At 39.4% G+C, this 244,580-nt stretch overlaps 1 protein-coding gene and 1 pseudogene across 6 annotated transcripts; one reads left to right on the top strand and one right to left on the bottom strand.

The window, feature by feature from the left end:
- Positions 1-4,697: 4,697 nt before the first annotated feature.
- On the top strand, positions 4,698-223,446 carry ARHGAP28 (Rho GTPase activating protein 28). 6 transcript variants are annotated; one of them, XM_037050327.1, is made up of 19 exons: positions 4,698-5,056; positions 129,008-129,210; positions 135,501-135,718; positions 143,154-143,246; positions 154,129-154,206; positions 161,231-161,317; positions 168,938-169,022; positions 169,732-169,874; positions 172,662-172,827; positions 172,931-173,022; positions 177,308-177,385; positions 187,156-187,318; positions 192,550-192,632; positions 194,935-195,132; positions 195,439-195,552; positions 208,699-208,755; positions 210,182-210,342; positions 217,187-217,251; positions 219,676-223,446. In XM_037050327.1, exons 1-19 carry the CDS (start codon positions 4,881-4,883, stop codon positions 219,768-219,770), a joined length of 2,355 nt encoding a protein of 784 aa, XP_036906222.1. In that variant the 5' UTR covers positions 4,698-4,880; the 3' UTR covers positions 219,771-223,446. The 6 variants fall into 6 exon arrangements, with proteins under 6 accessions (XP_036906222.1, XP_036906223.1, XP_036906224.1 ...); XM_037050324.1 differs by having other exon boundaries at positions 4,817-5,056; positions 210,218-210,342; XM_037050325.1 differs by lacking the exon at positions 143,154-143,246 and having other exon boundaries at positions 4,817-5,056.
- On the bottom strand, positions 63,496-64,337 carry LOC118989991 (interferon-inducible double-stranded RNA-dependent protein kinase activator A-like; annotated as a pseudogene).
- Positions 223,447-244,580: the final 21,134 nt, after the last annotated feature.

Raw genomic sequence — 244,580 nt, forward strand, 5'->3', positions numbered from 1 at the left:
GGTTCCACTCCTGATCTAGCTGTCCTCTTGGTTTGCTTTTGTTTTAGGTGTGGTTGTTAATAACTGTGTGTTTGCTGTCCTTTCACTGTTCATCTTTTTCATCTTCTTTTTCTTAGATAAGTTCCTTTAGCATTTCATATAATAAGGGCTTGGTGATGATGAACTCCTTGAACTTGACCTTATCTGAGAAGCACTTTATCTGTCCTTCCATTCTAAATGAAAGTTTTGCAGGATAAAGCAATGTTGGCTGTAGGTCTTTGGATTTCATGACTTGGAATACTTCTTTCCAGCCCCTTCTTGCCTGTAAGGTCTCTTTTGAGAAATCCGCTGACCGTCTGATGGGAACTCCTTTGTAGGTGACTGTCCCCTTATCCCTTGATGCTTCTAGGATTCTCTCCTTCATTTTGGTCTTGGCTAATGTAATTATGATGTGCCTTGGTGTGTTCCTTCTTGGGTCCAATTTCTTTGGCACTCTCTGAGCTTCCTGGATTTCCTGGAAGTCTATTTCCTTTGCCAGACTGGGGAAGTTCTCCTTTATTATTTGTTCAAATAAGTTTTCCACTCGTGGCTCTTTCTTTCCCCCTTCTGGTACCCCTATAATCCAGATGTTGGAACGTTTAATGATGTCCTGGAGGTTCCTAAGCCTCTCCTCATTTTTTTGAATTCTCATTTCTTCATTCCTTTCTGGTGGGATGTTTTGTTCTTCCTTCTGGTCCATTCCATTTATTTGAGTCCGTTTCCTTTCTATCACTATTGGTTTCCTGTGCATCTCCCTTCATTTCAATTAGTTTAGCCTTCATATGTTCCTCTAATTTGTGACTATGTTCCTCTAATTTGTGACTATAATCTACCAGTTTTGTGAGCATCCTGATAAATAGTGTCTTGTTCAGTGCTTCTGAGAGGCTGGCAATTTCTTGGTCGCTTAGAGTTATTGGCTCTGGGACTTTGAGTTCTTCTTGCGCCATCTTTTGGGCTGTTCGTGCCTGTTCAGTAGCAGGATCGGAGCCCTAAAGTGTTCACTAGAGCAGGGCAACTAAGTCGCTGGGTTGTGACGTTGTATGTGGGGGCGGGGTCAAAGAGGGACAATGGCTTCCCTCTGCCGCCTGCCACCGAACCGCAGCCACCACCGTCACCAGGACCACGCGTTTCGTTCCACTGTACGCGAGTGTGCCACCGCTGTCAGCCCTCCACCACTGGGTTCGCCCCCTGGGGCCTGCGTGGTCCGTCTCACTGTGCGCGAATGTGCAACCATGGTCAGTCTGCCCCACACCCCGACTGGTTCCGGGCTGCCTGCGCGCCTAGGTCAGGGGATCTTTCCTGCCCAACCCAGCTCCGCTGCTGGCTCCGCCCCTCTTACCGTCCCGTTGAAAGGTTCGTAGTTGTCAGACTTCCGTATAATTCCGTTTTCTGGTCTTTGGGTGTGTCCTAGTTCTCCAAACCTTTGTTGTATTCAAACTTGGTTGTGGGAGAAGGCACAGTGTTTCCACCTATGCCTCCATCTTGGCGGAAGTCAGAGAAATATAATATGTTAAAGCCTGGATTCAGGGAGCCAGACTGCCTGGGTCTGAATCCCAGCTTTGCTGTGACCTACCCTAGGAAGTTTACTAGCAGTAACGTTAGTCTCAGAAGGCTCCTGGGAGCGTTTCATGAGTTGTGGCTCTGAAGCCTAGAACAGAACCAGGCACATGGCACATATTCAATAAATGTGGGCTGTTTTATTTCTTTTACATGCGAAGAAACAGGTCTGCAGTTCAGCGACTTGCTCCCATGCTCTGTTTGTGGCAGAGCTGGTGACACTCAGGTTTCCCGTTCTTGCTCCAGGGCTGGGCACTGCAGTGACATCCGTGCAGCACAGGGAAGGAAACTAGAGTTTCCCCTCTGCTGCTGCCTACTCCAGGTAAACTGGAGATGCTGATTCTGTGCCTGAGTGTCCACCGTCCACCACAGGGGCCACTTTCAGCCCAGCTCCCAGATGAAGCAGCTTCCCCCAGGGTTCCTGGCTAGCCTGCTGCCAAGCCAGCTGCCCTGCCCTAGCTCAGGGGTTCCCAGCGTGCCGAAGACATGCACAGGCTCTACAGGATCCACAATCCCATGTCTATAACTCTGAAATCCAAAAAGCCCTTCAATCTGAAAGCTTTTTTATAACTCATCTGACTGCAAAACTTGTTCAGAGCTGAACTTACTTGGTGACAAAACAACTAAATTGACATGAGCGTGTTTATTGTTTGTATTTACCCCTCATGGTGTGTATCAGGGGTGTCAAACTCATTTTCACCAAGGGCCACATCAGCCTCGCAGTTGCCTTTAAAGGGCCGAATGTAACTTTAGGACTGTATAAATGTAACTACTCCTTAACTAGGGAGCTCGGCACTGCTGCTGGGTAGAAACAAGGTGCCGGGCCAGATAAAACAAGGTGGAGAGCCGGATTCGGCCTGAGGGCCTTGTGTTTGCCACCTTTATGGCGTTAGGTAGAGGATTTTTAAGGGTTCACAGACAGGAAAATGACAAGTAGGAGCAAAAGCAAAGTCAGAGTATGGGCCAGGCCAGTGTAAATGGGCTTTAGAGTCTTGAGGGTGAAGGAATTTTAGGTGACCAAAACACATGAATGAGATAGTCTAATGAGTTCCAACTTTATGTTGTAGTAAGTGGGTTATACCTGCAGACTTCTGAGAAGAGGAGGTCTTATATTTTAGGAAAATCACTCTCCCAGCACTTTGAGTAGGGGAAATGTTTAAGAGGAAGACGATTGAGTGTCATCTATGTCAAGGAAGGAGTCCAGTCATTGGGGTGAGAGATGGTGGTGTGAGAACAGTAGCAGTGTGAATAGAAGGAATGGCCAGCAGAGATTTTGAGAAAGAGATGACAAATTTGATTATCCACTGGAGAGTGGAGTCAAAGTGACGCCAGGGGCGTAAAATGTGAGTCTGCAAGAGGAAGAGGAGGCTTACTGAAGCTGGCATGAAGACGCTCTGCTGCCGTGTTGGACATCTGTGGCAGAGTTATGGCCAAAGTATTTTCAAGAAAGTACCCTGAAGGTACTTAGAACTGTGAGTCTGTAGTTAAAGGAAAAAAGTGCCAAAAAGAAATTCCATCGCCAGAAAAAGTTCCACTACTATGATTCCTTAGGGTAATTCCAAAACTCAAAAAGCTGTAAAAAGTGTATCTATATTTTAAAAAGTTTGGTGCCAAAACATATTTGGTGACAAACCTGATCTGAGTCAATGTAAGGCTAGTAGTAGACTTTATTTATTCCACTTAGGGTCAGTTATTTTTGGTAAACAAATGATATGTTTAAAAAAAGAGCGTGGTCCCAGCGGAGGGTGTTCTATGTTAAACGGTGTATGCACCAAGTTACTTTTTAAAATTAAAGATATTTATAAATTCTGAAATATGTCTGGTCCCAAGGTTTCACCGTAGGTGAGGCACTGTGGACCTGTATCAATACTTAGACTATTTCTTTGTTTTACATTTTAGGAAAGTATTATCTTAGTTTGATGTATTTGGCATTGGACACAGTAGGTAAACAGATGCCTCTTTGTCTCTGAAAGTTTGGGAGAATGAAGCATTCTTTGCAGTAACTTTTCCATATGCTAATGCTTGATAAGTACATTCATAAAATTGGGATCTAATAATACCACCTACCTCATGGAGTTGTTTTTAAAGAGCTAACATACAGGATCCAACACACAAATATTTTGGTACACGTTAGTTATTATCCCACCCTTTCTTTCATCAACAAAACACTTTATAAAAAAGCATTTCAGATGAAAAATGTTTTGCTTTCCCAACCTCTGAAACTGCAGTGAAAACAAATGCTTCCCTTGATTGTAAAGGAAGTAGTAGATAGAACCACATTTCTTGAGAACTTAGCATGTGATTGGTGATTTTAATCTCGTGAAAAGAATATTATTTCCTCCTTTCACAGATGCAGAAACACATTCTGAGAAATTAAGTAGCCTGACTTAGGCCATCATGCCTCAGTAGGGGGTAAACCAACTTCCCTTTCCAGTCTGTCTGGCTCCCAGGGAAGTGTAAGGGGCAGCAGGTAACACACCTAGTCAGGGTGTGAAAGATAGTGTCTGTAGGCTTCTTTCTAGCCTCCTGCATCGCCCCTCCCACACCCATAAAGACCTTTAGAAATAACATACTTTCAGCCCATAATAATTGTTTAATTTTCAGAGCAGCTGAAAGCAGTGACTGTTCCTTTGATTAGGATTGGGAGGAGGAAAGGGATGCGGGAGAGGTCAGAGTCTGCGGGCTGTGGCACTGAGAACGAGGGAGGGACGTTTGCTGCTTGCTGTAAGAGGGAATCACCTGCCAGAAAGGAAATCAAGTTTATTGTAACTAGACTAGGTACACAGCAACGTAATCCGGTTCTTCAGTTTTTGATGTGGATGCTTTAACTGAGGGTGTCACGTTTTCTTCCTTTCTTCCCCGCACCACAGTGGAGACCTGACTCCTCTCCTTCTCAGCCCGGCTCCCAACTCCTGGCTTCTGGCTCTCACTCATCGCTACCAGGCAGGAAATGTTCTTAACCATCGGATAAGCCTCTGGTTGGAAGTGTGTGTGTATTTGGAGGGGGCGGGGTGATCAGCGGAAAAGGAAAAGAAACAAAGCAAGAAAAACTTTACTAGAGCAGCTAATTCGAGCCCCGAAGGATCCAGGCCGGTTTCTAGTTTCCTAGAAACAGGGATCCTACCCCACCATCCAGTCCTCTTCGTCTCCCCCACCCCCTTCGGGGCTCCTGGGCGTGTTTTTCAATCTATGTTAATAGGGCTGCCCCGCAGGCGGGGCGGGCTTTCCCTGACAGCCCGGAGAAAGCCCCTAGGAGCCGGACGGGCCCAGCCTCCCCGCTGGTGACGGGGTCCCGGTGCTGGTCCATGCTGGTCCCCGCCTTTGTTCTCGGGCGGGAGCCGGAACATGCGCGGCTGACGATGGAAGTGGAGGACTCAGGCGGCGTGGTGCTGACCGCCTACCACTCGTACGCTCGCTCCCAGCCGCCCAGCTCCGAACCGCGCTGCGCGCCCGGGGCCGCCGCCAGCCACAGGGGCAGCAGGTACCGAGAGCCGCTCCGAAAGGAGCAGGGGTTTTCTGGGCTTGGGGGTTTCATCTTGCAGCTGGGGTTTCTGCCAGGGCGTGCCACCGCCGTCACTTGATTGTTGTTTCAAGTTTTGGTGGACTGGATGAGTGAGCCTACTGTTCTTTGTGTTGTCTTTGATTGGAAGTGGGAAGTGCACAAAGTCTCACGCGCAAAGGCTCAAGTCCGCGTTTAGCAGAGGTTATTAGCAGCGGAGTTGTGTTCTTAATCCAACTTGGTGAGAGTAGGCATATGCTCCATTTCTGCCAGATTCACCCTTTGAGGTATTGGAGAATTTAAAAAAAAAATCATTTAAAATGAAACACAAGCAAAAAGAGAAAAAACTTAAAATACTTTGTCCTAAATCCTCGAATACTATCCAGAGCTTCTTTAGTTAACTCCATGCCCTCGAGCTAAAACGTACTACATTATCCAAAAAGTAAATCACAGTAGACTTTTAAAAACAATTTTATCTATAGACTTAAAAAAATCTTTCAATTGTAAATACATTGCTCTCATTTTATTATTGCTAATGTTGACTCTATCCTTTATATGCAATTATAACTTACTTACTTTGGGTCATTATGTTCATTTTAGATTTAATAAATCAGGAATCTGTGTTAAATTATTTTATCATTTTCTATCTGTTCGATGCAAGATTGAAGCCAATGAGACTTCTACTCACTAAATCAAAAATATTAGACTCTTAGGAAGTTTCTGTGGGTAGACAAAAATGGTACACTACTGAGAGGGTTTGATATCTGACACATATTTAGGGGAAGTTTTATTTGTTTAAACATGGCTATTTGGCTGTTATGGATCCATTGATGAATGGTATTCTTTACAAGTGGGGAGTTTGAGTAGTGTGCTTTTTGCATATTTATTTTCGATCATTTATTTTTTTCTCATGCTTTTTAGTTACATGATGATGACTATTTGTTTTCTAATTTAATTGACTTGTGAGCTTTCAACAGATTGTGACTTTTATTTCAAGGAATACACGAGAATACACAATGCATTGGCATGAGATCTGTTTTGGACTGGGCTAACAAAGAAAATATTGTTTCTTCCAAAAAGAGCAGGTCGAGAAAAATCTAATTTTTATATAAAGACAGTGAGAAAATAACATTTTTCTTCCAGCTTTAGGATCTGCACACATTATTTCAAAGGCTGCTTGAACATACAAACCTGCCTTTGTCTTTAGTGTGTTTTCTAAATATCGTCATTGACCTGTACTTTCTAAATGTAATCATTCACTATAATGACTCAAATTATGGTGAACTAAATAGATATAAGTAATTAGATAAGAAGCAAGGGGCTGGGTTTGTGCCTTTTTAGATGACCCTGCCATAGCTCTCTCGTCTCTGACTCCCAGCAGCTGTCTAGGAGCAATAGCCAGATTGTGCCGTTTGGGCTATCTGAAACTCTATCTGTTTCCAAAGCAAACTGGAGAAGTTCCATTAACTCAGTATGTGGTCTTGTGGAATGATAATAGAGGAGAGCAGAAGAGCCGTGTGTCATAGCTAGCTAGTGTTTTACCATACAAGTTGCCAATTAGATTTATGTTGCTCTAGGTATGCATTTCGGGTGATTGCCCCATACCCTCTCTATAGGGACCTTTGTACCACTCACCCTCTGATGCAGGGCATAGATGACCACTGTCCCTGCAACTAAATGATTAGAGAATAGCTTGATTTCTTGGTTCCCAGTAACAGCAATCAAAAAGAGGTCCCTGTATTTCATGGAGCCAGAGGACACCATCAATCATGAGTCTGATAACAGAAATAATCAAGCCCAAGTTATTAACCTTTGACTTAGTAACTACTGATCAATACTTCCTTTCAAGCCAAGGAGCAAGACCATATTGTTCTACTTATGAAGAAAGCACTCTCTTTTTCAAGAATACCCTTTCCTTTAGATTGCTCACATATGTGTGACATATTTGTGGTGTAGTGACCAGTATGGCATTAGGAAGCATAGACTATTGTATCTAACTTTCTAAGTATCATGCTCTAGCTCTGGGTAGTATGGCTTCAGTTTAAAGCAAACCATCTCCTCATTTTCCAATTTTCCACTCCATCGGAGTTTATGTGCTTTTGATATTTTTTGGCATATTTCTTTTCACTAAAATATTATCCGTCTCCTCTCTCTCTTTCTCTGTCTCTCTCTCTCACTCTTGCTCTCTTCACTATTCTCTTCTCTTCTGTATTCCAAGTGCCTAGAGCACTGTCTGACACATTGTAGTAGTTCAATAAATAGTTGTGGAATAAATTAATGAATTTCTACCAAAATTATAAAATGGCCAAGATGAAATGGCAGGGCTTTTTAACAGCAGAAGACAACCTTTTTGCACCTACTATGTGCTAACAGCTTATTAGGCATTAGGTATACAAAGAGGAATGAGACATAGTCCCTGCCATGAGAATATGGCTCTTTACTTTCAGACCAATAGTTTTTTTATAAAACAATAGAAATACACAGAACCATTTCAAAATCAAGAGGCTTCAGATATAAATCTGGACTGCTGGCTTCCAAGAAAAAAAAGAGAGGAAAGGAGGGAGGGAAGAAAGGAAGAAAGAAAAGAAGGAAGGAAGGAAGGAAGGATGAAAAGGAGGGAAAGGAATTCAAAGGATGCAGCGGCTTAGGCCTGGGCCACTGCCTGCCAGCACTGGCTGAGGCTGAGTAATGGCCGCTCAGTTGTACATTTCTCCCTGTTAATCTTCAGCACTGGAGCTGGGTGTCCATTGTGATTTCTTCTGGGGCCTGTCCATTTAATTTTATTAAAGTGAGTAGGCAGTAGCCAGTGTGAAGTGTACTTTCCTGTTACTCAGGCTTGGGTTTAGATGGCCAGACCCACACATCACCTACACCATTTACTGCCATGTGGCATTGGGCAGCGTGTTTCAGTTGCTTAGAATAATGTCTGACACCAAGGAAGCATCTGATAGTTGTTAGCTGTGTTATTACTATTACTAATTTTAACCGCCGTTGTTGATGTAAGGAGAAGAATAAAACAGTCTTGGGACCAATCCCCCAAACTTACTCATGCAGGAAATAGACTCAAGAGTACTAAGTGTTTGTTGGGAAGAGGAGAAGAAATTTCTTTTTCCATGAACGTTCTATCCTTTACATTTTTATCCCGTAAAGGAAAATTAGAATGAAGGATTATAGATTCTCAGTTCTGTTAAAACAAACAGTTGGAACTGTCTTTAGAATCATGTGATTTTATAGAAGCTAAGCTTCTACACCCTTATTCAGAATCCATAGGGAAATTGTTGACATGCATACAAAATGACTTCACTTACAACATGAAAAGTAGCTGGGATAAAGCTGGGGATATCCTATGGTTTCAAAGATTTTCTAAGTTATATAGAAATAATATAGATGACATTTTTCAGTGAAGGTATAGTGTTAAATGGCCATGAGTATTTCTTATGTTTATCTCTTTATGCCATAAACTTCCTGAAAGAGGACAAAAATAGAAGAAGAAAAGAAACAACTCTTCCTCCAGAACAAATATAGAAGCTGACCAAGGTTATCCCAGGAATTCTAGTTCTACACCAATGTTAAAACTTTTGTAAAGGGGGTAGTGTTTCCTAATAGTATCATAACTATAATGAGAAAGATTGTATTAAAATGGAAACAATGATGAGTGGAGAATAACTGTTTTGTAGAAAAGACTAAACTTAATGACATATTCATTGGTACTTTCCTAGACTGAGAGTAATTAAAAGATGTTTATGTGCACTTACAGACATCTAACAGGCACACCAAATTCTGGGGCACACTAGTTACCCTTCTTCTAGGGGATTCAGGAGTAATAAGGCAAATCGAAAGCTTGAGAGGGAATAAGATATTTATCAGTCATTCTTTATGCTGTGGTTGAAATCAGAGTTTGGTCTGTGGTTTCCCTTTACAGGGCGTCCCCACCAAGTGTAGGTGCTTCCGTAGGTAGAGCTGGTGGAAAGCCTCTGGCACATGTCCTTTGATCCTGTCATTTGGCTAAACATTTGGCTGGTTGCTTTGCCCGTTTTTGACCTACGCAGTTCTCCCTGATCATTAATCCTTCACGTATCCACAAAAACTTAGAAAGTTTAGGGTGTTACAGAGTCACTTTTATGTAGATGAGGATGACAACTTTTTATTCACTTTTGTTTTGATATAATATTGGACTTAATGGAAAACTTGCAGAAGTAGTACAGTGAGTTCTATGTAAGTTTCCTTCCGCTTCTCGCAGCAGTAGTGTTTTGCATAACTATAGTTCCATTACCAAAACTGAAAAATTAGACGTGGCTGGTGTGGCTCAGTGGGATGAGCGCGGCCTGCAAACTTAAAGGTCGCTGCTTCAGTTCCCAGTCAGGCCACATGCCTGGGTTGTGGGCCAGGTCCCCAGCTGGGGGTCTGTGGGGAGCAGCTGATGGATGTTTCTCTCACACAGCCCTGTTTCTCTTCCTCTCTTTCTCCCTTCCTTCCCCTCTCTCTAAAAAATAAATAAAACCTTAAAAAACCTGAAAAATTAACATTGGTACCATATTATTAATTAAACTACACACTTTATTCCTGGTTTCAGCAGTTTTCCACAGAAATTTGAATTTTTCTGTTGTAGAATTAAATTTTGGATTCCATTGGATTCACGGGTGCCTCCCGAACCTCCTCCAATCTGACAGTCTGACCTTGTTTTTTATGATTTGGGCACTTTTAAAGTACTGATCGGTTGTTTTGAAATAAGTCTCTCAATTTGGATAGGCCTGATATCTTATGATTGAATTGAAGTTATGCATTTGGGGTGAAAATTCTGCAGAATGATTTCAGGCACTTCTCAGTGTATCCCATTGGGGGTATATGGTATTGTTATGTCTCGTTGATGTTGATGTTAGCTCTGATCACCTGGGTAAGATGGTGTCTGTCAGGTTTCCTTATTGTAAAACTATTTTACCCCATGTAATATGTGAAGTCTGTCCAGAAGCTATCCAGCCACGTAATATGAAAAATAGAGACATTTATTGAAGAAGTTACAAGATACAAGAAACACTGTATATAGGACAAGCATGCCTCAGTCCCCTCCAAAGTAGGCACCTTGGAACTTCACACAGGTCTCCCAATTGCCATCAGCTGCCCCATCATATTTTCCCGAATCTTATCAGTGGTCTTCTCTTTTGAAGGTGATTTTAGTTTGGGGAAAAGCCAGAAGTTTCAGGGTGCCAAACAAACCTGGGCTGTAGGGGGGCTGAGTCACCTTAGTGATTTGAAGTTTTGCCAAAAAACTCTGCAGGAGACATGGTGCATGAGCAGATGCTTTGTTGTGATGCAGCTGCCAATCACCAGTTGCACATAGCTGTGGCCTTCTGAATCATCCAAATAGTTTCCATGGAGGAATGTTCAAGCTTAATGCAAACTTTGATGCGTATTTTTTGCTCTACTCATTCAGTCATTTTGAAGGCCACAGAGTACAGTGATGTCTACTACCCCACTGACTAGTACAGTGAAGTCACCATTGTTCCTGCATGGGCATTCCAGTCCACTCTTCTTGGCTGCCAGGTTACATTGATGTTGTGCAAACTGTTCTCTTTACATGTTAATGATTGGACTCTTTCTGAACAGACCTCATATATATATATCATGGGAGAGGTATATATATGACTTTAAAAAGTCAACCAAATACAAAAAGTCATCAATAGTCATTTACCCTTTTGTTTTCTCATGGTTTAAGCACAAACTACAATAAAATGGTTTATATTTTTTCTGGTTAGAGTTCATGAATCTATAAAAATAAATTCTCTGATTTTTAAAATTGCATAATTTTTAGAAGTAAAATTTAATCATAGGAATAAGAAGAAAATAATCATAAACCTGCTAAGTTAAATTCTGCACTTAAAAAGGTAGTTGTTGAATCTCACTTTACTGAAAACTATTACTGAGTCTTTTGTTTTCTTAGAACTATGTTTCTACCTGATGGAAAACATTTTTTCCTTCCAGTGTTCCTAAGATATTACTTGAACATTGTAAATGTATTAGAATGAGAGCAAACACTCTAATTTGTGTATAATCAAATTTTTTCTCATTCCATCCTTAAACCAAACTGTTTCATTTCTGAAGTAATTTCATTTCTTTTTTTTCTCAATCTGTAGTTTCTAGATATCAATTTCATCAAAGAATTAAAGTAAAATGTTATGTAGCAAAGCAAAGGAAGGGGAAAATGTTTCTTGGAAGAACATTTTGGCAATAGTTTATCCACTTAAGCATTAGACTTTGTTTTGCTTTTAAGCCTCTTTGAATGAAAAGTTAGACATATCCTTAAATATAGTACAGAAACAAATCTTTTCTTAATGACTCTTATTATTAAGACAGCATAATTTATGATACTCTAGTAAGTAGGGCACCTATTGAGATGTTAAGTTTGCTTGTCTTAATAATAAATAGCTTATGGTGATGCATTGTTTTATTTCTCATGTAATTTAAATGTTATTTATTGTTGTTTTTTATTTCCCCCCCCTTATTTTCAGGCAGCCCTGAAAGCCTTTGGCAGTACTCTGTTCTTTCTAATGTGGTTATTTTTAACATGCTTTGTAATTCATTTTTGATTAGATAATCAAGCTTGTTAGAACTGTGTAAAGAAAATTTTGTTCAAAGGACTAAAATGGATAATCTAACAAAAGATTTTGATAGCATTTATTTCGGTTTCTTTGAGAGTTTTTTGGGGTTGCCTGTTTTCAGTTTCTTGATGTGCTCTGGTTACTTGAGTTAGTGAGTTTTACGTGATGTATCATCTTCATCGCATGAAGTTTCATGTGTCTACTTCTTTGTGATTATAAGGAGATGTGCATCAAAGCAAAATAATAAAGCTGCTTTATTCTCTAACTGGGAACTAACAAAGCCAGCAGATTGTTTTACTATGTGTTCATCTTCTTAAATATCTGGGGCTTATGATACATTCTCTGAGTATCAAATGTGTTAAATCACTCTTTTTTTTAGAAAAATATTTTATTTATTTATCTTTAGAGAGGAAGGGAAGGAGAGAAGGAGAGAGCCATCAATGTACGGTTGCCTCTCATGTGTCCCCCGCTGGGAACTGGCCTGCAACCCAGGCATGTGCCCTGACTGGGAATCGAACCGCGATCGTGTGGTTCGCAGGCCCACGCCCAGTCCACTGAGCTACACCAGCCAGGGCCTAAATCACTCTTTAAAAAATGAATATTATTGCTAGGACTACCCCTTTGACAGGCAGTAAGTGCCTAGCAACTCCAGAGGTGGGAGAACATATTCTGTGTGACTTGGAGAACCACCTGAAGTGTCTTAAGTTACAGTTAAAAACTAGTTCAAGCTACGCATCCCACCTCTGTTCCCTTGGCTGATGAGGTGATGGCTGCTCCCAGGCACCCAGTAGGAAGGGCAGGGCAAGGGCAGGACGGAGAAAGGGGGACAAAAGGCCGCGTAGTATGTAGTCGTTTTCAAATAGTAAACACTTGAGATTTATTTATACTGTTTAGTAATTCTAAGCTGTGGTACTGATGATCTTTTATGTATATGGGGCGAATCTTTGTATCTTATACATCTGTAATGTATAAGGGAGATAATTTCCTGTTCAGTATTTATTTATGACAATCAATTTAGAAAATACTGGTCAGTGCATTTACTTTTCTACAAAGACCTTTCAAAGGATTTTATTTTTATGGATCAGTAGAGGAATCTGAGTTTTAAAAAGTCCGTACTGGGAAATTCACACAGTGACAAAGTGAACGTGTCCGTGGTTGGGACTAAACCCATGTTTTCATGGCAGGAGGTGAAAAGTAAAACAAAAGAGAATAAACATAGTCAAAGAATAAGAATAAGGACCAAACTTCTGAGACTTCCTTCAGAACAGTTGCCTGGAGAGTTTTCACCTGCCGTAACAGTGTCACTGGGTAGGTAATCCTGCACTGCCCTGGGATGCCAGCGCTTTAAGAGAAAGGCCTTGTTTTATCAGTAGCTTCCTGAACTTGACATGTGTTATTTCACTGAGTCCTTACAACAGTCCCGTGACAGGAAGAAACTGAGGCACAAAGAAGTAGCCCGTGATCACACACTGGGCTAATGACAGAGCCCGGGTTCCCACCCAGTGCTTCAGAAACTGGTGCTTTTTAAACCTGTTATTTAAATCTTGAAATGTTATTTAACATATTATGTATTTAACGTTCCTTCTGCCGGAATTTGGTTGTAGGTTTATTGAGTAGGGACAGTGTTATTGTAGCCCCCATAGCCACCAGCTGTAGCATCCGCCTCATCGTAGGTACTACAGATCCTTCGTTTTGATTGAGTCTTTCCCTCTACTTTGTTTTAAATGAATAAGCATGGAGTAGGTTAAATATGAATATACAAAACTTGAAAAATTTTATCACTTGAAGTAGTGAAAAAACAAGATTTTTTAAATTTCAAAACGATTTTTGCCTTTTATGCAAAATAAAAAATAGTTTTTATTTAGGTAAGAATATTTTAAAATAAACAAAATGTACTACAGAAGTCATTCAACTTGACAAAGAAATTAAACAGGAAATATTCTTATAGCTTTTTTGTTTTTTTCAGAAGTGAGGGAGGTAGTTTTTAGTCTTTAATCCTTAGGTTCATGTTCTTAGTAATTAGCTCTTAGAGTTTTTCATTTTAGTTTTATTAATTGCTTTCTTTAGCTCCTAAGATAGATTTCTGTGGTTAAAAATGTATTTTTCACTTTATTCCTTGAAATATGATTTGTGACATAAGAATTCTTAATGTAAGTTGAGAAAACACTCCATAAGAATTAACGGGGATTTATTCTTTTGTCTCCCAATATTCAAGTCAAGTTTTCACTTTGTCTTGATTTGAAACCAGCCGAGGGACCAAGCCAGGTCCTAAACCATACCTTTGTGAAGATCAATTCTGTTCCAAATCTTGATAAAAAATTTGGGATGAGATAAGACAGGCTGTGGCAGTCCAGACCCATGGGCCACCCTGGTCTCCCCTAAACTTGGGCATAGTGCTTATCCGTCAGTAACCTTGGAGCCGGGGATAATGCTGAACCTAGATTTGGCTTCAAGGCTTTCTTTTTAGAAACAAATCCAGTGCCCGTCCTAGTCCAGACTTGAATCTTCTGGAGAAGTCAGAATCGGAATGGCCTCTAGGCTCTGGGCACTTGTGTTTGTATTTTAAGGTATTCATTTCAATAACCCTTGGTTCCTAGCCCACCAGAACTACAGGGTTGGGCAGTTATTTCAGTTACATATACACAGAGTGGTCTGGGCTTCTCTGCCAACTGCCATGTTTTCAGATGTCTTCTCTAACTATTCTTAACCAGCCAAATTATTGAGTGTGTTATTAATAGGAACTAAGCATCATGAAAAACCAGTCAAGAGTGAGGACTGTAAGGAACAATGTCTGTGGTACAACTGGGAAGCAGAGTATGGAAGTGTCTTGCTGAGAGCCTGAGGAGGAACGCCCAGCCTGTTGAGCCAGGCTCTGAATACCTTCTGCTGACCCCTGGCCACCGGCTCCCATTGCCAGGGGACTGTGGCCCACAACACGGCCCAGGGTGTTTCAGGAGCAGCCAGGCCAATGGCCAATCATCGCGGGCGAAGGGAACACTGGCTTTCTAACTGGGAAGCATGAAGAGCCTAGATCTAGAGAAAAGGTGGTAATGATTGTGAGAATGGCATTTCCTTAGTTTCCTTTCAGACACTTTTGCAACTACCCATGCACGTTATCTCATTGGGTTTAACTTGGAGAGTCTTGAAAACACACTTGCTGCAACTTTTCATTGGCATCTTAAAGAAAAACATTTGCTGACCTCAATAGAGTAAGCAATTAAATGGGGAAAAAAGCTGACTGTAAGTTTCCGCACATTCTGTTTTGAAAACCAGGGGTTGCCTGGCCCCTGTGATTTTTAACATACCACAACTTAACTTCTTTCCCTCCTCATTTATAAAGCTCAGTGATTACAAGGTTGACTTGGCAACTGTGTTTGTGAAATCTGAATTGTGCTTAGTTGCAGAAAGAGCTGCTCTGGAGAACTCCCACCTCTTCCAGTGGCTGAAAGCATGTAATTGGAAAAGCAGGCAGTGCACTGCCCGTTTAAAGCTGTGTCACCCTTTGTGGGGCGATGAGTCAACACCAGCTAAAACAACATGAGTCATTGCTTAGAAGAAGCCCAAGTGAGGCTGGTTTTGATTATTCCAATCCTAAACAAATATGATAGTCCTTTTAACCAGACTATAAAAACGTCCTTACTGTGGGAGTTAAAAAATTAGCACCAATTCTTCTTGGAGTTCATGGGATTTGCTACTCAGGGGACTTTTTTTAAGTGTGTCTTATGAAAGAACTCTCTCCAGTTAACCAAATTTTACCCAGGTTTATTCTCTCTTCTGTCTCGTCTATTCTGCACTCACGCCCTGCACATACTGGATTCAGATCGTTACTATTTTAATCTGGTTTCAGCACCATTTGGTTAACATCTATGAAATAAAAAATGTAATTTTTAGCCCTGGCTGGTGTAGCTCAGTGGATTGAGCACTGGCCTGCAAAGCAAAGGTCACTGGCTCGATTCCCAGTCAGGACATGTGCCTGGGTTGTAGGCCAGGTCCCCATTGTGGGGAGCGTGAGAGGCCACCACACACTGATGTTTCTCTCCCTCACTGTCTCCCTCCCTTCCCCTCTGTCTAAAAATAAAGAAAATATTTAAAAAATGTAATTTTATAATAGTTCGCTCATTCTGTTCCAGGACCCCCTAATCTCTTTATTTGTCTAGAGAATAAACATGGTTTTAAGGAGGACTGTGGCCGGTAGAGAAACAATTTAGAGGGCTAAAGTTGGTCTTCCACAGGAGATGGTAAGGGTCTGGACTAGGGTCCTAAGACTATGGATGAAAGAGAATAATAGATTTTGTTGAAAAAACAGGCAATAAAGTTGGTTTGATTTGGTGATTAAAATTTGGTTTGATTCGGGTCCTGGGACTATGGATGAAAGCGAATAATAGACTTTGTGGAAAAAACAAGCAATAAAGTTGGTTTGATTTGGTGATTAAAGTTTGGTTTGATTCGGGTCCTTGGACTACAGATGAAAGAGAATAATAGATTTTGTGGAAAAAAACAAGCAATAAAGTTGGTTTGATTTGGGCATACTGGAGATTCAGAAAAAATATAACTTGGGTTTCTGTTTTGGAGTGTTATTAATTCAAATTGAGAATTCTGGTGAATGACGGTTTTGTCGATGAAGTCATTGACTCATAGAGAGGTTAAATAACTTTTGCAAAGTTGCAGTCAGTTTAGTTACTGGCAGAGCAAGGATTCAATGAAGTCAGGTAATTCCAGCCTGAATAGAGAAGAGCGATGCTTCTTGGTTCATTAATTTATTTCTTAATTCAGCAGATAGTCTAGTATGGCCTAGATCAGTGGTCACAAATTCAAGGTGCCAGGCAAGGAACATATTGTGTGAAGTCAGCCAGATACAGGACATTGGGAATGAACAACGAGAGACCACAGGCTTCATTTAAAGGAGGTGTCCACTCCTTACTTCTGGTCAGATGTTGTCACGTGGGTCCAGTATTATCAGGTTTCCCAATATTTCAAGAGAAGCTGACTTTTATATGAAATCTTTCAATTTGGGAGAAATGGATAAAACACATTGAATTTTAGACTTGCTATGTTTGAGATAGCTGTGATATCTCCAGCAGTTAGAAATTTGAATGTGCAGTTTCAGGATCATAATCAGGGGGCAAGCATGGATTTAGAGTTCCTCAACCCAAGTGTTATCGATGAGATGCCTGGGGGAAAGGTATGAAGAGAACTAGAGGGCCAGGAACTCCAGCGGTTAAAGAGCTGGCCGAGAGTCAGCAAGGACGAGCTGGAATAGGAGAAAAGGCAGACAGGAGTATCTGCGACGCCAGAGGAGGAAGGTCACGGTTTATCAGCCTGTTCTTGCTATCAGTTGATGTCCTGATTGCCTTGGAGGGAAGAGTTCTCAGACCTCAGTAATAAGAGCTACAACAAGTCCAAATAATAATTTTTAAAAGTCCAAGTGGCCTAGTTTTCTGTATCAGGAATTAGCATTAGAGAATCCTACCTAGCACTTGCCTCCTGTTAATTACTTGAATGGCTCTAATTTAAAGGGTAGAAAGAAGTATTTTACTTTCCCAACGTTAGTGATATTTTATTAGTATCATAATTGTTCCACTTATTCAGGTGTTTTAAATATATATTTAGTTTGCTCTTATGACATTTTGAAGCTTCTGAAATACTTATCAAATTTCACCAGAATCACCAGTAACAAACACTGCGATTTTTGTGGGAAAGTAATACCCACTTAGATTTATAGTGACATAAAAACATTTCACACGTACAAGTTAAAACCTGGTTCAGATATCAAAAATTATTTTTAACTTTGCTCAGATAAAATTTTTCAGTGAATTTAGGAAACCTTCTTTTAAGAATGAGGAAGGCAAAGGAATTTATTTTCCCTGGCTGAGTTTAGAATCAGTTGAAAAGAGGCAGGCAAATGGAATCGAAACAACACCCCTCCTTAGAGATAAGCTGGGTTGGAGAACTCGGCTTGTTGTTTGCGATGGACTTCGTCTCTGGCTACAGACACAGGCCTCCCCACAGACAGGCCTCTCTGGTCCCACAGTAAGGCAGAATGTAGCCCTGGACAGATGAGCCCCGCCCAGTTCTTGCTCCCAAACATTCCAAGCCGATATATCACTCCTTCTGACCTGGGGATAAACAATCCAGATGGGAAGAGTAAAGCAGCTTTTACTGGTGGAGGTCCTTCTACAACAGAGAAGCTTCTGGTCAGGGAAGTGGAGGCCCCTCTGTAATATTCTTTACTGCCTTATCTCCTTTACGGTTCATTCCACAGGGTTGGTCCTATCACCCCACATAGCTAAACCTGGACTCACCCAGGTCATGGGATTTCAGAGCAGTGATTTTCATGCTACCCTGAGAGGCCCCAGAGGTCTGTGGTTAAATAAAACGATTCTGTTTAAATTCATTGAGTGGGAAGTGAGGAAAGGCAATAAGGAAATGGCCAAAAAAGGCATATTTCTGGGATTCAGGAGACCTAGCCAAGGTTGTGACAGTGTTACCAACTGGTTGCTTGGTGGTGGTAAAGTCATTACATTGTTTGGTACTTTTGTTTCTGCATCTGTAAAACCAATTTAGCAAATCCTGCCATTCTACTACCTGGAGGATAAATGAACTAAAAGTGCTTTCATAAAAGCACTTTGAACCAGTATGATGTTATGTAAAAAAAAAAGACAGTTATGATTTGGGACGAAAGTATTATTTCAAAAATCAAAAATAAAATAGGGACACCAGACTGTTTCTCTGAATGTTTACATTTAAAAAGCAGATGTTTTAATGCCTAGCGGAGGTGAATCTAAACCCCAGAGTCCTCCACTCACTACCTGAGTGAACCTGGACAAGTATTAATCTTCCTGAACCCGGAAGAGGAGCAGAATATGCCACCCCAAAAGATGCCCAAAATATGGCATAAAGGTGATTTTGAGGTGAAGGCAGTTGGAAGTCAACAGATGCAGGGAGAGTCCTCAGCCCTCCCCCTATTACCTAAAAGCAGAATATAACTTCCCTTTGAGGTAGGTGCCCCCGCCCTAATCAGGGAGAGAAGAGCGACTCCTATCAGCTAAGATAGAAGCTTACATAAACAGGCCTTACTAAAATAACCCTTAGCTTCCATTCATTTCTCCCACGTATTTTCTCATCATTTCACCACAATTTATCATCCCTTGAAGCCAAAATTCTATCCCTTATTTAAGAAGAATAACTGCCTAAGTATAACTGCCTTTTGGGGTTTCACTTATTTTCTGTAAACTCATATGCATGAAGTATTAGTAAAGATTGTGTGCCTTAAAAAAAGAGAGGGAGACTCCTGGCGGACGAGCACGTTGTGGATGGGGAGATGAGTTTAACTTGTGGAACTGTGAGCTAAGTGTGTATGTTCAGTGGATAGTTGGCCACACACTTAGAAACTGGGGAGGCAGACGAAGGCGGAAAGTTCTAAGCTACTTACTCATTGGGGACTTAAGCCTTTAAGAGATAGTTACAACTGGGACCTGGTGAGATCTGGTAGGAGAGCATAGAGCGTCTATAGAGGCAGCACTGGAACGGGGATTGAAACCTGGAGCAGCAGTGCTGATAGAGAACTCGGAGGACCTCCGACAGAGGCCAGAAGGATAGCAGCTTTCTGGAAGCCAAGGCATTAGATTCAGAATGAGTGGACAAGCACACCAAGAGAAGGTAAATGACCTCTAATGTGAAGACTGAAAATTGTCCACTGGATTTGTAGTGTGGATAGCAATGAAGGTCTTTGCTAGCATGTCTTAAATAGAGTTGTGGAGGTGGAAGCCAGTTTGTTGCAAGTTGAAGAGTGAATGTGAGGTAAGGAAACAGAGGCAGCAGGTAGCTCCTATTATGAAATTTTAGCTTTTGGGAGGGTAAAGAGAGAGAAAAAGCAGACTGAACGGGGTGATCTTAAAACTTACCCAAAAGCTCTAGATCTGGTAAAGTCAGGAAGGAAACCTAGCATTTTAAAAATGCAAGACTTAACACATTTAGTCACCTACTTGAATCCTTTGATAATAACATTCTTGCATGTAGGATAAACTTAGTTCTTAGCCTCATAAGAGTATATGAGCACTGTTAGGACAAAAACATTGTCTATTTGCTTCATTGCTGTATCCTTAACTACCTTCCCCTCCCCCACTAAAGGTCCTGGCACTCGGTAGGCTTAATAAATGGCTGCGGAATAAGCACTGGGGGTTGAAATATGGAAATGTGACCTCCCCTTGGGTTTCGAAGTTACCAAAGAAGTCTTCAAAATCTGAGCATCGCTTCCTTTGTGAAGTCTTCCCTGGCTGCCTCCTATGTCAATCTAAGTTGTTCACTTCATCTTCGTGGATCCTCTACCTCATATGTTTTTCTAGCGTTGCACCTCACTGTTTATTAGAGGTACTATACCTACATACCGTATTTAACCATAACGTGGTTTCAGACCTGTACAGATTTTATGGCATCCTGCTTCTTCTTCTTCTCCTTTAACTTTGCTTATTTAATTGATCACTTGGGTACTGTGCAGTTGGTAAAAATTGTTGTCTAGTGGTAGTGCCTTCAATTACTCCATGTTTGGTTTCTTTATATCAAGCTACCCAAGCCAGGATCATATATCAGTATAATGTTTGTTTTTCAACTTTTCTTTGAATAATATAGACTGTTCAATTAACAGAACTGATATTTATTTTTGAGATGATTGTAAATTGGTAGGCCAATTAATAGAAATGTTGGGTACCATTTAAGAATTCCACATTTTATTTATTTTTGTTCCAGTTTAAAGAAAGTATTCATTAATAATTTCTTTTTTGAAAGATAAATTTTATCATTGAGATAATATATTCTAGATTCAATACTTCTATTAATATTGGTATAAAATTAGAATAAATATTTAATATATTTGAGGAGGTAATATAATTTTAATATAATTTAAAGTTTCTCTATTTAATAGAGAAACATGAGCGTGATGTTGAATATTTTCTCTGTATTTTTTTTAAAGATTATTTATTTATTTATCTTTAGAGGGGAAGGAGAGAGGGAGAGAAACATCAATGTATGGTTGCCTTTTGTGCATCCCCTGCTGGGAGTTGGCCTGCAGGGAACTGGACTACAACCCAGGCATGTGCCCTGACTGGGAATCGAACTGCGATCCTCTGGTTCGCAGGCCCGCACTCAATCCACTGAGCTACACCAGCCAGGTTCTCTGTATTTTTAAATAGTTTAACAAACACCTACACAATTTGAGGAAAAAATATTTTACTTGTTTCCTCATTTTCTCCTTTTCAGTTTTTTCTAAAATACTAGGTCCAAAAACTGAGCTATCTAATAGAATATTGCATGGATGTGCCTGTGAAAGAAATGGGTTAGAAACTTAGGAAATCCCTCTCCCTACTTTCTCCGTTCTTCTCTTTCACTTAACACATCACCCTCTTTTTCATAATGGAGGGAAAATCATATGATGGCAGTGATCCTGAAGCTCTCCAAGATTTCTGAATGCATATTCCCAAACAAACAGAAAGATCCTTTATTTAGTGATAATACTAAGTTAAAAATTGATAGACTTCTGACTAAGATGGAGGCATAGGTAGATACACTTTGCCTCCTCACACAACCCAAAGGACAACAACAGATTAAGCAGAAACTGCCAGAAAATCAAAGTGTATGGAAGTCCGACAAATAAGGAGTTAAAGAAGACATATGCATCCAGACAAGTTGTAGGGGCAGAGATGGGCAGCTGGGGTGGAGAGGACTTATGGCAAGGCAGAGGCTGGAAGACCAGGTGAGGTGGTGGCTGGCAGACCCAACAGTCCCATATTCGTGTGCAGATAAACTGGGAGGAACAACTGGGGAGCGAGACAGACTGTGAAACCAAGGGTTCCAGTGTGGAAAAATAGAGCCTCAAAACCTCTGACTGTAAAAATCTGTGGGGGTTGAGGTAGTAGGAGAAACTCCCAGCCTCACAGAACAGTTTGTTGGAGAAACTCACAGGGCCCTAGAACACACACAAACCCACCCACCTGGGAATCAGCACCAGAAGGGCCAATTTACATGTGGGTAGCGGTGGAAGTAACTGAAAGCTGGCTAAGAGCTGAACAAGCCACATTGTTTTCTCTCCGACCCCTTCCTGACACACACTGCCACAACACAGAGTTATAAGTTGTCCTGCCCTGGGAAACACCTAAGGCTCTATCCCATACTGTGTAACAGGCATGCTGAGACAAAAAAAATATGGCCCAAGTAAAAGAACAGATTAAAACTCCAAAAATAGAACTAAGCAACAAACTATCAGAGACACAGTTCAAAACACTGGTAACCAGAATGCTCAGAGAAATGGTTGAGTGTGGTCACAAAATAGAGGAAAAAATGAAGGCTATGAAAGGTGAAATAAAGGAAAATGTACAGAGAACCAACAGTGATGGGAAGCAAACTGGGACTCAATCAACATTTTGGACCAGAAGGAAGAAATAAACATTCAACCACAACAGAATGAAGAAACAAGGATTCAAAAAAATGAGGAGAGGCTTAGGAACCTCTGGGACAACTTTAAACATTCCAACATCTGAATCATAGTGGTGCCAGAAGGAGAAGAGGAAGAGTAAGAAATTGAAAACTTATTTGAAAAAATAATGAAGGAAACTTCCACACTCTGGCAAAGGAAATAGACTTCCAGGAAGTCCAGGAAGCTCAGAGATTCCCAAAGAAATTAGACCCATGGAAGCACACACCAAGGCACATCATAATTACATTACCCAAGATTAAAGATAAGGAGAGAACCTTAAAAGCAACAGGAGGAAAGGAGAAAGTTACCTACAAAGGAGTGCCCATAAGGCTATCAGCTGATTTCTCAAAAGAAACCTTGCAGGCAAGAAAGGGCTGGAAAGAAGTATTCCAAGTCATGAAAGGCAAGGACCTACATCCAGGATTACTCTATCCAGCAAAGCTTTCATTCAGAATGGAAGGGCAGATGAAGTGCCTCCCAGATAAGGTCAAGTTAAAGGAGTTCATCATCACCAAGCCTTTATTATATGAAATGTGAAAGGGGTTTATCTAAGAAAAAGAAGATCAAAACTATGAACAGTAAAATGATAACAAACTGACAACTGTTAACAACTGAACTTAAAACAAAAATAAAACTAAGCAAACAACTAGAACAGGAGCAGAATCACAGAAATGGAGATCACATGGAGGGTTATCGTGGGAGGGGGAGGGGTAAAATGGGGGAAAAGGTACAGGGAATAAGAAGCATTAATGGTAGGTACAAAATAGATGGGGTGAGGTTAAGAATAGGATAGGAAATGAAGCCAAAGAACGTATATGTATGACCCATGAACTAATGGCGGGGGGCAGTATTGGTGGGAGGGAGGGTAGGGTGGAGGGTAATACAGGGGAGAAAAAATGGGCAACTGTAATAGTGTAATCTATAAAATATATTAAAAAAATAAACATTGAGATATGCTCAATATACAGTAAAATGCACAGTTAAATGTTTAATTAGATTATTTTCACCTATGTAACTACCATCCAAAACAAGATATAGAACATTTTCATCATCCCAGAAATTTCCCTCATGCCTCTTTGTCTTTAATTGCTCCTCCCTACCAGTTTCTGATTTCTGTCACCACATATTAACCATATTGTCTATTCTTGGATGTCATGTAAATAGAATAATGCTGTATATATTATTTTATGTCTGCCTCCCTTTACTCAGAGTAGTGGTGTTTGAGATTTAAACATATCATTTCATCAGAACCTCAAAACGATAAAAGTGTACATGGATTCTGTAGTGGTTTTATTTTATTATTGTACCTGATTGTCCTCCAGCTGACTTATCGGTGTTGGCTGTTTCATAGAAGAGAGGCTGGGCAAGGGAGCAGGTTTAGATCAAAGCCCATCCCAGTGTCAGAATCTAAAGACTCATCTGTTCATGATGGACTCAGGCAAAGTTGGGATGTGAGCAGCTGTACTGTTTGTACCTGCTCGATTTGCTTTGACTTTTGGAGCCCTTCCAGTTTCCCCCTAGTGCACGAGGTAGGGAATCCTTGTATTTTTACCAAGGGATCATCTGCTTAACATTTAAGATGTTTTGTCTTTCTAAAGCATATGTACAATTTTTAAAATCTATAATAGTGCAATTCCACATCTGATTCAAGGAAGAGAAGATAATTCTTGAGGTAGGAAGTCACATACCTCATGAATATCCTTTAGACCAGGGGCTGGGAAAGTTTTTCTAAAGCGGTAGTTTGGGCTTTGCTGGCCATATGGTCTCTGTTGCAACTCTGCTATTGTTAGCATGCGAGCAACAATGAATAAACCAATAGATATAACTGTGTTATGATAAAATTTTATTTACAAAAAATGCAGAGGGTCAGATGTGATCCTTGGGCAATAGGACTCAGTCCCCTGATGTAGATAGCTTCTTTGTCTGCCTACTCATGGGGCTTGTATAGTAAATAAGTTTAGCGTAGCAAAATACGTACAGTCAGTTCTTTAGAATATGTAACGCTGAAAAGAACTGGATATTTGACCTACTACAACCTCTCATTTTTCTGTGAGGACCCTGAATCTCAGAGCAGGAAATTTTGAAGGTCAGAAAGATTGGAAGAGCCCAGGCAATTCAGAACTCTCAACTCTTTCGCTAGGGTTCTGGGCTCTATTCACATTGTGATGGGTCCGAATCACAATACCATAGTACCCCAAACATATTGTACTACCAGAATGACCTTTGGGAAAACTGTCGTATACCATCTTAGCTCACATATTTTAAAGAAATAGATGGGGGCGGGGGGAGAGAGAATGAGAGAGAGAGAAATAAAAATTCAAGTGGTAGCATTCTGGAAACTGAACCAAGGGTTGGCCAAGAAAGAATGAGAGTTACTCTTTAACAACCCTATTAATTAGTGAAAATAAACAGTATATTGAACATTTTATCAAAATAATTGTTTTAACATTATAAGTGTGTGAGAAAAATAAATACAATTTTTAACTGAGAAAATTGAGACCTCTAGATTCTCTGTCATTCACTTCATTCATGTATTTGTTCTTTTTTTTAAAAAAAATCTTTTTTCAGCAAACATTCATTGAGTGTCTTATCTTGAATGCACTGTGAAGGATCAAAGCTAAACAAGATGGAGTTCTTGTGCTTAAGACCTTATACAGGGACCCAGGCTAATTTGGAACTATGTGTTATTTAGCTTTGTAGCCTCTGGAGAAAACATAGGGTTTGTTTAGTAGAGGAAATAGTATTTGAGATGGGCATGTGGGCATACTATGTGACATGGATATATTAGCATACGGACAAGGTGTGGGGCAAGGAGAGGGTGTAGGAATGGGCCAGTAATTAAGCTTAAATGTATGACAGTTGGTGAGGGAAGTAGTGGTAACTCTTACTCATGTACCTGCAGTATTTTATTTGGGAGCTGGGGTTGGCTCAGTGAACAAGTTGTCAGAGATATATCGGTTGTTCCAACCACAGCAAAGAAAATCAATGAACAAAAGTGCCTCACACTGGAAGGGTGTCTTCAACTCTTTATAGATATCATGTAGTCTTGAAGTAAAGCATTAATTTAATTTAATTTTTTGCCTATGTTTGGATTTTTAAAAAAATTTACTATTGTTGTTCAATTACAATTGTCCCCATTTTCCCTCCTAAAACATTAATTTGAAAAGAATCAGACTCAAGCAAAAACTTAATTCTTTTGGAACTCTCGAAGAGTTTATTGTCTCCCACACCAAAAAAAAAAACCCAAATAACCGATACAAACTAACTTACATGTTGGGTGTAGCTGGCTTAATATTAATCACAAACATATGCTTCACATTGAGCAGAGACATGCATGGCTCTTACCCTCAGTGAACTTGACCTGCAATTGCATGACACAGCTGGGTATGGTGGGCGTCAGAGTGTTCCCAGTGTGTGGGTACAGGCTGGCCATCGGAGAAGACTTTAGATCAACACTAATGAAACCTTGACCCACATAGGCATTTTGGTAATTCCATGAAGGCAAGAATGTTACTAATAACAGAGTAGATTTTGGAGGTCACCTCAGACTCGGTCAGCTGCAGTTAAGCCCCTCGCGGGTGGTGTTATGGAACACACCCCTATTTGTTTTGGGAAAGTGGTGAAAGAGATTCAGTTACAGGTTTTCCGCCTTCCTGGAATGATGCCACTCCTAGAATAGAATTCTCCACGTAGCCAAACATGATTGGACCTTAGATTCAGCAAGTATTCAATTAAATGATCCATTTACGGCACCAGTACTTATTTGGGAGAACAATTTTATAATTAGGATATCTTTTTTTCTGGTGTTACGATGAACTTATATTTAAAGACAAATTACAAACTATATTGTCAAAATCATTTGATGAACTATTGAAGCAAAGTAATTTTTCACAAACTCAACATATATGGCAGATACTGTGTTTTAATTTGGAATTTATATTAATTATTCAGAGGTCTTCAAATGGGAGCAAAAAGTGATGCATTTTATGTTTTGTAATTATCCCTAGCTTGGGGACCTGAGTTGAATTTATACATATTGAAATAAAAAGATTATTTTTATCATATAGTCCTTAGATTTTTCAAGTCACAGAGCTCTTTGAGGATCTAATAAAAGTTTTCAATCCCTATAAAAAGCATACATATATGTATGCTACACAAATTTGCATGCATTTTCAGGTGATTTCATGGACTACAGATTAAGAAGATGTTGGTTAAAATAGTAATTAAATTTTCTTTTTTATCCAAGTTATCTTTATATTTATAGCTACCATGACCATTTTATGTAGCCAGAGAAACCTCTCATAGTATTAAGAATGTTTCCCTAGAGATTAGCTTAGAACAAATGTGGAACAATTTCAATATAAATATAGCCCAGGGCTAACCTAAGGGGAGGCTGCTAGAATGCCTGCCGTGTCTGAGGCTACATTCTGTCTTGTGTCCCTATAATCAGGACCCTTCTGGGTGGCATTGCCACAATGGGCAACACCTGTGGCTCGGGCATTTCTGGCTGATGTGAGAAGCTGACAGGGCGGAATCTGGGAGCGCCCTGGGCTCAGAGATAATACCTGTATGAATAGGATTTTTATGTTCTCAGAAGTGAAATATGTTGGCAATCAACACGTAATGAGATCATGGTGCAAGAAAGAACTGAGTTTTAGCCACTTCTTAAGGAAGGAGTAGAGGAAACAGAGCTTTTCCATATTACACACACGAAGGGTGGGGGTTGTCTAACTGTTGTCTGATAGGAAGATAAAGGAAATTGATCCTTTTTTTTGAACCTCACACCCAAAATCCTTGGCCCATGTCCTTAAAGGGACTCGGCGTGGTGGTTTTAGTCCTTGCCTCCTCGATGCCTATGTGGGGGTGTGATCAGCATGAGACCCCCACTTTCTGGTCTTGCGTGCTAAGATAGAAAAATGTTAGTTTATGTAAATGAAGCATTTCTGAGATTAATGTTAAAGCTTCTAGCATGTCTCTGATGAATATTATCATAACAACATGAGGCAAAAAATGTGGGCACCAGAAGTCGAGCAGAGCAAATAAGTAATGTGTTCTGTTTGCACATTATCCATTTAGGAGGCCACGGTACGTTGCAAACAGGAATTTCAGAAAGGTTAGCTGAAGTCATGACCAGCAAATTAGTAGCATATCTTTATAGGAAAGTGAGAAATGGAAATGCCAAAGAAATGTTACTGTGTGCTCTCCTGCAAACAGTCCCTGGTATCCTTGTTTGACAAATTTCTGAACTGGATATATATTTCTCCTTACTCAAGGGTTTATATCTTGCTTGAGTCTATACAGTCTGTTCATCAATCAGTTCATTGGACATTCAATGGTCCAAGGGTCCTTAGAACACATCTAGCTTTATTTTTCCAATGAGGAAACTAAGACATCAAGCATCTCAATCTTCCATTATTTTAACATTTCTATATCCTTTTTTAATGGGAAGGACCGACTCATGATGTTTTCTCAAATATTGTTGTTTTGTCATCATTGTAATAGCATAACATTCCTCTGTCCAGACTATCAAGTGGTCCTATGCAACCAAACAGGAGTTTTCTGAGGATGTTTGGCAACCATAGATTTAGGACCATACTTCCTTTCAGACCTTGGGATAGAAGATATATTTAAAACAATAAGATCACTCTGCCCTTTGAAAAGGTGTGTTTTAATGCTGGAAGATGTAATCATTTTGCATTGACATGTTATTCTCAAGTAGTAAAGTGTAGTAGGTAACTTCAAGGATACATCCTCAGGGCACATTCAAAGTTCAGTGAGGACCTTAGGAAGGCAAAAATGATATCTTCAAAATGTCCCTTCCTCCCTCCCTCCCTTTTTCTTCCCTTCCAAATTCCTTCTTCCAGTTTTTGAGATGTGATTGACATATGCTGCACAGGTTTAAGGTGCACACAGCATAATGATTTGACTTACGTGCATTTTGAAATGATTGTTGCAATAAGTTTAATATCCATTATCTTATGTAGATGCAAAAGCGAAAGAAAAGACAAATGTTTAAAACATATCATTTCTGAAAACTTTCAATTCAGTTCTCCTTTCTGGGTTTCTTCTTTCGTGTCCTGGACTTTTCCTTTTGGAGGAGGGAACTTAAACTCACCATGCCCTTGAAGGTACCCTGGCCTCATTTCTCTCCGGATCTGTATACACAATAATAAAGTTCTTCATCCAGAGCCACCAGAGTCGAAGTGCTTTGTGTGTGTTAAAGCGCCCATATTTTTATTCCTAGGAGGTAGGTTCTCTTTTGCTTCCCATTTTATAGATTTGGAAACACAGAATATAAGTAACTTGCTTGAGTGAAATATAATGGCCTCATTTCAAAACCCAAACTGCTGCTTCTTTAAAAAAGAAATATGGTCAAGTCTTCGTGGGTGGCTCAGTTGGTTGGAGCATCGTCCTATACATCAGAAGTTGTGAGTTCAGTCCCAGTCAGGGCACATACCTAAGTTGTGGGTTTGATCCTGGTCAGTGTGCGAGCAGGAGGGGACCGAACGGTGTTTCTCTCTATCGTTGGTCTCCCTCTCTTTCTCTCCCTCTTTCTCCCTCCTCTCTCTCTGAAATCAATAAATACATCCTCAGGCGATGATTTATAAAAAATGTGGTAAAATATACATAACATACAGAACCTGTCATTCTTTTCTTCTTTTTTATTGAATTTATTGGGATGACATTAATTAACAAAATTATATAGGTTTTAGGTAATAATTCTATAATACACCCTCTGTATCTGTATTGTGTGTTCAATACCCCAAGTCGTCTCCTTTTATCACCGTTTGTCCCCCCGTACCTTCTTCTATCTTCCTCCACCCCACTTTTTATGATAATTATCATACTCTTATCTGCATCTATGAAGGGTTTTTTTTTTTTTTTTTGCTTAATCTGTTCACCTTTTTACCCAGCTCCCAACCCCTCTCACCTCTGACGGTTGTCAGTCTGTTCTCTAAGAGTCTGTTTCTATTTTGTTTGTTAGTTTATTTTGTTAATTAGATTTCACATATGAGTGAAATCATATTGTATTTGTCTTTCTCTGACTGGCTTATTTTACTTAGCATAATGCTCTCCATGTCCATCCATACTGTTGCAAAGGGTAAGATTTCCTTCTTTTTTATGGCCAAGTAGTATTCCACTGTGTAAATGCATTACAGCTTTTTTTATCCATTCATTTATTCATGGACACTTGGGCTGCTTCCAAATATTGACTATTGTAAATAATGCTGCAATGAACATAGGGGTGCATGTGTTGTTTCAAATCAGTGTTTTGAGGTTCTTTGGGTATATTCCCAGGAATGGAATCACTGGGCCATAAGGCAGTTCCATTTTTTAATTTTTGAGGTAATTCCATACTGCTTTCCCTAGTAGCTGCACCAGTCTGCATTCCCACCAACAATGCATGTGGGTTTCCTTGTCTCCACATCTTCTCCAACGCTTGTTGTTTACTGATTTATTGATAACAAATCTGATAGGTGTGAGATGATATCTCACTGTGGTTTTAATTTGCAATTAAAATTAGTGACATTGATCATTTTTTAATATGTGTTTTGGTCATCTATATGTCTTCTTTGGAGAAGTGTTTATTCAGGTCCTTTGCCCATTTTTAAAGTGGATTTTTGGGGGTTTTTGTGTGTGTTGAGTTTTATACATTCTTTATAAATTTTGGATGTTAACCCTTTATCAGATGTATGATTTGTGAATATATTCTCCCATTAAATGGGTTGTATTTTCATTTTTAATGGTTTCCTTTGCTGTGCAAAACCTTTTTAGTTTGATGTAGTCCCATTTGTTTATTTCCTTTTTTGTTTTCCTTGGCCATTGAGATATATCAGAAAAACAATTGCTATGAGAAATGTCTGACGTTTTACTGGCTGTGTCTTCTTCTAGGATTTTTATGGTTTTGAGTCTACAATTTAAGTCTTTAATCCATTTTCAGTTTATTCTTATGTGTGATGTAAGAAGGTGGTCTATTTTCATTTTTTGCATGTATCTGTCCAATTTTCCCAACGCCATGTATCGAATAGACTGTCTTTACTCCATTGTATGTTTTTGCCTCCTTTGTCAAATACTGATTGACTGTGAAGGTGTAGGTTTCTTTTGGGCTCTCTACTCCATTCCATTAATCTACATATCTGTTTTTATGCTAGTAACATGCTGTTTTGATTACCATGGCTTTATAGTGTAGTTCAATATCAAATGGCATAATTCCTCCAAATTTGTTCTTCTTTCTCAGTATTGCTGTGGTTATTTGGGTTCTTTTGTAGTTCCATATAAATTTTTGGAACAATAGTTCTAGTTTTGTGAAATACATCATTGGTATCTTGATAGGAATTGTGTTGACTCTGTAGATTGCTTTGAGTATTATGGACATTCTAATTATGTTAATTCTTCCTATCCATGAGCATGGTATGTGCTTCCACTTATTTGTATCTTCTTCAATTACTTTCTTCAGTGTCTTATGATTCTCCAAAGACAGATCTTTTGCATACTTGGCTAAATATATCCCTAGGTATTTTGTTCTTTTGGAAGCAATTGTCAATGGGATTGTTTCCTTGGTTTTCCTTTATGATAGTTTATAATTGGTGTACAAAAGTACAAGGTCTGATTTCTTTTTTAAAATGGTTTATTAATTTATTTTTAGAGAAAGGGGAAGGGAGGGATAAAGAGAGGAAGGAAAACTTCCATGTGTGAGAGATACATCAGTAGGTTGCCTCTCGCACGCCCCCAAATGGGGACCTGGACTGCAACCCAGGCATGTGCCCTGACTGGGAATTGAACCAGCAACCTGTTGGCTTGGAGGGTGGCTCTCAATCCACTGAGCCATATCAGCCAGGGCAAGATTTTGTGATGTTTCTTTTGCATCCTGCTACTTCACTGAATTGATTTATCAGTTCTAGTAGTTGTTTTTGTTTTTGTTTTTGGTGGAATTTTCAGGGTTCTCTTTGTACAGTATTATGTCATCTGCAAATATTGACAGCTTTGCTTCTTCCTTTCCAATTTGGATGTCTTTTATTTCTTATTCTTATCTGATTGCTGTGGCTAGGACTTCCACTACTATATTGAATAAGAGTGGTAAAAGTGGACATCTTTGTCTTGTTCTCAATCTTGTAGATTTTACCCATTGAGTGTGATGTTGGCTGTGGGTTTGTCATATATAGCCTTTATTACATTGAGCTATGTTCCACTGATTCCAACTTTTCTGAGAGTTTTTATCGTAAATGGGTGTTGAATTTTATCAATTGCTTTTTCTGCTTATCTTGATATCTTTATGTTGTTTTTATCTTTCACTTTGTGTATGTGATGTACATTTTGTTTACCCATCAAATCACATTTATTGATTTGATGGATATTGTACCAGCCTAGCATCTCAGGAATAAATCCCATTTCACCATGGTGTATGATTTTTTTAATGTCTTGCTGGATTTGGTGTGCTAATATTTTGTTGAGGATTTTAGCATGTATGTTCATCAGGGATATTGACCTATAGCTTTCTTTCTTTGTAGTGTCAACGTCTGGTTTTGGAATTAGGATAATGCTGGGTTCATTAAATGAGTCTGGGAGACTTTCCTCCTCTTGATATTTTTGGAAAAGTTTGGGAAGGACAACTATTAGTTCTTCTTTGAATGTTTGATGAAATTCACCTGTGAAGCCATCTGGTCCATTGCTTATGTTTGTTGGAAGTTTTTTTATTACTGCTTCAATTTCACTAATTGTAATCTGTCTATTAAGTTTCTCTGATTCTTCCTGATTCAGCTTCGGAAGATTGTATGTTTCTAGGAATTTTTCCAATCCTTCCAGATTGTCCAATTTTGGGTACATAGTTATTTGTAATATTTTCTTACAATCCTTTGTATTTCTTTGTTGTTAGTTGTTACTTCTCTTTCATTTCCAGTTTTATGTATTTGGGTCCTTTCTGTTTTTTCTTGATGTATCTGGTTAAGATTTGTTTTTCTAGACTCTATGTTGTTTATTTCCCCTTTGATCTTTATTGTTTCCTTCCTTCTACTCACTTTAGGCTTTGTTTGTTGTTCTTTTTCAAGTTCCTTTAAGTGTAAAGTTAGGTTATTGGAATTTTTTCTTGTTTTTTTTTGAGAAAGGTCTGTAATGCTATGAACTTCCCTCTTAAGTCTGCTTTCATTGTTTCCCCTACATTTTGGGTTGTTGGGTTCTCATTTTTATTTGTCTCAAGATGTCTTTTGATGTTTTCTGTGATCTAATTGTTAACCCATTCATTCTTTAATAACATGTTGTTTGGCCTCCATGTCTTTGTATGTTTCTCAATTTTTTTCTTGTGATTGATTTCTAGTTTCATAGCATTGTGGTCAGAGAAGATGCTTGATATAATTTCAGTCTTCTTAAATTTATCCTGACTTGTCTTATGTCCTAACATGTGGGCAATCCTAGAAAACATTCCATGTGTGCTTGAAAAGAATGTTTATATGCATATTCTGCTGCTTTGGCATGAAATAAATGTTCTGATGGTATCTATTAAATCCATCCTCCCTAGTGTGTCTTTTAAGGCTACTGATTAATTGTTGATTTTCTTTTCCATTTTTGTTTGAAATTCAATTTATTTAAACCCAAAACCAAACCAAACAAAATAGTTCACAAATTTTTCTCACCCACATTCCTACCTTTGGCAACCATCATTTTCTTCTCTTTATCTATGACCTTCATTTGTTTCTTTGTTTATTTATTTATTTGTTTCACATATAAAAAAGATCATATGATGTTTGTCTTTCTCTGCTTGACAAATTCATTTAACATAATGCCCTTGCAGTCTCTAAATGTTGGTGTAACTGACAAGATTTTGTCCTTTTTATGGCCAGATAATATGCCACAAATAACAGTGTATGTGTATCACTGTTTCTTTTCTTCTTTTTTTAATTCAATTTTTTTATTGTTGTCTGTTGATTTTCTGTCTGGAAAATCTATCAATTGATGTCAGTGTGGTGTTAAATCCCCTACTATGATTGTATGGTTATCAATCTCTTCCTTTTTGCCCATCAAAATTTGCTCTACATATTTAGGTGCTCCTATTCTGGGTGCATATATGTTTATAAGGATTGTGTCCTCACTTTATCATTATGTCATGTTCTTTGTCTCTTACTATAGCTTTTATTTTAAAGTCTATTTTGTCAGCTATAAGTATTGCTGCCCTAGCTCTTTTCCTTTCCATTTGCATGGAATATCTTTCTCTCTCCCTTTACTTTTAGTTTGTGTGTATCTTTTGTTCTGAGGTGGGTATCTTGTAGGCAGTACATATGTGGGTCTTGTTTACTTTCCATTCAGCTACCCTAATCTTTTGATTGGAGCCATTTACATTTAAGCCATTTACTTTTAAAGTGATTATTGATAGGTACATATTTATTGCCACTTTATTCTTTAACTATGCCCCTTGACCTTCTCCTCCTTCTCTTCCTCCTCCTCCTTCTCCTCCTCCTTCTTCTTCAAGCAGGTCCTTTAACATTTCTTGTATTGCTGGTTTTGTGGTAACAAACTCCTTAGCTTTTTCTTATGTGGGAATCTCTTTATTTCTCTTTAATTTTAAGTGCTAGCCATGCTTGATAAAGTCAACTTGGTTTAGGTCCTTGCTTTTCATTATTTTGAATATTTCATGCCAATCCATGCTAGCCTGAAATATTTCTGTTCAGAAATCAGCTGACAGTCTAATGAGAGCTTTCTTGCAGGTAACTGTCTTTCTCTTGCTCTTTTAATATTCTCTCATTGTCTTTTAACTTTGCATTTTAATTATGACATGTTTTTGTGTGAGCCTGTTTGGGTTCATCTTGTTTGGGACTCTCTATGCTTCCTGGACTTGTGTGTCTTTTTTCTTGTCCAGGTTAGGGAAGTTTTTGGTCATTATTTCTTCAAACAGGCTCTCAATCCCTTGTTCTCTCTCTTCTGATTCTACTATGATTTGGATGTTGTTATGTTTCATGTTATGCCAAAGGTCCCTTCAAGTATCCTCATATTTTTAAATTGTTCTTTTCTTTTTGCTGCTTTGATTTGGTATCTTTTTCTACTTTGTCTTCTAAGTCACTTCTACCTAAGTCACTTATTCCTCTCTTCATCCAACCTACTGTTTATTCCTTCCAGTGTATTCTTCATTTCAGATACTATAGTCTCCACTTCTGACTGGTTCTTTTTTATGGTTTTGATGTCCTTTTTCATTCTGCTGAACATTCTTACAGCTATTACTTTGAACTGTGTATCTGATCCGTAGCTTGCCTTTATTTCATTTAGATCTTTTTTTGGAGGTTTCTCCTGAACTTTCATTTGGGGCCTATTTCTTTGTATTCCCATTTTGGGTACTTCTTTGTGTTTGTTTCTATTTATTAGATAGATCTGCTATGACTCCCAGTGTTTGTGGGTAGCCTTATGTAGTAGGTGTCCTAGAGGTCCAGAGGCACAGTCTCCTTTATCACCAAAGCTGAGGGCTCGCAGGAATGTCTCTTATGTATGTTATGTGGGCCCTCCTGTTGTAATTGAACCTTGATTCCTATTGGCCTGTTGGTGCCTGGGATCGAGCCTCCAATTGGTTGAATATGAGGCTCAACACCAACAACCGTGTGAGAGCTTCTGTGTAGGTGCTGACCACACGAAGAAGAATTTGCCTCAGTAGGGTTTAATGCCTGCCGAGATCTCCCCAATGTATAATTGTTCTTGTGGAGCTTATTGGATCCTGCTCTAATGTTGTCTGAAGCTGGCCACTGGGTGGGTTAGTTCTGAATCTCTTGGGAATGACTCTGGTGTCATTCCTGGCCAAGGCCAGTGTAAGAAACTGTCAGTGAATAGCCCTTGGCAATCTGTTTGGAGCCAGGGGCAATTCACAGTTTGTGGCTGCCTCTGCTATGTGTAGGTGCATGGGAAGGATGAAGCTGTGCACTGAGGCTGGCTTTTACCAGCTCCAGGACCAGAGGCAGTTTAACAGAAGTTCCATGGCGCCCCAGGATTCACTTCCACCTGCCTCTCCCTGCGGGCTGCCTGTTAGGCTCAGTTACTGAAAGAGCAGTTGACGGTACTCAGGCTGTAATAGGTAGGTTAACAGTGAGTCACCAGGTAGGGGCCAGTAGTTGTCCCATGAGAGGGAGGCGCTGGTCAGGCTTCTGGAAACAGGAGGCATGTGGTCCTTGCCCCAGAGCCACAAGACTTAGTCTTTCCCTGATTCCTCCCTGACCTCAGCAGGGCAGAGTCACTGGGAGTTGGGCAGGTAGGGTTTCCAGAGCTTGGAGATTGGTCTTCCTTAAGCCCAGAGGGTGGTGCTAGTGGATCTCTCATGAGGGGGAAGCACCAGCCAGGTTTAGGGGAAAGTGGGAGAATTGCCATTCAACTTAGTCACTAATATCTCTTGGGTCTGCCCGGATCTCTACACCCTGGCCAAGGCAGTTGATTCCTTAGTAGGGCATAAGCTCCACAGTGTGAAGTGAAAGAGGATACAGAGAGTGGGACAAGAGAGAGTCCAGAGGGTGGGGCTCTTGCATCCCCCCAGGCTGATTCTACATGGAGGGGTATGCTCTACTCAAGAAATATGGCTTCTGGGAGAGGCACTCAACACAGGGATCTGAAAGGTTCTGTCTCTTCAGCCCTCTCCCCAGTGCCACAGATTCCTGACTCTTCTCATGTGTCTCTAGTCTACTACGCCCTCCCTCATTAGGAGCCCAGGTTGAGTGGCTGATTGACATTCTGTATATTGGCCCTTTAAGAGGGTGCCTGTGTCTCCAGCAGACTCCTGTCTCTCCCTGATGGACAGAATCCGTAGTGATTTTCACAGCCAGATTTAATATGCACACCTCTTAGCAGCTCTGGTGCTCTGCACTGGGGAGCACAACTTGGGATTTAGAGCCTATGCCTCTCAGGGAGAACCCCCACAGCTGAGATACACCTTTGGAATTTCAGCCACTGCCTGTGCAAATGGGGCTAGCCCTTTTTGTGTCTCCACCCTTCCTACCAGTCTTGCTGTGGCTTCTTGTGTAAGCCCTTGGCTATAAGAAAGACTTTCCTTCAGCTAGTCTGCATTTGGGTATTCAGAATGACTGTTCTATAATTTGGTTATCATCCAGTTTGGTCCTAGGAAGAGTGTAGCTTCCTCCCACTCTGCCACCTTCTTCCAGAGCCCGGCATTCTTAGCCCCCATACTCTGCCCCCTTTCTACATATACTACCTCTCTTGCTGATAAGCCAGCCTTCTCTCTGCTAAGTCCTATTGTTTTGGGGGATTGGGTCACAGCTTACTTTGCCTAGAAAGCCTTCCCTAATACCTTTCAGTCTGGCTCTTTCAGTCTGGCGCATTTTACCCCTGCTGCGCTCCCTGGGAACCCCAGGCCAGTGATAATTATGATGTTATTCTATAACCGCCTCCTGCTCCCACACTGGACGGCAGCTCCCTCAGAGCAGAAGCCGTGGTTTATCTTTGTGATCTCACTGTCCAGTAACATGCTCTATAAATGTTTATGGCATGAAGGGAAAGGAGCAATGTATGAATTTTATTTTCCAAAATTGTAAAACATATTTGCTTTTTCAAATTTCACTCTGGTTAAAATTTTTCACACAAGACAGTTTCTTAAAATAAGAAATAGAAAATGAAATGCTGAAAAGAAACAGGGAAATGCTAATCAGGGTCAGGTTCTGCAAGGTCAGTTGTTTATGTTTTTACTTTGTCAGATTTTATCTCATATAAAGAAAAAAATCACTGGAGGCGAAAGAGAAAGGAAATGCTTTTGTTTTTCAAACTGTAAAACTAGAGTTTCCATGACCTCATTGTGAGGCAACCCCTTTTGTTGGAGATAATATGTCTCCTTATACAAAAAGTGCAGCATCTAATTTAGGGCTCAGTAACTTGGGATGATTCATAGAATATCAGAGACTGTAATTTTAAAGGCTGGAAAATGATGGCCCTAAGGAATATACATAGAAATTAAGACTGTTGGGGCTGAAGCACCGAAAGGCAAAATGAGCTATGCCAACTGAGTCAACAAGAAATATCATCCAACTTGTGGGCACACACATGCTCTGGGGGGGTACCTGGCGTGTCTGCTGGTTCTCCGCTGGGGAGTTCTATCCCCAGATGGCACTGCCAGACTCCGTAAGAACAGTTGCAGCAGCATCACAGATTGCAAAGTACTGTAGTACTATCTCTCTGTAAACCGTAAGATTTTCTATTTAATTTTTCTTTCAGATTTTAGTTTGATTTCTTTTCCTTGAAATTCTCTAGGGTTGTGAAGTTAATAGGCAATTGCTAAGATAAGAAACCGATTTTTCTAAGAAACAGCAAAGTATTTTCCATTTTGAAGACATGCCTACAAAACTTAAAAAAAAATTCCAGGCATCTGGGAAATAGAACTTCATAAAGTGCTGCTTAATTAGAAAGAAAGGAGAACTACATTTATAGAACAAACCAATTTGATTATGTTTTAACTTTTAAGTGGATTAATTTTCAGGATGGCCATTCTTTATTATATGCATTTAATTGACATTAAATTATATTAAGAATTTAATTTTAGCTCCCTTTACAAGTTGGCCACTGCCCATTCACCCTTGGTAGACTAATAAGATTTCTACTCAGCCATACTTTTTATTAATCCTCATTACTGCTCTTGGGTGGAAAACATGAATGGGCCAAGTGGAATTCTTTCCCTTCAGGGACTTCAACAACCACAGTTTCTGAAATTGTTTTAAAAGAATGTGAGCATTATCATCAGTTGTTCGGTCTTCAGATCCAAATTGGAACAATCAAGTGAAACAGACACTTCTTCCTACCCTGACCGCATCACTGGCGGCACAAGTCAATCAAGGACTAGTGATTAACCTTAAAATTTCCTTTCGAGTTTTGTTTTGATCTTCTCTTCCTAATTCAGTCTCTCACATCTTTTATGTCTTCATTTGAGGCCATTTGTGTCTTCAGTTACCATTACAGTTCTCATACAGTGCAACAAAGGCTCCCGGCTCAGCAAGACCAATGGCTAAATCCACTCCAGCCACTGCACGAGGATGACCGTGTCTCTACAGAAAGGACTGCTGTGAAATGCACTCTGGAAGCTTCTCATTGGGTGCAAGGTTGATTTTTAGCCTGAGATTGCTGTGTGGTAATAAAACAGGCTTTGCTTCCGCTCCACTAAAGAGCATAGACAGGTTCCAATGAGGTCGCTTGTTCTTCTCAATGTTTTTGATCATTTCTGGGCACAATTCAAGAACACAGAGGTTAGGCTCCTGAGCAGTTCTCAGTGTCGTCACACCGAGTTATTTTTTTCCTTTCTGTATGTTCATACTCATTCTATTTACTCTTGTCTTTGACCCACTGATTGACAATGATTTCTGTTGTTGCTGTAAATACTATATGTAGGACTAATAGATAAGGTAAAAATAGCGCTTCAAACCATTTTCTAATAAATCAAGAGCTTTTTTGTCTTACAGAAATGTCACGTAGTCAAGTGATTCTGAGTTTAAGCTATAATTTGTGGGGGCCAGAGAAATAAAGAACTTGTAATATAAAGGTGTCCTGTTTTAAATGGTAGCAGTGGGCTTATTTCATAGTTTTCATAGAGTCTTTGAAAGAGACCATTAAATATTTCTGCTTACTTCCAGTACAATATTGCAATTATAAAGGCTTGCAAGGGTGTCCAACCTGTGGCCCGTGGGCCGCATGCACCCTGAGATGGCCATGAATGCAGCCCAACACAAAATCGTGAATTTACTTAAAACTTTTTTCCCCTGCTCATCAGTTTTCGTTAGTGTTTGTGTGTTTAATGTGTGGCCCAAGATGGCTCTTCTTCTTCCAGTGTAGCCCAGAGACGCCAAAAGGTTGGATACCCATGGGAAGTAAAAACATTAATTTGACACGAAAGCCACTCATCTATGAAAAATAAAATCCTTCAAGTTATCCCTGTAAAGTGTTTTTTAGCTATTTCTAAACAATATTATGATGTACTATATATCATATAATAGTTTCAGTCATTTTATGACTGCAGACCACAATGCATATTACATTGGAAGAATGCAATATACAAAACCTCACATAGCATGCCATTGGGTTTGAGACTGACTTTTAAAAATTACTGTTAATAAAACAGATATTTTCTAAATTAAATGGAAGGATAGTATTTGGAGGAATAGGGTTGAGTGAGTTGAAGCATCTTATTTTTGCCTCTGTTTGTAAGCTTGAGTTCTGATGACCTTCCCTAAGGCACAGCTGTCTCACGTTTCTGACTCTGCTCAGTGGAGTTTCATCGAGAAACATTCCGCCCCAGGTGTACCGGTTTTCACCTTAGCGAATGTGGTCTGTGCTCACGAAAGAGAAAGCAGCTGCCGAAATTCTTTTAGGGGTTCAAGTGTAAAGCTGACACGCAGAATCATGCTCACTCTTTGTGGATGAGGTTTGGTTAAAATCTGGTCTACATTAAGGGGATACGGGCTTATCATAAGTATCACATCGTTAGCTCTAAAACATACAATACAAACGTTTCTCTGTTTGAAATAATTATATCTTTTTGTATCTGCTCATCTTAAATAAGACCATTTTCATAAAGGAAGAAGGTAACAGGTAATCAGGAAGAAATGACTTTAAAACATAATTATGGAATGGAATATATCATTTATTTTTGGCCATGTTGTTACAGGACGGAGGTCCAAGGGGGGGGCAATATTTGGCCCACCCAGGGATGCCAAAAACTGTTACAGAACAAGCAGGGGCCAAGGTTCATTATGTCCACCACCAGAGGAAAGATGTCTCTCAGTGCCAGAGATTTGTGAAAAGAAAAGGAAATATTTATTTAATGCTATACAGACTTAAAGTAAAGTAGTGACCCAATATCCTCACCAAAATATCAAAGTCCTTTTGGATACCCACAGACACCCACAGTGCTTCCTTCTCCCCCTGCCCTAATTTGGGGTACCGTAACTCAGGAAAACAAGTAGGCATCAGTGATTCAGGTTGCCGGCACCATCAGCTGTGTTGCCATCCAGGCATTATCTCTATTTAATCCAAAGCCATGTGGCACACTCTCATGGTCTACTGCCAAAGAGTTCTTTCACCCTTCTTCCAGGCAAAGTCTCTCCTGCTTCCCAGGCCACTCAGCCAAAGGGAGCACCCCAAAGCCACATGGGCCTCTCCTACCAGAGCTGCAGGGGTCTGCACTCTGGGCAAAACCACATGGTTCTTCTCTCCGCCAGAGTTGTGGGACAGGGGGTTGCCACTCTGCCAAAGCCGAGTGGAGATTCTCTGCTAAAGCCGCATGGTGGTCCCCCTATCAAAGCTGTGGGGTTCCCCATTGTGGCAAAGCCACGTGGCTCTCTCCCTGCACTGCTCCAGTCACGTGGTTCACTCTCCTTTAATGGCTCCCATCTTTGGGTTTTAAATCTCCACTCCAGTCCTCCTTTGCAGCCCCATTTCTGACTCCTCCTACAGTCTGCTACACCTGCCAGCATTCCTGTATTATTCCAAGTTTACTGGGCTGCCATTGTGAGAGTCTGGGCAGGTGTGGCCCCATGTCATGGAACCAGTCATGTCTAAGCTCTCACGCAGGTGAGAGCTTTAACTCAGGGGACCTGCCTCCAGTTACATCTTGGGTGGAAGTCACTTGCATCCCCCTGGCTCAGAGCATGGCCACAGCTATTTAACATGTCTATGAAGCCAGTTAAAGGTTATAGATATGTTAAATGACCGTGCCAGGGGTTAGCTGCAAAGCCCTTGCTGTACAAAACAGCTTCAATGGCCCTGCTCCATTTGTCCCTTCCCCCAACTCACACCTGTGTGGGGTAAGGGGCGAGGACATCTTATATATCTTTTTAATATTTCCTGGACACCCTGAGTTTTGGACCCCATTCTGAATCCCTTTTTGGGGCGCCCCTCTTGGCTGTACCCCATTACAATGTGACTCTGAAGCTATAATTCTTTTCTTCTTTAATAAAATATCTACTTCTTTCTATTAAATGTGATCTTCAGACCTTACTCTAGTTTCTCCCAAATAGTAACACATGCAAGCAATGTTTATAAAGAGGCATTTAACAATATGCCACTATCACAGTGAGGTTAAACCTTTCTTTGGATAACAGAGCATTTGGTGATGCTAACTCATGGCAGGATAAGGTACATTTCAGAGAAGTTAAAGATGAATACAGTTTTGTATTGGGTATCACAGTTAGGTTAAGTTTAAGTACTAAGACCTTAAACACCCATGCTGACTAAGATAAAAAGAACATTTTGGAATGGAAGCAGGGGAGGGGGGTGGGGGTGGCTGGAGTTGGGGGTGGGGAGTGGTAGGGGGTAAATATAGACAACTATAATTAAACAACAATAAACTAATTTAAAACAATAAAATGCACATGGAAAAGTAAAAAAAATCACAACAAAAAAACCCTTTCAAATCACTAAGCAGAATACAATGGGCAATTGTCTCTTTTAACTGCTGCTGTGGAGTGACTTTCCAGAACTAGTGACTCCAACATCTGTAACTATATGGACTGAATAAAGGTAAAGCAGTGAAACTCAGTGCTTCAGAGCGTTTCAAGCTGGTCTTCCCTGGAGGAAGGGCAATAATTTCCATCCTCCTTCTGCAGGTCAGTTTCCCTCAGGTCTTCACAGGCAGTGTGGTGAATAAAGCCCCGGATCTGGGCAGCTTAATTCACCAGCTATTTCCCAAGTATACCATACATCTGATAGATGATATTTTATGGATGATGAATTTGAGCCAAGAGTAAGGAGGGCAGGGAGTCTGTGTAAGGGGACCAAAGTCACTTTTCAGAAGAATCATAAAGTGTTAGGGAGAAAGTGTGGGCCTACCAAGGTGATTGCTGACCTGGAGGCATAATGTGAGAGAAGGAAACTATTCAGTGGCTTATTTCCAGAAAGTGACCATGGATTCCTTAAGGACAGAAATGTCAATACGGTGGTTATTATAGACCAGAAAGTACTGGAGGGAGAGAAGCAGTCATTTGGTAAAAGGACTAGACTGAAATCAAATGTGTGAAGGTAGGAAGAGGCAGAAAAAAGAGAAATGGGAAAAGGCACTACCCAGCTCATGATGGTAAAAACAACTGATTTTATGATGAAAAAGAGAAAGAATCTGAATTTTTAAAACTAAGTGTAGCACTTGTCAGCCTCTGTGCAAATATTAATTTAAGAGGATGACTAAAAGATCATTTAAAATTCATGTGGTGATGTACCAAATTCTGTAAAATGTTTGAAAAGAAAAGGTCACTAGAACTCTCCCTTAAATGAACATATAAGAATCCAAAATAACACTTATAGAGATAGTTTTATGTAGGTTTAGATGCCCAGAAATTTTATTATATATGACCTTTTAAGGTCAGAAAAAAGGAGGGTATTTACTTTACATTGATATTTTTACCTTTTAGAAGTTTTGGAGTTAATCAGTAGCCCTAATAAATTTTATAGCTAGAAAAAAACTAAGTGAAAGATTCTTGTTGAATAGAAAGCTTGGGGATGGGACCATACAACAGGAAAAAATACATTAAAATAACAGACTAAATGTTGGATACATAACAGCCACTGTTGTTGGCATAAATCGGTGGCTTTTGAAGTTGCTATAAAGAATGATAATAAGATGGCCCTGGCTGGTGTAGCTCAGTGGATTGAGCACAGGCCTGCGAACCAGAGGATCGCGGTTCGATTCCCAGTCAGGGCACATGCCTGGGTTGCAGGATGGTTCCCTGCAGGCCAACTCCCAGCAGGGGACACACCAAAGGCAACCATACATTGATGTTTCTCTCCCTCTCTCCTTCCCCTCTAAAGATACATAAATAAATAAAATCTTAAAAAAAAGACCTGTACTCTGGTCTTGTCTTGTCTTAAAAAAAAGAATGATAATAAGATGAAAATAATATTCATTATTATGGATATTATAATGAATTATTCATGAATTATAAGTCATATCTGAATTTCATGTATTTTGATGTGTGCCAGTTTCACTGGTTGTGCATAATAAGCAAGATAACTATTTTATTGTCCACATTGGGACTCTTTTGAAAGTGAAAGGATGTGCTAGTAACAATCATGCCTGGACAATAGGCACATCCAGGATTTTTCTCATCAAACCAGGAATGGTCCCCCTGTGCCTGAGTCCAAATGCCGTAAAATGTACTCCTTGTTTCCTAAAATGAGCATCACTCCTGGACAGCATTTGAGCAGTTTCTTTGTATTATCAGTAAACACCACAAATATCAGTTACGTTAGTATATGTCTGAACTATTACAGTTAATATATGAATCAGAAGAGAATTGGAGCATTGTGGTCATGAGGTCATTGTGGTCATTGCTAATTTCACTTTCACCAATATTGAAATAGTCACTTTTCATTCTGAAAGAAGCAAATCAATGGTGAGGGTAAGATTTCTGGAGCCACACTGAGGGAAATAGAGTGCTAGCTGTTCTACTAATTGTAGGACCTACTTAGTCTCTCTGTAGCTCAGCTTCCTTCCAGGGAATGATAGTGGGAACTATCTCATAGACTTATTGTGAGAATTAAAAACACCAATGTGAGTAAAGACCTTAGAACGACGGCCACCTAGTGAGAGCAATGTAGGAATTAACTCCATAGTTCCCCCTTTTCCATGAGGGATACATTCCAAGACCCCTTATGGGTGCCTGAAATAGTGTTTATTACTGCATATACTGTGTTTTTTTCTATACATACATACTTATGATAAAGTCAAACTTATAAATTAGAACAGTGAGAGATTTAATCACACTACTCAGTAGTGTACATTTTAAAACTTATAAATTGTTTATCTCTGGATTTTTCCATTTAATATAAAAACTGGAAAATACAGCAGTTGGGCAAGGGGGACACTACTGTATTCTTCTTTTGTTTTTATGACACATCATGTGTTTTTCGCACAGTCCTTTGAACCAGCGTTTTCTGCCCCCTTACCTCCCCCCTCCCCGTTTCACCGTCACCACCTCTGAAGTGTTGAAAACCTAATCTGAGTAATGAAAACAACCCTCAGAAACACCCAGCATGAAATATCTTTTCTGACCTTTTGCAGAGAATATGGCCTGTGTAAGAGGTATCAAAAATGGGAAATAGTATTTTTTTGAAACATGGAAACTGACTAGTGGAATAAGCCATTCTTCCTTAACATGGTGAAGTTTGAGAAACAGGTAAAGGCCCTATTAAATATTCTTAGAGACATATAGGGGAGAACTAGGGTTCAGGGAAGCAGCATTGAAAGACAGGAAGATAAACAAATGGAGTAAAATCTAGAGAAGTAAAATGTCTCTGGAGTGATGGGTCAGAGGGAGAAAAAGGAAGACTAGAAACTGGCCAGCATTACATACTGAGAAGAGTGTACTGGGAATCATGGGGACATGCTGATGACTAATATGAGGCCTGGATTTATATTATGATGTTACAACCCCAGGGAAATAAAATTGATACAGATTTGGTAAGGGAACGTTTAAGTAGTGGTCAATGTGCTACCTACCTCTCCTGTTGAATTAAGAAGTAAGCAATGAGGCCCTGGCCAGTATGGTTCAGTTGTTTGGACCATTGTCCTGTATGTACCTGAAGAGTAGTGGGTTTGATTCCTGGTCAGGGCACATACCTAGGTTGCAGGTTTGATGGACTCTGCTGTATGATCCTGGGTCTGAGCCCCTGTGATCCCCAGTACAGGTGCAACGGGACTTGCATGGTTCGCCCTTGCGTTGGTGTTTCTCTCCCTGCCTCTGTCCCTAAAAAAAGCAATGAAAACATATGCTCTGGTGAGGATAAAAAAAATTAAGCAGTGACAAAAATATAGGGATTTTCTAAAATTTTGTGATCTTTCTTTGTGTCCTTCTTTCCATCATTCCAAAGATAATGGGGCTGGAGACATCAGACACCCAGGAGCAGGCTGACTGTCCAGTGTTTTTTAATCAACTTTGGTCAATTCTTTAAAAACTTTTCAGAGTTTAGTAGAATGAAACACTGAAGACAGGGCTGTTGACCCTGCCCACGCAGAACTAGACATCCAGTTCACTGTACAGCCCCAGAAGAAAAGGAATGAGCTCTGCCCCTTGAGAAGCGTTGAGGGTGGTTTCCCCAGGACTAGTCCTCAACAGTTCAAGGTGGAGCTATACATTTTTGACTTTGAGGGGCATTTTCTGAGTGCCTGTGAGTCCTTTCTTTGTGCTGTTTTAAATACCTGTTTCCAAAATGTGGGGCAAGGTGCTGGGAAAAAACCTAAAGCTTATATACTCTTCTTTGTACATGTCACTGCATGGAATTACAGGTTTTCTGGAAATATTATTTAGAAGATTCAAAGTAGGGAATTCCTGAGGCAACCGTAATAATTACCTCAGATGTGAAGTGAGGAACATAAATAAGATTGTTCTATTGTTGGTTTAGGTCATAGATTCTGCTGTAGAGTCTGTTGCTTTCTTGCTTTTTAATATTACATCACAAAGCAAGGGAAATGCAAATTAACCAATTTTCTTTCTAGTTGGTTGGTCTAGTTGGTTGGTTTGTAGGTGGACAGACCAGATAGTGAGGTTTTATGGTAATTGTGAATTTTTTTACTCAATATCTGTCCATTTATTATTGCCTTATATGCATGAGAATTGTGGTTTTTAACTAGAGAAGATCAAAGGCAACATGTAAATAATGATTTATTTATAGTAAGAGTCAGGTAAATGGCTTTAAGGTGGTCGTGAAATAATATGGAATTTGTTGCTTTGTTAAATGGGTTTTTTATTAATGAGGTATTTTTAATCCTGGTTGCACATGTGACACTGTATAATGTAAGTTTGAATAAAATACTGGTTAAAATCAATCAAAATGAATTGAATACTTAGTGAGCTTTTCTTTTAAATGATTATGGTTGCCTTCCAATCTTCATTTCACTACTGATACCTTAGATATGATTTAAGAGGAGACAAATTCTGATGTCCTAGCAGATAGGGATTTAGTTCTCACTCTAATCCTTTCAGACACAGTTACTCAGGTTTTAAAAAGTTTTATTAAAGAGTTGGTAGGCAACTTTGGAACAAATCACATTTTTCAAAATGTAAAGCTTAGAAACCAATAAGGAAATCCTTGTTCTCATTTAGAATATCCTATCTGTGATTATTAAAAGCCTTAGTTTGGGTATAGTTGTTTTTTTTTATACCTTTACTGAACTATATATAAGGTGCAGTTGCTCTCTTTTTTTCTATAATTCTCTCAGCTATTATTAAAATGTTACTAATTTTTACCCAATTATTCTGCATAAAGTGTGGTTGGTTAATTCTAGCTTGAGCTCTGCACTGAACATATTTAAGAATTTTAAATAAGCCACAGATGCTTATGGAGCATCAGTCTTAAGTGAATAAAGGAATTGAAGTCTAGAATTCAGGTATGACAGGAAATATATATGGAAATTATAAGAACCAGAAAGAAAAGTAAAAAGTAACTAAAATTGGAGCACTCTCACTGAATGCCATCTGACCTTGAAAACAATTAAAGACATAATAGAGAAACTTGGCTCCTGCACAGCTGGCTGCAGAGGTGCCCTGCTGCAAAATAGTCTGACTTTAAATTTCACCCAGAAATCTCTGCTCTTCACCTTGTTAAAAGGCATCGTGTCGTTTAGTCAGAATTCTGGTCACAGCCCTGTCTGGGTGAATCCGTTGGTTGGAGAGTCATCCAGTACACCAAAGGTTGTGGGTTTGACCCCCAGTCAGGGCACATACCTACCTGGGTAGGGGATTTGATCTCCAGTTGGGGCGCATACGGGAGGCAGCCTTTTGGTGTTTCTCTGTCTCTGTCTCTATCTCTCTGTCTCCTTTCCTCTCTAAAATAAATAAACAGCCCTGGATGGTGCGGCTCAGTGGACTGAGCACTGGCCTGCAAACCAAAGGGTTACAGTTTGATCCCCAGTCAGGGCACATGCCTGGCTTGCAGGCCAGGTACCTGCTGGTGGGTGCATGAGAGGCAACAACACACTGATGTTTCTCTCCTTCTCTTTTTCCTTCCCTTCCTTTCTGCCTAAAAAAATAAATAAAATCTTTTAAGAAATAAAATAAAAAATGATGTGAATCTTTTCTGAAATGGAGTTATATAGCCCAACTATATACGCCTATGTAAATTTAAACCAACTAACCAAACTACCTGTTTTGGAGAACTGCAGTGAATAGATAAGCTTTTTCTCCCATTACAAATATTTTTCACCTTCCAAGTAAAATATTTTTTACAGTTTTTTAATACTGTGATTCAAAGCAAAAGTAGTATAATTCAAAGGAGAACTATCAGGGCCAAGACCCTCTTATCCTAAAATAAGACTGTAATCTTTACCTCACCAAGACATTCTTGGGTCAGGTGAGAAACAAAGCCAGGATTCAGCAAGTATAATATATGGTTATATTGGATAATAAATATACAGTAAAATGTTGAAAGTTAAAGATACAATTCTGTGAAATTGTTTTAGAAAATAATTTAAAAACTAGTTAAAAGCTTATTTTCTACTGACATTTCTACTGTTTTTAAACATATTCAAAACACTTTCTAAAGTCACTTGCAGCTCCTTTTCAGTATAAAAGATTCATAACTAGAAAAAGGGATTAATTTGATAAACAATTAGTATTGATTTCAAATTTATTCTCTAAAGCTTATCTCAACTGACTATAAGCTACCACAATAGAACTTTCCCTTGAAAATTTCTCTCAACGTTACTATTACTTTACATTCTAATCTTTAATTCATATGAAGGGATTTTTTACAGTTAGTCTGGGTCAATGACTCAATCTCTTCCAAAGGATGCAACACTGACATAGGCCTTGTCTTTCCCTGGATTCATTTCACATTACTGATTTTACCTGGGTGTAATTCAAATGTGTAGGTACTATATATTCATGTCAGGGGGCCTTAGAGTATAGGAAAATGAATTCATGAGATTATACTTAAGTCTCTCTGTCTACAATAACCCTTTCCTCCCCAAGTTAAGTCGTAGATTTTAAAATGCATGTAGACATACAGCCAAGAGTGCATACACTGCATGATTCCGGTCATATACTATACAGAAAGGGGGAAACTAACCTGTAGTATCAGAGCTCAAGATGCTGGTGCCCCACGGGTGGAAGTGGGGGCAGAGTGTCAAAGGAACGTGGGGCCATCACGGCCAAGTTATATTATGTCACGAAGGCTCAGCTCCCCCATCTGTAGAAAGGTGTAAAATAGTGTGTACAGAGTTCTTGGCACACTGTGTGCTGTATAGTAAGGGTTTAATGAGCAGTAGGTTCTGTTCATCGTCAATGGCTTCTCAAATTTAAGAGGTCCATTTTGGCTTTGTTATCTCCCTTCACCATTATTGACATATTTGCTGGGACAAACAAATTATTCTCCTTTTCCCTCCTGCCCCCCCCAGCAATCACCAAGTCTATTGACTAGCTTTTCAGAATACTCGTACATCAGTTCCTTTCATCCCCATGGCATGACTCACGCCATCAGACTTTCTCCCTTCTCTTACTTCAAATACCTGCCCAGTGCTTACTCTGCTTTCAACCCTCCTGTCCCCAACCCTCCTCTCAAAACTCCTTGTGATGCAAGACAGCATGGTTTTTCTGAAATGGAGTTCAATCATGTCCCAGATGTGCCCTGCTTGAAATTGTACAACGTGTTTCTGTTTCCCTTAGGATAAACTCCAACTGCTTAATATTTAAACTATCTTGTAAGGCCGTAGAAGGCCTAACTTGCTTCTGCTTCCCACTCTAGAGTCACCTCTTGCTATTTCTTCTCTACTATATTGCAAAGGGGTTTAATTTCATTCAGTTTCTTTTTAACCTGCTAGACCATCCACTTTCAATTCATGCATGTTATCCCTACTGTTAGAAATAGTTCTCTGTGCCTTTCTGCACCTCCCCTGCTGTTACATGCTGAATTGTGTTCTAATCTATATTATGATATGTTGGAGTTCTAACGCTCAGTATATCAGAATGTGACTGTACTTGGGAATAAGGCAGTCAAGTTAGGATGGGGTCATTATAATTGTCCCTACTGCAGTCTGTTGATCTTATAAGAAGAGGGGGTTAGGTCACATACTAGCACAGAGGGAAGACCGAGGGAAGACAGCGTGAGAAGATGGCCATCTTCAAGCCAAGGAGAGAGGTTGCAGAAGGAAACTAGAACTGCCGATACTTTGCTCTCAGACTTCCAACCTCAGGAACTGGAAGAAAAGAAATTTCTCTGTGTAAGCCACTCAGCTGATGGGATATTGTTGGGACAGCCCTAACTAACTCTATACCCACGATGAATTTATTTCATTCTTCAGGGCTGAGCTTAGAAGTCACTTGATCTTTCCTGGGTTAGACCAGGTGCTATTTCACATGACATCATCGATGCACTGACTGGTCATTATAGACTAGGCCAAGTCACAGGGTTTTGCCCGTGTCATCCATTTAATTCACAAAGTACCTTTATGATAGGGAGGTAGTTTTATCATCCTAAATTTACTGATCAGAAAACTGGGGAAAAGAGATACTGCCAACCAATGTGATTGTGTACAAATCACCCAGTCTCTTATTTCAGTTCTTATTTGTCAAGATAGACTATTCTTACACAAGTATTATTAAAGTTTGACTCCAGACTAGCCTTATTTACCCTATCATAGCATTCATCTGATGTTATTTCAAATACTTGTTTAATTTTCTTCTCCAGGAGCACAAAGTCTGTCTGTATTTCTTCTGGCCAGTGTCCAGCACAGTGTGTGGCCCACAAATATCTGTTGGATGCTCCCAGCTCTGGTGCCGAGGCGCGGGAACTGCCATAAGCAACCCTACCCAGACTGCAGATGGGAAGGAGATCAGCAGCTGTGTGCTTCTGGCGGCGGGGATGAAAGACAGAAGTGTGGCTGCCAGGGCTCCAGTGAGCACGGCATCTCTTAGCATCTCCCTTTTCTTTCCCCACAGTGTTTGCAGGAAGGGAAGCATGAAAGCAGACAAGTAGTTATCCAGATATATAAGTAATCTATATCCCCACATTTGTTTGGCTCTCTCTTGGCTATTTCGTTCTTTTGAAACGTTAAATAGAGTTCTTAAGAAATATAAGAATGGATGATAAAATCTAATGATACATAATTTTTTAATCCTCACCCGAGGATATGTTTAGAGACACAGAGAGAGAAACATCCCTCCGTTGCCCCCTGCACGCCCCAGCTGGGGATCGAACCCACAGAGTAGGGATGTGCCCCTACCAGGAGTCCAGCTGCGCCCTTTTGATGCACCAGATGGTGTTTCAATTAACTGAGCCACCCGGCCAGGGCTAATTCTACACAATTTAATTTGCACAGGAGAAGAGTCCTCATTGAATAAAAGAATAAGAGTGAGTAAACTTAGTGAAGGACAAATAGCTCAATTATTGAATTATTTGGTGTTTTAAAAAATAATGCAAGTTGGTACCTTTTCTAGAATTTCACAGGTACTTCCTACGAAGTCCGTTAACACTAACGGACTGTCAACACTAACATACTGGCCCTGTCCAGGCATCCAATGAAAGCTGAGCCAGGTCGGTTCAGAATTATAATTTTAAACTTAAGAGAAACTTTTAATGTATTTAAATTTTTGGTGATTGATTAAGGGCTTAGTGTGTGCCAGACATCTGGGACATGAGGGGAATAATGTTACAGGCCAGCGTCCTGCTGTTTCAGAACAGCCAGTAGAGACTTACTGCTTTCTGCTCACAGGCAAGAACTCTGGCGTCAGAGTCTGGTGGAAAGGAAAAGGAATCCTTAATATAAAGTGTATGAAATAATGGCAGGTTTCTGCATCAAGGCCTGTTTCCTCTAAAACATCCAAGTTAAATCACCCTGCCACCCTCTGCCAGCTCAGGTTAAGGTTGCCCAGGAACCTCTTCTCCCACCCAAAGCAGCGTTCTTTAAGAAACGCGGCTCGCCTAGCTGGTTTCCAGTCACTGCCTGGCTTCCAGCATCCGTCAGAGTCTGTGTGCCCATGAGTCCTGCTTCTAGGGCGCTGTCCTCTTTCTCTGGTGTGTCCGTGTGCCTGTCTGGGCAAGAGCCCGGCAGCACAGCTCAGGTCGTCGGTGCTGATGTGGCTTCTGTGCATGGGAGGAGTGTGGGGTTTGTCGCTTGGCTGCGGAACTTCCAGGAATGACACTGATCTGTCCGCTATGCCCCTCCCCACGCATTGGTACGGTGGGTCTGAGGCCCTGCCTGGGCTGGAGCAGGCAGAGCAGCAGTGACAGTGGGTGACTGCAGCTGGGGCTCCCACTGGAGGAGTGGCCACTCTGGCGGCTTCTGACACAGAAGAGGGGCGCAGGGCTTGGCCCCTGCTGCCTTCCGGAACACCCACCTCCCCAGCCAAACCTTCCTCCCCTCCCCTCTAACCAGCCTAGTGCTCACAGCACTCCTGGCCAGGCAGGTCCTGAAGCACCTGGGGAGTGGCTGGGGAGTATTCCCAGACAGCTCGTCCCTACAAGGCTGCTGGTTGAGGAGCCTGAGCCCCCCAGCTGCCAACCGACCAGGCATGGGAGCGGAGAGCGAAAGAGTGCATCTTCCACACACTCGGCTTTTAAAGACTGCCCCCGTAACGCGCCATGCAGTGGAAGTAGAAGGGCGGGTATGTCCTTCCCATCCAACAAGCATCGGCCCTTCCTGAGCTTCTTTTCTGCTGAGTCATGCGTGTGTCATCCTGGTTGTGTCCTGGTTGTAGAGGGGCCACTCGTATGCACAATCTTCCGCACTTTTTCACCTCTCCTCATTTCTGAGGGGTTCTCCCCTGCCATTAGAGTAAGACAGTCTCTGCCCTCAAAGAGACAAACATGGGAGCAAACACACGCAATGAGGGAGACAAGGGCTGGGGTGGAGATCTGTTCAAGACTAAGGGTACAAAGCAGGCAAGCAGCTACTACTGCCTGGGGAGACAGCAGAGCTCTATGGAGGAAGCTGCCTCAAGTGAGCTGAGAGGAATCCTTGAAACACGTGGAGTGCCACTTAGAAGTAACACCAATTACTGAAATAGAGAACAGGCTGACAGGGACCAGAGGGGAGAGGGGAGGGAATTTCAGGGAAAATAGGGGAGGGATTTAAAGGAACAAATATAAAGGATACATGGACAACAACTGAGACGGGTGGAAATGGGAGGGAGGGGGGAGCACAGGGGTGGGATGGGATGGGAGTAATAGAAAACTGTACTTGAAAAATAATTAAATAAAGAAGTAACACCAATTACTTATACATCTTTGCATCAGAATGATATTATCAAAAATTAATTAAAATAAGAAATAAAACCAATTATTTCAGACAATTCTTTTGGCACATGACATAAAACTTAGTTTTAAGTACAAAATCATTATAAAAAATTACTTTAAAAAAATGGTCATAGCCATAATTCAAGTACACCTCCTTTCTACTAAAGTTCATCTTTACTTTTATTTATTTCCTTTAAGAGAATGCCTGTATCATTTTAAAATATTTTATTTATTTATTTTTAGAGAGAGGGGAAGGGACACAGAGAGAGAAACATCAATGTGTGGTTGCCCTTCACGTGGCCCCCCCCTGGGAACCTGGTCCACCACCCAGGCATATGCCCTGACTGGGAATCAAACTGGTGACCCTTTGATTCCCAGCCTGCACTCAATTCACTGAGCTACACGAGCCAGGGCTCAACTTTATTTTTCAAATATATTTTATTGATTATGCTATCAGAGTTGTCCCATTTTTTCTCACCTTTATTCCGCTCCATCCTGTATACCCCTTCCCGCCCCCCCCCCTCCCCGCTCCACTTAGTTCATGTCCATCAGTCTTACATATAAGTTCTTTGGCTTCTACATTTCCTGTACTATTCCTAACGCCCCCCTGTCTGTTTTCTACCTACCATTTGTGCTTTTTATTCCCTGTACCTTTCTCCTCCTTTCCCGTCTCCCCTTCCCCACTGATAACCCTCATGTTATCTCCATTTCTGTGATTCTGTTCCTGTTCTAGTTGTTTACTTAGTTCATTTTTGTTTTTGTTTTTGTTTGAGGTTCAGTTGTTGATGGCTCCGAGCTTATCATTTTACTCTTCATATTTTTTATCTTCTTTTTCTTAGTTAAGTTCCTTTAACATTTCATACAGTAAGGGTTTGGTGTTGGTGAACCCCTTTAGTTTTACCTTATCTGGGAAGCACTTTATCTGTGCTTCGATTCTAAATGATAGCTTTGCTGGATAGAGCAATCTTGGATGTAGATCCTTCCCTTTCATAACTGCGAATACTTCTTCCCAGCCCCTTCTTACCTGTGAAGTTTCTTTTGAGAAACCAGCTAATAGTATTATGGGAACTCCTTTGTAGGTAACTCTCTCCTTTCCTCTTGCTGCTTTTAAGATTCCTTATCTTTAATCTTGGGTGATGTAATTATGATGTGCCTTGGTGTGTGCTTCCTTGGGTCCAAACACTTTGGGACTCTCTGACCTTCCTGGACTTCCTAGAAGTCTGTTTCCTTTGCCAGGTTGGGGAAATTCTCCTTCGTTATGTTTTCAAATAACTTTTCATTTTCTTGCTCCTCCTCTTCTTCTGGCATCCCTAATTTGGATGTTGGAGCATTTAAAGTTGTCCCAGAGGTTCCTAAGCCCCTCCTCATTTTTAAAAAATTCTTGTTTCTTCATTCTTTTCTGGTTGAATGTTTCTTTTTTCCTTCTGGTCCATACCATTGGTTAGAGTCCCATTTTCCTTCCCATCACTATTGGTTCCCTGCACATTTTTCTTTATTTCACTTAGCATAGCCTTCTTTTGTTCTTCTAATTTGCGACCAAATTCAACCAATCCTGTGAGCATTCTGATTACCAGTATTTCGAACTCTGCATCTGATAGGTTGTCTATCTCTTGATCTCTTAGTTCTATTTTTTCTAAAGCTTTGGTAATGTTCTTTTCATTTGGGCCATATTTTTTTGTCTTGGCATGCCCATTACACAGGAAGAGGTGGAGCCTTAGCTATTCCCCAGGGTGGGGCAACCCAAGTGGCTGGTTTGTGGTGCTTCATGTGGGGGAGGGGTCCGAGAGGGAACAGTGCCAGTTGCTCAGCTCCCGGTGGCTTTCAGTCACTTCACCTGCTTTTCCACAAGTAAATTGGGCCCTTCTGGTGGTGATTCCCAGGTGGGTTGGTTTGTGCACATTCTAGGACTCTGTTGGTCTCTCCAATGAACTCTCTAGTGAGAGTTCTCCTCCCCCTCAACTCCCACAGGTGTTTTCAGTTAGAGGTTTTGAGGCTTTATTTCCCTGGTCTGGACCCTGGGTTTCCTGGTCTGTCTTACTCCCCAGTTGTTTTTCTTGGTTTATCCGTATGCAAATGTGGGATCTCCACTCCACCAGCTGCTGCCTTGTCGAGAGTCCTCTCCGCCCTGGCTGTCCATCTCCGCCCCTCCTACAGGTCTGGGTGAATGTTTCCTCTTTAACTCCTTGGTTGTTGAAATTCGCTGCAGTTCAATTTTCTGGCAGTTTTAGTTGTTTTTTGTTTCTAAATTTGTTGTTATCTTTCTTTTGGTTGTGCGAGGAGGCAAAGTATATCTACCTATGCCTCCATCTTAGCCGGAAGTCTCATCTTTATATTATACTTGATATGACTCATTTTATTAATTACATTTATTTTGAATTTATATTAAGTAACTCAATTCAACACTGAACACTTACTTGTGCCAGACAGTGTTCCAGGCTCTGGCACAGAGAGTTGAATTTCTTGCTCTGGTTCACAGGCTCATGGGGAGACCAATAAGCCTTTTAGAATGCAGGTGTTAACTACACCTAATAATATGTGTTTAACTCTGATTAATGAAGGAGGCTGGTAAGATTTCTTTTCTTGGATGTAGTAACATTTGGATAGAGTTTTGCAAGCTAAATAAATATGGAATTTTAAAAGAAAGCAAAAAACTCCCAATCTTGGTATTAAATTTTAAGTGGAGTGTTTATGGGGGATTTTCTATATATAATATCAAATGTAATTAATAAGTGCATGGACTTACCTCCTGTACTTATATATGCTACAGCATGTGACAATGTACATGCCTATTTAGGTCTATTTTGTATATATAAAGGAGCTACAAAAAGCATAGTTTATTAATACTATCTGTATTACTTTAATCTTTTTAAATTCTGACTAATAAAAGAAAAACCCAGGTAAAAGAAGTAAGATGTCTTTAATATCCTAACAATGTGGTAGAGGGTAACAGCTTTGTTCAAAGCATTTTAACACTGAGTTTTTTATAACTGGGTCTGTGTGCAGAAAATTTTGTGTTTTTCTCATTAGGAATTTAAAATTAGAAAACCACAAGAAAAGAGTGTCATATGTTTCCTGTTGAAAAGAAAAGACGTTTAACTTAGGTGAATTGCAGAGTCAGTCTAAGTTTCCGACAGAGAGAAGGCTTAACAGTATGTACCATGTGTGTTTGTGAAGGAAAGGCTAATGACTTTTTATTTCCCATGAAACAGAGGTAGCTTCCTCACTTTTCGTGGATATTGATGCAATACAGGAAATGAAATTCCAGTTTAACTTATATACAAAGTCATCCCCATAGTCTGTCCAGTTTTTGTATCACCATTTATTTTTATATGTAGATGTACAAATTGATATGTAATCTTTAATAAGTTAATGGTTTATATTCATTCCCCACCCAACAAACATGTATTGGGCCTACTAAGTATCAAGCCTTTTTTTCTATTCCAATACAATTGGTCTTTTGATTCTGAGGATACAGTAGTATTCAAAACAAATCAGACGATAATTTCTGCCATCATGAGGCTTACATTCTAGGGAGTAGAAAACAAGTAAGTAAGTTAAGCTTTTAGTTAATATATAATGTATTGTAATAATTGCTGTGGGGAAAAAATAAAAAGGGGTCAAAGCATAAGGGGGTGGGTGAGGAGCTGTTGCCATTGAAAATGGGGCGGTAGGGAAGGATTCACCAAGAAAATAACATTTGAATTTAGGGCTGAAAATATCTAATCTGCCAGAGAGAACAGCGAGTACAAAGGCCCTTGATGCCTGTTGTTTCAGGAAATAGCAAGAAGGCTAATGTTACTATAGTGGAGACAATGAGGCAAGTGGGTAGTATAGTGAGAGATAATGTGGGGGGAGGTAAAGGCAGGTCAGATAACGTTGGCTCCAGTGAGCCATTTTAAAAACTTTTTATTTTTACAGCCCTTTAGTCTAGATATTTATCTGTTAAACTGCATGGAACATCTGTTTTGTATCAGGGATTATATAAAGTGCCAGGAAACAAAAGGCTTATAATTCTTGCCTTCATGTGTGACACTTGCTTTCAAGTAGTTTATGTTATAGCAGTGAGTTTCCTTAATAATGATATAAATGAGATTATGTACTGGACACTTATATACCAGGCATTGCCCTAAGGGTGTGTGTGTGTGTGTGTGTGTGTGTGTGTATATATATATATATATATATATATATATATATATATACATACACATATACATATACATACACATACATACATACTCCTTTAAAATCACAGCATTACTATAAAATAGGTACTGTTACCCATGGCTCCGGAAACTAAGGCCACAACAAGGTCAAATAACTTGCTCAGGTTTATGTGGTTAGTCATCAGCAGCACTAGGCTTCAAACCTAAGGAGTCTCACCCTGGGGCTCAGCCCTTGACCATGGTACATACAACGTGATCTCTCATAGGAAGTAGACCACCTCTTACAAAGATTTCTTCTCAGAGGTGGGACAGCCTTGCAGGGCAATGTGAGTGTGTTGTAATTCTCAGAGTCTGACAGATCTTAGGTGCAACTCTGACTTCCCCTTTTATTTACCGTGGCAATGAACATAACTGATCCCTTTTACCCTCAACTTTTCTAATCCTTAGGAATGGGGAGAAAAACACCTTATAGGTAAATCGTCAATATTTAATTATAGTTGACCCTTGAACAACATAGATATGAACTGTATGGGTCCAGATATATATAGAATTTTTAAAATATTTAGAATAAATGTATTTTTTCCTCCTCATGATTTTCTTACCAACATTTTCCTCTAGCTTATTTTATTGTAAGAATAAAGTATATAATACATATAACATATTAAATGTTTTAATCGACTGTTTATGTTATCAGTAAGGCTTCCCATCAACAGTAGGCTTGGGAGTTAAGTTTTGGGGAAGCCAAAAGTTATCCATGGATTTTCAGCAGCATGGGGGGGTTGACACCCCTTACCCTTGCATCGTGCAGGGTCAATTGTAGATGGAATGGGAACATAGCACACTGTTTCACCCGATCAGGGTACACAGTAGGTATTTTGTCTTCACGCCTTCCCATTCCACAAATCATGCAAATATTACCAGCAATTATATTTGCCTCGCTAGTCTTCTAGTCAAAGAGAATACTTGAGCGAGTATGATTCTTCTTGTCTGACACTACAGGTTTACAAAGTTCTGTAAATAGATGTCGCATCCTCTTCTCATTCCAACACGTATGGGTTGGTTAAATTTTGTATTTCGAGCTGAACTGATTTCTTTTTCCTCTGGGTCAGTGGAAGCCAGCCATTTCTGCCGTGCGCAGCTCTACCCTGCCTATCTTTCAATATGACACCTTCACACATGCTGTTACTCTACTGTTTGCAAATGCTTTTGTTGTAGCCTCGGAAATGTGCTATATTATTGAAAAGGCTTTTCTACTCGGCATGCTGGCTTGCTGCAGAAAGCTCACTGAAGAACCATATTATTATTTCCTGATGTTATATTTTTCCTGGTTCAGATTATTATGCCTATAGAGATGCCTAAAAAAGTCATTCCCAGAAGTAGAAGACCTTGGAGAAGTACAAATTCCTGCATTGTGAATGTGGATGTAGTAAATGGCACACTAGAGAATTCTCTTCAACTTGTGGGCATCAGGAGCTAGCTGTGTAATCTGGGCCAGCTGCTTAACCTTTCTGTGTCTCACTCACCATCAGAAGCCTGGCTATGCAGTGCTGGCCAAATGACTTAATTTCTCTGTACCTCCATGTCTTTATCTGTGAAATGACGGTAGTAATAGTACAGTCTCATAGAGTGGTGAGATTAGTTAGTACATCTAAAGCACATACAACACTAGTCAGCATTAAAAACAATATTTTAGTATCATTATTTTAAGCTTGGAATGACATCTTGATGTTCATGTCTTCCCATTAAAGTCCAGACTGTGGTTTGGTTTGCTAATATAAAAAAATATAAACACTTCAGAAAAGTAAAATTGTTTCACTTATTAATGATAACCGATCAAAATTAAAGACAACGTATTAGGTAAGGCAAAATAGCTTGTTTGACTTAGAGGGAGGATCACACTTGGTTTTATTTGTCCTTCCTTGTTGAATGTGTATATGATTAAATAATAAAGGCTTTCCTCAGTTTGTAACCTGTAGAACAATTACCAAAGGCTGTTGAATACAACCCAAGCCTAAGAGCTGTTGAAAATACCCAATAAAATCAAGCTTTAGTGGAAGTACAGCATAAATGCAACAGTCATCCTGTGACTTAGTATCCTTGCTATGCAGTTGAATAATAATCACTGGCACATAACCACTAACAGTCAAAGCTGGCTGTTCACAGCTCATTGTAAACAAGAACTGTTTTCTATCCTGGATTCAGAGCACGTTTCCTCTTGACAATCATTTTGCTTCTTTTGTTCCCAGTAATCATTTTGGGACCATTTGTGTTTTTAAGAAAACATTTCGTTTCCAGACTTTTTTTTTCCTGAAAAAAAGGTGGGCTGAGATCTCAACGCACATTAAAACCCATTTTAAAACTTGCTTGTAATTAAAGGTGTTAGTTAATATTTGTCCCCAGTTTTATGCAAGTACTATTACATTAGCAATATACATTCACCCTTCACTTTCCCTTCCTGCTATGTCTGTCCTAGGAAGTATCTTTTTAGTTTTTATTTCTAGTGGAATAAGGACTTTTGAAAATGAAAATATATCAGCATTTTCTAGACTAAAGAAGCTACAGTTAGAACACCGGTAAGGCTGTTTTTCCTTTGTCCATTCATAGATTACTGACATGTGGAAAGTACAATAAAATCATCAGCCAGTATGTAAAATGTTGTTAAAAGAAGGCTCATGATAAGAACACAGCTAATATTTCCTTTGATCTCTTTGTCTCAGACATTAAACTCGAAGTGTGTTTAGAAATGGCACTAGAATAATTCTCTTACTACAGCAGGAACTGTCAAAGTTTGATAAACAGCCAAAATTTTACAAATTTCATTTTCCAAGAGAGCCCTTAACAATTGTGTTTAATACTGCCACTTGCTACCTCCCTCTCTTGCTCCCCGCACCTTCCTGGGTCCACCTTAACCCTACTCATCTTTCCTCGTTTTCGTGATATTTACCATCTTTTTAAACACTACATACTTTACTTGTTTACTATCTTGATTATCTTTATCATTAGACTTAACCTTCATGAGGGTAAGAGACTTCATGTTGTTTTCTGATGAATATAAAATGCCATGATCTGTGTCTTGTATATAGTACTAAATATTTGTTTGATGAATGATTCTAAGTTTCTTCTTTGCATTGAGTCATTTTTACTGCATGTTAAGAGGGCCCGTGTTATACATATACCATATTAGAAGACTCCATGGGAATTATTTTCATTAAGATTTTCATGTTTCATCTTAGTATACTTTGTATAAATAAAATTTGAGAAGGCAGTAATAAAATTCTGATTAAAATGATCTTTCATGGCTTCCCATTGTTTAAGGATAAGTGCAGTTGGTGACGATTGGGAGAACTGTGTGAGCTTCCAAGGTGCCTACTTCGAAGGGGACTGAGGCATCATTGTCTCATGCACAATGTTTCATGTATCTTGTGTCTCCTTCAATAAATGTCTCTGTTTTTCATATTACATGGCTGAATACCTTTTGGATGTTCTTGAATGTTCTTTGGCTAATCCCTTTACAGCTGTCGTCTGTTCCATGTTTTCATGTCTTTGTTTCTATTTGGTGTGTCAGTTTATCTTGTTCCTTAAATCTACATCTAAATAAGATCATATGGTATTTGTTTTGTTCTTTTTTTTTTGACTGTCTTATTTCACTTTCAAATTTTTGATAGCGTATCAGGGAGGCTGTCCAGGCCAAAGGTTTTATTTGTGACGAAGTTAAATTATGAGTTCAGTTTCTTTAATAAATATGGGCAGATTTGCTTCTTCTGCTGTCAGTTTTAGTAGCTCACATCTTTTAAGAAATTTAACCATTCAGTAGGAGCATTCATTGAATTTGTTGGCATTCTTAGTTGTTTATATTATTCCATTATTATCCATTTGTTTATCTGTAGGATACTCATCATATTTAGAGACGATCATCTTTTTCTCTCCTGATACTGGTAATTTTTGTCTTCCCTCCTCTTTTCTTCATGAAACTGTTACAAATTTGTCAGTTTTATTCATCTTCTCCAAAGCCTAGCTTTTAAAAAACTTCCTCTATTTTTCACCTGCTTACTCTTTTTCTTCATTGATTTTTATTCTTAATTATTTCTTTTCTTTTATTTATTTTTGGCTTAATTCATTCTTCTTTTACTAGCTTCCTAGGATGGACATTAATTATTGATCTCTCTATTTTAATATAAGCATTTACTGCAATAAAATTGCTTCTCTGAGGACTGCTTCAGTAGTATCCCATGAATACCCATATGTTGTAATTTTCTTATTATTCAGTTTAAAGTATTTTCTAATTTCCCTTAGGATTTCTTTTATGATCTCTGACTTTTTAGATATCTCTAAATGAATTTTTTTTTGTGGTCAAAGAACATACTTTGTATGAGTTAAATACCTTAAAATTTATTGAGAGGTGTTTTATGGCCATGCATGTAATTTATCTTGGTGTTGTTCCCTGTGAACTTAAAAAGAATGTGTATTCTGCTCTTTTGAGTGGGAGTATTCTATAAATATCTTTTAAGTTTTAAATTGTTTGATGCTATTATTTAAGCTTTCTATAGTCTTCCTGATTTTCTGTCTAGTTGTTTTGTTATTACTGACAGGAGGGTTGACATCTCCAACTGTCACTGGGGTTTATCTGTTAACTCTTTCAGGTCTGAGAGTTTTTACTTCAAATATTTTGAAGCCTTATGGTTTATGTATACACTATAGGATTATTAGTTTCTGTTTATGAAAATTAGCCTTTTATCATTAAGAAATGTTGCTCATTGTCCTTGGTCATATCCCTTATTCCAGAGTTGCGTCAGCAATAGAGTTGTGCTATTCAGGCCTCTTTTCCCGAAAGTAGTTTCCTTAACGCTTACCCTCAGCTGTCACACTTTTGGGATCACCGCATAGTCATACTGTAGCTATGATCTCAACAGGATGCTGTTACCCCATGACTGAGCATGACATGAAGCTATAGCTGGGCCATTTCTACCCAATGCCAGGTCCTCTGATGGCCAGTGTCTGCTGGGGACTGCCAGTTAGACTGGCTGAGACGTTCTTGGACCTACACTGCAGTGTGAGGCTCTTCCAACCCAGGTTTTTCTCCTCTCCTTTCACATATATCAGATCTGCAGTCATGTCTGAAGGCCTTTCTCTACCCACTCCTGCTCCCTTTCACCTTTATCTTTTACGAGTGTGTCCTGCAGTAAATCTCTTGAACTTCTGACTCAGATCTTGATATCTGCTACCCTTAAAGACCCAAACTACCATAGAAGTCTGCTTTGACTGAATTGATGTGGCCGTGCGTGCTGTCTTGTGATTAATGTTTGCCTGGTAAATTTAGTCCATCCTTTTACTTTTACACTGTGTCTTTATAATTAAAGTGTTTTTCTTATAGGCAGCTTGTAGGGCTGGGTCTAATCTACTGTCTTGCTGTATGTTTTCTATTTATCCTGTCTGTTCTCTTTCTTCCTTCTCTTCTTTCCTGTCCTTCTTTTGGGTTACTTAAGTATTATTATTAATTTTAGTATTCCATTTTATTTCCACTCTCGTCTTACAGCTCTTGTTGACTATTTTTAATGGTCACTCCAGAGTTCACACTGTGCTGCTTTATCTCATCACATCCCACCTTCAAGTAATGTTATATGTTTAATGTAAGAGCCTTTTCACTCTGTGCTGGTGTTTTCTCCTTTCTGTCCTTTGTGATATTGTCATACATTTTATTTGTTGCATATATGATAAACCTTATAATGCATTGTTATTATTTTTATTCTAAACAGTCAGTTTTATTTTAAACAGGTACGAATATGAGAAGATACTTTTATATGACCACATACTTACAAATTTCCACACTTTTATTCTTTTGTGTAGTTTCAAGTTTCCATCTAGTATTATTTTCTTTCTTATTGAAAAAAAAACACTCTAATATTTCTTGTAGTACAGATCTGCTGGCCATGAATTCTCTGTACTCTAAGATTGCACTTACTTAGTCCTTGTTTTTTGAAGGATATTTTCACTGGATATAGAATTCTAGGTTGACCCTTTTCTTTTCTTCCAGTATTTGAAAGAAAAAAAGCCCTGCTTTTTGCTTGTGTTGTTTCTAGTGAGAAGTGTGCAGTCATTCTTATCTTTGCTCCTCTGTACGTAACACTCCTGTGTGTCCCCACTCTGCTGCTTTTGCTGTTTCTCTTTATCTCTTTTTTTAGCAATTGTATCATGCTATCCCTGGCTGTGGTTTTTTATTTTATCTTTGTTGGGGTTCATTGAGTTTATTGGATCTCTGGTTTATAGTTTGCATTGAATTTGGACACATTTCAGCCATTGTTCCTTTACATCATTTTGTCCCCTCCATTCCCTTCCCAGCACCCCAGTAGCACGTGTGTTAGATTGCTTGATGCTGGTCCATGGGTCACTGACACTGTTCATTTTTGTCTCTGTTTTTTTCAGTTTGGCTGTTTTCTTTTTATTATTGAAGTGTAGCTGACATACTTAATTGATTAATTAATTTTTAATTTTTATAACAAGAGCTCTTTATTACATGGATTCGGATATGTAGCAGACCGCTCGTGTTCCTGCCATTTAACAATCACATTCACTAAAAGCCTTTTAGTGTGTTTCTCAACACTCATTGCTCAGGGGCTTCCTTCAAATTCCCTTTATAAAGCCTTGCACAAAGAAGAAGTTAATCATCAGTAAGAAAGGCACTGTTAGCAATACTTTTAGATCATAATCTTTATTATTGTCAATAAACATGCATTTCTTCCCTTTAGGTGCATGGCATTGAAAATGGGGGCTACACTCTGCCTACAGGACAAAGTGTATAATATACCATACAGCGCCGAAGCCATTAAAAAGATCTTAATAATGACTATTGGGAGGTAATTAAATCTGGAGTCTTGCTGGAATCTATGAAGAGATTTAAAACAGCATACAAACTAAACATTACAGTAAACATTTGACTTGGGAAGGGGCAAAAGGGGAATTTTTTTAATGTGCTGCTGAAGGGTTTTCGAAGTTGCTCCAGTTTACTTTCTTTCTGCCATTGTCTTAAATACTGCGAAGCACTGTGAGCTGCATCAGGGTGTGACCACCACAGGAGGTCCCAGCGCCACGACAGACAGTGATGGGACTGGTGGGCCCTTCAGCGAGACGCTGGTGTCTGCTGGCCCTCATTTTCCTATATATATATCTTCAAATATATTACATTAAAATCTCGTTCCTTGCTGATTGCACTAAGCAGCGGGATGTAATCTGAATTTGAAATACTGAGGAGGCTTCTTTTCAGTAAGTTATCTTTTCACCAGAAGAATTCCTCAGGGAAGCCAAGTGCATCCTAAGCAGTGACCTCCTGTGTGTGTCAAGGAAATGTGGTTCTTTGGAGAAATGTTACTGAACCTCACAAATTCCTCGGCAGCATTTCTCGTGGCCTGTTTTTTTTTTTTTTGAGGTCCCTTTTCCAGTTTCCATCAATGCCTTCAGCCTGCAAAGCATATTTTCTGAGCAGTTCATCTTTTCTGGGAAGGGGTATATTCAGGAAGTCTCTAGCCAGGGTAAGTTGCCTGTAGTGAACAAGTAGGATTAAGCTGGTTCCATGGTTGTTCAGAAGGATCGGGCATTAACGGGTCAGCAACTACAAAGCGCTGAGTTTCCAAATGTTTACGGCAGCTTCTGCAGCCCTGGGTTTCACCAGCTTCTTAAGTGTACTGCCACCTTCTTGGGTTATGTCACCAGTTGTTTTGAAGGTGAAAGTGGACACGTGTGTTTGCACATCGGATATTTCACATTCATAAGGCATTCCGATGTTCTTGGTCTTCAACGTGAACTGTTTTCCCTGGCTAAGCTGTGACCATATTCCCCAGGCTGAAGGTCCTGCTGTCCTCGCACTCTAGTGGTGGGACCACATCAAGATACCGGCTCTGGCACTGGCCCTGTGGCGAGAACAGAGGGCCAGCAGCAGGTAGGAAGAGCAGGGCAGTGGCAGAAGGTGGTGGCAGAAGAATGTCCTCGTTCCTGGGGCCAGCTGGTCCCCGAGAGGAAGGAGCGCTCCAGCGCCAGCACTACTGCTACCTAGTTTTTTTTTATTTTTTTAAATTGAGATGTAATGGACATGAAAGGTATTTTCTATGTTGTTCTGCCTTTGAATTTACTGGTCTCTTCTTTTACAGTTCATGTTCTGATAATTCTATTTGGTATATTTTCATTTCAAAATTAAAGTATTTCTGTAAAGTCTTATTCTTCTTTAACCTTCCATTTATCTCCCCATATCTTTCTTTTAACTCCATAAATATATTAAGCATATTTGTAATTGCCCTTCCATGCTAATTCTTCAGCTCTGTCATTTCTGAGTCTGTTTCTGTGTCTCATTTTCTTGATTTTTTGCTGTGTCTTAGTGTTTTACTGAATAATAGACTTGTGATGTTTCTGTTTGTTTTGTTTAGTGTAATGTTTTGTTGTCTTTCTGGACAAAGGTTTGTTAAGGCAGGTCTGGAATAGCTGTTCCTCTAGGGATGAGTGAGCCATGCTGTGTGACACTGGCACTGTACTTTCAGTTGTCACACTGCCAAATNTCTGTAAAGTCTTATTCTTCTTTAACCTTCCATTTATCTCCCCATATCTTTCTTTTAACTCCATAAATATATTAAGCATATTTGTAATTGCCCTTCCATGCTAATTCTTCAGCTCTGTCATTTCTGAGTCTGTTTCTGTGTCTCATTTTCTTGATTTTTTGCTGTGTCTTAGTTTTTTACTGAATAATAGACTTGTGATGTTTCTGTTTGTTTTGTTTTGTTTAGTGTAACGTTTTGTTGTCTTTCTGGACAAAGGTTTGTTAAGGCAGGTCTGGAATAGCTGTTCCTCTAGGGATGAGTGAGCCATGCTGTGTGACAGTGGCACTGTACTTTCAGTTGTCACACTGCCAAATGATGTTCAGGCGTTGTGACCTCAAGCCCCAGGTTCTGAGCAAAGGCTTCCTATTCTGGCTGGCAACAACTCAAGTGTCTCCTAGCTCCTTGGCGGATCTTGGAATTGTTTAACTTATAGACATTTATTTGCTTTTTGCCCATAATTATAACGTTGAACCTATACATGTGACTTAACATTCAGCGACAAACTCACGGAAATCCCTATGTTGATTTCTTGAGCTCTCGTCTGCATAGATCCTTCCTGTAAGGTACTTTTTCTAGCAAATTCCATGTGCCTTAGCCTCCATGAGCTCTGTTCTGTGTCCCCTCAACTCCTCAAGACCCCAGTGTTCTTGGGTTTCCTCTCACCACACTGACAGTCTGAAATGCACATCCAGGCTGCAAGGTGGGGTAACTGCAGAACTCACTGTGGGTGTTCCCTGGGTCTCGGGGGTCACTTTTTTGTGCTCCCTTTAATCTAATATCTATGAACAGCTTTTCACATATTTTATCCAGTTTTCCAGTTATTTGCTGTGGAAAGGCTAATCCAGTCCCACTTAATCCCACCAGGGCCAGAAAGGAAAGTTTTCATTTTCATGAATATTCTGTATGTTTTCTCCTAAATACTAAGGTAGCCTTTGAGACCATCTCTGGTGCTGAGAGAGAAGGAATTTTGCAGGAGGGGGAGAAGAGACTCCAAGGCCATTTGCTGTGCTTTGGGTTAGCACAGGCTGAGATTAGACACAGGACCATGTTGGGCATGTCAGAAAAGTAGTGGGCATGGCAACTGGGGTGGCTAATTAGGGGTGCCTGTGGCCCCTCTTCTTTTCCGGTACCCTTTTTCCAGTTATCTTCCAAACTTTAAAGATATAAGTCAAAAATAACCTCAATATCCAGCTATTCTAAGAGAGCAGTTTCCTGGCTGGAAAATTCTCTCTTAGTTTAGTTATGGATAGAATTTTTTTCTCCTTTGAATGTCCATAGCAACTTAGGTATTTCTTTTTATATTTTTGTTCTGCATCAGTGCTATTTATTAAGGACTTCCAAAAGCCAGGCACTCCCTTAAGGATTCGCATTCCTAAATTATTTTAATTTTCACCATGTTCCTGTGAGGCAGGTCTAGTGTATTCTGTTTTACCCACAAGTAAAGCAAGATTTTGAGGGATTCAGAAATTTGCCCAAGATCACATAGCATGGATGTGGCAAAGCCAGAATTTGAACTGTGTCCTCACTTCTAGCCCTGTACTCTTGATATTAGGCTGTACTTCCCCGTTTACTATGTGGTACCTTTGCACTACAGTGATTTCTGTAGCTGCCTTACTGGTTCATGAACTGAGAATAGGAACCCTGTACTTACACATCTTGTGTCTTCAAAGCATCTAAAGAGCACTGCCCACAGGAAGTTGAAAAGGAGAAAAGGAGGAAGAACTATTATCTCATTTATTTCTCCTTTGGACAAGAAATAGCCCTAAACTTTTGAAATCAACTTGCTATCACAATACTTCCTTACCAATAAGATAAATCTTTCATCTTATTCCTAACTAAGCATAGTTACTAGAGTCAGCTGACAGGAAATTAGCTGTCCTTCCATAAAATAATAGATGGCAAAAAGGAGAAATTCATGTTGTTCTTTTGTGCAGTGTAACACCCAATGACGGCAGACTTTGGGATAATGTATTCTGTATTTGCCCCTCTTAGTCTTGCCTGTAAATTGTCTTCTCTTGCAAGATTATTATTTTCTGTAGTATTAGATAAATGTTTTTTTAAATCAGATATATGATCCCAAATAATTACGGAAATGGCACAAGAAGGCCCCATAGTCAGTAACTTGAAGTTATCTTTTTATTTGCTAACCTAGTAACACAATGATATCTTGATTAGGTCTGTCAGTAGCCAGGGCTGTAAAGCCATTAATCCAGGGTCTGGCCGGCAGGTTCCTCTGAATCCCCAGGAGGGGATGTCGGAGCTTCTGGGTGAGTGCTTACAAGAGTTCTTACATCAGATGAAGAAGAGACTGGACTACTGGATGACAGTTTCCACAATTCACCCTCCTTTCCCGGGGTCAAATGTGCATGTTCCTGGAGGCGTTTAAGCCACATCTGATCTCTCCTAGTTGAACTCACGGGATCCATGTAGATTGGTGTTAGGACAGAGGCTACTGTAAGGCGAGAAGGCCTTGCTGCCTAAAGCTGTCAAGAATCTATTTCAAAACTTCTTTAGAATCTCTAATTACTTAGTTAAAAATGCCTCTGGTAGTTGAGAAACTGCGTGAGTGGGGGAGGAGGAGAAAGGATGTGGTGAAAAACATCTTTATGGTGTCTGAAAATTTCAGCTTGGAAAAACAGAGGACAGATAACTTGCTAATAGGAGTAAATTGTTTTTATTTGACCACCACTCTCTTCTTCAGAGACTCCTTTTTATCAGCCAAAAGCTATAGAACTTTCAGATTTTATGATTATGAAGTGCTTCCTCATATTTCAAAATTAAAATGATTTAATTCAGAGTAAGTACCTTCAAGTCTTTTTTTTTCTTCATTTTTAATGCTTGTGAAAAGATCTGTAGCCAGAGAGCTCTTGTCTGTAAAGTGGGAGCTGAGAGAGGGCAGAGAGGAAAGGAAGAGAGACGCGGAAGTTCCTATTTCTTAGGCAAAGCAAGAGAAATCCTTAGAAGTAAGAGGGAATTGTGTTTCCCATGATGTTTAAAATTCAGGATCCTTCTTTTGGTAATTTGGTGAAGTGGACAAATATCCACTAAAGTCCGTATCTTTTGTATACATTATAGATTAATGAGCAGCTATCAGAGAATTGATTTTAGTCTCGTAGTGGACTGTAGTGGCCTCAACTGGGTTCAGACAATAATGCAAAGGCTCCAAGTGTAATCTGTTGTTGCAGATCCCGGAGACTGCCCTGTCTCCTGGCAGGTTAGTGATAGTAAACATGAGCAGTCAAACGGTTGGAACCACAAGGGACCATGCATGTTTATCCTTCTGGGCTGGTAATGCTTTTAAGGAAATCAATGAGTCCTTAATCAGATCCCGCTGCCACCAAGTCAGGACCTACAGGGCATCAGCGGAGCGTTTCCATTTTTAACAGACAAAGGCCTGAGGAATGATTTTAGGTACATTCTAAATCAACCTAAAATTAATTTTCAGTGAATTAATTCATATTGAATATTATACCTAATATTCATGATGTAATAAGATTGTACATTAACCATCTTAATATCTGAACAGGGATTAACAAAACATAGTCATATTTATCTCAAATGTTTGTAGGACCTCCAACTTTCTTAAAATTCTGTTGCATTTTCATGGGATGTTTCTGTACAGAAAATATTGTTGCTCATTTAATGATTTAATATGTACTTATTGCACTTTTGCTGTATATAGAACACTGTGCTTGATTTGTCTAAAATTGTGCATGTATCTGTTCATTTATTTAACTGAATTTATTGCATATTGCATGGTAATACATGCCAAGGGCTGTTCTTGGTACTGGGAGTTGTTAAATCAGCGTTACCAGTGAGGACTCTGGCCCTCCTACCACTGTGGTGCCAATGGAGAAGTCAAACAATATGCAAGCCAACAAATGCATACATACTTTGCAGAGAAGAAAGGAGATGTATTTGTACATTTTATCTAGCTACAAGGTCCTGATATTATGTAATCGCATGTGGAAATTAGATAGTTCAGTGTAATGACAGCATGGTCTGACTTACATAAGGCAAAGTCTAAGTTCTTTTACAGTCATTCTATGCAGGTCTCACAGCGTGTAAGTTACATGTTATTAACCCTCTTATTTCAGACAAACAAACTGAGGCCCTGCGAGAGTGGGTGAATTTCTTTAATTAAAGCTAGTACATGGCAAGGCTTTTTCAAATCAAACCTTTGCGCCTGCAAAAGTTGCTTATTATTTTTTGCATTGTTATGTAACATATATTAGATTAATTATCAACAAAATTTTTCCCTTCTACATTTTATGTTAAAAATCTTTCAGGAGTAGAAAATCTTTACCAAACCACAGCAGATAGTTTTTGCTTTCCACTTTTAAAGTACTTTCAAAGCCTCATATCTGCCTGTGGAGAAAAGAAGGAAAGGAAGAAACTGTTTCTAAAGATTGCCCTTGCACACTGTTGTTGTAAATCTCAGCCTCTCAAGGCTTATTACACTTCGTAGTCTTCCTTAGGAAATGGATGAAAGTTGGAGCTAGGACACAAACAGGAAGGCCCAAAGGCCACATTTGTCCTGCAGGCCCCACCTCTTTATAATAGCTACTGTGTGATGAGAATTATTTCTCCACTTTGGCCTGGCCCTGCAGGCTGGAGGCCACCGTGCTGTCCTCCCCAGGAGGCAGTGGCAGCAGTCTGTGGGGTGGGTGGTTAATGTGGCCTGGAGGATGGCCTCCCCACCGCTGGGTCCTGAGGACACCTAGGCTCGGGGATGTTTTGTGCCCCTCCCTTAAGAAGATCATCTCTGAAGACTTAATCTGCCAGGAGGTAAGGTTCAGAGAGCTTCCTAAGTCGATAATTTGGGTTACAGACTTCTTTTTGCAGTCTGGTTCTTTCTTTTACTTAAAAGACAAAGAAAAGAGGATATTGTTGCTACAGATTTTTTAAAAATCAGCTTTTAAGTGCATGCATAGGTGGGGCTTACAGTTTGGTTTGCAGGCCTGTGCTCCATCCACTGAGCCACACCAGGCAGGGCTAGTGGGGCTTACAGTTTGATCAGCAGGTTATAGGTACATACTGGTAAGTGATGATCAATTGTAATTTTCTAGCCTTTGAAAGAAGAGTTTTGTTACTGTGAGATTGTACATTTCTCAAGCTCAGAGATAGAAAGAAAGTAGATAAATCCTGTTAGTAATTTGGCAAGACTATTTAAAATAGGATCTTGACAGAGGCAAAATAGTATACCTTAGAAGTCTTTGATTATGATTCTTGTTTTTGAGCGGAAGCTTCTCAAGGATCTAATCCAATCTTTCCATGTAAGTGTCTAATTTGGGCAATGCCTCCTGAGGTGGACTCCCTTGCCAGCATTAACCACACAAGATGACCCACTCTTTAATGGAATTAATGTATTTCTCGGGTCAGGCCTCCAAGCTCTTCCTCTTGTTTTCAGTGCGGGGGGGGGGGGGGGGGNAGGGGGGGGGGGAGGGCACCAACCTCAAGTGGCTGTGTTTGTTGCCCTGGTCCTCCTACTAGAGAAGGCAGGGGAGCAGGGAGGGAGTTCTCAGATGTGCCTACCCTACAGAAAAATATCCTGCCTGGGGATTTGAGTGACCTGCATCTGACCATTTCTTCTACTCTCTTCCTGGCCTCTGCCTACTCTTCCCTATGTACCTTCTTCAAGAAACTGGTGCTTATGTTAGAGTGTATTCCCGAAGCCGTGATTCCTCTGTTTAAGAGCAAGCCAAGAAGGGTCCACTTCAAGTAACACAAATGGCCTGCTTTTCCCAGGGTGGTTTCCATAATAATGACGAACCTTTCGTGTTTAATGTTCAGAATGCTGTTGTCCATATAGTCACTCTGTCAATAAGTCATTGGTCTTTATTTTCTTTTAACTTTTGTTCAGGTCCTATGTGTTGTCTTTTGGAGGGAAGTAGAAATGTTAGGAAAGGTGGTTTTGGCTATTTATTTGAATTTAATTTCCTTTAAATTAGATTAGAATCATTTGCTTTAGAGCATTCTGGCTTCCTCTTAGTTAAGTAGCACCGTCTTTATATTTTACAATTGTGTTCATAGTTTCTTCAAAGGTGATATCTACTTTGGCCTCAAAGAGTTTCTTTTTAAATTAGTGTGTGGTAAGAACACCACCCTAGATGAAATATTGCATTTTTGTAAGAGTTTTTTTTTTTTTTAATTTTACCTCAGATTTCAGAAGGCGGTAAGCAAAATCAAGGTCCGTGATAGGGTATAACTATGAAGCATGGTGTCCAGGATGTGGCAGTATCAGGGGCCAAGTGTGTTCACTGTGAAAATAATTTAAGACTTACGTGCTTTGATGAGTATCACCAAATTTCTAAATAGGGACAGTTTCTTTAACTTTAAATCTTGTAAGTAATAAGGAATTTGTATTAGATTTAGAAAATGTTTTTAAGTTTTACGTTCTACAGTTTCATTTTGAAGGCCCCTGTAGTTCTGCATGTAATCACCGTCCTGTCCCTTTGCAAATTTTGTAAGGCTCATGCTAAACTGTAACCAAGGATTGAGTAGAAACTGTGCTAATTGAAGGCAAGTTTAACAAGATAAGATTTGTGTTTGAAAATGTAAACAAAAGATTTTTTGATCCTAAAGCTGGAGAAAAAAATCAGATGGAAAAAAGGACGTAGTTTAATTTACCTAAGAAAGAATCTTTGCAGATAAGGAATTCTGAAGACAACAGACATAATCATGCAAGGGCCTCTTCTTAGCCAAGGTCCTGGCAAAAATTTCAGGAAAAAATAACAAAATGGCTTATGAGATGATCTAAAAGGAAACCAGAGCCCTTCTGCAGTAAATAGAAGGACAAAGTGAAGTAACAGATTCACTGGAAGGCCTCCTACTGACCCCCCTGAGCTGAGTGCAGGAATGTCTCAAAGGCTGTTTAAAACCCCGAGATGGTGTTTTGAATCGGTTTTGCTGATGTAAACACAGACCCTGCCTGGAAATTTTCCAAAAGCAGAGGGTGAAAGCAGTCCGGTCAAGATGTGCTGCATTAGTCTAGTAAACATGCTGGCAGCAGTTCTGCACTGCCCGGGGAGACAGTAAACCAGCCTGGCAGCCCTCTCTGAAGGTGCCATGTGACCTGGTGGTAAGACCGTTCACTGGGAGAAGATTGCACCAAGAACAGCTACCCTTGTGAAGGGTTATGTAAACACAAGGAAGGAAGGATTGAGGAAGGGAAATTGTTTCTAAGTGATAGAGAAGCCTGTGCATTATTTAAGGGGGAAAGAAAACTACTGAGAGGGGTGTTTGGACAATGTAAGTGCTGATTAGATGGCCACTCATTGCTAGGTGACTTTAGTGATGAATAAATGATGCATTTACAAAGCTCAGATACCACTACCAAGTGAGCAGTGTAAAACGTCTCGTCTCTGTGAGCAATGGCAATATGAAGTAATTCTCTATTGTTAGATGTGTTTAATTAAATGAACATGAAGATTTAAACTTTTTTCTTTCTCTTAAGAATATACTTAGTAAAATTAGTGCCAGCTATGCAAACAATATTTTCTGCTTAGCTGCAGATCAGCCTATTTAGATTTTCCAAGAAACCAACCTGGTGCTTCACAAAAGTCACAATATTTTGGTTACTTAAATACTTAGCTCCCTGAAACTTGAGGTAAGTGTACATTGGAACATAGGATCAGAGGTACTTCACCCAGGTTTTCTTGTTCCGCAATTTGTGGAGCTTATTCCAAATAGTGCTTTCATGAACTTCAAAAGTTTATGGAAGCTGCGGAAGTGGAGGCAGTACCCACGGCATAGTCCTGCTTGCTGAAGGCAGGCGTTCTGGGAAGGCCCAAACTGGGTGGTGTAGGACGTCTGTGGGGACAGTAGGAATACTCAAGACAGAGTGCCTTTTAGAAATATAAATAAAATGGAGGCAAAAACTTCACTTGAAAAGATTGTTTTTAAATAACAGCATATTAGATTTTAATTGCCTTTCATTCTTTGCTAACCTCAAATTATTTAGTAGGTATGAATCTTCTAGTGTATTTTAGTTAGAATACTACAGGGTTTACAACTTGATCTGTCCCTAGAAGTGGCAGCTTGTCTTCCTCCTCCTTCTCCCGACTGCTCCTCCCATTCCCTGCCCCCCACAGTCCCTCCACCTCCTCTGCCTTACAAAACCAAACACCCTAAGCATAATCTCTTTTGGCAAAAAGATAAATTTACGGCAATCCCTTACAGTAAGAGGTTGCAAGCCCTTCAATCTAATCTATGGAATTGCTTTCTAATCTATGAAATTGATGAAATCGAGATATTACATAAACTCCTCTTGAACTTTTTCAAGAAGCAGTGTAACTTCCAAAGAACAAAGGTATCTGGGCTGCCTAAACAGCTCTCTAGAAATCTCTAGGTTGGGGTAATGGTAGCAGCGGAACCACAGAATGTGTGCAGGCATGTTAGAAATACTGTTTCCTTAATCTCCACAAGAATTCCACGGAGAAGTGGTTGTCTGCAGTTTACAGATAAGGAAACTGAGGCACAAAGAGGTTATGTGTGTTGACCAAGTTTATAAAGCTGATAAGTGGCAGGGCAAGAATGTGAAAGTTTGACATCGAGGCCCAGGCATTTTCTCCCACACAGTGCTGAGTGAAGGACAAAATGTTTTATCTGTGTGTGTTTTTCAGTTTGGAGATTGTAGGAAAACTCTCTGAGGTTTTGGTGGAAGTAGCTGCAGGACTGACTTGTAGAAATGATAGGGAGGCTGTTTCTCCTCATTAGAGGGATCCCCCGTTCCATGTTCTCAGACCAGTTTTACTTCCTTTTCCAATAGCATCTATTCCTCTTCCCTAATAATATGTAATCTTGTCACTATGGTTTTGTGTTGGACTGGGGCGGGGGGTGGGGGGAGGGGAGGTGGGAGGGTGCTGCTGTGAGAAAAGAAGGGAAAGGAATCACTTTACTTTTTAGAGAATTTTCTGTGATCTTAAACCCTAGGGGATTCACTGAGCATTTTCAGTCATCTTTTTGCAATTTTGTTTACTGAAGACTGGGCTTTAGGATGGTGACTTGACCACTTTGGATTTGTAAACTGATTCATCTATAAAAGTCCAGCTCAAATTCCACACCCCTTTTTTCCTTAAAGCACTCTCAGTACTTCCCTCAAATGGACTTCTCCAAATGTGTAAAGGCTAGGTTATCAATATCTTTCCTTTAATATTTGTGCACTCCCGTACTCAGCCAGGTTAGTATTCTCTTAAAAATCATTATCTTGTCTCTTTATCGTGTTGGCCCCGTTGAATACAGATTACTTCTACCTCAGTGACATTCCTCCTCCCACATAACTAATACAGAGCTAGCTATTAATATTAATGGACTCATTGGTTCTATTATTCCCCCATTGGCTCTAATTTTATATTGTGAGTGAGTCTTCACAGATTGTTTTTCCCAAGATAGTACTTGAATATTTGAAGACAGAGGTGATACTTCCTCAAAACCTCCTAAATTTCTCCCGTGCTCTCAGCATTTCACATGTGGCATGGCTTTTTGATGGTCTCTCTTCATCCATCCCGCTCTGAATTCAGTCCTGGTTGCCAGCATTCTTCCTTGATGTGATGCCCACAGCTGAATCCCAGCTCCGCTGCCTGTGAGGTAATTATCTCCCCTCCCTGAATGATACACTTCTTTGACACTTAGAATCCAGTTATCGGTAGTTTTCGTGGCATCCATGTAATATTGGCTGGTAATGACCTTCCATGTAACCAAAACCTTTTCATCTTTTCACACAAAATGTATTCTCTCATGCCAGGAAGCAATTATCCTAAATATGTGCAGCTGAAGTTTCTGAATTTCCCCCTTGTTCCTATTGTTTGTCTTGTTCATTTCAGTCCATTGATCCTCCCAATGGAAATTTTTTCATTTTCAGATTATTCAAAATAGTCCACCAGATTAGTAAGTACTCATGCCTATCCCATCTCCACTAATCAAGCTCCTGTATATCCTTCTCCTTGAGGTCTTCCCTGAATTTCAATAGGGAGCACTTTCTTCCTCCCTTGAGTTCCCAAAGCGTTGTCTGAGACTCTGAGCACTTACCAAATTCTACTTTATGTGAGGAGCTTGGCATGGTGGTTGAGAGCAGAGCCTCTAAGAATGGATAGACTGTGTGCAAATTCAGACTATAGCCCTTAGTAATGGTATAATCATGGATGTGTGAATTTTTCTCCCTAAACCTGAATTGTCACATCTGTAAAATGGAGGTGGTAGTACCTATCTATTGGGGTTATTGTGAGGATTGAGCCAGTCTGTACGTGTGAAGTGCTTAGAATGGTACCTGGCACACAGTAACCGCTAATAGTTGTTGGCTGTATCAATAGGTACTCGGTAAGTGTATATCTTACTGAAGAAGCTCAGAATAACTTATGGACATGGTTTTTTGAAACCTCAAAACTTGACTGTCCAAAGAAACACTGATACATTTACAGAGACAGACTGTTGTAGAGGAAGAGCATTTCCCCAAGGGGGCCCTGTGAGGTGGTCTACAAAAGGGGCCAGACTTGCAGACGTGATCACTGGCAGTCATATATTAGCTGACGTTTTTATAAGCGTTGTACATGTTTACTTGTACCAGTAGTGTAGGTTACCTGGAGAAATATGGCTTCCATGTTATATATTATGTTTGTCAATACTATAGTTAAAATACTTAATTGTGCAAAGCCTAATATTAACTTCTGTGCCCATGGACTCATGCTAATTTGCATTTTCCTTTGTATAGCATGATAAAATGTAAAAATTTTTGTTTTTTTTTAAATGAAGTATAATCACTATTACCTTGAAAAAAATCATTGTTCACCAACATCAGAAATTCTTGAAAAAAATTTTTGGGGTATTTACCATGGGGATTAGCGATCTTAAGTGTGATAACTTACTCCAACCTCAATATTTATTGATAGTCTACCAAGAATCTAGTGTTGGGCTCTGTAGTATTGAGGTGTTAAGAAGCATGAGACAAAATTTCTATGCTCAGGTTTCTTTGGAGATCTAACACATAGTAAAATAAAAGTATAAGGTATATCATATGGAAGTTCTGTGTTCAGTGAATTACTAAGTGAGCGGTATAAAAAAGTGGGTATTATCAGAGTCAACAAGATAGTTTTTAAGTGCTACAAACCTATTTCAGTTTTCTTTTTAAACTGTCACTTCAAGGACCTCTAGACACCAAAAAATATAAGCCCTGAGGATAGCACCAATTAAGTAAAACAACATATTTGAACAAAGTGTTTCTTCTTCGAATATTTCTTCTACATTAAATAATAGTTTATATATACACAATTGTAATAGCTAACACATTCATTAATATATTCTGATGATAACCTTAAGGTATCCCATTTTTTAATATTTAAATTATATTATATTCTTTATGTTATTACAGTTGTCCCAATTTTCTCCCTTTACTCCCTTCTACCCTGATACCCCCTTCCCCATTCAGGCAGTTCCCAGCCTGTTGTTCTATCCATTTACAATGCATATATATTCATATATATTTTTTGGCTACTATATTCCCTATGCTGTCCTTTACATCCCCATGACTATTCTGTAAGAACCAATTTGTACTTCTTAATCTCTTTACTTTTTCTACCCATCCCCCTGACCTCCCCCTCCCCCCAATCTGGCAACCATCAAAACATTCTCTGTATCTGTGATTCTGTTTCTGTTCTGCTTGTTCATTTATTTTATTTTTTAGATTCAATTGTTGATAGATATATATTTATTGCCATTTTATTGTTCATATTTTCTATCTTTTTATTGAAGGAGACCCTTCAACGTATCACATAAAACTGGTTTGGTGGTAATGAACTTTTTTAGCTTTTTCTTGTCTGAGAAGCCTTTTGTCCTTCAATTCCACATGATAGCTTTGCTGGTTAGAGTAAAAGTGTTTGTAGAGCATTGCTTTTCACCATTTTGAGTATTTCTTGCCATTCCCTTTTAGCCTACAAGGTTTCTTTTGAGAAATCTGCTGACAGTCTTATGGGAACTCCCTTTTAGGTAACTAGCTGCTTTTCTCTTGCTGCTTTTAAAGTTCTCATTGTCTTGACAAACTTCTGGCCAAGATGGAGGTGTAGGTAGGCACACTGTGCCTCCTCACACAACCAAAATAGGGACAACAACAATTTAGAAACAAAATAACAACCAAAACTGACAGAAAAAATTGAACTGTATAAAAATCGGACAACCAAGAAGTTAAAATAGACACATCCATCTGGTAGGAAGGCTGGAGTTAGGCTGCTGGGTGGAGAGGGATTGACACACAAAATCTGGTGGCACAAGACACGCAAGCCACCCCGGGTGTGCAAGATGGTGGCGGGTGGATCCTGGGCATGGGGTGGCAACGTGCAGACTCAGTGAGGCAGTGATTGTGAAGCAAAGCACTGTGTGCAAGGAGGCTGGCTGACCAGGTGGTCCCACATTTGCATGAAGATAAACCAGGCAAAAATGGGGCACAACCCAGGGTCCCAGTGGGGGGAAATAAAGCCTCAAAACACCTATGGGGGTTGAAGTGCAGGGAGAGACTCCCAGCCTCACAGGAGAGTTTGTTGGAAAGACCCACAGGGTCCTAGACATACACAAGCCCACCCACATGGGAATCAGCACAAGAAGGGCTCAGTTTGCTTGGGGGAAACGGTGGAAGGGACTGAGATCCAACAGAGTGGAGCAAGCACCATTGTTCCCTCTCTGACTCCGCCCCCACATGCAGCATCATAACCCAGCAACTGGCTTGCCCTATTCTGGTGAACACCTAAGGCTCCACCCTTCACTATGTAACAGGTGTGACAAGACAAAAAAAATGACCCAAACGGAAGAACAGATCATGTGAGGGCAACTTTGCCCGCAAAGTCGCTCTGTCTGCCGTGGATGAAAGTGAAACTACCAAGACATGATCTGTTTGGGAAGGAAAGGTGGTCAATCTCACAGAAGAGAAAGACTAGGAGCCCCGTCCTCAATGGCTTTTATTGGGTTGTAATACACAGGAATACAGGCGGCAAGCATCAAATAGTAGATAACATTTCAAGGAAATCTGAGGGCTTAGTCTGAGTCAGTGTCTGTCAGGTAAGGGGGTTGCAAAACTTTGGGAGACATACCTGTTTCCTGCTCAGACCCTTATCATATGAATGAAAACACTCTTAGCAAAGCAGGCTTCACAGGATTTTAGGAATTCTTTCTTATACCCGATCACCCTGATCCGGCTCTAGCTGCCTAGGGGCTGCACCACCTCCCCCATCATGAGTTTTAGGCTTAAGTGGATTAGAGCCAGGAAGCCCTTCTTCCAGATGGAAATGAGGATTTGGGCTATGTCAGAATAGCTGGGGGGTGAGGGTCCATCACTCCCTCTTTGTTGCAGCCCCCCAAGTCCTTCCATGATGGCCTCCCAAGTGATCATGTTTGGCTTAGTTTGCCCCCCTCTGAGGGGCCTTACCCATTTTTGACTAACAGACCAAGCATTGGGGGCAGGGGATGAAGCAGGAGCAGTGTTGCTGCCAGAGACAAGGTTTGTTTCCTTAGTGGCCCACAGTCCAGAGGTTGCTCACTCTGCCTTAGCCATGGCAGGCAGTTACAACTCCTGAAACCAGGCACAGCGGTTCCCAACAAGATCAAAGCTCCACAACAAATACAACTAAGTGATGAAGAGATAGCCAACCTATCAGATGCACAGTTCAAAACACTGGTGATCAGGATGCTCATATGGAATTGGTCGAATTTGGTCCCAAATTAGATGAAAAAATGAAGGCTATGCTAAGTCAAATGAAGGAAAATGCACAGGGAACCAATAGTGATGGGAAGAAAACTGGGATTCAAATCAATGGAGTAAACCAGAAGGAAGAAAGAAACAACCAAATGGAAAAGAATGAAGAAACAGGAATTCAAAAAAATGAGGAGAGGCTTAAAACCTCCAGGACATCTTTAAACGTTCCAACATCTGAATTAGAGGGATACCAGAGGGGAAGAGGAAGAGCAACAATTGGAAAACTTATTTGAATAAATAATAAAGGAGAACTTCCCCAGTCTGGCAAAGGAAATAGACTTCCAGGAAGTCCAGGAAGCTCAGAGAGCCCCAAAGAAGTTGGACCCAAAAAGGAATACACCAGGGCACTTTTAGCCAAGATAAAAATGGAGAGAATCCTAGAAGCAGTAAGAGATAAGGAGACAGTAACCTACAAAGGAGTTCCCATCAGACTGTCAGCTGATTTCTCAAAAGAGACCTTACAGGCAAGAAGGGGCTGGAAAGAAGTATTCCAAGTCATGAAAGGCAAGGACCTACATCCAAGATTGCTCCATCCAGCAAAGCTTTCATTTAGAATGGAAGGACAGTCTGGGATAAGGTTAAGTTGAAGAAGTTCATCATCACCAAGCCCTTATTTTATGAAATGTTAAAGAGACTTATCTAAGAAAAAGAAGATAAAAAACATGTATGCTAAAATGATAGCAAACTCACAATTACTAACAACCACAGCTAAAATAAAAACAAACTAAGGAAACAACTAGAACAGAAACAGAACCACAGAAATGGAGATCATATCGGGGGTTAGCAACAGGGGAGTGGGAGGAGAAGAAGGGGGGAAAAGGTACAGAGAATAAGTAGCATAGATGGCAGGCAGAAAATAGACAGGAGGAGGGCAAGAATAGTATGGGAAATGTAAAAGCTAAAAAACTATGACACAAGGACATGAACTAAAGGGGGGGAAATGTGGGTGGGAGAGTGTGTGCAGGGTTCAGGGAAATTAAGGGGGGAAATAGGACAATTGTAATAGCATAATCAATAAAATATATTTAAAACAGTTTAATCATCTTAAAACATTCTCTTTGTCTTTAACCTTTGACATTTTAATTATAATGTGTCTTTGTGTGGGCCTGTTTGGGTTCATCTTGTTTAGGACTCTCTGTGCTTCCAGGACTTCCTCATTTTTTTGGATTTTTTTTCTTTTTGCTGTTCCGATTGAATGTTTTTTGCTTCCTTATATTACAAATCATTGGTTTGATTCCCAGCTTTATCTATTGTTGAGTTCCTGTAAATTTTTCTTCATCAGTTAGTGTATCCTTCACTTCTGACTGATTCTTTTTATGGTTTCCAAACCTTTTTTATGCTGTTGAAATTCTCTCTCAGTTCATCTGCTCTTCCTCTATGTTTATTGAGCCTCCTTATAACCAGTGTTTTGAACTCTGCATCTAGTAGGTTGCTTGTCTCCATTTTGTTTAATTCTTTTTTCTGGAGTTTTGTTCTGTTCTTTATTTTTGGCATGTTTCTTTGTTTCCTCTTTTTGGAAGCCTCCCCATGTTTGTTTCTATGTAGTAGATAGAGCTTATATGACTTCCTGGCTTGACAGATTAGCCTAGTGTAGTAGGTGTCCTATAGGGTCAAATAGCACAGCCTCCCTTATTACCCAAGCTGGGCACTCAAGGTATGCCCATTGTGTGGGTTGTAAACATCTTCCTCTTGTAGTTCAGCCTTGATATCTACAAGGTCAATAGGGGGGATTTACCTGGACCTGTCAGCTTCAAGGACTGCCTGTGACCACTGATCACCAAGCTCTGATCACTGTGGAGGATCAGCTGTGCAGCAGCTCACTCCACAGAGCAGGACTTACTTCAGCAGGGCTCTGGTGCCCTCTGAGTCTGCCTCTTGAGTGTGTGACTTATAAAGGTGGTTGGGTGGTGGTGCTCTGACATGGCCTGTAGCTGTCAACTGGGAGCCTGGACTCTGGGGTGTCCCAAGAGGTTTCCAGGGTCAGCTTCTGCCTGTGTTCTATCTGGAGCTACCTGGCATAAGCTTCAACGTGATCTGCAGATGACTGCTACTTATGCTGGCTCAAAGGTATCCAGGTGAGGCCAAGCTATAACTTATGGCTGGCTGCTGTTAGTGCCAGGCCTGGGCCATTTAACAAGATGTATGGGGAATGCTGAGGCCAGATGCTGCTTGTTTGAGAAGATTTAGGAAAATCTGAAGCATGGGCCAAGACAAGCCATTCATGTGAAATAGACACTGGAAACAGCTTGGGTGGGCCTTAAAGTCAGGTGGGGTAGAACCTCAAGAAATCACCAGGGTAGGGCAAACAGTGTGAGCCAGTTTGATGGAGTCTCAGATATGGTGCCCACCTGCCAGCTCTGTGGAGGAAGGGCTCAGAAAAGGAACAGTGGCCTCTGCCAGCACTTTCACCAGGGAGGAAGATGTCACCCTGCTCTCGCCCTAATGCCAGATACTTCAGTTCCTCCCTGTTTGTCTGCTGCCTTTTAGGCTGCTGCCCTGGTGCTGTAGATGAGAGGGAGTGATTTTGAGTAAGTCCTTGTGTGGGGCCTTTAAAAGGAACTGTCTGGGGCTCCAGTAGTTTCTGTCTTCCACAGCCTTAATCCCAACTGGTTTTTACAGCTAGAAGTTATGGAGACTTATTTTCCTGGTACTGGAACCTTGGGCTTTGGGTCCTGGTGTGGAGCTTGGACCCTTCGCTTTTGAGATATCCCTCCTGATTTTTATCTGCCACATCTGGGTGTGAGACCAGCCTGATTTGTGTCTGTGCCCCCTCCTAACAGTCTCAATGTGATTTCTTGTTTCATTTCATAGCTGTAGGACTTCCATTCAGCTCTATTTCTGGCAGTTCTGAATGTAGTTTAGTTGTAATTTTGATATGGTCGTGTGAGAAGGCAAGCTGTGTTTACCTAGCCTGCCATTTTTTACTATTTCCCAATTTTTATCCCCTTTTTGAGACATGAGAAATCAGTCTCAGAGTGGACACATAGGTTATCACATCAGTAACAGGCAAATCTGTGGTCCAGTTTGCGTCAGTGCAACTTAGCCTTGTGGATGTTGCATTAAAAAAATTTTAAATGTAGGTCACATGTACCCAACAGATACATTCATTACTAGTATGTGCTTAAATGAAAAAAAATTAAAAAACTGAAAATTTGCATTTATTATATTTATATAATAAAATATATGATTTAAACTTATTTGCAGTTACAGTTTAGAAACTATTAAACATAGAAATATAAAAACATAAAGAATAAACATTTTTCTTTTCAAATAAGGGAAACATGTATATTACTAAAAAATACAACCAATAAAATCTTTAATATTAATTAATCAGAATCTCTAGTAGTTGACTTTGCAAAATGTTTGTAACAATCATCACAAACAATATTGCTATGCTCAAGACATAAATATTTTTCACAACACTTGCAAAATATATTTTTAAAGATTTTGTTTATTTTTTGCCCTGGCTGGTTTAGCTCATTGGATTGAGCGTGGCCCTGTGGACTAAATAACGGTGGTTCGATTCCCAGTCAGGGCACATGCCTGGGTTGCAGGCCAGTTCCCAGCAGGGGACCCATGAGAAGCTTCCATACGTTGATATTTCTCTCTCTCTCTCTCTTTTTCCCTTCCCCTCTAAAAATAAATAAATAAAATTTTTAAAAAATTTATTTTTAGACAGGGGAGGGGAGGAAGAAGGAGAGAGAGAAACATCAACATCAATGTGTGGTTGCTTCTCACACGCCCCCTACTGGGGACCTGGCCCACAACCCAGGCATGTGTCCTGACTGGGAATCGAACAAGCGACCCTTTGGTTCACAGGCCGGTGCTCAGTCCACTGAGAACCACACCCACCAGGGCAGCAAAATATTTTGATAAGTGACTCGAGAAGCATTCACTGAAGTTCTTTAGTATCTCTTGGATTATCACATCAGTATATTTTTCTAGCCATTTTCAACAGTAAATGAAAACAGAACACTGATTTTGAAGTTCATGAATAAAACAACTACACCAGCACTGACTTCAGAGTTCACAGTATCTCTCAGATACAATTTACTATCTAATATTATACCGTCTTACAAAACACATGTTATGGCCAAATGTTTGGCTTAAACATGGTTTAGTCTTAGTCAAATACAAACACACAGCTAGCCATGGCCTTGAGCCTATGTACCCGATATGTGTAACAATATTTAAGAAAAGATTCCTGTGTCTCATAGATCATCCGCGACCTCCACAGGGTTACAAGCCCTCTTTCTTAACCACTGTAATATCTTCTCCCCCTTGACACAGATCATTATGAACAAATTTTGGAGTAGGGGATAGAGATGAGTTAGAAAAAGTAAACTAAGGTAGATTGAAAAGGAATTTCTATATAAAGCTATGAGCTTGGAATATCTTTCCAATAGTTAGGGAAGGCATATCAACTGATTATTCACAAGACAATATCATTATTAAATTTTGTTTTAGCAATGTAGTTCTTTCAAGTGTATATAAAGAGTTTTAAAACGGGAGGAGACAAGGTATTGGGAGATAATTTAGGTGGTACAATGCCTTAGGTATATCATAAATTGGTACACTGGGCTTACAACAAAATCAGAAAAGATGTATTTGAGAGATGTGTCTGAGGTAGACTTGCCCAGATCTGTGGACCTTTCCAATATGGAGGGCAAAGGAGCAGGAAGAGTAAGAATTGCAGGGTGTTTACTAACACCACTCCTGACCCTTGGCAAAGGGAGTGGTTACAATTAGGAGAGGGCTGAGCTTTGGAAATAATGAGCCTAAAATAATTTAGCCAGGTGAAGAGAACACACCAAAGGCAATTTAACATCCTGAAGAGTCAGAGCTCAAGAGCCATCAGGCTAAAGATTTGTGAATCCTCAGCCTGTAAGTGTAACTATGACAACAGATAAGGTCATGGCGAGGGGTGGGGTGCTGCAAGTAGAGAGAGATTGAAAGAGGATGAAGCACTAAACCCAGGAAAGCCACAAATATTGAAGATATGACTCTCTTTAGCAGTGTTCCAGTCTGATGGGTACAATAAGAACTCTTGGAGTGAGTGTTTCTCAAGCCTCTGTCAACATCATTCCAAGCTGTGCTTAAGAGTAGCTTCCTTAGGCAGTGGCTAAACCGTTGGCTGTTCTTACTGCTGTCACTCTGAGGATTGACTCCAAAGCTGGGAAATATTGCTCTCTGTGAATTGTCTAAGGATTGATATAGTCTGGAAATATGTATAACTCACTCATAAACCAGTTGTTAGATGTCCCAGCTTTTCTTTAGGATTTTTAAAATAAAGTTTGCATGTTACATTTCTAGTTTTAAAATAAATTAGTACCGTGATGGAATCCATATTATGATTGACAACCCCTTAACGAGCTCCAGGTTTCTTGTGAAATGTCTTAGAAATTTTATGGGCAGCTTCCAAGGTCCTTAAAGTGTGTAAGTGCTTTGATTCTACTGCGGTGTGTGCTCTTTCATTAATGAGCAGAAGGTTCTCTAAAAATTGGTTGTATTGTCCATTCATAAGCAATGACCACTGTATGAGAAGTAATGCTGTAAATAGCTTGTGGGGAAAGTATCTGAGATACATAGAGTCTGGCCGAGGTTCTACGGTGTGAGTTTGAATTCTAGGTCTTCTTCTTACCAGCTATGGGTTCTCAGGCCATTGATTATCTCTTCTTTAAGTCTCTGTTTCTTAAACTGTAAAAAAAAATTGTGATAGTACAGATAGTACTTCTCACAGAATTGTTGAGTGTTGGACACTAGGAATTTTTGCATGTAATTACTGATTATTAGTGGACATTGACTAGAGTCAATTTTTCTCTTTAATTCTGTTTTTTTAATGTTTTTCAGAGAGAGGAGATGGGAGGAAGAAAGAGAGTGAGGTGGGAGAGGAACATTGATGGGTTGCCTCTTGCACGCCCCCAAAGGGTGACCTGGCCGGCAACCCAGGCCTGTGCCCTGACCAGGATTCAGACCTTTCAGTGCACAGGCCAGTGCTCAACCCACTGACCAACAGCAGCCAGGGCTTTACTTCTGTTTTAAATAACTTCAATAATGCTTTTTAACCAATTTCCTTGAATGTAGTACAGTTTCTAGATCTAGTTCCTGGCTAAATGGGACTGTGAATAACAGACTCTCTCATACTAGGGGTATTGGATTATCACAGCAGGTCATTCTAATGGGTTTGGAAGACCATATTTTTTCAAGGTATCCTTCACTTTCTCTCACAGAACCACCACTTCACATCTGTAAGCAGAGCGCTGGCCTAACTCTGCAGCTTAAGCAGGGGTCAGAACATCTGCAGCAATCTGCTGATATCTGGTATGTTCATTTCCTTTATTTTCCAGACCAGGCCTCAAAGAACACTGCCTGAACATTAGAGAAGTTTCTCCTCTAACGTCTGTGCCACAGAGTTGAGCAAACATAAGAGCCTGGACCTTTTCATAAGCCACTATAAAAATCAAATTTCACTTGGGTCCAGGTATTGTTGAATGGTGCACTGTGTCCTGCACATGAAAACCATCCTGCATCATGTTCTTGGGTAAACTGCCCCAAAGTGCAGTATTGAGACAGATATTGAATGTAAAGTTAGGCAGAGCTGTCCTCTTTGGGCTTCTGATCAGAGTTGTGGAATTCACCCAATAGAAAATGCTGGCAAATGGTCATTTTCAGGGATTGCATACTTTTCTCACATTTCTTGGTAGAACAAGATGACAAGATGGCTTTACCATTCTCCTGCTTGGTTTTCATACACTGAATAAGACTGTGTTTATGTAAAATGTGTCTCCATGTTTTTTTTTTATCAGCATTCTACAGTTCAGGTTTCAGTATAGAACTCCCAGGGTACAGGTATCCCATGACCTCCTAAAAGCCATTTTATGAGCGTCTGCCCTGGCTGTAGGGCACACGTCACCTGTAGTTGCTCATCAGTCCTTATGGAGCACAGGACATCTGCCCAGTCTTACACAGCATTTAAATATCTTCCTTATTATCAGGAAAAGATGTTAGTTAATGGCGAAATCTACTTGCCAAGGTGTCTATAGGCCTGTGATAATTCTTTATTGCTCCAAAATGACTCTGGTCAATGTGTGTCTTTCTAGCAAACTCTGGTAGAAATGCAACTATCCTGTTATAAAAGTAAATTGAAGAGAGTCAAAACTTCACTGGCATGGAACCTGAGTCAATAGCTTATATAAAAGGGATCTCTACGAACTGAAATAGTTTGAAAAACTTTGGGGAAATATGAGGATGAATAGGACATTAGAATGGAGAGGTGAGCAGAAGGGTCAGGTTGTGCTTGTGAGCAGTGGGGTTGCAAGTGACAACTGTCTTGTCACATGTGTAAGCAGGGCTTGCCTGCACATTTCACCTCTCAGGCAGGACCAGGGACCTGGATTGGCCCCGCTGCTTCCAGGCAGGGCTGCCAATCCTTGAGCATGGGCTGGACCCATGAGGCCATCTAGTTCTAAATCTGGCTTCAGGTAAGGTCAAGTCCAAAGCCAGATGTCCAGCCAGAATCAGCTTCTCTGTCTTCTGCAGAAGCCAGACCACGGGGCTGCTGCTTCTGGAAAGAATTTTGAGGGTAATTGACTATTCACATGTAATATCTAAGCAGTGGAGCCTGGGAAAAATCAGTTGGTCTTGTGGTGCACCTGAATTTCACAGTCACAGAATATAATTTGTATTATTTCTGCCAAGACATTTATATTCTAACTCTAATCTTCCATTTTTGAGAGACAGCAGAAGAACTTAATCTAGTCACAGCCATAGCCAGTTGGCTTCATCCAATTTAGTGCTTTCTAAATTGCTCCTGGTTAAATATCAGGAGTATGCAGGCTCTTTCCCTTTTCTCCCTCTCCCAACACTCCATACTACTGCTTTAAGCAAGAACTTCTATAGCGGCATTAGGGAAACTGTGTTCTGGACTCAGACTCCCTTCTCCTGATTTCTCTGAGTCCTCAACTGACCCCCTGACCCAATGGAATTAGATCCAGGGCTCCTGGAATGAAAATGCTGATCTGTGGGCATGGGTATGGCTCCCACTTGACTTCGGTTTAGGAACTACTCACTGAGCAGTCCCTGCCATTAGGACCCTTATTTCCAGCCTGGAGTGTTGATCAGACTGAGATCAACCAGTTTGCCTTCTTTATTTTCTCTCTTAGTTAAAGCCAGCACCCCTTAGGCAATGCAGGGAATGCCTGACCCCCTCTTCCTTAACCCACTATGCTCATCTCTACTCCCTCTTCTTGTCCCTGTGATATGGGATGCCCCTGCAGTAGCTTCTGTTAGTGATTAAAGAAGAGAAGCAAGTAGCAAGCCTCCTCCTGGAAAAGAAGGGAAATTTCCCCAAGGAAATTGGGGAAATTGTAAGAAACTCAGCTCCCACCTGCTACACCATGGCCTTCTTTGGAGGGTGGGACCCTGAGTGCATGGCTTTCGATTGCTTATAATGCTTTTTTCTCGCTAGGTAGTTTTCCCTTCTTCACATTTTGGAGTAAAACAACAACAAATTAACTTGTTCTGCCAGTTTATCTCTTTTCAAAACTTACCTGTCTTATTTGAACTAGAGCCAAGCATTTAGAATATTTGTTTGCTTTTTTTCCCCTTAATCTTTTTCTCTTGATAGTTCTCCCTGGAGCAAGTGGTAACCTGGCCACACCGTATCCACCTCTTGGAGTATGGACTTAAATCAAGGACGGCAGTGGGAGGGGCTGAAGTGGGGATATGTCCAGCAGCATCATACCGTGTCATCCTGGCAAAGGACACCCAAATCTGACTCATCGGCCTAGGTCCGGATTGGGTTCACACTTCCTTGAGGTTTCAGACAGTTTGGCTGCCATCCACGCCTGGGAAGGACTGCTGTGTGTAGCACTGACCCCACTGTTACTGATGAGGAGCATGGCATTTCCCTCAGGGATGGGTGATGACACTTTTTTGGAGAAAAGGACACTGGTGTTCAGCATGTTGAAAAGTCTGATAGGAGGATTTTACTCTTTCCGTGTCTTAATGTTTTCCCAAGAGCCTTGATGGGGGCTCTAATGAAGAATCCATATATATGTATACACATACATATATAATTGAAATCTTATTTCTCTAGCAAACTTCTGGATGGATTTTTTTTCAGGAGCTGACTTTATTCATGGTGCTTACATTTCTAATTTTCCCTGCTGGGTCTGCTTTCATCCCCAAATCTTGGAAATCCACCATTGATACTGCACTAAATTTAAAAAAGGAGAAGGTTTTAGGCAGAGGGAAGGCTGGCTTTCTTGCTTGCTCCTCCCCCACCTCCCCACCCCCAGCTCCAACCAGCCAGGCCTGTTTCTCTAGAACCCTGTAGGGCCACTTTATTCTTAAATTCCTGAGTTGGTCTTTAATGGCTTTCCAGCACTTCTTTTATGATGTTGCCTTAGGCATTCAGCTTGTTTTTCTTTTATCCCTAAAGCTGTCCCTATTTACCAAGTCCCTTGAGATGCTTTTCTTCCTGAAGATTACCTACAGAAACAGCACAGACTCATTGCAGTCTTTTTCTGTAGCCCCTGTAGACAAGTCCAGACTCTTTCTGTTTTAAGGGCATTTACTTTTAACCACAGGAAACTGTAAATTGTCAGATTGGTCCAGAGTTCCTATGTCCTTCAATCCCGTCTCCATTCTACTCCACCGTCTGTGCTCCAGGCAGCTCTCAGGGGCTCATGAACCAGCCCCTGCGCCCTCTAGGTCCCAGCTGGGATTGGCCAAGGTGAGTGTACAGGAGGGGATGGGAAGGTAGAAAGCGAGTGAGATTGGGCTGTTCTCCCTCCTCGCCTAGGAGGTGTGTGTATTCCTTTACTCCAGATACCCAAGAACAAGCTCTGTCCAAGACCCCGTCCCACTGTGACTGTTCCAGCCTCAAGGTCTTTGGTTCTGGTAACCTTTTCTTCCTTTTGTCCCTTTGTCTGAGGATGGTGACAAGTCATCCTCTTTGACACTAGCATTTGGTTCTTGCTGCATCCTCTAATGCTTCTCACATCCTGGTGAAGTCTCCTCTAAACAATTACCTTGTTTGAGTAACGCCGGGGAGCTTTGTTAAAAATACAGACTCTTAGGTTCTACCCCAGACTTCCTGAATCAGAAGCTGCATTTTAGCCAGATCTCTAGGTGATTTAAATGTACCTTCAACATGGGGAAGCCCTGTTCTAGAGATAAGTTTCCTTCTCAGGGAGTAAGTGGCCAGGAACCCTGCTGGGTGGAAGCTTGCTCCTCTGGCTACAATCTCTCATTTCTGGGGAAAGCTACAACTCTCTTTGCTTCTCTTACCCTGCCTCTACCTTCTCCTACCTTCCACCCTGGAGCAAAGCTCACATCCTTTGTACCCCTTCCATTATCTATTTGTGTATTGGATTTTTGAGCCCATTCTAAACTCTAGGTACTGTCTTAGGTGTCAGGGATACAAATAATAAGACAAGCATGAGAATAGGCCCTCAACTGGATTTAGTGAAGGAATGAAGACATGTTCATATGTTACCTGCACCCTGATTGTTTTTAATGACTGTCTCACTGACCCAAAAAGCACGAGCAGGAATCTGTACAGTATATAGAAAGAAAAATAGTTTAATATTGAATTGGGCAGTGTGGAGACAGGAGCCAGTGCTATAAACCTGGCTCCCGATGGCTTCTAGGTTTATACAGGGTAAAATCACAAGACACCGTGGGTTAGAGGTTCAGGGTCCGGCTGGGAGCTGGCTGGCAGAGGTGAGGTAAGTGTAATGCATCATTTCTTCATGTCTTGAAGATGGTTCTGCAGTCTTTTCCCGTCTCCTCCTGTCTGGTCGAGTGGGAAAGTAGCCAGGGGTTCATTCCATCTTAGGGCTCAGGAAGTGAAATACAACTTAGGTGAAGATGTTATCTTTGCCTGCCAGTTTCAGACCATGAGACTGTTAGTCAGGTCCTGGCTACTCTCTTCTGTTAGCTTGGATGTTGCTGATTATCCTGGGGAAAGGCTAGGTCCCCAACTGGGAGAGGGGTTGGAGTGAGGTGACTGGGGGAGGCAGAGGAGAAACAAAAGCCAAGGTTATCAAAATCAATGTTACTCCGCTTGATGCATGTGAGGAAGTCCCTCTGTGAAGCCAGGGAAAGGTGTGTTTTCTCCATCTAGTCACAGGGAAAATCTTGAGTCGAGATATTTGATTGTAATCCCTTTTTTGCAAACTTCATCCTAGTGTCAGATTTGACAAACAGCAGCATCTCTCCCAGGAACAGCTCGTGATCTGCAGCCTCGGAGTTTTTAGGTGCAGTAGCTCTTGAGCAGCAGACGCCTGTGGACAGCCGGAGCCCCAGGGAAATTCAAGAGCTGATTTTTTCCAAAAGGAAATTCATCGAGAAAACAATCAACTGATTACCTCATAAGCTGTCACTGGAAGTAATTTCAGTGCTAGTAAAGAATCTAAATTCCCCTTTATAAATGTTCTTACAGGAGTTCCTGCTTATGTTACCTGTAAGCAACACTCCCATTCAAGTCTCTGCATTATTTATTTAAATAGAATAACACAGATTTCAAATTATCCACACAAAATGAGGGGACAATTTTGAATACCATTATGAATTTTTCAAAAATACTGGCTTGGGGCCGTGAGTATTGAATTAACAATTCATTCATTCATCATAAAAAAACCAATTGTATCACTCAAAATACATTCTTTACCCAGTTTTGCTACTTCTTCCTGCCACAAGAACTGAGTGATAGAGAAAAGATGTTTTCATCTTTCTGGTTTCTTGACCTTCAGCTCTTCTTTGGCCCAACTGATACCTTCAACCAGCACATTTTGCTCCCTCCTCTCTGCTTCCTCTGCTTGCAAGCAGCTAGAACTTGGATGAACTCCTGCGCATACTAACAGTTGACACCCTGATTGTGACTCGGCTATTCTTACCCCCCTGTGATATCATTGTTCTTACTGATTGGGAAGTTACTGAACCAGCCAGCAAGGTCCTGGGGAGTCCACAGAAGCAGACAGAGTAAAGGAACTGAGAAGGGGGCATGTTTGTGCCTATGATCGAGAAATGAGCTTCCGTGTACATGTGAGCACAAGCCTGAGATAGAAATCTGCAGACTGCTTAGTTTTCTAACGACTAATACTAGCAAGTAGTAGGTTGTGAAATCAACTTATTAAGTTACTATTAGCATTTCAAAACATGGAATAGAAGAGGAAATAATATGTCACACATAATGAGACTCATGAGATTTGTATTTGTTGCATATACAATATGTGTGTCTATTGGATAGAGATATATATTTGTTGATACGGGTTGAGATTAAACATTGCCTAAAAATACTCCCCTAGTAGATATACAATATTTGAAATAAGTTTTATTGGGGGTGGGGGTGGAATTAGAAGTAAGGTACTACTTATCTTTACACAGAGCAGAAAGAGTCAGTTAAACAAAAACAACATTTTGAGATCAAGTGACCGAGATAATAATTTCTAGAGTTGTCCGTTTATGCCAGTTAAATTGCACTATTAGCCCCAAGTTAATAATATAAATTTTCCATTACTTTACTATTTTATTTTCCCCTTATTTCTTTTAGTAAATAATTTTTGGAAACATATCTTGTCATATATACTTAAAGAAAAATTCAAGAGGATTTTCCTAACTATCCAGGGGCTAAAAGGGCCAAGTATATACCACATCAGGATAAATTGGCGACAATAGGGTAAAGAATGGAAAACTCAAAGGAGAATGGCAGCCCTCAGGAAGGGAGAGTTAGAACTCAGTGTCCCCACAGTCGTCCTACAGCGACCTTTCCATCAGTACCTGCCTGATAGGACACCACCCTTGGATGACTGACCACACAGTTCTCTTCATTCTTTGAAATCATTATTGCTATTAAACAAATCCCTGAAAAATGATATAAGATTGTACCATTTAAAATTTGATTGAAAGGATTAAAATAAATACTTCCTAGAGCAAGAACTGCTATTCAAAACTATTAAAATTTTGCTATGGGGGGAAAATCCCTACAATGGCAAATTTTTATTTTACAGCTCAATTTCTTATAAAATCCTTTATTCTCCAGGCGTTTTCCTTTGGCCTAAACATATTCAAATGTTCCAACATGATCATTGGTTCATATTTAAATTTTGTGTTGAAATATATTTTAAAAATAAGAAAAAATCAACTAAAAGAAAAATCAACATCCCCGGAGTAAAGAAAGTTCTTTGACTACACTGTGTTAATCACCTTTTTTTGAGAGTGAACTATACCACAGCCCCTCACTTTTTCAAAATGGGATTAACCATGGAAGTAATAATGAAGATGCACATTTCCTTGCAAGGACATGGTCCACAACTGGGGAAGTCTTTTCAGGTTGGAGCAATGGTTTCAGTGGGGGAGCTTTCAAAAAATGCTGGTATCTGGGCTCTGCTCCCTGGGGTTCTGATTCAGTTGGCCTAGAGTGTGGCCCAGAAATTAAGATTTTCAAAATTTGTGGTGCGCAGTCAACCTGATAGATAGTACCTTGAATAGATGTCTTGGCCTCTCATAAGTGTTTCCATGGGTGTTTGTTTTACTTCTCAAAAACACAGTTTTAAGCAAAGTTATGATTTTTTATTAAAAGCGTTAGGCACAGCATTTGATTTCGGAAGTGCTGAGCCAAAGTATGGGAGCCCTGTGATGTTATCTACACCCACTAACCGGCTCCTGTTCAGAAATGCCCATTACCCATGTCATCCGACATTCGGCGTTACTTTTAGTTTGTTGTTTTGTGTTAAATATAATTTGAATTTTTGTTAAAGACAAAGAAATTTTGCTAACAATTCGTAGGCATTTCTTTAAACACGCCAATCTTACTCAAGCTTTCAGAGTTTGGAAATGGAGCCCGGGGCGGGCCCCAGGGGCAGAGGGTGGAGCCCTGTTAGGCACAACTGTCAACAACTTCTTGTTTTAAATACCTCGGCATGAGATACTTCTTTTTAATGTAAAAGTTTAATTTACCTTTTTAAACAATCTCTAGCAGCTATCAGTCACTTTAATCCAACTGTTATTTTCTCTTTAACTTAGTAGTTCTGCTTCTTTCAATACAATATGTTTTGGTTCCTTCTGCCTTTTGAATAGTCAGAAACCACAGCTGGGCTTCGGTTTCTCCCCACAAATAGGTATCTGGGGTGCTTGTTGAATTTCTTTCTACTAGATTTTGGCTACATATGTTAGTTTGGTCATCCATCAGATATTTTCTGAGTGCTTGGTGTGTGCCAGATACTGTGTCAGGGCTTGGGTTACAAAGATTACTAAGACACAGTGTTTTCCTGGGAAGATTAATTCTTGTGGCCATTTCTTGTACCAGGAGGTAAATGGTAGAGTATCCACAATGGTATTTGGGAGCAGAGTGTAAGTGGCTCCTACCTCTGTCAGCAAATGCTTCAGAGAGGTAATGGCATTCCAAACAAGTCTTAAGGATAAATATGTTACTTGACATGGCAGCGAAGGAGCAAAAGGACATTCTTGTGAAAGAAAACAGCCTCGCCAAAAATGCCACAGTCCACGGCTTGTTCAAGCAAAGGTGGCAAGGTCTCTTCACTGGTGAGGAATTGCAGGGAATGAAGCTGAGAAAACAGGCTTGGGAGACAAGTTGTCCAACCTTTTCATGACACACTACATGTTTGCTCCTTGGCCTTTGTGTGGTAGGGAGCCAGTAGAAAGGGACCTCCATGAACAGATAGACACTGGGAAAACTGTGGGTGAAGGGGGGAGATGCTGGAAGCAGGGAAAGAGCATTAGGAGGCTAACCCATGGTTCAGGCACTATGGACAAGACTTGAAAAGGACTTAGAACAGTTATTTATAGGAAAATCATTAGCACCGTGGTAAATCTGGAAGATAGAATAAATACTAGGGGAAAAATACAAATCATCAATAACACTTTCACCAGAGATAACCACCATTAATGGTTTATTCTGGTTATTTTCCCCTGCATATATATCGTATGGTTGAGTTAATTTTAGATCCTGGTTTTGTTATTTAACACCATGAAAAGCATTTTTCATTATAAAGAGATTCCAGTAGCATGTTTTAATGGCTACAAAATAACTTTTGTACGGATGCACTGTAAAAATACCAAGCTGTTTCCTTTGGTTGTTTCCAAACTTTCATTAAAACACGCTAATATTTAATTAACATCTTTATGACCAAAGTTATCTACAATTATGATTTTTTAGGCTATATAACTTTAGTAAAATGAGTTAAGCCACACTTAACATTAAGAATTTAATACTTCTTTATTGTATTTCAGAAAAATGTGAATAATTATGCTGTAGATAGATCTTAGAAATATTCAAGATATAGGATAGTTTAGCCTGATTTGTGAACAATAGCTTTGGGAAAGGGAAAAATGATGAATTAGTGTAAAATAATTTTAGTTTTCTAATTTGTCAGACTTGTTAATTGTATTATCGCTACCAAGAGAAACCAGAATGTAGGTGGAGCAGACTTGGCAGGGAAGATAATGAGTTCTGTTTCAGACTTGCTTCATCTGAGGTCCTACACTGGTAGAATATCCAGCTACCAGAATATCCAGTGAGAAAATGAAAATATTATGTGAAATTCAGCAAAAGAAGTGGGACACTCAAGGTCTAGATTTGAGAGCAATTTGGCAAATAAGTGTTAGTCAGAGTCTGTGCAGTAAGAGGGAGAGGTAAATCAGTAAGAATAGAGGGGTGGGAATGAAACTGTGGGAACACTGCTGCTTTTAAGAGGTGGGTAAATAAACTGAGGAACAAAATAGGAACGGAGGCACGGACACATGGAACAGACTGACCACTGTCAGGGGGTGGGACCGGATGGAAGAAGGTGAAGGGGTTAGACAAAGAACATGTGTGCTGACACAGATGCAGACAACAGAGTGGTCATGGCCTGAGGGAAGCGGGGGCAGGGATGGGTGTAGACAGGCAAACGGGGTAAAATAGAGACGTCTGTAATAGTGTCAACAATAAAATAAAGTTAAAACAAAGAGTTGGGTACAGGTGAAGTATATGAACAAAGAGTGTTCAGGAACACCGGAGACGGCATAGTTACTGAATCCAGGAATGAGGTTTTCCAGAGAAAAGAAAGAATGGTTTACAGTTCTGGCTCACAGTCCTGTTAGACACGTCACCTCCTTTACGATCCCAAAGTAGAATTTATGGATAATATAACCTACCCAAGCATGCAATTTTTAAAAAATGCCCCAAGTTTCATATAAACTCAAGGAAAACATGAAAGTATACTGAAACATTGGGAAATGACTACACAAGACGATAAGATGGAGTCAGATGGTCACTGTTGTGCAGAATTACCAGGAATGGGGATGCTGCAAGTGGAGACTGGCCCACACAAGCTGTGTTGCCCTGTCGTTGCACATGACCTGACCTCCAGAATGGTCAATTTCCACTAACTGGGTGGCTCAGTGGGTCGGAGCATCATCTGGATCCCCAAAATGTTGTGGATTCGATTTCCTGGTCAGGGACACATGGGAGGCAACTGATCGATGTTTCTCTTTCACATTCATGTCTCTCTCTCTGTCTCTCTCTCCTCTCTCTCTCCTCTCTCTCTCTTTCTCAAATCGATAAACATATCCTTGGGTGAGGTTTTAAAAGTACACTTTTTTCTTAACTTACATTATAATTATGTGACTGGAAAATTCTGTGTGTAAAAAACTACTTTCTGTTAAGTCTAAAACTGAATCAGGCTCTAGTTTCTGAGAATTGTAAACACCATTCAAATAGTGAATGCCCACCAGGATATTTGAAATTCATGTGTGACACAGGACAATTCTTTCTTGGTGTAGGATGGTCCACGGCATTGAGAACTCTTAGCATTCCTGGCCCTGCCACTTAGACAGCAGCAGGAACCCTAGTTGTCCCAACAATGAAAAAGCGTCTCACAGCGTTCTGGAGCTCTCCCTGCAGACGCGTGGGCTCCCAGTGTCGAATGCTCCTCAGGGTTCTTCAGTTTTTAGAGCTCAGGCTACAACAAGTGGAGGGGACCGCATAATAGTGGAGTAATCATGACCTCTTCAGAACTCTGTATTTCCCTCCCTAATCAGATGATAGAGTGTTCCCCCCGATTTTACATAAATTGCTCTTTCACCTGGCTGGTGTAGCTCAGTGGATTGAGCGCAGGCCTGCGAACCACACGATCGGGGTTCGATTCCCAGTCAGGGCACATGCCTGGGTTGCAGGCCAGTCCCCAGCGGGGGTCTCACAAGAGGCAACCACACATTGATATTTTTCTCCTTCCCTTCCCCTCTGAAGATAAATAAATAAAATATTAAAAAAATAAATTGCTCTTTCAACTATACATTCTTAGGTTAATTCATTAGGCACACAAATGTTGCAGGGCCCCTAGCAATGGCTCCAATCTAGCCAGTTTCCAGCCAACCTCTAGACAAAATCTGTTCCTTACAGCTGCTTCCAGGCTGATTATCCTAATTACTTGGTTCAAACTTGTATTTTAAACATTAAGCAGAACATAAAGATAATCTTGAAAAAACCACCTCAGTTAGTCTGGGTGATTTGTGTGGCATTTATACTGGTCATTTAGATGCAAAGACTTTCCACATTTCTTCCCAAAAGACCATGCTACAGGAGTCATGTGACCTTGGGCAAGTCAGTTAACACATGGAACTTCCGTTTCTTCCTAATTTATCAGACTTGATAAGTGTGAATTCTGAAATGCTGTAAAGTATAAGGTCCATAGCTGTATGGATCATGATTAAACAGAAGACCTTGGCATCTAAGAGTGTATAAGGTTTTCTTACACTCGAAGTCAAGACAAAGGGGAAAGTTGCTCCTCCAGTATTTCTTAGAACTGTTGTTTTAGGTATTCAGACCAGGGGTGCTTGCTTTTTATATACACCATATGTCATTTTATGTTTATTTCTTCTTCTTTTTTTCTGTCTTACTGTGCCTAAAGGAAATGAGCAAATTCAGGGTGGATAGAAATGGTGTGGAAGAAAATTAAATTTAGAGCTCCAGAGGTTATGTTTTCTGAGTGAAAAAGAATAAGGAATTGCAGCCAATTTTCAGGAAACTGTTTAAATGTCTTTTTCTGCTCTCCTTCCTTCCCCTACCTCGGTTCCATTTGAGGCAATACTGTGAATTGTAAAACGCAGTATTTTTTTTTGGCAGTGACATTTAAAAGATAAGTTTGTTTGTTTTCAACAGTGAAGGATCTATATTGGCTTCCAAATGAGGATTTGATTTAAACTTGTCATTTGTTCAGGGAGACCAAGGAAGGTTAACAGTAATCAAGAAAGATATCAGGAAATGTAATTCATAACATGAATAGAAAGTTTTACACCAAATTCATACATCAGTATAAGAGTGTGTTAGATTATTTGCTCAAGACTCTGTTAGATTATTCATGCAATAAATATAAACGAGAAAGAGAGGTTGTGCTTTGTACATTCTGTAGTGATGAAATTAATATTATTTTTTACTCATTTTCAGTTAGGAAAAATAAGAATATTAGATAAACACTGTTAAGCTGTTTTTCCACTTGGTGTTTAATAATACCTTTATTTCTCTTTGAGAGAATGTGTATGATGTACAATTATAAAATTGCAGTGTTTTAAAATATATGCACAGAAAATTGTGCTTAAAATAGCTTCCAAGTTTCTCCTGTGTTTTCTACAGCATCCCTCACCACACAGGATGGACAGTCTTCTCCCATCTCTGTCCCCACAAACTCAGTTCCATAATAGATAGCAACTTTGGTTTGAATCCATTTTTTCGCTTCATAAAGCAGTAAGTAAATTGCAGTGGTTTTGTTTACTATTTTGTCCTGACTTCAGAAATATTAGAGAAATGACCACTTTTTAAAATCAGTTCATTGACCTTGGGCATCTAGAAGGAAAATGGAGCAACAATCTGGGATTTGCAGAGGGGCCCTGGAATTGACCAGACTCTGCAGGAGGAACTTGATTCTTCCCTGGCTATTGACATCGTGTTGCCGTTCTGTGCCTCACATGACGTAACTCCTTCAACTTGACCTTATTTGGGAAGCACTTCTCTGCCCTTCCAATCTAAATGAAAACTTTGCTGGATAGAGCAATCTTGGATGTAGGGCCTTGCCTTTCAGAACTGTAAATACTTTTTATAGCCCCTTCTTACCTGCGAAGTTTCTTTTGAGACATCACCTGATAGTCTAATGGGAACTCCTTTGTAGGTAACTCTGTCCTTTCCTCTTGCTGCTTTTAAGATTCTCTCCTTATATTTAATTTTTGGTAATGTAGGTATGATGTGCCTTGGTGTGTTACTCTTTGGGCCAAACTTCGGGACTCTCTGAGCTTCATGGACTTCCTGAAAGTCTATTTCCTTTGCCAGATTGGGGAAGTTCTCCTTCATTATGTTTTGAAATAAGTTTTCAGTTTCTTGCTCTTCCTCTTCTCCTTCTGGCACCCATATTATTCAAATGTTAGAACATTTAAGGTTGTCCTGGATATTCCTAAGCCTCTCCTCAGTTTTTGAATTCTTGTTTCTTGATGTTTTTCTGGTTGAATGTTTCTTCCTTCTGGTTCAAACCGTTGAATTTGAGTCCCAGTTTCCTTTTCTTCATTGTTGGTTCCCTGTACATTTTCCTTTATTTCACTTTTCACAGCCTTCACTTTTTCCTCTATTTTGTGACCATACTCAACCAATTCTGTGAGCATCCTGATTATCAGTGTTTTGAACTGTGTATCTGATAGGTTGGCTGTCTCTTTATTGCTTAGTTGTACTTTTTCTGGAACTTTGATCTGTTCTTTCATTTGGGCCATATTTTTTGTCCCTGCATGCCTGTTACATAGTAGGGGACAGATATTAGGTATTTGGCAGGGCAGGGCAACCCACATCACTGCATTGTGGTGCTGTATGTGGGGGAGGGGTCTGAGAGGGAACAGTGCCACTGGTTCGGCTCTTGGCCGGCTTTCAGTCACTTCCCCCACTACCCACCAGCAAGTTAAGCCCTTATGGTGATGATTCCCAGGTGGGTGGGTCTGTGTGCATTCTAGGACCCATGGGTCCCTCCAGTGGGCTCTCCTGTGAGATTGGGATGGTCTCTTGCTGCCCCAATCCTCACGGATTTTTACAGCCTGAGGTTTTGAGGCTTTATTTCCCTGCACTGGAACCCTGCATTGCACAGTCTGTCTCACATCTCAGTTGTTAGTCCCACCTTATACACACCCACATATGAGACCACCCAGTCCTCCAGCCACTGCCTTGCTGCGAGTCCTCTCCACCTGGCTGCCCATCTCTGCCCCTCCTACCGGTCTGGATGAATGTTTCTTCTTTAACTCCTTGGTTGTCTGACTTCTCCACAGTTTGATTTTCTGTCAGTTCTGGTTGTTTTTGTTTTTAAATTTGTTGTTCTTCTTTTGGTTGTACGAGGAGGCACAGTGTGTCTACCTATACTTCCGTCTTGGCCAGAAGTCTAGATTTATTGAGAAATAGAGAGACATCAATTTGTTGTTTCAATTATTCATATATTCGTTTGGTTGCTTCCCGTTTGTGCCCTGACCCAGGATCAAACCTGGAAGCTTGATGTATCAGGACAACACTCCACCAAACTGAACTACATGGCCAGGGCCTAGTATTTAATAACTCTTAGAAAGGTCCAGGTACTACCAAGAGCAAGAGGCTCTAGTAATAGACAGTCAGCACGGTTCTACGTGTGATCACTTACTGGAGAGACACCTCAGTAGATGGTAACAGAGTATGCCTACATGCATGAATGCATATGTACATTTTTCCAGAGGATATCGAGATCACATGGGACTTGCCTTTCTCAATTACAGATCTTTGTCTTCTCTCTCTTTATAACTGATTGAGAAAAATCGGACTTATGCTAAGCTTGCAGCTTTTCTCCTGCCCCTTGGCAGCCCTGCTTGGTACCCCAGTACCCCCCCCCCAAATCAGTCTCTCCTTTTCAAAATACTTTATGCCTTTTGACTTCAAAGATACTCAGGTCTTCCTTATTCTAAATCAGTAACCACTTATTTGAGTATAACACTTTTTTCCAGCATGTTAGGCCATTTCTTCAGAAAAAGTTAGGTGTTTGTGCAGGCTGAGAAATTCAGTAGGAGCCAATTCACTGCATTTTTTTTATAGTGACTCTTTGTCTTTCTTTTTCCCCTCTGAATCGGGTTAAGTTAAACTTTTTGTCGTTTTCCAAAAATATCTCATTATGACACCCTGTAGATCTTTTAAATAATGAGAGTAGCAAGTTAACTTATTTAACAAAAGTCCCATTTTGAGTTTATTCTTTTGTGTGGCAGAAGAAGGTGGTCTAGTTTCATTTTTTTTCATGTATTTTTCCAATTTTGCCAACACCATTTTTTAATAAATTATTTTTAGCCCATTGTATGTTTTTGCCCGTTTTTTCAAGTATATTTTTGTCAAGTATTAATTGACTATAAATGTGGGGATTCGTTTTTGGAGTTTCTATTCTGTTCCATTGATCCATGTGTCTGTTTTAATGCTAGTACCATGCTGTTTTGATTACTATGGCCTTACAGTATCATTTGACATTAAGTAGCATGATTCCTCCAACTTTGTCCTTCTTTTTCAAGATTGCTGTAGTTGTTTGGGATCTTTTTGGTACAAAATAAGTTTGTGAAGTATTTGTGCTAGTTCTGTGAAATATGTCCTTGGTATAGGAATTGCGTTGAATGCATAAATTGCTTTGAATAGTGTGGATGTTTTAATGATGTTAATTTTTCCTGTCCATGAACAAGGTATGTGCTTCCACTTTTTTGTTTTATCTTCACTTTCTTTCTTCAGTCTTATAGTTTTCCAAGTAGAGGCCATTTATATTCATGGACATTATGCTAAGTGAAATAAGCCTGTCAGAAAAAGACAAATACCATGATTTTACTCATATGTGGAATCTAAAGAACAAACTGAACTAACAAGCAAAATAGAGGCAGATTCATAGAGAGCAGGTTGACAGTTCTGAGAAGGGTGGTTGGGCTTGTGGATGGATCGAGCCAAAAAGAAAAAGAATTGGTGGACATGGACAACAATATGGTGATTGCCGGGGGTGGGTACGGGGGTGGGTGGAGGTGGAAGAAGGTATCTCGGAGTTGGGGAGCAGATAAATGGTAATGGAAAAATACAACACAAATGGACTATTAAAACATAAAAATATTTTTTAAACTGCCATTAGATCTTGAGGAATAAAATGGACAGTCTGCTGTCAATGAAACTACCTATTTGTGTTTTTCTTTCCTTTTCATGTATATACTCATGTACTTCTGTGATTTTATATTTCTTTTAAAATTAATTTAAAAGTGTACATAACAAATGGAAATGAGAGACATATTAGCCAGGGTGTCTGGTTGGTAGAGAGTTTTGGAAACTGACATAGCAATAAAATAAGGTTTATGTAGGCAGACTTAAGAGCTTACCACAGGGAGAAAAATTTTATATGTCTGTGCCCAATAAATATTTATTGAAAGTGAATAGTCTTTGGGTGCCTAATCGGTCTCTTGCTCTCTGATTGTTACCCTTCAGGTGTCGTGTAAGGTTAACTTTCTCTGGCGTATGTATCCACGTTCAAAATCTGTGCTCCTTCATGGAAGACGGCCCTTTTTCTCCCCCTTTGGCATCAGCGTGCCACACCTGCAGGAAGACTTTAGAGATGGAAAAAACCTAGATCACTCTGATGCTTTTTGGAGTTTATTCTGTGCCACTTTGAGAAAAGATGGTTGTCAACTCAGTGATCCCTGCATTCTGGGTGCTCTGCAAGCTAACGCATCTCTGCCTTTGCTTCAGAATATTGTCTGAGGCCAGAGTGTCCTCGCAGTTGTTTCTGGGACAATGCACACAATTTAAGGACTGTGGATTCCCATGAAAGTTTGTGTGGTATTTCTTCCCCTTCCCTCTCTCCCTCTCTCCTTCTCTCTAGTCTTCTGTTTCCTTTTTTTCCCCAAAACAGCATACCTTTGTTATCTTTTTGGAGCTGGCACTGCCTGGAACTGATTTCTACAATTTGGAGGTCTGTGAGAAAAAGGAAATTAGAGAACAGTGATTAACTTCAGGTTTTTTAAAAACAAGTTGTTAGGTTTTTTTTTTTTAAGTTCAGCTTTGTTTTTAAAAACTTAAGTTTAAAGGAACATCATTAAATTTTGTTTCTAAATTCAGAAGGAGGAAGAAGATAGGTTTTTATTGTTTAATAAAGTTAAAATTTTCTACGACACACAAAAATTATAAAACTGTTAAACCTATAAAATAATTTTCTTAGCCATGTTTCTTCAGTACAGCATTCACTTAAGAAAGGATCTATATGCACCTATAATTCATTCATCTTTATGCATTTAGTATTTATTCATGAAACAGGCATCATGCCAGGACCTATGGTGGTCTGGGAGAGGTCAGATAAATCTCTTGTGATTTCTAATTGCAAGTAGTTTAAAATTTAATAGTTGAGGTGAGTCATATCTTCAAATCAATGTGTAAGTAGCATATGTTACTTTTCAGGTAGGAACATCAGAGACAATATTAGAGAAAGTGGTACTTACTTTCATTCTTGGCTTATATGTTGCTTTTTTTCTCTCAACAATGTGTACAGTTTGTGTGTGTGTGGGGGGGGTGAAGTATTCAGATCTTTAGCCCATTTAAAAAAGTCTGTTTTATTATTATTGAATTTTGAAAGTTCTTTAAGTATTCTGTATACAAGCACCTTATTAGATATATGATTTGCAGTGTGTGGCTTATGTTTTCATTCTTTAATGGTGTTTTTGAAGAGCAGATTTTAAATCCATTTTAGAGTCCTGACCAGGTAGCTCAGTTGGTTAGAACACTGTCCCAATACACTGGCTGCAGGTTCAATCTCTGGTCAGGGCACAGATGAGAATCAACTAATGAATGCCAAGATAAGTGGAACAATAAATTGATGTTTCTCTCTTTCTCTATATATCAATAAATAAAAGAATCCATTTTGTAAATGCTTTATTTGATGGATTGTGTCTTTTGTGTCTTACCTTTGAAATCTTCATCTAACCCCAGATCACGAAAATTTTCTCTTTCTTCTAGAAGTTTTAAAAGGTTTTATGTTTTACATTTAGGTCTGTGATTCATTTTGAGTTAATTTTTGTATATGGTATGAAGTTTTCTTCTTTTTGCATATGGATCTTCATTTGTTCTAATACTGCTTGTTGAAAAGATTATCGTATCCAAACTGAATTGCCTTTGCACCTTTGTTGAAGACCAACTGACAACATACATGTGGGGATATTTTGGGACTGTTTTATTCCATTGATCTGTGTGTCGGCTTGATAGCAATACTGTATTGCTTTCTCCTGTAGCTTTATAATAAGTATTGAAATTAGACATGTGTTCTGATTTTCTTTTTTTCCACATTTATTTTGGCTATTCTAGGTTCTTTGTATTTCCATATGAACTTTTGAAAACTTGTCAGTTTTTTTTCAAAGAAAGCTTCCTGGGATTTTGAGTAGGATTGCATTAAATTTATAGATTAATATGAAGAAAATTGGCGATATTTGAAGTATTCAATCTTCCAATCCCTGTAGAATTTCTATTTCTCTATTTATTTAGATTGTGTTTAATTTCCCTCAGCAACGTTTTTAGTTGTCAGTACATAGGTCTTGCCCATCTTTTGTCAGATTTTTCTTCTATATGCAAGGTCTGCATGGAAAAAGTCCAGCCACTGTTAATATAATGAGAATGGTTTGTGCAACATAAATGTAACCTGGCATCCAAGGAGAGTGGACTGGGATTTGCATGTCTAAACAATGACAGCTTCACTATACTGGTTGGTGGGGACCGTAGACGCTATTGAGTGAGCATGTGTACTGTGAGCCTGTCAGATTCAAAATGAATAGAGTTGCACAATGGACCTGCATCAAATTTTGTGTTAAGCTTGAATATTCCTCCACGGAAACTATTTGGATGATGCAGAAGGCCACACGTATGGGCAGCTGGTGATTGGCAGCTTAATCATGACAATATGCCCACTCATGTTTTGTGCAGAGTTTATTGGTGAAATGTCAAATCACCCAGGTGACTCAGCCCCCTTATATCCCAGATTTGGCGCCCTGAACTTCTGGCTTTTCCCAAAACTAAAATCACCTTTGAAAGGGAAGAGATTTCAGACCATCAGTGAGATTCAGGAAAATGCAATGGGGCAGCTGACGGCAATTGGGAGAACTGTGTGAGGTCTCAAGGTGCCTACCTAATTTAAAGGGGACTGAGGTATCATTGCCCCATGAACAGTGTTTCTTATCTGTTGTATCTTCTTCAGTAAATGTCTCTATTTTTCAAATTACATGACTGGGTACCTTCTGGACAGACCTCATAGTTTGCATTTTTAATGGTATTGTGAATGGTATTACTTCTATTTTTTATTAAAAATAATTTTTATCCTCACCCAAAGACATACTTACTGATTTTGGAGAGAGGAGAAGTACAGGGACCAAACCTGCAACCTAGGCATGTGCTCTGACCAAGAATCAAACCCATGACCTTTCAGTTTACAGGACAGTGCTCCAATCTGCTGACCCACACTGGCCAGGGCTGTATGGCTGTTAAACGTTGATTTCTAATTGCTCACTGTTAGTATATAGAAATATAACTGCTTTTGCATATTGCTATTTTACATATTGATCTTTATCTTGTGAACATGCTAAACTTATTTTTTAATTTTAGTAACTTCTGTGTTCTATATGATTTTCCACATAGGTGATCATACCTGTGTAAAGAGATACGCAGGTATCTTTCTTCCAATCTAGATGCCTTTTCTGTCATTTCTTGCCTTATTGCACTGGTTAGAGTCTCCAATACAAGACTGAATAGTTGTCCAGGTCTTGTTCTTGATTTTAGGGGGAAGCATTGAGTCTTTAATCATTAAATATGTTTTATTAGCTGTTTTCTTTGTATTTTTTTTTCCTCAGATGCCCTATGCAGGCAATTCTCTTCTATCTTAATTTGCTAAGAGGATTCCCTGTCCTGCCCCCAGGAATGGATGCTGGATTTTGTCAAATAACTGTTCCTGCATCTATTGTGACAATTGTATGTTTTCTATTTTTTACTGTTAATATGTGACTTAAATGATGATGACTAAATATGATGAATTAAATTAACAATTTTTAAATGTTGAATCATCTGTGCTGTCTTAGGACAGAGTCACTGGTTATGATGTATTATCCTTTTTATGTATTTTTGAATTTTTTTTTAAAGATTTTATTTATTTATTTATCTTTAGAGGGGAAGGAGAGAGGGAGAGAAACATCAATGTATGGTTGCCTTCTGTGCGTCCCCTGCTGGGAGTTAGCCTGCAAGGAACCTGCCTGCAACCCAGGCATGTGCCCTGACTGGGAATGGAACCGCGATCCTCTGGTTCGCAGGCCCGCGCTCAATCCACTGAGCCACGCCAGCCAGGGCCCTGTATTTTTTAATTTGATTGACTAAAAGTTGTTAGAATGTTTGCACCTACATATGTTGAGGGCATTGGTGCTGATTTTCTTTTCTTATGGTATATAGCTCGTTCTCATATTTGAAAAATGCTAGCCTCTTATAATGACTTAGTAAATATTTCCATCTCTTTGATTTTCTGGAAAAGTTTGTGTGGAATTGCTATCATTTCTTCTAAATGTTTGGTGAAGCCACCTACATTTGAAGTATTCTTTGTGGGAAGGTGTTTAACTGCAAATTCATTTTTTTTTATAGATATAGGACTGCTCAGGCTATGTATTTCTTCTTAGTGAGGTTTGGTACATTTTAACTTATAAGAAATTTGTTTTTTACATCTCAATTGTTGTCCTTGTTGGCATAAAGTTTATAATATTACTACATTGTATTCTAATATCTGTAAAGTATAACGATGTAACCTTTCATTCTTGGCATTGCAAATGTGTGTTGTTCATTTTTCCCCCCCAACTCTGTGTGGATAGAGGTTTATTAATTTTATTGAACAAGCATTTGGTTTCACTGATTTTCTGTATTATTTTTCTGTCTTCTACTTTATTGTTTTAGTTCTAATATATTTTTTATTTTTATTTATTTTTAGAGAGAGGGGAAGGAGAACGAGGCGGGAGAGAAACATTGGTTTGTTGCTTCTCATGCACGTCTAGACTAGGAGCCAGACCTGCAGCCCAGGCGTGTGCCCTGACCAGGAATGGAAGTGATGACCTTTTGTTTTGCAGGTTGGGATGATGCCCAACTGAGTGACAGGAGTCAGGGCTGATATATTTTTACTTTTTATTTTCTGCTTATTTTAGGTTTAATTTGCTTTTTTTCTAATTTCTTAAGGAGGAATCTGAAGTTATTGTTTAGAAAGCCTTTATCTTTTTCTTTTAAAACACAGGTGTGTAGTGCTATAAATTTTCCTGCCAACCACTGCTTTAGTTGTATCCCATAGCTTTTGTCAGGCTGTGTTGGTGCATTTATATCCTATAATTGCATCTTGCTTTCTCTTTTGACCCATTGGTTATTTATAATAAGTGTGCTATTTAGTTTCAAAAATATCCACCCATATTTAGCTGTAAATTTTTCATTTTATTCAGTTGTGCTCAAAGGACATGTTTTTGTGACTTGAATTCTTTAAAATTTATTGACAGTCATTTCTGGACCAAATATTAACTATAGGTAGTGTTATGTGTATACTTGAAAATAATATGTATTCTGTTACTGGTGATTAGAGCATTCTGTAAATGTCAAGGAAGTTATCTCTTATACTTACTAATTTACCATCTGCTTGTTCTATATATAAATTTTTGAAGAAAAAGGTTTTGAAATTTCTTACTATAACTGATTTTTGTCTAGTTTCTTTGCAGTTCTATTGGTTTTTGCTTTGTTTTTCAAAGCTCTTTTATTAGATGCATAAGGGTTTAAGATCATTTCTTTTTGATCTTTTTACTACCATAAAATGACTTGATTAATCTCTGGTAATAATTTTTGCTCTGTAATAAACTTTTCCTAATATTAATATAGCCACTTATCTTTCATTAATCTTTTTTAGAATGGTGTTTTTCCCTCTGCTTTTATTGTTAACCTATTTACCTATTTGTGTTGTTACATTTAATGTAGATTTGTCAACAGTGTTGTTTTTTTTTTTGTCTTGGTTTTTGATCTAATGGGACAATCTGTTTTTTAATTGGAAGGTTTGAATTATTTACACTCTAATGGGATATAGTTGGATGTAAATCTATTTTTATGTATCTTTGTACTTGTCCTTTATCCTCTTCTTTTGTGGGGGGAGTTTATTTTGGATAAATTGAGTACTTTTTACTTAACAGCTCTTTGTTGTGGTATTTTCATTATTTATTTTGTAAGGAGTTTGATCAACAGCTGTTTGTATCTATCAGTTTCATATGAACTTTTTTCTTTGTTGTGTTATTTTAATGATTACTTCAAGATACATATTTTAATCTTTAACTTATCACAGTCTACCATGTATTAAATATATTATTAATGTATTATAGATTAATATTAATATTATCGATGTGAAATTATATTCTTTTTATTTTACATTATATTATTTTTATGTTAAACAATCAGTCTTTCAGGGGATTTGAGTAATAAGATAAAAAAGTTGCATACTTACTCCTGCGTTTACCATTTCCTATGCTCTCCACTCCAGTGTGTGGGTCTGTATTTCCGTCTGGCATCATTTTTCTTCTGCTTGAAACTTTCCTTTAACATTTTTTATAGAAAACTTCTGCTGCTGATGAATCTTATCTTTTTTTAATCTCAAAGGGAACCTTATTTCCCTTTCATTTCTGAAAGTCATTTCCACTGAATGTATAATTCTGGGTTGATAGTTGTTTCTATGAATGTTTGAAAGACGTCTCTCTGCTGTTTTTAGATTGCATTGTTTCTGACATGAAATTGTCTGATATCATTTTTTTGAAGTTTCTCTGTTCATAATGTATTTAAATAATTTTAAGCTATTGTTTATTGGTCTTTAAACAATTGAATTATGATGTGCCACAGTATAGTTTTCTATGTGTTTCTTTTCTTTGAGTTCATTGAGCTCCTTGAATCTGTGGCTTCAGAGTCGCTTTCATCAAATGTGGACATTCTATTTGGGTCTTTTTAAAATCTTCCATACATTTACTTGATATGGATGTCAGTTTTTCCTCTAGCTATTAGAACTTACAAAATAAAGTTGTAGTAACTGTCTTAATGTCCTTTTTAAGTCATTTCTAAGTCTGTTTGTATTGATTGAGTTGTCTCCTTAATATAGGACACACTCTCCTTCTTTTCTTGCCTGGTAATTTTTTATCGGAATTAATGCTGTGAATTGTATTTTGTTGGTACTGAATATTTTTATATGCTTATAAATACTTCTGAGTCTCCCCTTCCCCACCCCAGGGACTTGAAAACTTTAGTTTACCCTGTAGTGTCTTGTTTTTAAGATTCGTTGGGTAGGAGTGGAGTAGCGTTTAGCCTGAGGTGAAGTTTCCCCTACTCTCAGGCAAAACACTTCTGAGTATTCTATCCAAGGTTCTGAAAATAATGAGGTTTTTCACTCTGGCTAGTGGGAACACAAACTATTTCTCACCCTGTGTGATTACTGGGTATACTTTTCTTTAATCCTTCCAGTGATTTCCTCCTGGCCTAGAGTAATTTCCAGTAATGAGTTTGCTGACTAGTCCTAAGCTAAAGGCTTGAGGACCCTCTGAGTATCTCTACAGTTCTGCCCCTTTATAGAACTACCTCTGTTGGCTTTCTCTGTGAGCTCCATAGCACCCTTGAGTTCTAGCTCCATCTGCTAAACTCAGGCTCAGCTGGGTTCCCTGGCCCTGTGCCAGGCCCGGAAGTTCCCTCCAGGTCTTTGAGATAGAGCTGTTGTAGGACGCAGTTTGTTTGCTTTCTGTCTGTCAAGGATTACTGTTTTTAATTTCCTCACATTCAGTATCTGGAGAATGAACACATTTCATTTGTTTTTTTCTTCTTTATATGAGGTAAGAAGTAAACCTGGTTCCTCTTTCTTTATCTTGGCTGAAAGTTGACACGTTATTTAGACAGTCCGACATCCTCTTACTGGTTCTTTTTTTAATTACTTTTCACTCTCTTTTCTCTGTGTGCTTCAGATTGTGTTGTTTTTACTGACATGTCTTCAAGTTTACTGCTGTTTTTTTCTCCAGTGCCAATTCTGTTATTAATTCTACCCAATGAATGTCTCATTTTACATACTGCATTTTTATGTATAGAAACTTTATATTTTTATCTTCTAATTCCTTCTCATTTATGTTTATATTTTATGTAAAGTCCTTGTGCACTTTGAGTATTTTTATTATAGCTGTTTTAACATAAATTTTTTGCTAATTCCATTATTTTAGTGTCATTCTACTAACTGACTTTTTTTTCTGGTTAGAAGTCACTTTTTTTCTTTTGCATATCTAGTAATTTTCATTGAATTCTTGAATTTGTAAATTTTAGGTTGTGGATCAGTAGAGTTTAGTTTATTTTTATTGTATTTTTAAAAATAGTATATAGGTTTCTTCTGGCAGACAGCTGTTTGTGGGTTTTTAGGGAGTGAGTGCATTCTAGAGTGGCCACTAGTGAGCATAAATTTAGCCTTACTAGTAAGGTGTGAGCCTTCTATGTGTGTATGCTCTGTGTATTCTACCACATCTCTTTCACTGGTATTATGTGTTACTCTGTCATGGCTGAAAGCAGATGTCCACCTGATAGGCTTTTAATATACACACTACTGTACAAACACACATTCCTGGCCCTTGTGAACACTGGGAAAAAATCTTAAAGATTTTATTTATTTATTTTTAGAGAGAGGAAGGTAAGGAGAAAAAGAGGGAGAGAAGCATCAGTGTGTGTTTGCCTCTCATGGGACACCTACTGGGGACCTTGCCTACAACCCAGGCATGTGCCCTAGACCAGGAATCGAACTGGTGACCCCTTGGTTCACAGACCTGTGCTCAATCCGCTGAACTATGCTGTCCTCAGCTGGAAATATTTTGGATTATAGCTCTTGGGTGATATTCCTAGGATTGGTTTTTTACTCTTTTTTGTAAATTTTTACTTTATGCAGCCTTGGTAGGTAGGTGTTCAGCCAAAGAATTAAGGAGCATGCTGATTCCTGGTGCAATTTTGCCTCATAGATTCTGTCTTTCTGGTACTCTGGCCAGCAAAGTCTAGCTGACTCTTCCCCCTGAACTTTGATGCCTGCTCCTTCACTTCACTGAGGATGGGTTCTGCTCACAATCTCATTCTCTGTGCTTTATTCTTGAAATTGCCTCCAAGTAGATAGCCATGTCCATTGAAAGACTCACCTCATTTGTTTCCTTTCTCCATGGTATCACAGTCTCACACTGACTGTTGTCAAATTTAAAACACTTGTTTTCTTTATTTGTCCAGTTTCCTAGTTGTTTACAGCAGGAGGGGAATTCTGAACCTTAGTGCTCTTTAGGTGGAAAATGGAAGATCACTTGTGAAATTTTCATTATTATACATCTGCATGCATAAATATATAAAGTCTTTGCTTTTTGGTTCCTTTTGACTTTATTAGAATTAAATCTCAATGAGAGCTAGATCTTTTTATTTATAATTGTATCTGTAGTACCCAGGAGAGTGTCTGCCACCTTTAGCCTCAGATCCAAGACCAGGAGGTAGTCAGTAAATATTTGTTAAATTATTCATTATTATCATCATATTGTAGTAGGAAGTTTCTTCAGAAATCTAATATCCTTTTTGCACACATTTTCTACTTCACTTTTACCTCAAAATCCCCCTCAGATTAAAATTCTTAGTTGTAGATAGATTTCATAGATCTGTTTTATTCTTTTATGCTACCAAGCCAAAATTTTGGCTGATTATTGAGAAAGTTGGAGCTGAGTAGAAGTATTTGGGTGTGATGGCCTATATCTTCATTCACACACAAATTACTTTTGTACATTTTTCCGGGGATAGCAACAAGTGCACTAACAGAAGTGTGCTCAGAAGTCCAGCAGCCCACGTTGTGAGGAATGCAGCAGAATAGGTTTGAGGAGGTTCCTTTCTCAGGAGAGGCCGCCTAAAATGGATCTCAAATTAAGTCATGAGCGGGAGGGAAGATTCCACGCATAGGGAAAGCATGAGCAACGGCGCCCAGTTTTTAATCTGCAGGATGTGTAATTGAGGAACTGCATGACATTGTCTTGAAGTCTCATCCAGATAGAGCTGTCCAGGGGGCTGTTAGATGAGTCTGAGGGAGTAGTTAAGAATGAAGTTAAGGTCTGGGGAGGCACCAGCACATAGGTTACAGCTACATTCTGACAAGAAGAGCTTTTGGGGGAGATCTTTGTAGGTAGATATGTAGAGTATAAAGAACTATGTACTACAGGTAGAGTCTAGAGAGAGACACTGATACATAAAGATTGATGGGTAAAGAGGATTCAGAGAGTAGACAAAGAAGCACTGGCCAGCCAGGTTTAATGAGAATCAGGAGAGAGTAATCTTTTGCTAGGAGACAGATTTGTTTTCCGGTGTGACTTACAAAAAGTGGCACTGGAATTAGGGTAGGCACAGAGGTGGTGCTTGTCGAAACACATGTACTCAGACCTCTCAAAAGCTTCTGAATTCAAATTTCTGTGACTAGGACCTAAAGAGGTGCATTTTATGAAGTTCTCTAAGAAATTTTCAACAAAGTGAAATAGAGTTTTAGGAAGGAAAACTCATCGACTTGGTCAAATACAAAAGAAAGTACCAGTCCTATTGGACTGTAAAAGCAGCCACATTTTCTGCCTATTCGAAGGATATCCCTGGATCCTGAATCTTCTTGCTGCTGCAACCAAGGTCACCTTTGGCCAATTTTCTCCAAAACTTAGTACTATATTAACATAATAAACATCCATTGGATTAGTGAATAAATCATCGGAGTATTATTACTAACTAATTTGGTATATTAGAAGAAAATACTTGAAGGAGAGAGAAGGGCAAGAACAATCTTTGAACCAACGTTGAATTTGCTGATGATCGTGCATTCACTTCTCAGAAGTGAAATGAACTTACCTTCCATTCTTTTGCAAAGCCTGTTCAGTTCATTCAGTAGACAGTTTCGAAGGGGTTGCTGTGTAGCCGTCCCTTCGGATGTGTCTATTGCGCATATGCAGATGTACTTCCTAGTGCAGCAGAGTTTACCTGTTCATGCTTGTGGTGATCCGAAGTGCAGAGGTGTGTGCAAGACTCAGGAAGCTTTCCCTTATTATCCTCCTAGAGTTTTTAACACTACAAATCTATTTTTTCCTATCACGATGTATTTTTATGGCTTCTTTTGAGAAATAGAAAATGTTTCTTTTTCTTTTTTTTCTATTAGTCCTTTTAACACTAATAGTTCTTTTGTGAAAGCGCATATTCCTCACAAGGTTACTCAAGTTGTCAAAACTTGAGTAACTAATATTCACAAACTAATACTCACAGAACTAATATTCACACTCTTTCCATAATTATTACTTTTTCATTAATCAATTGCTATAAATTCATATTACCACACATTTAAGAAAATTATTTTTTGTTCAGTGTGTGATTTCAGAAGCTTGGCTAGAGATTGGCATTTTCCTAAAAGAATTTATAATAGAAATAACTGGAAAACTGTGTCTCACTTAGTAGAATTAAGGATAAAGGCATATAGTTGTACAGGTTATTTATTGAATAGGAATGCCAAGTCATTAAGTGGAGATTTAACCTTGCTCTATTAGCCAAACCGTATTTTCCCAGAGCCTTTATTGAACTCATACAGAGGTACTGTGTATATTGGTTAGCAGCGGCCCCAGTAGAATTTATTTGACAGCTCTACTGAGATACAGATATTCTGTTAGTAGAATCTGGGTAAATTTTGCTTTCAAGAAGAAGCTTTTGCATGGAAAATAAAAGCAAAAATGGAAACACTCTTGCCCTTTCATCAAATTTCTAAAAGCCAAAAATTAAAGTGTCAGCTTCTTTTTAAATAAATAAAATACAGTGAAATGTGAGACCTAACTCCTTTGCATTATTTGTATTGTCTGATTATTGGAGTCAATTCAGCACCAACAAGAATCCCCAGTCCGAAATGTGGTAAAGAAGGAAACTATTCAGTGTAAACACTCAATTGTGATTGATACAGCATAGCTATGGAACAGGTTGGTGGGGAGGCAGCCCTGAGGCTAGGCCCATCTCTGGTGAGACTGCTCTGCTCTGCTCTGCTCTGCTCTGCTCTGCTCTGCTCTGCTCAGCTCTGCTCAGCTCAGCTCTGCTCAGCTCTGCTCTGCTCTGCTCTGCTCTGCTCTGCTCTGCTCTGCTCAGCTCTGCTCCACCTGCTTTGATTCACTCCACCCTACTCTGCCCTGTGCCAGTCTGCTCCACTCTGCTCCAGCAAGACATCTTTGTTTCGTCTTCACTGTTTCATCTTTGGTGTTTCAACTCCATCCTGGGAAACACCATTTTCAGTCGAGTGAAAAGAGAAACTTCGCTTCCGGAGCTAGAGGGGAGCTGACTTACACAGACAGAAGTCCCTATCTCTGGTCCCAGTGAAGACTCTTAAGTCCTTGAAATTTGATTGATCCAAAAGACACAATCCTGATTGGTCAGATGGAGCTGCTTTGATTGGTTGGTGAAGATGCTGGTGGAGATATTGCTACACAGTTCTGATTGGATGGGGAAAGCTTTAGTTCTATTGGTAGAAATAGAACTGGAAACTCTTTTATTAAGGGCTGACTCAGACTGCAGTAACACAGTGCAGGAGGCAGGCAGCTTAGTGCAGGCTTCTCCCTGAAGTTTGGTTTGCATGAGAGGCCCCTGTGAACAGGCTGCCAGGCTCTGTTTATTTCATATATGTGTGTGTGTGTATGTATGTATGTAGGTATGTGTGTATTTACCTTATGCCCAGTTAGCCACCAGGAGCCCAATGGATAAAAGGTCCACAAATTTGCTCTCATCAGAGTCTATTCAAGGATTTACTGATTATCATAATTAATCCCAGCCAGTGTGATTCCAGTAAAGAAAGAAGATAACAATAATGGCAAATAAGTGGACAGGAAGCCTTTGAGGAGGGAAAACTTTCTGTTTGGGTTACTCTTTTTAGAAAGAAAAAGCTTTACCTGAGGTGATAGAAAATAAGTCATTCTCCATTCCCATGCCATAAACTGTTGGTCGGAGTTACAGTTGCCTGTCTGCTGGTCAGGGATTAGATACTAAACTACTAAAGTCATTTATCCCAACTCTGGTGGAGCTTCAGATATATTGGCAACAAGGTCTCCCATTATGTGAAGTGTTAGCCAGTATCAAATTGCTATTTGATTCTTTTTGGTGGAACTTATACCTCTTGTCTTCCGAAAGTTCACATTTAACATGGGCATTCCCATTACTGGTCTGTACTTTGCTTTATTATCCTGTGAGAGGGACTGGGAGGACCCTAATTCCAGTGTTTGTCCTTAGGGCATGTTAGAGAGTGACGTGCTCCGACTGCTGGCTCTTACGTTTTGCAGGAGGAATTTATCTGATGATGAACAGTGTTTGGAGTACATTGTAGAAGATGAGGTAGAGAATTAATTTAAAATTTCTTCAGTTGTATTATTGTTGTTATTATTAACAGCAAGCATTAACAAAGATATGAATTGAGAGTTTATTATTTTAAATTGGCTATGGTATTTGGACAGTCTCTACCTGCCACGGGAGAAAGCTGAGTTAAAAGAAGTCATGGCTTCTACTTCCTTGAATGGTTTTGAAATAGAAGACATAAATTATTGATAGTATTTCAAGAAACTAATATATTCTAAAATGCTAATGAATGGATAGATTAAAATGTGATTTGTGTTTAATAGTGCTAATACAGTCCTTTTAGGTAAGATATGTGTCAGTTGTTTTTTAACATGTGATAGGTGTTTATATGTTATATACAACTTACAGTAGCCAGTGTGTTTGGTCTGCTACACTCACCAGTTTTGTTATTTCAGATTCGTAGAGAACTTTAAAAAAAATCTTTGTCTTATGAGACACTTTTGTATATAGCTATCTTTGTTATTTTTTACAAGACTTTATTTATTTATTTAGGGAGAGGGGAAGGGGGGAAGAGAGAGAGAGAGAAACATCAGTGTATGCTTGCCTCTCATGCGGGCCCCACTGGGGACCTGGCCAGCAACCCAGGCATGTGCCCTGACTGGGAATCGAACCAGTGACCCTTTGGTTCACAGCCTGTGCTAAATCCACTGAGCTACACCTGCCACATCTCTCTTTGTTATTTAATAAAAACTTTGAGTAAGGACATAATTCCTAGAATGTTTTATAATAAGAATATGATATGCTTGATAATATATGTTATCATCTCCTTTTCAGAAGTACAGTAAGGGAAAAGTATAATCTCTAATGTAAAAGTTTGAAGCGTTATTGTTTTTTTGGTGAATGATTAAACTATATAAAATATAAATGAATCAGAAGCCTAGTGGTTGGGGGGAAAGATTATGGGATTAGGCATCAGGAGACCAAATTTGTAGTTCTAGTTCTTAATAATTAGTGGTGTGATCTTGGATGAGTTACTTGACCTCTCGGAGCTTCGCTTGCTTTTCTTATCTGTAAAACATAGTGATTTATTTGGGTATTTCTTTTTTAAAATTTTTAAAAAGATTGTATTTATTTATCTTTAGAGGAGAAGGGAGGGAGAGAAGGAGAGAAATATCAGTGTATGGTTGCCTCTCATGTGTCCCCTGCTGGGAACTGGCCTGCAGCCCAGGCATATGCCCGGACTGGGAATCGAACCGTCACCCTCTGGTTAGCAGGCCTGCGCTCAATCAACTGAGCTACGCCAGCCAGGGCAATTTAGGCATTTCTTAAAGTTCCTCTCTGCTCTTCAATTCTAGGACCCTGTTTCACTGGAAACCTTAGTTATGGCTTTACAATTTAAAGTTTCCTGTATGGAAGTTGGGAAGCAGCCACCTTAAGGTTAGCAAATGAAAATGAAGGTGTTTGTTACTCAAATTCACCCTGTAGAACTAAAACCATTATGGAGTGAGCCTGAGTATGGAAAATTATATTGTGAAAGAAAAGAAATCAAGCAATGTTGATAAATATTTATTCAAATGGCAACTCGCTCCTGTGAGAATTTAATAAATTGGATTTATGTTTTACTTTGGATTTGATACCAAATACTTTAAAGCCGAGATGGTGCGAGGACCCCATGAGGAAGAAGGCCAGTCTGACTTAGGGGAAAGCCTGTCACTCTAGACCGCAGAGCTCTTTCAGGTCCTATACATGCAGGTGACTATATGAGACACCAGGCAGAGAGACCACCTGATGACCCGTGATCTTGGTTGTGATTCTGTCCTGCTATTACTGAATTTTTGGAACTGAAGAGGAGCAACAGAAAGAAATTTCAGTAACAAACAGTACAAGGAAGCAATGGAATAGAGTTTTCACATTTTTATGGCTGAACATTAATAACGGTGATAATAACAGTAGAGGCAACAGAATAAGTTTGAGGAGTTCCATTCTTCAGGAGAGGCCACCCGAGGAAACAGAGGTTAGTTACATGGTTGCGTTCCAACAAACCATCACAGCCCCAGAGAGGCAGACAGACAGCTGGAAAACCAAGGCGGGCCCTCTGAATGGAGAAGTCATCTGGTTAAACCCTTTGAAGGTCATGCAGAGCAACACCAGCCACAGCAGGCATCTGTAAATGACATAATAAAAATACACATATTGCAGTTTTGTACTAAAATATAGAGAAAATATATAGCTTTTTTGTGTAAAAACATTTAAAAATTATTTATCCTCATTAAATGGAGAAGAATAATTTCAGAAGCACAAAACATACAGATCACCAAGACTCTTATGGTAACCTATGTCTCTAAATGGATTAAAGTGGAATTCTATTAAAAAGTAAAAGAAAGCTACTTTTTTCTTACTTTCTGTTTTGTAGATTCTTTCCTGGGCATCTCCTAATGAAATAAAAATATGAGCCTCTGAGCACAGATTAGGTCTCACCAAACTAGTATTCCACTCATAATTTCAACTTTATCTTTGAGGATAGTATGATGAGTCATTTGTAGGCTTGACTGAGAACATCAAGGTCATGAACTGCATATTAGTTTTAAAAGACAGAACATAAGAGGTTCACACTTGGTGATTTCCTTTGCCTGCAAAGCAAACATTTTATTTTAGCCTGTCACTTATTTCAAATGTTATTAGTTGAATAGTTAAGACCATTTCCCATCTTTGACTGTTATCTTTGCCCAAAGCAGCCATTAACCACTCATGGAAGCAGCTTTCCATCTGTCTAAGCCCGTAGATCTTTTCACAAATTTGCATCACCTTTTGACTCCTATTGCACATGCATCAGAGTTTTGCTGTGTCATCTAGTTTCTGTTGCACATGAGCTTACCTCCCCTTTTGCCATCTTTGTTTCTACTGTGCATGTGCCTAGCAGAGGAATTCCCTCTCTTCTTCCCCAGAGAGTCCCAGTACCAGGCATGAGGTTTCCCTGGAAGACTCTTCCTGCCTGCTCAGGGATTAGGTCCCTAGGACAGAGGATGTGGCGGTCTCCTGGTGAGCCCATGAATGCTGCAACTTCCTAGTGAAGCGGGTGTAATGTCCAATTCGACCGCTTAGTAAATTATGCTTAATATATGGTTCAGCTCTCTAGATTATTAGGCTTCATGTCCGATTCCCTTTGCTTCCTTCCCTTAATGGTTCTAACTAGCTACCTGTGCTAACAGTTTGAGTGCCCTCAAATCCTCTGTCCTCCACCTGCTCACCCCGCCCTTGTGCCTACCATCACTCCTCCCAGCCCCTGGCAGCCATGGAACTTTTACTGTCCCCGTAGTTTCTCCTTTCCCGGAAAGTCATATAGTTGGAACCATACAGTATGTAACCTTTTGAGATTGGCTTCTTTCACTTAGTAATATGTGTTGAAGTTTTCCTCATGTCTTGTCATGGATTGTTGGCTCATTTCCTTTTAGCTCTGAATAACATTGCGTTGTCAGGATATACCACAGTTTATCCATTTACCTACTGAAGAACATCTTAGTGGCTTCCAAGTCATAACAGTTATGAGTAAAGTTGCCTCAAACATTGTGTGCAGGTTTTCTACACGAACCTATATTTTCAAACCCTTGGGTAAATACCAGCGAGAGTGATGTTGAGTTGTACAGTAAGGGTACTCGCTGTGTGCGAAACTGCCGAGCTGCCTTCCAAAGCAGCCGTGCCATTTTGCATTCCCACCAGCAAAGACTGAGGATTTCTCTTGCTGTCCATCTTTACCACTCTTTGGGGTTGTCAGTATCAAAGCACTTTTAATTCTCAAAATCTTTTAAAAAATGTATTTTTTTCTGATATTATATTTCTTTTTTTTAAATTTAATTCTTGTTCAAGTAGTTTTCTGTTTTATATTCCCTGCCCTGCCTCCTCCCCCCAGTGCTCCCAACCTCCCTCCCATTTCCGCCCCCCACCTTAATTATTGTCCATGTGTCCTTTATACTTATTCATGTGAGTCCCTCCCCTTTTCCCCTATGATTCTCTCCCCTCTCCTCTCTGGACCCTGTTAGCCTGTCCCGTATTTGAGTGTCATTGATATGATATTTCTATTGAGATATAATTCACATGATATAAAAGTTCACCCTTTTAAAATATACAATTCAGTAGTTTTTAGTATATTTACAAGGTCGTGATACCATCACCACTAATTCCAGAACTTATTCATCTCCAAAAAGAAACTCCATACCCATTAGTGTTCACCCTCCATTTCCCACTGCCTTCAGCCAAGGGGGGGAGATTTTAAGACATAGATTGTACTATGATTTTGTTAAATATGTGTGTGTATCATGTAGTCACTGTATAAACACTGATTCTATTCAATCACCTTTTCTTTGGTAGATTGGTAGACAGAGCGTAGCATAAATTACTTTGAGTCAAGCATGTGGAGTTGCTTTACTTTCGTAGCTAGAAGTACAGAAAAACATGCTGCCCTCCCCCCACCCCCAGGAAAAGCTTCCGTCATTCTGTTTTACACGAGAGCTTGTTGCCCCATTTGAGCCTCCTTGTGTGTAAATCACCGGGGTTAGGTGTGTAATGGTGTGAAGTTGTTCTTTCCTCCATTACAACTTTCCCTATTTCTAGCACAGGGCTTGTACTCTGAGGTGATTCACAGATGCATAAGACTTTCACTGCTGATGTGAACTTCCGTTAGTTAACAAAGTTCCAGCTTTCAAAATGATTTAGAATATTCCTTGTTGGGTGCCTGAGATTTGTTTGCTGTTGTAAGCCTCCCCCTAATCTACAAACACTTTTTCTGTATCCTTTTCTGCCAACAGAGGGAGTTCAGGCACACCTGTTTACCTTGTGATGGAATAGCTTCATCAGCCTTCTCCTTGTTTCTTAAGAGGGAGAGGCAGGCCAGGAAAAGAACAGAAAACTGGGATGGCAGGATGAAAGTGAGAAGACGCCAGAATGATATTGAAAGGCAGAGTCATGGAGCCTGAGAGAGAAAGTGGGAACCTCGTCTCTGTTCTGGCTTCTGTTACTCTGAAACTATAGCTTCCTTTTATCACCAGTGCCTTTCAAGTGTTTTTTTGCAAGACATCCAACTTGAGCTTGTTTATATGCATGTTAGAATCCAAGATTACTGAGAAGCCAGAACATAAAAACAAGGGATTTGTCCTTTTACTTTATCTGAATGGCCTCTCAAGGAAGCAAAGAGGGCAAACAGCTGCATTACTGGGACTGTGCCCGGAGCCTTTCCCAGAGAGCAAGTAGTTTGTCTTGCAAGAGCCCTGCTGTAAAGTCCCACTGTGGTCAGTCCCCCAGACCATTCCTTCAGATGGCCCCACTGTGCTGGCATCAACATCACTCAAAAGACACTGACAATAAAGAATGAAGTCCTTCTCTTCTTTCGGAAAGGGAAGAGGAAATCTTTGATTTTATGCAAATTCTTCGTAAAACTCTTGAACTACGTTGGACTGGAGAGCAATGTGAATATAATTCCTGTATGTGGCAGGGATGTCTTCAGTCATGAAGTTTAACTCCACAGTATAGGGATTGAGATCAGACCGAGACATGGGATGAGGCTCGTGATTTGGCAGTCCATAAAACTGAAAATCAGTACATTAGAACTCACTCTCTTTAGGAAGCAGGTTATTGACTGCTTATGCTTAATGGAATATTCCTCTCAGTGGGTTGAAGAGGGTGTCTTATCTCACACTACCCCAAATGACCTATTAAAGTATTTTTTCCAATTATATCAGTGAAGAATGACCTTGGTTGCAAGTAACAACAGCAACAACAAAAATTAGTTTTCAAAAGTGAGTGTTTGTTATTCTCAGATTTCCCAAAGTCCAGAGATAGGTAGCATCTCACATTATTTCTGAGACTCCAAGCTGATGACTGTAATTTTCTTGGCTTTTCTCTCATGGTTGGAAGATGGCTGTCGAAGCACCAGTCATTTTGGCCACATTTTAATAAGGGAGAAGCAAGAAGAGAAGGGAATAGTACCCATATGGGCGGCGGGAGGGGGTGACTTTACTGAAACCATGAAGAGGAACATTCCTTGTGTGCCTTTGGCTAAATTTGTGTCCTTTGTCTACATTCAGCCTAAGGGAGTTGGGGAGACAAGCCTTGAGAATGGCGTTGGGTTGAGAGGAATTCTGACTGATCTAGTTTTATTTATCTCATTACAGTTCTAGTGATGTTTTAGTCCCCTGGTGCTACTCTAGAGCCTGCTGTAGTCTGATCCTAAATCTAGCTATAAACATACTAGCAAACTAGTCAAATTATAGTTATCACTTAAAACATGGGCTTACTATGTGCCATGTATTTTTCCATATATTAACTCAATCCTTCTAACAATTCCATGAAATAGATGAGATTACTACTTCTGTTAGATAAGACTAGGTCTCAAGGTTTGATCAGTTCTAAATGTTATTACTAAATGCTATTCTTGCTAAATGTTAAAATGTAGCAGAGTATTTTGTAGATGCAGATGTAAAGAGGATGAGCTCAATGGGTACTCAACCAAATAAAGTGTAGTCAACCGCAAAGAGGTCAGTGTGTAAATGACTGAATAGTGTACGTAAGCAATGTTCCGCCTCCCTGTGAGAAAGCAGAGCTTTGAATATATCTTCTTTACTGGCTTCAGGTAAATAAAACTACCTTGCAACAACAAGGTCTCATTCTGGAATAGAATGCCCCAAGCAGGGAACCCCTTAGGTTTGGTAAATATTTTATAAGTAAGGAAATGGAGGCACAGAGTTTCAGTAGCATGTTTAAAGCCTTAGATCTATATTTAAGCCTGGGCTAGCTGGCTTCAGAGATTTTCCTTTAAATCCCTATATTTCTTCTCCAATATAAAAGTATTGATAGCTCTAAGCAGATATAGAAATTTGTCAGTGGACTTTTAAAATTAAGAAAACCTACTGTGGGGAAGGCATTGCATCAACATGGAAAAGGTTTGAATTCATATCCTGGCTCCTCTGTCACTGGTATCAACTGAAGGTCATTGGCATCGATTCAGCACCATTGGGAATGCCCATTATGGGTTGTGGTGAAGAGGGAGACTTTATTCAGTTCAAACAGCTCAACTGAACTGCGTATGGCTGTGAAAACAACAAGGCTATGGAACAGCTCAGTTGTGATACAGCAGAGCTGTGAAAACATTACTGCTGTTACCAGGCTCAGGGGCAAGGCAGCTCTGGGGCAAGCTGGCCCTGAGGCCAGACCCCTCTTTGGCTAGACAGCTCTGCTGTGCTCTTCACTGGTCTACTCTGCCCTGTATCTGCCTGCTCTGCTGAAACAGGGTGTCTTTGGTGTTTCAGCCCAGCCAGGGAAATGAAGTCTGACGTCTTTGGTGGAAATGGAAAATGTATTCTCTGAGCCAGAGGGGAGCTGACTTATATTGACAGAAATCAGTGCCCCTATACCTTATTGGTCTGTCTTCATGGAAATGAGGACTTCAAATCCTTACAGTTCGATTGGACTAAAAGGCACTGTCCTGATTGGTCAAAATGGAGCTGCTCTGACTGGTTGTTGAATAAGTTGATGTGGATGTAGTTGCTCAGCTCTAATTGGACAGAGTAAGCCTCAGTCTTCCTGGACTGAGGAATAAAGTTCCAGGAACTCCTTTTTAAGGGCTGGCTCAGATGGCAGGAACGCTCAGTGCAGAGGGAGGTAGTTCAGTGCAGGCTTCTCCCCAAAGTGCAAAGTGCAATTTGCATGAGAGGCTGCCTCTGTGGAAATGACTGCTAGGCTCTGTTTTTAAAAATTGAGCTCCATTAGCCTACTGGAGACCTTCTTCATATGCATCTTCTTTCTCATGGTCCACAGTAGTCATTCATTCAGCAAATATATCTGAGTTCCTATTATTTGCCAAATACTATGTAAATAAGTCAGGCATGGCTCCTCTGTATTCTGATGGGGAAAATAGTTCCAAGAAATTGATATAAGCGAATGAATTAATTGTATATTGTTGAAGACTGAGAAAAAGGAAAGGCAGAAAGCCAAGATGGCGCATGACTAGAGGAATGCGGTGCCATCATGGCCAGGAAAGTGTCCCTGAGGAAGTGACATTTAGACCAGGAGCTGAGTGCTGGAAAGCATCTTGCCATGGAAATTTCAGGAGGATGTTTCAGGCAGAATAAAAAACAGCAAGAGAAAATTTCCTAACAGAAGAAAGACCTTAGCTTTTCAGAAACTGAAAAGGTTAGCATGCCTATTTCTGATGCTGGAGAGAGTGAAATAAGGTAAGATTGGAGAAGAAGTTCCAGTACAGAGCATGCCAGGCCACGAAATCCTAGAAAAGACTTTTCATGTTGTGGTAGTTACAATGGGAAGTTGTGTGTCCCCACTTTAGTCTGGGCAACTGTTGCTTTCATTGTTTTAGTATAATGAGATGTCTAAATAATTCTTGCTTTGGCTACTTCATGGTGTTAGTGTAAATATCAAATGATTTATGTGTGTGATATAAACTTATTATATGTGAAATTCTCTATAAAGTAAGAGATAGTAAAGGCCCTCAGAGTAAGAAGTATTTCTTAGCAAGAAGTATTACAAATATTTTACAAATATTCTTTGGAAAATATGCAAAACAACTGAACTTGTGGTTAGACAGAGCAAGTAGTGTGTAAGCAAATAAATGTTAAAAATACCAATTATTACAATGTTTTGTGGGAGTATAAACCAAATGTTTACAGTGTTCTCTGGGAGTTCCACGTCTATCTAGGTCATAAATAGGTTGTGGCAGGTCATCTTTCCTTCTGTAATAACTAGAGAAAAAAGAATAAATGTTAAAATCATGCATGTTTAAAAAAAAAACTTTAGTGGGGAACTGTGGACCAGAGAAGTATAAAGGAGCTAAATTCCAGTGAGGGAAGAGTACTTCCATTGTGAGCAGAACACCTACGAAGAGATCATTTCCCTCCATGGGAATGAAGCTCTCCCCGAGTGCATGCACTGCTGGGCCGAAGATCACCCCTGCATGGGTAGAGGGACTCCGTGGGGGTGAGGAGGCCCTGGTGGAGCTGTTAATGGCAGCCTTCACAGTCTAAGCACATTGGAATTTGTAGAAGTGCCAAATACAGAGCTAGTTCTCCCCACCTGAGTTTCCCTCTTGATATTTTTGCTTAGAGCACAGCAGCACAGGAGGCTGGGGACTGAGCTGTAAAGCAGAGAGAGATTTTTGTAGTGCCATGGTATTTGTCCCACAGTCCTCCTAGAGGGAGGGACCTATAATACAGATGGGACAGATCTGTCTCTTGAAACATTTGAAACTGAAGGTGACCTAACACTTATAAAACTGCAACTCAGCCCAGATCCAGCTCAATTCCGTGTTGGACTGAACTGATGTGTGCCTCACTTGAACTATCAGAGGAAAAGGCTTGCCTCCTGGAGGGAATTATTATTTACTCGAGTAGTCTCGAGTTCTTTTAAAATCAATGTCTGCCATACAACAAAAAGTTAGGAGATTTGTAAATGAAAAGAAAAATGTGACCCATGAACAGTTAATTGACTTTATTTCACTATTAGCAGACACACTGGTGACACAGATGTTGACATTAAAAGACAATAACTTTCAAATGAAAATAAATATATTGAAGAAATTCGAGAAAAACCTATAAACATGAATAATGTCAACATAGAAATAGAATTTCTTAAAAAGCTGATTGGACCTTCTTGATATAAAAACACAAAATCAGAATTGAAGCATTCATTGGATAGACTTAACACCAGACTGGACACATGGAAGAAAGGAAAAATGACATGGAAGACAGGGAAATAGAAAATATCCAAACGGAAGCATAGAAAACAAGGGGGGCAGGCAAAGGTGGTTGTGAGGGATGTTTGAGACAATGTCAATGGCTCCACGGTCATGTTTCTGCAGTTCCAGAAGATGAGGGGAGAGAATGGGATGCAAGAAGTAGTTCAAGAGAATCCCACTTGGTCGTGGTGTATGATCTTTTTGATATATTGTTGGATGCGATTTGCCAATATTTTGTTGAGGATTTTAGCATCTATGTTCATCAGCGATATTGGCCTGAAGTTTTCTTTCTTTGTTGTGTCTCTATCTGGTTTTGGAATTAGGATGGTGCTCGCTTCATAAAGAGTTTGGGAGTTTCCCATCATTTTGGATTTTTTGGAATAGTCTGTGAAGAATAGGGGTTAGCTGTTCCTTAAATGCTTTGTAGAATTCTCCTGTGAAACCATCTGGTCCAGGGCTTTTGTGTGATGGGAGTTTTTTGATTACTGCTTCAATTTCATTTGCTGTTATTGGTCTGTTCAGGCTTTCTGCTTCTTCTTCATTGAGTTTTGGAAGATTATATTTTTCTAGAAATTTGTCCATTTCACCTAGGTTTTCAAATTTCTTGGCATACAGTTCTTCATAGTAATTCCTTACAATCCCTTCTATTTCTGTGGTATCAGTTGTAATCTCTCCTCTTTCATTTCTGATTGTGTTTATTTGTGTCCTCTCTCTTCTTTTCTTAATGAGCCTACTTAAAGGCTTGTCTATTTTGTTTATCTTTTCAAAAAACCAACTCTTGGATTCATTGATCCTTATAATTGTGCTTTTGGTCTCTATGTCATTTAATTCTGCTCTGATCTTGGTTATTTCCTTCCTTGTACTTGCTCTGGGCTGTCTTTGTTGTTGTTCTTCGAGTTCTTGCAGGCGTCGGGTTAGGTTGTTTGTTTGAAATGTTTCTATCTTCTTTAGGTAAGCCCATATTGCTATCAACTTTCCTCTCAGGACTGCCTTGGCCGTGTCCCATAAGTTTTGGGTTGTTGTAAGTTCATTTTCATTTGTTTCCAGAAACTTTTTGATTTCTTCCCTGATTTCAATCTTGACCCGTTCATTGTTTAATAGCATACCATTCAATCTCCATGCTTTTGGGTGTTTTGGGTTTTTTCCTGTGGGGTTGGTTTCTAATTTCAGTCCCTTGTGGTCAGAGAAAATGCTTGGTATGATTTCAATTTTCTTGAATTTGTTGAGGCTCGTTTTGTGTCCTATCATGTGGTCTATCTTTGAAAATGTTCCATGTGCATTTGAAAAGAATGTGTATTTAGCTTCTTTAGGATGAAGGGCTCTATATATATCAATCAAGTCCATTTCATCTAGGGTGCTGTTTAGTGCAGCTCTATCTTTGTTGATATTTTGTTTGGAAGATCTGTCCATTTTTGACAGTGGGGTGTTAAACTCCCCTACTATAATTGTGTTGCTGTCAATATCTTTCTTGAAGTCCTCTAGGATTTTTCTTATATATTTGGGTGCTCCTATGTTGGGTGCATATATATTTACGATGTTAGTGTCTTCTTGGTGGATTCTTCCCTTGAGTATTATGAAGTGACCTTCTGGGTCTCTTTTTATGGCCCTTTTTTCGAAGTCTATTTTGTCTAATATTAGAATTGCTACCCCAGCTTTTTTTTCTCGTCCATTTGCTTGGAAAATTTGTTTCCAGCCTTTCACTTTTAGTCTGTGATGGTCTTGTCCTGAGGTGGGTCTCCTGTAGGCAGCATATGTGTGGGTCATGGTTTCTTATCCATTCAGCTATTCTATGTCTTTTGATTGGAGCATTTAAGAGAAAATTGTTAAGAATAAACCAAAATTGATGACAGATTCTAGACGCTCAGTAAACCTCAAGCAGAATAAATACAAAGAAATCCACGATCTAGGCACATCAGACTGAAACTGCTGAAAGCAAAAGAAAAAATGTTTTAAAAGCAGCTAGAAAAAAATGCATTACATTTAGAAGAACATCAATATGAACTGTAGTTAACTTCTCGTCACTATTAACAGTCCAGAAGCCAGTGCAATGACATCTTTAAAAGGATTTTAAAAAGCAACCAAAAAGTTTGTCAGCCTAAATTGGTTTGTCCAGCGAACAACAACAACAACAACAAAAATAAACCCTGATAATGAGTTAAAGATGTATTCAGAAGGAAACCTGACCGAGTTTGTTGCCCGCAGATCCACAGTATACGAAATGGCAAGGAAGAGAAGTGCTGTAGGAAGTTCTCAAAGCTGGAGGGGCATTATCTGTCATGGATACACTTCTGTGCAGGAAGGAATAAAGAGCACAAGAAAGGATAAAAACTGTTCACTTTCTAAAAAGATTGTAAACGTTTTCAAAGAAACAGCAATGATAACTATTGTGGAATGTAGACATGTGAAGAAGTAACATTACTATAATATAAAGAGCAAAGAGAATTATATCCTTGTAAGGTATTTACATTGTTGTGAAATTGTAACATACTAAATCAAAGTAGACAATAATAAATTATAGATCTCTAATAATCATTAAAGCATAATACAAGTTATTCCTTAAAAATGATCAAGGAAAATACAAAAATAGTTTTTTAAAATGTCACTTTGAATTTATAGTAATTACCATGAACTTAAATCTAATGTTAAACCTAATGTTTTCCCTACCCAAGTTGCTATGTAATACAGTTGCATTCTGTTTTTCATGTAATGTTTTCCTGGTCTTGTTTTGAAATAAAAAAAAATACAAACAGCTGATGAAGCTTAAGCTCTATTTACCCTAATATGGTGAGGTATGCAGCTACAGATTAAGGCTCATCAAAGTGTTGGATGAGCCTGAGGATCGCCATTATGTGATGCTTTAAGAATGGAAGGTCATGGTCTTCCAGCTCCACCCTGTGATGAAGGGGGAAATATTTGGATCTCTAACTAAAACTGTAAGAACTCTTCCAAATGTGTCTGTCCCGGAAATTCTGTCTGTCCACTTTGGCCAAAAATGAATAGTTGATCATTGCAGTTGCAGCATTCTTCGGGTGGGTTGTCTCAGATGAAACCAGCATGTTAGTCCGACGCTCCTGATCTGGGTTTCCTGTCTGAGCCCCTGCCCTCAGCAGTTGTACATGAACTGTTCCCTGAAGTTCATCAGTTGACCCTCTGCCTGAGCGAGACACTGTGTCCTGTAACTAAAATCATCATTATTAGCCCTAACTACATCTGCGCTTCATCTTGCTTGATTTCCAAGACAAATTATGCTACTCCATGCAGCCATTAAGATGCTATTATTTGTATTGGCTGGAAAAGATGTCTATGACATGTTTTTGAGTTGGGGGGGAGAATGTTGAGGTGGCACAGATGGGCAGAGAATTTCTGCTTTATGCAACAGTATGTTACTTAAATTTTACACTTATTAATATGCTGTATAATAATTGAAAAAAAACTACTTCTATGTATGTGGTTAAAACTGTATATTTATTCAAATCAAGCATATTAATGACTTTAAAGAAATAAACCTAAAAAATCCAGAACTAGAGAAAGTTTAGAGCATCTGTAACCTTTTTCTGAATATGGTACACAGAGGGCAGTCAGCTGTATGAGCAGTGGTGATTGATTACAGTTTTGTAAGAGGTAGGTATGTATAGACTAGAACTCTAGGAATTTGTTAGTAGTTTTCAGTATTAGTCTTGTTGCAAAAGGGAAAAGGCCTAAGGCCTAAAAATAATAAAGAAAGCAGTAACTGTCTTGTTACCTGTGTTGATTTAATCTATATTTCACCTACCAGAATATGTCTTGTCAAGCTGTAAAGAATTTAGTGAAAAACTTTTATTACCTAGTTATAAAACAAAGCAGCCTAAAATTACTTTTATCACACAGCACTTCTTATAAACATAAAAAGGTATTTCATATTTTCCTGAAATGCTCTTCTTTTTTAAAAAGATTTTATTTATTTTTAGTGAGAGGAGAAGAGAGAGAGAAAGAGAAGGAAAAGAACAGGCATTGGTTACCTCTCTCGTGTCCCCCAACCCCATCCAGGGACCTGGCCTGCAACCCTGGCACGTGCCCTGACCAGGAATTGAACTGACAACCTTTCATTTTGTGGGACAATGCCCAACACAATGAACTATACCATTCAGGGCCCTCAGCCATTTTTAAGTGTGCATTAAGCATTAAGCCTGTATTAAGTATTAAGTACATTCACATTGTTGTACAACCATCTTCACCATCCAGCTCCAGAACTCACTTCATCTTGAGGCAATAAACCTCAGGACTCATTAAACTACTCATTCCCTCTTCTCTCAAGCTCCTGGAATCTGTCATTCTACCCTCCATCTCTGTGAATTTGACTACTTTAGGCACCTCATACAGGTAGAATCATATAGTAGTTTTTTATTGTGCCTGGTTTATTTCGCGTAGCATAAATCTTTAAGTTTCATCCATATTGTAGCAAATATCAGGATTTCTTTCCTTTTTGAATCTGAATAGTATTTATTATGTCCCATATTTTGTTTACCTATTCATTCATTCATTAACAGATACTTGGGTTGTTTCTACCTTGTAGCTTTTGTGAGTAATGCTTTATGAACATGAACATATAAAAATCTCTTGGAGATCCCGCTTACAACAGCTGAACCATTTTTCATTCCTCCCAACAGTGAACCAGGATTCGCTTCTCCACATTCTCCTCAACATTGTTGTTTCCTTTTCTTTTTCTTGGTTGGGGGCGGTCCTAATAGATGTGAGCAGCCAACTTTACACCCTTCTCTGTCATCATCTTAGATACTTTACAGAGACGGGTTGTATATGTTTTGACAAATACAAGTAACTTCCTACTTTATAAGTATGTGAGAAGTATAAAAGTACTTTTGTTTTAAGTCTTAAATGGCCACAGAGGCATTATGAATTATATAGAGTGAAAAAAAAGGGCGGGCCACTACTGAACGGAGGTCAATTCCCTCAAATCCCTTCTACCACACTAACTCCATTTCCCCACGGACTTTAAACCTACATTGAATTATGTGATTTGTGACATAGAAGACACTGATTTGCATTCACAGACTTTATTCTTTCCTCAGAAAATCCATTCCTCGCTGTCGAAGAATTAACAGGATGCTCTCCAATGAATCCCTACATTCGCCTGCATTCAGCCGCTCCAACTCACAAGCCTCCGTAGACAGCGCCTCCATGGAGGATTTCTGGCGGGAAATAGAAAGCATTAAAGAGAACAGCATGGGGGGCCAGGACGAGCAGACCCCAGCCGAGCTCAAGCCTGTGGATGGTAAGGCGCTAGATTCCTTTTCGTGTGTGCTGACTTATTATCCCAGTGTGCTCTCTCTTGTTCTGTCAGCTGGTAGAACTCATCTCATTAACAGTTTAACAAATAAATTTAGTAGAATTCAGCATATCAGCCCCCTGTTCCCGTTGGTTTATATCTACTGGACTGGTTCAAGGTAGATTCTGTTTAAGGAGACATGACCTAAAGGCAGGCTATCAACAAAATGCAAATTGACCTCTTACATGTTGCTACTTAGGGATGCTGTGCCTATTAATTTGATTCCATTTTAAAGACTCATTATTCCCCTCTAATGGGGTTAATTTTAGTTTTAGCAGATAACTTGGCTAGACCCATACTCCCAAGTCTGATTTCCCTGCTCTACACAGCATCTATATCTTGGTCGTTCATGTAGCCTTCTAGCTGCTATATTTTCATAAAGTAACTCAGTAAAATTAGATTGAGTATTCTAACATTGATGGCCTCTACATCTATGTACTTGACTATTAATTATCAAAAGACAGAGAGTGAGAGCAAGAGAAAGAGAGAGTGACATGGAAAAAAATGCCACTATAATTTTAAACAAATCTTTGAAATGCCCTGGCTGGTGTGGCTCAGTGGATTAAGCACTGGCCTGCGAACCAAAGGATTGCCCTTCGATTCCCAGTTAGGGCACATGCCTGGGTTGTGAGCCAGGTACCCAATAGGGGGCACTTGAGAGGCAACCACACATTAATGTTTATTTCCCTCTCTTTCTCCCTTCTTTCCCCTCTTTAAAAATAAATGAATAAAAATTTAAAAAAAATTTTGAAGCATTTACTGATAATAGTGTATTTAGAGAATGTATTCTTTTATATTGCCCATAATAAATGCCATAAAATATGTACTAGTTTTCAGTAAAATTACATAGAAGAAGGTTAAGGACCAAAATAAATGAAAATAGTTAGTGTAATTGTCTTTAGTTTTCAAAAAGAGCAAGATTACTCACCTACAATTAAAAGCATATGTCTTTTCCTCCAGGTGCTATCTGTCGACATGTAAACACATAACAACCAGGAAAGACTAAAGGTAGTTTAATTAGTAAATATACACATAAGAATGTTTGCATTAGGCACATTATACACACACATATATTATGCATACATACACACATATACCTATACACATATGTGTATGTACCTATATATTTACATAATGTATATATGTAATACACACATACACATTTATATCTATATTTCTATAATTAAAGACATTGAAATATTTGAGTTCACACCTATACCTTCAATTTCAGTATAATACCACTCAGTTCATTGTACTGTTCTCCCGTAACAGATCTGACTTCCTTCTTAGACAGTAAGAAAACTGGCCTTCATCATCTTAAATATATGCACTTACTTGTACTTATTTGATCAATCCCCCTGACAGCACCAGTTGTTCTCTACCTGTCAAGGTTGCCCTTCTTGTCACAGGCTCCGACATCCCTAGATTACTCCTCTGCATGCAGGCTCCGACATCCCTAGATTATTTCTCTGCATACAGGCTCCGACATCCCTAGATTACTCCTCTGCATACAGGCTCCCACATCCCTAGATTATTCCTCTGCATACAGGCTCCCACATCCCTAGATTATTTCTCTGCATACAGGCTCCGACATCCCTAGATTACTCCTCTGCATACAGGCTCCCACATCCCTAGATTATTCCTCTGCATACACTCCTCCCTTGCTCTACTCCAACAGGTGGCTGTAGGCTTTAAGACTAAATTTAGGGAGAAGAGACAGTGCTGTTTTTTAAAGAAATTAATATCTACATATTTAACATTTCTACTACTTTTTAAATATATTCAGTATCCATTTCATGTCTTTTCTCTTTAGCCTAAAAAGAGCTATTTTTAGCTAATTTTTACAGAGCAAGTTTGCTGGTGATAAATTCTCTTCATTTTTATTCACTGGAAAATGACTTTTCTCCACCCTCATTCTTGAAGGGTATTCTTGCTGGATATCAGATTATTGTTTGACAGTTTTTCTTTCTTTCAGTATTTCAAAGATGTTATCTTACTGTCTTTTGACATCCATTATTTCTGACACAGAGTTAATGTATTCATATTATTGTTCCCCTGTATATAATGGTTGTCTTTCTTTAACTGCATTCAAATTTTCTTTCTATCTTTGGTTTTCTTTTTTTTAAATATATTTTATTCAGTATACCATTACAGTTGTTCTATTCCCCCCCCTTCATTCCCCTCCACCCTGCACACACCCTCCCCCATCATTCCCCCCTTTAGTTTATGACCACATGTCTCAAGTTCATTAGATTCTGTATCTCCCCTACTATTCTTGCCCCCCCATCTATTTTCTACCTACTGTCTATGCTATTTTCTGTACCTTCTCCCCCCTTCTCCTCCTCCCTCTTCCCTGTTGCTAACCCTCCATGTGATCTTCATTTCTATGGTTCTGCTCCTGATCCAGCTGTCCTCTTGGTTTGCTTTTGTTTTAGGTGTGGTTGTTAATAATTGTGAGTTTGCTGTCCTTTCACTGTTCATATTTTTCATCTTCTTTTTCTTAGATAAATCCCTTTAACATTTCATATAATAAGGGTTTGGTGATGATGAACTCCTTGAATTTGATCTTATCTGAGAAGCACTTTATCTGTCCTTCCATTCTAAATGAAAGCTTTGCTGGATAGAGCAATCTTAGATGTAGGTCTTTGGATTTCATGACTTGGAATAGTTCTTTCCAGCCCCTTCTTGCCTGTAAGGTTTCTTTGGAGAAATCCGCTGACAGTCTGATGGACACTCCTTTGTAGGTGACTGTCCCCTATTTCTTGCTGTTTCTAGGATTCTCTCCTTCGTTTTAATCTTGGGTAATGTAATTATAATGTGCCTTGGCGTATTCCTTCTTGGGTCCAACTTTTTTGGGACTCTCTGAGCTTCCTGGATTTCCTGGAAGTCTATTTCCTTTGGCAGACTGGGGAAGTTCTCCTTTATTATTTGTTCAAATAAGTTTTCCACTGATGGCTGTTTCTTTTCCCCTTCTGGTACCCCTATAATTCAGATGTTGGAATGTTCAAAGATGTCCTGGAGGTTCCTAAGCCTCTCCTCATTTTTTTTGAATTTTTGTTTCTTCATTCTTTTCTGGTTGGAAGTTTTGTTCTTCCTTCTGGTCCACTCCATTGATTTGAGTCCCGGTTTCCTTTCCATCACTATTGGTTTCCTGTGCATTTCCCTTCATTTCAATTAGTTTAGCCTTCATATGTTCCTCTAATTTGTGACTATAATCAACCAGTTCTGTGAGCATCCTGATCACCAGTATTTTGAACTGTGCATCTGAGAGGTTCGCTATTTCTTTTTCACTTAGAGTTATAGGCTCTGGGGCTTTGAGCTCTTCTTGAGCCATAATGCTTTGGTCTGTTTGTGCCTGTTATGTATGAGGAGAGGAGCCCTAGGTGTTTGCCAGGGCGGGGCAACTCAGTCGCTGGGTTGTGACGTTTTTTGTGGGGGCGGGGTCAAAGGAAAGCAATGGCGGTCAGGCCTGCTGCCTCCCGAAGCCCAGGCTGAGTGTTCGTCCCACTGCGTGAGAATGTGCGACCGAGGTCAGCCCATCGCCTTGTGTACTCACTGGGTTCGCCCGCTGGGGCCTGCATGGTCTGGTCCATTTCACTGCTCACTCCTCTGCTGGTTTATCTGTGCACGAATGTGTGACCACCTCGGTCAGCCTGTCCCGCACCCTCACTGGGTCCATGCTGCTACCGTGGCTGCCTGCGTGCCTGGGTTGGGGGGATCTTTCCTGCCCGACCCTGCTCCGCTGCTGCCTCTGCCCCTCTTACAGGTCCCAGTTGAATGGTTCATTGTTGTCAGACTTCCGTATAATTCAATTTTTCTGTTCTTTGGCTGTGTCTTTGTTCTCCAAACCTTTGTTATATTCAAACTTGGTTGTGGGAGAAGGCACAGTGTTTCCACCTACGCCTCCATCTTGGCAGAAGTCCTCTTTGGTTTTCAACAGTTTGACTTTAAAATGCCTAAGTGCACTTCCTTTCATATTTACCTACTTGCTGAACTAGTTGGGTTTTCCACAAATTTTGGAAACTTTTGGACATTATTTCTTAAATTTTTTTCCTGCACTACTGTCTCTCTTCTCTGAAACTTCAACTATACATGTGTTACACAACTTAGCATTTCCCTAAGATCACTGGGGAATGTTTTAAATGTTTAAAAATATTTTTCTTTCTTTCACCTTGGATAATTTCCATTGAATATTGAAGTTGATTGGCCCCTTTACAGTCTCTAGTATGCTGTTAAGCCCTTTCAGCAAATTTTGTATTTAATATATTTTAATTTCTAGTTCTATAATTTAAATTTTAGTTCTTTTAGATATTTTTATACTTTCACTTTTACTGTAATAATCTGTGCACTTATCATGGGCATTTTTTCTTTTGTATAGATATAAAGGCTGCTTCAGGCCTTGCCCAACATCAGTTATCTGAGTCACTTTTTATCAACTACCTTTTCTTGGATAAATTAATCCAGTTTTTCTTTTTATTATATCCTAGATACTGTAACATTTTTGATAGTGTAATAATATTTTGACACTATTAATATGTTTTAGAGACCCTGGATCCTCTTATCTTTCTGTAAAGGGCATACATTTTAGTTGCAGCAGTTAACTTGATGAGACTCACACTCCTAAGTCTGTCTTCCCTGCCCAGTGCAGCAACTATAATCTTGGTCATTCATTTAGCCTGGTGGCTGCTGTTTTTCAATAGGATGCTTGGTGTCTCCCATATACATTTTTAGTTTAAGGTTTAGTCAAGGATTTGGTCAGAATTTAATGCACAGATTTTGAAGTTCTTTCCTAGGGGACTTTCTTAACAGGGATGTTTCCACTTTCCAGCTGTTCTAATAATCCCATACTCTATGCTCTAACTTCTCAAATAAGTAAAACTCTGGTTTTCTGTTTGAGTTCTAGCCACCCAGCACTGTAGGAATTGGAAAAACGACCTCAGTTTTAAAGTTGCATAAATGTGACTCTTACCCAGTGTATTTTCTTTTATCAAAATTTAATTGTTTTTCAGTTCCTGCCTGCACTTGGTTCCTCTCCATTACCTTCAAATTGTTATATAAAAATAACTATTTGAAGAGAACAGCAGAGAACACAAATAGTTATTTTTATATAACTATTTGAAGGTACTTAGTTCAGAGTTCATAACTGTTATACACAAGCTACTCTACCTTTCCTGGAAGATTTTATTCCCTTTTTAATATGGCTCCCCAACAAACTTACTAATGTGGTGGGTTAGCATAGAACGGCATGACTTAGGTTCGCTGTTGCATTTTCTGTTAAAGGGAATGTTTATAAAGCCAGTGAACAATAAAAACAAGAATGTAAATAAAAGATTTGCTTAGCTAAGAAACTGGACCTGTGAAGCACATCAGAAGGCTTTGTTCACATACCAATGATGCAATAATGTAAGCATAGCCCAAGACTCCTAGACTGATATTTTGAAGAGACTGTTTACAAATCAGTCTGATCTGCTTTTTAGATAAACCCCACTCAGGAGTGCTTGTTTAGCATAGTTCCCCAAACCATATGTGCAGTGGATTTTCTGTTACAAGATGTTGTTATTTTGAGTTATTTATTATTGCTGTACTTCTAATTTACCACAACAGTTGATTCTTATTATGACAGATTTTACATTTTTAAATTGCTTTCTGAAAAATAGAAAAGTTACCTACTGTTTAGAGTACAGAGAACAGTAAGAGAACAAATACTCATTGAATATATTTTTATAACTATGTTTTTAAAACAATCCTCATAGCCACCTAATAATTTTGTTATTATTACTTTTATGTTGCCAAGAGGACACTGAGCCTAAGAAGTATCTTGAAACTTTCCTTAGTCTTTCTAAGACTTTAGTCTGCCTCTGAGGGATTAAAACACTGTTTTGTGTGCTATTAAACCCCTCTTTTTCTATTATGGTTTAAATATTCATATTTTATCCCCTTTTAAACTGATAGTCCAGATATGGCTTATATTTAACTGTCTGACAAGGAAAAATGCCTTACCCAATCTGCCAAATAACCTTACTGTACTAGAAAACACTTTAAAATTTGACTTATTTGAAAAGTAAAGTACAGACTTTTATTCATTGTATAGGCCTTTTCCATAACTTTGAAAAAGGACAGACTTAATATATTGCTTACTGATATTTCTTATTCACTGATATGCAAGACCTAGAGATACGTACGTCATCCAGTCAGACAGAGTATTCTAACCTCCTATTGGTCATGTCGTTTTACAGAGGGGGAACTTGAAGCAGAGTGGTTGGAAGATGTGGGTTTATCAACCCTGATCTCAGGTGATGAAGAGGAGGATGGCAAAGCCTTGCTCTCCACATTGACTCGAACCCAAGCAGCTGCAGTGAAAAAGAGATATAATACGTATACCCAAACCATGAGGAAAAAGAACAAGCAGTCCGTCAGGGATGTCAGAGACATCTTTGGCACCAGCGCCTCTCCTGTGAGTAATGAACGTAGCTCAAAGGTTTGGCTTGGTTTGGCTTGGTTGGTTGGGGAATGAGGGAACGAGGAGGAGGAGAACAAGGAAAAGTATCAGAAAAGGCCATTCACTTGCTAGATTTTAAAGAAAACTAAAGCAGACAGCATGGCCCCCATTGTTACAAATTTGAAACTTCAGCTTTCATTCCCTATCTCGCATTCCGCAATCTTCCTCAGTACTAAATGCATTCCCTTTTTCCTTGACTTCAGAATAACTTTTTGGCCTGGAGCAAGTCTTTGTGGATGGGATACACAGAGCTTTTACTTAAATCTAAGTGCTAAATGGAAACAGTTGCAGGAGTTCGGGGACAGCAGCCCCCGTATGACAAGAAAGTTTGGGTGGTTTGTTTTAAATGGGGGTGGAGGTCGGTGAGTGCATAGGGTAGCCTTTGTGGTCAAAATAACTTAAAAAGGCAAAAAACATGTGGAGATATGAGCATTAATTAAGTAGGAGAAAGAATGACTCATAAAAAGCATAAGGGAAGCATCATATGGTTTATAAGGAAGGGCTGGTTGAGATTTCAGCTTACCCTGAGCAGTTCCACAGCCTTGTTTTTATTTCTGAGGCTGTTTGTCATGTTCTGCTATATGTTGGCTTTACTGTTCTGTCTACAACTCACATATTCATGCATTCATTGCATCATTACAATGTGCATTGCATGGCTGAGTCATTGATGCAACAAATAATTACTGGACACATTTTCTGTGAAAGGTCCTAAATTAAGTTGCAGATAGGATTCTTGGAACTTGGCGGGTAATTAGTGTATCGGTAGGGGAGACTTGGTATTCTGCTGCCATTCCAAAAATTTGCCTGGGGAAAATTAGTTAATCACTCTGATTTAGGTTATCCACCTGTTTAATTGTAATATCAGTAAGACATAATTTAAAACTTCAAGGATCTCGGTAGCAAGCATAGTTGAAGACAGTTTCCCACTTGAGTTGCTTTAGGTTGTCTGTAAGGCATCTCTTCTAGATATATTAATCATGTTGAGTAGTGGCCAGAGCAGCTCACATACCCTTAGTTAACCTTTGCATTTGTGCTAATATTGTCTTAGAATAACACTATCCTTTAGAACTTGCTACAGTGATAGAAATGATGCGTTTCTGTGCTGCCCAATGTGGTAGCCACAGTCACACGTGACACTAGCATTTGAAATATGGCTGGTGTGAATAAGGAATTGAATTTTTAGTTTTATCTAATTGTAATTGATTTAAAGCTAAATAGTTACATCTGGCCTGTAGCTAATGAATTGAATAGCACACTTCTAGAATTTTCTGCTGTATATAATGGCATACCTTGAGGTAAGTGCAGTTAGAGCCCTGTGCTGTTTGAACTTTCAAACTACTTGAAACCTGTGTCTGTCTGGATGGTGAGATTCCCTACAGCTGTAATCAGATAAGAGGGATACCCACAACTTCAGGCAAGGGCTCCAGCTACAGGTTCCTGGCTGAGGTGTCTACCAAGGAAAAGTCTTACCCTGCTGGTGTAAACTCCCTGGGTCGTTTTTCAGCTATCTTCCAGATCATCTTGAGAGAGTCCTGAGAACTTGGGCTATATGGTTTCTTTCCCACTTCAGACAAAGTTTGTTTAGCTCTTTGCTAGCAAACTACAAAATAGGAAAGGATCTATTGGTTTCTCCCAAATTCTCCAGTTACTTAAGAAAATGCAAAAGTAGCCTCTTTAGAGTTCCTAAAACTGGCTGTCTAGTAAAATAGGGAGGGAAAGGGATCTTTTTGTGCTCCTCCCCCTTCTTTTACTTAGATCCTGAAGGGAAACTTCAAGTGGGCACTTACCCACTGGGGCTTTAAGTATAAAAAGAAATGAAAAGTCTCTGACTTTTCCATAATGAACAGGTGCAATGAACTGTTGGGTGTTTGACTCCCGCAACGACAGAGAGAGGGCCTAAGACAGTGCCTCTGTGCAGGCAGAGGCAGCCTGGGGAGGGCAGGGGTGGCTCTTGCTCCTGCTGTCTTCCTCATCTCCTCTTCCAGTCTTGCTGCTGAAGCCCTGGTTCTAGAAGGAATGGAGAATGGGGATGAGGCAGGGAGAGCGGTTGCAGGTAAAAGAAAGACCAGGTACTCAAGGCAGAGAGGTCTTGTGCTATCCAGGCAAGTGGGATGTCTGACAGTCAGTGAAAGCCTGGCATTGCATACACTGCCTAAAAAGTTTGGTTTTGTTCAAGTGAAAAAAGCAGAAATTTTCAAAATTTTGCACACTTACAATATATAAAGCCTAATAATCATCCTCACAGATTTTTTTAACCACAAAAAATCAGCATCTGTTTCTCCAAGTAAAAAGATATGAAGGTCTTTTAGGAATGCACCTAAAATTTTCAGTTTCCTATTTACATTTGACAGCATAAACACCAATTCCTCCCTCTTTCCTTTTTCTCCAAGTATCTGTCCTGGTCCCTTTCTTTATAAATGTGCTTTTCCTTCTCCTCCTCCTCCTCCTCTTTGTCTCTCTATTTCCCTCTTATTATTTCCTACTGCTCTTTCTTTCTTTCTTTGGCATCATTAATCTACATTATTAGAATAATTCCTTAAATTTTTCCACTTCACATCATAATTTTTGTAAGGTAATTTTGCATCAATCTTGGACATATGAGTTTGACCCAGCAAACTTACCTGGTGGAGATATAAACCCGATGACTTGAAAGATAAATGTGTAGATTACACTAGTTTTTCTCTTAATTTTTTGCACATAGAAGCCCATGCTCAAAACCATTTTCCTTCAGAATTTGGAAGGTGCTTGTCCATCAGCTCCTCTCAGGCACCACTGCAACAGTGTCTGTATCATTCCCACTTCCTCACATGCAGATGTGGAAGCTTTTCAAATTTTATTTTTTATCATTGGAACCTTGAAATTTTTACCTGTTTCACCTGTTTGAAAAATTCATCCTGCTCACTACTAAGTGAGCTCTTCCAAGTTCATTCTTCAGGTTCCACGTGTTTTTTCTAGCATTTAAAACAATATTGATTTCATTCATTTTCTCTGTTATCTCCTTGTAGAATTCCTGTTAGATTTTTGTTTTAATGTTTGGATTGAACCTCTCTTTCTCCTAAATGTTCCTTTATGTATTCCAAGATTTGTTTTGTGTGTATGTTTGGTCTTCATTCTTGAATATTTCTTTGATGTCATTTTTATATTAGTAATATGCCTTTATTTTTAAATATATTTTATTGATTATACTATTACAGTTGTCCCATTTCCCCCTCTTTATTCAACGCCTCCCTGCACACCCCCTCCCACCCACATTCCCCCTTTCCCTGTTCATGTCCATGTGTCATACATGTAAGTTCTTTGACTTCTATATTTCCCATACCATTCTTAACCTGCCCCTGTCTATTTTCTGCTTACCATTTATGCTACTTATTCTCTGTACCTTTTTCTTCATTCCCCCCTTCCCTTACCCACTGAATACCCTTCATGTGATCTCAATTTCTGTGATTCTGTTCCTGTTGTAGTTGTTTGCTTAGTTTGTTTTTGGTTTAGGTTTTTGGTTTTTTTTTTTAAAGTTTGGTTGTTGACAGTTGTGAATTTCTTGTCATTTTACTTTTCGTAGTTTTGATCTTCTTCTTTTTCTTAGATAAATTCCTTTAACATTTCATAGAATAAGGGCTTGGTGATGATGAACTCCTTTCACTTGACCTTATCTGGGAAGCACTTGATCCAACCTTCCATTCTAAGTGATAGCTTTGCTGGAGGGAGCAATCTTGGATGTAGGTCCTTGCCTTTCATGCCTTCAAATACTTCTTTCTAGGCCCTTCTTGCCTGTAAGGTTTCTTTTGAGAAATCAGCTGATAGTCTTACAGGAACTCCTTTGTAGGTAACTGTCTCTTTTCCTCTTGCTGCTTTTAAGATTCTCTCCTTATCTTTAATCTTGGATAATGTAATTATGATGTGCCTTGGTGTGTTCCTTCTTGGGTCCAGCTTCTTAGGGGCTGTCTGAGCTTCCTGGACTTCCTGGACATCTATTTCTTTTGTCAGATAGGGAAGTTCTCCTTCATTATGTTTTCAAATAAGTGTTCAATTTCTTGTTCTTCCTCTTCTCCTTCTGGCATCCCTATGAAGATGTTGGAATGTTTAAAGTTGTCCTAGAGGTATCTAAGTCTCTCCTTGTGTTTTTGAATTCTTGTTTTTTCATTCTATTCTGGTTGAATGTTAATTTCTTCCTTCTGGTCCAAACTGTTGATTTAAGTCCCAGTTTCCTTCCCTTCACTGTTGGTTCTCTTTATTTCACTTTTCATAACCTTCATTTTTTCATCTAATTTGTGACCAAATTCAACCGGTTCTGTGAGCATCCTGATTACCAGTGTTTTGAATTGTGTATCTGATAGGTTGGCTGTCTCTCTATTGCATAGTCATATTTTTTCTGAAGCTTTGATCTGTTCTTTCATTTGGGCCATTTTTTTTTTGCCTTGGCACACCTATTATGTAGTAAGTGGTAGAGCCTTAGGTATTCACTAGGGCGGGGCAACCCACATTGCTGTGTTGTAATGCTCTATGTCAGGGAGTGGTCTGAGGGAACAGCTTGGCCCGCTCAGCTCTCTGCCGACTTTCTGTCACTTCCTCCTCTACCCACAAGCAAATGGGGCCCTTCTGATGCTGATTCCCAGGTGGGTGGGTTTGTGTACGTTCTAGGACCCTGTGGGGTTCTAGGACCAAACTCTCCTGTGTGGCTGGGAGTTTCTCCCACTGCCACCTCAACCCCCACAGGTTTTTTCAGTTAGAGGTTTTGAAGCTTTATTTCCCCGAACTAGAACTCTGGGTTGCGTGGTCTGTCTCACTCCCCAGTTTTTCTTCCTGGTTTATCTGCACACAAATGTGGCACTGCCTCCTCTGTCAGCTGCCACCTGGACTGCCCTGGTCTTCCAGCCCCCATCTTGCCACGAGTCCTCCCCTCCTGGCTGCCTGTCTCCACTTTTACTGGTCTGGATGAATGTTCCTTGGTCATCAGACTTCTGTATAGTTCATATTTTTTGTCAGTTCTGGTTGTTTTTTATTTTTATTTTTAGATTTGTTGTTGTTTTGGTTGTGTGAGAAGGCAAAGTGTATCTATCTCCAGCTTGGCCAGAAGAATATGCCTTTATTTAAAAAAATTTAAGTTATATTGTTAATTTCCCACAGGCTCTCCTTGCCCCTGGTTTTTCAATTTTTTAGCCATCCATTCTTGTTTCTTGGCTGCAGTAACCTCTCAGCACTCTGATGTTACTAAATTAAGACCTAAATTCCAGAAATCTCTTATTTAAATTATCTTTTTACTTCAGGGTTAAGTGTTTATTTGGGGGATCATTGTTTTTTTCTTTCACTGCTATTCAACTGATTTTGATCCCTGGCTGTTGATCAGTATTTATTTACCAAGGACTATATCGATTGATTGTTTAGTAAAAGTAATGGCGGTGTATTTCCTATGCAGTTATGTAAACCTGTTTTCTCTCCAGAGCTCCCTGGTGAATAGGAGTCTGGGTATCTGTGAATGGTGAAGTGTGTCCATGTCAACTGTCACATTTCACTTAAAGAGGCAAAAATATGACATCAGTGTCAAAGTAACAAGGGTCCTACAGAATCCTAACTAATTTTCCTATCAGGCAAGCCTAACTTCCCTGTTTATACTCCTGCCCACATCCTCTTAGAAGGACTCAGGGAAGTGCAATTCAACTCTCTTTTTGTTCAAGACAAACACACGTGCTAGGACAGCTGCCACCATCCCCAAGGCAGGTGGCCACTCTGTCACCAAGAGGACTCCTCTTGGGTTTTAACCTAGAATCACATTTAGCTGTTACCTGTTGATCCGTGTGAGAGAGAAAAAAGGTCTCCTGGCCTCTCTGTTCAGAAAAACATTCTTCAGTTACTTTGTTCTTTGTTTTCCAAATTGGGGGGGTGGGGTGGGTGGTGACTATGTGCTCTTTTTTGTTGTTGTTGTTCTTAATAGGAGGTTTTTTCTGGACCAGCATTTATCTGCTGCACATTTTCCTCTTGTACCTTTTTTTCAGACTGACGTTTTTCTCTATTCTTATCAAACCATTCTTGCTTACTTTGTATCTTCCAGGAACATTCAACAATTTCTGTTCTTCTAGTGGAAATGTTAATGGTTTCTAGAGTTACTCTATAAAAAAGGTATCTCTCTTGACACTTTGAGTGATTTTCGGGGGAAGAGAAAGTGGTATGTGTATTTTGTTATCTTGATCCAATTCTCCTTCCCAAAGGAAGGAGTACTGTTCCTTCCCCCAATTTTTTTCCTTCTTATAAGAGTAATGCATAATCTTTACCGGAAACTTAGAAAATATAGACAAGGAATGGACCCCAAAATGACTATTTCTATGGACCCAAATAAAATTTTATGATTTCATTGAATATCCAATAAATTTTATTTTCAATGGAGTTCTTACCATAAAGGAGTAAAATATTCAGCCCTTGTTTCGGCAGAGCCGTTATGCACTCAGTCACAAATACCAAACCTGCCTCAGATGCACAACACAAGGCCTGTGGTCTCACTCGTCATGAACAGACCCCAGTGCCCAGGTACATTTTTGTAGCAATCAGAATATGTGGACCAGATATTTTATTCAGTAACACATTTAACTGAGCAAAATAGTCAGTCTAATTTATTTCCAATTTCATTATTGATAACTGTTAAAAGTGGTACTGACTTATAATTGTCTGTATAAGTGGGGTCATGCACCCTGTTTTAAAAAATATGATGGATTATATCACTTATAGACATTTGACTACATTTAACAGAGAACCCAAGAAATCATGAGTTCTACAAATACAGGTGTTTGTTTTCTCTCTTTAAGAAGCTAAAGGGAAGTGTTCCTTTTCCTTAGCATTGACCCAATTTCCTTTTGCATTTCTATTTCATCTTTCATGTGAGGCCTTCATCCTATTGCTTACAAGTTGACTTGGCCACTAAGGCACCATGTCCATGTTCCTGGCAGTTCCTGGAACTTGTACCGACTGCTTCTGTCCCTCTGGCCTTCCTTTCCTGGAAATCTGATATGGTAGAATTTCACTTACCACCTGTCATCCAGAACTGTTAAATGAACATCTTTAAGCTGCAAGAAAGCCTGGAAAATCAAAAATTTTCAGGATGGACACAAAAACTTCTAAAAATATATTGGTATGCTATTAAGGAAGATAGGTGCCTAAGTTAGGGGTAGGCAGTGGACAGTGTCTGGTCTCCACAGAGACCAGTGTCTGTCGTCATCCTGGCAAGTATTGGCTGATAAATGACTACATGCAGTGATCAGTGAACACAGGCAAGTCATTTGTATGTGGAGCTCCACAAGTATGGGTGAATGTGCACATATTATACATACCACACAACTGAATGCACAATGACCTTTGGGAGAATACGCCTGAATAAAAATGCACTTTCATTTTTTTTCAATAGCCAGATGATTTTTCTTCTATCCCAACTCCTCGTTTGGATGCAACCCTGGATGAAGAAGGGCTCTCAGCAGTTCCCCCCAGAAATGGCCTACTGGTAAGATAGAGCAAGGGGAATTAAGAGTAAGGAGATTAGGAAAAAAGTGATTTGTTCAAGGCAGTTAGGAATACTTGAAAAAAAAAATTCCTGTGTGTAACAACAAAAAGGAGACTCAAAACACAAACAAGTCCATGGTCTACCTGTATCTACAGCATCAAAAACAACCACAGCTCTGGCTACAGCCACAGCCATGTCAGAATGTGGGGGAGGTCATTAGCTAAACTTCCGTTCTGTTTGTTGAGTGAATAATGGAAGATTTGCACTACCTTCCAGATAACTTTCAGTATTCGTGTAATTCTCACTATTGGAAATATTTTGACATTTCAGTTATTTTTTAAATGTAAATATTTGGGGGCAGCGGCACAATAGCATCTTACATGTACAGCAGTGAGTGGGGAAAGTACAGCATCTAGCACACGGGGTAGACATTTTCCATTGTGCCACAGGAGGTGAGATGTTTCAGTAGAGCTCATTTTGTCTCAATAGACAGCTCTGTTTTTGTGAGATGAGTTCATCCCACTGTGACCTGGACCACTTGAGGCCAGGGTCCTTTTTTGAAGTGGTGCACCCCAAGTAGGAAAGGGAGAAAGGTCGTTGCTTTGCTGGGATCTTTCTCCACATGGACTCACAGCTGCAGAGAACACTTGCAGTGGGAGACTTCCCTCTTTTACGCTTCAATATGTTTTCTTCTCCTTAGCTCAGCTTTTTTTCCTTCCTAACAGAAGAGGAGGGACTCTTTGCTAGTCTAAGAATAACCCCTATACCACCTTTGATCCAATGAAGATGATGATGTTTCGTTTTTTAGTTTCTATATAATCTATTTTCATCTTATGTATATTTTGCAATGGGGCACTCTATCATGGGTTACTTTTGGTCCCTTCCACAATTCTTTTGTAGGGTTTGGATGTGGACAGTTGGTATTCTGGTTGCCCGTTGTTTACTGAGGGTAAGCCGAGGGCCGAGGGAGAGTCTGGTCAGTTAGGGCGGTGAACCATCCTGTTTTGCAGATTTAGTCTCTGTTTTTTTCTAGTTTTACTGTATTTCTCATAAGAGAGCCAACTCTTTCTAGTGAGAGGTTTTTACGTTTTCTGTTGAGTTAGAAACAGGTTTCTTGTGACCTCCTCAGTGCAGGGAATCTTATATACCTCACCTCAACCAGGGACTTGACCCGAGGTATTCATTCCTCTCTTCCCGCTCCTTTTTCCTTCACAGCAGCCACTGCCGCTTCCCTCAGCCAGAGGAGGAACAAGTTAGAGTAGACACTGGCCTGTTTCCCAGTAATGGGTTTCCATGAGCCTTTACCCCACCTGACTCTACCTACATTTTGATTGCCTCCTATTCACCTCACAGGTGAGGGAGGGATTTCTACCCTAGGGCTATAGGGATGGCTGGACACGTGACATCTGGCACTTGACAGCAACTTATTAGTCGCATATTCACACACCACACAGAGCCACAGATGGGGTGCTCTCGAGGGCTGAGTGAACAAGCCGGGCTGCAGGAGGCAGGCTTTGTAGTAACAAGAGGGTTGGGTCCCCCTGGCTCCCATAGGAGGATGTGATTGGCTTGTTTGAACAAGTTCACCTGCTGGTGAGGAACTGAAACCCACCACTCAGGGACAATGAGGAACTATGTCTGATCCCCTGGATAGGAGCTTGGTCTGGCTGGGGCACCTTGTATACAGGGGCAGAGTGGGAGGGGAACCTGTGGTCAGACCACTCACAGCCTTCCCGATTTGACCAGCTGTCCAGGCAGCACAGAGCAGCCGGCCTTACATTAGGTCTTATGCCATACCCCTGACACTTCCACCCCTTGCCATGGACTCTAATGAAGAGTCTGTATTTATTGTATTTCTTTTCTCTTTCCTTGCTTTTATTTATTACCTTTTATTTCAACTTCTTGAAGGTCTTATCTCCTTCTAAAGGTTAATCAGGGTCAGGTGTGGTGCCAAACATGTGAAGAAACTTCTCACTGACATGGAAGAGAACATTTGTTTTACCTTAGCCATAACCTTGAACTGCTCACAAGTTTACAGAATGAGAAAGCAAGTACACCTGACTCATGAACGTGTAAGTGAACTTGAGCTGCTTGGACTCCTGCTGTTCGAGGGTCAGTTGCACTGTTCTTTCTAATGGGGGGGGGTTCATGAGGCTAGCATTAAACAGTGACTACAGAGGACAGTAAAAATATTAACCTGCATAATCACACATACTACAAAATATTACATCTGCTTAGCAGATTCAGCCTTTTATCCTTTGAGCAAATCTGACAAGAAATATCTCTAGATACTAAATTTTCATATCTAAAAACTTAAATCCTAACTTGGTAAGTATCAAAATGCTAGGCCCTAAACCAGTTTCTTTAAGATTTATATAAATATTCATCTATTTGCTTTTACATATAGTGTCCATATTGAGAAGTCTGATGCCTCTCTAAATCTTATTCCTCTATCTTATATACTATTCTCATTTTCATATTTCCTTAGATTTTTTAGGATTATTATTATTTTTGGAGACTTGAACTATCATAAGGCTATAAAATCATTTTTTAAATCATGATTAGCACTCAGTTTTTTATTTCTGTAAGTGTTCCTTTTAGTTCTGAACATTCTCTTCCCATCATTTCTCTAATTATTTTATTTTTCTCATTTTGTCTATCTTTTCTTTCATTACTTTAATTAAACTCACATATCTCTTAAGTTTTCTTTTACATTTTACCTATCTTTTTTGTTTGTTTTGTATGCTAGTAATGATTTTGTGTACATCATTTTGTAGATCCCTATTTCAAATATTTGCTCTGAGTAGTTATAATTTAACTGCCATTACTTTTTTAAATCCAGCAGTTAAATTCTGTTGATTCACAAGAACTCTTGCTTTTTTACTGACTCCTGTTTATTATTATAGTTAGCTTCTGATTTATGGATACAATAGCTTCTCAAATCCACATGAAATTATTAAATCATTATAAGCTGCCTTCTCTTCCTTCAGTTATCTCTTTCTCCCAGACTGTTTATCACTACATGTCTTTTTCAGGATTTTAATTTTCTCCATGGATGGCTTTTTATGTTGCTTTTCTCCAATGACTGATGATATTTGGTGATTAATTTATACTTATTAATGAACTGGGTTGATTATTCAATGACTTAGGATATGTCATTGCTATATTATTTCCTGCCATTACATAGGTATTTTTCCAATCACCATTTCTTGAATAAGAGGGAAAGCTTGGGGTACTGTATACATAAATAAAGTATGAGAATGGTGTGTAAATGGAAGTTAAACAGCATACCTGCATTAGTGCATTCACACACACACACACACACCTTCTGTGCCAAAGAGAGAGCAGTGAACAACTTTATTTTCACCCGAGACAAAGCTGATGTTTTCCTTTTATTCTCCCATCCTTGTCTTTTGTGGAGGTTCAGAGTAACCTGATTAAATTAAAGGTTTTTTGGTCCCAACACTGGACATCTTATCAAGGCAGACAGTTCCCATGACTCAGAGCGCTTTCCTGGGGTTCATGCGTAGCTCCTGCCTGCTGCTTAGTGTAAAAGGGGCTGTGGGGAGGTCAGCCTAGCCCCTCTTTTGAGAAAGCATTTTATGACAAATTGTCCTGGCTATGACCCTCAAGCCCCTTACTGCCCTTTGTAATTTTCACTCTGAGCTTTGTTGTTTGTCTCTTTTTTGTGGATTCCTCCTTCCCATGCCAGCAAGGTTGTCTTATGCTGCTTTTAGTCTGAGATTTCTGTACAGTTATGAAATCAATTGCTTACATTTTAATTTCAGGGATTTCTAACAAATTCTGATCTGTTATTAGAACACTTTGTTGGTTTTCAGTTCCATTGGCAGCTTGTTCTTTTTTTCTCAATATAACAACATAAACTTTTATTTCTCTATTTTGCTGTTGTTCAAGTACAGTTGTCGCCATTTCCCCTCCACCGCTCTTCCCTGTTGCACACACCCCCACCTCCCACCCTCAGTCCTAACCCATTCGGCTCTGTCCATGGGTCTTTTATACATGTTTCTTGATGACCCTTCTTCATTTCCCTGTTACCTGCCTCTTCCCTCCCCTCAGGTTACTGTCAGATTATTCTTTATTTCAGTGTCTCTGGTTATATGTTACTTGTTGGTTTGTTACATATAGGTGAGATAATGCAGTATTTGTCTTTTACCACCTGGCTTATTTCAGTTAGTATAATGCTCTCCAGTTCCATCCATGCTGTCTCAAAGTGTAGGGGCTCCTTTTTTTCTTTCTGCTGCATAGAATTCCATTGTGTAAATGTACGCAGTTTTTTGATCCACTCATTTACTGATGGGCACTTAGCCTGCTTCCAGCACTTGGGTATTGTAGATAGTGCTGATGTGAACATTGAGGTGCATAGGTTGTTTTGAATTGGTGTTTCAGGGTTTTCATGGTATAATTCCAGCAATGGAATTGCCGGATCAAAAGGCAGTTCCATTTTTAGTTTTCTGAGGAAATTCTGTGCTGTTCCCCTCAGTGGCTGCACCAGTCTGCATTCCCACCAACAGGGCACTAGGGTTCCCTTTTCTCCACAGCCTTGCCAGCCCTTGTTGTTTGTTGATTTGTTTATGATGCCCGTTCTGACTGGTATGAAGTGGTACTCATTGTGGTTTTAATTTGCATCTGTCTAATGGCTAGTGATGCTGAGCATCCTTTCATAGGTCGCTGGCCCCTCTGTATGTCTTTCTTGGAGAAGTGTTTGTTCAGGTCCTTTGCCCATTTTTTTGATTGGGTTGTTTGCCTTCCTAGAGTAGAGTTGTGTGAGTTCTTTATATATTTTGGAGATCAAACCCTTGTGCAAAGTATCATTGGCAAATGTATTTTCCCGTGTGGTTGGTTCCCTTTTCATGTTGCTGATGTTTTCTTTAGCCATGCAGAAACTTTTTAATTTGATAAAGCACCATTTGTTTATACCCCTTACTCTAGGGAACATATCAGTGAAAATATTGTTTTGTGGAATATCTGAGATTTTCCTGAGTATATTCTCCTGTAGGGCTGTTATAATGTCATGACTTACATTTAAATCTTTAATCCTTCTTGAATTTATTTTTGTGTATGGTGTAAGTAGGTGGTTGAGTTCCATTTATTCGCATGTAGCTGTTCAGGTCTCCCTACACCATTTGTTGAAGGGGCTATTTTTACCCCATTTTATGCTTCTGCCCACTTTGTTGAATACTAATTGACCATAGAGATATGGGATTATTTTGGGGCTCTTTGTTCCGTTGGTCTGTGTGTGTGTTCTTATGTCAGTACCAGACTGTTTTGATTACAGTGGCCTTGTAATGTAGTTTGGTATCAGGTATTGTGATGCCTCTACAAATACTTGATATAATTTGTTTTCTTGAATTTGTTGAGGTTTGTTTTGTGTCCTATCATGGGGGTCTATCTTTGAAAATGTTCCTTATGCTTTTGAAAAAAATGTGTATTTTGCTTTGGGGGGATGAAAGGTTCTGTATATATCAGTTAAGTCCACTTGATCTAGGGTATTGTTCAGTGCCACAATATCCTTGTTGATATTTTGTTTGGAAGACCTATCCATTGTTGACGGTGGGGTTTTAAAAATCCCCTCGTATATGTGTGTTGCTGGTCTATTATCTTTCTTGAAGTCCTCCAAGATATACCTTATATATTTGGGCGCTCCTTTGTTTGGTGCATATATGTTTATAATGTTTACGTCTTCTTGATGGATTCTTCCCTTGAGTATAATGAAGTGTCCTTCTGGGTCTGTTTTTATGGCCTTTTGAAGTCTGTTTTGTCTGATACAGGTATTGCTATCCCAGCTTCTTTTTCCTGTCCATTTGCTTGGAATATTTTTTTAACCCTTCACTTTCAGTCTGTGTAGGTCTTTTGTTCTGAGGTGGTCTCTTGTAGGCAGCACACGTGCAGGTCATGTTTTCTTACCCATTCAGCTGCCCTATGTCTTTTAATCGGAGCGTTTAATCCATTTACATTTAAAGTTATTATTGACAGGCACTTATTCATTTTACCCACTTTGTACCTGTGCTCCTGTCTTTCTCACTCTTATTCTTCCTCTTCTTATAGCAGTCCCTTTAGTATCTCTTGCTGTGCTGGTTTGGTGGAGATGCATTCTTTTAGCCTTCTTTGGTCTGGGAGAATCCTTATTTTCACCTTTCATTTTAATTGAGAGCCTTGCTGCATAGAGTCCTCTCAGTTGCAGGTCTTTGCTTTTCATTACTTGGAATATTTCTTGCCATTCCCTTCTGGCTTGTAGTGTTTCTGTTGAGAAATCAGCTGATAGCCTTATTGGTGCTCCCTTGTATGTTACTGGTTGTTTCTTCCTTGTTTCCTTTATGATTCTCTTTGTCTTTAGTATTTGGTATTTTAATCATGATGTGTCTTGGAGAAGGCCTCTTTGGGTTCATCTTGATTGGGACCCTCTGTGCTTCCTGAACTTGTGTGGCTTTTTCCCTTTTACAGGTTTGGGAATTTTTCTGTCATTATTTTTCCAAACAGGATTTATATCCCTTGCTTATTTTCTTCTTTTGATATTCCTATGATTTGAATGTTGTTTTATTTCATGTCTTGCAGTTCCCTTATGCCATCTTCATATTTTTTTGAGTCTTTTTTTGTGCAGCTGCTCTACCTGGGTATTTCTTTTTACTTTTTCTTCCAGCTCACTAATTAAGTCTTCTGCTTCATCTAGCCTGCTTGTAATTCCTTCTAGTGTATTTTTAGTTTTAGACACTATAGTCTTCATTTCTCCCTAGTTCCTGTTTATAGTTTCTATTTCCTTTTTCACACTGTTGTAGTTCCCACTCAGTTCCTTGTAGTTGTCAGTGAGTTTCTTCAGTATCTTTATAACCATCCTTTTGAGTTCTATATCTGATAGTTTGCTTGCCTTCATTTCATTTAGCTCTTTTACTGGGGAGTCTTCCATTCCTTTTAGTTGTGGGTCATTCTTTGCCTCCCATTTTAGGTGACTTTTTGTTTCTGTCATTCTAGATGCTCCGTTTTGCCAGCTGACATTGTAGGGTGAGCTTCTGTGGTAGGGGTTCTGTGGGACTCAGTGGTTCCGTCTCTTTGGTCAACTTGTTTGGATGTTCTAGGGTTGCCCTTTTTTTAAAAGATTTTATCTATTTATTTTTAGAGGGGAAGGGAAGGAGAGAGGGAGAGAAACATCAGTGTATGGTTGCCTTCTCATGTGTCCGGTGGGAACTGGCCCGCAACCCAGGCATGTGCCCTGACTGGGAATCAAACCATGATCGTCTGGCTCACAGGCCCATGCTCAATCCACTGAGCTACACCAGCCAGGGCTAGGGTTGCCCTTCCTTCCATTTGTGTCATCCCTCTTGTTGTACTTGGGTTTTAGCTGTTGGTGGCTCCTCCCCTCCAGTAGGTTTACTGATAAAACTCTCACTTTATCTCATATGGTGTTGTGTAAGTGTTGGTTAACAAAGCAGTATTGCCAGACAACCAAACCTATATCAGCAAAATGAACCCACTACCACATCAGCAGTCTCTACCACAACTGAATTAAGATCAATAATAGTGAAGAGAGACTATGGATAATATATAACAAAGGAAATATGAAATGACTAAAAGATAGGAAAGTATTGTGTGGTAAGAGGGAGGAGAGTTGATAAGAGCTGGAGTAGAACCGAGGCGACGAAAGGGTGAGAGCAAGATTTACAACATAAGTAAAACAAGAAAGCATGATGGAAAAGAAAGAAAAGGGGAAGAGAGAAAAAATTAAATAAAATTCCTACTCAGCTGATCAGGGTCAGGGCAAAGGTGAAATGGAGTGAGACAGTGGGAGAGTATTCTATGACAGGGGTATCAAACTCATTTTCACAGTCGGGGGGGCGCGGGTATATCAGCCTCGTGGTTACCTTTAAAGGGATGAATGTAACTTTAGGACTGTATAAATGTAACTACTCCCCTTAACTAGGGGCAAGGAGCCCGGTGCTGCTGCCAGGTAGAAACAAGGTGCCTCACCGCATATAATAAGGTGGGGGGCTGGATTTGGCCTGTAGGCCTTGTGTTTACCACCTGTATTCTGTAGGATTTAAAGTACAAACAAATAGTGAACATATAGGAGTTTCTTTGGAGAAGTACAGCAATAACTGTGATATGTCACCCAACTACACACGGTTTATAAAAGGAGAAAAGGAAATAAGACTCTTAGAAGGGAAAAAGAATGTGACCTGGCATAGGAACGAAGAGCGCTTATGGGAGGTTAGATGGAGGAGAAACAGTGAGAGTGAGGGATAGAAACCGGGCCTATTGTGAGAGAAAATGAAGTTAACCACAACAGTAATAAAATTCAGGAAGTAAATAGAACAACTGTAATGGTATAATCAATAAACTATATTTTAAAAAAATAAAAAAATAAAAATACAATAAAATAAAATTCAGGAAGATGGTGAAATGGATTAAGACCAAGGAAGGGTGTTGTGTGGTATTTGGAATAGCAATGGTATGACAAGAAATATATAATTGGAATAGAAAGAATAAAAGGTAAAAGACCAAGGATAGTGAGTTATTTGAAATATGAGTGAAGTGAAAGAAGAAAATTAAAATGCAATATGAAAGGGAAAATAAAAAGACAAATCAAACGAAAACAAAAGAACTAAATAGAAGAGAAATTTTTTAAAAACATGTAAGTTCTGAGGGTAACAGAGTGAAGCCCTTTATCTCAGCTGTGTGTTCACCTTCTGACTTCTTTCTGGCGCCATCTCTGGTTTTCTCTGGGCTCCAGGTCTTACTGTCTTACTGTTAAGGAAAAAGAAGCCTCCTGGTGACTCTACACCTGCCAAACAGGTTTTGCAGGTCCTCCTGGATCCTGCAGGCGGGTGGAGCTGGGCTCCGTTTTCCCTTTCCTGTGGTCCCACAAGGATGGGGGCTCAGTCTGGCCTATAGTATTCACAGGTGCCCAGTGTCCAACCCAGACCCTCAGAGTGCTGTGTGGCCCACACTGTCCACTCTGTGCATTTGTGTCAGGCCAGCACCAATTATCTACCTGGTTTTGCAATCCTTTGATCAGTCTGTGAGGTGCGCAGAGTGGTGGCAAATCGAACCCACCCTCCTCCCCCTGCATTGGCCTGGCTTCAGTGGTGCCAAGGGCTCCGTTCTGCTATTGGAAGAAGTCTCCCTGGGCTGCCTCTCCCAGCCCCTGCAGCCCCTCTTTGATCAATTCGTGAGGCTCTGAGTGGGAGCAATCGCGTCCCCACTCCTCCTCCTTCGCTGGCCTAGTCCATGCACATGCAAGGTTCCTATGTGTGTGAGGTCCCCACTTGGCTGCTCAGTTCTTTTTTTGAGAAAAATCCCCCCGGGTGCCTCCTGCCACTCCTGACAAGCATGGGGCTTATTCTCATCAGAGAATAAGCCATTTTCATCCTATTTGGGGACATGCCATCATATTNGGAGCAATCGCGTCCCCACTCCTCCTCCTTCGCTGGCCTAGTCCATGCACATGCAAGGTTCCTATGTGTGTGAGGTCCCCACTTGGCTGCTCAGTTCTTTTTTTGAGAAAAATCCCCCCGGGTGCCTCCTGCCACTCCTGACAAGCATGGGGCTTTCCACACAGTCCAACTGACCAGTCCAGAATCTGTCTGTGACACAGCCAGTCACGGCCCATCTCTTCTTCCAGCGCCTCGTGTTACTGGCTTCCCACGTTCTCTGGTACTATTCTGGCCTGTGACCACCACCCCAGCCCAGGTGTGCCCTACAGTTTGTTATTCTAAAAATACACACTTCCTCTGATTTTGATCGGGAGTGGTGCACCTCAGCCCTCCACCCTCACCTGAGTTTTCCTATAGTGCCTCCTCCGTTGTTTCCACTTCAAAACAGATCATGTGTTTTTGTTATCAATATAATACATATACTTTTGGAGAAAGAAAATACAGAAAAGCAAGATGAAAAATAAATGTTTCTAAGGTCTCATGTAAAAGTGTATTTTGCAAAAGTTGCTCTCATCAGAGAATAAGCCATTTTCATCCTATTTGGGGACATGTCATCATATTGCAAGTGCTGCTAAAAGCCGTAGGACGCCTGTGAGAGACCTAAGCGTAGCCCGTCGTTGTCAGAATGGTCTGCACGTTTTACTTCCTGCGTAAAGAAAACCAGAGCTTTTCCAGTCTTCTGTGACTGAGAATGAAATATGCTTCAGTCATGTGTATGTGTGAGATAATCCAATGTATTTCCAATTTCATAATTGAATAAAACCGGCTGTTCTTGCTATTGATCTATAATCATTGCAAAATACAGTCAGGAAGTCTGATATTAAAATGGCACAGTTTTATCAGTATGCTGCATGACTTAGACCTAAAATTAGAGGTTTATTTTCTTTACAAAATAAGAAGTCTGAGGCCGGTATGACTGGCATTCTTTACACGGATCCACCAACTTCTTCATTTTTCCATTCTGCTCCCCTCAGCATATGGGCTCCCTTTTAATGCTTATAGGATGTCCGGGCATCACAGGCACCTGTCTGCATTCTGGAATAAGCGTTAGCCAGCCGGTGGCTTCCACTTTGACAGGAACATGTTAGCCTTCCCAAAGGCTTTGCCATGCATGATTTTACTCTGATCTCACTGGGTATAACCAGTGCAGGAGCACACTTAGTCCTTTTAGTTCTATGCACACAGCATTTTAGAGAAAATCATGTTTTTCCATAAGTTAAAGAAGAAAAGTGGATTCTGACAGGTGTTTACTGGTGTCTGCTTTGGAGACCGGTCTCTACTATAGTGCGTGATATTTCTAAGGTTCAATATAATTATGAACAAGTCGCTGACATGGCTGTACATTCTTACAGGTTCTAGTGTAATGCACAATTGAAGAAAGAATCACGTTGGGAAGCCTTTGCCTGGGTAAAAATTACTTTCATTTCTCTCATTAGCCAGGTGATGCCTGTGACAATCATACTACTCAGGAGGAAAAAGAGCTGCCGGTAGCGACCAAAACAAGTGGTTCCTTGGTAAGTTCCAGCAGAGCAACTGGGGGTGGGGACGAAAGAAGAGGTTTTTCTTCAAAACAATCGTGCAAAACTGCAATACAAAGCAACATAGTTAAGGTGGTGGGGCAGCTGCAGCTGTCACCATACCTCCCGGCCCTTACCTGATTTGTAGGGAGACAATCTGCAGTGAATGAGCCCTTGTTAAATCCACAAATAACTGCACGCTCTGTAGAAACAGGTACATACCCAGAAAACCTACGATTGTACGCATTTCTTTTCCGCCGCTCTAGTTCCTTACATTTTTTCCTTTCACTTAAAAACTCTCATAGGATGGTTAGGTGGAGCAGCGGCAGGTGTCCTGAGGGCTCCTGTTGTGTCTCCAGTGTGGGTGGACTGCAGGCTCCGTGTGCAGACAGTACTTTTCACCCTCAGTGTCCAGTCCCTGCCCCTACGGTGGTGGCACAGAGCCACTTCTGCTTCGTACTGACCCCAAAGATAGCAAAATCAGGCAGCCCTTGGGGGATGATTAGGCTGCTGTCAAACTGCAAATGGAAACTGTTGCTTTAGCTATGTTTTATCCCACAGCCTTTTCTCACATTTGTTTCTGCTTGCATTCCTGTTGAAAGCTATTTTTTCTCTCCCTTGATGGAGCTTATTTAATCTATTTTCTTCGTTTTTCTATCCTCATAGCCCAGGGGTGTCAGACTCATTTTCAGTGGGGGCCACAGCAGCCTCATGGGGGCCGGATGTAATGTTAGGGTTGTATACATGTAACTACTCCTTAACAGTTAAGTGAAAGCTCAGCACTGCCACCGGGTAGGAACAAGGTGTGGGCTGGATGAAACAGGGTGGAGGGTCAGATTCAGCCTGCGGGCCTCGTGTTTGCCACCTGTGTCAAGTCCCTCTTCTAACCTCCTCCTGAGGAGAACAACGCAAGGTGGTGAATCCCAGAGGTCCATGCTCACTGCCGAGGTGGCGCTGTGGGGAGACTTCCAAAGGGCAGGGATATGTTGAACCCAGGTGTGATTACTCACCTGGGTCAGTGACCTTTGGTCACTTTCCCTCCTAATTAGAAGGAGGTAACTGTCTTTTTCAAAATTTTCTCCATTTGTTCTTATGTTTGGTGCTGTTTTGACTGGGAGGGAGGTAGATTTTGGGAAAGAGTTCACATGATTTCTGGACTCTCTCCCCCATCACTCATGTGAATGCTGCCGGGGTTCTCTTTTCTTATTTTTCAGTTATGTTTTGTTGACTCTGCTCTGTTTTAGGAGAGAGAGGCTCGATCATTTGGCATAATTCTTCTATTTCATCCCAGAGTGTAATCCCTGTTGTTTACAGAAAAATTCTTTTTTGATATTAAAAATTTTTTACAGTCTGTTCCATGCTGCTGTTTTCCACCTTGAGTTCTCTTGACTTAGCCACACAATCCTCCAACTTTTTAAAAAGATCAAATTTGTCTTTTAGGAACATACTCTGAGTTTCCCAGTGGTAAAATTTTATTCAGTCTTTTCTCATCTTTTTAAATGATTTCAAAGCAAAAGATTTGAACAGACACTTCACCAAAGAAGACAAAAGGATGGGAAATAAGCTCATGAAAAGGTGCTCAGTATCATTAATGGTTATGGAAATAAAGCCAAGTGATAAATCTGTATACCTAGTACAATGGCTGAAATTAAAAAGATGGATTATACCAACTGGTGCTAAGGATGCGGAGCAGCTGGGCCTCTCAGACAGTGCTACTGGGAATGTAAAATGGCCTGTCCACTTTGAAAAGTAATTTGACAGCTTCTTAAATTGTTAAATATATACCTGCCATAGACCCAACCATTCTGCTCGTAGATAGTATATTAATATATTTATACAGAGACTATCCACAAATGTTTATAGCATAATGGCCCCAAACTAGAAATAACCCAGTTTTTTTCCTGCAGATAAATGGATGAACAAATTGTGGTATATCCATTCATATAATTGAACACTAGTCAGCAAAAAAAGCAATGAAATATTGATATACACAAGAGAGATAGACAATGCACTGTGGATATACACAGTAGAAGTGGATGTATTTCAAAATAGTCATGTTATGTGAAAGGAGCCAGAAAAAAAGATTCAGCTTACATAAAATTATAGAAAATGTAAACTAACCTTTAATGACAGGAAGAAGATAAGTGATTGCCTAGGGTCCTGGGTGTGAACAAGGAGATGAGGGAGGGGGAGATGACAAAGAGACCTGAGGACATTTTCAGGGGACAGGGTGCTGGTTTTGTTCATTGTTTTGATTGTAGTGGTTTCACAGGTCTGTCTATTTGTCCAAACTTGTCAAATTGTATACTTTTATACTATTTAAATATGTTCAGTTAATGGTATGTCAGTTATACCATCACAAACCTATTAAAAAGAGCACATACAATGCTTTATTATTTCATTAATACCTAAAGCGTTTATTTGGCAATAGGCTGCTTCCAATAAAGAATCGTCTGTTCATGGTTTTGTTTTTTTTTTTTTTAGATTTTATTTATTTATCTTTAGAGAGGAAGGGAAGGAGAGAAGGAGAGAAACATCGATGTATGGTTGCCCCTCGTGAGTCCCCTGCTGGGAACTGGCCTGCAACCCAGGCATGTGCCCTGACTGGGAATCGAACCACGATCGTGTGGTTCGCAGGCCTGAGCTCAGTCCACTGAGCTACATCAGCCAGGGCTGTTCATGTATTATGTGTGGTTGAACCTTGACTCTAAATCACCAATGCCACTAAATCTGGGCAGTTACAAAAGACCTGCAGTCCTGTCTACAGTCATCACAAACCTGCTGTACACATCACTACTTGTATAGAGAAAATGTTTCCCACGTGTGCAGTTGACATAAATTAATCAATTGAGGTGTTTATTAAAAGGGTTGAGTTTACTTCCAATGCCTTCAGACAGGAGTATTAAACTCATTTTCACTGGGGAACACATCAGCCTCGCAGTTGCCTGCAAAGGGCTGAACTAATTTTAGGACTGTGTAAATGTAAGGAGTAGTTACTCCTTAACTGTTAAGAAGTTGAAATTACATTGGCCCTTCAAAGGCAATCGCCAGGCTGATGCGGCCCCAGTGAAAGTGCGTCAGGCACCCTTGTCCTAAGGAAGATCACACAGCTACACTTGCTGTTGACTCGCAGTTCACTGAAGAATGTAATCACACCATCTGTGAGCAGTTACACACGTGTTGGCTTCATAGAAAAGAAAACCTAAGGAACCTTGACTTAAATAGGTAGGAGTATATTTTAGTCACAAAATAGGTAAACTCTTGGTAGGTAGACCAAGGCTGGTACAACTCAATACAGTGCCAACTTTAGCATGAACTTCTAACATTTTTCTTCACGCTGCCACCTTAGTGTGCGGCTTTAATCCTTACATTTACCAGGTGGTCAGCAGAGTATGGAGACCATGTTGGTGTTTCTACGAGGAACATGTGCCAACTGACTGTCCATTATTATTAGAAGACGTAATTCTGGAAAACCTGCGCAGTAGAATTTCTCCTATTGTTCGTGGAATCACTGTTAGTTACACCTTTATTTTAGTTGCCTGAATCTCATTCATTTAAGTTAAATAAGCTTCTTGGGTTATTTTTGTTTACCCTGTCCTCAACTTTTTTGAATTTTGAATTTATTCCTGGAGTTCTGAACTACAAGAATTTGCCTTTTATTTCATTAATTTTGGTCCCAACTCAGTGAGTACTTTCCGTCAAAGAACTGTTTTCTGTTCAAGTTAGGAGTTGTCTTCTGTTCTGTTGTCATCCGTTCCCCATTTTCTGTGTGCCATCCTATGGAACACATGTCGAATGGTGGTTGCTTTGCTCAAATTGGATTTTAACATCTTCTATATTTGTTATCATGTTAGTTTACTTTGTGTTCTAGATTTCTTTGACATTATGTTCCAAATTAGTAATTTTTTTGGTCATTAATGTATTATTTTTTCAGCTTGCCTCACACTTTTTGTAGATGTTAGCAAACTTACTCTTCTTTCCCAAGAACAAATTTTTCTCTCTGATGTATCAGTTAGTATAGCCATAGGTTCTTGATTCATTACACTGATCCATAAATCACTGTGAGGAAAATAATTCAATTATTTTTAAGGAATCAAATTATTATAATGTGTTTTTTATTGAGCTATAATATAAAAACAACAAATGCATACATTTTAGGTGTATAATTCACTTAGTTTTAACACATGTTTGCACCTGTGTAACCACAGTCAGCCAAAATGTAGAACATTCCTGTCACCGCAGAAATTTCTCTGAGACCCTTTCTGATCTACTCCTGTGGAGGCGAGCCCTGTTGTGATTTCTTAACACCTTACATTGGTTTCACCTTTCATATAAATGGAATTATAAATATAATATTCACTTTTGAATTTGGCTTATTTTAGCCATAATATTTTTTGATTTATCTATTGTATTATAAGTTTGGTACTTTTATTATGATTATTATTTCATTGCATAAATATACTATATTGGTATATTTATATGACTATAACAATATACTATACAGTGGACATTTGGATTGTTTCCAGGTTTAAACATTTATAAGTAATGCTTCTATGAATACCCATGTAATATTAAAATTGTATATTCTTATTTCTCTTGGGTAAAGATACATATTATTGGTAAACACAGATACCCACAGCCCCGTGATTTGTAGCTCTTAAACTCAACAAGGACTAATTTAATAGACAAATTGAAAATAACTAAATTATATCTTTAGAAAAAAAGCATCTACAGGCAGAAACAACAAATACTGGTTTGTTTTCTAATGTGTATCGAAGTGAAGGGTGTTACCAACTCAAACCTGGTCCTTGTGGGTGAGTTCACAAAGAACAACAATAGACTAGCATTTAAATATTTTCAGTAATTCAGTAATAAGATATTAATCTTTAGTTTTTTATGGTTATTTTTCAAGTGGAAACATCTTGTGGGGAGAGCACATTAGCTTTTGGGTTGTGAGGCAGTAAGTAATGCAAACAATGAAACGTCTGCCCGAGAGAGAGCAGAGCCTGGGCAGCAAAGTGCCCCTCTCCCCTTGGGTGGCAGCAGTATCCTCAGTGCAGGGACAGCTTCTTGCCAAGACTGTGATCATTACGTGTCGTCTTCTCCTGGTCAGCTCCCAGTCCCTCCCCTGTAGTCCTGTTGACCAGAATCCTGTCACAGCAGGAAGGTGAGGTGGTCCACCACAGACACCACCTGTGAAGACAAAGGGTGGAGAGTGTTCCACAGGCAGAAGATACCAGCACACTTTCAGGTGCAACTGCAGCTGCCCAGGCCCCTAGAGTTCTTTGCAGTTACTAGTTTAGGATTGGTTAGTGTAGGAAATGGCTGTGTTTTTCCCCTGTAATAGATCAGTTTTCCCAAAAGGTCAAAGTTGTTGGTTGTATGTTCTTGTGAGTGGGGTACACTTACATGTAAGTTGCATGGAGGAAACAGGTAGGTTAGTAAACACTCCCCCAATACAAAGCACTGAAGGGGATGAAGAACTCTAACTACTTCCAGTCCAGGCTAATACTGTTTTTCAGTCTCCCCTCCATGTCATTTTTTCTCTCCTCCTAAGTTCCCTCTCTATGAGATCACGATACTCATCTAAAAACCGACACACCTCCAAAGCAATTAGTTCATTTTATGTAGACTGTATTTTGTGATTTTTTCCTAGGGTTATGTTAATGTTTACATATTTAAGGGAGAGAAATCTACTTGGCTCCTCTTTCGTAGACATTTTTAATTATTCACCTGCAGCCCTTTCCTGCTCTGTGTACAATCTGTTATTTGTTTTTCTCTTCCCTTCCTACAAGTTTCCTTTAAAACTTTTTTAAAGTTCTGCTTTTAGGTAGAGGTTTTTATTTTACCAAACCAATTCTATTTGTTTTTTATCTAGAAATTTCTATCAGTTGATCTGCTACAGAATTCTTTACTGGTTTAAAGTACTATTCAAAATTTGTTTCTTTTTTTTAAGGAATGTGTTTTCTACCATTTTTAGTGGTTTGGGTTGGGAGGAAATACAGTGATTGTCAATTCACCATCTTGACTTATTTTTTTTGCTAGTTCTTATGCTTTCTTTCTTTAAAAATGTTTCTGTTCATTTTATAAAGTAATACATACTGTCTATAGAAAATTTAGAAAATATGGTCAAGCAAGGTGAATGATAGCTTTTTAAAAGACAAAATAGTGTGTATTTTCATAAGTATAAGTTGTACTCAGTTTTGTTACAGGTTCCATTAGTAAAGGAAAGAATATTTATGTCTTAAATTTCAGTAAAGCTGTTGTACACTGAAGCAAAAATTTCTTAGTTCCAGCTCAACTTGGTACTATTACTACTGAATTCTAAACTCCAAAAAAGTTAGTTTTAGGGTCTGTTAAAAAAATAAGGTTAAATGAATTAAGTCGATATTTGGCGGCATCTAATAGAAAATTAGAAGTTGCTTTGCTTCTCATTAGGAGACATGGCCCACATCTGACAGAGCGGCTCCGTGATGACCCTTAGCCTGGGTCCGGCCACATTCAGTTTCTCTCTGGCATTCTCTCCTGTGGTCGTCATCCCTGTTCATACAGGGTGCACGGCAGTTCTAGGCTTTCCTCTGTGTGATGTCGTGAGCATGCGGCAGCGGACCTTGTTCTAATTGCTCAGGAAAGCCTTAGCTTTTCTGGAAGGGCTGTCGATAAAATTACTCTGGTACCTCATTGGCCACACTTGTCACATGATCACTCTTAGCTGCAAAAAACTTGGAGATCAAATTCTTTAGTTCAATACCTACATCTTCGGAATGAAAATCAAGGTATTATTAAGGAAAATGGCCTTTGTGGCAGGCACTGGCAGTGTTTGCCACAGTGGCCACTGTCAGAAGCTGTTTAGGTGGCTCACAATGATGATCTCTGGGGGGCTGATACAGTGGTTTGGGCCCAGGCAGTCACAGCTTCATAGGTTTCCACACATACCTAAATAAGTACACGCGGCAGAGTACACAAACACTTTAGAAAGTACTTGCCTGAATAATAATGGTGCTTTCATTTCTCCATTTAGCCAGACGATGCTTCTCTCAACAGTACTACTTTCTCAGATGGGTCCCAGGATGAAGGGAAGTTCGCACTTCCCAGGAGTGGCTCTGTGGTAAGTCATTTCATGCCAGCATAATTGCATGTCAGGGCAAATTTGCAAGGTCAAGGGAAAAAGAAGCAGTTTCTTCAAAACGGATAAAAACGTGAACTAAGAGTGCCAGAGTATTCCTACTTTATGTCTCCCAATAGACCCACCAACCTTGTAATAATTAGGAAGGAGACCCAAAACTGAGGAATGAATAGGTTTCAATTTAAAAGAGGACTTCATAAATTAATACCACCACAGCCATAAACCAAGGATGTTCTTTATGTGTATCAAACAGGGAGGAATTTGCCAGCTTTGGTCCTTTTAGCTGAGTTCACACACATGATCTGGACCATTCTCCCATCTTGACCCAAAGTCCCTTTACCTGCAGAATAAGTTAAAACCCCTCATCCTGATATTTAATAGTGTCTGTACTAAGGAAGTTTTCCACTATTGCCTACATCCCCAGCCTTAGCTCCCAGGACTCACTCGTGCAAACCCTCCACTCTGTACAGAGTCACTTACTTAGATGGGAGTAACAGAACCTGTACTTTTCTTCGCTAAAACTCCCCTCTCCCTACCCTCATTGGGGATCCCCATGTGGTGACTCTGCGGGTGCTCTGTCAGGTGGCAGTATAATGGACCAGAGGGATTCTGTTAGATGGGGTAGTGGTTCCCTGATAACAAGCTGATGGACAGCAAGTAGCACTCAGACAGGAGGGGCACATTCAGATGGCCCTGCAGGGCAGTAGGTTTCTCCTCCTTGTCTGTTCTGAGGCACAGTACAGTTGACATTCCCATGCATATCACGCTCCCAGTATATCCCCATTGTTCGGGGAGATAATGCTGTTAGCTCCATGAAAATCAATTTTTCTGTTTTTAGATGGTTGGTTATGGAATTGATTTGTTTTGTTGCACATTGATCGCATAAGAAGTAAAATACTCTGAGTGACTTTTGTCAATGAGTGACTTATCAATAGTACTACACGTGTTGGCATAGATAGGCTAAGAATTACCCACAATGTCTGAACAAGTGGCTATAAATTCAGCCCTTACTTTCTCATTTAACACCATGTATTGGAATGCAAATGAGTGACTACGTCTCAAATAATGACCTCCGATCCGCCCTACTTTTTAAAGTAAGTTATTCATATACTCTGATAAGTACTGGAACTGAGTAGTTAGCTATAATAGACCTTATTAACTATAATAGATCTTATTAACTATAATAGACCTTAACACAATTGTGCTGTACTCCTGTGACTGGGGATCCTGCTTAGGATCCTTTATTTTCTGCCTCAGCAGGTGGTAGCCATGTGCCCAAGACTTAAATATTAGCCTCAAGTTCATGACCTTCTCCCCCTCTACATGCCCATCACTGAGACTTGTGGATTTTATTATGTTAAGGAGTTCTAGCACATGTCTATTCCCTTTTTTTCCTACAACTACTTCCTTAGTACAGACATTTACCATCATCTTTCTGTACTGCTGAAATAGCCCCTTAAGTCATCCGCTGGACTTTAGTTTGCATCCTCAAACTCATCTTTCTGATAGCTGCAGGTCCTGCTTAAATTCCACAGCCATTCCTCCCCACCTTCCTGACGCAGTCTGACACTTCATCTGCCTCCCTAGCTGGCTTTCCCACCCCAGGCATTTGGTTCCAGACACACGCCAAGAAGAAATGGGACTGGGATGTTTGCACAGTTGAGTGGAAAAAGTCAGTTGGACGGGCCTTGTTTTTGAGGCTTTTCCATGGCACTTTCAACATGGCTAGTTCAACGTTTTCTCCGATCAAGCATCCTGGGATCCAGTCTATAAATCCAATATTGCATGTCTTGTGCATAATTGTTCTAAAGCATCTTATTTTGTGTAGTATGTGTATCAGATTAGTGCACATTGCCATACAGGTAAAAAGAAAATCTACGTATAAATAGGGCACCCAAGTATCTAAGTGTCATACCAACTAAAACACCCAATAAACCTTAAACAAAAAAAGACTGATGCTAGTCATGTTTTTTTCATTTCTTTATTCTGTTTTTCTGTTAGTTTCTACATATCATTGGTTGCTTAATTCATTTATTTATTCATTCATTCATTTAACATATTTTTACTGAGCACATGTTGTCTGCAAATAGGCTTTTTGAAAATATGAGAGCATAAGAGAAATAAATGATCTTTTATGAGAATTATAGAGTTTCCTGGGGTAAGTTAATTACTCAGATTTTGGGTTTATTTTCCTCTTGTTTTTGGGAAACTGACTGAATACTGATAATGACATAAATAAAATTTCAGCAAAACCATCTAAAAAAAAATCTCATTGGCACCAGTCTCCAACATGACTGATTTTGGTTTGTTATTCAGAATATCTCTACTTAGAAATGTTAAGCAAATAGGTTATTGCTAGACTAGGCCACAGATGCCAACTTAACCCTTAATGCACCTGTATTGAAAATCGTTCTAAAACATCTAGAGGTAAACACTGTAGAACTGGGAGGTAAATACATTTTGCTCCCCCTGCTGCTTGGTTGTAGGAGCTGTGAGCACCCTAGTTTTGCTCCCCAGTCTCTTCTAGATGGTGGAATTTCTTGTAACTCAGTGAGGTGGTGGCAAGGGCTTCAGAGGTCCTGGGCAGGACCTCTGTAAAGGTAAATCTCACCTGCCTCAATAAATTCCCAGGGACCTTTTATTGTCATCTCCAAGACTTCAGAGACTAATGATAGTTTGCCACATTGGAATTTATGCTATGGAATTGTATAGAGGAGGTTACCTCACTTCACCTTCTCCAAAGGGATAACTCTGGCTTGACCAATACTGTTTCAGCCTGTCATCTTTTCTACACATCTGAAGTGAACCTTTACAATATGTGAAATCCCTATAAATGTGGGGTCTATTTTAATTACTGTGACTCTGTAGTTTAATTTTAAATTTGTTATAAGGTCACTGTCATTATTCTGCATTGAAATGTTCTTTGGTCTTCTCAGAAATCTTTTCTTTCAAATGAGCTTAGAATAAAACTATTACTTCCCATTATAAAATCTTCTTAGGATTCCTCTGAGAATTTTATTGAATTTAAAGATTAATGTCAGGGAAAGAATTCACATCTTAAAATACTGAGTTTCCTCATTTAGAAAAAATGATTGTGTCTTTCCATTTATATCATCTATCCTTCAAAAAAACGTTATAATTTTCTTACATTTTTTTTCTTATACATCTTTTTACTGGTTAATTATTCAGCATGTAATAGTTTTTGTTCATATTTTAAATGGTAGTGTATTTATGATTTCATCTAGTTTATACTTGTATGTAAGAAAAGTAATTATTTTGTTTTTGTACAAAAGTATCTCTTACAGTTTCCTTTCTGAAAAAAAAATTTACTTCTGAGAATTTTTCATTTTATTTTATAATTTTTACAGTTATCTGAAGTAATGAAAGTTTTATTTACTCAATTTATCTTCTTTTTCTTATTGACTGATTGTAATCACTTATAACACTGAATGATAATTTGGAGATCTTTAGATTAAAGTTTTTAATTTTCCTGTGAATTCTAATTTTCATCACTAAGTAGAATATTTATTCTAGGTTTCTGAGCCTCATGGTTGCTTTTATAAGGAATGAAGTTTGAATTATATTAAGTGATTTTCATCATCTATTAAAATGAATATATTATTTTTATTATTTAAGCAATTACTTCAGGAAAATTAGTGATAGGTTTTTCTAATATTGAACTATAATTCTGTTGCTCATATATACCCCACTTATCATGTTGTTACTCTTTTATCACACTACAGGATTTGCTACTATTTTAGCATTTTTAACCACTAGTCTGATAAGTAGTGTGTGTGTGTTTGTGTGTGTGTGTCATTTCTATTGTTGTTACCAGAACTGTACTCATCTTAGTACAAATAGATTGAGCACTTTGAATATTTTTCAGTAATTTGGAGCCATTTATTAAACATGGTATAAATCTGTAAAATCTATTATATATAAATTTCTGTAATAATGTGTTTATGAAATATCCAGGGCAATGCATTGTTGTAGGCATAATGCTTTGGTTAATTTTTCAATTGATGTAGTTTGGGGGTTATAGTTCCTTCAGTCCCAACTTGTATGAATTTGGGTAATATATATTGTAGCAAAGTATCCAGTTTATTTACAGTTTTAATATATGTTGTTACATATACATAAATGTATACACACAGTTCTTTAGGTATATCGTTTTTAAATTTCCTGTGAAGGTAGCTGTTTTTTCTTTATGTTTGCATAATTTGTGGTTTTTAAAAATTTTGAGAAGTCACTACATTAATTAAGTCTACTTTTTTCTCTTATTGATTTATTTAATTATTAATTTTTTGTCTACTTTTAGGTCTACTTAGATAATTTTTTTCTTCTCTCAGCTTATAAGCATCTTATTTATATATAATCTTTCTCATTTGCATTTAAGTTTAAGAATCTCTGAGTCCTTTGGGCATTGTCATGGATTTTTGGAATTTAATGTACCCATTGCTTTTAACATTTAGTTTATAATTTTAAGTGTTATTTAATTTTGGATCCAAGAGGTTGTTGGGATTCCTTTATAAATTTACATTTGGATAGGTTTTGTAATTGTTATTTTTTAATTCAAAATGTATTGCACCTTTGTCAGTGAGTGTGGCAATCCATTCAAGTTCTTCTCTGAGGAATTTGGCACAGCTGTTGCAAAGCAAAGGTCAGTCAGTCCTGATTTCAGTGCAAAAGCGGAAGGTGGGGAACCACATTATCTGCATTGACTCCAGCGCAGGCAGCTTTAGTACATAGAGTTACAACACATAGTTCTAGGATATAATCTCACACCAGGAGGGCAAAACCAGGCAGCCACTCCGGAGGGTCAGAAACATCTCCTGAGTCAGTGAATTTCTCCTGTAAGTAATGAACAGGAAAACTGTATGGCGTTTCTCTAATGTGAAGGAAGTATCAGATAGTCAAATCTAGTTTTAAGAGAGCTCAAGCAGGTAGTGCAAACCTTCTATAATTTGGAATTTAAAATAATAATCCCCCCTACTTTACTCTCCTATCCCAGTGCAGTTTGATTTGAACAGCAGAGCGAGCTTTGGTGGCTGAAAATGTTGCCGTTCTTTGCCATTTAAAGCCTCTTGTAGGTGGACCCACAGATAAACAGTAGGAGCTGTTATGGCCAAGCCAGGAGAGTTGGTTTTAAATGGGAGTGGCATTTATGCTTTAAATAAATTAAAATCACTAGTAAATTTTTGAAATTACTGGTGTTATTATGTTTAATGAGTAAATAGATGTTTTAAACTGTCAATGCCATATGATTTCACTGATCCGTGGAATCTAATGAACAAACCGCACTAACAGGTAGAATAGAGACAGACTCACTGATAGAGAGCAGGATGACAGCAAAGTGGGGGAGGGGAGGAGATAGGGCGATTGAGAAAAAAGGAAAAAGGACTCATGGACATGGACAACGGAATGGTGACTGAGGAGTGGGGTAGGGTGAGTGGGGTGTAAGGGGACTAAGTAGTAATGGGGAAAAAGTACAATGAAAAAAAAAAACCTGAATACCAAGCACCTAGCCTTTTTTCTCAATCTGCTTCAAAACTCCAAGTCCATTTACTGTCTTGCTTTTTCACTTTCACCTTGCCATTCCTCTGCTTTAACACATGCATGTCTTTTGTTTTTGTTCTGCTTTGTTTTAACCCTTGTGACTCTAAATCCCAACTCCTTACCTGTCTTTCAAAGCCTTCAGTAATTTGAACAGATCATCTTGACTAACGTCTCTCACATTTTTTAACATTTTGCCTCAACTCCTGGCAAACTAGTTTCTCCATGATCCCTTGTAGCTGAAATGCTGCAATTTATACTTCCACATCTGGCCTGAATGCCTTTGCCCATCTCCTCTGCCTTAGTACGTCCTTTTCGTCTTCCCTTGAGTTCCAGGGCCAGTTCGACCACCTCTTCAGTAAGACTTTCTGGGCCACATGTTCCTCTCCAATGCTCTCTCTGCTTATGTTTGTGTTGTGGAAATTCCCTCTTACCAGTGGATTTATTATCTTTAAATAATGTTGCATAAATGTTACTCTGTTTTCCTCATTATAAATAGTCAAGAGCAAGGAACACAATTTAAACTTCTGCTTCCCAAACAAAGTCCCAGAATAATTTACAAAGTGTAGGCATTTATTCAGCCCAATAGTCTAGCTTCTCCACTTTACAGAGTAAGGAATTAACATTTAGTAGGCTAGAGTATCCTAAACTCTCAACCATCAACAAGCCCCACATCAATGTCTTTCAATTTTTTAGTGTTCTGTCTCATTGGGGGACCACACTTGGAATTATTTCCAAGTTTGATAAAACATTTCTTCTTTGGAAGACTTGAGGAAACCTGAAAATGGTCCACATCTTTAGGATTTTAGTGTATGAGTAATCTTTATCCTTTAGTGTTAGCTTTTAGAGCCACCAAAAATCCGACTAACCAGGAATTTCATGGCCCTAGACCTTTTTGTCTTTTTATTCTTATACCAATTGTGTAGTTAGCCATCTATGTTTTAATAATTTGCATGGCTGTGCATTCACATGCTGTTTACATAGTATGTTGTGTCATCACCTTTGAATTAAATAGGAAAAAAAGATTGCAGGCTCAGAATTTGAGACTCTCTTGTGTAATCCGTAGCACAACAAAGCATCTTTTGTGAAGCAGGTGTTAAGAAATTGCTAAATAAATGTGAGAATAAGATTTTCTTGCTCACACACATAATGTGAGGTAATCACCACATTAAAGTTTTATTCATAGAAATGGTAAGATTTGTGTGTCAATTTTTCTATTAGTATCCATCCACCTGGAGCAGTGACTTGCTTCACAGGGCTCTACAAAGGCACGCCCTCAGGGTCTGATAGTGTTGCGGAGTGCGCAGTGCTTTGGTAGGGTCTCAGTGGAGAAGGTGGCAAATTTATTCAGAGGGGAAACAACTAGAAAACATACCTAACTTTTTGGCAGATGTTATAACTATTTTATAGTAAATGAATTAATATGTTAATGTATTAATAGTAGCTAACTTACATAGTTCTGTATACCAGATATTGTTTCATGTGATTTCATGTCATTTAAAGTTCATAATAACTCTCTGAAATATGTTCTGCTATCATCTTCACTTTACAGAGTAGGAGACTAAGCAATAGAGACTTTAGTAACTTGGTGAAAGTTACAGAGGAAGTGGTAAAGCCAGGACTAAAATTCAAGCAGCGTGGCCTCACATTGCTTTTACTGACCACCTGGCTGTCTCATGACTTAGAGTTTGTGAACAAGATGTGTGACCGGGCACGTCAAGAATAACAAGTACACTGATTGTCAAACTATGTTACATCAGCATTGTGCTTTCAATATGTTAGAAAACACATGAGCAACAAATATTTAAGAGCTAAGAATATTTAAGAGCTAAGTGCTTACTTTGACCTTCACTTAGTTCTCTTTGGAGATAACTGTGTGGGCTGTATAGGTCTGAATTGAATGAAGAAACAAAGGAAGTTAGATACAGACTCTTTATGAAATCAAGAATTGCTTCTAATTCTTTTATACTAGCAAATAGAAATCAGGTTGAAATGTAGAATAGACTGTATTTACAGTAATTGTTTTGTGTTTCTCTTCCCTTGTTTCAGTCTATCCTTGAGACTATTCCAGATGTACCAGTTCATTCCAATGGATCGGCAGAGCCTGGACAGGCAATTCAGAACGCAGTGAGTGGTGAGTGATCCACATTCCTGTTGACCTTGAGCTATGTCTTCTCACTTCTGTGCTGGTGCTCAATGAAATGAGCAGTGAATTTCTGAAAGGGGAATGTAAGTGTGTTATTCTCCCCATACCAATTCCATCACTAAAGCAGGCACTCCCTCCACCTCCAGGCACCCTGCTCTGCCACACCAGACAAAATTAATAGAGCCAAACGGGAAGCAGAATCTGTCCCTCCTTTGCTGCCACCAGATCACATAGGAACTACTCACTCGGGTAGTGTCTTTGAGTTGGGTCCTCTCGCACGGGTCATCTGCTCAATAGCTGCAAGCAAGCCGACAAGTAGGCCACACCCCAGCAGCAGCAACATTGGGTTTAGATGGGCTTAATTTTAATATCATAAAATATATGGAAATATCCCATGTTTGGGCTTTCCTCTAGTTATACTCAATGCCTTTCATGAGACATAAAAATCTAAAATGGAAAACATCACATTAAATGGGAATCTGTTTAGAGAATGATTACAGAAATGTGTTGGTGGGGGAGTCGGATGACACTATTACTGTTGAACTGAAATCATTCGGGCTGAATTGATGTCTTTCCTCACATGCAAACATTCTAATGTGCTTCTGAATGGACTCGTAAATAGTTTGTGCTTACTTTACAGTAAATGGTATTGATTGATTAAATGGCATATTAAATGTTTTATATCTTTTTTAATTAGATGATGATTATCTGGAAAAGAACATTCCACCGGAAGCTGAAGAGCTGTCCTTTGAAGTATCTTACTCAGAAATGGTTACAGAGGCTCCAAAAAGAAATAAATTTAAGAAGTCAGATTTTAAAAAAGAAGACTATGTTTTAACTGTAAGTAAAACCCTTCATCCTTATTCCACTAGCTTCCTGTCACTTCTCCATGGCACAAACTAGGATTTTTTATCCTCACCTGAGGACATTTTTTTTTATTGTTTTCAAAGAGAGAGGAAGGGAGGGAGAGAAACAATGTGAGGGAGAAACATCAATTGGTTGCCTTCCCAGACAGATCCCAACCAGGGATCAAACCCGCAACATTTTGGCAATGGGATGATGCTCCAGGGCACAAATGAGGATGTCAGAAAAATTTCTTGGTGTGTGCCCAAAGGATGGGGAGAGGCCGGACAGCAGTGACTCGTAGCACCCGGGAGCACCTGCTGTGCAGTGCGCACAGCCTGCCTGGCTGTTGCTGGCAGCCCTGGGATGAGGAAGAGTTGTAAGGGTGTATGCGTGAACATCACTGCGTAGATGAAATAGGATTCCCACCTGGCTTGTGTGCTTTCATGCACTTCATATCCTTACTTATAGGTCAGTGCAGACTCTAACTGTATTATCTGCTTGTGCTTCTAGAAGCACGATTCAGAAGAGAGTATTGCAGAAAGTCAGTCCTAACAAGGAATGAAGGCTTATAGAATAGGTACTAAAATTAATCAAAAATAAATCGAAGAATTTATATTATTATTATGGAGGAGCAAGTAGTGCTACATGCGCCATTATCTGGAAAGCCTTATATATATATATATATATATATATATATATATAGTATGTATTAAAACATATGTAATTTATTATACATTGTGTATATATATATGACATTATATCCTGAAAGCCCAATACAGAAACTATTACATTAATCTATTTGCAACTCAATAAATGCACTTGTGGAGTTGGTGATATGGAGCCCTAAGTATTCTGTGCTGATCAGCAGGCAGCATGATGAGCAGGGCCAGGTCAGTTCAGAGCCAAAGGCAATAGGCAGAGTCTGCCCCAGAGAGCCTGGCCATTCCCAGACAAACATCTCATGACGGAGAAGAAGAGGGCAGAACAAGAACTGTAAGATTCACTGAGTGCCTTCTGTGGGCCTAACACTGTACAAGGTATTCAGTTATAATTATCCCTATGATTGGTCCCATTTTTCAGCTGAGGAAACCGAGGCCCAGAGAAACTAAGTGCTCCCTCTTGGTTCCTAAGCAGCCTCTATGATGGAGGGCACAGTGGCATTCTGGACTGAGAGGAAATCCAGTGGGACTCTGGTTTCCAGGGGTGCCCCTCTGAGTCTTGTGAGAGAGCTGTCCAAGTGAGCACGCTGGCCCCCAGAGCCCTCATCCAAGTGTATGTTTCCTCCTGAGTTTTGGCTCACCTAGGGTACAGAGCAGCCTCCCTCTTGTGATGAACTTTGTGTGAGGTTTAGCATGGGGTAGTTGCTTAATAAGGGATTGTGGTGGTTGTTTATATTGTTATGTGTTATTGTCGTATGAAGGCTTGGTGTTATTGTTATATTTCAGAAGATGGAATAACTAAGTACTTAGTAGCACAAGTTATACCCCAAACCACATCCTACCTTTTGTTATTTAACTTTTAAATACTGCAAGTTCTAAGGAACAATTGTTGGATGGAAGGATGAATGAATGAATGAATTGGTGGATGGTTTTAAAACTCCATGGAAGCTCTAATTTAAGGAACTCCTAGGGAAAATGTGTATTTAAAGCTTTGTAATTTAAATCAGTATTATGGTTTTCTACTTCAGCATGTTTTTAGTACCATATTTTGCTGTTTCCTGTGACAGCAAAATATTTGTTATCTAGTATATACTGACTATGTATATACATATAAAACTTACTCTGTACTTATTATATAATTATATGTTAATTATATAATATTTACACTTCATTATCATTACTGTATTTTTCAGACTATAAGATAAACTTCCCCCCCCAAATTTGGGAGGAAAAGGGGGGTATGTCTCATAGTCAGTTATTAAATATTTACCACATTTTTTGCTTCAAATTTTTTTTCCTATTTTTCTCCTCTAAAACTTAGGTGCATCTTATGGTCCGAAAAATACAATACATGTAATACCTGCAGTGGTACTTACAGGTTAACAAGAACAATCTCTTGGTTTTAAAAGGTCTTCTTATAGTCTTCACAATATTTCTAGATCATTGAAGGTTTTTTTGTTGTTTTAATGTATTTTTCTTTCTAGTATGGAAATAGAGCATGTAATAATATCTTTGTCTTTAAAATGACAGTAGATTATTTGGTGCTTTCTATGCATTTTCCTTTTTAAGACTATTTAGAATCATCTAAAATTGATTTTTAAGGTAGAATACCTACTGTCTCAACAAGCATGTGCAATCAGTTTCAACTGGGAAATTACTTACAGTCTTTCAAACTGTTCAGAAGAGAATACACGGTGCCTGATTTAAGGACTATAGTCCAAAACAAAAAATACGCTGAAATCACCCTGAGCATACATAGGAGGAGTGCTGTGTGTAACTGTCCCACCTGTAACCATGGTGTGTGCATGTCATGTGGTGCCTGGGGTGTTTGCTGTTGACAGTCCAGGATGGTTCTTAGAAAAAGCAGTTTTTATGTTGTGTTGCAAATGTTATAGTATATTCAAGCCACTACTTTACTTCAAATTTAGCATAGTAGTAACCTGCAAATATTCTAAAAATCATATGTATAATCTTTGATGATTCAGCATGTGCCTCGGATTTTTTAAAAATTATTATTGTTTGCAAATAGCATGTCTTGTATAGATTTAGAATGTCCAGGTAGCATTTGAATGAAGGTATAATACTTTTCTTAAATAATAAATATTCTTAATATGTATTTTAGAAATTTATTGTTCAGAAAACCAGATTTGGCCTAACGGAAGCAGGAGACCTTTCTGCTGAAGACATGAAGAAAATTCGCCACCTGTCTCTGATTGAACTGACAGCCTTCTTTGATGCCTTTGGAATTCCACTGAAGAGAAACAAAACAGAGAAAGTAAAAGGAAGAGGTAATTAAGAGGACTGATTTCTTCTGATTTTAACACTTTGACACACTGGAATATGATACCACTTTTCTCATTCTTTTTTGTTTTCAACTATTTTACAATGAAGACAATGGGATTTTCGGAGTTCCACTTACAGTCCTACTAGACAGTGACCGAAAGAAGGACCCTGGAGTAAAAGTTCCCCTTGTATTACAAAAAGTGAGTAGAATATAAGTGAATGGGGAATTAATAGAACTTTGTGCTTGTAATTTGCTATTTGTAAAGTTGTTAATGAATTTTTCTTTAGCTTTAAAGATGCTAAGGCAAGCCCTGTTAGGGCTCAGGCCCTTGGTGATTTTCTGTTTTATTCCATGGAGTCCCATTCATCCCACAAGTACTTGGACCTATTGGCCTTGCTGTGAACTCTTGGAGCCTGTTACATTGCTTGACCACAAAGCATAAAGTGATGAATACATGGCTTCCTTTGGTTATATCTTTTTCCAATATTTTTAAAAAATATTATCTCTGGTGACTTCTGGCCAAGATGGAAGTATAGGTAGATACATTTTGCCTCCTCACACAATTAAAAGAAGGGCAATAACAAATTTAAAAACAAAAAATAACCAGAACTGCCAGAAAATCAAACTGTCTGTAAGTCCAATGACCAAGGAATTAAAGAAGAAGCATTTGCCCAGACTGGTAGGAGGGGCAGAGACAGACAGCTAAGGTGGAGAGGACTGGCAGGCAGCAAGGTGTTGGCTGGAGGACCGGGGCAGGAAGACTGGGGCAGGTGAGGCAGAGGCTGGAGGATCAGGCAAGGTGGTGACTGGCAGAGTGGGTGGTCCCACATTTGCTTGCGGATAAACTGGGAGGAACAACTGGGGAGTGAGACAGATTGCGCAACCTAAGGTTCCAGCACTGGGAAATAAAGCCTCAAAATCTCTGGCTGTAAAAACCTGTGAGGGTTGCAGCAGTGGGAGAACCTCCCAGCTTCATAGGATAGTTCGCTGGAGAGACCCACAGGGTCCTAGGATGTATATAAACCCATCTGTCCAGGAATCAGCACCAGAAGGGCCCAATTTGCTTGTGGGTAGTGAGTAAGGTGATTGAAAGCCAGCCAAGAGCTGAGCGAGCTGCATTGTTGCTTCCCTGACATCTCTCCCCCCATACAGTGTCACAACGCAGCCAAGTGGGTTGCCCCACCCTGGTAAACACCTAAGGTTCCACCCCTTACTAGTAACAGGTGCACAGAGAAAAAATAATGGCCCAAATGAAAGAACAGATCAAAGCTCCAAAAACAGAAGTAAGTAATGAAGAGATAGCCAATCCATCTGATACATGATTCAAAATTGGTGGTAATCAGGATTTTCACAGAAATGGTTGAGTATGGTCGCAAACTGGAGGAAAAAGTGACAGCTATGCAAAGTGAAATCATGGAAAATATACAGGGGACCTACAGTAAAGGGAAAGAAGCTGGGACTCAAACTATTTGGACCAGAATGAAGTAATAAGCATTCAACCAGAACAGAATGAAGAAACAAGAATTCAGAAAAAATGAGGAGAGGCTTAGTAACCTCTGGGATGAGTTTAAATGTTCCAACATAGAAATCATAGGGGTGCCAGAAGGAGAAGAGGAAGAAGAGCAAGAGCAAGACATTGAAAATTTATTTAAAAAAATAATGAAGGAGAACTTCCTCAGTCTGGCAAAGGAAATAGACTTCCAGGAAGTCCAGGAAGCTCAGAGAGTCCCAAAGAAGTTGGACCCAAGGAAGCACACACCAAGGCACATCATAATTGCATTAACCAAGATGAAAGATAAGGAAAGAATCTTAGAAGTAGCCAGAGAAAAGGAGGCAGTAACCTACAAAGGAGTTCCCATAAGACTATCAGCTGATTTCTCAAAAGAAACCTTGCAGGCAAGAAGGGGCTGGAAAGAAGTATCCAAGGTCATGAAAGACAAAGACCTACATCCAAGATTGTTCTATCCAGTGAAGCTTTCATTTAGAATGGAAGGGCAGCTAACGTGCTTCCCAGATAAGGTCAAGTTAAAGCGGTTCATCATCACCAAGCCCTTATTGTATGAAATATAAAAGAGACTTAAGAAAAAGCAGATCAAAAATATGAACAGTAAAATGCCAACAAACTCACAACTATCAACAACTGAACCTGAATGCAAAAACTAAGCAAATAACTAGAACAGGAACAGAACTACAGGAATGGAGATCACATGGAGGCTTATCAGCAGGGAGGGTCAGGTGAAAGGTACAGGGAATAAGAAGCATAAAAGGTGGGTAGAAAATAGAAAGGGGGAGATTAAGAATAGTATAGGAAATGTAGAAGCCAAAGAATTTATATGTATAACTCATGGACATGAACTAAGGGAAGGGTAATGCTGGTGGGAGGAGGGTGCAGGGTGGAAGGAAATAAAGGGGAGAAAAACTGGGAGAACTATAACAGCATAACCAATAAAATATATTTTTAAAAATGAAAATGATTTTTGGACAAAAATATTTGTACATATGTATGTGTGTATATTAGATTATTATGTCTGAGATAAAAGATGACCATTAATTATGAGTAGTGTATTTACTGATCGTGCAAGTATTTGCTAAGATATATCATAGGTTTAGTGTTTCAAAATGTGTGTTTGTAATCATTTAAATTAGTTTTCCAAACAACACTTACTAAAGTATAAAAATCAGCTTGTTATGGTAGTCTTTTAGGTATGACTAGAAAAATAGGAAGAGTTAGACAAAGAAGAATTTTGGTTTGGGAAGTTTTGAAAGTGATATTATTTGAACTATCATATGCTAGTATCTATCATTGGTGAATGGCACATGTGCTTTAAATTGCTTTTTTTTATACCCAACAGTTTACACCAATTTACCAGAGTATGCATTTATTTAACAGTGAAGTCAATGGCACAATTAAAATTGAAAGCCCTAAACCCAAATCCTGTTGAACTTTAAGTCATTTTTAAGTGATTTGTGAAAATAGTGATTGAGGAAACATACATTATTCACAGTAATAATTCTCCATCTCTTCACTATCTTTCTAAATTTTGCTACTAATACCTCAAGTTGAGCTACTCCTCAAATCAGGTGATTAATTGGTTGCCAATGGGAGAAGGGAGGAAGGCAGAGGATGCCGGCGACGTGCCAGCCAGTGTATGTGTGGGGCCTGTCTGTAAGGCGCCTCTCCTGCTCAGGCCTATGCCAGTGCCCTCCAATCCTGTCACATTTCGTCAGCACTGAGCAGCCCGAGGAGGTTGGTGTTACCATCTCCTTCTACTGATGAGACAACTGAGACATAGTAAAGTAAGGTAGCTTACCCAAGAACATACAGCTAGCAAGAGGTAGATATGAAAAGGAACACAGTATATAATCAAGGTCAAAGTCCATGGTGACTCTAAGATTTTCTTTTCCATTCCTGTATTAGAACCAGAATTATGCCCTTTGTCCTCTGTGTACAGGACAGAGTTTGAAGACAATGAATAAAAATCCAAGACGGAGAAGATTCAGTAGATGAATTTATAGTTTTGTAAGTGCAGAAGCCTTAGCAAAGGACATAGCAAATGGAAGGTGCACAGTAAATGATAGTTCAACTAAATTCAGGTTTATAATACATTAGCAACTCAATAAATGTCTGCTATTATTCCTACGGATGTTAAGTGTTCTTCACTTAAGACAACCTGAGATATTACCTTTCTGCTCCTATGGGACAGTCTTTTCTTGTGAGTTTCTTCCTCCTCAATATCTATTTCTCTCCATACCTCCAAGAACTACCCTAGTTTCAGGCACCATCACATCTTGTAGAGAAAATAGCAGAGACTGTACATCTGCTCTTGTGTGGAGTCGGGCAAGTATGCATCTTTACCCTGCCTCAGTCTCCTCAGCAGGGGAATGAGGATTCTACTGGAGCCTTCCTCTATGGAGTATTGTGAGTGTTTAAATGAGTTGATCGACGTAGAGTAGTGAGAACAGTGTCTGACACACAAAATGTACACGATCAGTGTTAGTAGATGATGATGACGACGATGATTAGTATTTGAATGCTATCATCATCACCCCGAGAGTTCACAGGAGCTATAAACGTTTATAATTTCTACCTCCTTGGTCATATTTGTAGAGTTCCTATAGTTTCTTAGCCAGAGCAGTTGCAAGAATTGAGAGTGAATTTAGAATTTTTTCTTACTGGTCAGTCTGCAGAAAGTGATGTAGTAATCACCTCCTAAAACAGTTACCAGGCAGCATACCTGAGTGGCGAAGAGCATGGGCTTCAGTGAGTCCGTGCCATTCCGTTTATGGTCGACCTTGGGAGAGTGGTGTAACGCCTCCCTGTCTCCATTTCCTCACGGGGTGGTTGCAAACACCGAACACGGTGTTCCGGTGCCAAGCATGTATAATGCTTAGTAGTTTATCATTTGTTGTCATTGACAGTATTATTTTACTATTTGTCATTGTATTGGAGGTATTTATTTTTGTAATGTATCATTGCTTTCTAGTTTTTTGAGAAAGTTGAGGAATCGGGTCTGGAATCTGAAGGAATTTTTCGACTTTCAGGATGTACTGCCAAAGTCAAGGTAACAAACGTTTTCTCTCTTCCTAGTTGGAGATCTAAGCTAGCCAGACCCAGTTCACACAAGCATCAGATGTTGAGTCCTCTATTGTTGTTTTGATACTATCGCTCCCTGCCTACTTTTCCTCTGTACCTATATTAGGTGTTGTTCCATCATCCTGAGTCGTGTATCCTTTTAAACAAACAGCAATAGCACACCAACGGCGATGAGATGGCACATCAATTCACCGTCAAAACTGCCGCTTGTCTTTAGTTTGAAAAGTTGCAAAGTCCCATCACTCTTCAGGGGCTTAAACACTTCAGTTTGCTGTGTTTCTCTCAGTCATGGAATTCATTAAGCCAACTATTATGTGAGCCCTGATTTCCATTACCAATTACTTTATATTCAGAAATATTCTTTGGCTCTCCTTAATGAAATTCTTTATAAGAATTTATAGGATGGCCATAACTGCGACAGTGCCCAGCAGCTCTAAACCCAAATTCCATTTAAAGTAATGTTAGTTCCTACATATAAAAGCACCCATGCAATGCGAATTCTTTTACTTTGCTTTCTTACTTACATAGGGTGGCAAACTCTATCATTCAGTAAGGGAAAAGAGTCATTAGAAAAGCACAGCTTTTCTCATGAATGTCCAGGAAAACATACTACTTCACCCAGCAGTGGGCAAACACAGTGAAGAACTCCTGCCTGCCTGCCCTGGGATCACTCTCTGGCTGGCGGGCATGGAAACATGAGCGTTTTAAATGACGAATCCCTCAGAAGAAAGTCTCGGGGAGAGGGAAAAGTGAACCTGCTTCTGTTTAGAACTAGTAAAAGGAAATGTATAGAGGTGAAAAAGCATCTCTTCATTAATTCGTTTTTGTACGTGTTTTGAGAAAGTCTGTGAGCAGTCTCCGAGTTTTTATATAGAAATCTGACAAGATGTGTTTCTAAGTGGAAACTGAGAATAAATAGGCTGTGTCTATTGGAAGTTCCAGAAAGCAGATTCTGGGGAGAAGTTAGGAAAAGAGGGTTCTTGGAGGATGGTGCTTCTGAGAGGTAAGGGATGGAGGTGAGGACTGAGCAGGCTGAGCCTCAGGCCACAACACGGATCTGACAGTTCATCCTGTCCCATGAAGCAGCCCTGTGCAGAGCGCCAGTGGACACCAGGCTCAGTCACTGCTGGGGCTTTCTATGGGGGAGGGGCTGAGGCGGGTCAGGAGGTCCTAACAGTGGGGAGTCAGTTACCTGGATTGTTTTAGATGATTGGTAAGTTCTTTGTGAAAGGCGGTCAGAGCCGTGCACCATACTTTGCCAGTAGTAGTAAGGACTAAGGTGTGTGGGCAACTCGTGACTTCCCAGGGGGTAGAGATCACTAGATACTGGCACAGGTTCTCTTGGAAGGTGGGAAATCCCTAGTGGCTCCTTAAGATGTATACTTTCTAAATGGAATCTGCTTTAGTCTCAGGTTCTCACAGGTATGGTTGTTGTAGACGGCTGAACAAACATACCAGTCTGAGAATGAGGGTAACGCTATTTTCGGTTAAACCTTTGGTTACATCTGTAGAGTCAGAGAATCATAATGAAGTAAAAAAAATTGTTTTTTTCTTGAAGAGAATTAGAACTGTCTCCCTCTAACCATTTCTTCAGAATCGGAGAGCTCTATTTGAACACATTCTTGCTAGCTCCTATTTGTGCGTGCGTGTGTGAGAGAGACACACAGAGAGACAGTAAGAAAAGTGTAATGCATGTGATTTGAAGTTCTCTTCTTAAATAACCAAAATGAGAACACATTCATTACATGATGTTTCTTGCACGAACTTTAACATCATAGCATACACTGCTTTTCTTTAGCTAATCTTTGACTGGAAAATGCTGATTAAAGGCTAATACCTCCTTCAAAGCATCCTTACTGGCACGTGCATTTCTAGGTCACATTTGGTTAGAAGTCCCTTTTCTCCTCGCATCAGTTCTATGTAGTTTCAGCCTATTTATTTCATCTCTGATTAGTCCAAAAAAATGTAATCCAGATGTCTTCATGGTTTGAGCTCCAGGAAAGCCAATGTGAAAAAAATCTGGGCCAGTGAACAAAAACTAGAATATTGCAGTTAGTAAGGCACTGTAACTTGATATATTAAAGGGGTCTTTATTTCTCTCCTTGTACAAACTTGAAACTATTTTGTTGTGCTTTCATCTGTTAGGCTGTTTTTTTCTGGGAATATGCATGGGGGAAGACCATTAACAAAAACCACTGTACTTCTTCTCTAATTGTGCCAGGTGGGTGACACTAATGTGTTGTGAACAGGACAGCCAAGTCTTAGGCTTTCAGGGCCTGGGAAGACTAACAGGAACGTGCTGCTAGGGGAAGCTGCGAGTTTGAGCCTCCCAGGGTCCACAGCAGCTGAGCCTGTTCCTGGATTTAAGGCCTCAGATTATTTGGAACCAATTTCATACTTTGGTTTCCACGATGTTTCCCCCCAAATGACAGAAATTTGAGCCAAACACTGGGGAATATATTTTAGGGAAGAATGCCGACTGTTGACATGTAAGATTTTCTTTTTTGACTCACAGAATTATTCTGAAGCTTCTCTAAATGTTTTATAATTAGTGACATGCTCTGCTGGTTTTCCTTCCTGAACTGATTTTTGAAGCTGAAGCCATTGTTACAAATGGAAACAGACTGTCTATTTGCCAGAGGAGATTTAAGGACATGGCTCTGACCCTTGCGTAGAGTCCACATGAACACTGGATGGAAAACATGACTTCTCTAACCTTTAAATGCTACCTGCCTTTGGCAAGGTAAATGCAACACCAGATTTATATGGTTTCACATTCAGGTCCACAGAAATATCAGCTCTGTTCCCCTGTGCCACAGTCTGTTCTGGTTTAAACCAATAGAAGAGACTCTTCCTCTCAGTTTTGTTTTACACTGGCCATCCAGACGAGACAACATGATATTATTACCCAAATATCCATAACCACACACACATGTGTTTCCCCTAGTAATAAAACTACAGGCTATAATGGAGAAGGGAGACATCCCAGCCGCTGGCATTTACCGAGCACTTACTGTGTGGCAGGCCCTGCCCCCTGAGCTTTATGTTGTATCATCGACTCAATCTCTTTGAGGTCATGTTAATATTCCTATTACACAGTGAGAAACTGGAGACACCAGCCATGCCACCAGTCAGTTGTGGAATTGGGGTAAAACCTAAAGAATCTGTTTCTAGAGCCTGCTCTCCACACTGGAGCCACATTGCCCTTCAGGTGACTGGGCACCACTGCCGGCCGGAGTGGTGTCCACCTTCGTGTGGGAAGCTTCCTGCGGCAGGGGTACGTAGGGAATGGATTTGAATTATTCTGCCCTCGCTGGCGCTTCCTGCTCATTTGGACACCATTTCTCCTTTGCTTTACAGCAGTGGTGCCAAGTGATGGAGGAAAAATGTTTTTCTCCTCCTGGGTTTCCTGTGACAACACTTCCATTGGCCCACCACTCCAGCTTGTGGTCTGAGATGAGCTGTTGGACTGTTGCTTCTCCCTCTGAGTCTCACGTTCAATTAGTCACTGATTTTTTTTTCTTTTTATCTTTTAACCTCCTACACCCATTTCTCCCCTCCTTCAACACCCTTGTCTTTGGCAACCACCAGTCGGTATCTATGAGCTTTTTGTGATGTCACAATAAAAGTGAGACCATATAGTAATTAGTAATTGACTTTCTCTATCTGACTTATTTCACTTAGCATAATGCCTTCTAGGTCTATCCATGTGATTGCAAATAGCACAATTTCATTCTTTTAAAAGATGACTGAATTATATATATAACATATACATAATATATACGTGTATATTATATATAATATAGAGTATATATCATATATAATATTATATATTATATGCCATTATTTCTCTCTTCACTCGTTGATAGACACAGATTATTTACATGCCTTAGCAATTGTAAATAATGCTGCAGTGAACAAAGGGGTGCATACATGATTATGAGTTAGTGTTTTATTTTTTCAGACATATGATAAATTTATTTTTAATATTTGAGCCACCTCTATGCTGTTTTTTATAGTGGCTGCAATGATTAGGATTTCCACCAACAATGTACAACTGTTCCTTTTTATCCTCGTCCTCACCAGCACTTGCTGTTTTTTGTATTTTTTGATAATACCCCTTCTAACAGGTGTGAGGTAATACACACTGTGGCTTTGGTTTTTGTCTTCCTGGTAATTAGTGATGTCGACATCCTTTCATGTGCCTGTTGGTCATTTGTATGTCTCCTTTGCAAAAATGCGTATTCAGATCTTCTGCCCATTTTTAAATTGGATTAAATTGTTTTTGCTATTGAGCTGTATAAGTTCTTTATATATTTTGGATACTGGCCTTTTATCAGATATATGATTTGCAAATATTTTCTCACATTCAGTGGGTTGCTTTTCCGTTGTTGATAATTTTATTTGCTGTTCAGAAGTTTTTTAGTATGATGTCATTCCACTTGTTTCTTATTGCTTTTGTTGCTTTTGTTTTTGGTGTGAGATTTAAAAAACCATCAGTGTACTTGTCTATGTTTTCTTCTAAGAGTTTTATGATTTCAGGTCTTATGTTCAAATATTTGATTTATTTTCAGTGAATTTTTGTGTATGACATAAGAAATGGGTCAAGTTTCATTCCCTTGCATGTGGCTATTCAGTGTTTCCAACACCATTTATTAAAGAAGCTGTTCTTTCTTCATTGTGTATTGTTGGCTCTTTTTGTCATAAACCAATGGATTTTATATGTGTGGTTTTATTTCTTGGCTCTCTACTCCGTTTCAATAATATATGTGTCTGTTTTCATGCCATTACCGTGCTGTTTTGAGTACTATGTGTAATATAGTTTAAAATCAGGAGCATGATGCCTCCAGCTTTGCTTTCTTTCCTAACATCAGTTTTGTGTGGTTTCAAACAAAGGTTAGGATGACTTGTTGTATTTCTTTGACACATGCCATTGGAATGTTTATAGGAATTGCATTGAAGCTGTAGATTGCACTGGGTGGTGGGGTCATTTTAACAGTATTGATTCTTCCAGTTCACGACACAAAATATCTTTCACTACTTGTTTCTGCTTTAATTTCTTTTATGAATGTTTTGTAGTTTTCAGTATACAGTTCTTCAGATCCCTTGATTGAAAAAATCTTTAGGTTTTTATTCTTTACTGATACAATTTTAAATGGGTCTTTATTTCCTCTTTTGATAGTTTTGTATTAGTGTATAGAAACACAACAGATTTTTGCATATTAATTTGTGTCCTGCCACTCTACTGATATTGTTTATTATCAATTGTGAAGTCATCATTGTTCACGCATGTGCATTCCAGTCCACTCTCATTGGCTGCCAGGTTCTTTCAATTTCATGCAAACCATTCTCGTTATATTAACAATGGCTGGACTTTTTCTGGAAAACTCTTGTATGGCTTATTATTAAATCCATCCAATCTAATGCTGTTGTATAAGGCCAATGTTTTCTTATTAATTTTCTGTGCTGATGATATATCAACTGATATCATTGGGGTATGAAAATCCCCTACTGTTAATGTATCATTGTCTATTTTTTTCTTTAGGTCTGTTAACATTTGTTTCCTATATTTAGGGAATCCTGTATTTAATGCATAAATATTTACAAATGTTATATCCTGTTGTTGGATTGTCCCCTTTATCATTCTTAAGCCCATCCTTTTCTCTTATTGTAGTCTTGGTTTTAAAGTCTTTTTAGAAGCCCTGGCTGGTATAGCTCAGTGGATTGAGTGCGGACCTGTGAACCACACGATCGCGGTTCGATTCCCAGTCAGGGCACATGCCTGGGTTGCAGGATGGTTCCCTGCAGGCCAACTCCCAGCAGGGGACACACCAAAGGCAACCATACATTGATGTTTCTCTCCCTCTCTCCTTCCCCTCTAAAGATAAATAAATAAAATCTTTAAAAAAATAAAATAAAATAAAGTCTTTTTAGTCTGGTACAAGTATAGCTACTCCAGCTTTCTTTTGATTTCCATTTGCGTGAACTGTCTTTTTCCATTTATTCACTGTCAGTGTTCTTACACCCAAAGTGAGTCTCTTGTAAGCAACATACAGATAGATTTTGTGTTTTCTACATTCCGGTTGGAGAATTTTGTCCATTTACATTTCAAGTAATTATCAATAGGTATATACTTACTGCCATTTTTTTGTTTAATGAGTTTTAATAGTTTCTCTCTGTTTCTTTCTCTTCCTTTGTGGTTTGATGAGTTTTTTAGTGGTGTACTTATATTCCTTTCTCTGTCTTTTGTGTATTTACTATAGGTTTTTGCTTTGTGGTTACCGTAATGCTTGGATAAACAATTTATGTCTATAATGGGCTGTTCTAAGTTGACAACAACTTAAGTTTGATTCCACTCTAAAGCTTAACTTTTTACTCTCCCCCTTCCATGTTTTACGTTTTTGATGTCACATTTTACATTTTTTATCTTGTGTATCTCTTAACAAATTATTGCATTCACAATTATTTTTATGATTTTTGTCTTTTAACCTTCATGCTGGCTTTATACATGATTAGTTTGCTACCTTAACAATATATTTACCTTTCTAGTGATATTTATTACTTCATAAATTTTATTGTGACTTTGTAAGTGCACTTCCCTTTTAGCTTAAAGAGGTCTCTTAAACATGTATTATAAAGCCTATTTACTGGTGGTGACCCTTTAGCTTTTGCTTATCTAGAAAACTCGATTCCTCTTTTAATTCTGAATGTCCTGAGCAAAGTATTCTTGGCCGCAGTTTGTTTTTTCCTCAGCACGTTGAGTATGTTAATGCCACTCCTTTCTAGCCTACAGTTTCTACTGAGAAATCTGCTGAATTTTGGGGGTTCCCTTGTATGTAACAGGTTTTCTTTTGCTGCTTTTAAGATTCTCTCCTTGTCTTTGAATTCAGATGTTTTAATTATGTGTCTTAGTTTGGGTCCCTTTGGATTTATCTCGTTTGGAACCCTTTGGGTTTCCTGGACTGGGACGTCTGTTTCCGTTACCAGTCAGGGATGACTGCAGCTGTCATTCTTCAAACAGGTTTTCTCCTGTCTCTCTCTTCTCCTTCTGGGACCTCTGCCGTGAAAATGTCAGTTGTTTCATGTTGTCACCTAAGCCCTAAGCTATCTTCGTTTTTTCTTTTAGGTTCTTTTTTCCTTTTGATGCCCTTATTAGGTGAATTCCACCACCTTGTGTTTAATTTCACTGATCGTCTAGTCTGCCTCAGTTAGTCTGCTGTTGACTCTCTCTAGGGTATTCTTCCATTAATCATTGTATTCAGCTCTGTGACTTCTATTAATATTTGGTACCTTCTTATATTTTACATCTCTTTTTTGAGCTGTTACTGTGTTTATCCATTTCCGCCCTCAAATTGGTAAGCATATCTATGACCATGACTTTGAACTCTTTACCAGGTTAATTACATATTTCTGTTTTATCTTGTTTTTTTTTTATTAGAACATATGCTGTTGTTTCTTCATTTTGCGTTTCTCTCTGTTCAAGACCTCTCCTAGTCTTGAAGGGACTACACCACGTTGTGTAGGAGGTGAACCGTGCCATTCCACCTTGCTTCAGCTCTTTTTTGTCTCTCAAATCTCTTCACTTGTCCAAATAGCTTATTATATTTTTGACAGCTCCCACTGGTCGAGGACCTGCCAATGTCCCTAAGGGCAGGATCTAAGCACCTAGATTCAGGCTGTTTGAAAGCCAGACAAGATTGCAAAGCTGCCAGTAGCAGCTTCTTAAAATACGTGAATATATCCTTTGGGACCGAAATCTTAAGCCCTACTGGCCAGGTGATCTGGCAGTACTCACTTTTCATCAGTTGCGTTAATTGGGGCCCTAGAAGAGTATACAAACTCTTTTCTGTGAGTGCCAGTGAGCTGGAGCAAGTGACGGGGGTGTGCCAAGGTAGAATCCTTCGCCTATGTTCCTTGAGAGTAGCTCCATAATCATCTCTTATTTTTGAGGATTTTCCCTCAATGGCGTTTTTAAATTCTTCCTTTCTTACAACTGCTTATCCAGGTTAGAATTTGACTGTCCATCACTAGAAATGGCGCCATGGTCCAATAACTTATTTCCTTGCCTCTAGCCTGCTCCTTAATCAGTGCCAAGAACCCAACGTCTCCAAATCACTTTTGCATCTGGCTGTAAGAAAAGATAAATGTCACCATGTCTTCTCTTGTTTGGAAACATTCCATGTTGTTTCACTGCCTACAGAATGAAGTCCAGTCACCTCTGGTCTGCTCCTCAGTCTCATCTTTCCCTTGACTTTCCTCCTTGCCTGTGATGCACCAGCAATGCTAAAATAATTGGAGTTCCCCAGACCTGCTTGGGCCTCCTTGCATTTGTATCACTGCTGAAGCAGTTTCTTATATTTCCTCTTCCTCTGGCAACTCTTCACTGGTCGTCAAGACTTTGCTCTGGCAGAGTTCGATTTTCCCTCATGACTGCATAGTATTCAATAAATACGTTCTTATAGTATGTAGCACCCAAACATTTCATTATGACTAATGAAACATTTGTATGACTAACGAAACACTGGACTGCAAGACGGATCTCATGCATCCTCCTTTCCTTCGAGCTCAGTCTCTGCTCTTTAATTCTAGGAAGAGTTTGTGCGTGTGTATGCTTCAGTGCCTTGGCTAAGTAAAGGGTTGATTGATAAGCTGTGTGCTGAGAGCCTCTCAAGGACAAGAAGACAACCTTTTTGATGCCATCGAAGGGTGGCTTGAAATCATGTCTGTCTTTCTCTAAAAGATGTGTCCTGCCAGGGCACCCCTGTTTTGTAGGCTTTGGGGGCCATGAGAGTGTTTATTTCTGGGATGGTTAATGAGCTGCTCCTTGGAAGGAAAAAGTCAGATGCGAAAATTATGCATGTTTAAGGCTGGAAGAATTAGGTTTCTCATGGGAATAAAGCAGGGGACTTAAAGAAAGAAATTGAGAATTTTTCAAGCTGTCTTTCTAAGTATCCTTTTTGGAGCAGTCAGGGTCAATCAAGTAACAGACTATAATAACTACCTGCTATTAATAGTAGAATCTGTAGTTTAAGAGAGCAAGAGAAAATGAGTTTGACTTTGAAATAGAAACATGGACAATGGGGGGCACTGACAATTGGTAATGTCAAGTGTGTAATACAGATATAACTTATGGAAGCTTCGTGGTTTTTTAAAATGTTTACACGGTGTTCTGAACCTCATGAAAGATTGGACAAGCATGCAAACACGTGGAGGGCACATGCGTGTCTTGGCATGAAACTGCCGTAACTGCTCCAGGGAGATGTCGTTGGTTTGCATGTTGCAGTGAGATCGGAGTTTCTTTATTGGGATAGTTCTCATTCTGGACATGAACTAGCTGAGAGGCGTACATTCATGATCTCATTTAGAAAGGGATGACAAAAGGAAGGGAGCACGATAGAAAGGGATGACAGAAACGGGAGCTTCGTCAAAATCTGACTGCGCACTATCCTGTGCGGACAGGTGGCATTCTGTCCGAACTGCACAGATAACACCGTGACTGCAGTAAAGAGGGCCTGTATTTGTGTAGAATTAGCAAGTGATTTCAAGATGAGCATTATTCTTAGAGAACCCATTTTTAAAAGTTAACTCAAAGAAATAACGTTCGGTTCTTTGATCACCTTTTAAAAAGTTAGGCTTCGTAGAGATTGGCTGTTTAATAGTTTGTGTAATGACAGTTTTCAAAGGTGATGTCAGGTAGTCAGAGCTCATTAAATATTGTCTGTTTTCCTTGACTTTCAGCAATACCGTGAAGAACTGGATGCCAAGTTTAATGCTGACAAATTTAAATGGGACAAAATGTGCCACAGAGAAGCTGCAGTGATGTTGAAAGCCTTTTTCAGAGAACTCCCCACTTCTCTCTTCCCTGTGGAATACATACCTGCCTTCATCACGCTGATGGAAAGTAGGTGGGAGATGTTAAGTGTGAATGGACTAAGATACAAGGTCAATAGGCTGGCACAGAGTGGAAGAAAGTGCATAATCAAATGTGACTGGAAGTGTGCATTGCTCTTTCCCGGCAAGGCTTGGTGAAATATTGTGTTTGATGGTAAACAGCCATCTCTTTACATATTTATATATCTAAGTCTGATAGATAAAATTTAAAGAGTTTCACGATCCTTAAAAGGCAGAGGGGTTTGCACAAAGAATAGACTCTTGAGATTTAAATTCCTGCTCCACCATTTGTTAGCCATGCAATGAACCTTTCTGAGCTGTGCCTGTAAATTACAGTTAATAGCTATGTGTCAGAGTCGTTGTGGCTGTTGAGTGAAAACATCTAGAATAGCGCCTTGTGGGTAATAATCCTTGACAAAAATATAAGACCTCTTTTCTTTAAACCTGAAGTCCTGTGCTGATGATAGAGCACATATGAAATATTACACAGAAGGCGTTTCGTCTCTTAAAATTATAATATTACATAGTGTATCTGAAAATTACAAATTCACATGCATTAGGCCTTAAGTGATGGACTTCGGTAAAAAGTATAGTAATGGAAAGTGCATATTGTATTTAGCAGTGAGGGCATCATTTGTCACAGTTCAGCCTCAGGGATGGATGTTTTGGAGGGTGTGACAAGGGAGAAATCGAGAAAAGTAGAATGGAGCTAGAGAGTGGAGGTGTTCACTACCAACCTGAGGAGCTCAGGGATCACAGACTTAAATATGTCGTTGGTAGATTCTGCAACTTTAAGCAAAACAATGATAAGGAAACCAATTTTTCCATAGGCTAACTGATATAAATGAGAGCGAAGTTCCTAGAGCATTACATCAACATTATAAGGAAACAATGCCGAGTGAGAGGATGTTATTCGAGGACCTACTGTGCAAGCGCATTGGGTACAAGGTGATTCTGTGTGAACAGAAAAGGCTGTGGGCAGATTGGGAGGACACACCCCAAATAAAGACGTGGCTGCCACTTGGCTTTATTGTTCCCTCTCCCACTGCAGCCAGCACACTTCAGTTAAGGGAGGGAAGCTGGGAAATACCCCTGAAAAGGTTCACAGAGGAGTCCACATTTCCTCGTATGACTTTGCAAGTGAGAAATACTCTATTGCGGTGATTGATTTGAAACCAGCCAACCCCACAGGAAGCCCAAAGTTCAGGGCTGCTACCAGCAGGAAAAATAGCCTTTTTACCACTTAGAATAAGCTCCAGTTGTAAGAGATTTTCCAAAGGGAAGACTTGTAGACATGTGGGCAAGTGTGTTTAAACTGACCTTCTTTATACTCTGGAACAGAGCTTGGAGGATATAGAGTCATTTCCACGAGCATAATTATTTCTCTTTTCAAACTTGGCCCCAAAATTACCCATAAAACTAAAAGACTAACATTTCATCAATCAAACCTTAGATGTTTTCATGAAAAGTTTAATACCTTTCTGAGGAAACAATGACCTCAGGACAAAAAAGCCTTAACAATAACTGAAAAAAACTATCAACCATGAAACACTGGAGGTCCAGGTTTCCTAAATAAAATAAAAATGGACTCTTTGCCAGTTTTGATTTTTAACCTTAACAGAAACTTTATAAATTCTCTGAAATTGATGGAAATACAGGGTCTGCATCTGTGTCTATTATCTCCCTGCACCAGAGGGCATTTTGGGGGGCATGGGGAGAGGTTGCTTTGGAAGATTATAGACAGCGCTTAGCCTGCAGTTTACTCATAAAAGTAATGCTTTCTCTGTGCTAAATACTTGTACTGCGATGCACTCTTGTTAGGCCCTTATTCAGTCAAACTCATGTCAACATGCATTAGCTGTTTTCAAAAATACCCTGGACCTGTGTCATTTTGCTTTACAAATTTGACATAAATTTCTACAAATCTCCATGGAGAGGTGCTGAGACAATATAATGCAGCCCTATAAATACCCCTAACTGTTCCGTCCTTCGTACAAACATTAGTCATCCACGCCTAACTCAGGTGCACATAACCTCCTCTAACAAGCAGCTTGTCATGGGAGTATTCGAAGTAATGTAAAGCTCAGTAACTTGGTAAGCAGCTGACTGCCTTTCATCCATTGGAGAGAGATTTTTCTTCAACTTGAGAACTCCCCAGGGATTCTAGAACATAATGCTTCTCTCCAGGAACTCCCCATTAAGAGACCATTTTGAGGAAACTACAGAGAAACAAAGCAAAACCTGGATGCTGTAGTAAATACATTTTTCAGCACAGATGGCTGTGGATTATCCAGTTGTTAATGGAATTGCTAAAATCCTTTCCTTGAAGAGGGAAAAGAGCCAGCATTGAGAACACAAGTATAAATGCCAACCCTCTGGCGCCATCTTCTGTGATTGTCAAGGAATAAGATATCAGCAATCTCCAGAGTTCCAACTAGGATCACCTCCCCTAAATGTCCATTTAAGATCTAGAATATGTCATTAATCATAGCAAGAGCAAACACACATAGAGGTTAACTACTTACAGGTACAGATGGGGACATTCTACACATATTAACTCATTTAATCTTTAATGCCAGGCACTCTGTTTACAGAAGCTACCTTATTTAAAGTCTTAAGTTACCATCTTTGCTGATAATATGCTGTAGAAGTTGCTCATGATTGAAGCTGTGTTGGGTTGCCCAGAAACAGCATCAAAGACCGAGATTAGTTTGTTTAGAACATTTATGAGGCATCCACTTGGGTTCCACACTTCTGAAAGGGAAGGGCAAAGGGAGCAGAATCGGGCAGAGGATACGGTTGGGCAGTGAGTGATGCAGTCTCAGCCCAGACCTCCTGCAACCCTTGGGGAGCTCTGAAGCTTGGTGGCCTTTCAGAATTGTTCCCCATTACAGGGAGAAGGTTGGGCGTCTTTACTCTGACTCAGGCCATCATCGGATATCTACTGCCCCTGAGAGGACAGCATGACCTGAGGCGAGGCAGCTGGAGAGAGCCATTTCTGGGAAGAGCCGACAGCTGAGGGACCAAGTCCTTCAGGCAGGAAGGGGCAATGCGGGCAACATGTCCCATGCACCACTACGGGCATGATATGGAAACAAAGAGATTTCTTAGTTCCCGAGACACTTCTACGTGAAGAAGAAGCAAATGAGCTTTAGAGGCAGTCTGACATAAGAAGGAAGTCTCAGTTATGAAATAAAGCCCACATTTCTGAAGCTAAAGGGGTTTATCCATCCAAGCACTTTCTATTGATTTTGTTTCCCTTGGTGTTTAAAGAAGGTGTCCTCTCTGATTTTATGAATCCATATTTGAATAAAAAGTGCTAATTCAAATAGAGCAATCCACCCCTACATTTAAAAAAGAAGAAGCTAACTTAGCATCCAGCAATGGATTTGGATGCTCTCAAAGCATTTACTCAGTGGCACCCAAGTGAAAGTCCAGAACTTTAGAGCACATGCTACATAAAGCATCCACATTGGCAAAGGCAAAGTATCTAAACTTTGCAAAATTAGTGGTGGGAAATGTCCCCAAAGACTTCAACAGGTGGCCAAATGTTGCCATTTCTGTACCTGTCACAACCTAGGGAAAACTATAAGGGTAGGGCATAATTCATACCTCACTTCAAGAATAATTTGAGCATTTACAAATGGATTTTATATAATTGGCCAAACCACCAAACCTTAAGTAGGTTTCAGTAATGTTTTTTTTTCCTTTTAATTTGTCCTCTTTACCTGTGAACTTGGTTGTGGGGCTTTGGGGTAAGGGGTTTGGAGGGGTATTTTTTAAATATTTAGGTCCCACAGACAAGAGAGACCATCACTTAGCATAATGCCCTCAAGGTCCGTCCATGTTATTGCAAATGGCAAGATTTTTATTTTTATGGCTGAATGATGAATGATGTTCCATTGTCTGTGTGTGTGTAGCATATTTCCTTCTTTCATTCACCCATAAATGGACACTTAATTGTTTCTATATTTTTCCTATTGTCAATAATGCTTCAGTAAACACTCAGGTGCATGTGTTTTTTGAGTTAGTGTTTCATTTTCTTCAGATAAATACCCAACAGTGGAATTGCCAGATCACATGATAAATTTATTTTTAATTTTTTGAGGAGCCTCCTTACTGTCTTCCTTAGTGGCTGTAGCAGTTTACATTCCCACCAGCAGTGTATGAGGGTTCCCTTTCCTCTATGTCCTTGCCAACACGTGTTATTTCTTGCCTTTTTGATAATATCTATTCAACAAATGGGAGGTAATATTTCATTGTGGTTTTGATATGCATGTCCCAGATGATTAACGATGGTGAGTGTCTTTTTGTGTACCAGTTGGCCACCTGTATGTCTTCTCTGGGAAAACGTTCATATGTCTGTTCTGCACATTTTAAAATCAGACTGTTTGGGGGTTTTGGCTATTGGGTTGTATGAGTTCTTTGTATGTTTTAGATATTAGTCTCTTATCACATATAAGATTTGCAAATGCATCTTGCATTCAGCAGTCTGCCTTTTCATTCTGTTGGTGGCGCTCTTTCCTGCGCAGATGCTCTGTAGTTGGAGGTAGTCCTGCTTGTTAATTTTTCTTTCTGTTTCCTTGATTTTGGTGTCAGGTTCAAAATTCCTCACTAAGACCTTTGTCAAGGATATAACCGCCATGTTTTCTCCTAGGAGTTTTATGGTTCCAGGTCTAACATTCAAGTCTTTAATTCATTGTAAGTTTTAAGTCATTTAAATTTTATAACAGCCCAGCGAGGTAGGTAAAATGCCTAATTCCATCTTGCGAAGATAAAATAGAAGCAACGAGGGGTTAAACAGCCTGCTCGAGGTCACTCAGTGACTAAGTAGTATTTGAATCTGGTTATAGAACCTATGCTCCTAATAATTGTACGTTGCTGCAGCTTTATGTGGAAGCAAGATTTATTTTCTCTTAGATTGAGCTTCAAGCCTTCTGTTTATAGAATAAAAGTGAAGTAAGGTCTGTAAAAGTACTTTGAAAAGGGAAATGTTATACAATTCCAGAATTATTTTGAGGATCTTCTTGGCAACCTGCCTCTACAGTGACACCATGGGATGTGGAAGGGGGGTTGACAGACTGTCCAAGCAATCGACTGTACGTTGTTGGGTACAACAACTGAGTCCTTACCACGGGGAGCCGTCAGGAGCCCTCCCATGCCTCCAGGTGTTAGCAAGGACTGCTGCCAGAATACGTCAGTGGTGTTCCAAATGTGTGGTTATTTCTGTTTTCTTGTTAGGAGGGCCTCACATCAAAGTACAGTTTCAAGCCTTACACCTCATGGTCATGGCACTGCCTGATGCCAACAGGGACACAGCCCAGGTATGTTGTGTTGACCTCATGTTTGTCATTGGTTCTTATTAGTCAGAGGAAATGGCAGGTAGAAAAGTAAAACACAAGATGGCAGCTCACTAAGGCAGCTGAGCTGCATCTGTCCTTTCAGTGTTCCCATCACTGCTCTCTGTAGAAGGCCGGAAAGAATGTAAAGCCTAGAGTCTTCTTTGAACATTTCAGTTTTATTCATTCAATCTATTCAGAGATATTGAGTGTCCACTGGCTAGGTAGGGTTAGGAGTAGGAAAAGCAAAGATGGAAGACGTAAAGGGAATAATGTCAGAATGATGTGAGAACATTGTATAAGTCGTAAATATAAAACTCTGTCAGTGCTCAGCTGCCCACTTCAAAGATCTGATGAGTGCCCGTGGGGAGAAAATTTGAACTCAATGATTTAAATAAATTTTTAAAAATGTTCGTGCCTTACAATTTATGAATTCAATTCAATATAAAGAATTCTATGATCTCTGGATTTTAGAGATTACCTGATAGGATCTTATTACTTTATAGATTAAGAAAATTAAGCTCAGAAAAATAATTTCTCCTTTAACGTATAAGAGAACATTTGGTTGAATCCAACTCCATAATTCTTTATCCCTAATATCCTTCCCTTTATTTCATATTCATTTCTTTGCTGTATCCTGGTAAAAATCAATGTGTATCTTGCTGTTTTCATAGTGATTCTGTATACAACAGGAAATTTGTTTTAAGTACAGTAGGAGTTGAGACTCTTTGAAATGAGGTAAGGATGAGTTACAAGGAGCCAATAATTTTGAGGTCAGTAAACATAAAGCTAAAAACAAATATGCTTCATAATGCTACCTCTGAAATTGACATTTCAGTTTGGTGAGGACTTTTCTCCTTCGTAGTGAAAACAACTGTGCTAATTATAGCATATGTCAATTACACTGTATCCTCAATCTAGGGATGGGGTTGGCTGTGGCATAAGAACCTTTCTATAATACAGTTTGGTAAGTTTTCAAAACCTAGAATTTATTAGTTTATTTTGGCTCTGTCTAAATGATCTTTTATCCAAAAAAATGTATCTAGTATCACATATCCGGGTCAACATGTCACTACCTTTTTATATAACTGAGGATTCAGCAATTATCAAAAAATTCAATATATTTCTAACAGAAGATCCTCAAAAAACATTATGAAACTTGTGAAAAATCTTTCTCTCTCTCTCTCTCTCCCCCTTCCCCCCCATCCCATCCCTCCCTCCTTCCATCTTTCCCATCCTAACTTTCGACTGGAACCAAGATAGAAGTTGGTGTGGTATAGAGATCAGGAGCTCTGGCTCAAGAATCCAGTTTCTTCAGTTCAAATCCTGGCTTTGCCACTTAATGATTTGATGTTTGACAAAGCAATCTGTCCTTCTCCACCTTAGTTTCCCATCCATGCAACTTAATATAATAGTACCTACTTCACAGGATTTGGAATAATGATAAAATCAGTGGAGATATATATGTAAAACTAAGAATAATATCTGGCTTACAATAAACCCTCCGATGAATGCTAACTATTACTATAGTGCTGTCCATTTTCTCATTGCAAATACTGTATCAGAATTCAAACCTGGGAAATTGAAGAGCATCTCCTTTTAGGGTTTTAGTCTTCTTGGTGAATTTCAGAATGTCTAATAAGCATTTATATTTTTGTGGCTTAGCCAAACTTTTATTTAGCTTTCTTAAATCTTTTTTATTTGATATTGTTAACAGCTGCATGTAAGCATTTTCCTTCAGTATACTGAAGATTCCAAAATTGAAAAGCAACAGAAAAATGATGCCCAAACAGTAAAACTATTTTTTTTTCAATTTTATTTACATTTGGGCTAAGGAAAGAGATACTCATTTATTTAAGAAATGGGTTTTCCATTCACAAGGAAACAGTAAATAGTTTTTAATAGTAATGCTTTAAATTAAGGGTGTTTTTTAGAATTACTCTCTTCACAATAAAATACATTACATTTTTTGAGATGCATTTTCTTTCCTAGTTTACTATTTAATTTTAATATTTGTCAAACTTACTTAGGATAAAAGAAAATAAGGAAAGGCAAAGTATTATTTATAGAGACTCCAATATAAAAAACTCCGTTTCAACTGTCCACATTTTTCATTAGCACTTTTAAGCAAGTAGAGGCAACCATGAGATTTAACCACTCTGTACTTCTGACAATATTCTGGCTGATTTCCAAAGGCACAGTAAATGGGTATAGAAATAAATGCCATCAATAGGTGATGCATTCTGATAATTCACAGTACTGTCACACAGTGCTCTTTCTTTTTTAGGCTCTCATGACATTCTTTAATAAAGTGATTGCCAATGAATCAAAAAACCGCATGAGTATTTGGAACATTTCAACTGTAATGGCACCAAACCTTTTCTTCAGTAGAAGCAAACATTCTGATTATGAAGAATTGCGGTTAGCAAACACTGCAGCCCACATCATCCGCTTAATGCTTAACTACCAGAAAATGCTGTGGAAGGTGAGTGCCAGTGTTGTGACAGACATGCTCCTTTGAAGTCTACCAGCACTGGGGAGACAAGGCTCGGTGAGCAGGCAATGCCCGCAGTAACAGGAAGGAAATATGAGAATATAATTCCAGGTTGCCTGGGGCATCTTTATACACTCTTTAAGGGCTGCTCTTGAATATGCTCTCTTTTAAATATGAATCTTAATAGTTTGTTTCTAATTTTTACAAAGACAAATGCCACAGTTCCAGGATACTAGGGGGCCAGGAGAGGTTTAATTCAGGTGTTTTCCTACTAGTCAAGCTATTTTTCTTCTCCAGGTCCCATCTTTCTTAATCACTCAAGTCAGAAGAATGAATGAAGCCACGATGTTATTAAAGAAGCAGCTCCCAAGTGTCAAAAAGTTGCTAAGGAGGAAAACCATAGAACGAGAGGTAAGGACAATAAATAAGGGTGCAAATAGTGTTACTCCCCAGGTTTCTATTTCTCAGAGCAAGGCACAAAGCAGCTCATATCCGAGAACCAAATATTTTATATGCTTACAGTCTTGTGACTAAACACTGTAGAAATTGAGTCCATGGCAGAGTACTGTGGTCTTTTTATTTTATTGTTCATTTTGGTTGAGGTTCCTGAAATATCTCTTTCATGAAGACCATTTACTGTTTTATTCTGTTAATTACTTAAGGATAGAATGGTTCTTAAGGATAGAATGAAGCTGATGTTTTAGTCCCAGTGAACTAGATGTAAGATTCCAATATTCAGTGTATCTAACGAGTAGAGAAAGAAATTTCTTCAGTGATTGGATACTGAAAGAGTATCTTTCTCTCAAGTTGTGTTGTGTAAATCCATTGCATCCTGAGGAATAGTTGCATTAGCACAATTGTTTATGTGGACGTGCATAATGGAAACAGGCTTCAGAAGAATTATCTCTATTGCTTTCATTTAATTTGAAGGTGATTATGAGTGTCAGGCATAGCATTTGACCTTGAGGAAGATTTGCAACTTATTCTGCCCTTAAAGGAATTCACACCTAATGTGGGAGATGAGTGTGTACAGGAGCTATAAATATGCATTAAGTGCAAGCTCAGCAGTGCCCACAATGTGCGAGGACCAAGCAGAGGAGAAAGATGTGCTTCAGCATGGGAAGTTGTGAGCAACTTTATGGAGGAAATAGCATTCGAGCCGCATGTTGAAGGATGGATAGCAGTTTGAAGGGAGAAAGGAAGGGAAAGCTCATCCAGGGAGAGGAGTAGGGGATGCCAAGACAGTGAGGGGGTTGCTGCTGGCTAAGTTCTCACAGTCGTGATGAATGGCTGCACTCCCTCATCCGTTACAGGCAAAGTGGCTTCAGGTCAGGTAGAACCAACACATTCATATGAAAAAAGAATTTGTTTTGAGAAAAATTCGCCTAGTAGAAAATTTGCCATTTTAAGTATATTAAAAAGTAGAATTCATTGGTTCTAGTATACTCACAATGTCATGCAGCTATCACCACTAATTCCCTAATATTTTCATCATTCCAAAAAGAAACCCCATGCCAATTAAGCACTCACTCCTCATTACTCCCTACCCATAGTCCCTGAAAAACATTACTCTACTTTTTGTCTCTATTATGGATATTTCATGGAAATGGAATCATACAATAAGTGGCCTTTTGTGTCTGATATCTTTCACTTAGCATAATGTTTTCCAGGTTCATCATATTGTAGCATGTATTGTTACTTTGTTTATTCCTTTTCAAAATTTGATTTTATTTTTAAACTTTATTGAGATGTAATCCGCATATGTACTTCATGCACTTAAAGTGTATAATTCAGTGGATTTTAGTATATTCACAGATATGTGCAGCCAGTCAATTCTAGAATATTTCATCATCTCAGAAAAAAAAAACAGACTATGCCCTTTGCCTTTCATCCCCTAACCCCACCCACCCCATTGGCACCCACCAGCACAAAGCAGTAACTAATCTACTTTCTATCTCTGTAGAGTTCCCTGTTCTGGACTTCTAACAAATCAAAATCATATAATATGCGGGGTTTTTTGTGGCTGACTATTTAATTTAGCATATTTTTATGGTTCATCCATTCCATCATATGAACGTACAACATATTGTTTATCCATTTATCCATTCATGGACATTTAGGTTGGTTACACCTTTTAGCTACTATGAACAATGCTATAAACACTCATATATGAGTTACTGTGTGGACATTTGTTTTCAACTCCTCTGGGTATATGCTGGGTCAGATGGCAACCCTAGGTTGAATTCTCTGAGGACTTGCCACTGTTTTCCAAAAAGGCTGCCCAATTTTACATTTGTACCATCAGTGTACGAGGGGTCAGATTTCTGCAAATCCTTACCAATACTTACTATTATCTGAATTTTGTTATTCTAACAACCTAGTGGGTAAAAAGGGGTATCTTGTTGTGGCTTTGATTTCTATTTGCCTGATGACTAATGACGTTGAGCATCTTTTCATGTGCTTATTGTATAACTTCTTGGAGAAATGTCTACCCAGATCCTTTCTCATTTTTGTTTGGGTTATTCTCATTTTTATTATGTTGTAAAAGTTCTTCATATATTGTAGATATAAGTCCATTGTCAAAGGCATAATTTGAAAATATTTTTCCATTCCATGGGTTGTCATTTCAGTTTTCAATTTTGCACTTTGATGTCCAAAGGTTATTAGTTATGAAAAAGTGTAATTTATTTATTTTGATGATTATGTTTTTGTTGTCATATCTAAGAATTCTTTGTCAAATCCAAGATCATGAAGATTTAACCCTATGTTTTCTTCTAAAAATTTTATAGTTTTAATTTTTATATTTATATCTTTATTCTATTTTGAGTTATTTTTAGTGGAAGATATGAGGCAGGAGTACAAGTTCACTCCTTTGCATGTGAATATCCAGTTCTCACAGCACCGTTTGTTGAAAAGACTGTTGTTTCTCCAGTGAGTGGTCTTGGCACTCTTGTCAAAAATTAAGTGATAATAGATACAAAAGTTTATTTCCACAATAAAAATTCTGTTGCATTGATCCATATGTCTGTTCTCATTCCAGTACCACATAATTTTGATTACTGTATTTTTAAGTTTTGAAATTGAAAGATGTAAGTACTCAAGTTTTTATTTTTTAAATAACTTTGGTTATTTTGGATTCCATGCACTTCCATATGAATATTAGGATCAACATTTCCATTCCTGCAAAAAGATAAAAAGGTGCTCGGAATTTTGATAGGGGTTGATTGACTATGTAGATTATTTGGGGAGTATCGCCATTCCAATAACATTAAGTTTTCCTGTCCATGAAAATGAGCCATCTTTCATTTATTTAGGATTTGTGTATTTTTCAATGTTTTATAATTTTCAGTGTGTAATTTTGGTACTTTCTTGATCACACAATATTTTTTGAGACTATTGTAATGAAATTGTTTTCTTAATTTTTGGATGTTAAATTGTTAGAATATGGAAATACAACTGAGTTTTATATATTGTATCTTGCATTTTTGCTGAATTCCTTTATTAGTTGTACAAGTTTAATTTTCTGTAGATTCTGTAATATTTTCTATATATGAGGTCATGTTTTCTGTGAATAGACATAATTTTCCTTCTTCCTTTCTAATCTGGATGCCTTTTATTTGTTTTTTGTTTGTTTGTTTTTCTTGCTGAATTGCCCTGGCTAGAACTTTCAGTAAAATAAAAATGAGAAGGCAGGAGCAGAGATCTTTATCTCATTTCTGATCTTGAGGGGAAAGCTTTCAGTCTTTCACCATTAAGTATGATGTTACAATGTATGTGAGTGTTTCAGATTCCCTTTATATTTTGAGGAAACTCTCTCTATTCTTACTTTTTTGGGGGTATTTTTTTAAATCACGAAACCGTGTTAAGTGATTTCAAATGCTTTTTTACCATCTATTGATAGGATAATTGGTGTTTCTTCATTCTATTAATATGATATGTCTTATTATTTGGTTTTTATATGTTAAACTGACCCTGCATTCTTTCTTTCTTTTTTAAGTATATTTTATTGGTTATTCTATTACAGTTGTCCCATTTTCCCCCTTCATTCCCCTCTACCTTGCACACCCTCTCCCACCCACATTCCTCCTCTTTACTTCATGTCCATGTGTCATAAGTTCTTTAACTTCTACATTTCCCATACTATTTTTGCTCTTTTCCTGTCTATTTTCTACCTACCATCTATGCTACTTATACTCTGTAGCTTTTCCCCCTCTCTCCGCCTCCCACTCCCCTATTGCTAACCCTCCATGTGATCTCCATTTCTATGGTTCTGTTCCTGTTCTAGTTGTTTGCTTAGTTTGTTTTTGTTTTAGGTGTGGTTGTTAATAATTGTGAATTTGCTGTCATTTTACTATATGTGTTTTTTAACTTCTTTTTTTTAAATGAGTCCCTTTAACATTTCATACAATAAGGACTTGATGATGATGAACTCCTTTAACTTGACCTTATCTGGGAAGCACTTTATCTGCCCTTTCATGACTTGGAATACTTCTTTCCAGCCCCTTCTTGCCTATAAGGTCTCTTTTGAGAAATCAGCTGACAATCTGATGGGAACTCATTTGTAGGTGACTGTCCCCTTATCTCTTGCTGCTTCTAGGATTCTCTCCTTCATTTTAATCTTGGCTAATGTAATTATGATGTGCCTTGGTGTGTTCCTCCTTGGGTCCAACTTCTTTGGGACTCTCTGAGCTTCCTGGACTTCCTGGAATTCTATTTCCTTTGCCAAACTGGGGAAGTTCTCCTTTTTTATTTGTTCAAATAACTTTTCCACTTGTTGCTCTTCCTCTTCCCCTCTAGTACCCCTATAATTTGGATGTGGGGACATTTAAAGATGTCCTGCAGGTTCCTAAGCCTCTCCTCATTTTTTTGAATTCTTGTTTCTTCCTTCTTTTCTATTTGGTTGTTTCTTTCTTCCTTGTGGTCCACTGCCTTGATTTGAGTACCAGTTTCCTTCCCATATCACTATTGGTTCCCTGTGCATTTTCCTTCATTTCACTTAGTTAGTGTAGCCTTCATTTGTTCATCTAATTTGTGACCAGATGCAACCAATTTTGTGAGCATCCTGATCACCAGTGCTTTAAACTGTGCATCTGATAGGTTGGCTATCTCTTCATCACTTAGTTGTATTTGCTGTGGAGCTTTGATCTGTTCTTTCATTTGGGCCTTTTTTTTTTTTTGGTCTTGTGGCACCTGTTACATATGAGGGGCAGAGCCTTAGATGTTCACCAGGGTAGGGCAACCCACATCACTGGATTGTAATGCTGTATGTGAGGGCAGGGTCCGAGGAGGAACAATGGTGCTTGCTCTACTCTCTGTTGGACTTCAGTCCCTTCTGCCACTTCCCTCAAGCAAATTAGGCCCTTTTGGTGCTGATTACTGGGTGGGTGGGCTTGTGTATGTTCTAGGACCCTGTGGGTCTCTCCAAAGAACTTTCCTGTGAGGCTGAAAGTCTTTCTGTGCCTCAGCCCCCACAGGTGTTTTCGATTGGTGTTTTAAGGCTTCATTTACATATGGTGGGACACTGGGTTGCGTGGTCTGTCTTGCTCCCTAGTTTCATCTGGTTTACCTGTGTGTGAATGTGGGACCACCCAGTCAGCCAGCAGCCTTATGCGCTGAGCCCTGCTTCCCAGTCACCACCTCACTGGGTCTGTCCGTTGCCATCCTGCACCTGGGGTCTGCCAGCTGCCACCTGCGTGCCCAGGATCTGCCAGCTACCATCTTGCATGCCTGGTGTCACCACTTTTTTTGCCATCACCCCTCTCCACCCCTCCTACCAGTCTGGATGAATGTCTATTCCAACTCCTTGGTTTATACAGTTCAATTTTCTGTCAGTTCTGGTTGTTATTTTGTTTCTAAATTGTTATTGTCCTTATTTTGGTTGTGCAAGAAGGCAGTGTGTCTACCTATGCCTCCATCTTGACCAGAAGTCTAACCCTGCATTCTTGAGAAAAATCCTAGTTGGCCAAGTTGTATAATTCTTTCTAATATGATGCTTGACAGGTTGCTAGTACTTTGTTTAGTATTTTTACATTAATATGTACAAATTATATTATTAGTCTATAGTTTTCATGTCATGTCTTTGTCTGGCTTTGGTAACTGGGTAATACTGGCTTTATAGGCTGAGTTAGGACATGTTCCCTGTTTTCAATTTTTTGGAAGAGTTGAAGAATGATTAGTGTTAATTCTTTAAATGTGTGCTAGAATTCAGTAGTGAAACCATCTGGTCCCGGACTTTTATTTGTAGAAATATTTTTGATTACTAACTCCATCTCTTTATGTGTTATGGCTCTATTCAGATTTTCCATTTCTTCTCGAGTCAGAGTTGGTTCTGATTTTGTCTATTTCATCTAGGTTATTTAACTGTTGGTATACAAATTGCTCATATTATTCTCTTCAATTCCTTTTTATTTTGGTCAGTTAGCTACATGGTTATCAATTTTGTCAATCTTTTTGAAGAATCAAACTTTGTTGCATTAATTTTCACAGTCTCTAGTCCATAATAAAACTCTAATTTTTATTATTTTCTTTTTTATGCTTGTTTTGAGTTTAGTTTTTCATTTTTTACTTTCTTAAGGCAAAAGTTTAGATTACTGATTTGAGAATTTTTTAAATTGTAGCCATTTATATCTACAAATTTCCCATCCCATAAGTTTTAGTATGTTGTATTTCATTTTTTTTATTTCAAAGAATTTTCAAGTTTCCCTTTTTATCAATTGGTTATTTACTGTTTAATTTTTGAATTTTCCAAAATTCCTCCTGCTAATGACTTATAATTTTATAGCATTATATTTTTAAATATATTTTATTGATTATACCATTACAGTTGTTCTATTTCCCCCCCTTCATTCCCCTCCACCCGCACACTCCCTCCCCCACCATTCTCCCTGCCTTAGTTTATAACCACGTGTCTCAAGTTCTTTAGATTCTATATTTCCCCCACTATTCTTGCCCTCCCCCCTATTTTCTACCTAGTGTCTATGCTATTTTCTGTACCTTCTCCCCCCTTCTCCTCCTCCCACTCCCCTGTTGCTAACCCTCCATGTGTTCTTCATTTCTATGGTTCCACTCCTGATCTAGCTGTCCTCTTGGTTTGCTTTTGTTTTAGGTGTGGTTGCTAATAACTGTGAGTTTACTGTCCTTTCACTGTTAATATTTTTCATTTTCTTTTTCTTAGATAAGTCCCTTTAGCATTTCATATAATAAGGGCTTGGTGATGATGAACTCCTTGAACTTGACCTTATCTGAGAAGCACTTTATCTGTCCTTCCATTCTAAATGAAAGTTTTGCTGGATAAAGCAATCTTGGCTGTAGGTCTTTGGATTTCATGACTTGGAATACTTCTTTCCAGCCCCTTCTTGCCTGTAAGGTCTCTTTTGAGAAATCCGCTGACAGTCTGATGGGTACTCCTTTCTGGTGACTGTCCCCTTATCCCTTGATGCTTCTAGGATTCTCTCCTTCATTTTAATCTTGGTTAATGTAATTATGATGTGCCTTGGTGTGTTCCTTCTTGGGTTCAACTTCTTTGGGACTCTCTGAGCTTCCTGGATTTCCTGGAAGTCTATTTCCTTTGCCAGACTGGGGAAGTTCTCTTTATTATTTGTTCAAATACGTTTTCCACTTGTGGCTGTTTCTTTCCCCCTTCTGGTACCCCTATAATTTGGATGTTGGAACTTTTAAAGATGTTCTGGAGGTCCCTAAGCTTCTCCTCATTTTTTTGAATTTTCATTTCTTCGTTTCTTTCTGGTTGGATGTTTTGTTCTTCCTTCTGGTCCATTCCATTAATTTGAGTCCCAGTTTCCTTTCCATCGCTGTTGGTTTCCTGGACATCGCCCTTCATTTCAATTAGTTTAGCCTTCATATGTTCCTCTAATTTGTGACTATAATCAACCAGTTCTGTGAGCATCCTGATAAACAGCATCTTGAATTGTTCTTCTGAGAGGCTGGCAATTTCTCGGTCGCTGAGAGTTATAGGCTCTGGGGCTTTGAGTTCTTCTTGAGCCATAATGCTTTGGTCTGTTTGTGCCTGTTATGTATGAGGAGCGGAACCCTAGGTGTTCACCAGAGCAGGGCAACTCAGTTGCTGGGTTGTGATGCTGTATGTGGGGGCTGGGTCAAAGAGGAGCAATGGCGTCCCATCTGCTGCCTCCTGCCGTGGCCCCCACAGGTGCGGCAGCTGCCACCGCCATCAAGGTCCGCGCATTTTGTCCCACTGCGCGCAGTGTGCCACCACAGTCAGCCCTTGCCCCCTGGGGCCTGCATGATCCGTCTCACTGTGCGAGAATGTGCGACCTCGGTCAGTCTGCCCCACACCCTGACTGGGTCCGGGCCACTTGTGTGCCTAGGTCAGGGGATCTGTCCTGCCCGACCCTGCTCCGCTGCTGGCTCTGCCCCTTTTACCATCCTGGTTGAATGGTTAGTTGTTGTTGGACTTCCGTATAATTCAATTTTCTGTTCTTTGGCTGTGTCTTTGTTTTCCAAACCTTTGTTGTATTCAAACTTGGTTGTGGGAGAAGGCATAGTGTTTCCACCTATGCCTCCATCTTGGCGGAAGTCTATATAGCATTATTGTTGAAGAATATACTTTGTATTGTATTGATATATTAAATTTCGTTGAAACTTGTTTTTTGGTCTAACATATTGTTTATCCCAGACAATGTTGTATGTGCACTTGAGAAGTATGGACTCTACTGATGTTGGGTGGAGTGTTCTAAAGATGTCTATTAGCTCTACTTGATTTAGAGTGTTCTTCAAGTTTCTTATTTTCTTTCTGATCTTCTGTTTAGTTTGTTTCTCCAATTAATATAAGTGAAGTATTAAAGTGTCCAACTATTGTCAGACTATTTCTACCTTCAATTCTTTCTTTTCTTTTGCTCTATGTCTTACATGGTTGTATTCCTCAGTTCTTCCAGTACTGCCTTCATTTGTATTTTCAAGTGTATCATCTTAATTCTTTTATTGTTTCTTTTGCTATATCTATTTGAATTATTAGGTTGTCTAGAAAGTTTGTTCGTTTTCCTGTAAGATGGCTCTAGTAGTGCTTAGTTGTCTTTAACTTCATTTGAAGCAATTTTGTTAGATTGTATGGTGACAGCTGTTGTATCAGTATGCATTTAAAAAACTTACCAAAATTGGTGAATTTTTGTGTAGCTATTTTGATATTGAAGATGGAAGAAAATAAGCAATATATTTGGCATATTATGTTTTATTATTTCAAGAAAGGTAAAAATACAAAGGAACATTTGTGCAGTGTATGGAGAAGGTGCTGTGACTGTTTGTGTCAAAAGTGGTTTGTGAAATTTCATGCTGGAGATTTCTTGCTGGACAACACTCCACAGTTGGACAGACCAGCTGAAGTTGATAGTGATCAAATGGAAACATTAATTGAAAACAATCAACATTACGTCATGCAGGAGATAGCCAACACACTCAAAATATACAAATCAAGCATTGAAAATAATTTGCACCAGCTTGGTTGTTAATCACTTTGATGTTTGGGTTCCATTTAAGCAAAAAACCTTCCTGACTGTATTTCTGCATAAGATTCCCTACTTAAACCTAACAAAAATGTTCCGTTTTTTAAAAGAAATTGTGACAGGTGGTGAAAAATGAATACTTTATAATAATGTGGAATAGAAGAGATCATGGGGCAAGCAAAATGAACCACCACCCACCAGACCAAAGGCTGGTCTTTATCCAAACAAGGTGATGTTGTGTATATGGTGGGATTGGAAGGAAATCTTTTATTGTGAGGTCCTTTCAAGAAAACTAAATGATTAATTCCAATAAGTACTGCTCCTAATTAGACCAACTGAGAGTAGCATTCCACAAAAAGCATCCAGAATTAGTCAAGAGAAAATTCATAATCTTCCATTAGGGTAGTGCAAGACTGCTTTTTCTTTTTTTTTGCATAACTGCTCAAAAACTGTTACTGCTTGCCTGGGAAGTTACAATTCATTTGCCATATTCACCAGACATTGCACCTTTAAAGTTCTGTTTATTTCAGTCTTTACAAAATTCTCTTAATGGAAAAAATTTCAATTCCCTGGAAGACTGCAAAAGACACCTGGAACAGTTCTTCACTTAAAAAAGATAAAAAGTTATGGGAAGACAGAATTACGAAGTTGCCTGAAAGGTAGCAGAAGGTAGTGGAACAAAATGGTGAATAAGATGGTCAGTTGTTATTGGTGAAAATGAAAAAAATGTGTTTTTTTACATAAATATTTTGGCCACCTTAATATTTCTTTAGTGGTTGTGCTGGGGGTTATAAGTAATATCTTAATTTATAAAAATCAACTTTATATTAATAGTACCCTAAAAACATTCTACCTATATACCTCTCTCACCCCTACTTTATGATGTTGCCACAAATTACATCTTCATAAAGTCATGTTCTCATCAATATAGGCTTATCCTAAGAGCTCTGTGCATGTGTCTTTTAAATGAGATTGGGAAAAAGTGGAGTTACAAAGAAAAAGTACATTAATACTGCTTTTTGTATTTAACTATATAGTTACCTTTACTGGTGTTCTTTATTTCTTTATGTGGATTTGAATTACTATCCTTTTATTTCAGCCTGAAGGGCTCTCTATCATTTATCCTGGGGAAAGTCTGTTAGCAATGAACTCTCAGCTTTTGTTTATCTGACAATGCCTTACATTCTCCATTTTTAAAAGATTGCTTTGCTGGATAGAATTTTAGTTGACAATTTTTTCTTGCTCCTCTTTGAATATGTCATTTTACTCTCTCCTGGATTCCATGGTTTCTGTGGGGAAATTAGCTATGAATCTTATTGAGGCTTTTTGTGGTGAATTACTTTTTTCTTGCTGCTTTCAACGTACTTTTTATCTCTCAACAATTTGATTGTGATGTATTTTGGTGTGAATCTCTTTGTGAGTTTATTTTATTTGGAGTTTAATGAGGTTGTTTGATAGGTAGATCAATATCTTTTAGCAAATTTGGGGATTTTGAGTCATTATTACTTTGAATATTCTTTCAGTTCTGTGATCTTCATACACAGAATGTTTGTCATGTGTATGTTGGTGCACTTGATGTTTTCCCAGTTTCTCTTAGAGTCTGTTTATTTTTTGTCATTGTTTTTTTCTTTCTGTTTCTTTTTTTTTTCAATTTTTTTATTTAATTATTTTTCAAGTACAGTTTTCAGTCTATTACTCCCATCCCATCCCACCCCCCATCCTCCCCCCTCCCTCCCTTCTTTCTGTTTCTTAAACTGAATAATCTCCATTGACCTATCTTCAAATTTGCTATTTTTTTCTTTTGACTCCTTAAATTTGCTGTTGAATTATCTAGTGTATTTTTTATTTCAGTTGGGCTTTTAGCTCCAGAAGTTCTATTTAATTCCTTTTTATAATTTTGGTCTGTGTTTATTCCCAATTTGATATCATTTTCATTTTTTTTAGTTCTTTAGCCCTGGGTTACAGTAGTTCTTTAAACAAATTTAAAATAGCTGATTTGAAGGCTTTTTCTACTAAGTATAATGTCTAAGTTTCTTTCAGGAGTTTCTTCTGAAACTATTGAAACTAATTTTTTCTGTTTATGGGCCATATTTTCTTGCCTGACTCATAATTTTTATTAAAATGAAAACTTTTAACATTATAATGTAGCAAATGTGAAAATAAGAATTTTCCTTTACCCTAGGGTTTGTTGTTATTGCAATAGTAGCTATTGTTCCTTGGTCTGGTAACTTTGCTGCTGAACTAATTTGGTAAAGTCTGTATTCTTCATTTTGTGTGGCTACTGAAGTCTTTCTTCCATTAGCTTAGTGGTTAGCTAATGTTTGGACAGAGATTTTCTGAAATAGCTGGAACCAAAAAAACTTCCAGGTCTTTGCAAATGAGTTCTGTGTGTTTGTTGGGGCACCTCTTTAACATTCACTCGGGCAGCTTATAACTGCCTGAACTTTCACTTTCTGCTTGGACAGAGCCTGAACGTCAGTGAGAGCGGAGAGTTTAAGTTCTTTTCAGGTTTCATCTGAGCACATGCACAGCCCTGGACATGCACATGGCCTTCCGGATTCTTTATAATGTATTGGAGCTTTTCAGATCCCTTATTCCACAAAGTATCTTAATCTCCAGGTTTACCTCCAAACCTTCTTAGTCAGTCTCTTCCTTTCCCCACTTCTTGCCCACTGCATCAGGCAGCAGTGACTAACACATTTGCCTGCAGGTATTTTAAACTTTGTACCAATGTAACACTGATCAAGTTCTAAGCTAGGCAAGCTAAAGGGAGCCTTTTGAGCCAGTCTCCAGGGAGCCACCAGTCAGGTCTTCTGCATCCTCTGGTACCTGTGTCAGGAATGCAGCTGTTATTTCCAAGGTTATTGCTGAGCTAGGGAACAGAGATAGGAACAGGGTAAGTTAAAAAGCCACAAAGCCTGTGTTCTTACCAAGATTCCTCTGTTTTCCTGACTTCATTGTTCCCCTGACTGTAAACTTTGGTTTAGTAACCAGAGTTCTGAAAATGTTGATAACGACAGCTCCTGCCAGTTTAGTCTTTGCCTTTCTGGTGGGACAGACTTTTGGACTCTTTGCTCTGCCCTTTTCACTGTGAGAAATTTTAGTGTCAAAATTATGTGTTCAGAGCTGAAACTGAAGTCAGGCCAGGTTTTGCCATATAAGCCTGAGTGAATTAAACATTTTATCTGAATTTCAAATTTATTACAAAGTTGGGGACTAGTGTCATCTATCTCAGAGTTTTCATTAGCATCAACTGACATACTGTGTGTATAAAGCACTTTGTAAATTGTACAATGCCATCTGAAGGTCAATTATTTTAGTGTTTTGATTGTAAATTAGAACTAAGATAGAATTTAAAAATTAAAAGTACCATAAAAACAACACTTAAAGATGAAAAACAATATTTCTTCAGTTCTGTTTTATTCTATCATGCTTTTAATTCTTAACTTTGATTGGAACAGACAGTTCATCAATAGGTTACAAAATTCAAAAGGTTAGGAAAGACTATAGGTTAAAAACTGGCCACCTTGACTTCCCCTCCCAGAGACAAATGTTACCCATGGCAGGTTGTGTGTGCTCACAAACTTGCAGGTATACATACTTCCAGAGAAGCACTGTGCACATAGAAGCAAACACAGGTGAATGTCCTTCCCCCTTTTCCATGAGTCATAATGCACATGAAACACTGTCTTCATCTTGTGTTACTGACTTAAGAAATCATGGTGATTATTCCATGTAGGTCCACAAAGTTGTCTTCTCTGCTTCTTTTGCATGATATTCCATAGATACATCATAATTTATTTAAACCATCCCATATTATTGAATACCTAGACTGTATCCAGTATTTTGCTATTAAAATTTTTGCAAGTGAATAAACTTGTTGTATGTTATTTCTCAAAATAGATGTATATTTGTAACATAAATTTGTAGATTTGGAATTGTTGTATCAAAGTACATATACATTTTATAACTTGGTAAATAGTCTAAAATGTTTTCCATAAGATTGTTCATTTTTATACCTCTAACAACAGCATATGCTTGTGTTTCTAACATTAATCTTAAAAACTAAATGTGTTTTATTTAGGTTATAAGCCCTAAGACTTCAAAGGTACTACAAAAATCGCCCTCTTTAAGAAGAATGGTAAGAAAACAAACAATTTCCTGTCCTAATTATTAACCTCCTACATAGTAGCCAGGAAACACTGAGAACTGGGGCACTCTGCCCCACCCCAGTCGAAATGCCTTGTATACATTTCCTGCCCTGCTCTCCTGGTTCTTTCTGGGAATGGTCAGAAGAGCCCTGTAAGAACTGACCCTCCTTTAACATAGTCTGTATTAGTTTTCTAGTGCTGCCATAACAAAGTAGCCCAAACTGGGTGACTTAGAACAATAGAAATTCACTCTCCCATTGTTCTGGGGGCTAAATGTCCCTAATCAGGGTGTTGGTTTGTTTCTTCTGAGGGCTTTGAAAGAGGGACCTGCTCTTGATGTCATTTCTTGATTTTGGAAATGCCAACAATTCTTGATACTCTGACTTAGCTTGCCAGCGCATTCCAGTCGCTGCCTCTGTCTTTCTGTGGCATTCACCCTGTGTATGCCTTTTCTCCTCTTATGAGGACACCAGTCATATTGGATGAAGGGCCTACTCTACTGCAGTATGAGCTAATTGTACCTGCAATGACCCTGCTTCCAAATAAGGTCATATTCTCAGGGGTTGGGCGTTAGGACTTCCATGTATATTTGGTGGGGGGACACAATGCCACACACAACATACTCCTTCTAGGGTAGACATTGAATCAGTTCACATAAATATACATCGACAATACTATTCTTTGAAAATACAGAAATTTAAAATGATTGCCTGAGGAGTGGCCATACCCTTAAGCAAATGCAAATTTATTTCTCTTCCTCTCTAGTTAGAGAATTAAAGTTTAAAACACTGAAAATTTTGAAACAAAGGAATTTTACAGTCAATCCTGACAAAACACAAATTTCTGTTAATTAGAGAGCAACATTTTTTGAATATCTCATCTGGATGAGAGCTTGAAAGTCCCCAAGCCAGTCGTGCCATGTGGACACAGAGACCCTCTGCCCGGAGCTCGTCCTCGCTCAGCTCTTCACAAAGTCACCAGTGTGCTGTGAGGGACGGAGCTCCAAGTGCCCACCTGGGATTAACTTTGGGCTGACTAAAGAAAAGGGATATTTAAAAAGTCATAGTTTCTAATGATCTCTGAATGGTTCAGAAGATGACTCTTAAAATATATTGAAATACAGAATTGTGCTTACGGTAGGCTTATTTAGAACATTGTTCACGGAAATGTAGGAATAGTCCCATTAGGTTTCTGTCATAACCCAGTTCTACTTCTCTCCTAATGTTTAAGGCATGTAAGACCTAAGCATGTAGTGACAGTAAAATCCTAGGTTAAGTTCTGTCGAGTCTCCGGTTAAAAAGAAAGAAGTGTTTCATTGTGAATAAATACTAGCTGTGTGTACATGTTTTCCTAATTCAGAGTGCCACTGACTTTTGTATATCTTAACTGTGGTCGTTGAACTGATGTGCCCCCCAGTTTAACAGAATGCTCTACGTTTTTCCTCACTGGCAGTCCGACGTGCCGGAGGGGGTCATCCGAGTCCACGCGCCGCTGCTCTCCAAGGTGTCCATGGCCATTCAGCTCAACAGTCGAACCACAGCCAAAGACATACTGGCAAAGTTTCAGTATGAGAACAGGTGAGTGAAAGGCTAAAGGACTCTCCACAAAGAGGATGGACTTTTATCAGATGAGTAACTTTTCAGGAGTTTACAAATTGGGCCTCTTTGAAAAATTAAAGCCTGTTATTTTGGAGGCTTTACCAATAGATGAAAAATCAAACATACAGTGAGAAGTTAGTAAACTAAAGAATTGTCAATAACAGAAGTTTTGTATTTTTTAAAGGAATTTCTACAAGTGGGATTCTTTCTTTTCTTTTTTTAAATTAAAGTGTACTTGGCATATAACATACTCATTTCTGATATACAACAGAATAACTTGATATTTGCTTTTTAAAATGTTTTATTGTGTCTGCTGTTACAGTTGTCCCAATTTTCCCCTTCGTCCCCCTTCACCCAGCCCACCCCCCACCTTCTGTAGTGAATCCCCACACTATTGTCCATGTCCATGGATCCTTCATGTATGTTCATTGGCTAATCCCTCCACCTTCTTTCAGCCAATCCCCACCTTCTTCCCACCCTCTTAACACTGTTAGTCTATTCCATGTTTCTAGGCCTCTGATTCTGTTTTGCTAATTATTTTTGTTCATTAGATTCCTCTTATAAGTGAGACCATATAGTATTTTTTCTTTCACTGATTGTTTATTTCACTTAGCATAATAGTCTCCAATTCCACCCATGCTGTCATAAAAGGTAGGCTAGTCCTTCTTTTTTCTGCTGCATAGTATTCCATTGTGTAGATGTATCACAGTTTTTTTTTATCCATTCATCTATTGATGGGCACTTAGGCCATTTCCAAATCTTGGGTATTATAAATAGTGCTGTTATGAACATGGAGGTGCATAAATGCTTTTGAATTGGTGTTAATAACTTGATATTTGTATATATTGCAAAATGACCAACACAGTAAGTCTAGTTAACATTTGTCACCATATATAGTTACAATATTTTTTCTTATGATGAGAACTTTTAACATCTATTCTCTTAGCAACTTTTAAATATGCAATATAGTATTAGTAACTGTAATCACTGTGATGTACTTTATATCACCATGACTAACCTATTTTTTAACAGAAGTTTGCTCCTTTAGACCCCCTTTACCCATTTCCCCTACCTCCTTACTTTGGCAACTATTAATCTTTTCTCTGTATCTGTGAGATTAGTTTTTGTGTTTGTTTTGTTTTCTTCTTTTTTTAGATTCCTCCTTTAAGTGAGATCATGTGGTGTTTGTCTTTCTCTATACAACTTATTTCACTTAGCATAATGCCTTCAAGCTCCATCCATGTTGTTGCAAATGGCAAGAAACCATTTTTGATGGTCAAATAATATTCCATTGTGTATTTTCTTTATCCATTTGCCCATCAGTGAACACTTAGTTTGTTCCACATCGTGGCTATTGTAAATAATGCTGAAATGAACATGAGAATACATATATCTCTTCAAGTTAGTGTTTTTGTTTTCTTTGGATAAATACCCACAAGTGAAATTGATGGATCATATGGTAGTTCTATTTTTAATTTTGGGGGGCACCTCCATACTGCTTTCTCTTGTGACTAAGCCAGTTTATATTCCCATCAGCAGTGCATGGAAGTCTTTTTTTCTTCACAACATTGACAACACTTTTTTTTTTTTTGTCTTTTCGGTAATAGCCATTCCAACAGGTCTGAGGTTATATCTCATTGTGGTTTTGATTTGCATTTCCCTAATAATTAGTGACACTGAGTATCTTTTCACGTACCTGTTGGCTATTTGTATGTCTTCTTTGGAAAAATATCTGTTCAGATCTTCTGCTCATTTTTAAATTAAATTGCTCTTTTACTGTTAAGTTGTATGAGTTCTTTATGTATTTTGAATATTAACTTCTTATCAGGTATATGATTTGCAAATATAATCTTCTATTATATTGGTTGCCTTTTTATATTTTTATTTATTTATTTTTTTAAATTTTATTTATTTACTTATCTTTAGAGGGGAAAGAGAGAGGGAGAGAAACATCAATGTATGGTTGCCTTTCGTGCATCCCCTGCTGGGAGTTGGCCTCCAGGGAACCCACCTGCAACCCAGGCATGTGCCCTGACTGGGAATCGAACCGCAATCCTCTGGTTCGCAGGCCCGTGCTCAATCCACCGAGCTACACCAGCCAGGGCTCTCCTTTTTATATTTTGATGGTTTCCTTTGCTGTGCAGAATCTTTTTAGTTTGATAAACATAGTCCCACTTGTTTATTTTTTCATTCATTGCCTTTGATTTTGATGTCGGAGTCAAAAAAAAAAATCATTGCCAATACCAGTGTCAAAGAGTTTACTGCTTACATTTACTTCTAGGAGTTTTATGGTTTTTAGGTCTGGCGCTTAAGTCTTAATCCCCTTTGAGTTGATTTTTGTGTAAGATCAATAATGGAATTCTTTTTTTTATTGTTGTTCAAGTACAGTTGTCTCACAACTGTATATCCACCCCCACTCCCCTACCCCAGCCATCCCTACCTCCCACCCTCAATTCTTAATAGGAATCCTGTTCTGTCTTGATGTTTTCATTTATTCAGTGAGTTTTACTTTTACAGTGATCCCTCACCTATAGTGGGAGTTATGTTCCAGAGAACCTTGCGATAGGTGAAAATTCATGACGTAGAGGCATTATATTTATTTTATTATTTATATATATTTGAAGGCTTAATAAACCCTTCCCACACTCCTATGAATATTTCCCACTCTCTTATTAACCTTTCCCACACTCTTATAAACACTTCGTATGACCTTAAACACTTTCTGCACTCTTAAACCTACATAATTTTAACAACATACAAAATTCTGTGTGGGTACACACCAGTGAAGCATACAGTCATCTCTCTCTATATCACAGTTCACTTATTGTGGCTTCACTGTATCGTGGGAATAGGGTACAGTGAAGCCACAATAAGTGAATGGCGATATAGCGAGGGATGACTGTATTAGAATAAAATTATAGCAAGTTAGTTTTGTAGATCTCTTGAGAGCTCTCCAGGAATATCATTATTTCAGGATCTAGTGGGCTTTAACTTGCCAATGTCAGATAAAGTTTATGTAGTTAAGTGAATATCACAGCTGTTGCTTTCCTTAAAATATACAAAATATACTATCAATAAACTTTGGTATCAGAATGATATTTACAAAAACATCTTTTTGCATATCAGCCATTAATAATAGCCTTTAAAGAGCATAAATAATCATTTTTGGCTAGGCATGACTATTTAAGGGTAAACATTTTCCCTAATTTTTTAAAAGATGAGAAGCACTAGCTTAAATCTGTCCATTAGAGAGCAGGTACACTTTGATGGTCTCTAGTTAAACTCTGGTGCCCTTAAAAAGGAGCTTTCAAATCGTATCAAAAAGGAGCATCCATGTTGAGCAAAAACTAAAAGCCAGTTGCAAAACATTGTATCCTACAAGACTCCATTTATATAATATTTTTGAAGTTAAAAGATTTTAGAAATGGAAGATAGATGAACAGCTATCAGTGGTTGGGGAGGTGTCATTTTGAGGGGAGGGTGGAGGTCAGTGTGGTTAGGAAAGGGCAACACGAAGCACCTTCGGGATTGGCATCAATGTCTGGACTGTGGTGGTCAATAAAGGAACTTCTACATAATTACCCCAAACTTAATATACAACAGAGTACAATTAAAGTGATAAATCTGAATAAGATGGGTGGATTGTACTGATGTCAATATCCTGATTGTGACATTATACCATAGTTTGGTAAAATCTTACCATTGGGGAGAACTGGGCAAAGGATAATTACTCTGCATTATTTTGTACAAATACCCGTAAATCAACAATTACCTCAATAAAATGTTCAATTAAAAGAAAAACAGGAGTAGCCAATAAAAGTAATCCATCCTGTTAGGACCCAGGGTGGTGGTTTTCTGTGAGGGTGAAAGGTTAGTGACTCAGACAAATTTCTACAAAATTCCTCTCTTAGAAAGAGGGGCTGGTCACATGGTGTGTACACTTTTTGTGTGTTTTATACTACACACACACAATGCTTACATATAAAAAGAAGAGTAGACAGAGGCCACAGGAACCCCAAACATTTGCTCCTCTCTGCCATTGGCCCCAACACCCAGAACGCTGTACACAGTTATCACTGCGCAGTAATAGAGGGACTTGACAGTCAGTTGGAAGCACTTGGGCGTCCGTCAGATTCTCTCCTACAGGTGCTACAAAGTTGTTTCATATGCTTATATAGAACATTTGTAGAAAGAAAATTTTGGATAGCCATGAGCCAAAAAAAAAAATGACCTTTGATCTAAACCTCACATCCTATACAAAAATTAACCCAAAATGGGTTACAGAGTTAAATGTAAAAAATAAAACTTTTTAAAAAATTACTTAGAGCAAAACTTTTGTGGTATAAGGCTAGTAGAGTATTCTTAGACGTAACACTGAAACCAAGATTTATAAGAGATAAAAATTTACAAGTTGGACTTGTAATCAGAATTAAAATGTACACTGAAAGGTCCCATAAAAAAGAATGATAAGCTAAAGACTAAAAGAATATATTTACAAACCACATATTAAACAAAGGTCTAGTATCTAGAAAACATAAAGAACACTCAAGATGCAACAGTAAAAACCAAAACTCAAACAAACAAACAAAATGATCTAGCCCCTGACCTGTGTGGCTCAGCTCTTGGTTGGGCATTTTCCAGCAAACAGAAAGGTCACCTGTTTGATTCCCAGTCAGGGCATGTGCCTGGGTTGCAGGTTCAGTCCCCTGTTGGGGGATGTACAAGAGGCTACTGATCAATGTTTCTCTCCCTCTCTTTCTTCCCCCCTCCCCCTCTCTTTAAAAATAAATTTTAAAAAATCTTTTTTAAAACACTCCATTCTGAAAATGAGCAAAAGACATGAACAAACATTTCACCAGAGAATGTACAGATGGCAAATATACACATGACAAAATGTTCAGTATCTTTTATCATTAGACATCTATGAGAATGGCTAAAATAAAAAATAGTGTCTACACCAAATAATGGCAAAGACATAGAGAAACTTGATCACTCATACATTGCTGATGGGAATGTAAAACAGTATAGTCACTTTGTAGAACAGTTTAATAGTTTCTTATAAAACTAAACATGAACCCAGCATTCACACTCCTGGGCATTTATCCCCCCAAAATTAAGACTGTGTTCCCATAAAATTCGGTGCACAAATGTTTATAGCAGCTCTGTTTATAATAATCAAAAACTGGAAAAAATCCAGATATTCTTTAACAGGTAGATGGCTAAAGACACTGTGGTACATCCATACCATGCTTTGCTACTCAGCAATACAAATTCAGCAGCCTGGGTGAATCTCCAGGGATTTATGCTAATTGGAAAAAAGGGAATTCAGAAGAGTTTTATACTGTATGTTTCTATTTACATAACACTTTGAAATGACAAATTTATAGAAATGTAGAGAGAGGGATAAAGGATTGGGGGTATGGACAGGGATGGGGGAGGGGTGGGTGTAGCAATAAAAGGGAGAGAAGGATTCTCGTGGTGATCGGAATGGTCTGTATTGAGTCATTATCAGCACTCCGGTTGTGGTATTGCACTAGTGTTTCCGGATTTTACTATTAGAGGAAACTGGGTAAAGGGAACACAGGATCTGTTTGTATTCTTACAAATATATGCAAATTTATGATTATCTCAAGTTTTTCAACAAAGGAGAATGTACGTATTCTTCCTCACAGTAGAGTAAGAACAATCTTTTTGGAAAAAAACAAGCTGAAACTCAATCCTGAAGTGGGATAGAGATCAGACATGGTCTTTCCAGACTCTTCCACCCCCGCATTCTAGTCCGCGGTAGAAAAATTAACTTGGAAGCAACCTAGGTGCCCGTCAGTAAATGAATGGATCAAAAAACTATGGTACATATACACAATGGAATTTTATGCTGCAGAAAGAAAGAAGGAGCTCCCACCTTTTGCAACAACATGGATGGAACTGGAAAGCATTATGCTGAGTGAAATAAGCCAGGTGTTGAAGGACAAATACCATATGATCTCACCTTTAACAGGAAGCTAAACAACAAAACAAACAAGCAAGCAAAATATAACCAAAGACACTGAAATAGAGAACAGGCTGACAGTGACCAGAGGGCAGAGGGGAGGGAATTTCAGGGGAAATAAGGGAGGGATTTAGAGGAACCTATATAAAGGATACATGGACAACTGAGAAGGGTGGAAATGGGAGGGAGGGGGGAGGATGGGGGGTGGGTTGGGATGGGAGTAATAGACAGAAAACTGTACTTGAAAAATAATTAAATAAAAAATTTGGAAAAAAAAAGAAAAATTAACTTGGGCATTTGTCTTCTCTGACTCGCTTTTGTTACAGGTCAAAGACAATGCAATGCGATCAGTGTTAGACAGTTAGCAAAGCATTAATTAGCCAGGCTCAGAAATGTGACATGGGCTAAAGAGAGAATCCCATTCAATTTTTGGCAAATATGGAAATGAAACCTGACTTCTTTTGAACTGAGAGTACTGTGACCACTGACAAGGCCGTATTAAACATCCAGCTGCTCCTTGGCCAGCCTTCACATGTCAGCAGCCGTTACCTCTCAAATGGAGCTGACAGGGGTGGGTGACCCAGGCTCCATGTGGCTGTGAAGCCTCACAGCATCCATCTTGGTTTGGAAAATTCCTCTCCTCTCTGTGCCTCAGATGCTCATCTGTGTAAAACAAACAAAAAATGGTGTTTTTACATAACTTCCGTTATAATGATGATTTGTGGGGTGTATTTCCCTCAAGGCAGAATGAATTGTTTATTGCATGGCTATGTAATCTATAAATTTACTAGGTTACGAAGGGGTTAAAATTATATTGCTTTCTCCTTTTTTCAGTCATGGTTCTTCAGAATGCATTAAAATTCAAAACCAAAGGTTATATGAAATTGGAGGAAATATAGGTAAGTTTTCTTTAACAATTTTATTTCTCCTGGATCCTTTGATTACTCTAAAAGAAATATAATACTATTATTATAAAAATATGTTTTACAAGTTACTTATATATAAATTCAAAATTAGGAAGTTTCTGGTTTTTTAATCTCATGTTAGAACAGTATGATTTTCCTAAAATACTTGCAAAATTTAAACGTGAATATGAAGTTGATATGAAGTTGATTTGGAGTCTTCTAAATGTGACTCAAGGTTGGAAAATCTCTTTCTGGAGATTCATGAAAAACAAAGAAAAGAACATCATGGAACTTTTAAAATCATGACACCCTTTTTGTTTAACTCCCCCGTTTTCACTTGCAGCTCAAGTCTATTCTTCCCTGAGAGGGGAAAAGGAATCCAGGGAAAATTCCCTCTAGTTTCTCTGTGCCCGTATCTCCTGCTTTGTCTTCTTCACAGTCCAGAGGAAGGATCTGTGCTATTTAAGACCATGCCTCCACTCACGTCTCACGTCATGGCCTCCCTGCCCAGTTAGGACATTGATCCAGTTATTTCCCCCTTCTCTCTTGTAGCATCAGCTTTTCTCTCCAACTGTATCATTTCTGTCTGCATAAAAATTCTGGAAATGTCTCTCATCTTTACAAAATTCTCTCCTGACCCCTTCACGTTAACTTCTATTTTTGTTCTGCTGTACAGCATTAACTCCTTGAATCAGTTGTCTGTATTCCAATGTCTTCCTTTTATTGTCTCTCAAAACCTCTCCAGTCGGGCTTTATCTTTCAACACTTCATTAAAATTGCTCTCTTGGTCACTAGAGAACTCTTATGTTGTGAAATCCGACAATTCAGTCCATCTTTATAACAACCTGAGCTGATCTTTTCCTTCTTTGAAAAAACACTTTCTTCACCTGGTCTCAAGGACAACCTGAGCTTCTGGCTTTCCTCCCACTACACGGGCTACTCCTCATGAGTCTCTTTTGCCTGTTACTTCTCATCTTCTCAGCCTCTTAAGACTGGAGAGCTGTGGGGCCCAGTCCTTCCAACTCTTCGCTGACTACACGTAACTTCCTTAGGGAGGTCAGTTCATCTCATTGCTTTGAATATGTGTGTATGCTGATGCCTCTCACATTTATAACCAGACTTTCCCTCAAACACGAACCTTTCATATTGAGTCACTGAGCACATCTGCCTTAGGCCTCTGCAGAACTCTCACACGTTGTTCATTTCTCCCTCCCTTGCCTCATTCAGGTCTTGCAGGGCATCACCTTCTCAGTGAAGCCTCCCTGGACTGTGTACTCTCTGTCCCTCACCAACATTGTTGTTCTCTAATGCTCTTTTATCATCAGACTTGCCTTATATTAACCTGCTTCTTTGATAGCTGCCTTTCCAACTTTTGGAATGTGAGCACCCAGAGGGCAAGTATTTTTGACTGCCTGCTGCATTGCTATAGTCCCAGCCCCTCGAATAGCCCCTGGAACATAATCACTCTCAATGATATTCGATAAATGAATGACTCAAGCAAGCAGTCAGATCTTGGTGGTTTTGTCTGACAATTTAACATACATTTTAGATGCATTGTGTATAAAATTTTTCTACATGGAATGATCTTGTCGTTATTTCCACATTTTCTGCCTGTGGGCGTTGCAGCCGTAGAAAAGAAACCAAAGTGAACTTCTAATCTTTTCTATTCCTGGTCAAGTTACTATCTGTAAAACCATTAAAGGCCATGTATTATTATTTAAATGACCAGTTTACACCTGAAACAAGTCTGTTCCATATTTTTTCTAATACGTGCGGTGGGTCTAGGGAACAGTTTGCCTGTGGTTGGTATGTCTTTTTCCCACAGTTTCACATGGGACTTATTTGAAGTACTTAACAGTCAGAAAGGAAGGAAAGAAGGCAGACAGGCTTTGCTAAGAATCTTTAAAATGTAGCTACAATCATGCTTTTGGTAAACAATATATCACATATATTATGGTGGTCCGATGAGATCATAATGGAGCAGAAAAATTCCTGATGCCTAGCGACATAGTAGCTGCCATGGTGTTGCAGCACAACACATTACTCGTGTATTCTCGGTGCTGCTGGTGTAAACAAACCTACTATGCTGCCAGTTTTATAAAAATATAGCACATGTCATTACAGTAGTAGGCTATACCATCTAGATTTGTGTAAGTACACTATGAGGTTCACCATCCACGTTTTTTCTCGTTATATATTTTGATTGCTTGTCGAGTGATCAGTAGAGGTACGGAGGTATTTAATAACTAAAGTGCTCAACTCTATAAACAATGAGGAAAACGTGTACTGTACTTACTCCCGGCTAAGAGAGCTATACCTGCCTTACTCAAACCTTACAAACATACATGCACAGACACACACGCACACAGCACACAGCACTGCTCACTCTCATAAACATTCTCCGATTTTCTCTTTCAGGACAGCATTGCTTGGACCCAGATGCTTACATTTTGGATGTATATCATGTCAATCCTCAAGCAGAATGGGTGATCAAACCCCAACCAAATTTTTGAAATACACCCAAGATGGCAGCTGTTATGACTTATATGGCAAGAAAATTTTAAATTAAGTAGGATTAAAAAAAGACTGCTTTTGACATGTTTGTTCCTGTAACCTTCTTGGCGTTCCTTGACCCGAGTGGAGCCTCCGGGCATTGTCAGCGCGAACTCCAGAAGGGGATACGGTTACTGTGGGAGACAAAGCTCTCTCACGCTGGTTCTTTGGTAAGAGTGAAGAAGAGAGGTCGTGGTCCTTCCTGAAGAAGGATCAATCTGGAATACGAACTCGAATCACTTCTAGTACTTTGACTTCACAGCAGAAATGAACTTGGTCCTATGCCTAGAGATAAGAAACACTTCTATATGTAGCAAATGCTACTACGAAACACAAAGAGGTGGAAAAGACTTTTTTATACTTACGTTCTACACATATATTGACCCTTTTGAGCAAGACCGCCAGAAATATCAGTAACTTCCACTCTGCAAAATAATTTCAATCTACTTTCCAAAGGGAATCAGTTTCTAAAGTTACACAAACAATATTTATGCTCTGCCTTACTCCTGAATTGGAGAAGGAAGAATTTCTGTTTAAAGACACTGTATTGTTATGCATGTTGTACTGTATCACGATGATTAGCATTCTGGTGCAAACGAGCATTTCTTTTTCATGGACTGTGGAAAATCGATATTTTAAAGCTCGTTCCCTTGTGAGTCCAGGGACCCTAGGCAAGCTTACTTTGACAAAGGGTATTCTTCTGTTTTCAAAGTCACAGAGCCTCTGTTCTCATCATGATTATGGTGCTCAGTGAATAGCTTTCCATGTGCCAGGCACTGACTTCTTTTTCTGATTGAACATATCATTTTTTATATTTTACAACTCTAGGTAGTCACTTCTGCAACTCTACTTTTAAAACACAGACTGCCTTTATACAAGAGTGCTGAAAAATACTGTTATATTCAGATTTCATATTCTGTAAAAGCAGGTTTTGTTTCTGTTCCTCAGTAATAGTCATGGCCAAGTCACTGTGGATTAGCATCAGGCATTAAAGTCAGGTGCTTATTTTGTAAGCAGAAACTGTCTTACTTTCAAGATCCCGTGGAGCCTTTTTCCAAACCTGCAAGAACACACAATCCCCTGTGATTCCAACAGAGCGCGAATCATTTTGTGTTGAGGAGTCAGACAGCTCTGCCTCTTAGCTTGAGAACGCAGTGATAGTCATTTCAGGGTTAGCTAGAAATACAGCAGCAGTCTCATCTGTCCCACAGGCTTTGGACTAGAATCCACAGATTGGTATTTTGATGACTTTGTATCCGTTTTAATGAGATTTAACATGCAAATGACTCTTGCAGTTCAAAGGAGAGACAAAGTTGCTCACAGTTGCAGAAAACATATTAAATATTACGAAGTCTTAAAACATAATATGATAATAATTTAAACCCATATATAGAAGAACAATTTTATATACTGCATTTTGCCTTGATGTCTATAAAAACAGTACTTATATTCAACTTGTTGGTAATTCTGTTTATGGTCATTAGGGTTTTATATTTTTATAGAAAACTCAAATATCTGTTCATTTTATTTATTTGAGAATTTTCATTTCCTTTTCCTGAAAACCCACTAGAAAATAAACTGTTCTGTACATTTATATTTACATTTCATTACTTTTCAATATATGGGTAATTGATGGCATGTGAGTTTACATAATGAACTTCAAGAGTCTGAAAAAATGCTTTTATCATTTTTGTAATTCAAACAACAAAACATTTCACTTTATGGACATAAGATGGCAGTAATTTATGCCTACACACACAGAAGAAATTCTTCAAATTAGCCACCTTACACTTCTATGAATATATGAAAACAATGATTGATTTATCTCATTATATTTCTTACCATTTTGAATAAATTCTGTTGTGTTTATATAGAAAATTCACGAATCTATTCATTTTTCACTTAGGAATTTTCATTTATTTTGACTGAAAACACATTAGAGCCTATGTAAGAGTTCTAAAGATTTCAAGATTCACTTGCCATCAGTTCTAAGTAAATGGCTAGCCGATGACAGGTGAAAGCAGTAAGTTTCTGAATTTCTTGGCTGCTTCTGTGTGCTTTCGGATGTCAATGACTTAGCTGAGCCAATGACTTTAAATTACTCACTTTAATGTAGTCAAGGAAGTGTGACAACTTTCAAATAAATATATAATATGGAAGGCCTTGTCAATGCCAATGCCATTATCCCATGATAGCCATTATTCTTAGTCTTAGGATTAACTAACTGATTCGAGAAAAATCGCCAGCAGACACACAGACTAATTTTTATGTGGGTATAAACAGGTCCTTTCTACTTAAAGAGTAAACAAATGCCTAAATTTAACATTCAAAAATGCCTGCCACCTAAGTGTTAAAAACTATCTGCCTTATTAAGAGTTGTTTTAAGATAGTTATAGTAATCTGTAAAATTGCATAGTATATTTGCAAGTATAAGCAGAGCTAGATACTGGGCTTCTAAATTCTATTGTTAGTAGCTTCCCACCCCACCTCATCCCAAGTGCCCCTGGTGTAGAGTTAGGATAATAACATCCAGGAGAGTACTGAAGAAAATTAACCTGTTAGGAACACCTATTCATAAAAAAGAAGAAACCCTAGAAGTGGCTCATTTTTTCCTCTATTCTGCAAAAAGGAATCCCTTGGTTAAGCAATTCACTTGGGGATATAATTCTTGGAGTGGATGATCGTCAAACAAACTGGAATATTAATCTCTTTATAATGTACACACAATATAAACTACCTCACTTTCTTGGGAAAAAGAATTGATGGACTTTAATAATTTTTGTTACAAACTGTCCCTAAGTCTTATTAGTTTTCACTTTGGTTAGCTTTCAGTGTACATTAAGTAACATACATTTGATAATGTATTTTTAGCAAAAGCTTTAAAGCCAAAAACACTCTGGAATGTGACCTGTGGTGTGCATGGAGACTGTGTTCTGCCGTCGTCGTCTTGGGTGTCGGGCCAGGCTGACGTGCAGGTCTTCAGTGTGGAGCTCATCGTGCTCGTCTCTCCTTGAAGGCATTTTCCAACTGCTTCATTTTCCAACTGCTTTTCCTCTGTGGCCTTTGACTGAAAAGTAGGATGAGATAAACACGACCCTTCTTTCTATCGAGCCTATTTCAACTGTTGTTCACAAATGTATTACATGCCTGGAAAGAATATATGTTATCGGATTGAACAGTTTCTAGTTCTGACTGGCATTTTCAACACTTTTCCATAAATATGTCACTTAATAGAAATTATATGACATGGATTAGAATGTTTCAAGCACTTTCAACAGTTTTATACATACCTTAATTTGAAAATAACATGCTTTCTTTCAGGCATTTTCCAACTATTTTCTAAAACTATGTGACTTGACTGAAAAAATCATATAATGTCATGAGGAATGTCAATGTTTTATGTTGTCTCCCATCTTAAAAGTTAATGATGGTTCTGTTTTTAACTGTATTGTTGACACTACCACAGATGTCCCTATCTCCCCCCAACCTTTACCCACCTCCACCCAGCTCCCGCCCCTCCCTGCCTCTGACCATCGCCACACTGTTGTCTGTGTGTCATGCATATATGTTCCTTGGCCAATCCCATCATCTTTCATTGTGAAGTATAATATGGATGTTGCATTTTATTCATAACAATAAAAATAAACAAACTGAAAGCTCTGTCATGAGAATTTTTATGTTTAACTACTATTAAGTCCACCATGGTGCTAACGAAAGAACAGGAGCTTGAGAACTGGAAGGTTCATGTGTGAGACCTGTAAGTCTCTGTCACTTACTGGCCACGTGGTGGGCTTGCACAGAAGCCATGTGGCACTGTGGTCATGGTGGATGGTTGTGGGTAGGACGTAGATTGAATAAGCAAACACTATTTCTTAAATGTGTTTGAGTTGGTGCTTTGTGTGCACAAGTTTTTAATAGGTGCTTTAAAATTTTTTTCAATATAGAAAAGATATTTGACAAAATTTAAAACCCATTTATGATTTTTTTAGAAAACATTTAACCTTATATTTTTTTGTGCAAAAGGCAAAAAAAGTAAAAAGATTATAAAAGAAATAAAGTGGCCTGTGTTTGCATATGATATTGATACAGAAAAGCCTACAGTATCGTCAGCTATTAAATAATATAATTTGCTAGGCATATAAGGTTATTATATAAAAATAAATTATTTTTATTAGCATCAAAGAATTAGAAAATAAAATTTTAACTTCCATTCCCTATAGCACCAATAGATAACATATTTGAATACATTTAATAAAATGTATACAAAACATGTATGCTAAAATTACAAATATTTTAGTAGAAATTAAAGAATAGCTAAATAAATGTGTATCTGTGTATATATACTGTGTTTTTTAATAACAAGAGATGGACAGAAGAGAACTTGCAAGATGTCAGTTCTCCAGAACTCTATAGATTCAATGCTGTCCAGTCATAATAATAGTGGGCTTTTTAAGATAGAAATGGACAAATTATAAAATTTATATGGAAATATAAAGAATGTATAATGCCTAAAGTAATCTTACAAAAAAAGAATAAAGTTCATTAGAATGAGTAGTTTCAAGACCTACTATAAACTTGCAGCTCTTAAGACAGAATGTTATGGAATAGAGATCGACAGCTACATCAGTGGGACGAAAAAGGGCCCAGAGCAGAACGGCCAGCCCACTCGTGGTCACCTGGTTTTCAGCACAGGTGCCAAAGCAACCCTATGGAAAAGGGGAACTTTCAACAGATTGTACAAGAACAATTAAATATTCATATGGGCAAAGTAAAAGTTGACCCCCTCACAGTATACACAAAAATTCATTCAAAATGGTCATAAAGCTAATTATAAAGCCTAAAACAATGAGGCCTTCAGAAGAAAAATAAAAGATCATAGCTTTGTGACTTGGGAGTGTGCACTGATTTCTTAAAAACAGAAAGCAATGCTTATAAAAGAAAATAAATAATAAATTAGACTTCAACAAACTTTAAAACCTCCTAGCCAGGTGGCTAAGTTGGCTGGAGCGCTGCCCCGCGCCAGTTCCATCCCCAGTCAGAATGCGCACTGGGGGCAACCAATTGTTTCTCGTTCTCAGTCTGCCTCTCCCTTCCTTTCTCTCTACAATCACTAAACATATTCTTGAGTGAGGATTAAAAAGAGAAAAAATCAAATAGCAAACCGCAGATTGGGAAAAATGTATATTTGTAATTGACGTTTGACAAAAGACTGAGATTTAGGATATATAAGGAAACCACCAATTAAAAAGGCAACCCAATTTTTTAAATGGGCATAAGACTTGAACAGACATTTCAGGAAAGAAGATGCACGAATGACCAATGTTACTAACATTGTGTGCCATTAGGGAAATGCAAATTAAAACCACAATGAGATACCATTACATGTGAACCAAAGCAGTTAAATTGACTGATTTTCTGAGTGTGTATGAATCCAAATAAATAACTGTTGCTAGGAGCTTAAAATGGGAAAGGCCACTTTGGAAAAGGGTTAGTGGTTTCTTACCAACCCAATCGCACAACTTCCCTATGACACAGCAGTTCCAGACCTTTACTCCAAAGGAGATACATTCCCCCAAGAAACACTTGTATAAGGGTGTACACAGCAGCTTTATTCATAATATCAAAACCTGAGAACATCACGGGTATCCATCAACAGGAAAATAAGTAAACTGTGGTGTGTGTGTGTATCACATTACTCAGTAGTTGAAAGGAATAAACTGATAATACGTAACAGAACACATGAATCTCAGAAACAGCATACTCAGTGAGAGGAGCCAGATGCAAAAGACTGCATGCTGTCAATTCCATTTACACGAACTTCCAGCATGTAAGTTCAGCAATGCTGAATGATGATGGAGGGAGGGCAGAACGACGGCTGCCTCCAAGGAGGTGGGTGTGGAGACTGACCGGAAGTGGCATGAGGCCCTTTCTGGAATGGAAAGGTTCTATACCCGTGCCGTCCAAGATAGAACCACTGGCCACGTGGGCCTATTGAGCACTGCGTGACTAGTCTGCATCAAGCTGTGTTCTAGGCACAAAATACACACCACATTTTTACAGCTTCGTAGGAAAGAAAAAATGTAAAATATCTCATTAGCAACATTTTAGATAATTTACTTAATATACTAGTAAGGTAAATTTCAGTAGTTTCATTTTATTTTTAATGGGACTAATAGAAATTCTAAATTACATTGAACATGTGGCTTATGTGCTTTGCATTATATTTCTATGAGACAATATATATTATATATATATATATATATATATATATATATTTTATTCTTACCTGAGGACAGTTTTTCATTGCTTTTTTAGAGAGAGAGGAAGGGACAGATAAACATCAGTGTGAGAGAGAAACATCAGTTGGTTGCCTCCCATATCTACTTGGACCAGGGGCATATGTGCCCCGACTAGGGGTCAAACCCACAACCTAGGTACGTGCCCCATGCAGAATGGAATCTGCAACCTTTCGGTTATAAGACAATGCTACAACTAACTGAGCCACACCAGCCTGGGCATTTTACATTTTGATAAGGGTTTGGGTTACATAGATGTATGCATTTGTGAAAATTTCATGAGCGTTTGCTTAAGATTTCCACATTTCATTATATGTAAATGTTTCCTGAAAAGAAAAAAATCTGTAATAATATATAAATATTAACATTTAGGTAATGATATGCATACTGAAATATTTAGAGAGCAGTGTACTGGTGTCTGTAATTTATTTTGAAATGTGTTTAAAAATAAGCTAGATTGATAAAAGGAGATAAAGATTGATAGATGGGTAGATATGCACCAGACCAGAAGTAAAATATTTATGATAGAATGGTGGTGGACATACCGGTGTTCAATGTAATGTTCTCTATGCTTGAAAATTTCCATAGTAGAACTTTAAAAATAGAATTCTTAGAGTTAATATCATACTTAATGCTGATATATCAAACATGTTCTTCCCAACAGTGGTTCTCAAGTGGGGGGGGGTGATTTTGTCCCCCAGGAGATATTTGGCGATGTCTGGAGGCATGTTTGGTTGTCGTCACTGGGGAGGGAGAGGATGCCATCAGCCTCCAGTGTGTGAGAAGCCAGGGGGCAGCTAAACATGTGGCAGTGCACATGAGATCCTGCTAAACAAAGAATTACATTGCCCTAAATTTCGGTAGAGCTACTCTTGAGAAAACCTGCCCTGAGATCGCAGATAAGGAAAAGGTGTCTGATTGTGCTGTTTCTATTCCCCACTGTAGAGCAGATCCTAGCCAGTGTAGTAAGTTAAAAGAAAAGACAAAAATTTTTTTGAAAGAATGAAATAATGCTGTTTAATTTGCAGACAATATGACTATATGATTATATAAAGAAAATACTAAGTAAGGAATCTATTGTTAAAATTACTAGAATTATTGAGAACAGCTAGCAAGGGCATAGGATCAGGGTCAGTCACAAAAGTCACTTGTGTTCCACATATTAGCTAAAGACAACTGAGAAATCAAATATAGAAGCAATACCATCTATTCATGATTTGGGAGTAAGCAAAGAGTTTTCAGACAATGCTGTTTCTCAGTTCCAAAGATTTTTCAAAATATGATATATTTGACAATAAAACGTAAAGGTAGATTAAAGAAATTGGGAGTTTCAGCAAGGCTGGCATTCCCCTTAGATGCCTCTTTTGTCATCCCCAGAGTCAATTACACCTTCTCTAAATATCTTCTGACAGAAGTTGGGTAGGGTTGAGGAGAAAGGAAGGTGGGGAAGAGTGTGCTTTTAAAAAGTTTTACCTGAGCTGTATCAACTAGCAAATACTTGGGCACTCTTACAATTTGTTCATGAACTTCAAGCTAACAATAATCCATCCTCAGTGTTTGTTGTGCAGTCCCATCACGTATTCTCTCACTGTGCAGCAATTCACACAGAGGGATGAGTCTGAGGAATTATCATTGACCCTAGAGTAACACACGTTTGAATTGTGCAGGTCCACTTATGCCTGTGCTGCTTTCCATCCACGGCTGGCAGTCTGTGGATGCAGAGGGCTGACTGTGTGCCCCGCTCTAAGCTATTTTATGTGGGACACATGAGAATCTGTGGACCTGGGTCCTGGAACGAATCCTCTGTGAATAGCTAGGAAAAACTAAGTTTTAGGAGAGTTAAGTTACATATGAATTTTTTATCACATGGGGGTCTGTACCCCTTACCCTGCATATATCAAGGATCAACTGTACCGTTTTCCATCTGATAATAATTGAATCTACAGGTGTGAGTCCCAGGGGTACCAGGGGCCCAGGGCCAACTGTGTATATTGGAAAACCCCTGCCCCTAAGTGGACCCCTGCAGTTTAAACCGACATTGTGCAAGGGTCAACTGTATTTATTTTGGTCTTTTTATGTCCAGTGGAGCCTCAACTGCATATCAATACATTGTGCTACCCATCATGTCAAGGGAATGATTTTATGTGTCAGAAGAAAAGGTTACAAAAATCCTGGTTTAAAAGCATAGGTATGCATAGCAAGGTGTGCATTTCTTTTACTCCAAGTAATCCTTCCCAACAATACAGCTAACGTGTTCTCCCACCAGGGCCCTAGAGAAAAGGGGCTAGAAAGTTTACCTAAGGTTATATTTCTATACAGATGCAGAACACATTGCAGTGACCCCTTATTTATATCCTTTCACCCAAGAGGCACGTTTAACCCACTAAACACACAAATCTACAAAGCAATACACATATGGTCATTAGGACTTGACTTTTTCCATGGGACAGTAATTTCCCTATGATCTCTTGAGGGATCCATTTACTATCTATGCAACTAATCTTAGCAGCATGCCAGTTTCTTCATCCTGGAGGTTGTAAGCATGTTTACTTCTAATAACAGCACACGACAGCAACACATCAAATCATGGCACAGAGCAAGTTCAGTCTAGCAAAAGTACCCTCCCACCCATTCCAAACTTAGCATGTTTCAGAGCGAATTTTCAAATCTTTATGCCAAAATCCATTCTACCCACACGTATTTTTAAAAAATCTCAGTTAACAGCACCTTTATTGTTCTCGTTCTGAAAGTCTAGACTCAGAGTCCCTTGCCTCCTTTGTTCTTGTCAGAACTCACATTAGCCCACTGGTCAGGGTGGAAAGCGTAGTTGAATTCCAGTCACAAAACAACACAGGTAGGCTCGGGTCCTCTGGCTTGACCTTTTAAACGTTTAAGTTCTGTCACTTTCGCCTTTTAGACAGCCTCTTAATCGTCTGATATCATTAATTATCCTGGAGAACTTTACTGGGCTCTCCCTGAACATGTCACTAGATGCAAACACAGGACTTGGGTTCGATTGCAGCATTGGTTAGAGCTGCAGTCAGAGCTGCGGCGGGGTGGTGGCGGCCGAGGCTGTGTTGTTGTGGGCGTTGTTGTTGTCCTCGTGTCTTGTGTCAGATGTCTCCCGCGAACAGTCCTTCAGAACACCCCCCCCTACATGGGGACTGAAAGGTGGAAAGTTCTTAAAGCATTGCCTCTGTGCCCCAGGGCCCCGTGCAGTTTGGGTATCCCTGGCCCAACCTGCAGCACCTTAGTCGGCCTTGGGTGATGTGGAGGTTGGTGGGTGGGCGGGGCTTTTCCTGCAGCTCAGTGGGCCCTGGGCTGCGACCGCTCCACGGGCTTTTGGTTGGTCTCCCCTGGGGCAAGGCAGGGTTCCAGGCCCCCTCTTGTGGACAGAAGCCTTAGCCAGTATCTCTGGGCTCACCCCCGGACTCAAGTCCTAAACATAGGGACTGAGAAGTTAGAAGTGGCATCTGTCCCTTGCAGCTCAGAGGGACTTGTGGTCTTTATCAGGACATCACTCAAGGTGAGACCAGTAGACTGGTTCTTTCTGACTCTCCTACATAAATACTGTTTCATTCCGAGTGGTTCATTTATTCCCTCAGATGTAGAAGCTCCTGGCCTTTGGCACAGAGGATAGACACAAGCAGGTACACTCTCCCTTGGTGCAGCCAGTTAATCCATTTGGAAGAGTAAGGAAAACTGTCATCCCATGCCACAGTTTTTGACCCTGTCCCAATGAAGCATTTTTTCCTGCTCCATGGCTGATGAAGATGTCATTGCAATGCACCCAGTTAATAGCCTCAAGGACACATTCAGGTTACCTACCCCCATGGCTTCTGACTAGAGAGTGCATGCTCTCCTCTTCTGGCCTCCTTGGAAGATTCCCACCCCGGGCCCACTATTTCAATTACCCACAGCCTGCTGACTGTGCCAAGTGACAGAAGGCATTATCCAAACCCCAAAGATGTCTGCAAAATGTGGTTTGACAGCAAAGCATACAAGCAGATTGAAAAAAAATCAGGAGTTCTGCTCTGATTAGTGTGGCTCAGTGGACTGAGTGCAGGCTTGCAAACCAACGGTTGCTGGTTAGATTTCCAGTCAGAGCACATGCCTGGGTGGCAGGCCAGGTCCCCAGCTGGGGGCGTACTAAAGGCAACCAATCGATGTATCTCTTGCACATTAGTGTTTCTCTCCCTCTCTCTCCCTCCCTCCCCTCCCCTCCCCTTTCTCTCTCTCAAAAAAAAAAAGAACATCTTTTTTAAAATACAGGAGTTTTGGGATGCTGGGAGCTCCCATAGAAATGTTTATCTTCACAGCAGTAAGTTGTGCCCTTTCTGACAGTCCAGATGGGAGCTGGGAAGGGTGCGGAGGAGAACTCTTGAAAGGTTCATCTGAGTATTATCAACTAATAATCACACACGTACTCTTCAGATTACCATCTTATTTATGAAATTTCGTAACAGTTTATTCTCAGTGGTTGCCCTGCATTTGTATAACATTTTAACACTGCACAGCAGTGAACTTCGTTGTAGTCTTTAGCTCCGTGTCCTGAGATGGCAGATTGGGAAGAGGCTTCTGTACCGCATAGCCTTCACTACAACACAACAATAGAAATTTAACCATAGGAGGAAATAATTGATAAACTGGGCCCATGAAATTTAAGATTTCTGCTTAGCAAATATACCATTAAAAAATGAAAAGGCAAGTCATGGATGAGGAGGAATTATGTGTGTGTGTTATATCCAGAACATATAAAAAATCTACCTCAATAATAAAAAAGACAACTCTTCCTAAGGACCAAAGACTTGGCCTAATGTAACAGAGGATCCCTCTCCACCTGGGAGTAAGGGAGAGGTTGGGAAGCACCAAGGATGGCCCAGGCGAAGCCGCCGCAGCGTCGCTGCCAAACCAGCATACATGGCCCTGGCAACCAGGGAGACACACACTGGCTGCGCAGGGCATTCTGGGTGGGGCAGAAGCCTTTTAGAGGGAGAGCATGCAGAACCGTTGCCCTCTTGGATTCTCCCCCTTTTCCTGCCTGCTATGGGTTGGAGTTCCTGGGCCCTGGGCCTTGGGACTCTGTTCTGGGACCGTCCCTGGGGCCCCTCCTCGAGCACTCGAGAGCCTGCCTGGAGCACAGCAGGCACTGGTCCGGTAAGAGGGGAGGGGAAGAGGCTCAGGCTGGGGGCCCGAGGAGCGAGGCTGGATGGCAACTCCCACGCTGACCCCATGCATGGGAAGCCACGGAGGCAGCTGCCCACCTGCCTCCACTGCCAAATTCTGCCTCCAGAGTTTTTGTGTGTTGGCGACGAGCAGTTGGACCCCACCAGTTGTTTGGTAACACTAACACTCCACCAAAGTATAGAGGTGGTCGTGTGTATGGAAAAGGCACTCAGCAACATCAATTGGGAAAATACTAATTAAACCACAGTGTGCTAGTACTACATAACCACAAAAAAAAACCAAATGAAAAATAACTAAAATTAAAAAGTTATAATACCAAGTGCTAGCAAAGATATGTAGCAACTAGAATCCTCATACATTGCTGGTGAAAGTATATAAAATGGGAGAACCACTTTGAAAATGGGTGGAATAGCATGAAAGTAATCATGCCCCTACCCAGGGGCCAGAGGGTACTTCTCGGGGTGATGGATATGTTCATTACCTTGAATGTGGCGATGGCTGTGTTACTGGACAGGCAGGTCTGCCTCAGGCCAGCCCGTGGTGTGTAGGTTCTTGACTTCATGTAGAAACGTTTCCACAACATGAGGGCAACGATTTTGAGAGCATGTTTATTCGAGCTGGGCACAGTGGAACAAAGGAGGGACTTATTGCAGAAGAAGGAACAAGAGAGAGCCTGCTCTGGCTCCCTAGAAATGTTATGGGAGTGAGCCAACGTGGGGCCGCATTTAGTTCACTGGAAGTCAGAGAAAAAGGGGGCCTTGGAGCCAGGATTGGGGGTAAGCCCGAGTGGAGCTGCCATTGCCCCTGCGCTCTGGCTGCAAGTCTCCTGGGGACCCTTAGGGTTTAGGAGGAAGTAAAACGCTCATGCCCAGGAAGGGACAGGGCGTGCTCTGGAGTGAACCAGCACTGAATCTTTATCCTGAGGGCTTTGGATCCTTCTTCTGTTCGTGAGAATCTTAGGGGAGGTTTCAGCAGAATATTCTTTACCCTTCCAGGTGATTTTTAATGTGCTGATGCATCAGAATGAGCACATAGGAGGGTTTGGAAATATTCTTTGGTCTGTTATAGTGTTTTACTTGTATCTCGGGTCTGTTTAGCTTTTAATGGGGTTTTTGTTATTTGTTCCCCTGACTTCTTCTGTCCTTGGGTTTGGCTGACACAAAGGGCATTAATTGGGTCTCTGTTTTCTATGTCCAAGACCAGGGTGACTTAAGCTATGCATTCTTAGGTTCGGAGGAAAGGTATAAACCACTCACTCTCAAGTGTCTCCAGTTAGGGGAGGTCAGATCTCGTAATTCACTAGCTGCCTATAAGCTGCTGAAACTGTTTGGCATTGTTTAATTTTCTTGTCTCAGTTTCCCTATTCCATTTGCCCAGGCATTTTCCTAGCTTCTTACTATCCAGTCACAGTTGCAGAGATGTATACATAAGCTGGACTCATCAAACTGGTCACTTTAAATATGTGAAGTGTATTGTACGTCAATTGTGTCTCAGTAAGATTTGGGTCTGGGCTCTGTGCTTGGGCCCCAAAACGTGGTGCGGTGCTCTGACTTTCCACGCAGAGTGGGGCTGGGAGAGAACCATGCTTTGCCCACTGCCTTTACTTGAAAGAACAGCACCAGAAGGGGCTACCATGGGGGAAACATTAATGTCATTAGAACGTCAGGAGGACAATCAACTATCTCTCAGGAAGACTGCACTGGATCTTCCTGTGCTACTGCACAGTGTGTGACACAGTCCGGGATCCCTCCAGCTAACAACCTCGAGGTTGGTTGAAAGGGAAGCGTGTTACCTCTGCAGTGTTGCTTCAGTGTGTTTCGCCACAGTCCTTGGAATTACAGGTGCCAGATTACAGTTAACACTGGACGGGAGCGACAACAGAAACGATTTCGGGAGGCTTATAGACTCTTCGGCCACACAGCTGTAGCACACACTGCGGGGAGAAAGAGGGCGTTGCTTCAACCTTCCCTGGGGTTCCAGGTGAGTATGTCACCGTGGCTAGTGTTCCTCTTACGGACTCTAAACAGATCTGAAGTCACAACTTTGACATTCTGTGGGAAGGAATTACCAAAGCCATTCTTAAATAATTTAGTGTGGGAATAGAACTTGAAGCAATAAACAGAAAGAGACTTTGTCTGATCTGCACTGCAACTATTACAAGCATTAAAGGAGGTAAAGTTTTAACTACATTTGATGACGGCTGGAGAGGAGCTCTGCTCCATCTCAACTTGTGTAAAGTTGCCAGACAGAGCCACTGGCACCCCGATGTGTAACTAAATCGTTGTTTCTCAACCTGACCCTGTTGACATCTGGGGCCAGATAATTCTTTGTCATGGGACTGTTTGGGGCACAGTAGGGTGCTTAGCAGCATCCTTGGCCTCCACGCACTAGATGCTGGTAATGCATCCCCCTCCTCTCAGTTGTGACAACCAAAAATATTTCCAGACAAATGTCCCAAGGGGAGACGCATGTCACTAGCTGTGTACTCGTCACACATAGGAGGACCTCTTTCACATGTGGGTCTGTCTTGGTTTGGCAACTACAATCCGACATTATATAATTTGTACGCATATATGATTCACTTATCATTTATTGTGTAGTAATCATTTTCATTTTTAAATAAGACTTTTAGTATAAATGCACACACATATTTAGTAGCTATATTAGGCAAGTAAATTTGTATGGGAAAGTAATAAACCCATAGTGTAATTTGTGGAAAAGCACTGACTAATGAAGTCATGAATGAAACTGGTTCTTAGGTGACATTTACTTACCAAACAAATTCAAAACAGAAAAGAATTCTTTGAGAGTTTTTAATTAAAAGGCTGACAGAAGCACGTGTCTGGTATTACATACATAAACATTGAGGCTTTGGGGGGTTTCATGTATAATTGTTTCTCTGGTTGCTAAGACTGAAGAACCATTTATAATCACTTGAGTGATTAGCAAAAGATTGCACCGGGGATGTTTGCTTGGGAGCACGGGGTGAAACACAGGATTCAAGTACCACTGTCCAATCTGATGTGTTTAGAAACTGGCTATCAAGATACAAGACCCAGCTATAGAAAATATAAAGCAACCCATTTTTCACTGCAACTTACAACTGTACCAATATTGCTACCAAAGAGAATTTTTTTTGTATTATGCAATTTGAATGTGATAATGAAAAATATATATGTATTTTTCCAGCTTTATTATTTATAAACAACTAGCTCTGAACTGAATAAAACTATGAAGGATTGATTACATTGTGACAAATGTGTTTTGGAATTCAAGTTGTGCGTAGGAGTTTGTTCTGACCGCACACCTGCAGTGAGTTAAACACATTTTGGGTTCCCCATACTGAGAGCTTGCAACCGACTGTAATCAGTTTACAACATCCTTCACTGAGAAAAGCCTTGTTGTGAAACATGTCAGCAGAACTAACAACTATGTTTAGCAACACAGCAAAACCCAATGGGGTGATTTTAAGGTCATTCCTGTTATAATGTAATAATACGGAAGTTGAATCATAGCTGGTACTACAGGGTGTGTTAGGGTCTTCACAGAGTGGAAAAATTGCATCGGGAATGTCTGAACTATGAGACGAATTCTTCATGTTTCCAAAAAATAAAAAACTACTTTGGTTCTAACTTTTCGCATGTAAACTGGGTAGTCAGTCTTGCCGGTTTGTCAGTTTTCATCATTATCTTCACTGATGTTTATGCTTCCCTGTGAGGAGGCCTGGCAACACGTTTTGCCAATACATAACTGAAGGTCAAAACAAAACTTAGAAGCTTGGAAGAATCATTTTACACTTGTTTGGCATCTTCCACAATTTACCAATGATTGTCGATGAAGGTTATTATCTGAATATTGCCAATCTGAAAAGTCACACGGATAAATTTGACAGCATGATTTCAAGTTTATTTTTCATTAATAGAAGATCCACATATAAGAAAATAATGGCTCTTTTTATAAAAAGTAATTGAAATGTAACTGTAACTTTCTTTTATAAATATATTTGATTGATTATGCTATTATAGTTGTCCCATTTTTTTTCTCCCCTTTATTCCCCTCTGCCCTGCATACCCCCTCCCACCAACATTCTCCTACCTTAGTTCATGTCCATGGGTTGTACATATAAGTCCTTTGGCTTCTCCATTTTCTATACTATTCTTAACCTCCCCTGTCTATTTTCTACCTATCATTTATGCTTCTTATCCCCTGTACCTTTTCTTCCATTCTGCCCTCTCCCCCTCCCCACTGATAACCCTCCATGTGATCTCCATTTTTGTGATTCTGTTCTTGTTCTGGTTGCTTGCTTAGTTTTTGTTTCTTTTTAGGTTTAGTTGTTCATAGTGGTGAGTTTGTTGTCATTTTACTGTTCATATTTTTCATCTCCTTTTTCTTAGATAAGTCTCTTTTGTTTTAATTTTTATTTTAATTGTTGTTCGAGTACAGTTTTCTGCCTTTTACTCCCATCCCAGCCCACTCCCCCAGACCTCCTTACCTCCCTCCTGTTTCCACCCCACCTTGTTTTTGTCCATGTGTCCTTTATACTTGTTCCTGCAAACTCTTTCTCTTTTCCCCTGAAATTCCCTCCCCTCTCCCCTCTGGTCTCTGTCAGCCTGTTCTCTATTTTAGTGTCTTTGCTTATATTTTGCTTGCTTGGTTTTTTTTGCTGTTGTTTTTGTTTAGGTTCCTGTTAAAGGTGAGATCATATGGTATTTGTCTTTCACTGACTGGCTGATTTCACTCAGCATAACGCTCTCCAGTTCCATCCATGCTGTTGCAAAGGGTAGGAGCTCCTTCTTTCTTTCTGCTGCATAGAATTCCATTGTGCAAATGTACCATAGTTTTGGATCCATTCATTTACTGATGAGCACCTAGGTTGCTTCCAGCACTTGGCTATTGCAAATTATGCTGCCATGAACATTAGGGTGCATAGGTTCTTTTGGATTGGTGTTTCAGGGTTCTTAGGATATAATCCTAGCAGTAAAACTGCTGGGTCAAAAGGCAAATCCATCTCTTTAATGTTTCATATAATAAAGACTCGGTGATGATGAACTCCTTTAACTTTACCTTATCTGGGAAGTACTTTATCTGCCCTTCCATTCTAAATGATAGTTTTGCTGCATAATCTTGGATGTAGGTCCTTGTTTTTCATGACTTGGAATACTTCTTTCCAGCCCCTTCTTCACTGCAAGGTTTTTTTTGAGAAATCGGCTAATAGTCTTATGGGAACTACTTCGTAGGTAACTGTCTCCTTGAAATGTAACTATAACTTTCTAGGTAAACTGTGGAACTAAGTATTGATGGATTGAAAATGAATTTTGAAAATATTGTATCACTTGTTTTATTTCAGATGAAAGTTAAAAATGAGTTATCTTGAACTTGCTGAAACAATTTTTTTTGCTGAAACTGTTTTAAAAATCTCTTATGTTGCAATCAGCTAACTCCGTGAGACTAGGTTCTCTACTGAGTTTTTTAAAATATTTTATTTATTTATTTTTAGAGGGGGAGAGAAGGAGAGAAATATCAATGTATGGTTGCCTCTGGTGTGTCCCCTGCTGGGAACTGGCCTGCAACCCAGGTATGTGCCCTGACTGGGAATTAAACCGTGAGCATGTGGTTCGCAGGCCCACACTCAATCCACTGAGCTACGCCAGCCAGAGCCATTTACTGAGTTTTTAATATATAAAAGTCATTTAGATAAACCTTACCCCCTACAAAGAGTATCATAAACCTTAAAATTATATTAGATAAACTAACAAGAAGCGCAGTTATGCAAAGACAAAATGTTAGATGTATAATAGAAATTCTCTATATTAACCATCTATATACATTCAATGAATGTGTATTGATTTAAAATTACTTTCTTTTTCATTATATTTATTCTAATGATAGTTAAAATGCAGTTTCATTGTGTTGTCTTTAATTTTAAAAACTGGGTTTGTATTATGTCTGACTTTTCATTGTATTTAGCTAGTAAATAATTTGTCTAGTATTTTACAAAAGTACAAGTTCACAATAGATTGGAAATTAGAAACAGAACGAACTGGCCCTTCACCACGGACAATTCAGAAGAACTAGTTGAGAGGCAAATCGTTTAGTATTGTCTCCCCACACAACTCTCCCCCACGGTCTTTTTATTTAGGCCAATTTTCATCTGTTTGTTATGAGGTACCTTGACCACGACAAGGGATATTCACATGTTAATAAGATTCTCTTACAGGTAAAAAGACTATTGAAGGCTCAGAGAAAGTAAACTGTAAACATGTAAATAGAGCTATTAGAATCAGCAAATCTCACTGCTGGACTGTGAAGAACTATTGTTCGGTATCTTGCCCAAATTTGGAGTTGGTGCTATAAAATACTGAGAACAAAAGGAATACTGGATTTAGGTTCTGTAGTGCAGGGCTGAGAGAATAGGCTCTCTCTTTACTGAAGGACCAAGCTGGGGCAGTCATTCATTTCATTCTGGGCTGCGGATTTCTGCTTTCCGTAGAGCTGGACCCACCCAGCCTTCACATGAACGACTCCGCCGCAGGTCCCAGCCCACCTTCCCAATGGCTGCTTAACAGCTCCACCACCAAACCGAAAGGCTGGCGCTGCTCCCCAGACAGCCCTCTCCACTGCTTTCTGACCCCGCCCACTCCACCCAACTACCACGCCCACTACCAGGCCAGCCCCACCCCACTGGGCCCTCTCAACCACTCTCAGGTCATGCCCCCTGACACACAGCCCCCTGCGCCCCACCCTAGGCTCTATGTATTTATTGGTTGAGGCAGGGGAGGAGGCGGGGCGCAGCCTTTGCAGCCAGGTGGAACCTTTGCCAGTCTGACTGCCACTAACATCCTCTTCGTGCATTGCATCTTTGGTGCCTTTTCCACGTGTACTCAAATGACGTGGCTTTGAGGAACGATGCCACTTGTTGCCTTCCCCCACGTCCCTGCCCTGGTCTGTTTGAGAATTGAGGACAGATAGAGAGAACCATGAAACTGTGGAACCCGCAGAGACCAAATATCCAAGTGGCCAAGAAAACTGACCTTGAGTACGAGGGGGAGATGGGCCACAGAATGGTCAGGTTATTCCTGTGGTTGTGCAAACTGGTGACTTGTGTAACTACTGAGACCCAGCGCCTGTGGTTAGTTGAGTAGACCGACCTGTCAAAAGGGCCTAGATCTGGCTACAGGAGGAGCCCAGGAGCCCCTAGGCCAGAGCTGATTCCCAAGCCAGCATCCACTCCAGCACCATTATCATCAATGCCAGTGGGGCCAGAGGTACACCGTGCTTCCCCGCATCCTCCCCAATTATTTGTACCATTTCTTTCAAGAGAAACCAACACGTACATCCCATCATAAAGATGATGGGGAATCCTGCCCAGAAATCTGGGCTGGGCTTGGGTCAGGGTGGGAGGACTGGAAACCCAGGGTATGAACGGGGTTGAGGATGTGAGAGACAGACTAGGCACAAGGCAACACAGGCTTTCAGGTGAGATTGGGAGTCAGGGAATCAAACCAGGGCAAAGGCAGGGGCTACTTCATGGGCTGAGTGAGGGCGGCTCCCAGGGCTGTGATATTCCACGTGAGTCTAGACAAGGTGCTCAGGAAGAGCCACAGGTCCTGCAGTGGGATCTGGTAGGCCTGATCTTATCCGTGTGCTGTTGAGGCATCAACAGCATCTGCTCCAGAGTGGTAGCTAATTGGTGCTGAGTGACAGACTAGGCACAGAGACATGACCATGAGATTGTCCCCCTGGCCTCCACTGGTCACCTGTGCTTACATGGAGGTAGGAAGGGGCAAGGCTGGGTTAGATTACAGGATGGTTAAGATCACGTGTTCTCTTGAGGGTGGTGGTTTCTTATTTCAAATCTAAAGGCATAGAAATAATGGATAGGGCTTGCTTAAGGCAAAGATAAATCTTTCACTACAATAAAAATGATATTCCTGGAGTATGTCCTTCCCAGTGAGGAATTTGTGATCAGATCACCCTGTGAGGTTACTTTTCATAGACCCCCTTTTTTTCATACAACATTACCATGGTATCCCCACCATCTAACACAGTGGTTGGCATGTGGTAGCTGTTCAATAAATATTTGTTGAATAAATGAATATTGTCTTTAACAACTTAGAAGTGTGATAAGATCTTGTGACAGCTTTCTTTTTGTCCATTCTTCATTATCTCCATATGATCCCTGAGAGCTGGTTATGTACTAAGTAAAAACCCATCAGAATCACCTTGATTAATAATTTGGTCTAAAAATACCCCTGTATTTTTGGTTTATATTGTCCCCCCCCAAAATAACCCCAACAAACTTCATTTGTAAATTTGTGAAGTCAGTGCTGCCATTCAGGAATTCCATAGCAAGTAATATTCAGATTACTGGTGCTCCCTGCCATTTATTTACTAAGTGTGAAACACTGTTTGCAGGAGATCGATGCTCTGGGCACCAGCTTCCTTCTCTGTCAACTGCTACATGGATCATTATGGTCAAATGAGATCACATCTGTCAGAGCACTCTGAAAATTTTAGGACTCTTTCCAGAACTTTAAAACTTTAGGACCTTGTTTTTGTTATTATTTCTTTTCAGGAATTGATGCAGGCCCAACCTCTGCACCTTTTGGTTTGTTTGCAGTTCACCACACCAATATGGAATGATAAAAATACCCTCCCTTGCTTTCTCCTCCTTTGGAAATTGCTTCCTTTTTCCTCTTTTTTAATTTTTTATCCTTACCTAAGGATATGTTTTATCTAATTCTTTTTTTTAGAGAGAGAGGAAGGAAGGGAGAGAGAGAGAGAAGGATAGATGTGAGAGAGAAACACTGATGGATTGCCTTCCATAGGTGCCCCGACTGAAGTTCGAACTCTCAACCTGGGGGTGCAGGGCATCAGCCAGCAACCGTTTTGGTGTTCGGGACTGTGCTCTAACCAGCTGACACACGGCCAGGGCCAAAGTGGCTTTTTCTTAAAGACACTTGATTTCTTCTCAAAGGTTTCTTAAAGGTACTTAGAGGTAAAATTAAACAGGTGCAATTAATCCTTTTACTGTCTGTGTAGGAGCTAAGCTCTCTAATGTTTTATTTGTACCCTCTATTAGAAATAACACACATTTCTTTTGTCCAGTTACTTCCCAATGGCAAGAAAATATTTTGTAGATTAAAATCTTTAGTTATAAAATGTGCAATTCTTCACTAGTCAAAATCTAAAAGCATGTGAGACTTGAAGTGTTTCAGCAGAGCACCGACCAATGCTCCCCTGAGAAAACCCGTAAGAAACCTTTCTAATCAAGAATAAGTATTGCACATATATTCCCATTCGAGTGACATGCACAGTACCTACAGACTTTTCACAGGCCACACAGAAACACCCATTTCATTACTTTATAATCTCCCTTTGGAAATGAATATGTGTATCAGTACCAAACAGTGTGGTAATTAAGAGCAAGGAAGTGGAGAGAGATAAACAGATATAAAGTACTCTATTTAAAGTTTCACTCTGCTACCTACCACCTGTAAAAACAAATGCAAGCCAGGTAAACTTCGCTAGATGTCTGAATCCGAGGCTGGGAGGGTGAAGGCAGGTCAGGTGGAACGTGCTGACTTCCCAGAGAAAAGCAGAAGGAGGGATCACCTTGCCTAAACAAGGTAGGGCCCAGAGTTTGCTTGCAGTAGTGACAAGAATGGTAATAAGGTCAACAGAGGGTCACTTTGTCTAACCATTTAGTAGCAGATGGGAGAAACTGAAACCCAACAAGAATTAGGCTGAGGCCTGGGTAAAAACAAGTGACAATATTTTCCTAACAAAAACATCAGAACTTGTGGTTAACTACTGTGGACCTTGAGAAAGAAGATACCTACTACAAAGGGCTCCTGGTGGCTAACGACTCAAAAAACCAAAACAAACAGAGCCTAACAGCCATGTCTACACAGGTGCCCTGGCACTGAACTGCCTACCTGCACCGTGTTTCTGCCATCTGAACATGTGCAGCAGAGCAGGGCGAAGCAGACCCGTGCGGCCAGAGCAGCCGGGCACAGAACACGGCCAGCCTGCACAGAGCAGACCAAGAGGAGCTGAGCTGTCTGCCGTGAGACGGGGTTGGCCCCAGGGTGCACTCGCAGCCCAGCTGTTTTTACAGCTGTGCTATATCACCACTGAGCTGTTTTGCACTGAATAAAATTTCCTCCTTCACCACACACTACCCTGGGGATTCCTGTTGGTGCCGAATTGGTGCCATCTACCACTGGTTGTCAGTGTAAACTCTTCAGAGAAGTTCGCCTCCAATCCATTCTCCAAAGAGCTTCCAGACACAAAGATCGGAAAAACAGGAGCATTATCTATTCTCTATTATTTATCTATTTGCTATCTATCTGTTTTTCCCTGTCTCTAAACAAGAATTAACGAGGAAATAATGTATCACTAATAGTTTTTTTGTCTTAATGAGTGGGAGGATTGAATGTTTTACATTTTTCTTAAAATGTCAATTACACTATTAGTGTATATACCTTCAATGGACATTTTCTCCTTTAATTGAAGTTCCCCCTCCCCCACCCTTTTTTCTAACAAGATAGAAACACTTTTGGCTCTTTTCTGAGACCAAGAGCATGGGCATCCTCTTGTCTTACTGGCTCGGGTAATTTTTCTCGTCTTTTCCTTCAGTCTTATAATATCTAATGAAGTAGAACTTAGTATAACATCGTCTTTAAAACCCCAAAGCATGTAAGACTCTAAAAAGTTTTTTAAAAATTAATTTTTTGTTACACGTAGGCCTTCAATGATTTGACAAAGTATACCTAATTAAGGAGGGCAATTTCCTTTAATAGGTCTACTTATTTAAATTTATTTTTAATAAATCAAAGTTTTTATTTGTATCACTAATTATCATTTGTACTCCGCAACTTGTATTTTAATATCCCTTTAACAGGTTCTAAGCTTTTCCTGCGTAGGGCATAAAAGCTGCCACTGGGCCGATTTTCTAAGATAAAGCATGATTAAGCCCCTCCCACACATCTCAACGGGAAACAGATGACAATAGCACAAACAGAAATACCAAGTTCCACCATTCAGCACAGTTTATGCCAGTTTCTTTGGGATTCAGTTGAAGAAGGAGTAAGCTTCTTCTAAATCGAGGGTCATTTCCTTCCCCTTTATTTTATAATGTTAGTGTTTTAATCCATATTTCTTTGCAACTTCTGCCTGGGCATGGACAGCCTCATGGGGTTAGTACACTTGACACATCTCCATTTTTCAAAAGCAAGAGATGAAATTCCTATGTGATGGATGTCCTCCCTTGTCAAAATAATTCTGATTTTCTACCTGCTGATTATTTAGGCTGTAAAGAGTGGTGGATGCATGAGATGTACCCACTTTAGGGCTTCTTGACTCCATTTTAAATGAGGTTTCCTTTATTTATTTTCACGGGTTATTGGTCTGTGGTTTTCTTCTAGTGCCTTTCTCTTTGATATTGGATATTTGCTATTAGATATTATTCATCTTTGGCATTAATGCTGGTCTCATAGAATGAATTAGGAACTGTTTCCTCCTCTTCTGTTTTTTAAACCATTTTATTGATTTTATAGGAACAGTAGAAATACAACAGAATACGAAAGGCGACAACTAATGATTCCTCAAAGAAGGAGTCATTTCAAATCCTTGCTATCAGGTATATTGAAAATTCATGGTTAATTAAGAAGCACTGATTAAGACTTGGGAAAGAATGCCCTAAGGTAAAACGTGATTAATTGCCAGGTGTATGTGCTAAATGAATTCAGAAGTGGAGAGATGTCTGTCAGTGGAAGTAGGTTGGAAAAAATTCACACAGGAGGAGGAATTCAGAATTTCACACGAAGAGAGAGGAGAGGAATAAATTACAGCTCGAAAAGCTGAAAGGCCAGAGTAATGAAATGGAAATGAGCCTGCAAAGAGTCCATTTTGGCTGGAAGGGAGGTTTCAGGGAGGTAAGGAGCTTAAGACGGTCCTCTGTGGGCTGTAGAAAACTGGAACTCCAGGAGGCGGGTTTCGTCTTCCAGGGCCCTCGGTGTGACTAGAGGAGGACTAGTAGTGCAAGCCAAGGAGCGCTTGCACGGTGTGAGCGGGTGGATGGCGCAGAGAGCCTGCAAGTTGAAAGAGACTGACACCAGGGTAGGACAGATGAAGTCATCAGGGCATGACTCGGTCTGTTTTGTTCACTGCCCTATCCCCAGGGCCAACAATGGCGCCTTGGATATCACTGATATATGTATTTATTGAATGAATGAGAAAAGACAATTTGCATATAGAAATAAAGGTGTTAATGCAAAAAGCATTTTGAAAGAAAAAGTAGTCACACCAGGTGACTTATTGAATATGAGTATCAAGATTATCCTAACACTTCCGACAATAGGAGAATTTATATAATCGTTTGAGAAAATGATGGTGGAACAATAAAAAAGGGTAAATCCAGAAGTGAAGCTAGTTGGGTGGGCTACAGTGGGGTAGGATATTGGCATGTTCAGACAGGGTGAGTTTCAGGTGCTGGGTGACACATCCAGGTAAAAATGCACAGTAGACAACAGGGGTGGATTCTGAAGGAGAAGTCAGGACTGTGAATACTGATTTTTGTATTTTTTGTAATCCTTTGCACCTAGGTTACAGTTTCAAACTTAGACATAGATAGGACTTAACTTAAAGTCATGAAAAACAGGGAAACAAAGTCAATACTAGAAATTCATCAAGCATGTACATTTAGGGAATTAGAAGTGAAATATATTAGAATTTATCTGAGAACATACCCTGTATGCCTGCAGAGTTAGGTCACAGCAAAAAATGGATTGTTAGTATTTAAAGACTGTTCCATTCATTGGCCCTTGGGTCTGTCTTCAAAAAAGGTTGGTGATGACATCGCCAAAACAACCAGTGATTGGAAGGGTCTGAGGATTTCAGTGAAACTGACTATTCAGAACAGACATGCCCGGATGGAGGCTGTGCCTTCTGCCTCCGCCCCGATCACCAGAGCTCTCAGAGAGCCACCCCGAGAAAGAGAGAAGCAAAACACATTAAGCACAGTGGAAAATATCACTTCTGATGAGATTTTCAACATTGCCCAACAGGTGCAGCACTGATGTTTAGCTAGAGAACTCTCTGGAACCATTAAAGAGGTCCTGGGGACTGTCCGGTCTGTGGGCTGCAGTGTCGACGGCCGCCACCCTCAGTGTATCACAGATGACATGAGCAGCGGTGCCATGGAGGGCCTGGCTAGTTAAAAACTACACAGGAAAATATTTCAATTAAAGATCACTCGACAACCACCCCCAAAGACTTCTATTT

This window comes from Sturnira hondurensis, unplaced genomic scaffold, assembly GCF_014824575.4.
Source record: "Sturnira hondurensis isolate 20B ecotype Veracruz unplaced genomic scaffold, ASM1482457v3 Scaffold0006713, whole genome shotgun sequence".
NCBI lineage: Eukaryota > Metazoa > Chordata > Mammalia > Chiroptera > Phyllostomidae > Sturnira > Sturnira hondurensis.

Bases quoted from the DNA above. Each gene is read 5' to 3' on its own strand.
- ARHGAP28 (XM_037050327.1), top strand. From the start codon at position 4,881: ATGCTGGTCCCCGCCTTTGTTCTCGGGCGGGAGCCGGAACATGCGCGG. The intron at 129,211-135,500 runs GTAAGGCGCTAG...GTCGTTTTACAG, and splicing joins CGAGCTCAAGCCTGTGGATG to AGGGGGAACTTGAAGCAGAG. The intron at 208,756-210,181 runs GTAAGAAAACAA...TGTGCCCCCCAG, and splicing joins CGCCCTCTTTAAGAAGAATG to TTTAACAGAATGCTCTACGT.